This window comes from Salvelinus namaycush, chromosome 22, assembly GCF_016432855.1.
Source record: "Salvelinus namaycush isolate Seneca chromosome 22, SaNama_1.0, whole genome shotgun sequence".
NCBI lineage: Eukaryota > Metazoa > Chordata > Actinopteri > Salmoniformes > Salmonidae > Salvelinus > Salvelinus namaycush.
The window spans coordinates 11775713-12064070 of record NC_052328.1 but is presented as its reverse complement, the minus strand read 5'-3'; the positions used below and the strand labels follow the sequence as shown (position 1 = coordinate 12064070).

Sequence of the window (288358 nt, the reverse complement as noted above, 5' to 3'; positions counted from 1 at the left end):
GTTGTTTATTATTCAATTCCCGTGAAGTCCATGGCGTAGTAGCACGCTATTTAGCTTTTGAAGTTAGCCTAGATGTTGCGCTTCCAATTAACTTTTAGCCAGGTCATCAACCTTGCGAGTTTAATATTAATTATCTGCAAATGTACCTTAATTTGAATCTTTAAAAAAAAAAGTTAAACATTTTATATTTTATGAATGCCATTGTAATTACCGACTAATCATTTATCTATTATTGCAATCACTAGCTAGGTTTCCATCCAATTGGAATGCGAATATTGTAAAATCATAAATTAATATCTATTATAATAAACTGCATGTTTTCCCGACTCGTAGGACCACACAACACATGACATTCTCGCGTGACTCCAAGTTTACTTCGATATGATGTTTATTATATAAATATTTGGTCCTAATACCATTACCACCGGTATTTCTCGCGTAATTGATTTTACCGACAAAAAATATCTCACCTTGATTAGAGTATTTTGTTTTGTCGACATTTGGAAAGTTTACCGACAAATGTGCCGTTTCCATCAGGCCGGGCGTGATTTTTTTTTAACCAACATGTACTTTACTTGCATAAAATGGTTGGACAACTGGAAAACTGGTTAGGCCTACTGAGTGTGGATTGTATCGAGCTGTCATGTTCCTGACCTGTTTTCTGTTGTTTTTGTATGTGTTTAGTTGGTCAGGGCGTGAGTTGGGGTGGGTAGTCTATGCTATGTGTTTCTATGTTGGGTTAATGTGTTGCCTGATATGGTTCTCAATTAGAGGCAGGTGTTTGACGTTTCCTCTGATTGAGAACCATATTAAGGTAGGCTGTTCTCACTGTTTGTTTGTGGGTGATTGTTCCTGTGTCTGTGTATACCACACGGGACTGTTTCGTTTGTTCGTTCGTTTTAGGTAGTCTGTTCCTGTTTCATGCGTTCTTCGTCTATATGTAAGTTCTTATGTTCAGGTCAGTCTACGTCGTTTGTTATTTTGTAATCAATTCAAGTGTACTTCGTGTTTCGTCTTTCATTTAATAAATTCATTATGTCTGCATACCTCGCTGCGTATTGGTCCTCAGATCCTTCTCGCCTCTCCTCGTCTGAGGAGGAGGACGACTTAGACGAACGTTACACCAAGTCACTTGGCTCTGTCATAACCTCACATGGTCTCTCCTATCATTGCTATGCAGACGACACACAATTAATCTTCTCCTTTCCCCCTTCTGATGACCAGGTGGCGAATCGCATCTCTGCATGTCTGGCAGACATATCAGTGTGGATGACGGATCACCACCTCAAGCTGAACCTCGGCAAGACGGAGCTGCTCTTCCTCCCGGGGAAGGACCGCCCGTTCCATGATCTCGCCATCACGGTTGACAACTCCATTGTGTCCTCCTCCCAGAGCGCTAAGAACCTTGGCGTGATCCTGGACAACACCCTGTCGTTCTCAACTAACATCAAGGCGGTGGCCCGTTCCTGTAGGTTCATGCTCTACAACATCCGCAGAGTACGACCCTGCCTCACACAGGAAGCGGCGCAGGTCCTAATCCAGGCACTTGTCATCTCCCGTCTGTATTACTGCAACTCGCTGTTGGCTGGGCTCCCTGCCTGTGCCATTAAACCCCTACAACTCATCCAGAACGCCGCAGCCCGTCTGGTGTTCAACCTTCCCAAGTTCTCTCACGTCACCCCGCTCCTCCGCTCTCTCCACTGGCTTCCAGTTGAAGCTCGCATCCGCTACAAGACCATGGTGCTTGCCTACGGAGCTGTGAGGGGAACGGCACCTCAGTACCTTCAGGCTCTGATCAGGCCCTACACCCAAACAAGGGCACTGCGTTCATCCACCTCTGGCCTGCTCGCCTCCCTACCACTGAGGAAGTACAGTTCCCGCTCAGCCCAGTCAAAACTGTTCGCTGCTCTGGCACCCCAATGGTGGAACAAACTCCCTCACGACGCCAGGACAGCGGAGTCAATCACCACCTTCCGGAGACACCTGAAACCCCACCTCTTTAAGGAATACCTAGGATAGGATAAAGCAATCCTTCTGACCCCCCCCCCCCCCCCCCCCCCCCCCCCCCCCTTAAAAGATTTAGATGCACTATTGTAAAGTGGCTGTTCCACTGGATGTCATAAGGTGAATGCACCAATTTGTAAGTCGCTCTGGATAAGAGCGTCTGCTAAATGACTTAAATGTAATGTAAAATGTTACACGAGCTAGTTTCAGAGCATTTCGTATTATTCTATACTTAAATACGATACACTCCATTTAGTATGGTATGTTACGTTTCATATGGGATGTATTAATTTGTGGATCTCCCATTTTCTATTTTAGGCAGCAGCTTACCACCCTGTATCCCACGGCTGGCTTGCCTCTATAGCTAAGCAGGGTTGGTCCCTGGATGGGAGACCAGATGCTGCGGGAAGTGGTGTTGGAGGGTCAGCAGTATGTACTCTTTACTCTGGTCTAAAAATATAGATACAGTGCATTTGGAAAGTATTCAGATCCCTTGACTTTTTCCACATTTTGTTATGTTACAGCCTTATTCTAAAATGGATTAAATTAATTGTATTCCTCATTCAAATCTACACACAATACCCCATAATGACAAAGCAGAAACAGGTTTTTAGAAATGTTTGCAAATGTAAAAAAATAAACCTTATTTACATAAGTATTCAGACCCTTTGCTATGAGACTCGAAATTGAGCTCCGGTGCCTCCTGTTTCCATTGATCATCCTTGAGATGTTTCTACAACTTGATTGGAGGCCACCTGTGGTAAATTCAATTGATTGGACATGATTTGGAAAGGCACACACCTGTCTATATAAGATCCGACAGTTGACACTGCACGTTAGAGCAAAAACCAAGCCATGATGTCGATGGAATTGTCCATAGAGCTCCGAGACAGGATTGTGTCGAGGCACAGATCTGGGGAAGGGTACCAAAACATTTCTCTAGCATTGAAGGTCCCCATTAACACAGTGGCCTCCATCATTCTTAAATGGAAGAATCTGGAACCATCAAGACTCTTCCTAGAGCTGGCCGCCCAGCCAAACGGAGCAATTGGGGTATAAGGGCCTTGGTCAGGGAGGTGACCAAGAACCCGATGGTCACTCTGACACAGCTCCAGAGTTCGTCTGTGGAGATGGGAGAACCTTCCAGAAGGACAACCATCTCTGCAGCACTCTATCAATCAGGAATTTATGGTAGAGTAGCCAGACAGAAGCCACTCCTAAGTAAGGCACATCACAGCCCGCTTGGAGTTTGCAAAAAGGCACCTAAAGGACTCTCAGACCATGAGAAACAAGATTCTCTGGTCTGATGAAAGCAAGATTGAACTCTTTGGCCTGAATGCCAAGCATCACGTCTGGAGGAAACCTGGGACCATCCCTACGGTGAAGCATGGTGGTGGCAGCATCATGCTGTGGGGATGGCTTTCAGCGGCAGGGAATGAGATATTAGTCAGGATTGAGGGCAAGATGAATGGAGCAAAGTAGAGATCCTTGGTGAAAACCTGCTCCAGAGAGCTCAGGACCTCAGACTGGGACTAAAGTTCACCTTCCAACAGGACAACAACCCTAACCACACAGACAAGACAATGCATGAGTGGCTTCAGGACAAGACTCTGAATGTCCTTGAGTGGCTCAGCCAGAGCCTGGACTTAAACCCGATCGAACATCAATGGAGAGACCTGAAAATAGCTGTGCAGCGACGCTCCCCATCCAACCTGACAGAGATTGAGAGGATCTGCAGAGAAGAATGGGAGAAACTCCCCAAATACAGGTGTGCCAAGCTTGTAGCTTCATACCCAAGAAGATTGGAGGCTGTAATCGCTGCCAACAAAGTACTGAGTAAAGGATCTGAATACTTATGTAAAGGTGATATTTGCTTCATGATTGGGTATTGTGCGTAGATTGATGAGGGAAAAAAACTATTTAATAGATTTTAGAATAAGGCTGTAACTTAACAAAATGTGGAAAAAGTCAAAGGGTCTGAATACTTTCTGAATTTACTGTATATCCAATGCCCCAGGGCAGTCATTGGGGACATTGCCCGGTGTAGGGTGCCTTCTTTTGGATGGGACATTAAATGCGTGTCCTGACTCTCTGTGGTCACTAAAGATCCTATGGCACTTATCGTAAGAGTAGGGGTGTCAACCTCAGTGTCCTGGCTAAATTCCTAATCTGGTCCTCATACCATTATGGCCACCTAATCATCCCCAGCTTCCAATTGGCTCATTCATCCCCCCTCTCCCCTGTAACTATTCCCCAGGTTGTTGCTGTAAATGAGTGTGTTCTGATTCAACATATCTGGTAAAATAAGGGTAAAATAAATTCATAAAATAAACATTTCGTATGATATTACAATTCGTATAATACGGTACGAATTTCCAAACGTACAATGTTATGAATTTGCAAGATGTATAATACGTTACCAATTATCAAAACGTATATGTTATGAATTCTAGCTAGATGGCTAATGTTAGCTAGCTCGCTAACGTTAACTAGGCTAGGGGTTAAGGTTAGGAGTTAGGTTTAAAAGGGTTAGGGGAATGGTTAACTAAAAAGGTTAGGGGAAGGGTTAGCTAACATGCAAAGTAGCTAAAAAGTAGTAAGTAGTTGAAAAGTTGCTAATTAGCTAAAAAGCTAAAGTTGTCTGTGATGAGATTTGAACTCGCAACCTTTGGCTTGCATTATACGCTTACCCATCCACCCCAACCAACTATCCTACTTTCGTTTTTGCCTTAAGTAACCATCTGTCTTATGTAACCATACCAAATGTAACATACTAAATGGAGGGTCTCGGATTTACGCACAGAATAATACAAAATGCTCTGAGTGCAGGTTGAGTGGGTAACTAGAGTTCTGCTGCATAGTGGAAAGGTAATGATATTCTTGTAGCCATTGACATTTCTCTTACTAGGCCTATTTATCAGCCAAAGATAGCCCTATAGATAATGCAGTATCTTGTTCAAAGTCCATTTAAAAAAATCTGTGGAACAGGTGAAAAGGGTGCAATTTGGCTGTTGGTAGCCTGCTTATCTAGTGTAGGTTTTATCTTTTAATTTTCACATCTACACTGAACAAAAATATAAATGCAACATGCAACAATTTCAAAGATTTTACTGAGTTAAAGTTCATAAGGAAATCAGTCAATAAAAAAATTCATTAGGCCCTAATCTATGGATTTCACATGACTGGGAATACAGATATGCATCTGTTGGTCACAGATACCTTTTTTTTTTTTATGTAGAGGGTTGAATGGCAGGAACCCGGTTACCAAGATTTATCACCCAAAACCACTCCCTTTTCCCAGGATAAATAACTGCGAGAAACCGGTACATTATAATAAATTATTTATATGAACAGCATGATGTGAAATTGAACTTTTAAAATGATATGCGATGTCTAAATCTGGATTCTCTACGGCCATCTTTCTGGTCACTGCATGATGAAGCATCATGGGGACCGACAGCCCATCTCAGTATGTAGACCTATCATCTCATGGTAACTTTTTTTTGTTATTGTGATAGGTAGACCTACATTTGCTGCAACATAGCCTATGTTACAGTAATATAGAGATGGAATGCATGTCTAATATACACATCTAGATCAGGCTTTTGGGGATCACCTTATTTTTTAATTGTAAAGATGTTTTATTTTTTATTACAGCTGCAGAGTTTCAAAACACTATATCGTTGCTTTAAATCAGTGCACAAGTGACCACTCTCTGTCTTTCTCTCCATCAATTCCATTCAAATTGCATACAAAATAGAACATCCTGTTCAAGATTGATATATAGGCCTACAGTGCCTTTGAAAAGTATTCAGACCCATTGACTTTTCACATTTTGTAACATTAGTCTTATTCTAAAATGGATTAAAAAAGAATCCTCATCAATCTACACACAATACCCCATAATGACAAAGCAAAAACAGGTTTTTAGAAATGTTTGCAAATGTATACAGAATTTTAAAAACTATTACATTTACATAAGTATTCAGACCCTTTACTCAGTACTTTGTTGAAGCACTTTTGGCAGCGATTACAGCCTCAAGTCTTCTTGGGTATGACGCTACAAGCTTTGCACAACTCTTTTTGGGGAGTTTCTCCCATTCTTTTCTGCAGATCCTCTCAAGCTCTGTCACATTGGATGGGGAGTGATACTGCACAGTTATTTTCAGGTCTCTCCAAAAATTATCAATGGAAACAGAGCCTTGCCCCAAAGCCACTCCTGCAATGTCTTGTCTGTGTGCTTAGGGTCATTTTCCTGTTGGAATGTGAACTTTAGTCCCTGTCTGAGGTCCTGAGCTCTCTGGAGCAGATTTTCATCAAGGATCTCGCTGTACTTTGCTCCTTTCATCTTTCCCTCAATTCTGACTAGTCTCCATGTCCCTGCCTCTGAAAAACATCCCCACAGCATGATGCTGCCACCACCATGCTTCACCGTAGGGATGGTGCCAGATTTCCTGCAGACGTGACGCTTGGCATTCAGGCCAAAGAGTTCAATCTTGATTTCATCAGACCAGAGAATCTTGTTTCTCATGGTCTGAGAGTCCTTTGGGTGCCTTTTGGCAAACTCTAAGCGGGCTGTCATGTGCCTAAGGAGTGGCTTCCGTCTGGCCACTATCATAAAGGCCTGGTTGGTGGAGTACTCCAGAGATTGTCCTAGAAGGTTCTCCCATCTCCATAGAGGAACTATGGGGCTCTGTCAGCGTGACCATCGGGTTCTTGGTCACCTCCCTGACCAAGGCCTTTCTCCCCCGAGTCTTGGTGGTTCCAAACTTCTTCCGTTTAAGAATGATGGAGGCCGGCCTCCCGAGTGGCGCAGCGGTCTAAGGCAGTGCATCGCAGTGCTTGAGGCGTCACCACAGACATTGGTTGGATCCCAGGCTGTGTCACAACCAGCAGTGACCAGGAGTCACATAGAGTGGCGCAAAATTGGCCCAGCATCATCCGGGTTAGGGGAGGGTTTGGCCGGGGGGGGCGCTCTAGCGACGGCTTGTGGCGGTCTGGGTCCCTGCAGGCTGACTTCGTCATCAGTTTAACGGTGTTTCCTCCGGCACATTGGTGCGGCTGGCTTCCGGGTTAAGTGGGCGGTGTTAAGAAGAGCGGTTTGGCTGGTCATGTTTCGGAGGACGCATGACTCGACCTTCGCCTCTCCCGAGCCCGTTGGGGAGTTGCAGCAATGAAACAAGATTGTAATTGGATCGCATGAAATTGGGGAGAAAAAGGGGGTAAAAAAAAAGATAATGAAAAGAATGATGGAGGTCACTGTGTTATTGGGGACCTTCTATGCTAGAGAAATGTTTTGGTACCCTTTCCCAGATCTGTGCCTCGACACAATCCTGTCTCGGAGCTCTACAGACATTTCTTTCAATCTCATGGCTTTGTTTTTGCTCTGACATGCACTGTCAACTGTGGGATCTTATATAGACAGGTGTGTGCCTTTCCAAATCATGTCCAATCAATTGAATTTATCACAGGTGGACTCAAATCAAGTTGTAGAAACATCTCAAGGATGATCAATGGAAAAAGGATGCACCTGAGCTCAATTTTGAATCTCATAGCAAAGGGTCTGAATACTTATGTTTTCTACTTTGAATAAACTTGCTAACATTTTCTAAAAAGCTGTTTTCGCTTTGTCATTATGGGGTATTGTGGTTAGATTGATGAGGAAAAGTTTTATTTAATCAATTTTAGTATAAGGCTGTAACGTAACAAAATGTGGAAAAAGAGAAGGGTTCTGGAATAATTTCTGAATGCATTGTATAATTTAGCATTTACATTTACTTTTGATGCTTACGTATATTTAATATCAAACTTTTAGACTTACTCAAATAGTATTTAACTGGGTGACTTTCACTTTAAGTCATTTTCTATTAAGGTATCATTTATTTTTCACAAGTATGACAATTGGGTACTTTTCCACCATTGGTGTCTTGACTGTGATCGGGTAGGTGTGTCTTGATTTCATTTCGATGGTGCAGCCATGGCTGCACAAACCCGTAACAGGCCTAATTAAACTCAAAATATGCTATTATATTCTTTTGAAAATAAATTGTGTTAGTCTTATGTTGATTTTAATAATAATGGATAAAAAAATGTATGGTGTATATTCTCAATGGATTTATTAAAATAGACACCCACCACAACTACCACTCTTTCCCCGGCATGTGCACGGGAGGTATAAAAGGTGTATGTAGATGAGAATATGGTAAAAATGGGTCTGTTTGTAAGGGGGTAATATAGACATTGCCAAAAATGTACAGGCTAAATACCGTAAATCCTATGAAAGGGAAAGCAGTAATAGAGATACTGTTGACTTTACCGAATGCAATAGTGTTGTGATTCTTCTAGTGTACCATCCCTCATCATGTTTTGTTTTGTCCAGAAGGGGGCACTGTATAACTGCAAGTCTAGTTACATTTAAGATCTTACAGGCTTCTGTCACCTCTCTTTATATTTGCCAATTTGGAATCTACTCAATACCTTAAAGGCCATTATGCTGTAGTTATTGACACTGAAGACTGAACTGCCTTGTGTGTGTGTGTGTGTGTGTGTGTGTCTTCACAGTGACAAAGGGGATGGACGGCACAAGGACTAGTTTGCCTCTATTTTGTTCAGACAGTGCTGTTTGGCTTTGCCTCTCGGCCTGCTTCTCAAATACAAACCTGACCACAGGCCCAAACAACACTGACTCCACCAGGAAGACCCTGCTGCAGAACACAGTCTATAGTCTTTATAGACTACACCACCACTTCCTCAGCAAATAATGAGTAGCCATGGCATGCTGTGAACTTTTATCTGCTAACTTTTTTATATACACACCTAACATTACTCGGAAAATAAATAATCTTCTTTGACCCAGAACATATTTTAGGACAAAATGCAATGCACTGTTTAAACAGAGATTATCACAACGTTCAAAATATTGTCTTGTTTTATATCATGAAGTAAGAAGTTTTCCTACAAAATGTTTTCTAATCATAACGCTAGAGCATTTTCCAATTTTAAGTTCAGATCACCCATTTTAATCACCGTTTACATTACTCTCTTGTTTTATGAAAAAGGACTACAGATGTTTCTTAACTTGCCTTATATTACATTAGATGAATCAATTTGCCTTTAAGCATGGACAAGCTTGGGATTTATCCACAAATCGAGTCTATTAATATAGATATGGGATAAGATGAGAGTTGAAGAGTGAAGTTCTCATTTATAACACGTGACAAATAAAAGAGTGATTGATGAACAAACGTGGCTCTTTACAGCTACTTAGTTTTTTCCCACCTCTGTCTGTTATACTGTCTTCTCGTGTGCTTGGACAGCTCTGATGAGGACATAACATCATCATGGCCCATGATTGGTGACTCTGCATTGGCATTATGACTATGTTCAGAATTGTATGTATTGATCAGACATGTATTTGAGCATTTAAAAATAGGCCAGCATAGCCAAAATATTGAGAAATAACAGTGAAACATTTGACATAAAAAATATATATTAGAGCAGTAAGCCTAATATAGGCACCTGGCCCGGCCTAGTGTGCAGGACTCCATTGATTCGTACAATTTGTCAAACTAATTTCCCATCCAAATGAAAAAATATATATACAAAGTAACAACATGTGATATATCACGTGAATTACTTAAGCTTTAGGAAATGCAACCAACTACAGAGATTTATGGGGAGGGGAGTGGGAGAGGAACCCATGTACCCCACTTCAATCAAGCAGGCTTCAGTCACCCACTTTTGCTTCAGTCATCCCCATTGCCTGTAATGTTTTTGAAAAGGGAAATGTTTGTTAAATGGGTAGTGAATATAATTTCCTTTTATTTACTGTTCTGAGTTATGATGTTATCAATTCGTTGATGTAGTGATCTACTCATGTGATCTACTCATTCTACGCAAAGTTTTGGTGTTTTTGAAGTACTCAATTCGAAATATGCAATATTTGGTTGTGCACTTTTTTGTGAAAATTATCATTGTTTGTATTTGGAAGTTGTGTGCCTGAAATGCTCAATTGATTTGAAATGAACAACTACGACTTACAGTATGGTGTGTCTGTCTTCACAGCATATCCCCCTTTGGTCTGTCTTCACAGGCTTCACAGCATATACCCCAGGGAAAGCTGATTTTGTATCACAGCATTTCTGCTGCCGGTGGTTGCCTGGGAAACTGTGCAGACAATTTAGGAAATGTAACATCTACTCTATCGAAACAGCTTAATGATAGTGGGAAGACAAAATGAATCATCATGATTAGCCCCAATGACACAAGCTACATCAACTATAAGACAACAACCCACACAATGGCAGAATATGATTGTCAGGGGTAAATTACAAATACAATACACACCACAACTTCTTTTGCGGACGACATTACTTCGTGTCAGCTGTGTGCTGGCAGTTCGACCTAGGATGCTTATAGCCTATTTAGGCTTGATTCTAAAATGTGGTGGAAGGCTTCGTATGGAGGGTGTGACGCACATGCGGATCCTCCAGAAGCACGCAAAGGCAGAATTTTGCTCTGGACCGCATCGCTGTGCGCCTCCCAAATGTTGTAACAATGCAGAGGGCTCCGTATAGCTCCGCATTGACATGATTGGTTGACGATAGGTGGGGGTGGGAGGTCCTGTACAAACAAACTCACTCCCTTGACAACAGCTCTGCGCTTCTCCACGAAGCATAAAAACTATGAATGCCCTGACTTCTGCAGAGTCCGTATCAACGTAAATACTGCATGGCCAATGCAGACGTCAGCTTGACCATGCATTCCTTTAGGGATGGATGAACAAAAGACATCATGACTATCAGGTGTGTTACAGAAAATATAGCGTTCAGAAGTCAGACTCATCAAACTGATACTTATTATTTATGATCAGTGCTTGCAAGATCCACTTTTTTAGTTTAGTTTATTAATTCAACAAGTTTAAAAAAACAAGCACACATAAAACTTGAAAAATGTTATGCACATCAATAAAATCATCAAGGATAACACACAATAAAGTCTGGGACTTATTTCCATTGTGGTCCTCTTGAGACAAGATGGCTAGACAAGATCGAACACAGTATGGCAGTGAAATAATAAAACAAAAACAGAGAAGAAGAACATCTATCTCATCATTCCAGTTACATCATAGGGGTTATTCATATGGGCACAGAAGACATACATATTTTTACTTTATTTTTTAAAGCTGCCCAGAGAGGATGTTGTTTTTATAGGCAGAGGCAACTCATTCCATTCTGAGGCTCCAGTATACAAGAAAGTACCTTTCCCAGCATTACTCCTGAACCTGTATAAGCACATATCAGCAACACCTGATCTGGTGCTGTGATTGTGTGCATCCCTAACACAAGGAAAGTAATCACTTAGATATCTGGGTGCAGGACCATGAATACTCCTGTAAACCAAACCTAGTCTAATCTGGGACATCCTAGCCTCAACAGGCAGCCAGTTTAGTTCCTGGAAGCAGCTCCTGCCTATGTGAGTATGTGGACTCACCTTCAATACTACCCCGATCAGCTTATTCTGGGCTATCCAAACCAGGAAGTACTACCATAGTCAAAATGGCATTGAATGAGGGCAGTAGCTAGCACTTTCATGGAGTCCTTATCAAGCAGCTTGGACTTTCTAGACAAAAACGTAGTCCTGGCATTAACCTTCCCTAGCACCTTATTGGCCATGCTCACACCTCCCAAGCTTTCATCAAGGATACATCCCAAGTAGCTAACAGAGGTTTTAGTAGTTGGCACCTCACCCCCTAACTCCACTCTGATTTCAGACAACCTACACAATTTAGGTCTGGATCCAAAAATGATTGCCTCCGTTTTCTCTAAGTGCAGAGATGGCTTATTATCTCCAAGCCATTTGCTAATGTTAGTAAGCTCTGTGCTAAGTATGCTCTCCAACAGTTTTACTTTTGTGAGACATCAAAAGTGTAGAGTCATCCGCATAAAGAAAAAGACAGCAAGAACAAGCATCTTTCATATCATTAATATACAATAAAAACAGCAGAGGCCCAAGCACGCTCCCCTGCGGAACACCACAACTCATTGGTTTTGCCTGAGACAGAACCATTTACCTCTACTACTTGCACCCTTCCTGATAAATAGGACTTTACCCAGCCTAGAGGGATACTGCTTAACCCCAGTGCCTCCAGTTTGGAGATTAGGAGACAGTGGTGAACTGTATCAAAGGCCTTCTTTGGTCAAGCAGTACCATTCCACACCGATTTCCATCATCAATCTCTTTCCTGATGAAGTCAGTCAAGTAAAGTAGACATTAATCAGTGGAGTATGTTTTTCTAAAACCCGACAAAATCATACATTAGACCCTGTTTGTTAACATATTCATGCATTTGCTCATGTACAATTCTCTCTGGGATCTTTGATGTTACACAGATGATAGATACAGGCCTATAATTCCCAGGGTCAGACTTTATCCCCTTCTTATACAGAGGTATAACTTTAGCTTGTTTCATGTCCCTGGGAAAGGTGCCTTGTTCGAGAGAGAGATTAACGATATGCGTAATACGAGGGCTAATTTGCTCAGCAGAATCTATAAGAAACCTTGCAGGAATATTATCCAGGCCTGTGGCTTTGGAGCATTTAAGCTCTGCTAGCATACTGACTATTTTGGCTGTTGCTACCTTTGCAAAAGAAAACGAGTTTGGCTGAAGCCCTAACTCTACATAATACTTATTGACTTGGTTGCATCCATACAAACCAGAACTGGTGGCCAGCTTGCTAACCAGCTTGCTGGCAACAGAAGTAATTAAAATAATTGAATTCATTGGCAACCTCTGCTTTTTCATACCATCTCCCCCTTGATGTTCAATCCAATACTGTTAAGTTTGTTTTTGGTAGTACTACTACAGCCTAGTTCCTTAAATGATTTCCAAAGCTTTTTAGGGTCATTTTTGTTCTCAATTATTTTCTCAGCAAAGAAACCCCCCTTAGCTTCATCCATCTTGCTCTGTGCTTCATTTCTGTGATGTTTATATAGGACTAAATCATGCTGCTCTTGAGAGTTCTTACATTTTTTTAAAGGCCTTATTCCTTGCTTGGATAGATTTTAGAATCTCATGATTAAACCAAGGGCTAGATCTCTGCTTTATCCTGACCCGTCTAATGGGAGCCATCACATTCACCACATCAAGGAATCTACATTCAAAGACTTCTCAGGCACTGTCTACCGCTACACTATCTAATTGACCAGTCAATTTTACACACTTCTTCTCTAAACTTAACAGTATTTGTTGAGTCCTCTGATTCTAACGGTTTGTGACACTTAAATATATCTTTAAAAATCCTCCTTGTGCAACATTTAATAAAATGATCACTGATTCCATATACTATTACTCCACTCTGCGATATTTTAGATTTATCAGACACCAATATTAAGTCAATCGTACTTTGCACTGTTTCACATATCCTGGTGGGAAGTGTCAATGATGGTACTGCATCCGTCTTCAGGGTTAGCTTCCTGGCAAGACCCATCGGATGTTCTCCCCAATTGATAAAGGAATTTCGCTCGAAATGAGCACAGCACCCACATACATAATCCTAATTTTCGGTGTAGCCTGTCCACCCGAAGTGAAAAAACAGCCACTGGTGTCGGATGTGTTAATTCTTCTAAAATAGTGTACCCTGTAAATTAACACTACGGCATTTTCCCGGCATGCTGGTAAGTAAATTAGCTTGCTAGCTAAAAACAACACGAATGAAAAGGCGTTAGCTACCAGCATCTTTCTACTTGAGCTATCTTTTTTTTTAAACCCTTTTTCGTGGTATCCAATTGATAGTTACAGTCCTGTCTCATCGCTGCAACTCCTGTATGGACTCGGGAGAGGCGAAGGTCGAGATCCGTGCGTCCTCCAAAACACAACCGCGCTGCTTCTTCTTGACACGATGCCCACTTAACCCGGAAGCCATCCGGAGGAGGAAACACCTTACACCTGGCGAACGTGTCAGCGTGCCCTGCGCCCGGTCCGCCACAGGAGTCGCTAGTGCGCGATGGGACAAGGATATCCCTGCCGGCCAAGCCCTCCACTAACCCGGACAAAGCTGTGCCAATTGTGCCGGCGGCGACAGAGTTATGACTCGAACCCAGAATCTCTAGAGGCACAAATGATGCGCACATGTGATGACGGTTTTAATGCGTTCCATAGTTATATTAGTTACGATTATATGATGCTACCATTGGTTTATAACATTAATGCCTGCCTCCTGAATCCAGGCGTTTGACATGGGGGAGGGGACCAGTAACTTTATGATCAACTTTCTCCATTTACCAGCTGCAGTCATTTTCATCTAAGTTTCATCGAAATATCATCAAATTTGATGAAATACATGATTTTTACTGTAAGCAAAGGTCAATGCATTTAAATTGCATGCCCTATAACGGGTGTCAAACTCAATCAGCGCAAGGGCCAGACAGCTTATTATGTTTGTTTAAAATAAAAATATGCATACAACTGCAACTCAAACTGTCCATTGTTTTATTTAAAAAAAAATATGGCACCTTATAATGTCCACTTATATACAAAGAATGCTGTATATAGCATTTTTTACATATTAAAACAAAAGAGAGAAATTATATTTGTCCAGCCTTTGCTGCTGTGCTTGCAGATAAGCTGTGAAACAAATCAACAAGTATTTAATAACTCCAAATAACACAAATGTAGCTAGGCTGTTTTAACATTTAGCCTAAACTTAAAACATGTTTATTTTTTTGCATTACATGGGTAACCTGTGCGGTTGAATGCAGCTTCGCTGTATGGTGCACATAAAATATCTTGTAGGCCTAGGTGAGTAGCCAGCCTAGGCTACTGCTCAAATGTTGCTGTAATAGACCTACATGTTTCTCCTTTGCGTGGTGTTTTGTTTTTGCAGGTTTTGTTTTATGGTTATTCATTGTTAAGCTTTAAAAACCAAACCCACACTGCAACATTTTAGAAGCCCAGCTAGAACTGTGGCACGTGTCTGTACACATCATTATACCCATTATACCCATAAAACCTAGCGGTCAAACACAGAAATGGTTCCAGTTGTTTTTTCACCATTCATTTTTCACATCGTGAATTTTATAAACACTTCAAACTAAGTATTTGTTTGGTGTTGGCTTACCTTGGCCTGACGTTTTTGATAACCGTGTAATTCTCTCTGACAAGGTGAGTTTTATCAATATATTTACCAAAATGTACTCAATTTTTTTTGAAATGCTAATTAGCAACAGAGAAGACCTCAGCAAGACTACAAATTCCTGCAGGAAGCTCCTGGACATCATCTCTATCCGACACTTTCAGCTACTGTTCACCAGCGTGATCAGAGACCTGTGCCCAATCCATGATGAATCCATATGCTGTATTGAAATTAATTGAGTCGTGTTGAACTTCTTCCGTTCCATCTCTCTGTTTTAGCTAGACACTGACTACACTTTAGCTAGCTAGTTAGAGCAGTAGATCAAAAAATCATTAGTCTAGATAATTGTACTGTATTTCGACTTTTGTGTCTATTTCAGACCTTATGTCATTTTTCAAGGATGAGCATTAAAAGGGGGAGACGACCACAAGTCTGGCCATGTGGAAAAGTGCAGCTATAGTGAGTGCTAACTTACTGGTTTGGTCAGGGTCAGTATAAGGGTTCAAGTTTATACTGTGTCGGTGAGTGTAGCTATTAAGTTAAGTTTGAGCATCTTAGCAATACAATGTGTTCTATACAGCTGTCAACATTCTACAAGGAAAGAGACACTTAATCAATTATATAATCATTAACCAGATTACCTGGGATACCAGACTTAGATAATGATAACTCAGTTCTAGAATGTTGTCGAAGATGAGAATGAATCAAAAAATCTATTGATATTAAGAATTGACTTTGTTTAGACATCCAGCCTGTACTGTAGTTTCATGACCAGAGGCGGATCTTCAAAGGCACAGTATTTATTCGGAGTGGTACATGCATTCACACAGTTCTGATTTGTAGTATCCTTCTCACTATATGATTGATATGTCAAGTGATAAAATCCCAAGTTATCAATTAAAAGTTTATGGAAAAACTGCACTTGTCCTCATGTGAAAATTACAGTTTAATAAATATTTGTAAAATATTTTTTTAATCACAGGCCCCCGTCCCCACAGGAGGCCTTTTGGTAGGCCCACATTGTAAATAAGAATTTGTTCTTAACTGACTTGACTAGTTAAATAAAGGTTAAATAAATAAAATAAAAGGGACACCAGGACGCTTGCGCTCAGATCACACTGGCACAGGATGTCCATGCACAGGATGTTCATGTCCATCCACCTTGGACAATGTGACAAGTGGTCCCTCAACACCCAATCCTCATGTCTCATTATTTGTTCTTGTTTCCCAATCAACAGTCTGGATCTCCATCTTCTGCCATGGGGGATGAGATAGATACATTTTCTTGTAAATACAGGTCAATTTCTCTTTCCCATCGGAAAATGGTAGCTGCAGAGCCGAAAGTTGTCACTGGTTTTCCAGTCCACCCATCTGAAAGACAAAAAATAATATTTTATTAGCTAGTTAAAATGATTACTAAAATGGTCAAATGTATATTAAAATACCATAACCCATAGTTAAATAAAGGTGAAATATTAATAAATATAATCCTACTATGTGGATGGGACATTTCGGCTGGGATGGAGCAATTATCTGGAATGCTCAACTAGATTATTAGGACAGTCTAGGATACTATTTGCAAGAAGAGGTGAAGTATTGTGATTAGCTATACTACTGGACACAATGGAAAAAGTCTGAATACTTTCCGAATGCACTGTATAACTGACTTCACAGGTCATCTGATTAGTCATGTACAGATGCACTTGTGGAACAAAACCATTTGTTTTTTCTATGGGAAAACATTGAGCCCATAAATCCTGAGCTAGCTAGCCAGCTAGTTAATGTTAGCTCACTGTTTGTGTCGTCACTTTTCCATGTTTTTATTTTACCTTTATTTATACTGTTTTTTTCTCATTTAGATAATATCTCTTTTCCAAGAGAGACCTGGTCCAATAGCAGCAGGGGGGGACAACATTTCAGACAAAACTTACATACACTAACACAACATTAAACAAAAATATAGACACATACAGTACAACAATTACATAATACATTAAAAACACAAACATCTTGACTAAAAACAGCTGGCCTAAAAACGATTACACTCTTCTATGATATATACATCGATCAAGTGTTTAAACTCCACCAACGAAACTAGATCATCACATTTTAAAATGTTCAGGTGGGAATTCCAGGACCACGGGGCTGGAACCTGAGGGCTGCATGATACACTGAATCAAGTGCTCGAGGCCTGCATATATATAACATCACTGAAATCTAAAACCGCCAGTAATGTATGTAGTGACATGCTAGCTAATGTTAGCCCACCAGGGCATGGATATTTAGCTAACGCTTAGCTAGCTAGGTACGTTAGCTCATCGTTCGTGTAGTCAGACTTTTACCCAGACCCCACGGGATGTGACATGCTAGCTAGTGGATATTTAACATTAGCTAGTTAGCGCTAATCGCTAACAACAGGCACATTCGCACATTAGGCCTTTTGAAAGAGATTTGCGTCAGTTCAAATCTGGCATCAGGACAAAATGTGATTCATAGTCACCGAATATATTTTAAGTATTTTAATTAAACTCAAACGATAAATGGTAAATGCAATTTTCGTATATACGGGTTCACTGGATCTCCGCGCAGGGTAGATCAGAGAACTGTGGAATGTACTCAAAATAGTAGTTTTATACTATGTCAAGTTTATTCTCAACTTGTCCAGTTGGCCTATCATAGTAGAGGTTTAGCATGGTTCATACTCTTGCTCCTCCTTTGTGGGCCCCCAAACTTGTCCAAGCCCCTTGGCGTTTTCCTTCTCCACATCTGGTTGTTGGGTAGAGCAGCTCCATCTTGTGTCCCCCTCAATTCTACACTGAAACAGTTCCTAATATGGTATTGTCCAGTATTCTAAACTCCTGGTTGGTCAAGAGAGATGCACCCCTCCCCTCTCCAGACTGTCCACAGCTTTTATGGCCTGTGGTGGTCAGTCCTTACACATACACCCCCCTCTTTATTGTGTGTGTGTGTGCAACAAAACATCATTCACCTTCAACCAATATGCTAACAGCCTATAGTGCATAAACATAAATCCTAACACTTTCGGGAAAGTCAGACTACACCACGGTGAGATACTATGCAACATTAGCTAGCTAACGTTAGCTAATGTAGCCAACCAAAGTGCCTAACTAGCTAGCCCACCAGGCAATATTTAACTAGCTAAATCCCTGCCCTTGTGGGCTAACGTTAGTTAGCATGTCATCACGTGAGAAAGTATGACTACACTACAAACCGTGAGCTAACGTTAACTAGGTGGCTTGTTCACAAAGGGCTTGTCAAAATTAAAAGGTCACAGCAGTCATAATGATAGCCTATGCTGGTTCTTTTTACTGCTCTGTCAGGCTAATTTGTCACATTGTCTACTAGCCCAGTCTGAAAAGTACTAGTCTCGGGCTAGCTTAATTTCCATCCCTGCTGACATGTATAACTGACTTCACAAGTAATTTGATTAGTCATGTACAACAGATGCGTTGTGTGGGGAAAACATTGAGCGCATAAGTCCTTTGTGAGATGGCTAGCCAACTTTAGCTAATGTAGCTAACTAGCCAACCAAGTTGCCTAACTAGCTAACGTTAGCCCACCAGGCAGTATTTAGCTAGTTAACATTAGCTCACCGTTCGTGTAGTCAGAATTTGTGTGTGGTGACATACTATCTAACAACTATCTTTGCCATGGTGCCGGCCTAACGTTAGTTAGCAAGTCTGTCTACACAGACTAAATAAATGACATGACCTAAACGCTGCCCGTTTCTGCATAATTCAAGAAGGCAATGAGCACCGTCGGGTCTTTTTAAAAATGGCGGGTGGGGAAGCGAAACTAATGGGTGATAGTGAGGAGAGATGTTGTGTGCGACTTATCGCCTCTAAAATGTAAATAAAACACTATAAATGTGTCATTACATACCTATTTGAAGGTTTGTGTCGAATTTGAATCGGGCTTTTAGTGCAGTGCTAAAGTGATCTTAGAAGTAAACAGCAGCTTTGAGAATGATGATCGCATGCAATGATGACGCAAAAAATGACTAGGTATCCCCCTTACCCCCGTCACTGACCGATTTTCAATATGTTTCAAGATTGCATTAAAAATGGGGAAATGGTCTCCACTATGAAACAGGGCCTTATTTCATTGATTCCGAAGCCTGATAAAGACCCTTCTCTCATTGACAATTGGAGACCAATTACTTTATTAAATGTTGATTACAAATTGATTGCTCTGGTTTATGCCAAAAGATTAAAGAAAGGAATAGATACCATTATAAATGAGACTCAAACAGGATTTATGAAGGGCCGTCACATAAACTCTAACATTCGTTTAGTCTTGGACCTTATAGATTATTCAGATGCAATTGACTCAGATGCGGTTGTCCTGTTTCTGGACTTCTGTAAAGCCTTTGACACAATTGAACATGAATTTCTCTTTAGGTCTCTTAAACTTTTTGGATTTGGTGAACATTTTATTAAAGTAATTTGCATGTTTTACAAAGATATACATAGTTCTGTGCTACTAAACCTTAATACTTCCAAAATATTTAGTATCAACAGAAGTGTACGACAGGGATGCCCAATTTCGCCATTTTTATTCATTTTGGTTGTGGAACTTCTATCTCTAGATATTCTGAATGATGCAAATTTGTATGACTTAACCATTTTTAACAAAGAAATCAAAATTTCCCAACTGGCTGATGATACTACTCTTTTCTTAAGAGACAAAGACCAGGTCGCACATGCCCTTAATGCTATAACTGCATTTTCTATTGCATCAGGATTAATGCTGAATGTTTCTAAATGTGAAATCTTATGTTTATTTGACTCTGATGATAAAGAAATTGAAAATATTCCTGTAAAGGACTGTGTTAAATATTTAGGAATACATCTGTCAAAAAACCACTTAGTCAGACAACATTTGAATTTCTCTCCTAAAATTAAGAGAACTAAAAATATATTTAATAATTGGCTACAAAGAGATCTTTCTATACTTGGAAGAGTACTTCTGTCCAAGGCAGAGGGACTGTCTCGTTTTGTGTACCCCTCATTATCGTTATGTGTAAATCCAGCTACTTGTAAAGAGATCAATAAGACCTTTCTTGACTTCATCTGGAAAAATGAGTCTCACAAACTAAAAAAATATGTCCTTTCTAACAAAAGAGCTGAAGGCGGTCTAGAAGTGTTGGATTTTGTTGACATAATGTCACGTTCCTGACCTGTTTTCTGTTAGTTTTGTATGTGTTAGTTGGTCAGGACGTGAGTTTGGGTGGGTAGTCTATGTTATGTGTTTCTATGTTTGTTTAAGGGTGACCTGATATGGCTCTCAATTAGAGGCAGGTGGTTTTCATTTCCTCTGATTGAGAGTCATATTAAGGTAGGTGTTTTCACACTGTTTGTTTGTGGGTGGTTGTCTCCTGTGTCTGTGTCTATGTACGTTGCGCCACACGGGACTGTTTTCGGTTTGTTTGTTCGGTTTATGTAGTCTGTTCCTGTTTCATGCGTTCTTCGTGTCATGTAAGTTCTTATGTTCAGGTGCGTCTACGTCGTTTGTTGTTTTGTAGTTTGTTAAAGTGTTTTCGTGTTTTTTCGTCTTGAATTTAATAAATCATGTCATCTCAAGAAGCTGCATTTTGGTTCAATCCTTGCTCCTCCTCTTCGGATGAAGAGGTAGAGCGCACGGTGTCTCCTGTACGTGTTCATAGCCCGGTGCGGGTTATTCCACCTCCCCGCACTGGTAGGGCTAGATTGAGCGTTGAGCCGGATGTCATGAAGCCGGCCCTACATATCTGGCCACCAGTACGTCTCCTCGGGCCGGCTTACATGGCACCAGCCTTACGCATGGTGTCCCCGGTTCGCCTACATAGCCCGGTGCGGGTTATTCCACCTCCCCGCACTGGTCGGGCAACGGGGAGCATTCAACCAGGTAAGGTTGGGCAGGCTCAATGCTCAAGGGAGCCAGTACGCCTGCACGGTCCGGTATTTCCGGCGCCACCTCCCCGCCCCAGCCCAGTGCCTCCAGTTCCGGCACCACGCACTAAGCCACCTGTGCGTCTCCAGAGCCCTGTACGCACTGTTCCTTCTCCCCGTACTCGTCCTGATGTGCGTGCACTCAGCCCGGTGCCACCAGTGCCGGTACCACGCACCAGGCCTATAGTGCGCTTCGAGAGGTCAGTGTGCCCTGTCCCTGCTCCCCGCACTAGGCTTGAAGTGCGTGTCTCCAGTCCGGTGCCTCCAGTTCCGGCACCACGCACCAGGCCTACAGTGCGTCTCAGCCGGCCAGAGTCTGCCGTCTGCCCAACGGCGCCTGAACTGTCCGTCTGCCAAGCGCCGCATGAACTGCCCGTCTGCCATGAGCCTTCAAAGCCGCCCGTCTGCCATGAGCCTGCAAAGCCGCCCGTCTGCCATGAGCCTACAGAGCCTTCCGCCAGACAGGAGCCGCTAGAGCCTTCCGCCAGACAGGAGCCGCTAGAGCCTTCCGCCAGACAGGAGCCGCTAGAGCCTTCCGCCAGACAGGAGCAGCCAAAGCCTTCCGCCAGACAGGATCAGCCAGAGCCATCCGTCTCCGCAGCGCCATCTGAGCCATCCGTCTCCGCAGCGCCATCTGAGCCATCCGTCTCCCCAGCGCCATCTGAGCCATCCGTCTCCCCAGCGCCGTCTGAGCCATCCGTCTCCCCAGCGCCGTCTGAGCCATCCGTCTCCCCAGCGCCGTCTGAGCCATCCGTCTCCCCAGCGCCGTCTGAGCCATCCGTCTGTCCCGAGCCATTAGAGCCGCCCGTCTGTCCCGAGCCGTCAGAGCCGTTAGTCAGTCAGGAGCCACTAGAGCCATTCGTCAGTCAGGATCTGCCAGAGCCGCCAACCAGACAGGATCTGCCAGAGCCGCCAACCAGACAGGATCTGCCAGAGCCGCCAACCAGACAGGATCTGCCAGAGCCGCCAACCAGACAGGATCTGCCAGAGCCGCCAACCAGACAGGATCTGCCAGAGCCGCCAACCAGACAGGATCTGCCAGAGCCGTCAGCGAGCCATGAGCGTCCAGAGCCGTCAGCCAGCCATGAGCGTCCAGAGCCGTCAGCCAGCCATGAGCGTCCAGAGCCGTCAGCTAGCCATGAGCGTCCAGAGCCGTCAGCTAGCCATGAGCGTCCAGAGCCGTCAGCCAGTCATGAGCTGCCCCTCAGCCCAGAGCTGCCATTGATCCAGAACTGTCCCTCAGTCCAGAGCTGTCTCTCTGCCCGGAGCTGCCCTTCAGTCCGGAGTTGCCCCTCTATCCTGAGCTACCTCTCTATCCTGACCTACCTCTCGGTCTTGAGCTATCTCTCTATCCCGGTGCTGCCCCTTGTCCTGGTGCTGCCCCTTATCTTAAGGTTAACATTTAAATTAAGTGGGTGTAAGATGAGGGTGGTCATTCTAAGGGGGAGACGTAAGCTGGGATTGACTATGGTGGGGTGGGGACCTCGCCCAGAGCCTGAGCCACCACCGTGGTCAGATGCCCACCCAGACCCTCCCCTAGACTTTGTGCTGGTGCGCCCGGAGTTCGCACCTTGAGGGGGGGGTTATGTCACGTTCCTGACCTGTTTTCTGTTAGTTTTGTATGTGTTAGTTGGTCAGGACGTGAGTTTGGGTGGGTAGTCTATGTTATGTGTTTCTATGTTTGTTTAAGGGTGACCTGATATGGCTCTCAATTAGAGGCAGGTGGTTTTCATTTCCTCTGATTGAGAGTCATATTAAGGTAGGTGTTTTCACACTGTTTGTTTGTGGGTGGTTGTCTCCTGTGTCTGTGTCTATGTACGTTGCGCCACACGGGACTGTTTTCGGTTTGTTTGTTCGTTTGTTCGGTTTATGTAGTCTGTTCCTGTTTCATGCGTTCTTCGTGTCATGTAAGTTCTTATGTTCAGGTGCGTCTACGTCGTTTGTTGTTTTGTAGTTTGTTAAAGTGTTTTCGTGTTTTTTCGTCTTGAATTTAATAAATCATGTCATCTCAAGAAGCTGCATTTTGGTTCAATCCTTGCTCCTCCTCTTCGGATGAAGAGGAGGAGGAAAGCCGTTACACATAAATAACACTTTCAAGATAAACTGGTTGAAAAATGTTTGCTCGATACTGATTCAATATGGTATTTCATTCCAAATAATGTGTTTAATAAATTGGGAGGTCTTCAATTTTTACTGAAATGTAATTATATTCCTGAAAGATTACCTGCTAAATTGGCTAGGTTTCCCCAACAAGCTTTACTGGCCTTTTTCCCCTCATAAAGCTCTTTTGTGGAATAATTCAGACATAACTGTAAGGAATAAGTAATTGTTCTACCCCAGCTGGCATGAGAGGAATATTGACTTTGTTCTTGATATTTTCGACAACAAGGGTAATATTCTCACATATGAACAATTTATAACATTGAAAGAGTTTCCAATACCTCTCAGAGAGTTTATTTCTGTGATCAAAGCCGTTCCCAGTGGTCTAACTACACTTATGAAAAGTCATCTTAATTTTGGGAATGATCACAAAGTTTATCCAGGACTCAGATTGGAAGGCGTGGGCTTACTTGAGAAATCTTGAGAAATCTTGTTGTAATAAATACTGTATATAAGACAAATTCTTCATTCACAAAACCAACTTACACCGAGAGGAAAGTTTTTCTGGAACATGCTTATTCCTGACATTGTCTGGAAAAATGCATGGTTAAGGCCTTACAAATACTGTATACCAAACAAAGTTAAGGAAGTGCACTTCAAAATTTTACATAAGATATATCCATGTAATTCTATGATTTTCAAATTTGTGGCTATTGATGATATCTGCGTTCTGTGAAAAAGAATCTGTCTCACTTGTTCTTTGAATGTAAATTTGTGTCAGAATTTTGGGAAAACCTTGCAAAGTACTTATTTACCATTATGAACACTGCCTATAATTTTAACATAAAATATATAATATGTTACTATTGCAATGTTAACAAAACCACTGAAATTATTGTTAATTTTTTTATTCTTGTTGCCAAATACTTTATACACAAACAAAAATTCCAAAATTCTATACCAAAATTACATTTACATTTAAGTCATTTAGCAGACGCTCTTATCCAGAGCGACTTACAAATTGGTGCATTCACCTTATGATACCAATTTATCTGATTGAATTTAATTATCTTATTAAAACCCTAGTGAATAATAACAAGAATAACATCTTCATGAATCATTATAATAAGATATTTTCAGAGTGAATATAATTGCACTTAAATTGTTTATTTTTTGTATTTTATTTGTATTTATATTTTTTGTATGGTTGAGCATTGTTAATACCTATGTTTGGTTTGCGAGACATGTTTGATGTAGCAATGTAAGTTGATTTTTGTATTATGAATAAAATAAATGTATTTTAAAAAATTCTAAAATAAATTAAAATTCTAAAATATTTAAAAAACGTCACTGTCCATTTCTTGTTTTTAAAGGATGAGAGAAGTGCTACACCTGGTGGAGAGAGAATGTAAGACAGAAATAGTTGCTTTATGCGTGCTGTACATTACGACATGACACGTCACGATGTAACGGAGGGTCCGTTTTTTCAACTTTTCTCCAATACTATAGAGCCATTACCATGTCGACCAACGCTTGTATAGAAACGTAGCTCACACCCCCGATTTTGAAGTCAACACAGTCCCATTAGTTTTTTTTGTAGCCTCGTTTGAATGTTGCGGTTGCGCACATATGTACGGAATGGGGTGAGTTTACGTTACCTCACTAAAGACTTTTCAATAAAAAGGTCACAACAGTCATTATGCTAGTCTATGCTGCTTTTCTTTTTACTTGTAAGGAAGGAAACATGTTGTACACGTAACTACAGTCGGAGGTTATCTAGCTAATTTTCATAAGTAACGTTACCTAGCTACCCACAGATCTTTGACCTAACCATAATAGCTTGTTAGCAGCTAGCAAACAGGGCTTACCTTATCACACAGCACAAGCTGTGTAATAAAAAAAATGCCAAGGCAGCTAGCTAGGTAATTTGAAAAATGCTAAACACGAATACACTATATAAATTATTTACACGAGAAACTAAAAAGGCTACAATATCCACTTGCTACTTGCCAATAAGAGTTTGCATGGAGAAATGTACCTTGAGGGATGACATCAGAGTTTGCAACAGGATGTGTCGTAGCATTTCATTTCGGGGGGATATATACAGGCGAATATATTGATAAAAAAGTTACCTTGCCCAGAGATTTGCGCGGTTATCAAAATGTCACGCCAGGGTAAGCTTACACGAAACACACACCTTATCTGAAGTAGTTCTAAAATCCCTGACGGCTTGTTTTTCGCTGATAGGAGTGGAACCCGGTGTGTTCATCTTCTGCAATAGCCCATCTGTGACAAGGAGCGACGAGTTCTGCGTTCCGAGATGTTGTTCTGCACACCACTGTTGTAATGCACCGTTATTTACCTATTTGGGGACCCGCCTGTTAGCTAGCACAATTCTTGCCATTCTCCTTCGACCTCTCATCAACGAGCTGTTTTCGCCCACAGGACTGCCTCTGACTAGATGTTTTTTGTTTGTTGCACCTTTCTAGGTAAACCCTAGACACTGTCGTGTGTGAAAAACAGTTTCTTAGTACTGACCAGGCCAAAGTAGCACAGCGGGGTCAGAATGTCCTCTGCTAACGAATTTAGGAATTAGCCTGTCTTAATTGTCCCATCTCTCCTCTGGCCCTGTCTCCAATCATTAAATCAACGAGATGTCATCTTCTGAACTATGAGGTAACTTTAATTTCAAGATCTCTCTCTCTCATCCTCTCTCAACAGGGAGTGGGAGTAAGAGGATCAGGTCTGATTCTATACAAGGAACCTTTGGCCCACTTTCTTTAGTTCCCACAATCTAATTCATTGATGGGTAGATGGTAAGCAGATGCTCTAACACAGCTATGAATAACGTGTTGTGCAGTTGATCCTATTGGCTGACCTTCCCTGATCCTATCTCATCTGAACTGGATATAAAAATTACAAAGACAAATTGTTGAATACATCATTATCATCTTTTATTTCCAGAACATATTTGTGATGATTGACACTACCCCTGTTGTTATAAATATAGATATGTACAACAATTCAAAAACAATGTGTATTGAAAATACTATATACTTAATGTGTTCTCTCAATGGAACAGTAGTGGTTTGTAAGGAGAAACCACATCAAAACGCTAGCTCCTAACTAGGGGCTAACCATGAGTAGACTATGTCGGACAGTAGTTTATGCACTGGCCTGACTCACTGGAATGTTAATGTTAATCATTATCACACTCAACGGGCCTGTTTCTGAGGCACAGATTAAGCCTAGTTCTAGACTAAAAAGTATGCTCAATGGAGAATCTCCATTGAAATAGATTTAGTCCAGGACTAGCTGAGCTTAATCTGTGTCCGTGATACTGGCCTAAAAGTACCCCATGAGCTCCCTAATAACAGAAGTGTTCGGTGAAAGTATTGTTTTCTCATCGGAGCAGAATATGCAGTAAATGCCATGTATTCCCATATTTAATTTAATCTCCTCTCTGCAGCAAAGATTTCAATGCATGTATTATGTGTTAGTTTGGATACATATTCACAATGTTTCTGTTTCAGTGTGGGTGTGACGTATGTGCATACATACAGTACCAGTCAAAAGTTTGGACACACCTACTCATTCAAGGGATTTTCTTTATTTGACTATTTTCTACAATGTAGAATAATAGTGAAGACATCAAATTTATGAAATAACACATATGGAATCATGTAGTAACCAAAAAAGTGTTAAACAAATCAAAATATCTTTTAGATTTTAGATTCTTCAAAGTAAACACCCTTTGCCTTGATGACAGCTTTGCACACTCTTGGCATTCAGCACAACACTTTTTTGGTTACTACATGATTCCATATGTGTTATTTCATAGTTTTGATGTCTTCTATTATTCTACAATGTCGTAAATAGTAAAATAAATAAAAACCCTTGAATGAGTAGGTGTGTCCAAACCTTCGACTGGTACTGTACATCCGTGTACGTGCTTTGTCTGTGTGTGGGTGGTCAGATTGAGAGCCATGACAAGTGTTGATCACCGGTCCAGCCAGTGTAGTGTGGGGTAGCGCTCAGACAGTATCCTGCGGAGCTGAGTGCTCTGTGTCTTATCCCTGGTCTCCACTACACACTCCACCTGTGGGCACACAACACAGCACTGCTAGTGCTACATACACAGACTGTCAACTGTATCCAAACATTGGAGTGTTTAAACTAATTGTACATTGACTCACTCATACACGTTTAGAACGTACCATTGCTATGTGGTTGTAGCATCTGTCCTGCCAACAGCAGATTGACATAAAGTGTAGTCAATTTATTTCTAAGGGCAGAAATAATCTGATTGGCTTAGGGTCAATGGGCAGAGTTAACAGATGCACAATTTTTGAAAGCATTGCGTAGTGTCATACCCTGATCTGGTTCACCTGTCCTTGTGATTGTCCTCCCCCCCTCCAGGTGTCACTTATTATATCCCTGTGTTTCCTGATCTCTCGCGAGTTTGTCTTGTTTGCCAAGTCAACCAGCGTTTTCCCCCAGTCTCTGTTTGTTTCTCGTCCTCCTGGTTTCGACCTTTGCCTGTCCTGACTCCGAACCCACCTGCCTGACCAATCTCTCTGTTCCGACTACCAGCCTGCCTTTCCCCTTGTACTGTTTTTGTACTCATATCTGGTTTCTGACCCCTACCTGGCCCGACCTCGAGACTGCCTATCGTCTGGTACTGTTTGGACTCTGATTTATTCCTGGTTTATGAACTCTCGCCTGTCCCCCACCGACTTTGCCTACTCCCTTTGTTATAATAAATATCGAAGCTCTACCATCTGCCTCCTGTGTCTGCATTTGGGTCTCGCCTTGTGCCCTTATAGCGTAGGTTAGAACTCAGAATCTTGTAAATGAAACTTCATTTACATGTTGTAACATTTTGAAATCCTTATTGTGTTACAGTAGTCAGACAAATGTGACAATATCTCTAAAATGCAACTGGTCTCCTGACTTGAGGCAAATAGTAAAATGTAGCAAGCTAGCAGCAACATGCTAAACTAATCAGAGTACGCTTGCTAGCTAAGCATTTAGCAATCTCTTAGCTACTCATGTTGATTAAATAGATAGCGCTAGCTAATATATAGTAAGTCAGCTAACATTTGCTTTATTGAATAAGCTATATAAACTTTAAAAAACGGGGATGGACAGTTATGCTGCCCCGGGGGCAGCCGAGTAGAAATCTACGCTAAACAGAGCTAGTTGGCTAGCAGAAAGCTATCTCTTACTAATGGTGAGTCATAGAATAGAACTAGCTAGCTAGCTAGGTCTCAAATATACTAGTTAATCAGATCACACTTTATCAAAATATTTAATTGAATAAGCCATTTAAACTGAAAAATTTGAATGGACTGTTATGCTTCCCTGGGGGCAGAAACGTAAAATGCTAATAAGCTATCTCCTACTAATGTTGAATCATAAAATAGAAATAGCTAGCAAGTTACAGTTTATGCTGCCATTGGGGCAGAAATGTTAGTTTGGGTCAAACTACTTATGGCTTGAGGCCATAAGGACAGACTTCAAGCACAAAAGGTCATTTAAAAAAGTCTGAACTGCCCTCGGGGTAGCCATTTGAATGCACTGTTTAAATGCTTACCCAGGGGCAGTAATGTTAGTTTGGGTCAAGATCACTTGGTGCCCTAAGGGCAGACTTGAAGTGCTAAAGGTAATTTAAAAAGTATGTACTGCCCTCGTTGAAGCCATTGGAATGCACTGTTTAAATGCTTTTCCAGGGGCAGAAATGTTAGTTTGGGTCAAGATCACTTGGTGCCCTAAGGGCAGACTTGAAGTGCTAAAGGTAATTTAAAAAGTATTTACTGCCCTCGTTGAAGCCATTGGAATGCACTGTTTAAATGCTTTTCCAGGGGCAGAAATGTTAGTTTGGGCTAAGATCACTTTGGTGTCCTAAGGGCAGACTTCAAGCTCAAAAAGTAGTATTTACTGCCCTAGAGGCAGCCATGACTTATCTAAGTTTTATCCTATGGATATCTTCACCCAAACTAATATTACTGCCCCTGGAGCAGCATTTAAACAGGGTATTCCAATTTCTAATTTATTCGGCTTAATCTTACCAATTATTTTTGCTCCATATAATTTTCTAATTTACTGATTTAACATTTGCTTAGCCCGCTAGTTCAGTTTAGTGTAGCATTTTACATTTCTTCCTCCAGGGAAGCATAACTGTTCATTCCAATTTTTAAGTTGATATAATTAGCTTACTCAAGTAAATATTTTAAGTGGGTGTTGACTTACTGGTATATTTGAGACCAAGCTATCTAGCTTTATTCTATGACTCAACGTTAGTAAGAGATAGCTATCTGCTAGCCTACTAGCTCTGTTTAGCTTAGCATTTTACATTGCTGCCTCTTGGGCAGCTTAACTGTCCATCCACATTTTTGTTCATATAGCTTCTTCAATGTAAAGATGTCCGATGCAAAAATCGCTCCGCCATTTCCTGGATGCAAAAATGTAATTTTAGGTTATGTGGCAAAACAAGCAAGTATAGTGTAGAGAATCATTGCAAACCGCTGTGAAATATCTCTTCCATAACCAAAAATAGTATTTTCCGCTGTTTGAAGCTAGTGTACAAAACCAAAAGTAAAAGACGCAAAAACTAAACTTAAGAACTGGAAGCATAGAAATAGTGCACATAGAACAGAGCTACCGCTTCTTGGACTTGCTTTCAATGAGAATGACAGATCTATAACTCACATTTCTATATGAATTTGGTCACATTGCCAAAAAAGTTACATATTGCACCTTTAACATTTCAATGAAGCAAATGCTAGCTGACTTTCTTGTATATTTGACACCTAGCTAGCTCTATTTATTAATTCAACATGAATAGCTAAGAGATTTCTAAATGCTTAGCTAGCCAGCTTGCTCTGATTAGCTTAGCATGTTGTTGCTAGTTTACTACATTTTATTGTTTGCTTCAAGTCAGGAGACCAGTTGTACCGTAAAGATATTGTCACATTTGTCTGACTACTGTAGCACAATAATGATTTCAAAACATTACAACATGTAAATGAAAGTTTTATTTACAAGATTCTGAGTTCTAACCTGCGCCATGTTTTCAAATGTGCGTCTGTTAAACTCCACCCAGAGCCGTATCTTTAGAGTTAGGTCAACCTTTAGAATTTTGAAAATTGTTTTACTTCTAGACATTAGGTTACATAGCATTGTTTAAATATTCCCCATCAAATGTTAATAGAGCCCGCCAGCTTGTAGTTCTAAAAAACGGAAATGAGTTTACTTCTGGTTCTTTCCACCATTCCTATGGGGAAAATAAATGGGGAAAGAATAGGGTTTTGGGATAAATGCCAAAAAATAAGGTCTGAGATAACAGGCTTAGGAGATCTTATAAGTTCTATGAGATAATATCAGTTAGTTAACATGACCTTTATAAATTATGAAGGTTATGCTTTTTTTGATGACATTAATCAAATTTTATTTGTCACATGCGCCGAATTAAACAGGTGAAGACCTTACCGTGAAATGCTTATTTACAAGCCTTTAACCAACAATGCAGTTCAAGAAATAGATTTGTTCTGCCCTAAACCTATCAGATTCTTTCTGCCCTTAGAACAAAGTTGACTGGACTTTATGTCAACACGCTCCCAACACACTCAACGCACCTGAAGTCCCAATTGACTCCAGTCTGTCTCAATTCTATGACTATCCTTAATCTGCTACATTGTGGTAACATAATATTCTACCTTTACATACATTATTTTACAGCTACCAACTTTACAGTCAGTTGACATCACACATCTAGAACTTTAAATCATGCATGACATTAGTAGGCAACGGCTCAATCAGAAATTCTGAGTCATAAACCACTTCCAAATCAATCACATATTGACACATTGTTTAGCAGCACTGTACCCGGAATCCACCACTTATCTCACACCACCCTGCACTGCCAACACAGCAGCAATGAGCCAGGGTTTCAATGGCAACGGCAGTGTGAGAAGTGCTTCATATATACAGTCATTGGAGAAGCAGTTGAGTGGATTTCGGTGGGAAGAAGGCTAAGGCTGTCGTACCTGGGCCTTGAAGAGATCGCCTTTGTCACTGTGTCTCCGGTGGCAAATATCCAACAACCTGAGAGAGAAAAAGAGAGATAGTGAGATGGAGGATGAAAAGAACAAGAGAAAGAAACTGGATGAGAAGGAAGAGAGGAGCAGACTAAATTCACATTGTTCTTTGTGTTAGAGGATTTGTATGTCCAGACTGATCATCCTGCCAGTTAAAGCCTCCTCCTGTCCTGTAGCTTATTCTGATGTGATTGGATGTGGGGGAACAGGGTCACAGGGACAGATTGGTCACAGTGGCATTACTGTCACTAAGAGAGAGTTGTCTAAATATGCACACCGTAATCTAACTATACACACTCATCTCCATCCATATGTAGCACAGATATCAGGAATTTGTTGATTAATAAGCTCTGGCAGTACTGGGTTATTGTCCGACTGTATGACCACACACTGATATCTGTGTATGATGTGTGTGTGTTTCAGATAAATAGAGAGTAATCAACCTCTTATACACTAGGGTATTTATATTCAAATGTACAGTATAGGTCATAACTCTGTTCATCTGTTAGTGTTTAGCTCACTTGATGCCCTCTCTTGCCAGCATGTCCAGTAGCTTGGCCAAGTCCCCCGGAAAGTCCCCCAGCTGCACTGTGAACTTGCTGACGCGGTCATCCAGAACCAGGGCGCGGTCAACACACTGTCTGATCAGGTCCAACTCCATGTTAGCACTGCTAACCACCACAGCTACCCTGCAGCGGGCAGACAAGGAGATAGATGCAGAATCAGTTCATCGGAATATCAACAGGTTACATTTTGGACACTGTTGCGAATCCTAATTTCCATTCAAGTCCAATTTTCCTTTAGTCATGCATTTACAATATGTCAATGGGAGGCTAAGTCTTAGGATTCACTCGTATGTTTTGGTACAGTAAAAACACCCTGACAGTGTGTAAACCCACCTTTTGCCCTTTAGCTCTGGTAGTTGCCCAGCCAAGATGGCCGCTAGTCCCATGGCTCCCTCTGTGTCAACTGTGGAGCGTTCAAACTCCTGGAACCTCAGCATGGCTACCAGAGAGTCCTCCTCTCTGAGGAGAAGAGATAGAGGTCAGGGAGTCTCAGAGAGAGAGAACAACAACAGTGCTGAAGGACAATATCATCACAACACTACTGCACTCTGGGCTCTAATTTGAGACAACTTTGCTCCCATATGCTCCTAAATATTTTGCTGTACGAGCTGGAAGTGGGTCTGGAAACATATTCACCCAGATAATACATTGAATGGCACTTAATGGCACAATTATATTTGTGTCGTTAGGCGCAACAAGCTAAGTTAGGCCGTCATTGTAAATAAGAATTTGTTCTTAACTGACTTGCCTAGTTAAATAAAGGTTAAATATATATATATTTTTTAAAGTTGTTACATTTGTGTCTCTTGTCCGCTGCGCTCTGGCTGTTGTTACATTTGTATCATATTGCAGCGAGCAAAGTCAATAGATTGTATAATTTCACCTCATCTGTGAGAGTGAGAGGAAATTCAGCTACCCTTAAGTGCTTGTTTATTACTAGAAGTTTAACCAACTTCGGCCCTTAGATTTTATCTAGGTCGTACAGACAAAAATAAAGGAGACTTTTAAATATTTAAAAATGACCGGCTATTGGTTGGATTATTGCAACTAATCACACGTTTTGAGTTTTATTCCCATTGTGATTAGTCCCTGAACCCATAAGAGACCATGTAGAAATATACTTCCTTTTTTTCTATCTGTAAAAGGCAGAGACACATTTGAGCTTTTAACACTCTGTTTGCTCTTAGTTCTTGCACCTTGATTGGAGAGCGAGGTAGCGGCAGTGTTCACTTCCCTTTGCACCCCACCTGTGAGAACCATGGTTGCACCTTTGCAATGCATAGAACTGCTAGTCTGCAGCCCAAACCGTTCAAAATATATAACTCATATGACAGGAGCTACATTTTTTTCCTGTCTACTGCAGATTCTCAGGTCACATTTGATCATTTCATAAACCCTGTCAAGCGGGCCGCTAACTCATGTTACCTAGCTGGCTAACAACCTGGTAACTTGCCCAGTAAGATGGCCCTGAAAGAAAGGAAAAGGGATCTTGGATAGCTCCTCCAAGATAGGATTCATATGGGCCTAATCACTTTTCTGGTGCTCTTAAATACTTTGGTGCTTCTAACCTTTTTAAAGTTGGGAGCATTAGTGCTACCAATTTAGAGTCCTGGAAACACTCAGGGCCCTGGGGAACGTCTATGTCCATATATGTAGAAAACTATGACTATGGCAAATGTGTGGTGAGATATTACCTGCCCCTTCCATAGAGATGTAGTACCTGACAGTAATGACTTTGTCCACAAATTTCTTAGCCAGCTGGAAGGTGTGGGTCCCCAGTGAGTGCTCAAATAGATCTGGGGATAGAGAGCGGGATATAGGCGTTAGGTTCAGTGAGTAGTGCCATGACAATTGATATCTATTTAAGAAAAAGATAGACCATATCACAGGAAGTAGATTAAAGCTCAGATAGCCTACAGGGGTACAAGGGCACAGTACCTCCATAAAGCTTCTTGTTGGAGATGCTGTAAAGTTCACTAGTCACCGGGCTGCCTGTTTTGAGGGACTGTAGTAGCAGCGGGAATCCTTCTGGTTCAACTCCCTGTCAAAGAGAACATGGTACATGAATCCCAATATCATTTTGGGAGATTTTGGAGAGCATGGTTACAACTTACTCACTGTGACAATAGTACACTAAACAAATATTGAGAGTGAGGAAACACTTACTATGACAGTGATGCGTGAGTTGAGGTGTTTGATGGCTGCTGCTGTGCTGACCAGTAGACTACACTGCCCACCTGTGGGCACAATGACTGCATCTAGTTTGGGCACCTGTTCATAGATCTCCATGCCTACAGTGCCCAGCCCTGCTAAGTACACAGCACTATCATCCCTGAGAGAGACAGAGAAGGAAGAGAGAAAATAGAAAGCGAGAGAGATACAATATAACCATGTGTCCATGTACCAGGGTCACATTGTCCCCACTGTACAGTACATGTTTTGAGACAAAGGAGAGCTATGGGACTGGCACCCATCTATGTGGGGTAACCACCAAAGCAGTCCAAGGTGACTTACTCTTCCAGGCAGAGGTATCCGTTCTCCTTGGCCAGGTGGCGGGCGTGGTTCAGGGAGTCCCTGGCGGTACTACCGTAGGAGATGACCATGGCGCCGTAGTCTCGGTATATCCTGAGGTGGGGCTGGGCACAGCTGGCTGGCATGATGACAAATACTGGGATCCTCAACTCCACCGCATGGTGAGCCACGGCCATGGAGAAGCTACAGTCTTTAGCTACGATCACCCCCTTCTTCTGCTGCTCCTGTGGAGAGGGATAGGAGTTAGCTAACTGTTAAAGTGATTATTATTTATTTTGCTTGTTAGCTTCTTGTTAGCAGGGTTGCAAAATTCCTGGAACCTTCATTAAATTCCCTGGTTCTCCAGAAATCCTGGTTAGTAGGTTCCGGATTTCCTGCTTATTCCCTCCCGATTCCGGGACTCCTCCAACTGGGATTTTGGGAAAAACAGGTAATTTATTGAAAGTTCCAGGAACTTTGCAACCCTATGTGTAAGCTACTTGTTAGCTTGTTGGTTACTTGTTTTGATAAATGAGCTGTTCCCCAGCTGTGATGATTTGGGAAATGCATTGGGATTCATACCTGGTTGAGGGAGGTGAGAAGGTATAAAACACCTCTCTCCTTTACGGAGCCTGTGTAGTGGAGGTGCTCCTTCTTTAGGAAGATCTCCATGCCATACTGTTTGGACAGTCTGGAGTACTGGGAACACAAAGAAGCAGAATGCGAATAAGCTTCTGCATGAAGCAGGAGCCATCATCTAAAGTATTTACTTTTAGAAAACAAACTACTACCTAGAATAAAAAGGTTCTTTGACCGTCCCTCCACAAAATAACAATTTTTAAGAACCCTTTGGTAAAAAGGTTTTACCTGGATACAAAATGGTTCTCCTAGACTCCTACAGGCCGGGGACTTCCAAAGAACCCTTTATGGTTCTAGGTAGTACCTTTTTTCTAAGGGTGTACAGAAGGCTCTGAACTGGAGCTGGCATACCGTGCAAGGGGTCTTCTGCATCACTGACTGGATTTTGAAGGCTGCAGCACTGATGTCCTCGAAGCGGAGGTACTCAGGCTTGGGTGGTGGGACTGCTTTGCGCTCGCTGCCTCTCTTCTTGTTAGTCTTGGGTGGGTCCATTAGCTGGATCTCAGGGGCGCCCACCACCTTGGTCTCAAACGTTTTGACTTCCCCATTGAGGCACTCCTCCTCCTCAATACCAAAGTCCTTCAGGCGCTCCGGGTGGATGAGGGTGGGCCGCCAGCCCGCAACCCCGTTACAGACGGGGGCGTCCTTGTTGCAGGTACTCTTGGAGGAGGTGGAGCAGCCCTGTTTAGTTGGCCCAAGACGCTGCTCCTCGCTGGCGGAGAGAGGAAGAGAAACAGTGCTTGAAGAGTAGTGGTTGGATTTCTGTAGTGTTGGATAAAGCTCGTACCGTTATACACATGCATTTCAGGTCAACAGTCTCAGCAATGGGCTGCACTCTCTCATAAAAAAGGGTTCCAGGTTCTTCGGCTGTCCCCATAGGAGAAACGTTTTTGGTTCCAGGTAGGACCATTGTTTTGGTTCCATCTAGAACCCTCTGTGGAAAAGGTTCTACATGGAAGCCGAAAGGGTTCCACCTGGAACCAAAAGCGTTCTACCTGGAACCAAAATGGGTTCTTCAAAGGATTCTCCTATGAGGTCAGCCAAAGAACCCTTTTAGGTTCTAGATAGCACCTTTTTTCTAATAGTTTAGACTGACAAGAGTGAGCAGGAGGAGAGAATTTCTAAATTCCAAATTGACCCCTAACCCTTGTCATTTCTGTTTCTGAAAGAATTGAATAGGAAATAATATGGTAATCGGTTCACCTTGCCTTCTGAATGACTGGGTGGAGGTTTTATGGAGTAAGGTTTGTACGTGTGTGTGAACACGTGGGAATAAGCCACTGCTTTACATTGTCTGGGAGTGATGGCAGTGACCTTGTTCTTTGTACAATATAAGATAATCTACACAGATCTTTTCATGTCCAGGTACACCGGGGTGTCCCTTATGATTACTAGAGTTTTGGTCTATTAACCACACACATATTCAAGCACGCACGCACACCTGCTCACACACACACGCACACCTGCTCACACACACACACACACCTGCTCACACACACACCTGCTCTCTCTCTCACACACACACCTGCTCTCTCTCTCACACACACACCTGCTCTCTCTCTCACACACACACCTGCTCTCTCTCTCACACACACACCTGCTCTCTCTCTCACACACACACCTGCTCTCTCTCTCACACACACACACACACACACACACACACACACACGGCTCTAAGGTTAGGGAATGGTTGGAAGGAATTGATTCACCTTTCTTGTTCTCAGAGTTTCACTTCTGCTTGATATATTTCATCTCTGGTTAAAGAATGTCTGCACATTATTTATAATTGTTGAATAGTCTTTCAACTCAGTCTTTGGGACATACAATAATTACCTATAGGGTAACACTTGACATAACCTGTCATAATATGGTCATAGCACTGTCATGACCAATATTTTTACACCTGTTGTGACATATATTGTGTTATTCCCCTACTGTATTTATTTATTTATTTTGCTCCTTTGCACCCCATTATTTCTACTTTGCACACTCATCTACTGTCAAATCTACCATTCCAGTGTTTTAATTGCTATATTGTATTTACTTCGCCACCATAGCCTTTTTTTGCCTTTACCTCCCTTATCTCACCTCATTTGCTCACATTGTATATAGACTTATTTTTCTACTGTATTATTGACTGTATGTTTGTTTTACTCCATGTGTAACTCTGTGTTGTTGTATGTGTCGAACTGCTTTGCTTTATCTTGGCCAGGTCGCAGTTGTAAATGAGAACTTGTTCTCAACTTGCCTACCTGGTTAAATAAAGGTAAAATAAAAATAAAATTAAAGGCTGGTTATGACACCTACATAAGTGTCAAAACTCACATTTATTCCAATTCATTTTTTCCCTGCCAAGAAGTATATTTTCGTTTGAAAGTTTGCTTCTTAAATCCTTTGTTGTTGTAATCAATTCTTTACAGTCATGTTTTTTTTCATCCTATTTTAAATAACTTGTGGAAAACACACTTCATGACACTGTCATGAAGCATTATGACCATCATAATCATATAAGCCAGATAGGCCTATCACGTACAAAGATGGTGTCTTGTCGTGCTCCTGAAATCCTATCCTGCATTCATTCCAGTCATCATCAACAGAGCATTAGGGTAGGTGCATGTCTGACATTAACGTGTGCACAATTAAAATGTTAATTTAATATGGTCAATGAAATAAAAAATAAAGATATATATATATATATATATTTCACGTAACATACTGTTGACATGTACTTTAGGCTATGGTGTTTTGGAATGTTTTGTGTGTGTGGTAGGTTTTGTGGGTTTTTACACTCTTATGTAGGTGTCATAACAGCCATAAAATAACACAATAGATGTCACAACAGGTGTAAATATATGGGTCATGACAGTGTTATAACCATATTATGACAGGTTATGACAACTAATGTCAGCTGTTGTGACATGTCATGGTTATGACCGTGTTATAACGCTGGGTGTCATGTATGTTACCAAATATAGCATGTGATGAGTAATGTAGAATCAGACAGACGCTTATTGTTGATTTAATTGGATTATTATTAATACCAATACTGAATATAATAGTAATAAAATCATGTAATTACTTTTTCTTCATGTTAAAACATTGTCGAATTGTTCAGATAATTGCCAATTAGATCGATAATATATTTCAAACATCACATTTATTTATGAAGCCCTTTTTACATCAGCACATGTGACAAAGCGCATATACAGAAACCCAGCCTAAACCCCCAAAGAGAACCAATCTAACCATGTTTTTGTGTTTATGGTAGATAGTTACAGGATATTATCCACTATACACTGAGTATACAAAACATCAAGAACACCTGCTCTTTCCATGACACAGACTGACCAGGTGACTCCAGGTGAAAGCTATGATGCCTTATTGATGTCACTTGTTACATCCACTTCAGTCAGTGTAGATGAAGGGGAGGAGACAGGTTAAAGAAGGATTTTTAAGCCTTGAGACAACTGAGACATGGATTGCGTATGTGTGACATTCAGAGGGTGAATGGACGAGACAAAATATTTAAGTGCCTTTGAACGGGGTATGGTAGTAGGTGCCAGGCGCACCGGTTTGTGTGAAGAACTGCAACGCTGCGGGGTTTTTCACACTCCTAAGTTTCCTGTGTGTATCAAGAATGATCCACCACCCAAAGGACATCCAGCCAATTTGACACAACTCTGGGAATAATTTTTAACACCTAATGCATGCAGTCATAAAAAATTGACACTATAATTTACTTTATAATGTTGAGGAGAGACTGACATTAACCATTAAGTAATAGACTATTTTGTATCCCTCAACATTTTTCTCACAATATTCACTGCTGAAATGGATAGACTACATGGTATAATTCAAACCAGCTGGTAGAATTTAACTTCACTTTTAAGTTTCCATTGTGGCGCCAGCTACTGTGGACCAGGGGAGAGCAGGAGCAGGGGAGGCTCGATTGGGTGGAGGGGCTGGTTCAGGTGGAGGAGGATGGGGATCAGAGAGGGCTTTAGAGGCTTTAGATTTGGGGACAGGAGGTGCTGGATGATGAGGCAGTGGTTTACTGGTGGATGTAGAGGACTTGGTAGATTGTTTTGGCACAAGGAGAAGGAGGAGGAAGATGGTGGAGGGTTAAGGTTGTGACTGGCGGGCTTGGTTGACCTTGGGTAGAGAGAAGAGGCGGTGCAGGGGAAGAATGAAAGGGAATGAGGTGCTACAGGAGTCACAGCAGGAATCATTACAGGAGTCACTACAGCTGGAGGCTTTGGGGGCTCCTCGGGGTGTATGGGGGGGGTGCTGAGGTAGGGAATCCCTCTGTGTCTAGTAGGGTACACTGGGTGGGGGATGAATCTGTAGTGTCCCACCTCTGCCAGAAGGGGTCATTCTCACTGTCGTTGAATCCCACTCTGCTGGGCGATCCATCACCGGCGTAGTTGGCGTAGATGAACTGGGCGGCAAAGTTCATCCTGGACCAAAGACTTTTCAGCTATAGTCCAAGGATCCACTCTAGATAAGTTCTGAAAAGTCCTCTCCCTGCTCCTCCTGTGTGTGTGGCACGTCCAGGAGTGTGTTGGACAGTGTGCCAGCTCAGAGCGCTCCCATGGTGTTAACTGTGCTGCCCTAGATCCCTTCCTGAGGCTATTTAAGGCAGGATTAGCCTGGGGTACATGCCTGGTGGCACTCAGCCCTCAAATCCAACCTGCCTCCAGCCCTGGCACCTCCCTCCCCTTGGCTCTATTCTAGTCCAAGATCTGGATTAAACCTCCAGGTCTGTGACGTGTTGCTAATCAGATGCTCTAAGGGGATAGATTTAGACTTACAGTGTATCTAGGGAACAGTGATCTGGGGGCTTGGGCAGTCAGTCAATAAAGACACTAGGAGGATCAGAGATGAGACTGGCCAGTCAGGCCTGGATAGAGATGGGAAAGTGTGTGTGTGTGTGTGTGTGTGTGTGTGTGTGTGTGTGTGTGTGTGTGTGTGTGTGTGTGTGTGTGTGTGTGTGTGTGTGTGTGTGTGTGTGTGTGTGTGTGTGTGTGTGTGTGTGTTTCAGAGCGAGAGAGCACTGGCTTTCTAAACAGGCAGATCCTAGTTGGTCGGGATAAGAAGGTAGAAAGTTCCTCCACCACTGATTTCTAAACTAGTATGAAGATGTCCCCTACAACTTCCCCCACAGCCTATGGAGGATCAACACATCCTTTGACTTACTTCAGATAGTATAGCTGTATAGCTCACTCATTTGCATATTTCTGTACTATTGTCATAAAAACATGACTACACCACCTGGTGGAGGTTTGGAGCACCAGGACGCTTAACAGTAAAAGGGTTGAGTTCTTGTGACCAGTTTGGAACCACAGTAACCATGAAACACCATGAGTCAAGATTTCTTTAGTAGGTAGATTGGAATTGTATCAAAAATGATGTAGGCCACCCACTAAAGGGGTTAGGGTGGAATCGATTCCACAAAAGGAAAGAACATGTTTTAGGGGATGGGGGAACTCTGGTAGCCAGCCTGCTCCTCTCATCGCCGCTCCTCGTTTTACTCAAGTTCTGTCCGCTCATCTGAATGAGCCTCTTAAACAGTAACAGTCCAGTCTTCAAATCAATAGATACAGTAATGTTTAAATCTTCAACTTCAATTGTCAGTACTTTAAAAGCAGTGAGCCCTCAATAGCAGGTACAGTTGGAAGTGGGAAGTTTACATACACTTAGGTTGGAGTCATTAAAACTCATTTTTCAACCACTCCACAAATTTCTTCCTTGTCTCCATCCCGAACCATTCTGGCACACGTTGCTTCCATGGCCTTTTAATACGCACCTCAATCTGGTCAAATGCCAATGGAAATGTACATTGAATTATTGATACCTGCATTCTCATGAGGGGTTGAGAATTCCGGTAAGTGGTGTGCTCCCGTATTCTCTCCATCATAACACTCCAACGTTGACAGCGATGCTCCTATGAGTAAACTGTGAAACTCCTTACAAGGGTAAGTGAAATGCTTAAAAATACACGATACACAGGTGCAAAAAAGGTGTGAGCAAGACATCTCATGGTGGAATGTACAACAACAAGACCTTGTTATCACTTTATCTTCGTCATTTCATGACACTATTACACTCAGTGTGATTAAGTCAGCAACATACTATCTAGTAAATAGTGTAATATTTGATGTTCTCAATATGTGAATCTGGGAATCAGTGGGAAAGGAACACTGAGAGAAGAGATAAAACAGAGGCAAAGGTAATCCACTGATTTATGAGCACAGTAGATCTCTGTATATCTCACTGACAGTATACCCACTCCCATCTACACAAATAAACACACACATGTTTGTTTTACTATCGTTGTGGGGACCTAACAATTGATTCCCATTCAAAATCTTATTTTCCTTAAGCTAACTCTAACCTTAACCTCGAACCCTAACCTTAATAAACTTAACTCTTAACCTAACCATAACTTTGACCCCTTACCTTAATTGTAACCCTAAATATAACCCCTAAGCCTAAAATAGATAAATGTTCCCACTTGTCAGAATTGTCCTTATTTTAATCTCCTTGTGAGTACTTCTGGTCCCCACAAGGACAGAAAACCAAACACACACACACACACACACACACACACACCAGATTTAACCCCTAATCCCTTTGTTAGTGAAAAGGAGGCATGTCTCTGCCAAATAGTTAACCGGTATCCAGAGCTGGCCTAATCTTTTGGCAGGACAATGGGGTTTTGTAGGGTCTGCAGAGTGCTTTTAACTAGGAGACTGGGCATGAACTAAGACACTGAGCATGGGCAAGCTGTCCCTCTTCCCCCACTAAATTGTCCTTGATGATGGTCTGTGTACCACACAGCCAACCACTACCCTGGAGCTTTGGGGTTTAGGTGGCTGGGAGGCTCTGTTCCATTCAGCACAGCTCCCTGTCTATCTGATGATGGCGCTCTTGGCAGGCCAACCACTGTTGTTCCTGGAAAGGCTATTGGGGAACCTGGTTGTGCTTCAAACGCAACTCTCCTTCCGAGAGAAAGGGAGAGAGAAAGAGAGAGAGATATGATCCCTGCATCCACCCTCACCCTCTCTTTCTCTCTGTCGATTTTCCTTTAATTTTCCCCCACGTTGGCCAGCCCCCTAGCAATTCGAGTTCAGCCAATGAGCTTCAGTCCCTCGCCATATGAGTGACAGCTAGCAAGATGCAACCACAGGGGGGGGGAGAGAGAGAGAGAGAGAGGGAAGAGAGAGAGGGGGAAGAGAGAGAGAGAGAGATGCACATATTTGCACGTGACGCAGAACGCAATTGTCGGGGAGCCCTTTTCTCTCGTGAAAGCTACTTTCAAATCTACTGGCTAAAAAGTATACAAAAGTACCCGAGAATCCCTTTAAGTCTAAAATGAAAAGGTATTTTATTTTATGTTAAAGAACTTATATTTTCACCCTTTAAATCCTTTCGGAATATTGTTTCAATTATTTTACATTCACTTGACTAATACTGTATTTTCTCATTGTGATTTAGATAGCAACATACACTATCTAGTATTCTATATACAAGACTCTGTCAGCAGGAAGGGGGAGAACATTGAGAGAAGAGATAAAACAGAGGCAAAGGTCACCATTGATTTTGGTTTATGAGGACAGTAGATTCCCATCTTCTCGGTACACACGACCTCGCTCGCACATTATAAATACTTTATTTGAATCCACCAATCAAATGTACATTCAAAAGGATCCAAACATTTCAAAGGTCCCTGTATGCATGGACACTCAAGGATACTGGTATTTAAGAAGTTTGTCGGCAAAGGCCTGCTCCATGTAGCCGTCAAATGAGCAGCCCACATTCAAAATGAGAACCTCCCTCTAGCCAGAACATCTGGCGTATTTGGCACATAGGAAAACACATCATCAACATCAAACCAGCTTCCTGTTACACAATAATGTTTATGGATGCGTACTGTTAGTGAGACGACCTGTCTCACCTCGCTGGCTATCAGATCGACAAGGTGGTAATGTCTTGCAAATGAACAGCAACCATTCACAACATGGGCAACAGACTCTGTGACATTTGACTCTTGTAGAATACAAAATGGGTCATGGTTTGTAGGGTATCAGAGTGCTAGGTTATATTTTGTTGGTAGAACTTGCAGCCTCGCCTTAACAGTAAAGGTTAGAATGTCCTCGCTAATGGCCAGCACAGTCCAGAGCAGCAAGTTTCCCCTGCAGCCTCAGGCCAGTTCACTAGCTGCATCCGTCTGATACCGAGGAGTGTTGTCCTCGATGTAGCCTCCGCCACAACGGCATCAGAGGCTGACACACACACACACACACACACACACACACACACACACACACACACACACACACACACACACACACACACACACACACACACACACACACAATCCTCTTGTTAGTGATAGGGAGACATGTCTATGCCAAAGAGTTAACCGGTATCCAGAGCTGACCTATTCCTTTGGCAGGACAATGTGGTTTTGTAGGGTCTGCAGAGTGCTTTTAACTAGGAGACTCGGCATTAACTAAGTGACTGCTGGCTCTCTTCCCTCACCAAAGGTCCTTGCTGATGGGCTGTGTACCACTCGGCCACCCACTAGCCTGGAGCATTGGGGCTTAGATGGTGGGAGGCTCTGTTCCTCTCAGTATAGCTCCCTGTCTGAAATTATTTAGTTATTTACAAATGACTTTTATTTTTATTTTGGTCGAGAAGAGTATGTTAATGTTGTACTTAGTCTATTAAATTTGAACAGACCAGATAAACAGGTAAAACAGTTTCAGTCATGGTTAGAACAAATCCTCTTACTGTTTCTGGTTTAATTAATCATTTTTCAGCCTCTGAAATAAATGTTTTAGTCGTAAAGGTACACTGGGTAATAATGAGACACACAGCCAACACTGTATTTTACATTGCGGGCCTCTGCAAACTTAATTCTGTGTGCTTAACCCAGCTAGTTGTTGCAAAGTCATTGTTTTTCAAATTCAACTAACATTCATTCAACTAAACAATTTCCTAATTTGAAGTCTAGCCAACTTGGATCTAGCCAACTTGAAAACGTAGTCGGTAGTAGTCACAAACATAACATAGTCTCAAAATTTACTAAAAAGTGTAAGTAGAATAACTTAAAACATGAAGTCAGTATTTTCCAAAACAAGAATGTTGGCGATTTAAGGAATCGATTTTCATTTCAAGTAATGCCCACTAACACATGGGTGTTTGTTTGTCTCGGAATGCGCACTCACTGTGGTCAATTTCATTGCTGATTGATATCTCTATGGGCCCACGTCTAATTAACGTTGATGAGATAACACCTCAATCAATTTTATAAAGCCCTTTTTACATCAGAGAGAGAGAGAGAGAAATTGTTGGCCAGAGAGAGAGAGAGAGAGAGAGAGAGAGAGAGAGAGAGAGAGAGAAATCGTTGGCCAGAGAGAGAGAGAGAGAGAGAGAGACTGGATCAGCAGCACAATAACAGAGGGGACAGTCAGGAGTCATCAGGCCAAGTAGTCCTGAGGCATGGTCCTATTTTCAAGTTTTGAAAAACGGTTAATTAGTCTGAGCTTTATTATCGGTTCACAATGCACATTAGTGGCATCTGCTGGTTGTTTTTTAAACAGTTTTCATCACAACTGTGGCGCAGCGGTTAGTCGTTGGCTTTAGTAGCCCACAATCAGCTTTGTGATTTCCACGCCTCCTCCGGAGCTCCGGTATCAAACTACAGAATGAGTACAGAATGAGTAACGCTAACTTGGCTATATACACGGGTTACCAGTACCGAGTCGATGTGCAGGGGTACGAGGTAATTGAGGTAGATACTGTATGTACATATAACTAGGACTAAAGTGACTAGGCAACAAGATAGATAATAAATAGTAGCAGCAAAGTATGTGATGAGTCAAAATAGTTAGTGTTAAAAGGGTCAATGCAGATAGTCCGGGTAGCTATTTGGTTAATTATTTAGCTAACTATTTAGCAGTCTTATGACTTGGTGGTAGAAGCTGTTCAGGGTCTTTTTGGTTCCAGACTTGGTGCATAGGTACCACTTGCTGTGCGGTAGCAGAAGGAACAGTCTAGGACTTGGGTGGCTGGAGTCTTATACAATTTTTAGGGCCTTCCTCCGATGCTGCATGGTATAGAGGTCCTGGATGGCAGGAAGCACAAACCTTTACAGATGCACAATATAGAGCATCCTGTCGGGCTGTATCACCGCCTGGTACGGCAACTGCACTGCCCACAACCGCAGGGCTCTCCAGGGTGGTGTGGTCTGCACAACGCATCACCGGGGGCAAACTACCTGCCCTCCAAGACACCTACAGCACACAATGTTACAGGAAGGCCAACAAGATAATCTAGGACAACAACCACCCGAGCCACTGCCTGTTCACCGCGCTACCATCCAGAAGGCGAGGTCAGTACAGGTACATCAAAGCTGGGACAGAGAGACTGAAAAACAGCTTCTATCTCAAGGCCATCCCATTGTTAAACAGCCACCACTAGCACAGAAAGGCTGCTGCCTACAAACATACTTGAAATCATTGGCCACTTTAATAAATAGAACACTAGTCACTTTAATAATGGCACTTTAATAATGTTTACATATCTTGCATTACTGATCTCATATGTATATACTGTATTCTATACTATCTATTGCATCTTAGCCTATGCTGCTCTGACATTGCTCATCCATATATTTATATATTCTTATTCCATTCCTTTACTTAGATTTGTGTGTATTAGGTATTTGTTGTGGAATTGTTAGATATTACTTGTTAGATATTGCTGCACTGTTGGAACTAGAAGCACAAGTATTTCATTACACTTGCAATAACATCTATGTATGTGACCAATAAAATTTGACTTGATTTTGATTTAGTATGATATGTCATGTTTGGTATGGTTACATAAGACAGAAGGTTACTTAAGGCAAAAACGAATAACGCGAACGTCTAGCAACCCAAAGATCGCGTGTTCGAATCTCAACTCGAACTATTAGCAACTTTGCAACTACTTACTACTTTTTAGGTACTTTGCAACTACTTAGCATGTTAGCTAACCCTTACCCTAACCCTAATTTTAACCCTTTAACCGAAAACCTAACCCTAAACTTAACCCCTAACCCTAACCTTAACGTTAACCTCTAGCCTAGCTAATGTTAATCACCCAGCAAGCGTTAGCCACAACAAATAGCATACATTTTATAAAATAACATACACAATAAAATAGCATACATTTTGCAAATTCGTAATATATTGTACGAATTGTAATCTGTAATATATCATACTAAATGGATGATGGACATCCACAAATTAATACATACCCTATGTGACCGACTTCCTCGATTCGGTCTTATGTAGCAAATTTGGAAATTGTGTTTTTTACATTGGATAAAGTAGAGACTCAGAGCTAGAAAAAGGTATATCATAGACTGCAGTTGAGGAACAATGGGAAAGTAATTCTGCTTTGAAATAAATTTGTAACACCACTTTTGAGAAAATGGCACTTGAATGTTTTGGTACACCTACTGGAGAGCTTCGTCTACACCCATTCAGCATTGTTCTCACCCTCTTAAGCCTTAGCCCCACCCATCTCTTTAAGGATTCCCATGTGAGGCCATGTGGTAAACACACACTATATCAAATCAAATGTAAGTTTATTTGTCACATGCACAGAATACAGAAGGTGTACACAGTACAGGGAAGTGTTTACTTGCATAGTAGCAATATCAAAAACAGAAAGTGTCCAGATAAAAATATTTTATCAATATTTTATCATTATTAGATGCACTTGTCTAAATTGATGGGTCATGTGAAGGAAATGCTATAACCACCACCCAGCCACATCTATCTAGGTGGATGGGTCACTATTGTCTAGACACATGTTCATGAATTACAATAGATAGCCGTAATCCCTCCCAGACACACCTGGTTTATTTGATGGGTCATGTAATAATCCAGCCGAAGTAGAGTCTTTTGTTTAGACATGTAGCTAGCTAGGTAGCTAGCTAGCTAGCTAAACATTGAACCGACATAATCCCAACTCATAATACTACCAATACAAACATTGTCATAGCTGTTCTATGAATCTGCAGGTAGATAAAGCTACCAACCTAGGTTCAATCTTGTTTCCATTGATCATCCTTGAGATGTTTCTACAACTTGATTGGAGTCCACCTGTGGTCAATTCAATTGATTGTACATGATTTGGAAAGGCACACACCTGTCTATATAAGGTCCCACAGTTGACAGTCCATGTCAGAGAAAAAACACAAGCCATGAGATCGAAGGAATTGTCCATAGAGCGCCGAGACAGGATTGTGTTGAGGCACAGATCTGGGGAAGGGTACCAAAAAATTACAGCAGAAATTTGTAACCACCAAGACTCTTCCTAGAGCTGGCCGCCCGGCCAAACTGAGCAATCAGGGGAGAAGGGCCTTGGTCAGGGAGGTGACCAAGAACCCGATGTTCACTCTGACAGAGCTCCAGAGTTCCTCTGTCGAGATGGGAGACCCTTCCAGAATGACAACCATCTCTGTAGCACTCCACCAATCAGACCTTTATGGTAGAGTGGTCAGACGGAAACCACTCCTCAGTAAAAGGCACATGACAGCCCTTTTGAAGTTTGCCAAAATGCACCAAAAGGTCACTCAGACCATGACAAATAAGATTCTTTAGATTGATGAAACGAATATGGAACTCTTTAGCCTGAATGCCAAGCGACAAGTCTGAAGGAAACCTGGCACCATCCCTACGGTGAAGCACGGTGGTGGCAGCATCATGCTGGGGGGGATGTGTTTCAGCAGCAGGGACTGGGAGACTAGTAAGGATCGAGGGAAATATGAATGTAGCAAAGTACAGAGAGATCCTCGATGAAAACCTACTCCAGAGCACTCAGGACCTCAGATTGGCGCAAAGGTTCACCATCCAACAGAACAACAACCTAAGCAACATAGCCAAGACAACGCAGGAGTGGCTTTGGAACACGTCTCTAAATGTCCTTGAGTGGCCAAGCCAGAGCCCGGACTTGAACCTTATTGAACATCCCTGGAGAGACCTGAAAATAGATGTGCAGCAACGCTCCCCATCCAACCTGACAGAGCTTGAGAGGAGCTGCAGAGAATAATGGGAGAAACTCCCCAAATACAGGTGTGCCAAGCTTGTAGCGTCATACTCAAGAAGACTCGAGGCTGTAATTGCTGCCAAAGGTGCATCCACAAAGTACTGAGTAAAGCGTGTGAATAATTATGTAAATGTGATATTTCAGTTTTTTTTACTTAAAAACCTGTTTTTCTTTGTCATTATGGGGTATTGTGTGTAGATTGATGAGGATTAAAAATATATATTTTAGAATAAGGCTAGGCTGTAACATAACAAAATGTGGAAAAAGTCAATGAGTCTGAATACTTTCCGAATGCATTGTATAATGACAAAAGAGAAGCTGCATGTATGCAATTATAGACAAGTTGACTAATAGCCTACCAAAATGTTGGTAATTATAAGCAGAAACATATCTAAATCAGTCATATCAAAATCAGACATCACATATAGTCGGACGGTTGCGGATGGGGGGGGGGGATTCTATAAACTAACACATAGAATTGTTTAAAGATGGTCATATCATGGATTATATAGATATTCAATTTGCTTAATATATATATATATATATATATATATATATATATCATGGATTATTTAGATATTTGATTTACTTAATATATATATATATATAGCATTTGGCCTTTACTACTATAGTCCGTAGAAACACATTGAATACCACATTCATAATTGGTAAAACAGACAGTCAAAAAATGTATCATAAGTAATAAGGTTTTGAAGTGTCTGCCCTATATCTAGATATTAAAAAGCTCAGGAAATATTTGTTTTTTGGACACATATTTAACCCCTTTTTTTAGTTGCCACAAAACTACCTCCAAGGCTCTGGAGCAACGAACCGCCCTTGCTGTCTCTGCCTGGCCGGTTCCCCTCTCTCCACTGGGATTCTCTGCCTCTAACCCTATTACAGGGGCTGAGTCACTGGCTTACTGGTGCTCTTCCATGCCGTCCCTAGGAGGGGTGCGTCACTTGAGTGGGTTGAGTCACTGACGTGATCTTCCCCCCCTTGGGTTGTGCCGTGGCGGTGATCTTTGTTGGCTATACTCGGCGTTGTCTCAGGATGGTAAGTTGGTGGTTGAAGATATCCCTCTAGTGGTGTGGGGGCTGTGCTTTGGCAAAGTGGGTGTTATATCCTGCCTGTTTGGCCCTGTCCGGGGATATCATCGGATGGGGCCACAGTGTCTCCTGACTCCTCCTGTCTCAGCCTCCAGTATTTATGCTGCAGTAGTTTATGTGTCGGGGGGCTAGGGTCAGTCTGTTATATCTGGAGTACTTCTCCAGACCATGCTGGTCATTTATGAACATTTGAACATCTTGGCCATGTTCTGTTATAATCTCCACCCGGCACAGCCAGAAGAGGACTGGCCACCCCTCATAGCCTGGTTCCTCTCTAGGTTTCTTCCTAGGTTTTGGCCTTTCTAGGGAGTTTTTCCTAGCCACTGTGCTTCTACACCTGCATTGCTTGCTGTTTGGGGTTTTAGGCTGGGTTTCTGTACAGCACTTTACAGTCTAGCCAGACACCTAGATAATTTGTAGTTGTCCACATATTCTAAGTCAGAACTGTCCAGAGTAGTGATGCTAGTCGGGCGGGTGCGGGCAGTGATTGGTTGAAGAGCATGCATTTAGTTTTGCTAGTTTTACTGGATCTCCAATCCAAAATTAAATCTAGAATCGGGTTCCTATTTCGCAACAAAGCATCCTTCACTCATGCTGCCAAACATACCCTCGTAAAACTAACTATCCTAAACTAAATAGCCTCCAACACTCTACTCAGCAAACTGGATGCAGTCAATAACAGTGCCATCTGTTTTGTCACCAAAGCCCCATATACCACCCACCACCGTGACCTGTATGCTCTCAAATCAAATCAAATTTGTATTTTCGTCGGCTGGCCCTCGCTACATATTCGTTGCCAGACCCACTGGCTCCAGGTCATCTATAAGTCTTTGCTAGGTAAAGCTCCACCTTATCTCAGCTCACTGGTCACCATAACAACACCCACCCGTAGCATGCGCTCCAGCAGGTATATCTCACTGGTCATCTCCAAAGCCAACTGCTCCTTTGGCCGCCTTTCTTTCCAGTTCTCTGCTGCCAATGACTGGAATGAATTTAAAAATTGCTGAAGTTGGAGACATATCTCCCTCACTAATTTTAAGCATCAGCTATCTGAGCAGCTTACCGATCGCTGCAGCTGTACACAGCCCATCTGTAAATAGCCCATCCAACTACCTACCTCATCCCCATATATACACTGCTCAAAAAAATAAAGGGAACACTTAAACAACACAATGTAACTCCAAGTCAATCACACTTCTGTGAAATCAAACTGTCCACTTAGGAAGCAACACTGATTGACAATAAATTTCACATGCTGTTGTGCAAATGGAATAGACAAAAGGTGGAAATTATAGGCAATTAGTAAGACACCCCCAAAAAAGGAATGGTTCTGCAGGTGGTGACCACACACCACTTCTCAGTTCCTATGCTTCCTGGCTGATGTTTTGGTCACTTTTGAATGCTGGCGGTGCTTTCACTCTAGTGGTAGCATGAGACGGAGTCTACAACCCACACAAGTGGCTCAGGTAGTGCAGCTCATCCAGGATGGCACATCAATGCGAGCTGTGGCAAAAAGGTTTGCTGTGTCTGTCAGCGTAGTGTCCAGAGCATGGAGGCGCTACCAGGAGACAGGCCAGTACATCAGGAGACGTGGAGGAGGCCGTAGGAGGGCAACAACCCAGCAGCAGGACCGCTACCTCCGCCTTTGTGCAAGGAGGTGCACTGCCAGAGCCCTGCAAAATGACCTCCAGCAGGCCACAAATGTGCACTGAGAAGTGGAACTGAGAAGTGGTCTGTGGTCACCACCTGCAGAATCACTCCTTTTTTGGGGGTGTCTTGTTAATTGCCTATAATTTCCACCTTTTGTCTATTCCATTTGCACAACAGCATGTGAAATTTTTTGTCAATCAGTGTTGCTTCCTAAGTGGACAGTTTGATTTCACAGAAGTGTGATTGACTTGGAGTTACATTGTGTTGTTTAAGTGTTCCCTTTATTTTTTTGAGCAGTGTATATATATATATATATATATATTTTTTTTTTTTAATTGCTCTTTTGCACACCAGTATTTCTACTTGCACATCATCATCTGCATATCTATCACTCCAGTGTTAATTTGCTAAATTGTAATTACTTCGCTACTATGGCCTATTTATTGCCTTACCTCCTTACTCCATTTGCACACATTGTATATAGATTTTTCTATTGTGTTATTGACTGTACTTTTGTTTATCCCACGTGTATCTCTGTCTTGTTCATTGTCGCACTGCTTTGCTTTATCTTGGCCAGGTCGCAGTTGTAAATGAGAACTTGTTCTCCACTGGCCTACCTGGTTAAATAAAGGTGATATAAAAAAATACAATAAAAATAGACTCTTAAGGATTTTAAAGGATTTTTTTCCTTCTTCTTCACTCTGAATTCACCCAGTGTGTCATTACATATCATACCGTTCCACAATGATTACAACGCCACCTTCATGCCCTTCCTGCTAAATGTTATCCGTGTTGGAGTATGCTTCAGTGCAGGCTCCAGCTCTGCTAAGGAGTTCCACCCTAGAAACAACCCCCCACCCCTCCCCTCCCTCAGCCCCCTCCTCAGATAAAGGGCTTTTGTTCGGCATCTAATGTTTTCATTAGGAAACCGGGTGCAGCCGAGGGAAGAGGAGAGACAGAGAGAGAGAGACTTTCAATACGTTTTCGGGCACTGAATACACTGAGTATTTCTTTCTCTCTCTATTCCTCTTTCTTTTTTACTTCCTCTATATTTCTCTCATTGCAAGAGAACAGTTAAAGACTCTACTCTTCCCCTCCAGCTGGACTCCAGGTTTCCTCTCCTACGCCATGACCCGCCCCTACACCATCTCACTTGGACTCCTGCTCCTCCTCATTGGCTACGCAGCGCCAGGTAAGTGACATGATTGGGTATTGCTGGGGTTAGAGGTCATAGGGGAAAGGGCAGGGGGCACAGGAGATGTGTAAACAAACCATCAATAGGTGTGTTGTTTACTCTGTCAGATTCTCTTCTATCTGGAACCAAAAATGATTTCCCTATGGGGACAGCCGAAGAACACTTTTGGTACTCTGTTTAAGAGTGTAGCGATGCAGAGTACTCACCATGCAATGGAGTTGAATAGTTATTTGTGCTTAGTGAATATCTGAAAATCATTTTTTTTATCAATCAAATGTATTTATAAAGCCCTTTTTACATCAGCCGATGTAACCAAGTGCTTTAGAGAAACCCAGCCTAAAACCCCAAACAGCAAGCAATGCAGAAGCGTAATGTGATGTCAAAGCTTACATGAATTGGGGATCTTTCCACTGTAAAATGGACCTTCTCTTTAAGGAATGTCAATCTTGGTCATTCAGCATATAGGTTACAGGATGTGTGTGTGCGGAGGTGATGGTTGGATGAACATGTGTGCGTGTGTGTGTGAGAGAGAGAGAGAGAAAGGCGGTGTCTGAATAACCAGACTAGAGTAGTAAATAGTATAAGAAAAAATTATGTTTTACAGTGTGAAATTTAGAAAGTAGTTTTCTGAATGCATCATTAAATGCGCAAATGCGTTGACTCCAGCCATTCTTTAATTTTGGTGCAGCGCGTCAATTCATCTGATTATCAGCTGTTGTCGAACACGTGAGTTGGAAAATACAATTGAATTAAAATGCCGAAATGGGTATACAGTTTATGTAGTTCGCTAGTCTGGGTATTCAGACACGGCTAGAGAGAGAGAGACAAAGAGAGAGAGAGAAAGAGACAGAGAGAGAGAGAGACAGAGAGAGAGAGAGAGAGAGAGAGAGAGAGAGAGAGAGAGAGAGACAGAGAGAGAGAGAGAGAGAGAGAGAGAGAGAGAGACAGAGAGAGAGAGAAAGAGAGAGAGACAGAGACAGAGACAGAGAGACAGAGAGAGAGAGGGCGAGACAGAGAGAGAAGGGACTCATGGGGTTAGAACATCTGTTTCTTATTGTTAAAGCGGCATCGGCCATCTCCATGTAGTACTCCATCAGTACAGTGTTTGACTACAAACATCTTCAATCGTATCCATATGTCCCGTGTCTGTCTCCAAACCTATCACTCCAACCTTGTTCACTGCTCAAACTGACTTCCAGAGAAAATCACAAACACTTTGGTCACTCCTCCATATCCTACTCTATATAGGCTTGAGCGTGACTTCATACACCAGGAATGGCCAACTATGGCAACAACACAGAACCACACATTTCTCGCTCTCTCTGCCAACACACTATCGATCCAGGAAATACCCTAGAGATCTGACTAACGGCATGTTAGTCTTATTTCCATTGGCGGGCCTGTATTAGGCAAGAGCTGGTTTGTGGGACCACTGGTGTTTTTTACTAACTGATCTAATACTCTGGCTCAGGCTGTGTTCTTCATTATTCACTCCACCGCAAACACGCACGCCATCTCCCAAACCCTGTCTCCCAGGGCGGAGTGTGTTAGATCAGGCCCCTGTGGGCTGCTGTTTTTTCCTTTCCTATTGGCCGGTTTCCTCTGAGTGTGTGGGTCAGTATTTCTCAACCTCCTGGTGCAACTGTGATAGAATACACAAAGGAGTGTGCACTTCATCAGACATGTCATCACCTGCCTCATTTGCCTTTGTCCAACACACGCTCCCCCCAGACACGCTTTAGCTGCAGTCTTAGGGCCTTTTGGTGTCCCGACATGTTGATAGCCAAACCAGAGAAGCACAGGCTGTTTTAACTACCAGAGCAGGGAATTCTGAATTCAACGGCAAACCACTATGCTCAGATTACATACGCTGGATAGCTATAGAACTGAGACAGCATCCTGCCTGCATCGGTGTGCCTGTGTGTTTGTTTGTATCACGTGCTAAACTTCGATTCAAAGACGATGCCCTCCATGCATCTTTCACAGATTGTGATCAATTGACATGTCACACGTCTTCCTTAGGGAAAAAAAGCCTTGAAGTTTGCCGACTGGCTAATATGCCCAGATGGATTTCACATACTGGAAGTTAAGGGTCCGTCTGTAGTACTGAGGCAGAGACATGTGGTGCGTTTTTCTATTGAGAGAAATCCAAAGAGGAGCTCTATCTTACATTCATCCTTTGGGTTTCCTTGGCCTGGGTCCACTTGGCATGCTCTGTGGTGGTGTAATGGAGCTTATAAAATTGTACCGTGGGATAGCGCCATAAAAACAGCACAACTGGTAATTCATGGCTGCTGTTCACAGGGCACTGGAGGACAGTCATGATGTTGGAAAAGTAAAAGGTCCTTATGTTGTGTTACTTTTATGACAGGCAGGGAACAGACTACTATACATGTGAGAGAGGCCAAATTCAACCCTCAACAGACTGCTATATATATGTTGTATGTAACGGTCTTTGTTCTGTGTTTGTGTGCATATAATGCCACATAAAAAACTTTCCTAAGGTCCTAGGACAAAATATAGTAAGAAAAACATTTCCAGCTTGAATGATTTATGTTAAAACGTTCTGTGACGTCATGGAAACCAGGTGCAACAGGAAGTGTGGCTGAAGAGAATAGACAGGGCTCCATGCCATAGATTATACTGTACATGTTCTATGCTCCATGCGTCATTAAGAAGACACCTGTCTTCACAGACATACGGACCACACATCCCAGCCACTGCCATAGCCACCAGCGACCAGCGCTTCAGCTCACAGAGAAAAATAAGGGCTCTTAAAAAGGGGTAGGTGGTTAATTGGAACAATAAAACCTGCATAGCGAATGGAAAAAGGTGGTCGAACAATGTATGGAGGTTTCTCCACCACACCCAACCCATAAAGGTTCAAGGTTGATTCCAACTGAGAGCACCTCACAGTTCACTGCCAGACAAAGTGTTGAGTTGTGTATCAAAGCTAAGCCAAAGGTGTAGTCTACTTGCCCTAAGGGTATGCAAGTATGCAATGCTGCACTAACTCTGTCCCATACTGCACTGACTCTGGATCATCGGCATCTCTTCTGAATAAACTGGGTCACGTCCTGGTGAAAGTGAGGGTGTACTGATCCCAGTTCAGTTTGCTGGAGCGCCATGTCAGCAGAATGGCATGTGGCCAGGGGTTGTGGTGAACTGATTGGCTGGGCTGCAGGCTGCCTGCAGAGCGGAGATGTAGAGGTAATAGAAAACACGTTGAATGGGCTGTGAACCAGACAGACGGGAGACGGAGGGAGAACAAGGGAGAAGAGACAAGGAAGACTTGTTTTGGTGACCTTTACCGATTAGCTGGATTTAAAATGGAACAGAACTGAGTTTTTTCCATTTCTGCTGAGAAGAAATTAAGTAGTGGATAGAGATAGTATACAAAAAAATACACTGGGTTTTCTCAGGGAGGTTTTGAGAATTCTGCTCTGGTGTGTATTGAAGTCCATAAGTATGTCCTCTAATCTAACCCGTTTAAAGGATGTACAGTAAGACTAAGCTATTGAAATGATAAAAGAACATGTGTTGGTTAAGTCAGAAATAAAGTTCGAAAACATGATCTGTTCTTCAAGAGAACACATATTTGTCTTGTAATCAAAAATGACGTCTGCTGGCCTATGTTTTCCATCAGGACCCGAGTCTGAGCTCCAACCCAGAGATGTCCGGTCGAGTGCCTGTCAGGACCACAGTACTCTTCATGACAGACTGGATGTAGTGGAGAAGGTGGAGTAGTAATCACAATGCTTTTCACGGTCTTGTTTGGTCAAAACACATCTAATAAAGCCTTCATAAACACTTTATAAAGCATATGTTTCTGCGTCACAAACCACTCATAACCAAACATCATAGCATAATAAAAGGTGATATAACAGGTCCTTACATATGCTGCTTTTTTAAATGTGGCGTAACCTTTATGGCACTCTTTAGTATGACATTGTAGTATTCTTCTAAATGATTTATGTCATAGGACTTAAAGGGTTCAATCAGAAATTCGATCTTTGAAGGAATTTGGAAGATTTCCCAGTGGTTTGTAACATTAATACTGTATATCAACTTGTTTTTCGTTTGATCGACGGCCAAACTATCTGCACTATTTCCTTTTAAGGATCTGATTTTTTAGGTAAAGTGCCCATCCAAACGACTCAGCAGTGGAATTAGCTCAGTTACTAACATTTCTTCCTCTTTAAATTCACGCCACCCAGAGAGTATTGATTTTGAGTCAGTATTGAGTGCATCTGAGGAGAATCTATACCCGGCGGGTAGCCTAGCGTTTAGAGAGGCGAGCCAGCAACCGGAGGGTTGCCAGTTTGAATCCCGGGTCTGACAGGAAAAATATGTTAGGAAGTGAGCTGATAACTGGAGGGTTGCTGGTATCAAATCCTAGATGCTGTTGTGCCCTTGAGCAAGGCACTTAAACCCTCAAAACAGCAGTGGGTATAGGATAGTTTAAAACAATGGTAATAGCTTCAGCTTGTACATTGATATGCTATATGGAAACTTTGCCATATCTTACTTACTATCCAATTCTTTAAAGAGATTCTCCAGTACTTTTTAGTAATTAGTTCTGAAAGTAGGCTCACGACCCAAAAGTGATCCCCGAAAATTGCTTACTACGTCACATATGTGCAGATATGTGCACTATGTCATTTCTCTCTCAATCGTTCTGTGTGCATCTTGCTAGCTGTCACTCGAATTGCTTGGGGGCTGGCCCACGTGGGGGAAAATGTAAGGAAAATGGCACCACACAGCTCCAGAAAACAATTGTTTTCATACTAGGAATTTCGTGGGTAATTAAGGTAAAACAGTAAATCTGCTCATAGATTATGTATGTATGAACTACACATTGACACATCCAGCCCAAAGCGGGAATTTAACAAAATACTTACTAGGCGCTAAATTTCCCGGAGTATTTCTTTAAGATCGACACCCAGGTCTAGGTTAAAGGGATAGGGCCTAAGAATCAATGTGAGTTGGGCTGATAGATGGTCCCTGTCTGTCTCCTGCAGCATGTAGAGGACACAGTACAAAAGCTGGAGGCTGAGCTGGCCATGCTGCTGGACGCCATAGAAGCCCCTGAGTGGAGTCCCCTGCTGGAAACTGTTGGAAAACCTGTGGTGGACATCCTGGACGGCCAGGGACTGGGAGAGAATGGCGACTCCTGAAAGAGGAAGAGGAGAAGATCTCTGTTGAGCAGCTACTAATGCTACTTCACTCTAGCTTTAAGAAGTGATGAGCGTGTACCTGGCTAGGGAAAACAATGAAAGACTAATGTACAGTCTCTGCCGTTTTGCTGAAGTTGTATTTTGTAAGTGGACAAAAACGGTATAAAACAAGCCCTTTAAAGTGTAAACACAGGCTTAGTATATATTCTGTGGTACAGTCGATAGATCACAACACTAAAGCTTATTTTTCCCCGTAATACACTGCTCTATTCCTCGGGCACTCTCATCCTTTCTCTCGTCTTTGGCTAAACTTGAATCCCTACACCCAGGGGTAACTGTGTCCCCAGCCTCTCAGGATGTTTACATCAAAGTCGTAAACCATTGATTGTTTTATCTGGTAATGTCTTCTGTTTTGGGTGGGATTGACTCTTTTCTGTCCCATGCCGCTCTTCCGCCCCCTGGTGTCAGTCAAGAGCGACACATGCAGCACCGAGTCCTTGCCCTTTACCACAGATCAAGAATCAGGTGACCCTAACCCCCAATCCTATACCAAACCACTAGGGGGCTGTAAATAATACCTGACCCTGTATCCGTGGTTAAGGACCACTAATAATCTCAATGTGGATGAATGACAAAAACAAAATCATTACAGAGACTACTAGAAGGAATGTATTTATTTATCAAAGCAGTTAAAGCAGTATGTTTCAATACACAGAGCAGTTTGAATAGGTACAGTACAAGGCTTCCACTGAGACCCAGGCTAGTTGCAAGTGTATTTATTTAGTCCCCATAAAAATCTTACAGAACATGTTCAAAATCGGATCACAAAAAGGAGAGTGGTCATAGATCATCAAACCAGTTTTTTTTGTTCTTAAAAATAATGTACACTATTTTACTAAATGTTTCTACAAAGATCAGACACTAATGTTAGATGTGAGAGCGTTGATCCTTATCCAGTTCACGGTAAAGGTGCTGTGGTAGCTGGTCACTCGCTCTGTAACAATACTGTTTGAAACACCCAGGTAAATATACTTACAACAATGTTATCCAATAAACTAGAATGTAAACACATTGGTAAGAACATATTTTAGATTTTTGCGAGTTAGGCAAGCAACATCCGATCAGGAATGGAGATGAATTTTAGATACCAAGGGAATGATATTAGGCTACAATATTGTTGAAAAAAGCTGCCCAGGGTCCTATTAAATTCAATGACTATTCATTACAAATACTAGACATAATTACATGGCCATTTCCAGCAGTGGAGCCTGAGCATCCAATCAAGTTTTTTAATCTAATCGTCATTAGAGAGGACAATGTAAAGACATGTCGAAGAGCTGTATATATACTGTATATAATAAACCTGTGTTTTGAATTGAACAGGGCAGTCCATAAGCGTAGAAGAAGGATATCAAGGATCTATAAGGATTCTGTATGGAGGAATGGTCTAAAATCCCTCCCAAGTTTCTCCAATCCATAAAACATTTTTTTTTAAATGTCTCAGTACCATTATCCTCATGAGGTATTGAAAGGTATTGAAAAAGGGTGTCAATAATTTTGACCCCTACCTTTGAAAAAAGTCATAATATGATACTATATGCCATTTAGCAGACGCTTTTATCCAAATATGAAAGCATTACTTGTTAAACAAAATCTCTTTCTCTGAGCAATTGTATTAGTATAAAATAATATAATTTCCCAAACATTTTTAGCATACAATATAGCTCAGTATTTGAATTATTTATATGGTCATTTTTGCTAATCTTTTTCAAGGGTGTGAATCATTTCAGACCCCACTGCATGTGTGTGTATATATATATATTCGGATTCATTCGGAAAGTATTCAGACCCATTGACTTTTAAAGTTTTTGTTACGTTACAGCCTTATTCTAAAATGGATTCAATTGTTTTTTCTTATCAATCTACTCACAATACCCCATAACGACAAAGCAAAAACAGGTTTTTAGACTTTTTTCAAAAATGTAAACTGAAAAATCACATTTACATAAGTATTCAGACCCTTTACTCAGTACTTTGTTGAAGCACCTTTGGCAGAGAGTTTTCTTGTGTATGGCGCTACAAGCTTAGAACACCTGTATTTAGGGAGTTTCTCATTCTTCTCTGCAGATCCTCTCATGCTCTGTCAGGTTGGATGGGGAGCGTCGCTGCACAGCTATTTTCAGGTCTCTCCAGAGATGTTCGATCGGGTTCTTCAGGTCTCTCCAGAGATATTTGATTGGGTTCAAGTCCGGTTTCTGGCTGGGCCACTTAAGGACATTCAGAGAAGCCACTCCTGCGTTGTCTTGGCTGTGTGCTTAGGGTCGTTGTCCTGTTGGAAGGTGAACCTTCGCCCCCAGTCTGAGGTCCTGAGCACTCTGGAGCAGGTTTTCATCAAGGATCTATTTTTCCCTCAAACCTGACTAGTCTCCCAGTCCCTGCCGCTGAAAAACATCATGATTGGGCCACCACCATGCTTCACCGTAGGGATGGTGCCAATTTCCTCCAGATGTGAAGCTGGCATTCAGGCCAAAGAGTTCAATCCTGGTTTCATCAGACCAGAGAATCTTGTTTCTCATGGTCTGACAGTCCTTTAGGTGCCTTTTAGCAAACTCCAAGCGGGCTCTCATGTGCCTTTTACTGAGGAGTGGCTTCCATCTGGCCACTCTACCATACAGGCCTGATTGGTGGAGTGCTGCAGAGATGGCTGTCCTTCTGGAAGGGTCTCCCATCTCCACAGAGGAACTCTGGAGCTCTGTCAGAGTGACCATAGGGATCTTGGTCACCTTCCTGACCAAGGCCCTTCTCCCCCGATTGTGCAGTTTTACCGGGCAGACAGCGCTAGGAAGTGTTTTGGTGGTTCCAAACTTCTTCCATTTAAGAATGATGGAGGCCACTGTGTTCTTGGGGACCTTCAATGCTGCAGAAATGTTTTGGTACCCTTCCCCAGATCTGTGCCTCGACACAATCCTGTCTCGGAGCTCTATGGACAATTCCTTCTGACCTCATGGCTTGGTTTTTGCTCTGACATGCACTGTCAACTGTGAGACCTTATATAGACAGGTGTGTGGTTTTCCAAATCATGTCCAATCAATTGAATTTACCACAGGTGGACTCCAATCACATTGTAGAAACATCTCAAGGATGATCTATGGAAACAGGATGCACCTGAGCTCAATTTCAAGTCTCATAGCAAACGGTCTGAATACTTATGTAAATAAAAGTTATTTCTGTTTTTTATTTTTAATACATTTGCAAAAATGTCTAAACACCTGTTTTCGCTTTGTCATTTTGTGGTGTTGTGTGTAGATTGATGAGGAAAAACAACTATTTAATACATTTTAGAATAAGGCTGTAACTTAACAAAATGTGAAACAAATCAATGGGTCTGAATACTTTCCAAATACACTGTGTGTGTGTGTATGTGTATGTATATATATATATATATATATATATATATATATATATATATATATATATACACTACTGGTCAAAAGTTTTAGAATACCTACTCATTCAAGGGTTTTTCTTTATTTTTACTATTTTCTGCATTGCAGAATAATAGTGAAGACATCAAAACTGAGAAATAACACATATGTAATAATGTAGTAACCAAAAAAGTGTTAAACAAATCTAAATATATTTTATATTTGAGATCATTCAAAAATCCACCCTTTGCCTTGATGACAGCTTTGCACACTCTTGGCATTCTCTAAACCAGCTTCATGAGGTAGTCACCTGGAATGCATTTTAATTAAGAGGCGTGCCTTCTTCAAAGTTAATTTGTGGAATTTCTTTCCTTCTTAATGAATTTGAGCCAATCAGTTGTGTTGTGACAACGTATGGGGGTAATATAGAAGATATCACTATTTGGTAAAAGACCAAGTCCATATTATGGCAAGAACAGCTCAAATAAGCAAAGAGAAATGCCAGTCTATCATTACGTTAAGACATGAAGGTCAGTCAATCCGGAAAAATTCAAGAACTTTGAACGTTTCTTCAAGTGCAGTCGCAAAAACCATCAAGTTCTATGATGAAACTGGCTCTCATGAGGACCGCCACAGGAATGTAAGAGCCAGAGTTACCTCTGCTGCAGAGGATAAGTTCATTGGAGTTACCAGCCTCAGAAGTTGCAGCCCAAATAAATGCTTCACAGAGTTCAAGTAACAGAAAAATCTCAGCATCAACTGTTCAGAGGAGACTGTGAATCAGGCCTTCACTGTCAAATTGCTGCAAAGAAACCACTACTAAAGGACACCAATAAGAAAAAGAGACTTGCTTGGGCTAAGAAACATGAGCAATGGACATTAGACTGATGGACATTTTTCCTTTGGTCTGGAGTCCAAAATGGAGATATTTTGTTCCAACCGCTGTGTCTTTGTGAGACGTGGTGTGAGTGAATGGATGATCTCTGCATATATGGTTCCCACAGTGAAGCTTGGAGGAGGAGTTGTGATGGTGTGCACATGCTTTGCTGGTGACACTGTCTGTGATTTATTTAGATTTCAAGGCACACTTACCCAGCATGCCTACCACAGCATTCTGCAGCGATACGCCATCCCATCTGGGTTGGGCTTAGTCCCACTATCATTTGTTTTCAACAGGACAATGACCCAACACACCTCCAGGCTGTGTAAGGGCTATTTGACCAAGAAGGAGAGTGATGGAGTGCTGCATCAGATGACCTGGCCTCTACAATCACCCGACCTCAACCAAATTGATATGGTTTGGGATGAGTCGGACCGCAGAGTGAAGGAAAAGCAGCCAACAAGTGCTCAGCGTATGTGGGAACTCTTCAAGCGGGCTGGAGGTGTGTCATGGGTAATTGTCCTGTTGAAAAACAAATGATAGTCCCACTAAGTGCAAACCAGATGGGATGGCGTATCGCTGCAGAATGCTGTGGTAGCCATGCTGGTTAAGTGTGCTTTGAATTCTAAAGAAATCACTGACAGTGTCACCAGCCAAGCACCCCCACACCACCACCTCCATGCTTCACGGTGGGAACCACACATGCAGAGATCATCTGTTCACCTACCCTGTGTCTCACAAAGACACGACGGTTGGAACACAAAATCTAAAATTTTAACTCATCAGACCAAAGGACAGATTTCCACCGGTCTAAAGTCCATTGCTCATGTTTCTTGGCCCAAGCAAGTCTGTTCTTATTATTGGTGTCCTTTAGTAGTGGTTTCTTTGCAGCAATTCGACCATGAAGGCCTGATTCACACAGTCTCCCCTGAACAGTTGATGTTGAGATGTGTCTGTTACTTGAACTCAGTGAAGCACTTATTTAGGCTGTAATCTGAGGTGCAGTTAACTCTAATGAACCTATCCTCTTCAGCAGAGGTAACTCTGGGTCTTCCTTTCCTCTGCGGTCCTCATGAAAGCCATTTTCATCATAGCGCTTGATGTTTTTTCTGACTACACTTGATGAAACTTAAACATTTCTTAACATTTTCCGGATTGACTGACCTTCTCTTTGCTTATTTGAGCTGTTCTTGCCATAATATGGACTTGGTCTTTCACCAAATAGGGCTATCTTCTGCATACCACCCCTACCTTATCACAACACCACTGATTGTCTGAAACGCATTAAGGAAAGAAATTCTATAAATTAACAAGGCACACCTGTTAATTGAAATGCATTCCAGGTGACTACCTCAAGAAGCTGGTTGAAAGAATAACAAGAATGTGCAAAGCTGTCATCAAAGCAAAGGGTGGCTACTTTGAAGAATCTAAAAGATAAAACATATTTTGATTTGTTTAACACTTTTTTTGGTTACTACATGATTCCATATGTGTCATTTCATAGTTTTGATGTCTTCACTATTATTCTACCATAAAGAAAATAGTAAAAATAAAGAAAAACCCTGGAATGAGTAGGTATGTCCAAACTTTTGACTGGTACTGTATATGTATGTATGTTATTTAGCAGCCATTTTCACATAGCTAAGACCAACTAAGGGCATACTTAAACACTGCCCCAAACCTTTGGGCTTATACATTTTCCATATACATAACTAAGCACATAAAACTCAAACTTACCCACATTGGAGCATAATTACTGACTTATTAAAACATCCATTTAAGGAAGGAAAAGCCTGTGCACTTGAACATATTCTTAAGACAAACTACGGGATGTCAAAAGTTACTGCATACAATCTAAAATATTATATCATCCATATAACACTGGGAATAAATGATTTGTACAGTTGTAGGAGGTCGTAAATCTTGTTTTTAGCAAACCTAGACATCACATAGACAGGCAAACAGGGCAGGGCTACACTGATTGGACGAGGCGAAAGTCAAGGTATGCTACTGCCATAGACTTAGTTAGACGACTCATCTTGGTATCTATCCCATTATAGCGTCTGAGAGCATGGGCAGCGCCATTGAGGTGGCCAAATTTCTTCTTCTTTTGTGTTTGAAAAATGCATACAGCTTATATTGGTGATTTACCACCACCTGCAGTGCAGGAGTCCTGAACCACATCTTGTGCGTCATTTATTGTGGCCACTAATGGCATCGATACAGCTTAATTAAAGCAATTTACCAACCAGGTAATCCAATTTGAAGTAGAAGCAAATGCTCTGATTATTAACTTATTGCTCCCAAGCCATAGGAATCCCCACCCAGTTGACTACTTTAAAATTGAGGAAGTCCTCAATAGCAATGTCCATGAAAAAACAGATTACCAAGTAAAGATCTCTATCCATCTCTATGGCCGAAGCTTGCATGTGCACATACTGTAAGCCATGCAAACCCTAGCACTTGGCTCTCCTACAAAATCAGATTAAAACCTTGAATAGAGGTACATGCAGGGTTTGAGACACTATCGTTGTAGTTAATGCACTTATTTTTATAGGAACTGCATTTTTCCCCACCTCACCTCTTTTTAAGAGGCATCTTGATTTTTTATTATATAATTAAATACTATTTAATCCCTCCCAAAAAACATTCCTTTATCTATAATCACAATAAATGGTTGTATACAAATGATAGTATTTTCACTTGCTGAAGGAACAGTGGTTCTATGCACAACAGAGAGGAAACATACATTCACACACTCAAAGTTCCTTAGAAATGACTATGCAAATGGTAGAAAAGCTTTGGCATATGTGCCTACAAGTTGTGCCTGCACACTTGGAAATAAGATCAGTACAACAATGTATGAAGGTTTGGCTTCATTACAACTCTTAACTTAGTAACATTTACGTTCATTTAGTAAGAAGTCCCACATAAAACTGTGGAGAGTTAGGCTAGTCTATTTACACGTGTTACTTAGGGTTTTAAGGCGGACTATGCTACATGTTCCCAGATGCCCATGCTGAGAGTAAATGGCACCACCTTAAATGTACCACTGCCAAGTTTCAACTACACAACTCAAAATACTGCCCAATGATACATTTCTATATGAAGTGATCGAGACAATCATATTTAAGAGACAATTGTCAAATTCCACTAGGTTATAGTTATTGTCGTCCATTAAAAGGATAATGATCAATTACGAGATTCTTTTGTGGCTATTCGGAAGAAGTTGATCATTTCTGATCCTTAGAAATAGAATGACTAGAACGACTGATCCGCTGTTAGTGACAATGTTAATGTTTAACAGATAAGAACTAAAGCAATACGAGCATGTAGCCCACAACGGAACAGTGTGAGAAGAACAGCATCTTGGCAACCAACAGTCACAGAGATCGATGGTGAGGGAAAACCTTCCATTTACACCGCAGTTGTACTTAGGCCCTTTGGAAATCTAACACCGTAGGGGAGTATGTTTTGGTGGAGGAGCGTAATCGCTGTAGGAAAATCAAACTGGCATGCTGATGCATAATGTAGATATAATTACGTGTGATGAAAGGCTATTGATTAACAATCAACACCATTTAAAGTGGTTTTACAGTATTGAACTAGTGATTTATTTACACTTGCAAAACCTCCTTATCCTTAATGACCCATACAGTATTATATGCTAATAAGTCTCACTCTGCAACTGGAAACAGTATTAACCTCTTAATGTCTCTATCCACTGCACTACCTTAGAAATAGAATCACATAGAACATAGTAATATAATAGTAATCCTATTTCTATGTGCACTACACTGTATATTGGCATTGTGATACAATTATATATTATCATTGAAATGAAAGGCATTTGGAGAAGGTAACCCAACAACAGTACTATTGTAGTTCCGAATCGGGTGCAACAGAGAGCATGAGAGGGATTGAACGAGCTACACAGGCAAAGAAAACAAAGAGTGCCTAACTCTATTTGAATAATTCAGCATGTGAGTTTGCAGTGGGAGCTACATCTACTCGAAGGGCTGAAAGAGCAGGGAGGCTCTTCTCAAAAAATATCTTACACTCTTAAACCTGGCTCCTATTGCTCTGTATGTCATCAGGCTCATATACTGTGTCTGTGGCTACTGCTGCTTGTTATCCCCCCTCGTAATGATACCTTACCTTCATGCTATACTGTACGTTGCATAGAAGAGAGTTAGCGCTTACTCTAGGGGCGCGGAGGGCAGGACCGCTCTGGAACCTGCAGTCCCATTCATGCCTTAACGATGGATGCTACAGAAGAAGAAATAGGGGAGCCATTTTGTGTCCTGCTGTGTATTGTTGTTCTGCTGTGCGTCCCTGTTCCCACAGTCATCATGGCTACATAGGAGAGGTTAAAGTATCTGTAGGCATGGTTACACACACACACACACACACACACACACACACACACACACACACACACACACACACACACACACACACACACACACACACACACACACACACACACACACACACACACACACACACACACACACACACACACAGCAGCAGCAGCAGCCTGTGAGACCACCAGGTGGCGGTGCTAGGAGCTTCCAGGAGAGGAGCAGACCGAGCCGCACATGCTCAGTTTGGAGGAGGACTCAGGTTCGGGTTCGGGATCCTCGTCCTCTGTGCCTCCCTCAGCCTCTCCGGATCCGTCTCCGTCTCCATCACCATCATCACCCCCCTCGGCAGCTCCTTCACACTCCCCTCCCTCTGCACCCTCCTCCTGACTCTTTTTCAACCTGAGAGACCGATGCAGACACACACACAAACAAACACACAGACAGACAGGACAGAGAGAAAAGCCCATTTGTGATTAAAATACATAGTGGGAGTCTAAAGACTATGATATACTCTGTTCAGAAATGATGCCCAAGAAGTAAAAATAGAACTCAAGCTCCATTAATTACAGCAATAAAGAAACTCCATTTGCCATGCAGGAAGAACTCCAAATTATGCTGCAATCTCAGACACTGGTAAATAATGAATGAGGTATTCATTTAGATCAGGGCTGAACCAATATTCTCTCCCTCATGATCACAGAGCAGTCCCATGTAGGGCTGTGGCGGTTACGAAATTTCATCAGCCGGTGATTGTCAAGCAAATAACTGTCGGTCTCAAGGTAATTGACCGTTAATTAACATAAACACATTTAGCATCTCCTGGCTTCCACACATAGCCTACAAGACATTTTAAAAAGTCAAATAAATCCCTGTAATACACAGTACCAGTCAAAAGATTGGACACACCTACTCATTCCAGGGTTTTCATTTATTTTTACCATTTTCTACATTATAGAATAATAGTGAAGACAAAACGATGAAATAACACATATGGAATCATGTAGTAACCAAAAAAGTGTTAAACAAATCAAAATATATTTTGATGACCACTGCAGAATACTTAGTGGTTTTTGAGGTCGGTTTGGTTTTGGTTTAATTATTTTAAAAAGTTTTATTTTTACATTTTATTTTTATAATGACAAAATGATTTTAGCTTTTATTTATTGATTTATTTTTTGCTTTTGAATGGAAATTAGTTAACATTCAATAGCCAAAACATTGAAAATATTCCATTGTCTCTGTCAAATCCACATTAAGTAGACATAAATAGGAAATTACTATGAAATAATAATATATTTCAGTTATTTATACTGTACTGCTTGGCATTCCTTAAAGTGATCATCTCAGCTCAGCTCAGGAAGTAGCAGCTAGCCAGCCAGACCATCTAATGTTATCTCTGTGCTCCTCATACTGTACTGTCTATAGTCATCCTATTTAGCTTGGCTAGTCCGACTGAGTATGCTGCAGAGCTATCTGGCTAAATCATTTTACTGGTTCTTCAAAATAGACAAGGCATATTTTCACGAATTGTCTCTATCCCTCTCATCATTGTGTTGTGTACTGTACGTTCCTCTCTAATGCGGATCTAACCTGAAGTAGCAGGCATAAAAGTGTATCTGTCTGAGACAGAAAGAACAGGTGCAATGGATTATGTTCATTGTAGTCAATTACCACGTTTCTGCGCTGAACTAGGTTGAGTATTTGCTTAATGAAGACCAAATCGCTCTTCAGCCCAGCGTCCCACATAGTTCTTGACTTGATTCCTCTCATTAATTATTTGATTTCTCTCTAGAGAAAAAAAAGAAAACTTAATGGAATTGATGTAATTGAACCAACGTCGGTGAATTAGTTGTTTAATAAGAAAGTTTACATTTAAAAAATGGGTTAATCGCTCAGTACTAATAGAGGAATGTCAGTGTCACTGGAAGCTACATGGTCAGGAAGGATGCAGAATATAAACAGTTATTCACCAGAAAACTTAAAAATGGCAGAAACTGAAAACTAATATGAGGCTAATTCATTCTACCACGTTTGAACCCTTGATATAATGACCACATATTGCATCACTGTTCTATAAGGAATAGATACCATTGCAAATAATGGTCATAGCTTATAGAATCTTATCATAGAGCCAACAATGGTTTTAATGTTAATAAGCTTTTCATTAGACCCCGGGGTTCTCTTTCAGTTGTTAGTTTAAATATCTCACAAGTGGGATTCACCAGAATCTCTAAGGAGCTTGAAGAACCAAATGTACACGTCTGTCAGAGATAGACAAGTCGAGTGGCGAATGAGGGAGCCGCTCCCCTCATACTAAAGAGCCACTCGCCCGCTCCAATCATTCTCACCTCTCTTATTCTCAGAAGAGTTATATCTAGCTCTCCTCAGCACGACTTGATCTGTTTTCCTATTTAACTATTCACATGTGTGCCGTCAAGGTTATGATGCCGAGCGCAGGGTTTTCAGCTCTCGTATTTTGTGTTGGGTGAATTTACTGAAAGGATTTTTACTTAGGGTAAGAATTAGCTTCACTGCTTTCCTTCCCTCATCTCCTGTTGTAGCTAACATCACAAGGCTAGCTGCTGAGACTTAGCTAGCTCAGCTGCAAGGCTTAGCTAACCAGGCTTGCTCGCCGTAAGGCTACCTATCCTACCGACTAGTTTTTCTACCTGGAAGCTCGCTCTCTCCACTCCGGTGCCACGTTGACTAAACCAACCGTCCTAGCTTTTCTGCTTATCGGTCAAGAGACATGCTTTTGTTCTTCGCAAGACCAACAAGGCGCTAGCTTCCTTTAGCTAACTTTGTGCTTACTAGTTAGGCTACTAGCCCAAATGGCGTACACTAGCTACATTAACATTGGTAAAAGATTAGCTTCTCCGGCTATCACTGTGTTAACTAGCTGGGCTACATGCCCAAGTGGCGAACACTAGTTACGTTTCACTTTGTTCTTGGATTAGCTGTTTTTGTAGCCATGGAGCCTGCTAGCTCAGCCTAAGGGGTACCGAGCAAGGCCCCGGACCCTGCTTCAGGAGCAACCATATGCAGGGAAACTATACCCGTCTGCCTGGGTCTCGAACACACGGAACAGCGTTCTATGACCACTGGTCATATGTCCATTGTGTTTTTTTTTGCTGCTAACACCCTCCGACGGAGAGTGCGCAGAGGAGCCCGATGTGGTTAGTCTCCCACACTGAACTTGAGTGGGGAGACTGCCTCGCAGACCCAGCCCTCATGGGAGGATGTCATGGATGGCTATCCCAAAGACATTTTCCACGGTTTGGCCCCGGAGAAGGGGGAATTTGACCTCGTCATTGACGAAGACAATGGCGAGGGTATGACTGACCTCCTCCAGGCAGCGGAGGAGGAAAAGGATGAGGAGGTGTAAGCCGTTACCTCTAGGCCTGCACATTCTGTACGGGAATTTAATGTTAAATCTCTACTACTGGCTTAACAGGCTGCATAATCTCCGAGCTATTGCGAGCCTAAACCAGACCTTTGGGATTAGATCTGTGTCATCAGAGACCTCAAGCTCCGAGCCTCCAGGAGCGCCATTCAAGGCTGGAGAGGTAGGGGAGAGAGAAATGTAGAATTTTTTAAATTGAAATTCTCAATTATCGTGGATACCCGGGCCAGGTCGATTAGAAAGGTAACGGGAGTTGCTAAGGCTCGTCGTACAGCAGGAGAATGAGCTCCGCTATCCAGAGCTTGCCTTGCCATCGAGGTGCTACCGAGATATGGGATAAGCATTCTTCCCTCACTCTGGCCAGAGTGGGGACTATGAGGCTGAGGGGAGGAAAATCTTAAAGCCAAACCCTCTGCCAAGTGGTGGTTCTCCTGCTAGCGTGAAGAACAACGGGCAGTGCACATTTTCTTGCAATGCGAAGAGATCTACGGATGCTTGACCATAACACAGATGTTGGGCAAACACCCAGCTCTAGAAGTCTATCATCCTCAGTAGGCCGAGAGGTCCTCCTGAGATTGTGGATGCCATCAACCCCAGCACTCGGAGGCATGTCTTGAACATGACCAAGCCTCCCGAATGACACGATGAGAGTGTTGCCTGATATGAGAGAGAATCCAGCATTACGCCTAGGTATTCTATTCTCTGTGTTGGCACCAAACATCACATTTTCTGACTAATCTTGAACTCTAGTTTAGAGAGTTGGTTACAAGGGAAGTTGTGTCTCATACCGCTTGTTCCCGGGATGGGGAGCAAAGCAGGTAATCATAGGTGGAGACTCTTCGCCCCTTGTTTCTCAGGGGTGTGAGGGCTGCCTCTACAAACTTACTGAACATTCGGGGAGCTAGCGCTAGCCAGAATGGGACAGCAAGGTATTTGTAGAATGTGGAAATAAGCATCCTGCAGGTCAACTGAGGTGAACCAATTGCCTTGACGAATAGAGCGAGACAGCATATAATTGTAAGCATACGGAACATGAAATTCGTCAGAGGACCAATAGGTCCAGAATGGGACAAACCCCTTTTTTGGGAACCAGGAAGTACTGGGAGTATAAGCTGAGGTGGCTCTCTGGCGCTGGTATCATCTTGATACCCCCTTTGCTTAATAGAGAGGAGATGTCCTGCTCTAGTATGCGTGCCGAGTTGCCAGTCACTGCTGATTCTTGCCCGCCCGTCCACCATCACTACTCTGGACGGTACTGACTTAGAATATGTGGACAACTACAAATACCTAGGTGTCTGGTTAGACTGTAAACTCTCCTTCCAGACTCACATTAAGCATCTCCAATCCAAAATTAAATCTAGAATCGGCTTCCTATTTTGCAACAAAGCATTCTTCACTCATGCTGCCAAACATACCCTCGTAAAACTGACCATCCTACCGATCCTCGACGATGTCATTTACAAAATAGCCTTCAACACTCTACTCAACAAATTGGATGCAGTTTATCACAGTACCATCCATTTTGTCACCAAAGCCCCATATACTACCCACCACTGCGACCTGTACACTCTCGTTGGCCGGCCCTCGCTTCATACTCGTCGCCAAACCCACTGGCTCCAGGTCATCTGCAAGTCTCTGCTAGGTAAAGCCCCGCCTTATCTCAGCTCACTGGTCACCATAGCAGCACCCACCCGTAGCACGCGCTCCAGCAGGTATATCTCACTGGTCACCCCCAAAGCCAATTCTTCCTTTGGCCGCCTTTCCTTCCAGTTCTCTGCTGCCAATGACTGGAATGAACTGCAAAAATCACTGAAGCTGGAGACTCATATCTCCCTCACTAACTTTAAGCACCAGCTATCAGAGCAGCTCACAGATCACTGCACCTGTACATAGCCCATCTGTAAATAGCCCATGTAACTACCTCATCCCCATACCGTTATTTATTTATTTATTTTGCTCCTTTGCACCCCAGTATCTCTACTTGCACATTCATCTTCTGCACATCTATCACTCCAGTGTTTAATGGCTATATTGTAATTATTTCGCCACTATGGCCTTTTTTTTTGCCTTACCTCCCTTATCCTACCTCATTTGCACACAGTGTATATAGACTTTTTCTATTGTATTATTGACTGTATGTTTGTTTATTCCATGTGTAACTCTGTGTTGTTGTTTGTGTCGCACTGCTTTGCTTTATCTTGGCCAGGTCGCAGTTGTAAATGAGAACTTGTTCTCAACTAGCCTACCTGGTTAAATAAAGGTGAAATAAATCAAATAAAAAGTTACGCAGGGATCTGCTGAACCAGATGAACAGAGAGATTTTCCACCCTCACCCGGATGCAATAGCCTAGCCTGTGAGAGGTTAAATCTGGATGCGACAGGCCTGCTTCTAGGAGTCATTAAGACTATCCAAAGTGCTAGGGGCCCTTCTAGACACTCACTGTATGGAAATAAGTGGTGGGTTTTTGAGAAATGGTTTGACCAAAAATAGATAATTCCTTACCAATGCTCTGTGTCCAAGGTTTTATGCTTTCTGCTGGACCTTTTAGACAGAGGGAAGGCTTTATCCACTGTTAAGGTTTATCTAGCCGCTATCTCGGCCTGTCATATAACCTTCAACAAGAACATGGTGGGAAAACACCCCATGGTATGTTGTTTTATGAAGGGGGTGCCTTGCATACGACCAGTTACCAAGCTTTTACTCCTGTCATGGGATTTCTCTTGTGCTTGAGGCTTTCATAGCCTTTTGTGCCGCAGGAAAGCGTAGTGTTGAAATTTAGTTGAAGTCGGAAGTTTACATACACCTGAGCCAAATACATTTAAACTCAGTTTTTCACAATTCCTGACATTTAATCCTAGTAAAAATTCCCTGTCTTAGGTCAGTTAGGATCACCACTTTATTTTAAGAATGTGAAATGTCAGAATAATAGTAGAGAGAATTATTTATTTCAGCTTTTATTTCTTTCATCACATTTCCAGCGGGTCAGAAGATTACACACACTCAATTAGTATTTGGTAGCATTGCCTTTAAATTGTTTAACTTGGGTCAAACGTTTCGGGTAGCCACAAGCTTCCCACAATAAGTTGGGTGAATTTTCACAATAAGTTGGGCCCATTCCTCCTGGCAGAGCTGGTGTAACTGAGTCAGGTTTGTAGGCCTCCTTAATCACACACGCTTTTTCAGTTCTCCCCACAAATTTTCATTTTCTATGGGATTGAGGTCAGGGCTTTGTGATGGCCACTCCAATACCTTGACTTTGTTGTCCTTAAGCCATTTTGACACAACTTTGGAAGTATGCTTGGGGTCATTGTGCATTTGGAAGACCCATTTGCGACCAAGCTTTAACTTCCTGACTGATGTCTTGAGAAGTTGCTTCAATATATCCACATAATTTTCCTCCCTCAGGATGCCATCTATTTTGTGAAGTGCACCAGTCCCTCCTGCAGCAAAGCACCCCCACAACATAATGCTGCCACCCCCGTGCTTCACGGTTGGGATGGTGTTCTTCGGACTTGTAAGCCTCCACCTTTTCCCTCCAAACATAACAATGGTCATTATGGACAAACAGTTCTATTTTTGTTTCATCAGACCAGAGGACATTTCTCCAAAAAGTATGATTTCCGTCCCCATGTGCAGTTGCAAACTGTAGTCTGGCTTTTTTAAGGCGGTTTTGAAGCAGTGGCTTCTTCCTTGCTGAGCAGCCTTTCAGGTTATGTCGATATAGGACTCGTTTTACTGTGGATATAGATACTTTTGTACCCGTTTCTTCCAGCATCTTCACAAGGTCCTTTGCTGTTGTTCTGGGATTGATTTGCACTTTTTGCACCAAAGTACGTTCATCTGTAGGAGACAGAACGCGTCTCCTTCCTGAGCAGTATGACAGCTACGTGGTCCCATGGTGTTTATCCTTGCGTACTATTGTTTGTACAAATGAACGTGGTACCTTCAGGAGTTTGGACATTACTCCCAAGGATGAACCAGACTTGTGGAGGTCTGCAATTTTTTGGCTGATTTCTTTTGATTTTCCCATGATGTCAAGCAAAGACGCACTGAGTTTGAAGGTAGGCCTTGAAATACATCCACAGGTACACCTCCAATTGACTCAAATTATGTCAATTAGCCTATCAGAAGCTTCTAACGCCATGACATAATTTTCTGGAATTTTCCAAGCTGTTTAAAGGCACAGTCAACTTAGTGTATGTAAACTTCTGACCCACTGGAATTGTGATACAGTGAATTATAAGTGAAATAATCTGTCTGTAAACAATTGTTGGAAAAATGACTTGTGTCAAGCACAAAGTAGATGTCCTAACTGACTTGCCAAAACTATAGTTTGTTAACAAGAAATTTGTGGAGTGGTTGAAAAACGAGTTTTAATGACTCCAACCTAAGTGTATGTAAACTTCCGACTTCAATTGTATATCTCTTCTTTACGACCCCTTTACTGGTCTCCCTTACATCCGCAAAGCGAGTGGGTGAGCTATACGCACTGTCAGTTCACCATTCGTGTCTGCAGTTTCCCTAGGGCTTTTCCAAGGTTACCTTGATGCCCAACCCCGCTAACGGTTAGTGGCAATTACAATTGTCCCCCCTTGGAGCTTGTGGCTTTCCACCCGCCGCCTTTCCCATCAGAAATACAGTGTAGACATTGTTAATGTTGTAAAGGACTTATGTAGCTGGAAACAGCAGATTTTTTATGGAATATCTACATAGGCGTACAGAGGCCCATTATCAGCAACCATCACTCCTGTGTTCCAATAGCACGTTGTGTTTCACTAATCCAAGTCTATAATTTTAAAAGGCTAATTGATCATGAGAAAACCCTTTTGCAATTATGTTAGCACAGCTGAAAACAGTTGTGCTGATTAAAGAAGCAATAAAACTGGCCTTCTTTAGACTAGTTGAGTATCTGGAGCATCAGCATTTGTGGGTTCGATTACAGGCTCAAAATGGCCAGAAACAAATAACTTTGAAACTCGTCAGTCTATTCTTGTTCTGAAAAATAAACGCTATTCCATGCGAGAAATTGCCAAGAAACTGAACATCTCGTACAACGCTGTGTACTACTCCCATTCACAGAACAGTGCAAACTGGCGCTAACCAGAATAGAGAAAGGAGTGGGAAGCCTCATATACAGCGCCTTCAGAAAGTATTCTTACCCCTTGATTAATTCCACATTTTGTTGTGTTACAGCCTGAGTTAAAACATTTATTGAATAGATTTTCTTTCTCCTCCATCTACACACAATACCCTAGATTTTATTACCTAATTTACATAAGTATTCACACCCCTGAGTCAATACTTTGTAGGAGTCTTTTTGGGTAAGTCTTTAAGAGCTTTGCACACCTGGATTGTACAATATTTCCCCATTATTCTTTATAAAATTCTTCAAGCTGTGTCAAGTTGATTGTTGATCATTGCTATTCAATGTCGTTTTGGTAAGCAACTCCTGTGTAGATTGTGTTTTAAGTTATTGTCCTACTGAAAGGTGGATTTGTCTTTCAGTGTCTGTTGGAAACCAGACTAAACCAGGTTTTCCTCTAGGATTTTGCCTGTGCTTATAGCTGTATTCCTTCTTTTTTTTTATCCTAAAAAAACTCCCTAGTACTTGCTGATGACAACACGATCCAGTCACCACCATACTCGAAAATTTGAAGCGTGGTACTCAGTAACGTGTTGTGTAGGATTTGCCCCAAACATAATGCTTTGTTTTCAGGAAAAAAAGTGAATTTTTTTGAAGTATTACTTAAGTACCTCGTTGCAAACAGGCTTCCTTCTTTTCACTCCGTCATTTAAGTTAGTATTGTGGAGTAACTACAATGTTGTTGATCCATCCTCAGTTCTCATATCACAACAATTAAACACTGTAACTGTTTTAAAATCACCATTGACCTTATAGTGAAATCCCTGAGCAGTTTCCCTCCTCTTCGGCAACTGTGTTAGGAAGGACACCTGTATCTTTGTAGTGACTGGGTGTAAGCTGAATTAATACTTCACCATGCTCAAAGGGATATTCAGCGTCTGTATATTATTTTACACATCTACAAATCGATGTCCTTCTTTGAGGCATTGAAATAGCTCCCTGGTCTTTGTGGTCTTTGTATTGAAATTCAATACTCAATTGAGGGACCTTACAGATAATTGTACGTTAACCACTATTATTGAACACAGAATGAGTCCATGAAACTTATTATGTGATTTGTTAAGGTCAGGAGTAAAAATGTGCTTAAGGCTTGCCACAAAAAAAAACATTTCAGCTTCACATTTGTTATTCATTTGAAAAATGTTCTACAAACAACATTCCACTTTGACATTATGGGGTATTGTGTGTAGATCAGTGACACAAAATCTACATTTTTATCAATTTTATATTCAGGCTGTAACACAACAAAATGTGGAAAAAGTAAAGCAGTGTGAATAATTTCTGGCACTACAGAGCTAAGAATGATGTGACATGAATATGTTTTTTAATTGGTCTCCCAGGTTCAGTAATTGGTTCTGCGTTTATATAATCTTAGTATATTATTGTAGAGCTAACAATGCTTGGGTCAGGTGAAACAAACATTTATAAATATCTATTCACGTGTGTGTCAGGTGTCATATAGTCCTTATGTAGGTGGTATCTCAGCCTTATGCATACCACTTTTTTTTATTTTTTAAAAAGCATTCCACAATAGTTTAACATTACTATGTTTTGATTTGTCTCCGGGCGAAGGGTTGGGTTTGTGAAGGGTTGGGTTTGTGAAGGGTTGGGTTTGTGAAGGGTTGGGTTTGTGAAGGGTTGGGTTTGTGAAGGGTTGGGTTGGGTTTGTGGTCTTACTTCTCGCGGTTGAAGATCATGAACTCTGACTGCACGACTTCAAGGCACTCCTGTAGGTAGTCGTTCTCCTGAGGGCGGTGAAGGAAAGAGAATAGCCATTATCATCATCATCATCACCCACACAGGTCGACAATGATGAAGTGCGAGATCAGTCTCACCTCAATCAATCACCAGTGAGACCTGAAAGATTACAAAACACCCCCTTCTTCCCTCTTTTAAATCACGCCCAGTGATTTGTTTGTGTGCTTTCCCTCAAATTGGTTGTTTGGCAGAGGACAAAAATAGAAGCTCATATTTCCGAAAGCACTTGGAGGCATGACATCACCACTGATGGCTTCATAATTTAATCATCTAGGTAATAACTGAGCCCCCTCACACACTAGAAGACTGCTCAGGCCCGGAGTAAGATGGGGGCTATTGTTAGAAGATACAAGCTTTACTGCTTTTACAGCGCCCAGAGATCACTCTTGATAACACCGAAGGTCGACTTTAATAATGTGGTGCTGGTAATGAGGGGCTTGGCCAATGAAAACCTGGCACAGCTCATACATATGGATTGTCTAAAATCCATGGTAAATAATGGGCGCAATCACAGATAACAAGGTGGATTTCTTATAATACTGTCATCATGTAAGAAAATAACCGGCCTTTAAGACACAGAGATTCATGATATTCATGAAATGAAGGGAGAAAAATAACAACTGGGGAAGAGGAGGCTACAGACTGCCCTCCCTGCCCTCTGTGTAAACCAAGATCTGCCACACTGTCCTAGCGCTATTTAACAGGGTCATTTTTTGGGGCAACATAGAACATTTCTAATTGGACAAATTCAGGTAGTCCCTCCATGTTTTCTTCCATTTGGTTGACTTGTGTCTGTATTCTGTTTGTACATTGTCTATTGCTGGCAGGACCTATTCCCTAAATCAAATTCTGGGTATGTGTAAATGTACTTGGCGAATAAAGTGATTGGGATTAACATGACCCAGGTACAGTCAGTAGTGACTGGTTGATGTGACACTCACAGACTGGGAATCCTTGCTGGCTTCCCGGGACCTGTTTTTGGCCAGCCTCTTCTTCTTCTTGTGGAGGGGACGAGATTCTAAGATCATCTCCTCCAGCTCAAAGGTGGGGTCGCAATGCAGACGGCCCTTCTGTGGAACCGAGACACACAGTACACTAATGAATAACTATATACCTAAATCCAGACACACACGCACACACACACATATGCAAACACCACACACACAAAAACATATTACAGACTCCACAGCATGAATAAAATGGACTAGCATAGTTTATTGGCTACAATAGACTTATTATAGTTATTTTTATTTATTTATTTATTTAAGTACAGTGAAATGCTTAACTTGCAAGCCCTAGAAAACAGTGCAGTATTCAATATAAAAAAGAAATATAAATAAGAGAGGAAGCTATTTATGGGTTTTGCACCGCTGTCCCTCGGTCATGTCGTTGCCTTTGTTATCAACGTTCTACAGACACCACAGCAGTATTGATGCTCAAAAGTCGAACCAGGGCTAATGACTGTTTAGTCTAAATTACACTATAGGGGCTTGGGAATACGATGCCATTGCTAAAGTAGACACATATTTAGTAGGAAACAACTGTGCCACCATCATCATGTTGTCAATTTACTTTAGACGGATGGCAATGTTGTCATTAGCGAGCAAAGTTAATAAAAAATTGCTAGCAATGCTAATGTTAGCTAGCTAAAATCTGGAGGTGTACCCTCAATCTTAGCTAGCTAGCTAACGTTATAATGCAACTAAAGTCCATCTGCCGTCATTTAAATGATGACAAAAGGTTTTCCTACTAATTATTTGCCTTCTTTTGAAATGTAATGTGTTTTCAAGCCACAGTAATGCACTTTAGACCAAATCTTCATCAGCGCCCAATGAGGATGCATTGAGTAGAATGCTCAGTTGAACATCAGTCCTAAAACGAACGTTCAAAACAATATTGTGACGCAAATTGCAACCCATGAATATACAAGGTCAGTGCCAGTACCACATGTATAATGTGCAGGGATACTGGAGTATTAGAGGTAGATATGTACATATAGACAGGGATTAAGAGAAAGTGACTTGTAAGCAGGATAAATAATAATACAAATAATAACAGCGAAGCAAATACTGGACATTTCACAGAATGTAACAAGTGTGAGAGACTGGGTTATGTATAAGACTACATGTGTACGTTTATGTGTCTGAATAAATGAACAAGATGAGATAATGTAGTTAATCTTATATACTGTATGTGTGAAGTGTGAATCAGTGTTTACGGTCCATAAAAAGGTGAAAACGCAGCCCACTGCATTCTATGCTCCCATGTGATAGATTTATGGTCCATACTTACGTTAGGAACAAAGCCAGCCTCTATCTTCTTCTCGTACACAGCGTCCCAGTTGATGTCAGAGAGGTAGGGAGCCGTCTGCATGTGAGACAGGCTGGAGAAACGATGCTCTGGGTTCACCGTCAGCAGCTGGGAGACACACACACACACACACACACACACACACACACAGATTATACTGTACATCATTTAGTTCCATTAAAGACTCAAACACTATCACCTCTACAGTATCCACTACATTGCTTTCTAATTTCTCCACAGGGATTAAAGTCGTATTGAATTGAAAAACCTTATGGCTTGTGACTAAACAGGTTGAATGTTAAAATCAGATCCAATAATCTAGGTAGTATCGACATTAGGGGGCACTCTTAAATCAGCCACAGTCTTACAGTACAGGGATCAGGTGCCTTATCAATCCAAAATAAAGACGCCACCCCGATTAGCATACATTTAATTAGATAAGGATTGAGATCATTGTCAGGGGAGAAACTTGTATCAATTGTATTGTATCTACAATGAAGGGGAATCTAGGGTATTTACGTAACCCCGGTTCTATGATAATATGAGATAGACGTCTCACATATGGGGATTCGCTCTAGCAGATTCACTAAATGAAGAACCAATCACAGCATCTATTGGAGACAGACAGGTAAAGTTGGAGAAGAGGTGAGCCCCTCCCCGCCTTATAAGGCACAACTCGCCCCACCTCTGGTCATTCTCAAGCATGCCTCTCTTCCAAATGAAAGGAGGACCAAGGCACTCGTCATATAATTCCTTTATTTGTATGGCATGTTCAATGGAAACATTGGATTGCCGTGGACAAGAGAGGGGCCCACTCGAAGAGTTGGTCACTCTTTCGACATGCTCTCGTTCTATCAAAGCACTGGACATAAATGGTGGAGTCACTCTTCTTCCGTAGAAGTGAAGGGCGGCGGCTGGAAAGCCATAAGCTCTAAGAAGAGACAATTGTAATTGCCGCTGACCTTAGGCATAAAGGCGGGGATGGGTAACAGTGTTACCTTGGATAACACCAGGGCAAACTGTAGGCACGAATGGTGGACTGACAAACCATGCAGGTCACTCACTTGCTATGCTGATGTAAGGTCAATCACTAAAGCTGTTTTGAAGGAGAGATATTTCACCTCCACACTATCCAGAGGCTTAAAAGGCTGCTGCAAATTGCCTCAAGCACAATAGACAGGTCCCAAGATGGGGCTAAAGGCTTGGAAACTGGGCATAAGCGACGCACTCCCTTCAAAAAAATGACATAACCGAGGGTGTATCCCTACTATGTTATTGTCCAAGCCTATATGACAGGCTGAGATAGCAGTTAAATAGACCTTAACAGTGGAAAATGTCTTCCCTCTGCCTAAAATGTCCTGCAAGAAGCATAAAACCTTGGATACTGAGCATCGGTAAGGAATTATCTGAAGGCTATTGTTCACACCACTTCTCAAAAACGCACAACTTGTTTCCATAAAGTGAGCGTGTAGAAGAGGCCCTTGAACTCTGGATAGTCTCAATGATTCCGATTGGCAAGCCTGCCACATCCTCTCACGGGCCAGGCCCAGAGGGCCATGGTTTCTGGGTGAGGGTGGAAAACATCTCTGTTTGCTTTGGGTCAACAGATTCTAACGGTAGCTGCCTGGGCTTATTGTAAAGCAGGAGAGTAGAGCTTCCATGGCCATTGAGTGGCTACCGAGATGAGGGATAAGCCTTGTTCCCTCACTCTGTCCAGAGTGGGGAGTATCAAGCATAGAGGAGGAAAAGTGTAAAGCATCACCCTTGGCCAAGGAGGTGCCAGTGGGTCCAACCCCAGTGGTGCATCTCCTGCTAGGAACAACGGACAGTGTGTGTGTCTTCGTGCGATGCGAAGAGATCGACAGTGACTAGACCGTATATCTCCCAGATCTGGTTCACCACCTGGGGATGGAGTCTCCAATCCCCGTAAAGTGGATTCCCTCTGGACAATAAGTCTGCTCCTACATTCAGTACACCCAGGAAGTGAGTTGCGCATAATGAGAGGAGGTGAGCTCTGCTCCACAGTATAATCTAGGTACTGTAGCTATTCTGTGTAAATGCAGAGAGCGAGCCACCCTGGCGGTTGATGTATATCACCACAGTCGAATTGTCTGTCCTGACCATGATTTGATCATTTTGAAGGAAGGGTAGAAAGTGTATCAATGAATAAAACACTATCAGCAGTTCCAGATAATTTATATGAGCGTGGTGGAGCTGCGGGGACCACAATCCGTTTACTGCTTTTTCTTTTCATCACTTACCCTGTAAATGATGTGCCTGTTGTCACTACCTTCCTTGATGACCGAGGGGCTCTTCCAGTGATGGAGAGCAAAGAGACAGTCCATGGTCACCGCTATCTTTCGATTGAGGTGCAGTTGTGGACACAGGGGATTGGCAGATATCCAACAGTGAAAGTCTCCTACTCTCAGTAGTCCTAGCGGTACAACTGAGATGGTGGACGCAATCAATCCCAGCACTCAGAGGCAGGTTTTGAGCGTGACCGAGTGCCCCCGGTGAACAGGGAGCGGCACTATCGGAACGACGTGATGTGGTTGTCCAATAGTGTAGCCCGGTGAGAGAGAGAATCCTTGCCTGACAACTCAAACTGAATTAATCTGCTGCTCTATCGTTCGCTACATACTTCAGTCTGAGACTGAAGTTGTTTGTGGTGACGTCAAAATGAGGGGTGTTGTACAAAACAAAGTCATCAGCGATTTAGTCATCTCTAACCAATCAGAGTAATAAAGCCAATGACGAATTTTCAGTCATCTTCTTTACGCACTGTGTTCTGTCCATGATAATAGGCTAACGTTTGGCCGGTGAGATGGGTTAAAAGGGAAGTCATGTCGCAACCCGCTTGCTCCTGTGTTGGGGCTGCTTCCACACACTTGCTGAACGTTTGTGGAGCTAGTGCTAGCCCGAAGGGGACAGCGAGGTATTCGCAGGCTGTGTCTTGAAAGGCATCCCTGAGAAACTTCCCGTGTGCTGGCAGAATACTTATGTGAAAATAAGCATTGAGGCACATCGCCTCGACGAATAGAGCGAGACAGCACTTTGAGCGTAGGAATATGAAACGTGTACTTTCTCAGATAGCTGTTGAAGACCCATAGGTCCAGAATGGGGTGACTGATCATTTGTCTTTTTGCCTCAGGTGCTTGTGAATGCGCTGAGGGAGAGCTGTGGCACGGGGGGCACTTGGGGACAGGCCAGAACATGTAGTGACCTGTTTGCTGCCCCTCTCTACTGCTGGGAATGCACCGCTAGGTCAGGTGACCCTTCTTCCCAGGGGAATCAGGTGGATGGGACCTGATGCGGTAGCAGCGAAGGACCACTTCCCCCACTGTCGGCCTCTGTAAGGAGAACCACATTGTGGGTTCGCAGCCTGCTGCGTCGGCTGGGGGTTTTGCATTGCGAGAAAACCCTGGTGCCAGTGTGTTGCCCTCTCTACAGCCTTGAATGGCTCCTCTAATGAATGTGCAGCAGGCATGTAAACCTTCTGGAAGATGGAGGCGGAAATGTGCTCTGTCTTCCCAGGAAGAGAAGTGTCGGTCTGTGACGCAGCACTGGGCTTGAGGTCGTTGGCCAGTGGCGGCTCAACTACCGGGGGCTTGCTTGTGATGCTAGCTACCACCGGAGACTGAGGAGTAGAAAACTATTTATACTCTAAGCAAAACTTTCCTCTCGGTCAGCACTCAACACTATCGACAGGAGCTGAGGTCCTACGTTCTGCAGCTTTAACCTCACGGTTTCGCCTGAGAACAGTTCAGTAGGAGACAGTGATCTAGTCGCACCGAGGAGAGCTTCTCCAACAGACGCTGTGATTGGTTCTTCAGTTAGTGAATCTTCTAGAGTGAATCCCCATTTGTGAGACATCGAAACAATTATTTGAAATAGAACAGCTGTTAAGTTTCGCCGTGGGATAGCTTAACATAAACCTAGGATAAATTATTTTGGGATGTAGTTCTGTTGCCATGTCAACCATCTCTCTCCAAACTCTCCCACTGAAAATTCAGACGAGTCATTTCTCCCAGCGGGCTGGTTAGGTCCGTCTAGGTGGAGTTCAGACATGGTAATCGATCCGCAGCCAAGCGGAAGATACAGATGCCATCGCCCTGGAGCCTCGTTGGCTCTGACTGGAGCAGACACGCACAGATTAGAGAGTAGTCCCTCACTACGCTGACTCCCTGCCACTCCATTTGTCTCTCCTCCTTGTTCTTATATCTCTAAATCTCTCCCTCTGTTCCCCTCTGGCCTCAGGCAACTCTCCCTCCATCCACTTTCACCTCAACTACTTTTGTGAGCCCCCCCAATAAATCAAAAATCGAAATCCCTTCCGCTCATCTTTCTCCTTCTCCCTTCCACTTCCCCTCCCCACTTACCTTCCTCATGAGATGGACCAGATCCTTGGGCCAGGTGGAGTTGTACTGCACACTGACTGTACTGAAGAGCTGCATTAAAGACTCCACTGAGTTACTGGCATGGATCTCATAGGGCCTCTGACAGAGGGAGAGAGCGAGAGAGAGGGTGAGAGGGAGAGGGAAGAAGGAGAGAGGGAGGAGAACAGAAGAGAGAGAGAAAGGATGAAAGAGAGAGTAAGAGAGAGATAGGGGGGCGAGAGAGAGCGAAAGAGAAAGAAAGAGAGAGAGGGAAGAAAGCATAGACAGACAGTGAGAAATGGAAAGAAGTGAGTAACAACCACATACAGTAAGCTTCAATTTTCGTTACTCAAGAACAGCTCCACTTCCCATAATGCCTTTCCTTACCCATCCACGCAGCACCTCAAAAACCGTCACGCCTAGTGACCACCAATCCACCTCAAAGGCATAACCCACCCCCCCGCTCACAAAGGACTGGAAGATCTCTGGGGCTGGAGGAGATACAACACAGACAGAGTCAGTCAGCTAGGCTACACAAGACCATCGAACACTAATGGATATTTACACAGTATGTTAGTGATACGGTTCCAGATCTGTCTCGTCATAGTCGTGACTATGAGTTGGCAAGACAGTACAAACAGATCTGGGTCCAGGCTAGTGATAAAGGTTTCCAAGGGCTGAAGGAATAACAGGTATAAAAAAAAGTCTTACCCATGTAGGGCTTGGTTCCAGCTAAGGCCGTGGCCCTCTCTCCATCCTTGATTATTGTAGCAACGTTGAAGTCTGTCAGGTGGGCGTGGCCTGTGAAGACAGCGCTCCTTAGAACCAAACTCAAATATACTAACACCACACCCAAAACATGTTTCTTTTTTTAACAAAACTATCCAAAAGAAACTTAAAGCTACGGTATCTATTTTTGTCTGAACTTGAGTAGGCTTTCTATCTTTATTGCCTGATGTAACCTAAATCAAATTTGTTGTCTCTGACTAACTTTGACTAACTAACTGATAAACAAAAACAAAACACAAATAGCTTAGTAAAACATGATTCAGTGTGTCAACGAGACATTTGTTTTGCCGGAGTCTGGTCTAGTGGTAGCGCTGCCGACCACATATACCCGCTGGCGACAGGGTTATGAATCCTGCCTCGGCCCCTACTCCCAGTCTCCCTCTGTATCTGTCTCCGTCTCTACCTTCTGCCTGTCACTGTCCTTAAAACAATAAAATACATTACAAATATATATTTTAAAAAGACTTGAAGCAGAGTCTGGCTGAGCATTTTACTGTAAGAGCTGATGTCTATAGACCACAGTAGTGAAGTGGACTAGTGTGTCCTTGTGCTTCTTTCTGCATTTCTTCAAAGCATGGTGGGGTGTGAGACACACATTCGGGCTATTCTGCATGAGTGCTGACCCACTGAGTTACTGTAGGTAACATCCTGCAGAGTCACGACTGTGTGTCCTACCTGTCACCTTGGACCAGTTTCATTCTCAGAAGCTCCCTTTACTGTACATGGGGACATTTTTCTCTTTCTCACTCTCTCTCCTTCTCTACCACACATACTGTACACACGCACATGAACAACAATGTCACTCAAATGGCCTCCACGTGCCTTCGTAAAGCATGTGACAAAAAGGTAAAACACACACGCGTCGTAAACATCTAATGAGTACAAGGTAAAGTCATCTCTAAAGAAGAGGCATTCTCACCTTGCTCATCTAACAAGATGTTGTCTGGTTTGATATCCCTGTGAGATAGAAACAGAGAGAAACACAGAAATCATTGTCTGAGAATATGGACCTGCATATGGAACTACATGTAAATCTGTACATGTAGTCAATATAAAGCGTGTGCCACAGACTGTGTGTTTCTGAGTTGTGCTTGCACGTGTGTGGAACATGATGGGTAGCTGTATGTGTTACATGTGTGTGCAAGTGTATCTGTACATTGAGGCTCGTAAGTATTGCCTGGGTCGTTCAACAAAAAGAGGGCCTTTTGGGGCGTGTAATGCTGTTAAGAAAAACATTTTATTTCACCATGTTCCACTTAATATACACTGCTCAAAAAAATAAAGGGAACACTTAAACAACACAATGTAACTCCAAGTCAATCACACTTCTGTGAAATCAAACTGTCCACTTAGGAAGCAACACTGATTGACAATACATTTCACATGCTGTTGTGCAAATGGAATAGACAAAAGGTGGAAATTATAGGCAATTAGTAAGACACCCCCAATAAAGGAATGGTTCTGCAGGTGCTGACCACAGACCACTTCTCAGTTCCTATGCTTCCTGGCTGATGTTTTGGTCACTTTTGAATGCTGGCGGTGCTTTCACTCTAGTGGTAGCATGAGACGGAGTCTACAACCCACACAAGTGGCTCAGGTAGTACAGTTCATCCAGGATGGCACATCAATGCGAGCTGTGGCAAAAAGGTTTGCTGTGTCTGTCAGCGTAGTGTCCAGAGCATGGAGGCGCTACCAGGAGACAGGCCAGTACATCAGGAGACGTGGAGGAGGCCGTAGGAGGGCAACAACCCAGCAGCAGGACCGTTACCTCCGCCTTTGTGCAAGGATGTGCACTGCCAGAGCCCTGCAAAATGACCTCCAGCAGGCCACAAATGTGCATGTGTCAGCATATGGTCTCACAAGGGGTCTGAGGATCTCATCTCGGTACCTAATGGCAGTCAGGCTACCTCTGGCGAGCACATGGAGAGCTGTGCGGCCCCACAAAGAAATGCCACTCCACACCATGACTGACCCACCGCCAAACCGGTCATGCTGGAGGATGTTGCAGGCAGCAGAACGTTCTCCGGCGTCTCCAGACTCTGTCACGTCTGTCACATGTGCTCATGTGCTCAGTGTGAACCTGCTTTCATCTGTGAAGAGCACAGGGCGTCAGTGGCGAATTTGCCAATCTTGGTGTTCTCTGGCAAATGCCAAACGTCCTGCACGGTGTTGGGCTGTAAGCACAACCCCCACCTGTGGACGTCGGGCCCTCATACCACCCTCATGGAGTCTGTTTCTGACCGTTTGAGCAGACACATGCACATTTGTGGCCTGCTGGAGGTCATTTTGCAGTGCTCTGGCAGTGCACCTCCTTGCACAAAGGCGGAGGTAACGGTCCTGCTGCTGGGTTGTTGCCCTCCTACGGCCTCCTCCACGTCTCCTGATGTACTGGCCTGTCTCCTGGTAGCGCCTCCATGCTCTGGACACTACGCTGACAGACACAGCAAACCTTTTTGCCACAGCTCGCATTGATGTGCCATCCTGGATGAACTGTACTACCTGAGCCACTTGTGTGGGTTGTAGACTCCGTCTCATGCTACCACTAGAGTGAAAGCACCGCCAGCATTCAAAAGTGACCAAAACATCAGCCAGGAAGCATAGGAACTGAGAAGTGGTCTGTGGTCACCACCTGCTGCACCATTCCTTTATTGGGGGTGTCTTGCTAATTGCCTATAATTTCCACCTTTTGTCTATTCCATTTGCACAACAGCATGTGAAATTTATTGTCAATCAGTGTTGCTTCCTAAGTGGACAGTTTGATTTCACAGAAGTGTGATTGACTTGGAGTTACATTGTGTTGTTTAAGTGTTCCCTTTATTTTTTTGAGCAGTGTATAAAAAACATTCTCGCCATAAAAGAGGTCAAGTTAAGAAAAATGTTAAGAAATTGCCAATTAAAGTTACAAGGTTTACCATTGATGATTTCATTTTTAAATCAGCCATAGCTCCCCGTGTGACAGGGGGAATGGAAGCATGTATTGTGCAGCAGGGAGGGGCAATTGAATGCAAGCGTAACACGTTTTTTTTTACTTAACACTTTTCTAGACCATCTACTATGGGTAACAGGGTTGACATGTTATGTTCGACTCTCTCAGTTTTCTACCACAAAACACCAGAAAATGCTCACCTGCTTTCACACTATGATTTGAATGTTCACTGTTTCTTTTGAAAAAATTATTTAAAAAAGGAATAGTTTCACCATATTCAAATTATAGTTCAGTCCATGTAACAGGGTTGACCTTAAAATGAGGGACAAACAACTAATCACATGAAATAAATAACTATCTTCAGCAATGACTTTGTCAAAGCAACAAAATAACTAGAGATTTACAATGATGGTGAAAACGTTGGGACAATTTGGGGTTAAATGGGTTAAAATGTTCCTAGAAAAAGTGACGTGGGACATTTCCTTATTCATAAAAAAAATCAGATACATTACATTTTCAATGTTGTTTATATTAAAGCTAGTTCACTGCATTTAATATAACAGGCTTTTAAAATTAAATATATGTGACTGTGTGCCGATGTGTGTACGTATGCCCATGTACTGATCCCTACACTACTATATTCGACATGGATGAATGGGAACATTGGGAACATGGCCATTTCCAATCCCAATGCCAGGGAGGCACTCCCAGGTTTTCTCCACACATGCTTTTTATGTGGGGCACCAATGCAATGGAGACCAATATAAACAACAACACCTTGGTGTTAACCCACATGCACAGCCCCCTCCAAGCCCACAGCCAATTAACAGAGCCAACCCCGCTTATTTAATTATGCAGCCTGTCACCAAAGTGTGAATAATACATTTAGTCCACATAGAGAGTCTCATACGCTACACTAATATGATATCAGGCTACAGTAAGTCTTTTTTAACTGGTGTTTTCCTTAAGAGGTTTAATGGAAATGTGATCACAAACCCAAGCCATTTAGTCCACAGAGTCGTTGTCTCAAACACTACACTAACATAAAAAGTAATATGTGCACTAAGGCTATGCTATACCAAGAAGTAAGTCTCTATGTTAACTGGTGTATTTCTCAAGAGATTTCAATGGAAATGTACGGGAGGAACTCAAATGTGAAAGTCTCTACACCGCCACAGTGGTTATTCGATGCAAAAATCAGCTCATACACTTCACTAAAGTAACATTCCTGTTAGCACTGACCCATTGGGAACACACTGGTACAATCAATGTTGCTTCCAAGTCATTTCAATGAAAAAAACGAAATTACGTTGAACCAACGTGGAATAAACGTTGACTTGACGTCTTTGCCCATTGGGGAGGCTATACTATACCATAAAAGTACATCTCTATGTTAACTGGTGTATTTCTCAAGAGGTTTATGGGAAATGTATTCAATTCACGGGCTTTATGGCAATGGGAGAAATTCCAATATGAAACCCTCTGCCATCCCGCCATACTGCCACCATGGTTATTTGATGTAAAACCATGCAGAGCATTGCTCATTGAACACACTTCTTCTTTGACGTGACTAGCAATTCAGTCAAACGGGTTTCCTAAGTATGGAATGTCAACTCCAGCCGCAGACGACTAACACGTTTGAGGTCTAATTCCACCTCTAAGGCCTTCACTATAGAAGAGGGAAGAGAAATCAATGTTCACCTTTTTAGTTTTTCTCCGGTGCAGAAGAAGTAAAGAGGGGGGCCATTCTTGCATTCTTTGGGGACTTTTTTGCTTAGACTAATTCCACCTTCCTCAGGCATCATGGCAGCAGCAGACTGTTGCTAGGAGACACTTCTTCCCCCATTTAGTGCAACAAAATAATAGTATTCTCCTGTCACAAACCCACAGCATGGAACCAAATTGCAGAGCAGGAGATACAGATAACCAGGGATTGGATTAGGCCTCCTACAGCAGACACGATTGTGTCAGAGTCAGAAGTGATGCCAGGAGGAGAAAAAAAACAGAGACTTGGGCAAACTCCCTGAACCTTCTACCAACTAACTTAATTAGTATTTAAATAATGGCAAAGCACATTTATCAAGTTGACAGGGTGAATTACTGTTTTAACTTGAGTTAAGGACAAGTGTGTGTTCATTCCAGTTGGAAGTACAACGCCTTCAGAAAGTTGCCTCCAAGAAAGCCTCCACCCTTTTACTTTTTACACATTTTGTTGTGTCACAAAGTGGGATTAAATAGGTTTAGTTGTTTTTTTGTCAACGATCTACACAAAATACTCTGTAATGTCAAAGTGGAAGAAAAATTTGAAAATTTGTTTTAAAAAATATGAAAAATAAAGCACTACTATATCTTCATTAGATAAGTATTCAACCCCCTAAGATATTACATGTTAGAATCACCTCTGGCAGTGATTACATCTGTGAGTCTTTCTGGGTAAGTCTCTAAGAGCTTTGCACACCTGGAATGTACAATATTTGCATTTTTCAAGTCTTGCCATAGATTTTCAAGGCAAATTTAAGTCAAAACTGGAACTGGGCCACTTTCAATGTCGTCATGATGTACAGTGGGGAGAATAAGTATTTGATACACTGCCGATTTTGCAGGTTTTCCTACTTACAAAGCATGTAGAGGTCTGTAATTTGTATCATAGGTACACTTCTACTGTGAGAGACGGAATCTAAAACAAAAATCCAGAAAATCACATTGTATGATTTTTAAGTAATTAATTTGCATTTTATTGCATGACATAAGTATTTGATCACCTACCAACCAGTAAGAATTCCGGCTCTCACAGACCTGTTAGTTTTTCTTTAAGAAGCCCTCTTGTTCGCCACTCATTACCTGTATTAACTGCACCTGTTTGAACTCGTTACCTGTATAAAAGACACCTGTCCACACTCAATCAAACAGACTCCAACCTCTCAACAATGGCCAAGACCAGAGAGCTGTGTAAGGACATCAGGGATAAAATTGCAGACCTGCACAAGGCTGGGATGGGCTACGGGACAATAGGCAAGCAGCTTGGTGAGAAGGAAACAACTGTTGGCGCAATTATTAGAAAATAGTGGAAGTTCAAGATGACGGTCAATCACCCTCGGTCTGGGGCTCCATGCAAGATCTCACCTCGTGGGGCATCAATGATCATGAGGAAGGTGAGGGATCAGCCCAGAACTACACTGCAGGACCTGGTCAATGACCTGAAGAGAGCTGGGACCACAGTCTCAAAGAAAACCATTAGTAACACACTACGCCGTCATGGATTAAAATCCTGCAGCGCGCGCAAAGTCCCCCTGCTCAAGCCAGCGCATGTCCAGGCCCGTCTGAAGTTTGCCAATGACCATCTGGATGATCCAGAGGAGGAATGGGAGAAGGTCATGTGGTCTGATGAGACAAAAATAGAGCTTTTTGGTCTAAACTCCACCCGCCGTGTTTGGAGGAAGAAGAAGGATGAGTACAACCCCAAGAACACCATCCCAACCGTGAAGCATGGAGGTGGAAACATCATTCTTTGGGGATGCTTTTCTGCAAAGGGGACAGGATGACTGCACCGTATTGAGGGGAGGATGGATGGGGCCAAGTATCGCGAGATCTTGGCCAACAACCTCCTTCCCTCAGTAAGAGCATTGAAGATGGGTCGTGGCTGTCTTCCAGCATGACAACGATCACAAACAGGATGCATGTTTTGGAATATTTTTATTCTGTACAGGCTTCCTTCTTTTCACTCTGTCAATAAGGTTAGTATTGTGGAGTAACTACAATTTTGTTGATCCATCCTCAGTTTTCTACTATCACAGCCATTAAACTCTAACTATTTTAAAGTCACCATTGGCCTCATGGGGAAATCCCTGAGTGGTTTCCTTACTCTCTGGCAACTGAATTAGGAAGGACGCCTGTATCTTTGTAGTAACTGGGTGTATTGAAACACCATTCAAAGTCTTATTAATAACTTCACCATCCTCAAAGTGATAGTCAATGTCTGCTTTTTTTTTTTACCCATCTCCCAATAGGTTTGCGAGGCATTGGAAAACCTCCCTGGATCTGTTTTTGAAATTCACTGCTCGACTGGGGGGGGGGGGGGGGGGGGGGGGGTACAGTGATGAGGTAGTCGTTCAAAAATCATGTTAAACAATATTATTAGTGAGTCCATGCAACTTATTGGGTTACTTCATAAGCACAGGTTTACTTTGCCATAACAAAGGGGTTGAAGATTATTCACTTATTCACTCAAGACATTTCAGCTTTTCATGTTTAATTCATCTGTAAACATTTAGAAAAACATATTCCACTTTAACATTATGGGGTATTGTGTGTAGGCCAGTGACAAAAAATCTAAATGTGATCCATTTTAAATTCAGGCTGTAACACAACAAAATGTGGAAAAAGTCAAGGGGTGTGAATACTTTCTGAAGGCTCTGTACATGACTGTACATGATTGCTCAACGGCACGAATGCACAAACACACTCACCAGTACGCACGCACCCAGATATTTATTTGCACTTTAGAGGAGCAATTTGCTAAAACGAGCTTTGGAGTAAAGGTTAAAACATTGAAGCCAAATGGTTAAAACATTTTGAGTGGAGTTTGTGGTCTACAGGGACCTAAACACTTTCATTTACAGCACCAACACTTTGCACTGTGCTCAGCACTTTCAACAAAAGCTCATAACTGCAAGTCATACCATGCTGAAGAAGATTGATTGTAACAATTACAGCAATATAGAAAAGCCTTAATTAAAAGGGAATGCCCAGGTCCTTATAGAAAGAATACTGCACAGCAAACAACAGATTGTTGAACAAACATATAGGCTACTAAATCCATTTTAGTTTCACAATCCGATGGATAAAAACTCAGATTCTTAACAAGCACACCAACAACTACACCACTGCCCAGTGATATACTAGTGAATTCAAAGCTGTGGCTTTTCTTCCAACGAGCACCACATATTGGAGCCTACATCATTAGACCCAGAGCGCGGGTTTTCCAGTACTGCAGTGCTGTGAGTATCTCCTGTAGCTGTCAGGCCACACATTAGGTGTCAGAGCTGGGAGAGTGAAAAGGACGATGCAGGACTGCCCGTTCTGCCGGGGACACTCAAGACAGATGAGAAAAGGATGATGATGAATCATTACACCCCTTAACACAGGCGATTCATCTCCTTTCGGACATGGAGGTGAGGGGATGTCAGTCTCTGAAACAGGGAGTAGAAGAGGGAGGGCCAGGAGTCCCAGACGTGGCACCCAGGATAGGAGTAATCAGGGAGGTACGTACAACTAAAAGCAGACAAACAGCGATCCCCTGCTGGGTGTCGGTGAATGGTGGCTGTTTGCAATGTTTCAGAAAATTATCAGCAAATGACAGCTCATATTCTGGTCAGAGCGATCGGAATGTCACTCTCTGCTTTTAACTCTAGAAGCACAGAGGCAGTCATTTTGACTGCATATTAATTTAAAATGTAAATATCTGCAATTGTTTAAGTCATGCCCCCCCCTCTATCCTTGACTTTCGCTAAATAAGTCTATTTAACATACATATGTTGTAAGAATTTTTATATCAGACATATAATGTGTTAAAGCTGTTTTAAGAGGACATGTCATTTTTCCCCCAATGCCAAAAATTGACTTTTTCTAATCCTCCTACAGAGTCACATTCAGGTAAGACGAGCAGACAGAGCCGATTCTGAAGTTTCCAACTATCACTTTTTCCAAGAATAATCGCTGTTCCTTTGCGGTCCATACATGAGCACGCGCCAGCAATTTTCAAGTGTCATTGTCACGTGCACAAGTACAGTTAAATGCCTTTCCTGCAAACTCTTTCCCAACAATGCAGTAATCAATATCAGTAGTACTATAAATGAAGTAAAGAAATTGTAAATTGCAGAAATATGGCTTTTAAAACCGTAACATTCAGAATAAAAATGTTTAAAGGGATGGTTGTCAAAAGAAAGTTGTTTTTGTTTATTACTTTTTTTTATTGGGCACAGAGGGTAGTGCTTTTTTTATTCTCGCTCTCTGTTTACATTCACCCTTTTTGCAGGTTTTACTATATCATTTATTATATCCTAGACAGATTTCCTCATCTGCTTGCGTGCACCCCCCCCCCCCCCCTATAGGTAAGTAAGTAAGCGGTCAGTTCCAGGGTCAGTGGCAATACGATATTTACAAAGTGCAGGGATACTGGATATGTAAAAGGGGGAAGTTGACTAGACATCAGGAGCATATATGATGATCGTATGTGAGTGTGTGTGTGTAGTCACTTTTTTAAATTTGATTTAATCCTTTAACTAGGCAAGTCAGTAAGGAACAAATAATGACGGCCTACCCCGGCCAAACGCGGACGACGCTGGGCCAATTGCGCGCTGCCCTATGGGACTCCCAAAGAAGGCCAGATGTGATACAGCCTAGATTCGAACCAGAGACTGTAGTGACGCATCTTGCACTGAGATGCAGTGCCTGAGACCGCTGCGCCACTCGGGAGCCCGGGGAGTAGGAATGTGTGTGCATGTTATGTATGTGTGACTGTGAGTGTATGTGTGCTGGAGTGTCAGTGTGAGTGTGTGCAAGTCCTGTGAGAGTGCATGTGAGTGCATACTCTCCTGTGAGAGTAAGTGTGAAAATAAAGTAAAACAGTCAAAGCAGATAGTCCATGTAGCCATTCTGTTAGCTATTTAGCAGTCTTATGGCTTGGGGATAGAAGCTGTTCAGGCGCCTGTTGGTGTCAGACTTGTTGCTCCCGTACCGCTTGTCATGCGGAAGCAGAGAGTACAGTCTATGGGCTTGGGTGGATGGAGTCTTTAACAATTTTCCAGGCCTTCCTTTCACACCGCCTGATATAGAGGTCCTGGATCGCAGGTGCCATGCAATCGAGGGCGGTGCAGTTGCCATACCAAGCAGTGATGCAGGCAGTCAAGATGCTCTCAATGGTGCAGTCACCTCCCCGTCTCCTGTAGTCATCATCGCCAGTTATCAGGCCTACCACCGTCGCGTCGTCAGCAAACTTGATGATGGTGTTGGAGTTGTGCGTGGCTACGCAGTCGTGGGTAAACACAGAGTACAAGAGTGGACTAAGCACACACCCTTGTGGGTCCCCCGTGTTGAGGGTCAGTGTGGCGGAGGTGATGCTGCCTACCCTCAATACCTGGGGTCAGCCCATCAGGAAGTCCAGGATGGTGACAAGCTTGGAGGGGACTATGGTGTTGAACGCTGAACTGTAGTCAATGAACAGCATTCTCAAATAGGTATTCCTCTAATCAAGGTGGGTGAGGGCAGTGTGGAGTGCAATCGAGATTGCATAATCTATGGCTCTGTTGGGGAGGTATGCAAATTGGAGTGTGTCTAGGATGTCTGGGATGATGGAGTTGATGTGTACCACAACCAGCCTTTCAAAGCACTTCATTATTACTGATGTGAGTGGTACAGGGCGGTAGTCATTCTAGCAGGTAGCCTTAGAGTTCTTGGGAACAGGAATGGTGGTGGTCAGCTTGAGACGTGGGGATTACAGATTGGGACGAGAGGTTGAAAATGACCATGAATATTCTTGCCAGCTGTTCCGCACATACATTGAGAATGCGCCCTGGAATAGTCCGGCCCCGTGGCCTTGTGAGCGTCGGCGGGGGCCCTCATGCACGGCTCGGTGTTGTTTTTTGCCGAAGTGAGTTTGTCTAGTAGAAAGGCATTGTTGGGCATATCACGGCTGGGTTTTCCTTTGCAATCCATTGTGCCACATGCGGTGGGTGTCAGAGCCTGTATAATAGGATTCCACAATTATTCCTACTGTCCTTTTGCTAGTTTGAAGCCTTTGCAGAGGTCGTAACAGGAGTTGATTGTGTCCTCAGCCGTAGGCTCGGGGGTTGGCAGTGATAGCCCTCTGTACGGTAAGCCTGGTCTTTATCTTAGTGCCAACTTCTGTGTTAATCCTGGGCTTTTGATTGGGGAAGCAGCGAAACTTCACTATGGGGACAACGTCAGAGGTGCATTTCCTAATGAAGCCGGTGACGGAGGTGGTTAGCTCGTTGATGTTATCAGGGGAGTTCCAGCACATATTCCAGTCAGCTCTAACAGTCCTGTAGTATAGCCTCTGATTCGGCGGACCATTTCTCTATGGAGCGAGTAACGGGTACTTCCTGTTTGAGATTCTGCTTGAAGACAGGAAGCAGGAGTATAGAATAATGATTGGCCAAAAGGGCGATGAGGGAGGGCCTTTAATGCTGCTTGCGGGTAGAGTAACAGTGGTCTAGGACTTCACAGTGGTCTAGGACTATCACCCCTAGTGGCGAAGGAGACGTGTTGATGGAAGTTGTGCATCACGTAAAAAGAAGCAGCCTCCGTCCGGGTGCATGGTTTCCTGCTTGTTTATAGCCTCAACTACATATCACCTTCAGTAACATAAATGCTATTGTGTTCTTGGAAATGCATTGTTTCTCCTATTCTAATGTGATCAAGACCTTCATAAACACAACCAAAGGATTATTTTCCCGATAGCATATATGACATGTATTTATTAGACTGTTAGCATGTTGCAGTCTAAATGGCTGCTCATTGGCATAGTAAGGGTGATAGCGAGGACCGGCAGTTCTAGTGTTAACAGTTTGCCATCGCAGTGTGTTGGAGCTCTAAAGGAGGGCCAGGAGACGCAGACACAGTTTTGGTTAGCGATGGCTAAAATGAGCTGAAGTTAGTAGTGGCTGTTTATAGAAATCCGAACAGTGGCTTACTGTCCTGGCCCATAGATTACTGTCAGGGTAAGAACCATATAACTGAAATCCTTTTAGCCTGAAATTTGGATTTAACACTATTACGAAAGCAAGGACACACTGTGTGATGTGTGCCCTGTGATATTTTCATCGATTTGATTTTTAAAAACTATGAATTCTGTGTATTATACGCTACATTGGACAAGGTAATGTTAGAGCGAAGACATGGATACATTATTTTTATTATAATTTTTTTGTGCAACGTTCTGCCCTGACAAGACAAAATCATTGTCTTCATGAAGAGGCTTCTAAACAGCTTCTACCCCCAAGCCATAAGACTCCTGAACATCTAATCAAATGGCTACCCAGACTATTTGCACCCCCCCCCCCTTTTACACAGCTGATACTCTCACCGCTTTATTTTAAGAATGTGAAATGTCAGAATAATAGTAGAGAGGATGATTTATTTCAGCTTTTATTTATTTCATCACATTCCCAGTGGGTCAGAAGTTTACATACACTCAATTAGTATTTGGTAGCATTGCCTTTGAATTGTTTAACCTGGGTCAACCGTTTTGGGTAGCCTTCCACAAGCTTCCACAATAAGTTGGGTGAATTTTGGCCCATTCCTCCTGACAGAGATGGTGTAACTGAGTCAGGTTTGTAGGCCTCCTTAAATCACACACGCTTTTTCAGTTCTGCCCACAAATTCCCTATAGGATTGAGGTCAGGGCTTTGTGATGGCCACTCCAATACCTTGACTTTGTTGTCCTTAAGCCATTTTTACACAACTTTGGAAGTATGGTTGGGGTCATTGTCCATTTGGAAGACCCATTTGCAACCAAGCTTTAACTTCCTGACTGATGTCTTGAGATGTTGCTTCAATATATCCACATCATTTTCCTCCCTCAGGATGCTATCTATTTTGTGAAGTGCACCAGTCCCTCCTGCAGCAAAGCACCCCCACAACATGATGCTGCCACCCCCGTGCTTCACGGTTGGGATGGTGTTCTTTGGCTTGCAAGCCTCCCCCTTTTCCTCCAAACATAACGATGGTCATTATGGCCAAACAGTTCTATTTTTGTTTCATCAGACGAGAGGACATTTCTCCAAAAAGTACGATCTTCGTCCCCATGTGCAGTTGCAAACCGTAGTCTGGCTTTTTTATGGCGGTAATGGAGCAGTGGCTTCTTCCTTGCTGAGCAGCCTTTCAGGTTATGTCAATATAGGACTCGTTTTACTGTGGATATTGATACTTTTGTATCTGTTTCCTCTAGCATCTTCACAAGGTCCTTTGCTGTTGTTCTGGGATTGATTTGCACTTTTCGCACCAAAAGTACGTTCCTCTCTAGGAGATAGAACGCGTCTCCTTCCTGAGCGGTATGATGGCTGCGTGGTCCCATGGTGTTTATACTTGCGTACTATTATTTGTACAGATGAACGTGGTACCTTCAGGCGTTTGGAAATTGCTCCCAAGGATGAACCAGACTTGGAGGTCTACAATTTTTTCTGAGGTCTTGGCTGATTTATTTTGATATTCCCATGATGTCAAGCAAAGAGGCACTGAGTTAGAAGGTAGGCCTTGAAATACATCCACAGGTACACCTCCAATTGACTCAAATGATGTCAATTAGCCTATCAGAAGCTTCTAAAGCCATGACATCATTTTCTGGAATTTTCCAAGCTGTTGAATGGCACAGTCAACTTAGTGTATGTAAACTTCTGACCCACTGGAATTGTGATACAGTGAATTATAAGTGAAATAATCTGTATGTAAACAATTGTTGGAAAAATTACTTGTGTCATTCACAAAGTAGATGTCCTGACCAACTTGCCAAAACTATAGTTTGTTAACAAGAAATTTGTGGAGTGGTTGAAAAACGAGTTTTAATGACACCATCCTAAGTGTATGTAAACTTCCGACTTCAACACTTCAAGGAAAGTGTTGTCGTGAACTAGTGGATGGTGTGTCTGTATTGAGTGTAAAATAATGTAAAATAATTTATTATAATAATTTGTACACTGCAAATTGAACACAACTAAACCCAAAAGGAGAATTTATTTGACAATAACAATCATTTCATACCTTGATTACACGGAGAAACGATCATGTATGTCTCTTTTTGTATTTGTGGGAATACTTGAGAACAGATTTCTTAAATTAAACACATTTTGAGCTGAATTCCTGGGGATGTTAGTCTTTTTTTGACCAAAAACTAAACCCGCCCCTCCCACAATATATAAACTATATAAGCAAAAAAAGAAACGTCCTCTCACCGCCAACTGCGTTTATTTTCAGCAAACTTAACATGTATAAATATTTTTATGAACATAACAACAACTGAGACATAAACTGAACAAGTTCCAAAGACATGTGACTAACAGAGATGGAATAATGTCCCTGAACAATGGGGGTCAGAATCAAAAGTAACAGTCAGTATCTGGTGTGGCCAGATCTCCTCCTCATGGACTGCACCAGATTTGCCAGTTCTGTGCTGTGAGATGTTACCCCACTCTTCCACCAAGGCACCTGCAAGTTCCCGGAAATTTCTGGGGAATGGCCCTAGCCCTCACCCTCCGATCCAACAGGTCCCAGACGTGCTCAATGGGATTGAGATCCGGGCTCTTCGCTGACCATGGCAGAACACTGACATTCCTGTCTTGCAGGAAATCACGCACACAACGAGCAGTATGGCTGGTGACATTGTCATGCTGGTGGGTCATGTTAGAATGAGCCTGCAGGAAGGGTACCACATGAGGGAGGAGGATGTCTTTCCTGTAACGCACAGCGTTGAGATTGCCTGCAATGACAACAAGCTCAGTCCGATGATGCTGTGACACACCGCCCCAGACCATGACGGACCCTCCACCTCCAAATCGATCCCGCTCCAGAGTACAGGCCTCGGTGTAACACTCATTCCTTCGACGATAAATGCAAATCTGACCATCACCCCTGGTGAGACAAAACCACAACTCGTCAGTGAAGAGCACTTTTTGCCAGTCCTGTCTGGTCCAGCGACGGTGGGTTTGTGCCCATAGGCGATGTTGTTGCCGGTGATGTCTGGTGAGGACCTGCCTTACAACAGGCCTACAAGCCCTCAGTCCAGCGTCTCTCAGCCTATTGCGGACAGTCTGAGCACTGATGGAGGGATTGTGCTTTCCTGGTCTGCCACTGCGAGGACTATCAGCTGTCCATCCTGTCTCCTTGTAGCGCTGTCTTAGGCGTCTCACAGTACGGACATTGCAATTTATTGCCCTGGCCACGTCTGCAGTCCTCATGCCTCCTTGCAACATGCCTAAGGCACATTCACGCAGATGAGCAAGGTGTTTTTCAGAGTCAGTAGAAAGGCCTCTTTAGTGTCCTAAGTTTTCATAACTGTGATCTTAATTGCATAGCGTCTGTAAGCTGTTGGTGTCTTAACGACCGTTCCACAGGTGCATGTTCATACATTTTTTATGGTTCATTGTACAAGCATGGGAAACAGTGTTTAAACCCTTTACAATAAAGATCTGTGAAGTTACTTGGATTTTTACGAATTATCTTTGAAAGACAGGGTCCTGAAAAAGGGACATTTCTTTTTTTGCTGACTTTAAATATATCTATATTTTTTACTAAAAACTTTGGGGGGACAAAATAAACACTTTTGCCACCCCCTGTTGTATCTCATACCAGTGCAGTGGATGCTGTGTCTATGGATAATGTCCATACCTGTGGATAATGTGCTGGCTCTGCAGGTAGTCCAGTGCCAGGGTCATCTCACACAGGTAGAGTTTGACAGCGTCCTCGTTGAAATGGACGTTCTGTTGGAGGTGGTAGCGCAGGTCTCCTCCCAGCAGCAGATCCACCACCATGAACATGTCCTCCTCGTCCTGGAACGAGTACCTGGGACACAAGGCAGGGGTCAAAGGTCAGAGGGCTCAGTCAACATCCTGCTAGGGCCAGGACACCGACTAACAGTCAGACACAGACTCATACACACAGACACTCAGGATTGAGAAACACACACACAAGACACAGAAACACACACCGACACACAGGAGCAAAACCCAGAAACACACAGGCGCAAGACAACATGCTGACCACATGGATCCTGCATAACTACCCAGATAATTAATACATAAAACACAGTAGCAATACAACACAGTAGCATATATCTTACTCAAGAAACTCACTATGTATGTGTGGAACTAAGTGTGTGTGCACGACTGTGCATAGATCAGGGCTCTCAACCCGTTCCTGGAGAGCTACCGTCCTGTAGATTTTCACTTATCTACCCTAATCTAGTGCACATTATTTTAATAATTAGCTGGTTGAAAAGCTGAGTCAGATTAGTTACAACTGGGGTTGCACAGAAACCTACATTAGGGTAGCTCTGCAGGAACAGGGTTGGAGAACGCCGGCATAGATGAATAGCCTATAACGTGTTAATGTATCCAGGAGTGGGTGTGAAGGAGTATTCACTTGTAAGCTCAAAACAAGCACAGTGGGAGCCATTACTTTGAAATTGATCATGATCTCAATGAGCTGCCATTTGTTGGAGTGAATGCAGGAGAGTGACTGCCAAATTAAGGCAAGAACAGAACAGATTGATGACTCTTAACTGAAAACGGCTGGTGGATGGCTTAAGATCCTTGTCAATCAGGATTACCAATCAAGCACATCACATTGAAACATGTCCACAAAATGATCTGGATGGGGTTTGTGACAATCTACGACACCATCTCTCCACAGGCATGTACTAAACATCAAGCTCTACTGGCACACTACAGCAAGCCTTGTACAATAGAAATCCAATCCAAACAGTACATAAACAACACAAAACGTCAGAAACCCACAATCACCTTTCTGTAATCATGAAAAGGGAGCAATAGAGAGAGCAAGAGAAAGAAAGTGAGTGAGAGAGCGCGAGAGAGGCTTTCCGGAGGTTCTCAATCCGTAAAGGTAGAAAACAACTCACCCCCTTGTGATTTCCTGTATCAAACCCAGGTTCCAATCCTGGTCGCTATTGCAACATTATTTATTTTTCATCTTGGCAGATTTCCTATTTCTCCGGGCTTAGCCCCACACACTCAGGGGGCATTTTGATTGGCCCCTGAGTATTGATTGGCCCCCTATATCTGAAAAATGGAGCGCCGTGCTCAGAGCGAGCAAAAATCATTCCATCTCACCGGGACATCAGTTCTGAGTAGGTGATCGGATGATCTTCGCATTTGTGGTTCCCACAGTGAAGCATGGAGGAGGAGGTGTGATGGTGTGGGGTGCTTTGCTGGTGACACTGATTTATTTAGAATTCAAGGCACACTTAACCAGCATGGCTACCACATCATTCTGCAGCGATACGCCATCCCATCTGGTTTGCGCTTAGTGGGACTATCATTTGTTTTTCAACAGGACAATGACCCAACACACCTCCAGGCGGTGTAAGGACTATTTGACCAAGGAGGAGAGTGATGGAGTGCTGTATCAGATTACCTGGCCTCCACAATCACCTGACCTCAACCCAATTGAGATGGTATGGGATGAGTTGGACATGCAGCCAAGAAGTGCTCATTATACTGTATGTGGGAACTCCTTCAAGACTGTTGGAAAAGCATTCCAGGTGAAACTGGTTGAGAGAATGCCAAGAGTGTGCAAAGCTGTCATCAATCAATCAATCAAGTTTATTTTATATAGCCCTTCGTACATCAGCTAATATCTCGAAGTGCTGTACAGAAACCCAGCCTAAAACCCCAAACAGCAAGCAATGCAGGTGTAGAAGCACGGCAAAGGGTGGCTACTTTGAAGAATCTAAAATCTATAATATATTTAGATTTGTTTAACCCTTTTTGGTTACCTCATGATTTCATAGTTTTGATTTCTTCACTATTATTCTACAATGTAGAAAATAGTAAAATAAAGGAAAAACCTTGAATGAGTAGGTGTGTCCAAACTTTTGACTGGTAATGTAAATACAAAATATGTGGACACCACTTCAAATTAGTGGATTCGGCAATTTCAGCCACACCCGTTGTTGACAGGTGTATAAAATCAAACATTGGTAGTAGAATGGCCTTACTGAAGAGCTCAATGACTTTCAACGTGGCATCGTCATAACATGCCACCTTTCCAACAAGTCAGTTCGTAAAATGTCTGCCTTGCTAGAGCTGCCCCGGTCAACTGTATGTGCTGTTATTGTGAAGTGTAGGAGCAACGTCTAGGAGCAACAGAGGCTGAACCGCAAATGGTAGGCTACCCATCTCACCGAATGGTACCGCCGAGTGCTGAAGCACGTAAAAATCATCTGTCCTCAGCTGCAACACTCACTACCGAATTCCAAACTGCCTCTGGAAGCAAGATCAGCACAATACATATTCGTCGGGAGCTTCATGAAATGGGTTTCCATGGGCGAGCAGTCGCACACAAGCCTATGATCACCATGCACAATGCGAAGCATCGGCTGGAGTGGTGTAAACCTCACCAACATTAGACTCTGAAGCAGTGGAAACACATTCTCTGGAGTGATGAATTACACTTTACCATCTGGCAGTCCGACGGACCAATCTGGGAGAGCGCTACCTGCCCCAATGTATAGTGCCAACTGTAAACTTTGGTGGAAGATGAATAATGGTCTGGGGCTGTTTTTCATGGTTTGGGCTAGGCCCCTTAGTTCCAGTGAAGGGACACCTTAACGTTACAGCATACAATGGCATTCTAGATTATTCTGTGCTTCCAATTTTGTGGCAACAGTTTGGGGAACAATTTGGGGAAGGCCCTTTTCTGTTTCAGCATGACAATACCCCCGTGCACAAAATGAGGTCCATACAGAAATGGTTTGTCGAGATCAGTGTGGAAGAACTTGACTGGCCTGCACAGAGCCCTGACCTCAACCCATCAAACACCTTTGGGATGAATTGGAACGCCGACTGCAGTCCAGGCCTAATCGCCCAACACCAGTGCCCGACCTCACTAATGCTCATGGCTGAATGGAAGCAAGTCCCTACAGCAATGTTCCAACATCAATTGGAAAGCTTTCCTAGAAGAGTGGAGGCTGTTACAGTAGCAAAGGGTGGACCAACTCTATATTAAATGGCCATGATTTTGAAATGAGATGTGACGAGCAGGTGTCCACATACACTACATGACCAAAAGTATCTGCCTGACATCAAAAGGAAAACACAGATCAATCGATAAAATGGTCAGATTTTTTTCAAAGATTACTACCTTAATGAATATTCTCCATAATATTTCTGTCTGAAGCATTGGTTCAGAAGAAGTTCTTATGGACAACTGGCAGGGATTGGCAGAGATCCATGCTAAACAAAATATTTGACTTGCTGTGAACCGCATTGTATAAGGTTATAGTAAGTCAGTGATATCATCTATAGCCTAGATGTAAAGTACAGCCTCTTGAAGCCAAAAACAGCATGACATTGGAGGATTTCCACCAGACCTTCCATCTCCTTCAGACCAATAGCAATCCCATGCGGTATCCATCCGTCGACAGCCTGGTGACGTGTCCAATAGAAAATCATCAGACCAAGCCAACAAACCTAACCTGTGCAAGATGACGGGTCCCCCACTCCAAACACATACAGCTTCAACAGATGGCCAGGCTGAGATTGGTTGAAATGGTGTTTGCTGTCCACAGGTCCCGATTATTGTCACCCTATTATCACCTCCTTGTCATCCCCTGATCCCGAGCAGCATCCAGCTGATGGTGAAGGCCCTCTGTGGCAGCCAGTGTGATGCCAGTGGTATTAGAGCCCGTTTTCTGAGTCTCCTTGGCTGAGATTAGAGCAGTTTCCACATTTCCTTCACTCAGTGACAGGTAAACTGTCAGACATGGAGCTGACATCTGAGCCATATGAAAGCATGGAGAGTGATAGCGTTGTCACCTTCAGATGTAACACCAAGGACAGAGAGAACAAGAGAGAAAGAGAGTGAGAGAAATGAAGAGTGATCATTGCAGATGAATGTTTTTCCAAATACAGCATGTGTCTCACTAGATAAGTTTGGGGAATTCAAAATCAGAGCCCACACACAATGTCTGTAAAGATTGTTCAAAGAGAGGCCAAGAACGCAGGTAAGACAAATGGATGAGACTAACACAAGTTCGTGAAAGATGAATAGTCTAATGTGTGAGACCAGACACAATGGAGTTCTTTAAATGTCTCCTTTTATCTCTTCTCCCAAGCAAAAATATAATACAGAAGTTTAAGTTTAGACCAGAAACTATAAAGAGAAAGTTATAAGAGGAAGCGGTTTGAGAATGGACTTGGGTCAAATATGAATGGGTCAAATATGCCCAAAACAGATGATTGGGGACCTGGCTAAGGCCTGAGCCCTGGGAGCGTTGTGACAGAGCCAAGGATATGGGCCATGTGGAACAGCCAGGCCAGCCTGACTGGGACAGCAGAGCACAATCAGGCCACGATGAAAGATGAGCTGAGGGAAGCAGAGGGAGAGGGCGAAAGAGAGAGAGTGAGAGAGAGAGGGATGCAGGGGAGAGAGGGTGAAAGAGAGATGGGGGTGATATGGGGAAGAGACCGAAGTAGAGCGAAAGAGGAAGAGAGAATGGATGAGAGAGAGACACTGGGCTCTGAATGTGGTCCGCTTTGTGACTGTGGCCTAGATAGTCTTGTGATAGAGAGAGAGAGACAGCTTGGCTGAGGCTGGTCAAGGGGCTGGATCACAAGACACACCTGACTCCTCTGAGGATCCCTCTAACAATGCAGTGAATGAGAGAGCGCTGCCTCTCGCCCTGCGGTCCCCCGCCTAGTCCCCCCGTTACCCCCCTCTGGTCCCATCAGCACACCCCTCTCCACCCCCACTGGCCTTATTTCACAAGGTGCACCTCTGACGGACGTCCTACAGGAACTTAAAATGGTAAGGTGGCTCTGGAAAGTTACAGTCGCAGAGAGAACAGAACGCCACTAATGGTGAGGTGGCTTTGGAAAGTTACAGAGTCCTTTGACTGTGACGTTAACTCCTGTGACGTTCTATGTCTACTGCAGAATAAATGCGTGTGTAACAGCAGAAGACGAAAGCGAAAAGGACTAAGCACCTCTGAGGAAATATCCTTCAGTTAGTTTTATGGATGTCAACAGAACCTAAGCTGCCACTAGTGGCGGCTCACCAGCTAGGGCATTAGGGGCGGCATCCCACTTGTGATTGGTCCAACCCCAAAAATGTTTACCCGACAAATATATATTATATAATTCATGGATTATGTTTTAAATGCTTATAAAAGTGTGGTAAATGTGTACATTTTCCTGCTTCAAATATATATTGTTCAAAACAAGCTATTTAGTTACTTACTACTCTGCCCCTCTGTGACTGCCAGCAGTGGCAGCTCCACCTCCATTGGGTGCACAGGCCGTGCGAACATTGCTTGAATTGTTTTGCCAGCAATTTGCTATGAGGGGGAACTGCCCCAATGACAGGATTTCATAGCATAAATTATAACAGCACAAAGTAAATGGACCGTCCTGGGGTGCTCAAATGTGCGTTCAGTCAGAACTTCTGGGTCTGCTCTAGTCTGCTCCTCCCAATGAGTCTCTTGAACCAGACGTCTGTGAAGGACTAGATGTGCTCTATCAGGTACAGAAGGTGCTAAAGCCAAAAGCTAATTGTAATTAACTTGTAAATAAATAATCGTAACAGTCATAGGAGCCTGGGACCTGATAAACCGGACAAGAGTCAAAGGACAGAGGGATACACTAGCTAGACCCTTCTCTTCACTGATCTGGTAGGACAAAAAAGCATGGCCAATTGTATTGTTTCCCCCCGATGTTGTTTATCATGTTCTACTGTTCTTATCAGGTTCTTCAGGGTGACATGTGGACTAAAACAGCATAAAACCTGGTGTATCAGAAAGCATTATCAAATTAGCCAGCTAGAGTAATTTCGAGAAACATTGAGAAATAGTTTGGTAAATTTTTTGTAAAATTCACCAGTTATTTGCCATTGATAAGCAGCTGGCCATTGCTAGCTGGTAGCTTGCTAACTAGTTAGCGCCCACGCCAATTTCAAGTCGTTATAAACTCATATCTGACTAACTCGGAAATATGAAGTTATTTCAGAATTAACTGAACTGGCTAGCACATCATGCTTTGTGACATTATGTTAGCTAGCTATCCCCAGTTAGATAATGTGTTTGCACTTACTGCATCTGCATGCTTGTTGGGTTATCAACCATATTGGTTAAATCAGATGTGGTCAGAGAGAGAGAGAAGAAGCATTTATAAAAGGACGCTTCCCCTGTAGATCATGTACCTCTTGTAGCACCATAAGGAAGTGTTCTAACTTTGTATGCCCTCAGACTTCTAGGACCTATGAGATAAAGTCAAGTATTTATATGTTACAGTGTTCTTGTAATAAGACTTCTATTGGAAAAACATCCCACGCCTTGAAAGTACGCCTTGGAGAACATAAATCCACTATTAGACCTCAAGATATCACCTTGCCAGTTGCGAGACACTATATAGAACAAAATCATTGTATTAATGAATTGCGTTGCGTAAGAATCGAAAAAGTTCATCCACCATGTAGATGAGGTGATTACGACAACAACTTACTCCAAAGAGAAGCCATGTGGCTATATAAATTAAACTCCATCTCCACACGGTTTAAATTAAGAATTCGATTTCACCTCCTTCCTATAAGCCAAATGTACTGTTATACAAGAACACTGTCCATATATCAGATTTAGCACATCGTTTAACAGTTGGCCCCACATATTTATGAACGTCTGTGCCTGCTGTCCTTTGTGGTGGGCTATCTCATGAATTGATATGATGTATTCAGGTGAGCGGACACCTGGGGCAGTTGATTCGTGAGTTGCCCTTCGTGCCCACTCCCATACCCTATAATTCTGTATTTCTTTGTGCCTAATTTGTATACATGTAGACCAGAAAAGCCACATCCAGATGAGTGGCAACCCTGATTAGAAGCACCTGCTGCTAATCGGTTGTTCTCTACAAATGCTGTTTTGAATAAAAACATTTTTTTTTACCTACACACTGAGGAAGGCTGTGAAGCCAAAACGTCTGGGTACGCTATCCCTGATGCAGTGAAAATAAAAAATAAAAATGTAATAATGAAGTAAGCTTTTTGAGTGTGAACCCACAACACCTTATTGTTTATCTGAATTCATCTTCTCTGGGAGCGAGATGGTTCTCTTTTGATGCTTGTTGGGTTATCCCCTGGTGCACTCGTTCGTTCGTGAGCTGGCTGCTCGTTCTAAATAGTATAAATCTGTTCAAAACAGTAGCAGCATGTGCAACAGTGGTCATTCGTTTTTGACAAGCAAAAGTGAAACAGGTGCATTTCTGCTGTTTGCACAGATCACTTTATATACGGTGCATTCGGAAAGTATTCAGATCCCTTGACTTGCCACGATACAGCCTTATTCAAAAATGTATTAAATCGTTTTTTTTCTCAATCTACACACAATACCCCCACAATGACAAAGCAAAAACAGGATTTTAGAAATTTTTGCAAATGTATAAAAAAACTGAAAAAAATCCCATTTACATAAGTATTCAGACCCTTTACTCAGTACTTTGTTGAATCACCTTTGCAAGCGATTACAGCCTCGAGTCTTCTTGGGTATACGGCTACAAGCTTGGAACACCTGTATTTGTGGAGTTTCTCCCATTCTTCTCTGCAGATCCTCTCAAGCTCTGTCAGGTTGGATGGGAGTGTCACTGCACAGCTATTTTCAGGTCTCCCAGAGATGATCGATCGGGTTCAAGTCTGGGCCACTCAAGGGCATTATGAGGCTTGTCCCAAAACCACTCCTGCATTGTCTTGGCTGTGTCCTTAGGGTCGTTGTCCTGTTGGAAGGAAAACCTTTGCCACATTCTGAGGTCCTGAGCGCTCTAGGAAGAGTCTTGGTGGTTCCAAACCTCTTCCATTTAAGAATGATGGAGGCCACTGTGTTCTTGGAGCTCTACTTTGCTCCATTAATCTTACCCTCAATCCTGACTAGTCTCCCAGTCCCTGCTGCTGAAAAACATCCCCACAGCATGATGCTGCCACCACCATGCTTCACCTTAGGGATGGTTTCAGGTTTCCTCAAGACGTGACGCTTGTAATTCAGGCCAAAGAGTTCAATCTTGGTTTCATCAGACCAGAGAATCTTGTTTCTCATGGTCTGAGAATTCTTTAGGTGCCTTTTGGCAAACTACAAGCGGGCTGTGATGCCTTTTACTGAGGAGTGGCTTCCGTCTGGCCCACTCTACAATTAAGGCCTGATTGGTGGAGTGCTGCAGAGATGGTTATCCTTCTGGTAGGGTCTCCCATCTCCACAGAGGAACTCTGTCAGAGTGACCATTGAATTCTTGGTCACCTCCCTGACCAAGGCCGTTCTTCCCCGATTCCTCAGTTTGGTCGGGCGGTCAGCTCTAGGAAGAGTTTTGGTTGTTCCAAACTTCTTCCACTTAAGAATGATGGAGGCCACTGTGTTCTTGGGGACCTTCAATGCTGCTGTCATTTTTTGTTACCCTTCCCCAGATCTGTGCCTGGATACAATCCTGTCTCGGAGCTCTACGGACAATTCACCCCATGGTTTGGTTTTTGCTCTGACATGCACTGTCATCTATGGGACCTTATAAAGACAGGTGTGTGACTTTCCAAATCATGTCCAATCAATTTAATTTACCACAGGTGGACTCCAAATCAAGTTATAAAAACATTTCAAGGATGATCAATGGAAACAGGATGCAACTGAGCTCAATTTCGAGTCTCACAGCAAAGCGTCTGAATACTTATGTATATAAGGTATTTCTGGTGTTTTATTTTTAATAAATTTGCAAACATTTCTAAAAACCTGTTTTCTCTTTTTCATTATGGGGTATTGTGTGTAGATTAATGAGGAAAAAATTATAATTCAAGCAATTTTAGCACAAGGCTGTAACGTAACAAAATGTGAAAAAAGTCAAGGGGTCTGAATATCGTCCGAATGCACTGTATCTTCTCAAAGAAACTACTGGTACTTTTAAAACTTATTATATTTCTGTCATGCTGCTTTGTTGACAACTCCAACCATCTTGCGTCCCAGGTATTCAGCCAATCAGCAGCTGCCGCTGGCTGCCACCCAGAGCTTGTTATGACTATTGTGTTTGGGTAAAGCCTAATTCGTCTCAACGTCTCCCAGAGCTTTGTTCTGTTCAGCCGGGAATCAATATTCTAAATGGACATCGAGGAGGACAGGGTGCGCATCTATTCTCACCACAGTGACTGCTCTCTTGCTCTCTCTCTCTGAGTTGATGGATCGACAGCGGAAGATGACTGCGACTCAGCGCATCCCACTGATGACTCACCCTCTGTGAGACCTTACAACCCTCTTAAAAAGGGTCTCCAAAGCCGTAGCTCACAGGTGACAAATCCCAGTGCTCAGCGCTGACATTCACTCCCTCTTGCTTCCCTTCTTCTTCACTTTCCCACATGGCTGCTGGGCGTCTCACTTGGTTCAGCTTTCAGAGCCTCTATCCACATCTCCGGGGAATCTGGCCAATGGTGTTTGAGAGTCATTTGTTGCAATGTAATGCTTAAGGCAAAACCTTGCTCTGGTAATGAATAACACTGGAAAGTGCAAGGGATCAATTTCACAGCGTACATTTACGGCATGTAATATTGTCCGTCTGGGTAGGGGAATAAAACCTCCAATTTAGAAATACAAATTGATCGGGGGGGAAAAAAAGCATCTACACCTACCTATGCTGTGATGGCTTATGGGATTTGGGTGGATTTTTGGCGCGCTGCAGATAGATAATACTTTCAAGGTGGCTAATCCATTTAAATATATCCCACTCCTACACATCATACGGTATCTATCATCAGCAAGTGAATGGTCACGGCAATTACTGCACGCAGCAAACTTGACAGTCCTCCAGGCTTAAGCAGTCTTGTTCTGGTGATGTGGATTCTGTGCCTAGCGTTACAGATCCCCTCTGAATTTCTCTGAAGCAATGGATGGAGCTTCAAAGAAACCCAGCAGCATTCAGGACATAATGAAGGCAAACATAGGATTCAAAACAGTGTGTGAGATAGAGAGAAGAAAGCAAACCAATAGACGTTGAAACTCTGTTTGGACAAAGTAATCAATGGTCAAATCCCTTCTTAACACGGCCTTTTACCCCCCTGCCTCTCAGCTTTCCTCTCTCTCCCTTGCCTTCGCTGTGATTTCAGGAATCATTACTTTCCATGATGGCTGTTTCTCTCACACTCCCGCTCTCCCCCTCTCTGGCATTGTACCAATAAAACAACTCCTACTAATCTTAATCAAAACTGGCGTTCTCATGAGTTGCATCCTCTGATATTTACTTAGGGGAATATAGGCACTGCAGTTCCTAGAATTTATGGTTGGCCCATCTTCAGTCCATCAATAATGGAACATGTCATTGCCCAAACTATACTTGACATGCCCATAGATACTGCAAATGTTCTCCAAGTCAGTAGAGATTTATGATGTGCAGAAGCATACCCACACACCGTACCAATTCAACTCCTGGTCATTACACTGTGCAAATTGTAGTAGAGTAGACCATCACTAAATATAGCTCAACATCGTTCTTATGAAAGCAAGTCAAAGTTTATGAAAGAGAGTTTCCTGTTTAAACAGGAAGTTATGTTATTATACAACAAACATTTTAGTAATAGTCACTGTGAATGGGGAAAGCATTTATGTAGACCTACAGTACCAGTCAAAACTTCAGGCACACCTACTCATTCAAGGGTTTTTCTTTATTTTTACTATTTTCTACATTGTAGAATAATAGTGAAGACATCAAAACGATGAAATAAAACATATGGAATCATGTAGTAACCAAAGAAGTGTTAAACAAATCAAAATGTATTTTTGATTTTAGATTCTTCAAAGTAGTAAATTATATATTTTGATTTGTTTAACACTTTCTTGTTTACTACATGATTCCATATGTGTTTTTCATAGTTTTGATGTCTTCACTATTATTCTACAATGTAGAAAATAAATGAAGAAAAGCCCTGGAATGAGTAGGTGTGTCCAAACTTTTGACTGGTGCTGTATATATAAAAACAACCATTCCCAAAGCAAAATAAACAATGAATCACTTTGTCTCTGTGCTGAGCTCTCTTTCTCTGGCTTCAGGAGAAAAGTCTGAACTCTCTCAAGAGATTTTTCACAGAGCAAGCAAGATGTCACCTTCAGACATGCCTAGTAAATGCCAATTTATGCTTGATCTGGACATGTGGTCCGGAGGCTCCGTACATAGGGTGTGACACAATTGCAAAGCCTTCGGAGGCATGCGGAGGCCGTATCAAGCTCCGTACCGCATCGCCGTGCGCCTCCTAAATGGTGTAACAATGCAGAGGGCTCCGTATAGCGCCGCATTGACATGATTGGTTGACAGTAGTTGGGGGCGGTACATCCCGTATAAACACAAACTCACTTCCTTGACAACAAAACATAATCTTTATGATACCTCGTGTAGGGATTTCAAAGACATGAAAATGAGTTTGACCTCCCGGAAAGAGATCGGGGAGGTCATGGGGATAGATGCCGGTAAAGAGGTCAATGGAATGCAGACCGTGGGGGATAGATGGATCCCGGATTGGCGCAATTTTCAACAAATCTGATCAAACAAAGTGGATATTTGTCAAATCCTTCATGATTGCTGTATTTATTGTAGCAGGCCCACAATGTGGTTACTAAAATCAGATTTGGATATATTTGGCAGTTTTCGCTGCATAACATTTAAAAGTAGTCCCTTTTTAAGGTTTAGAAGAAATGACGGCTAAATGCTAACTCCCATTCGTATAAGCTGGTAGCATAGCTCGCATACAGAAATCGGTGGTGGTAGTCTAAGTTGTTTTTAACTGTAATGCAGTTGATTGGTGAACATGACAGGAACATGTATTGGGGTTGACATCCATACAGCATTATACTCTGACTTTTACCTCAACATAGTGTGAAATACACATATATACAATCGCCTAAATGTAGGGGAGATTCGGGATGGAGATGCAGAATGGGAAAACGGTGCTGTCTTTACTTCATGCTATCTTGGCAGAGCTCCTATGTCAAGCACCGGGAAACGGACTCCAACGTCTCAGAAGAGGTAAGGTCTTGTCTTTTTGTTTATCCAGTTGCTTGTAATTAGCCGGATGGCTATAGAGATTAGCTCTGAATCACTATGAGTGACGCAGTGCAGACCAATTCATAGGATGCACATGACAGCTCCCTGAAGCACAAGTATGAATGCTCTCACTTTTGCCATGGCCGCATCGCAGTAAATGCTGTACGGCCACTGCAGACGTCGAATTGACCATGCAGAGCCTTTAAGAGTCCAACACGGCCACAGGGGGGCCAAAGCAACCGAAAAAAGGAGTCTGGCCAGTGAGAGCCTGCCTCTGCAGGAAAGATCCACAATGAGGCTAGCGTGATTGATACACTCGGTAAAGTTACTTCAAAACTCCTTGCCGTTTGTTTTCTGGTGGCTTGGCATGGGACCAGGCTTGCCAATATTATGGTACAAACAGTACCGACAGCTGCTCAGGTTTGGAGTCCTTGGGTTTTGAAAACAAACTTATCTATCAGTGACGGCGCTAGACAGGAACATCTGTGGCCCACATGAGGTTGGTGGCACCTGAATTGGGGAAAATGGGCTTGTGGTAATGACTGGAGCGGAATAGGTGGAATGGTAACAACTACATCAAACACATGGTTCCCAGGTGTTTGATGCTATTCTATTTTCTCAGTTCCGGCCATTATTATGAGCCGTTCTCCCCTCAGCAGGCAGGCAGGCCATCGCCATGTGGGTTTTGGCAGATTTCTCCCTTTTGTTGCTCAAATCTGGTCAGTTTGATGGTGACGGCAGCGCCTCTCTATCCCCTCCCCAAGATATTCACCAGCAAAGGGATACAGAATAACGCAAACGTTCTATGAACCGTCCAAAGCGTATACTGGATGAGAGTGATGTAACCAATTCCACGGCACACAGGAGTGTCTTGGGTATTGTTCAGGAGGCTGTACGAGACTATGAGTGATTGTTGTTTTGTTCCAGTGTCATTTGAGACGGGCTGACCACTTTCACAACTTTTCCCTCTGAAGTTGAATCGCAGGGAGATGAGATGCGATCTAAGGAGCCCGATAATTCCCGCCTATCCATAACGCTGCTGTCTTTGTCGCTAATGGGGCTTTGATGTGCCATAGATGTATAAATACAGTGCCAAGCAGAGCAAAGCAGGGAAACTACAACAAGGATGGGGACCACTTGAGGGAATTATAATATAAAAAAGACACTGGCCCTACTACCACCTCATTAAAAAAAAACTCTGCTTATTTTAGTTGGGAGGACGCTTCTCCTTGAGACCATTTTTTCATTTTTCCCCCCCAGTGTTATTAAAACGTTGCCAACTTTGGAGAGAGAAAAAACATGCATACAGTAATAATTGACAGTGGGTTTGGGTGCACTTTCGTCTTGGTGTATGTATCCGCTCAAATTCTTTATGTACTAAAGGATGTGTATGAAATGATTGACGTTCCCTTTATCAATTACTCAGAGGAGATAACCACAGAGAGCAATATCATTCTACCAATTACACAGGAGTAAAGTGCTTTGGTGTAATTTGCTGTGAACATTGTGCCACCTGCCCAATTATATTTAGAATATGTTCTGCAGAGACACTGGAGATGGTTAAATAATGAAACTGGTTCCCTACTTCACCCAGATATCATACTCCTGGGAGGGAAATATGGGGTCATCTGACGTGCAATGGGCTCGCATTCACACATGCCCGAACACACACACACACACACACACACACACACACACACACACACACACACACACACACACACACACACACACACACACACACACACACACACACACACACACACACACACACACACCAGCAGTGGCATGCAGAATGTACAAACAGTATATAAAATGAAAAAAACACAGGATAATCACCAGAGGTTTACTAAAAAAACATGTTCAATTTCCTGTAGGATCTCTAGCTCTCTAAAGACGTTTCGGACCTCGTCTCTCTCTATGCACTGCTGTTTGTTCATGTACTTCATGGCGTACATCTTCTCTGTGTCCCTCTTCTGCACGATGCACACCTGCAGGGGAAATAAGGACAGAAGAACAGAGAGTAGGTTACCCACTTAGGACTGGAACCAGACTCGCATAAAGCAAGTAAAGACAGACGCACACGCTTGCACAGGCACCTTAGTATACAATAATATACAGTATACCAGAGCATGTGACAGGATTGGCTTTTCATAATGGCTGATATTACTGCCCTCCATTAGAATATTTACAATGGGGCTTGGAAAACATGCGGAAAATTACATTTGCAAAAACACACAAACAGTCTCCGACCTCATCATGTGCTCATTAAAAGTTGATGTTTCGTAGAGTGGTGAAATGTCAAGAGCAGGACAGGGGGTATGGGAGGGCAGCCTCATTACTGTAACATCCAGTCATTAGGAAGCTATGACCTCAGCTACTGTTACGCAAACAGTCGCTGCAGAAAATAAACAATGGTTTGGAAAGAAAACTCGATTCTATAAAGAAGTACTAATCTCCAATGAAAAACGCCAAATTCTGACATTATAGAAAAATCAACTGTACCTAGTAAAATATTGAAGTGATCAAATATTATATTAACACACAGTTGATACCTATCACACACAAGTGGAGTAATACAACAATTCATGTAAGTTTAGAACAATTTCACAACTTTTATTTTGATATACTTTCTTTTTATTGAAGAACACAAAAACACAAAACAGGAAGGCAGGTCGAGCACACATCATACGTACATCAGATTAGTTACAAGTAACATCATCTTTGAATTAGACAACTTCCAAGTATGGATCCCAAAATAATATTTTAGGCTTGGTAAGGCCACACCCCCACTGTTTTGGTAGTTGTAATGTTGTATATTTAATTCTTGGTCTCTTACTGTTCCAGATAAACCTTGATATCTGTTTATCCCATTCCCTAAACTGTTTAGGTAGGATTTCTATAAGCAGTGATTGGAACAAATACAGTAACCTCGGCATGATGTTCATTTTGATTGTTTCAATTCTACTACTAAGATCCAAAGGAAGTGAATTCCACCTGTCCAGATCATCATATATTTTCTTGTCGATGGGAACATGATTTCTTTCATAAGGTTTCGGTGTATCTTTTGGTAGATTTACTCCAATATACTTAATGGATGAAGAGGTCCACTGGAAGTTATATTTACTATTCAGCTCTTGCTGTGGGTATAATTATATACAAGGGCTTGGGTCTTGTGTACCCTGAACATACCCGGAAAATGTTCCAAATGTTTGTAAAACATTCATCAATCTACTGTAGGGACACTTGAGCCTGGGTCTTTAAGAACTATCAGAATGTCATCAGCATACATGTATACCTTATGTTTCACCGCCTCGTATTGTTATTCCCCTGAGGATGGGTATTTTCTTACTGCCTGTGCTAATGACTCGATGTACAAGGAGAAGAGCGTGGGTGAAAGATCACAGCCTTATCTTGCCCTGAGTTTTAGACTTATTGTTTGTGACAAATGTCCATTCATCTTTATTCTGGCAGTCGGATATGAATGTAGTGTTTTGATGCACTGTATCATATTGTTGAAATCAAATCTATCCATAACATGGAATAGATAATCCCATCCCACTGAATCAAATGCTTTTTCTGCATCTAGACTGGTTAATATAGCACTTGTCTTATCCTGACCGATGTGGTCCATGACGTGGTGTTCTCCTTATGTTGTCCTGTCTGTCTGTTTTACATGAAACCAGTTTGATCCCCACCAATCAATTCTGGGTTTATGTCCATCATTATTTTCGCTATTATTGATGCATACAGTTTATAATCCACATTAAGAATTGCAATAGGTCTTTTGGAATTGCATTCCTTCTTATCTTTACCCTCCTTTGGAATTACAGATACTATGGCTTCTCTCCACGATGGTGGTAGAGCCCCCCTCCCACAGAGTCTAGTTAAAACAGGCCTGAAGTAGAGGTGTTAGTTGTTCTCTTGAAGGCTTTGAACCATTCTGAAAGGAAGCCATCAGTGACTGCAGACTTGTTTACTTTTAGATTAGATATTGCATTATTACATTTAATCAATTAATCAGTTATTTCTGAAGTCTATCGTTTTGCTGTGTCCCAATTGAGGGGAGACCAAGTCAAAAAAAAAAAGATTGATTGTATGTGCATCTGCCTTCTCTGGTTGCTTGTACAGATTTGTATAGTATGATTCAAATATATTCTGTATTTCATCCCATTTGCATGTAATCATTGTTGTTTTAGGGTCTTTTATTTCGAAATATGTATTCTGTGCTTTTTGTTTTCTGAGTCTCCATTCTAGTAAATTTGTTGCCTTGAGCCGGCTTCCTAATATTGTTGTTTCAGGGACCTGAGCTTTTTCTCTACTTCTTCACTATAAATCTGATCAATTTCCTGTTTTACCTTTTGAATCTCACGCATGCAATATACACTACATGTACAAAAGTATGTGGACACCTGCTCGTCAAACATCTCATTACAAAATCATGGGCATTAATATGGAGTTGGTCCCTCTTTTGCAGCTATAACATCCTACACTCTTCTGGGAAGGCTTTCCACTAGATGTTGGAAAATTTCTGCGGAGACTTCCATTCAGCCACAATCGCTTTAGTGAGTTAGGGCACTGATGTTGGGCGATAAGGCCTGACTCGCAGTCAGCGTCGGTATGGACCTCACTTTGTGCATGGGGGCATTGTTATGCTGAAACAGGAAAGGGCCTCCCCCAAACTGTTGCCACAAAGTTGGACGCACAGAACCGTCTAGAATGTCATTGTATGCTGTAGAGTTAAGATTTCCCTTCACTGGATCTAAGGGGCCTGGCCCAAACCATAAAAAACAGACCACTATTCCTCCTCCACCAAACTTTACAGTTGGCACTATGCATCGGGACAGGTAGTGTTCTCCTGGCATCCGCCAAACCTAGATTTGTCCGTCAGACTGCCAGAAGGTGAAGCATGATTCACTCCAGATAACATGTTTTCACTGCTCCAGAGTCCAATGGTGTCGATCTTTACACCACTCCAGCCAACGCTTGGTATTGTGCATTATGATATTAGGCCTGTGTATGGCTGCTCGGCCATAGAAACCCATTTTATGAAGCTCCCGACAAACAGTTATTGTGCTGACATTGCTTCCAGAGGCAGTTTGGAACTCGGTAGTGAGTGTTGCTGCTGAGGACAGATGATTTTTACGCGCTACGCGCTTCAGATTTCAGTGGTCCCGTTCTGTGAGCTTGTGTGGCCTACCACTTCGCGACTGAGCTGTTGTTGCTCCTAGACATTTCTACGTCACAATAACAGCACTTACAGTTGACTGGGGCAGCTCTAGCAGAGCAGAAATGAACTGACTTGCTGTTCATGTTACTGAGTTCTTCAGTAAGGCCATTCTACTGCCAATGCTTGGCTATGGAGATTGCATGGCTGTTTGCTAGCTTTTATACAACTGTCAGCAACGGGTGTGGCTAAAATTGCAGAATCCTCTAATTTGAAGGGGTGTCCACATACTTTTGTATATCTAGTGTAAGAGGGTCTTTGAGATGACTATGAGATCGTTCTAAGCTTCCTAATGATTTCTGTAATTTCATCAGTTGCTGTGCGTTACTATTTTTATTGAGAGATGTGGCTATGATCTTCCCTCTAATAACCGCCTTAGCTCTATCTCACAACATAGCAGGGGATACTTCCCCGTGATCATTATTCTCCAGATATAGGATCAAATCAATCTTTATTGAGTACGTTTAAATGCACAGTAATAATTTGATATTAAACTGATTATGGCTGTAGGCAGATTACGCAATAGTCACGTAAACACCTTACTCTGCTTATCTTAAATCGGCATAAGGTCAAAATCGAAGTAAGCATACGCCGATTAAAACATCTGGTTTTCTGGGCAATCTTTCGAATCATTAGGACAGGTAAACACCTTAAAATCGGCGTATCAGCGGTGTATTTGATCTGCCCATGTGCTAGCACCAGCCGAGAGTCTCCCTCTTTAGCATGAGTGAAGTGGGTTCAAAACTGAATGTATGCGCTTTAGAAATAGTTTTAATCTTTACATGTCCGAATTCAGAATCAAATATGATTACCAAAAATAACATGGTCGCTGTGGTAGAACGTTTATTTTTTGGGGGGAGATTTTCTGCATTTATCAGACCGCCATCAGCTAGCCTGATTTCAGATGTGTCCATGTAAACAGGATTATTAGGGAAATTGTTATTCTTGCAGAACATGTAAATGTTTTAATCAAGCTATTATATTAATCTGATTATCCACAATAATTATATTACTGTGTGCATGTAACCGTACCCATTGATTCGTTGAATGCTGGCTAATTCAGCATGCTTGTATTAAATCAAATTGTATTTGTCACATGCGCCGAATACAACGGGTGTAGACTTTACAGTGAAATGCTTACTTACGAGTGTCACGATCGTCTTCTTGAGATAGAGTGGACCAAGGCGCAGCGTGTGCAAATTACATCTCTTTTATTGAGAGAAGGAAAAAACACGCAACGAAACACTATACACAAACTAACAAAATAACAAACTGACGACCGTGAAGCTAAATGACGTAAGTGCACAGAACAAGCAACAAACGTTAAACATAGACAATTACCCACAACAGCTAAAGCCTATGGCTGCCTTAAATATGGCTCCCAATCAGAGACAACAATAACCAGCTGTCTCTAATTGAGAACCAATTCAGGCAACCATAGACTTTCCTAGACACCTACACTGAACACTAAACCATCTACTCTACTTAACCCCCTAAACCATACAACACCCTAGACAATACAAAAAACACACAAAGACAACCCACCCCAACTCACGCCCTGACCAACTAAATAAATAAAAGAAAAAGGAACAATAGGTCAGGAACGTGACAACGAGCCCTTCCCTACGATGCTCAGCGTTCAACACCGTAATGCCCTCAAAACTCATCACTAAGCTAAGGACCCTGGGACTAAACACCTCCCTCTGCAATTGGATCCTGGACTTCCTGACGGGCCATCCCCAGGTGGTAAGGGTAGGTAACAAAATATGCGCCACGCTGATCCTTAACACGGGGGCCCCTTAGGGGTGCGTGCTCAGTCCCATCCTGTACTCCCTGTTCACTCATGACTGCACGGCCAGGCACGACTCCAACACCATCATTAAGTTTGCTGATGACAGTGGTACTGTAGGCCTGATCACCGACAACGACGAGACAGCCTATAGGGAGGAGGTCAGAGACCTGACTGTGTGGTGCAAGGACAACAACCTCTCCCTCAACGTGATCAAGACAAAGAACATGATTGTGGACTACAGGAAAAGGAGGACCGAGCATGCCCCCATTCTCATTGTTGGGGCAGTAGTGGAGCAGGTTGAGAGCTTCAAGTTCCTTGGCGTTCACATCAACAACAAACTAACATGGTCCAAGCACACCAAGACAGTCGTGATGAGGGCAGGACAAAACCTATTCCTCCTCAGGAGACTGAAAAGATTTGGCATGGGTCCCCAGATCCTCAAAATGTTCTACAGCTGCACAATCGAGAGCATCCTGGCCGGTTGCGTCACTGCCTGGTATGGCAACATTTCTGCCTCCGACCGCAAGGCACAAAAGAGGGTAGTGCGTACGGCACAATACGTCACCGGGGCCAAGCTTCCTGTCATCCAGGACCTCTATACAAGGCGGTGTCAGAGGAAGGCCAGGAAAAATTGTCAAAGACTCCAGCCACCCTAGTCATAGATTGTTCTCTCTGCTACCGCATGGCAAGTAGTATCGGAGTGCCAAGTCTAGGTCCAAGAGGCTTCTAAACAGCTTCTACCCCCAAGCCATGAGACTCCTGAACATCGAATCAAATCACATTTATTTATATAGCCCTTCTTACATCAGCTGATATCTCAAAGTGCTGTACAGAAACCCAGCCTAAAACCCCAAACAGCAAGCAATGCAGGTGTAGAAGCACGGATAAAATAAAATGGTTGCCCAGACTATTTGCATTGCCCCCCTCTTTTACGCTGCTGCTGTTCTCTGTTATTATCTATGCATAGTCACTTTAATAACCTACATGTACATATCACCTCAATTACCTCAACTAAACGATGCACCCGCACATTGACTCTGTACTGGTATCCCCTGTATATAGCCTCCACATTGACTCTGTACTGGTATCCCCTGTATATAGCCTCCCTATTGTTATTTTACTACTGCTCTTTAGTTATTTGTTACTTTGATTTCTTTTTTTCCCCCTTTAAAACTGTATTGTTGGTTAAGGGCTTGTAAGTAAGCATTTCACTGTAAGGTTGTATTCCTGTTGTATTCGGCATATGTGACAAATAACATTTTATTTAATTTGATGCAGAGTTCAAAAATAATAATACAAATAATAAAACATTTGTTTGCTATCAAGGTGCAGAGTTAGGTAAACTCTGATAAGTCCCTCTGGCCGATCCTACAATCCTTAAGCCTGTGCCTATCTGCACTGTACTTGAAAAAATAGTCTAACCTGGAGAATTCAGTGTGGCGGGCTGAGTAAAAAGTATACTCCCTTTCTGACATATGGAAGTCGCCCACACATCAATCAGTCCTAAATCTTGTAATATCCTATTGATCTTTTTAGCAACCTGACTCCTTTTCCTATTGTGATTTGTGCTGTCCAATTTTGAGTTTAAAATCATGTTAAAATCCCCTCCCCAGACAAGAGTCTCAGAGGTTTCTGTGGCAATTAAATCAAAAACCTTCTTAAAGAAGACCCGGGGGCGCATATACATTAAATAATGTCAATTCTTTATGATCCAGTTTACATTTAACAAAGATAAATCTACCCTACTTGTCTTTTATTTTTGATATAAGGCTCAAATTTAACTGCATTTGGGATCAAAATTGCAACACCCCTTATACCTGTTTTATAAGAAGAGAAAAAGGTATTCCCATTTTCTTGAGTTTCTCGTGTTCAGCAGTGGATAATTGAGTTTCCTGCCAGAATAGTATGTCAACTCTCTCCCGTTTCATCTTTGCTATTACCTTACTTCTCTTGATGGCACTCCTCAATACGTTACTTATTACTTTCAATTCCTGATGATGCATCAATATTAGGGCTGACCCCATTTAGTCGACTGGTCGATTGCTTGGTGGATAGGCTGTTGGTCAACCGAGATTATTTTAGTTGAGCAGGCTAAAATATATATATATATTCTTTATGGCACGAGACACCTGTCTGACTCCGCGGGGATGGCACAATAGTATCACCAGTAATACATTTACCGTTAATTCCTGGTTAACTTGAATAAAGAAGACCTTATGTTTTAAAAGAACAGTTGTTCTCTTTAGTATTTCTTAGACAAGAAGATACAACATGGTACCAGGAGTGAGAGAACTCGCTTTTGACTCATCCATCATTGAGTTTTGGTCGAAAATGCTGAATGGTGCCATGAGGCTTCACGTCAACTAGCTAACGTTAGCTAACTAGCCACTGGGCTAAGGAGACGGAGGTAAAAATAAACACGCCGAAGATAACAGAGCGTAGTGTGCATGTAGCTAGTCATTTTACAGTGCTAGCTGACTAACGACAAGGAGCAACTAAAGCCTCCAACAGAACTGAAACTTAACAGCAACGTTGAAGAGCAATGGAAGCGGTTCAAGCAGCGTTTCACCCTCTATCTGACGGCGACAGGAGCGGCTTAAAAGATGACGCACAGAAGGTCACACTGTTTCTCACAGCAGCTGGCTCGGACGACATTGAAGTCTACAACAGCTTTCAGCTAACGGATGAAGAGCAACCAGATTATGAACTGGTATTCGCTACATTTCAGAATGTTCCCAGAAGAAACAAGACATTTAAGAGGTATGTTTTCAACAGTAGATGTCAGAATGAAACAGAGACTGTTGAGGAATTTATTATGGACTTGAAACTGAAATCTCAGTTGTTCAGCTGCCTACCAGAGGGGAGATGGTCGGGGACATGGCAGGGGCTAAATAGTGTACATTGATGATGTGTAAATATGGGGTCAGACTCTTGAAGAGCACAACACAAGGTTGAAAGCAGCACTTGATCTAGCCAGAGCTAACGGGCTAAAGCTAAACGCAGACAAAAGTGAATCCAGAAAGACAGAAATTACCCTCTTGGGTGAAAAACGAACATGTGAAGGTGTTCAGATAGACCAGAGCAAAGTGACAGCCATCAAGAACATGCCACCGCCTACCGATCAAGAGGGTGCAAAAAGGTTCTTAGGTATGGTTAACTATGTGGGCAAATTTGTACCTAATCTGGCAACTCACATGAGTCTACTGTGTAAAATTACAGAGTGGTGTTGGAACAGTAATCACCATAAAAGTTTGAGGAGCTCAAGGCATGAATCATGCATGCTCCAGTACTGAGGTTCTATGATGAAAAGCACAAAACCAAAATCTCAGCAGATGCCTCTAAAGCAGGTTTACAGTGCCTTGCAAAAGTATTCACCCCCCTTGGCATTTTTCCTATTTTGTTGCATTACCTGTAATTTAAATTGATCTTTATTTGGATTTCATGTAATGGACATACACAAAATAGTTCAAATTGGTGAAGTGAAATGAAAAAAATAACTTGTTTCACAAAATTCAAAAAAATGTAAACGGAAAAGTGATGTGTGCATACTGTATGTATTCACCCCCTTAGCTATGAAGCCCCTACATAAGATCTGGTGCAACCAATTACCTTCAGAAATCACATAATTAATTAATTAAATAAAGTCCACCTGTGTGTAATCTAAGTGTCACGTGATCTGTCACATGATCTCAGTATATATACACACACCTGTTCTGAAAGGCAGGTGAGTCTGAGTCTGCAACACCACCAAGCAAGCGGGCCCCATGAAGACCAAGGAACTCTCCAAACAGGTCAGGGACAAAGTTGTGGAGAATTACAGATCAGGGCTGGGTTATAAAAAAATATCCGACATTTTGAACATCTCACAGAGCACCATTAAATCCATTATTAAAAATGGAAAGAATATTGCACCACAACAAACCTGCCAAGAGAGGGCTGCCCACCAAAACTCATGGACCAGGCAAGGAGGGAATTAATCAGAGTGGCAATAAAGAGACCAAAGATAACGCTGAAAGAGCTGCAAAGCTCCACAGCGGAGATTGGAGTATCTGTCCATAGCACCACTTTAAGCCGTACACTCCACAGAGCTGGGCTTTACGGAAGAGTAGCCAGAAAAAAGCCATTGCTTAAAGAAAAAAATAAGCAAACAAAAGGCATGTGGGAGACTCCCCAAACATATGGAAGAAGGCACTCTGGTCAGATAAGACTAAAATTTAGCTTTATGGCCATCAAGGAAAATGCTATGTCTGGCACAAACCCAACACCTCACATCATCCCAAGAACATCATCCCAACAGTGAAGCATGATGGTGGCAGCATCATGCTGTGGGGATGTTTTTCATCGGCAGGGACTGGGAAACTGGTCAGAATTGAAGGAATGAAGGATGGCGCTAAATACAGGGAAATTCTTGAGGGAAACGTGTTTCAGTTTTCCAGAGATTTGAGATTGGGACAGAGGTTCACCTTCCAGCAGGACAATGACCCTAAGCATACTGCTAAAGCAACACTTGAGTGGTTTAAGGGGAAACATTTAAAAGTCTTGGAATGGTCTCGTCAAAGCCCAGACCTCAATCCAATTGAGAGTCTGTGGTATGACTTAAAGATTGCTGTACATCAGCAGGAACCCATCCAACTTGATGGAGCTGGAGCAGTTTTGCCTTGAAGAATGGGCAAAAATGCCAGTGGCTAGATGTGCCAAGCTTAAGCTTATAGAGACATACCCCAAGAGACTTGCAGCTGTAATTGCTGGGGGTGAATAGTCATGCACGCTCAAGTTGTTTTTTTGTCCTATTTCTTGTATGTTTCACAATAAAAAATATTTTGCATCTTCAAAGTGGTAGGCATGTTGTGTAAATCAGATGATACAAACCGCCCAAAAATCTATTTTAATTACAGGGTGTAAGGCAACAAAATAGGAAAAAATGCCAAGGGGGCTTTCGCAACAGGCACTGCAGTGTTGTTACAGCAATAGGTGGCGCCCAGTCGCATATGCCTCTAGGGCTCTGACAACTTCTGAGTATAACTATGCTCACATTGAGAAAGAGGCATTGACACTGTCATATGCATGTGAGAAATTCCATGTGTTTACACATGGTAAAACACAGTGTGGGCCGAAACAGATCATAAACCTTTGGTTGTTATTGCAAAGAAGGGTCTAACATACACACCACCAATGGTAGAGACGGTTTCTGGCCCAATTGTATTCCTACATTTTTTATTTAACTAGGTAAGTCAGTTAAGAACAAATTCTTATTTACAATGGACGGCCTACCCCGGCCAAACCCTCCCCTAACCCGGACTACGCTGGGCCAATTGTGCGCTGCCCTATGGGACTCCCGATCACGCCGTTTGTGATACAGCCCGGGATCGAACCCGGGTCTGTAGTGACGCCTCAAGCACTGCGATGCAGTGCCTTAGACCTCTGTGCCACTCAGGATCCCAATATGAATGCTGATATAGAGCAGTCAGAGCCTGTGAAACATGCCAGAAATACAGGTCAAAACAGAGCAAAGAGCCAATGTGGGTTGAGGAAACAATAGGTATTGAGACCATGGGGCAAAGTAGGAATAGATATAATTTCTCTTGAGGACAAGAACTATGTTCTACTGATGCACTATTACTCGCTTAACCCAGAGATGGCATTGCTGAAGGACACTGCTGCTAGTCAGGTGATAACTCACATTAAGTCATTCTTTGCTCGTCATGGGGTCTCAGAGGTAGTACGTATGGACAACGCCTCACAGTTCAGCTTTCAGAGATTTTGCTAAACTGTACAGGTTCAAGCATGTCACATCCAGCCCACTGTACCCACAGTCTAATGGGTTAGTCGAGAATGGTGTCAAAACAGTGAAACTACTGCTGAAGAAAGCTCTCGACTCAAAGACAGATCCGTATCTAGCTTTGTTAAACTACAGGGCTACTCCACTAAAACATGGTCTGTCTCCTGCAGAGCTGCTGTTCAACAGGAAACTCAAAACTAGGTTGCCAGCGCTCCTAGAAACAGAAGGACGACAAGGACATTCTTAACAAACGGAGAGAAAAGAGTGAACATAAAAGGTACTATGTCAAAGGCGATCGGTGCCCTCAGTCCAAACGATAGGGTGAAAATCCATGATGGTAAAACATGGAGAGTTGAGGCCAGTGTGGTCAAAACAGTGGCAACCAGATCATATGATGAAATGACACCTGAGGGAGTTACATACTGGATAAAATAGGAGACAAGAAGATACAACACACTACAAATGGAAAAGTTTGCCGACCCCTGGTGTAGCCTATTAGGAGCATAACAGCAGAAGCGTAACAGCAGAATCTGCGAAGGCCAGCAGCAGCAGGAGGATGAGGGTCGAGAACAGTTTTTTTTTCTTCTTCTCGTTAAGCTATCTTGATCTCTGGCTCCCTTGAGTCATTTGTGTCTTAATTATTTAATCACAGTGTGTTTGAAGCATCAGACAAGCTCAGTAGCCTTCATATAGTTGACTTCATTAAAACACTTGGGCGTGTGTCTGTATAGGGGAAAATATGTTTAAACATTTTGACCAATCGATTAGTCGAAAGAACAGACAACTCTAGGTCGACCAAGATTTGTTTTAGTTGGGGACAGCCCTAATTTTAATTAATTTGTTTATTTAACCTTTATTTAACTAGGCAAGTCAGTTAAGAACTAATTCTTATTTACAATGACGGCCTACCAAAAGGCAAAAGGCCTCCTGCGGGGACGGGGGCTGGGATTAAAAATAAAACAATAAAATAAAAATATAGGACCAAACACACATCACGACAAGAGAGACAACACAACATAAAGAGAAACATAAGACAACAACAGCAAGGCAGCAACACATGACAACACAGCATGGTAGCAACACATGGTAGCAGCACAAAACATGGTACAAACATTATTGGGCACAGACAACAGCACAAAGGGCAAGAAGGTAGAGACAACAATACATCACGCAAAGCAGCCACAAGTAACTCTGCAAGATCATGGTCGAACCAGGGGCTGAACCTGTTTTTATTCTCATTTTCTTATGGGGGCGTGTTTGTTAACAATACCACTGAAAATATCAAAAAAGAAGGATCAAGCTGATTCTATACCATTTTACAGAGGCCAGTTCATGAAGGAAGGCTTGCTCATTAAGGTTTTTTAGCAAGCGTCTATGACAAATCAGGACAGCTCGTTTCACTGAGCAGCCATTACGAACACAGGCTGTAAAAGAGTGATCACTAAGGTCATTACAGAAAACACCAGACTGATACCTATCAGGATTATTTGTGGGGATAACATCAAGAAGAGTAGCCTTTTCTGGGTGTTTGGAGTCAAACCTTGTGGGATTGGTAATAATCTGAGATTTAGGGAGTCCCATTGCTTTAGGACTTGGTCAGGTGGTTTAAGTATGTCCTAATTTAGGTCACCTAGAAGAACAAATTCAGACTTAGTGTAAGGAGCCAGGAGAGAGCTTAGGGCAGGTAGGGTACAGGCCGGTGCTGATGGAGGACGATAGCACCCAGCAACAGTCAACAAAGAGCTATTTGAAAGTGTAATACTTAAAACCAGCAAATCAAATTGTTTGGGGACAGACTTGGTAGAGACAACTGAGCACTGAAGGTGATCCTTGGTAAAGATTGCCACTCCCCCAACTTTGGAAGATCTGTCTTGCTGAAAAAGGTTATAACCAGAAAGTTTAACATCAGTATACAAAACACTCTTCCTTATCCACGTCTTAGTAATGACCAACACATCTGGATTGGAGCTGTGAACCCACACTTTCAATTGATCCATTTTAGGTAATAAGCTTCTACTGTAAACGTGCAGAAAACCCAGGCTTTTACGAGAGCAGAAATCAGTGAAGCAGATATTAGAGCACATGTCAGAATTGGGGCTAGCAACTGTAGATGGGCCAGGGTGTACATGCACATTTCCAGATATCATCAACACTAATACAATCAAGGCACGGCAGAGGACAGGGAGAACTCTGCAGTGCTGATTTATGACATCTGAATGTGCATCAGATGGCAAAAATATCATTTTACAGTAATTTCATCAGGTAACATGAATACAAAGCCGGCGTAAAGGTGGTTAGAATGGGATGGAAGGCCAAAAGTTAGTGTAACCAATAGAGAGTATGAGTCCCGAGTGTGGGAACAAACAGTCTGTTCCACGGTTGGGTAAAGAAAGTTCAGTCAACTAAGCATGCAGGAGTCATGAGGCAAATAGCAAAATGCACAAGAAAAAAATAGGGGTTCAGAGGACTGTCTCCTGCCTCTGGAGTTTGAGGGGATGAGCCTGACCCCCCGAGGGGCCCCTCTGTCAAGTATCAAAATGCGTGACTCAGTTGCAACCAAAACTTATTGGTCGCCTAGACACATTGGTTGAGTCAAAGAGAAAGGTGCATTGGTATTGTGTGCTAAGGGGGTGAGTATATAGCCTATAATAACCTACTATGTGTTAATATAAGCCATCAACCATATGCAATCCATTCATTGAATCCTCTTCATGTTATAGCCTTCCATGACGTTGTCAGTGTCATTCATCATTAGCTAATAGATCTGTTATAAACGTGATCATACCAGACCATACCATAAAGTCACCGGTCTTCTGGCGGTATACTCCACTGGGATGCCCTTCGACTTCAGGTCGTCAGACGCCTCGTCCACATGCTCGTATGAAGCCGGGCTGTTATCCAGACTAGCATCCTTGGTGTTTGGAAGCGAATCCCTTTCTCGTTTAGTGCCTTCTTGATAGCTGTGTATTCCTTCCTTCTTTTCAGTATCTTTCCCACGTAGTCATGATCAAATAACACCCGTTGACCTTGGAAGTTAACAGGCTTTTTCAAGGCTGCACGGAGGACTCTCTTTGACTGAGAATCGTAGGAAACATGCAACTATGGATCTTGGTGGGGCGACGCTGAGGGGGTTTGAGGCCAGAGCTCTGTGTTCTCTTGATTCCCAAGTCAGTGTCATCTTCTAGTATGTCCTTGATTATAAACTGGATGGTTCAAGCCCTGAATGCTGATTGGCTGACAGCTGTGGTATATCAGACTGTATACCACGGGTATGACAAAACATTTATTTTTACTGCTCTAATTACGTTAACCAGTTTATAATAGCAATAAGGCACCTCAGGGGTTTGTTGTATATGGCCAACATACCACGGCTATGTGCTGTGTCCAGGCACTCCGCAATGCTTCGTGCTTAAGAACAGCCCTTAGCCGTGGTATATTGGCTATACCATATACCATATACCACACACCCGTGCCTTATTGCTTAAATAGACCCTCCACAAAATTGGGCATTGAGTCTTTTTCTGTGCCCTCGGCCACAGAATAAAGTCTAATGTTATTATGACTTGAAAAAAACGAGTTCTACCACTTTGCTTGAGTGTGTCCTTGACCGCAGTGTTCCACGTATCGGTTTCCCCAATGCGCTGTTCAGCATCCCCCAATTTTTGTAGATGGGGTGAAGTTCTTATTTTTTTTCTTTGAATTTCCGGTTAATGACCCTCTTGAACTCATTCAGTTATTTTCGTACATCCTCTCGAAAGCCAGCGAGCGCCTCATGCAATTCCTTCTTTATCACATCACGGAATGAGGGTTCTTTTGCTGCTAGCTTTTTTTGTGTTAGCATTAGCCATCTCTGCTTCGTAGACAATTTTAGCTTCTCCTACTAGCGGACTATCGTTGTAGCTCCACTACCTTTTCCTGCTTTCCCCTTTTACATTTTATAATAAGTTACTAAAATACTCTGACTAAATACTTGAATTCATGAGGAAAATACCCAACCAATGTGTAGTATGAAAAATCAGGCAGCCATTTCCTAAATTACATCACCGGAAGTCTCTCACATAACTTTTCTTATGTGAAAAAGTCACCTCAAACCCATTTAACAGTTTGACTGACAAAATACCAGGTAGGGATGGACATTTGACATTTTTGGACTGTTCCAGTACTCGCATGATAATTTTTTTGAGTACACAATAGGGGGGAAATAACTATTTTTAGAACACAAGGCAAGGCCCGCACTGGTAAAAAATTGGTACGCAATTATCTATCTATGCGCAACAATGCCTAATTAGTCATAACTATTACAGATAACAAATCCTAATTGCCTCATATATTCAGTCAATTAAAAACAATTTACATTTAATATTAATTTATTGAAACCGTAATATAAACTGATTATATTATATCGTGGAACACAATCTTCAAAAAGGCAGTAACCTCAGCAGTGACGCTCGCTTGTAGAAGTCTATGGCTGTGCAAATGCATAGCCTTGTTTTGTTCATTTAGCAATACACTCTTATTACAGTCAACACACTATTTTATAGTAAAGAACATGATGTAATAACAGAATAAAAATAAAACAATATTTTTCTCAATTAAAAAAGTTGCCAGTGCGAAGTGATGTGCATTTCGCGCTTCTGGAACAGTTTCAATGAGTGATCATTGAAATACATTTTTTTAAATTCAGGGTTACAAACCAAAATCGGTCTTTTCGACATAGGCCTACAGGCGCTCGATGTAGTTTATTCTGCCTGTTCTTTGGAATTTTCAGTTCCACATTGTACACTGCATTGTGATGAATTACAGCCACGACATCTGTTCGGCGAGTAGGTTCTGATGAAAATACACTCTTTGTCTATGTTACGGGGTATATAGCCTAGGCTAACCATTTCTAAATGGCACTAGCAGTTCGCAAAGTAGCCATTGCGAAAATAGACTGGACGAAATTATTCTAAAACTGCAGCATGTTGTTGGAACACACATTTCCCTACTTGAATCCAGTCCATTTTGAATTTGTGATAAAACTCATCATGGAATGTAGCTTGTAGCTTTCCCATCAGTTAAAATGTCATTTTCTTCCATGACAAGTAACAAAGCACATTCCACCAAAGAGTTTTACAGTATTTGAAACAAATTTGGGTCTCTGGTTTAAGATCGAGTTTTGACGTCTGTTTGAGTACTGGATTACTCATGCTCATCCCTAGTACCAGGATGATACAGCCCACCCCAGCTGTCACGTCTCAGGTATTATCAAGTTACTGCGGTGCCAGAGTGATGTGTTTGAGCTGCTCCAGCACCATACAGCAGAAGGGTCTAACTGAATTGAATTGTCCACAAAGGCCCATGTCTCCTCATTACAGCTGGGCAGATGGCTGGTTTACAGCATTAGAGGAAGAAATGTCAGGAGGAAATCTATTACCCTCCAAAACACAATCTAATTGCCCGCCTCCCTTCTAGCAGGAGCACAAATAAGAGCTGCTCTCCATCTTGCTCTCCTTCCCTCTCTTCTTTCCTACACAGGTTTTTCTCCCTCTGTCTTTGTCATAGGCTCATTACAGTCTAGTATAAACTAATACCATTTCCCTCCTTATGGATCTATGTGAGTAAGGAGAGAGGGTGTGGGGAGAGACACATCAGGTAGATGACAGAGGACAGGTTTGTGGTGGAAGAGGAGAGGCTCGCGGAATAAAAGCAGGCTCTGGTTTCGCCATCATGGAAGCCGATTGGTAAATGGACAATTCAGGGGATGAAAGAAGTCTTTAAAAACCTATTTTGCCCTACTCATGGTGACACTGCGGTTCATGGCCCCTTTCTATTTCCTCCTTTCTCCCTTGTTGCCCTGCACACAGACCCACTTTCTCCAGTCAGTCATCTGCCCTTTGCGAGGGGATGGATGATAAAGGGAAATAAATGAAACACTGCAATTGCTAACCAAACGTCTAAAGCTTTTACCTCTCGTCCTTCTCATGCTGTTAGCTTCCCTTATGATTCCCCTTGTTGCTGTAAAGCATGGAGAGCTGGCAAAGGCCTGTGATTTCCTGTGATCCCCAGAGCAAAGCAGTCTTTCACACTCCTAGCAGTTAAACTAAACCGAGGAGCCGACGACATATCAGACCTGTATCAAATCATCAGTCAAATACCCCCTCTGGCCCCTCATTTGAGTTCAGATATGTTTGTATGACCGAGCATCAGCCAGAATTACGGTTTGTTAAGAGTTTATTCATTTATTTCTATGTCTTGTGAATACACGCCCACTAAGAACATTGAGGATTGAGCAACACTATTTTTATTATAGATGTTTATGTAGTGTATCAAGAGCATACATAATGTGTTGGAGTCAATATGAGACAAAAATATGTGTAAAGACACATCTCAATATCACACGTTGTGGATAATACTTAAGATTGTATTTATTTTTGTTTTACCTTTATTTAACTAGGCAAGTCAATTAAGAACAAATAATTTTTTTTCAATGACGTCCTAGGAACACTGCCTTGTTCAGGGGCAGAACGACAGATTTGATCTCGCAACCTTTTGGTTACTAGCCCAACGCTCTAACCACTAGGCTACCTGAATACATGAACATATGTGACATGGAATGTCAATGGAATTGTGCACCCAGCCCAAAATAATTAAGGTATTTTCTTATTTGAAAAAGAATAACCGCAACATCTGTTTGTTTGTTTTACAAGAAACTCACCTATCAACAATAGAAAGTGAAAGGTTTGGGCGAGCTTGGGATGGGTTGGCATTCTCCACCACTCAGTGGGGTAAAGTATTTAAGTAAAAATACTTTGAAGTACTATTTAAGTCATATTTTGGGCTAGCTGTACTTTACTATTTATATTTTTGACAACTTTTACTTCACTACATTCCTAAAGAAAATAAGTACTTTTTTACATCACATTTTCCCTGACACCCAAAAGTACTCATTACAATTAGAATGCTCAGGCAGAACAGCAATATGTTCTAATTCACACACCTATCAATATAACGCATTGTCATCCCTACTCCCTCTGATCTGGCAGACTCAATAAACACAAATTCTGTGTTTTGTAAATGATGTCTGAGTGTGCCCGTCTGTCCTGTAAGTAAAGAAATGCTTCTTGTCAATAGGGGGAGCTGTTAGCACTATTTTTTCTTGATGTTCCCAAATTAAACTGCCTCGTACTCAATTCTTGCTCGTACAATATGCATATTATTATTACTATTGGATAGAAAACACTCTCTAGTTTCTAAAACCGTTTGAATTATGTCTGTGCGTGAAACAGAACTGGACTTAGAGCAATTTCCCTATGTGGAGTTGAGAATGCAGATTTTTCCAACCTGTTCTCAGACCTGTGTATAACTCTGCCTGTCTTCTATTGGTTGAGATGCACTGCATACGCCTTCCCCTGGGTGTCAGCGAATAGAGGGCCTTGAAATGGAGTCTCTAGGCAGATCCGAAAGTCTATAAATTGATTGGAATCGATGTGTCCCCCCTTTTGATTCTTCGCGCTGACGCAGTGAGGACCTTGGCATGTCGTTTTAGAAGCTCCCGTTTTAGCTCCTAGATATATCCGGCTCTGTTTTTATTCGATATAGGCTTTAAAGACATCATAATCTTGTTATTTTAAACCGATTTATATCAGTTTATGTCAGTATATTGCGATTTTCGGGTATTTCATTTTCTGGCGTTGTAGGAAGTTGGGTATCTCTCTCTCGCATGCCATTGTTTACTGCTAATTGCAACGTGGAAGATGACTTTCTCCAACCCAGCAACGATTCTTTTGGACAAAGGACACCTATCCCAAGATTCTGATGGGAGGTCATCAAAAAGTAAGAACTATTTATGCTGATAATTCATTGTTCTGTTGAAAAAAGTCAAATGCATAAGACGCCATTACTTGCAGTGTAGCCTTGCTTTATCGCACCCTGTATTGCGCAGTAACCTTAATTTTAAAAATGTAATTCAGCGATTGCATTAAGAACTAATTTGTCTTTCAATTGCTGTCCAACCTGTATTTTTTTAGTCAAGTTTATGAATAGTTTTCGATAAGAATAGGTGCCTTTCCAAGATGGCGCCGGACAGATTGCTTGAGTATTTGGACACTATTCTCATTGTATAAGCACGATTTGTGCCGCTAAATATGCACATTTTCGAACAAACTCTATATGCATTGTGTAATATGATGTTACAGGACTGTCATCTGAAGAATTCTGAGAAGGTTAGTGAAAAAATTAATATATTTTGGTGGTTTATACGTTATCGCTCTTTTTGCCTTGAATCAATGCTGGGGTGATGTTTGCACATGTGGTAAGCTAATATAACGCTATATTGTGTTTTCGCTGTAAAACACTTAGAAAATCTGAAATATTGGCTGGATTCACACGATCTGTGTCTTTCATCTGCTGTACGCTGTGTATTTTTAAGAAATGTTTTATGATGAGTAATTAGCTAATACACGATGGTCTCTGTAGTTATTCTAGTCGCTTTGGTGAGAGTTGTGATGGTGGCTGCAATGGTAAACTCTGATTTATACCTGAAATATGCACATTTTTCTAACAAAACATATGCTATACAATAAATATGTTATCAGACTGTCATCTGATGAAGTTGTTTCTTGGTTAGTGGCTATTTATATCTTTATTTGGTCGAATTTGTGATAGCTACTGATGGAGTAAAAAAAATGGTGGAGTAAAGAAGTGGTGTCTTTTGCTAACGTGGTTAGCTAATAGATTTACATATTGTGTCTTCCCTGTAAAACATTTTAAAAATCAGAAATGATGGCTTGATTCACAAGATGTGTATCTTTCATCTGGTGTCTTGGACTTGTGATTTAATGATATTTAGATGCTACTATTTACTTGTGACGCTATGCTAGCCTATGCTAGTCAGCTTTTTTACTGATGGGGGTGCTCCCGGATCCGGGTTTGGGAGGAATTAGAGGTTAATATAAGGAATTTGATATACAATTGCCTTTGCACTTTCACTCAAGTAGGACAATTGAGTACTTTTCCACCTCTGCACTTAAGTAAATTTCAAACCAGATACTTTTAGACTTTTACTCAAGTAATAATTTACTGGATGAGTTTTTCACTTTTACTTGAGTAATTTTCTATTAAGGATGACAATTGAGTACTTTTTCCACCACTGCCTCCACTTACTCCACAAGATCCAGAGGAGTATAAATTATCAATGAGTTAAAAAAAAAAAATCTCATTTAAGTCCACAGAAATTACTACATACCCAAATGGACATTTTATAATGGTAAAAGGAAACCTGCCACAAGAAAAAGTTAATTTACTGAATTGATATTGCCCAAATGAAGATGACCCAAAGTTCATTAACGACCTTATTCTAAAATGATCTCAATGTAACTGGAATGTTATTTGGGGGTTAATTTTAACTGTGAGCGGGATGCAACTTTAGACAAGTCATCAATACTCCTATTACTCTCATGCCCATAACTCATATTCAAGAATGTACTTTTTATTGTAAACGTTTCTTTCTTTGACTGTGTTCCTTCGTGTAAATACCTTCCTAGAATAATTACGGCCCATAGCCCATTGTCCTTCACGCTTAAGATTAAAACTCCTATGCCAATAACAAAGACATGGCGTTTCAACACAATGTTACTTGGAGATAAGGAGTTTACCTCATATCTCAACACACAGACAGACATGTTTTGGGAAATAAATGTAGATAATTAAGTACTCCCAACTGTTGCCTTGGAAGCTCTTAAAGCATTTAAACTCAGCAAAAAAAGAAACGTCCTCTCACTGTCAACTGCGTTTATTTTCAGCAAAATATATATATATTCATACAAATATATAAATATTTGTATGAACGTAAGACTCAACAACTGAGACATAAACTCAACAAGTTCCACAGACATGTGACTAACAGAGATGGAATAATGTGTCCCTGAACAAGGGGGGTCAAAATCAAAAGTAACTCACTATCTGGTGTGGCCAGATCTCCTCCTCATAGACTGCACCAGATTTGGCAGTTCTTGCTGTGAGATGTTACCCCACTCTTCCACCAAGGCACCTGCAAGTTCCCAGACATTTCTGGGGGGAATGGCCCTAGCCCTCACCCTCCGATCCAACAGGTCCCAGACATGCTCAATGGGATTGAGGTCCAGGCTCTTCGCTAGCCATGGCAGAATACTGACATTCCTATTCATTGCCCTGGCCACATCTGCAGTCCTCATGCTTCCTTGCAGCATACCTAAGGCACGTTCACACAGATGAGCAGGGACCCTAGGCACCTTTCTTTTGGTGTTTGTCAGAGTCAGTAGAAAGGCCTCTTTAGTGTCCTAAGTTTTCATAACTGTGACCTTAATTGCCTACCGTCTGTAAGCTGTTAGTGTCTTAACGACCATTCCACAGGTGCATGTTCATTAATTGTTTATGGTTCATTGAACAAGCATGGGAAATAGTGTTTAAACCCTTTACAATGAAGATCTGTGTAGCTATTTAGATTTTTATGAATTATCTTTGAAAAAGGGACATTTCTTTTTTTGCTGAGTTTATATGAGAGGTTGTATCATGTCTTAGTCTTTACGTTAGAAAAACAAGACCAATGAAGAATTAGAAATAATAGAACAGAAAGAAAACACAGCTTAGATATAAATGTTGACACCCTTCAAACAGTTGAACACTTCTTAACTTAAATATAATATAATAAACACCCGGATGTTAGCATAGCAATGGATTTTTCCAGAATTAACTGTCTTTAAAACATTTTATGAAAAACTGTATCAATCCGAAAACAAGTTCAAAGAAAGATAAACAATTTCCTTAATAAGGCCGATTTACCAAGTATAGGTGAACCAGAGAAAATTAATATGGATAGAACATTTTTCCTAGGTGAGCTGGTGGAGGCCATTAATAGTCTACAAAATGAAAAATATCCTGGTAATGATGGTTTCCCAGTGGAATTTTACAGACATTTTCGTCCCAAATTACTAAAGCCTAAGTATGGTCACAGCAGTTGTAGAGAAAAATGAACTTCCCCAATCACTATGTTTGGCTACAATCACCAAGCTTAAAAAGAAAGATAAGGATTCATTGTCATGCGGATCCAACAACCCCAAAATCACTTTTGAATGTGGATCATAAAATTATTGGTAAGATATTGGCTTTTCGCATATAAATAGAAATACTAAAGTTGATTCGCTTAGATCAAACAGGGTTCATACGGTATAGGATGGCTTCAGACAATCTCTGCCGATTTTGAAATATTATCCATCATGCCAGGAACGTGAACGTTCCAAAAGTGGCAGTATCATTGGATGCCGAAAAAGCGTTAGATAGGTTATAATTGGTGGCTGTCTTAAAAAAGTTTGGTTTTTGTCTGGTGTATATTTCCTGAATTGAGCTATTGTATAAATAGCTATTGTATAAAACAAATTGTGGGTAGTTTGCCCCACCAAGATTTACATGCTAAAATCGCCACTGGTCCTATGACAACAACACGTCTGCCACGCTGATGCTCAACACGGGGGCCCCTCAGGGGTGTGTGCTTAGCCCCCTCCTGTACTCCCTGTTCACTCACGACTGTGTGTCCAAACACGACTCCAACACCATCATGAAGTTGCTGAAGACACAACAGTGGTAGGCCTGATCACCGACAACAATGAGACAGCCTATAGGGAGGAGGTCAGAGACCTGGCAGAGTGGTGCCAGGACAACAAGTTGGCTAGTTAGCACAAAATGACAAGTTCGTATTTCTTGATCCACCAAAAAAAAAAAAAAAAATTTGATTCTCTAAACAAAATCATCAGACAAAGTTTATTTCCCATTCATCTGCTTGCTCTGGTGATGTTACATTTGGCTAGCATCGCAAATAACCACAGGTCTAGCGTAATGTGAAGGTAGAAAACGCTCACCTTACCTTCATTTCTGTGAAGACAGCCAACACTATGACTAAACTATAACTGTAACTAGCATACGAGTCCAATGTTTGACGGCCACATTGTTTACATCAAAGTTAGCGAGCAGTAGTAATTACCCTGCTATCAACCCCTCTCTCCCCCCTCACTAATCTGTCTCCCCTAGCTCTTTGTCTGCGTCCTACAAAACGCAAATGTATTTTACTCAGGTTTATCGCCCACTTAGTTTCAATTAAGAAACATACTGTAGTTTTAATGAAGCGCTAGCTTGTGCTAGGCATGTATTATCGACCTCTAGCTAAGCTAGACTATAATACAAATGTTAGCGACGACACGTTGTGGTGATCATTTTGAACTGCATACAATTACACCAGGATGATACATAACATGAAGCAAACAAATTGCAACTTTATTTCAAGCAACATGTATTTTTGAAATTAAATCAAATGAACTTTAAAAATATTCCTTTCTGCACACCCTCTTGATCGTGAAACTTGCTGATAATGTTTCTCTTCTGAGCATGTCATCCGTAAGGCCTACCTTCATTTCAAGGTTAGGTCTTGCACTAATCGATCAATTTAATGAAGGCGTGTGCAGTAGCTGTAGAAGTTAAATGTGGTATCCTTCAACATGGTAATCCTCATTAATTGTCTAATGATAAAGAAAACCCACACACTGATCTTAACAGTATAAGCCTTCTCTTTGATTTCAAGTTAATCATTTGCTAATAACACACAAGTTCTCAGATGTGAGTGCTTTTCCTATTTCTTATAGTATCATTTCAAAATGGAGAAAACATCTCAGCAAAACGTTAAAAAAAAAATGTGTGAGGATTTGCGAATCCTGTTTCAGTATAGAAATGACAACCACATGTACAAGTGCATTGGACATGCCCACGAGGCCAATACTAATCCCATCATGTCTGCATTAGGCAGGCATGCCATAAATAATCTCTCATCCACTGTAACCAAAAGGGTAGAGCATGGATAGTGGAGGCAAGAGAAAAATACCCTGGAGAGTGACCATAGTGAAGGGTCACTTTTACATGGGCTGCAAATTAGCTATGTAATGTATGAGTTCCATCCCTGTATGGCTGACCTGGCCAAGAACCCTAATCAAATTACACTTGTAGCTAGCATGCCAACCACTGAAGGAGAACAGTGAGTGTAACAGAATGAAGTAAATTGGCGCACAATTGCAGGAGGGGATCCTCCCGTAGCCGAGATGCTTACAGTATTAAAATATAGATACATTCATGATTGACAGGTAGAGACACTACTTCCAAGTCTCAGGGGGGAATGACATCACAATGGCTACTAGAACTCACCTGCAGCTCACGTCTGCTACAGTCACACCCCTTTCACCTCCTCCTATGTCACCGACAGTATAACTCAGTTCACAGTCTGCTCTGCTGGCTGCTGAGGTTGATGAGGACAAGGAGGTCAGTGAGTGTAACAGAGGGGTGAGTGTTTGGCACATGTGAGCTAGTTGACAGGTGAGTGCTAGGCTCTCTCTCAACTCATTCTTCCTCGATTCCTCATCTCCTTCTAAAAACCCAGTGGAGAAGAAAGTCAGAGGGGAGGGACCTTGTACCTTCTTCTCCAATACAGTTGCAATACAATACAGGTGAGGAGATAGGATGCGAGTAATCAACGAAAGACAAATTGAGACAAAGCCCTAGTAGCCATCGTGTGGTGATGTCACCCACCCTGAGACCTAAAGTACTGTTATCCTAGCTCAACTAAGATCAAGATTTTGGTATGATGATGGATGCTGCCTTGTGGATATGTGGTGCTGTTGAGGACAGGGCTGTTGCGGTGACCATAATACCGCCACACCAGCAGTCATGAGTCATGACCGCAGTAAAATTGCACATGACCGTTGAGTCGCGGAATCTCTTATATACTCTTGGACATGCTAGGGTAGTATCCAACTCGCTAATGGCTCTGTTGTCCTTATAACCCCTCTGACATCAATGCAATCGAAAATCAAAAAACACAAAACAGTATCGTGCTTTTAACTCACCTCACTGTGATCAATTTAAAGAAAGAAGATCAACAACAGGCTGAAACTGAGTGGAAAACAAGGTCATTGTCAAAGCCAAACAACGAAATGGACAGCGCTTTCTAAGGTGATGATTAATTCAAAACACCCATAAACATAGAGCTTATACATACGCATAGGCCTACATATGAGCCCAAGCCTGAAATATTTTTTTATAAAAATAAAGATTTTGCCATTCCTCATACAATACATATCCTATCGCATATTAAGCACTGCTGAAAAACATTTAAAAAACTGATTTAAGATGTCTTTAATTAAACTAGCCTATATTCCAAAATTATACAAATTCTAGTAATCGGCTTTGAGGGTGGACTGTGTTGTTATGCATACTGGATGGACGGGTTACCTTATGCTACGCTCCAAACTTTCTATTCGTGCATCTGGGAGAGAATGTATAGGCCTAGGCGATGCAGTTGGATCATTGATTGTGCAGGGCGGCATACAGAGTTAGCCTACAATAGTGAATTTGTATTTGCCTAGTAATAGGGAATTTTTATAATTAATAAGATGACACATTAGGCTACCCTTAGCTACAGAATTTCTAACCACTGTGGGTTTCCATCTCCTCCCCTTTCTCCATCATCACTTTCTCAGGCATGCAGAAAGTTGAATTAAGTAGGTTTTGTTGTGAAAATATGTTACTTTCAATGTTCCCAAACAGATTTCACATGGTTTCCCAAAATAAGCACTTGTTAGCTGCCAGAACAGACAGGCGGGAAGCTGCTTCCATTCCCTATTTGAGTGTATAACCGGATGATGTCATTTTTCCCTCTGCCCCTGTTCCTGCCCATTTGATAACGGGCCATTCTAAATCAAAACGAATTCAACATATTAGCCGCGTCCACAGAGCATGCGCAGACCAGCTGGCTGGAGTGTTTACGGACATATTCAATCTCTCCCTATCCCAGTCTTCTGTCTCTATTTGCTTCAAGATGTCCACCATTGTTCCTGTAACCAATAAAGAAAAGGTAACAGAACTAAATGGCTATCGCCCTGTAGCACTCACTCCTGTCATCATGAAGTGCTTTGAGAGGCTAGTTAAGGATCATATCACATCCACCTTACCTGACATCCTAGACCCACTTCAATTTGCATACCGCCCTAATAGATTCACAGACGATGCAATCGCCATCGCACTGCACACTGCCCTAACCCATCTGGACAAGAGGAATACCTTTGTAAGAATGGTGTTCATTGACTACAGCTCAAGCTTCAACACGATAGTACCCTCCAAGCTCATCATTAAGCTCGGGTCCGTGGGTCTGAATCTCGCCCTGTGGAACTGGGTCCTGGAATTCCTGACGGGCCGCCCCCAGGCGGTGAAGGTAGGAAACAACACAGGGGCCACACAAGGGTGTGTGCTCAATCCCCTCCTGTACTCCCTGTTCACCCATGACTGCGTGGCCATGCACGCCTCCAACTCAATCATCAAGTTTGCAGACGACACAACAGTAGTAGGCCGGATTACCAACAATGATGAGAGAGCCTACAGGGAGGAGGTGAGGGCCCTGGTGGAATGGTGCCAGGAAAATATAACCTCTACCTCAACATCAACAAAACAAAGGAGCTGATCGTGGACTTCAGGAGACAGCAGAGGGAGCACGCCCCCATCCAAATCAACGGGATCGCAGTGGAGAAGGTGAAAAGCTTCAAGTTCCTCGGCGTACACATCACTGACAATCTGAAATGGTCGACCCACACAGTGTGGTGAAGAAGGCGCAATGGCGTCTCTTCAACCTCAGGAGGCTGAAGAAATTCGGCTTGGCCCCTAACACGCTGACCACACCACTCGCGTCACGTGCAGGAGCATTGCAAAATAAATGTACACATACATGTTATTCAAATCATTGCACCCACACTGCTCGCACGCGTCAACGAGTGTCTGCATAGCCAGCCGCTAAAATAGAACTTCATTCTATTTGTGACGCTTGACACGCTGCAAGTTCCGCATCTCCAATCTCCTTATTGGCTTCTAGGAGCATATACCCACGTGGGTGATTGAAAGATGAACTGAAGTCCACACTCCAGTTCAGTTGGTGGTGGTAATGCACCTTAAAGTTGGTTGCCAACCGCTATATCAAGTCTGGAAGTCCTGCCTCCCATCAATTCATTAGTTCTCACAACGAACATACTTCCCGTACTTCCTGGAAACAAAAGCCAATGTGGATGCTTTATTGTCCATCCAGGATGGATATTTTTCTTTGGCATCACCTTCCATTCAAATAATCACATACATTCTCACATCATATTTAAACCAGTCAGTCCATCATGTTGCATCCACTAACAACAGAGGACATCAATACATCCACTAACAACATAGAGGACATCAATACATCCACTAACAACAGAGGACATTAATACATCCACTAACAACAGAGGACATTAATACATCCACTAACAACAGAGGACATTAATACATCCACTAACAACAGAGGACATTAATACATCCACTAACAACAGAGGACATTAATACATCCACTAACAACAGAGGACATTAATACATCCACTAACAACAGAGGACATTAATACATCCACTAACAACAGAGGACATTAATACATCCACTAACAACAGAGGACATTAATACATCCACTAACAACAGAGGACATTAATACATCCACTAACAACAGAGGACATTAATACATCCACTAACAACAGAGGACATTAATACATCCACTAACAACAGAGGACATTAATACATTCACTCACAAACGACCGCTGACCCAACTGCACTGGATAGATAAGTACATATACCAATACGATTTCCATTGCATTTAGTAATCCAACAGCACAGGGAACTAATTAATGTTTGAACACGTTCTTCTTGGCCATGAGCATTCTGAAGCGCCTGCCAGAGGGAAGCCTCTTGAACTAAGGGTGTAGAGGGTGGGAGGGGGTCGCCAACGACAGCCATTACCTTCGTTTTGGTTTCCTTGTGGAACAGACTGCTCAACTGTGCCTTTGGTCAACCAATTACTTTCCTGGCTGTGTTTACTATTCTGGTCTGTTTTCTTTTGCTCCTCATGCTCAGATTACCATACCAGACTGTCATATTGAACGTGAGGATGCTCTTCACCAAGCTGCTGTACACCCTCTCCAGAACATCCTAGCTGACCCCAAACCCCTTTAATTTCCTGATTTAAGAACAGGCTCTGGCTTGCTTTAAAAAAATACAGTCTGCATTCTCTGCAAAACTCAGCTTGTTATAAATTTCCATCTAAAATACTCAACCACCTCCACTGGTTGGTCGTTCAGAGATGGTGGTTGGGACATTGGTAAGTTGTTGCCATTGATGATCAACTCCTTTGTCTTTCCCACATTGAGGTGGAGGCCACTTGACCGGCACCATTCTTGAAGGTTGATGGCCAGTTTAAAATAGCTGTCCCCATCTGACGTAGCATCTTTAAAAAATAGTCCCACCAGAGCCATGTCATCCGCATACTTAAAAACATTGTTTCCTTGGATCTTCATCTCGTTAGTGTAGATAGAGAACAACAGCAGTGAAGCCTGTGTTCAGGGTCAGCTCATCAAAGAGGGCCCCATTCTGTGGGAGGTCAGTTTTAAAATCCTTGATCCAACCGGCGAGGCCTCCGTTGACATTCAGGTCCAGTAGTCGTTTCAGCAGTGTGTGTATTTGCATTGTATTGAAAGCTGAAATCATTAAATAAAACGTTTGCATATGCTTTTACATGTTAAAGGTGACTAGCCACCATGCTCAGCAAGGTCAGGGTCGCATCCTCAGTCTTCCTCTGTGCCTTATAGGCAACCTGTAACGGATCCAGTTGATCTGCTATGGAAAGGGTAAGATGCTTACTAACAACCCTTTCCATGCATTTGGCCAAAAGGAGGGCCACAGGTCAAAAGTCATTTGGTGATTTGGCCCCTGACTTCTTAGGCACCGGGACGACACCTTCCAATATTGTTGCACTGTACAGGTGCTCAGCAGGAGTTGAAACAGTCGTGTGAGAACTCCCTTGAGCTGGTCAGCGCAGACCTTCAGTACTTTACCCCGTTGTCCGTCTGGGACCGGTGCTTTGTGTGGCTTAATATTTAACAAGCATGAGGCCACCTCATTCTCTGTTATCTAGACAGGAGAACATTTAGGGATACTCTCACATATTTGTTTACATTCGTCTTTAAAATCCATAGTATCAAATCTTCCATAAAAACAGTTTAGGTCGTTTATAAAGGATGAACAGTCTGCCATATTACTGTTCTCTTTTCCTTTCTCTTCCCATCATTGCATTAAGCCCTTCCCATGCTTGTCTTTGATTGCCTGTACAGAACCTCTGCTCCACTTTATCCTTTGTTGGGTTCTGAGAATATGAAATATACTTATTCATGTCACCGAGGGAGAGAGGGTAATGTATAACGTTTACATTATATCAGGGATTCTATTGAAATATTGAGTGCTTAGGGTTAGAGGGTCTATACCAGAAGTTAATGGTTATCTGTAGGAGGAGGGTATATAGTGTGTACAATTAAGCTTGTAAGGTGCTGAGTGCAGGGAAAGCGATCACATGTGGCAGGCATTGATAAGGGGAGAGAGCCATGGATTAGTGATGAAGGGGGTTGAGGTCAGGTCACATTAAGGGAGAAAGAAAGGTTTATGGCCCGTATCACTTAGTGTCCTGCTGAGTAAAGATACAATGGTTTTACAGATGTGTAGGAGGAGACTCAGCCTAGGAGGAAGGGTTAAATATCAGTGCTTGTGTGAAAATATCTTTGTCTAAATGCAGCTGTATTGACCCTCTGTGAAGAATAAACTTGGTTGAGCTTTCATAGTGTCCGTAGAGGTTTTTTTAAATCTGAGAATTAGAACCGAACACCTTGAAGTCCTTTTTTTTCTTTCATATTTCTAACCTGAATTCATTTTCTTTCTCCTTTACAGCATCAGTATCTCCTTTCGGGAATGTAATCTTCCTTTCATTGAGGCATATTTTCAAGTCCTTAGACACGCAGGGCTTGTTGGGAAATACTCGGACAGTTTTTGTGTTAATGACAGTATCCTCGCACGTCTTCAAAATACTACAAGGATCCAACTAAAAAATATGCGGTCTGGAGAGAGATTGCAAAGACCATGCGCATTTCAGGGGAAGTATAACAACCCAATGTTCATCCACGGTATAAAACAAACCAGCTAGCTGAATGTGAATGGCATGTGTGCTGTATGCTTCTTTTTTTATACAGAAATCCTCCAAAGCCAACAGTCATGTGAGAAAATTAGGTTCATGTTTTTTTGTTCATTGTTGAAATAATGGTGGAATATTACAATAGTTGCAAAGTGTAGAATGAATACACAAGACAAATGAAGATGTTGTCAAAGTTGAACTTACTGTCCCACGTTGATACATCAGGTAGAAGTATTTTTTAACCACACACACAGCATCGAAGTAGGCCTAGATACAACCATTCTTTCCTGGAAGTAAATTCTGCCTGCCACAGAGGTGAAATACTTAGTAAACTTTTCCCAGACAGAAACTGCCTCCTGGCTCTGTTGGCCTTGATGGCTATGCCTCTCATGCCTTACCTCATCCCTGCCCCCCTCTGCTGTAGTCACATCTCCATATCACAAGGCTTTGTGAGGAAGTTATGGGGGATGCACATTGCAACCACTAGGGTATCAACCTTGCTTGGCAGTAGGTCGATTTTCTTGTACAGGATGCTCCATCTGGCCGCAAGGATCCCGAATGCCTTCTCCACTGTCATTTAAGCTCGACAGAGACGATAGTTAAAGATGTATTTCTCGTAGCTGATGTTGTGCCCGGCATATGGCCTAATCAGGGAGGGCTTTAGTGGGAAGGCAGCGTCCCCCAGCATTGTGTATGGTATCTTTCCCAAATCTTCACCCCCAAGCAGAAAGGCATCTTGGGGCACCTGCAGGGGTTTTGACGCCATTGCCCTTCCAAATGGTGAGTTGGCATAGACTCCATCGTCGCTGTTTCTCCCAAAATCCCCCACCTGAATAGCTGTGAAGCAGTATTTGTCATCCACAAGCGTGAGTAGCACCACAGAGAAGGTTCGTTTATAATTAAAATAAAAAACGTCTCCCTGAGTTTGGTGGTTTGGTGATCATAATACTGTATGTTTTCCATCAACCGATCCCAACAATTGGGGAAGTCCCATTTTTCATTAAACTCTTGAGAAGTTTGTCTCTATGTTTCCTCAGTGGGTCGTGGCAGATGGGTCGCCAGCATATTTCTCTCTATGGCCTCACAGGTCTTCATAATGCACTGCAACACTGTCTCGAATCCAAGACAATAGGTGAAGGCCTATTGTCTTGGATGCGATGTTCCTAGAATGACAAAATATTTGCTTTGTTTTTGGTAAACAATCATTTCTATTTTACTCTTCACAGAAGTTGAATTGTGCAAAACCAAATGGAAGTCTCTCCGTGACACTTTTGTAAGGCACCTACGGAATGCCCAGCCCAGTGTTACTGGGGGAACCAATCAGAAAGAATGGAAATACATAAAAATATTATCATTCTTGATACATTACATCCAGCCAATGAGGTAAGTTGTAATATACATTTGAATTGATTGCACTGAATTCTGAATCTCAAGGTCTTGCAGTCACCCAAGTCATAGACTGTTCTCTCTGCTACCGCACAGCAAGTGGTAACAGAGCGCCAAGTCTAGGACCAAAAGGTTCCTTAACAACTTTTACCTCCAAGCCATAAGACTGCTGAACAATTAATCAAATGCCACCCAGACTATTTACATTGACTATGCATAGTCCCTTTACAAATTACCTCAACTAACCTGTACCCCCGCACATATATTCAATACCGCTACCCCCTGTATATAGCCTTGATATTGTTATGGAAATTTCTTGTGTTACTTTAATAAAAAAGTTAATTTTGTAAATATTTTCTTAACTTATTTCTTGAACTGCACTGTTGGTTAAGGGCTTGTAAGTAAGCATTTCACGGTAAGGTCTACACCTGTTGTATTTGGCTTATGTGACAAATAACATTTTATTTTATTTATTACATTTCTGAATTAGTTGCTATCGGCCTATAGATTATGAATCCGTCTCTTATTACAGAGGAATGATGAAAACCAGTGTTAGACTGTATGGCCTAGATTAGAGAAATATGATTCATTGAGCCTGAGCTGAGGTTTTTAAAGTTTACTTAAACACATTTGACTTTTCATTTATATGTTGACCTATTTTCAGCTCAAGAGGCAACCTCAGCCTTGAAAATGCTGATTCGCCTCAGCCACAACCTGTGGAGCCCGATGACACTGAGGACGGCATGGTGTCCCTGAGCCATGCCCCTGTGCTTCAGATGCCTGTACAACAGTCAAGACCAACCACTAAAAGACACGGCTCAAGACTGGCAGCCAAGAATTAGAAAACAGAAGGTCAACCATCAAAATGTGGATGAAGAGCTACTTGCATTTGTCAGGAAGTCAATCACTTCTGCTGCAACCTTGGAGGATGAGTCATTTGTGCACAGCCTTGTGCCAGAGCTTTAGAAAATAGGAAGAACCAAGGGATATCTGAAAGTGCAACTACTATCATTGATTGTAAACTGGGATGACCAGCAAGCAACACCTCTGCCACCACCTCCACAATGGCTCTTTGATGCTCCACATGGAAGAGCTGGACTGCGGCCTATGATGTACAGCCAGCCCAGGCATCAATACTCCTACTCACCAGGATCTAGGTCTCCAACACATAACTGGGATGACCAGCAGGCAATACCACTGCCACCACCACCGCCCGCAAGTACTCCGCACGGAAGAGGTGGACTGCAGCCAATCATGTACGATGAGCCAAGGGATCAATACTCACCAGAACCGAGGTCTCCAACATATAACTGGGATGACAGTACATTCAGTACATTCTCTCAAGAGACCTGGTACAGAGACTCCCAGTCACATCGAAAAACCCCTCCTAAAAAGGCAGATCCCAACCCTGCTGCATACTTAGGCCTATGTTCTTTTTTTTGCATTATTTGCACTTCTTTGTTGTTCCAGTTATATTTGCATTGCACCTTGTATTTAACTTTTTATTTTATTTTATAGTTTTTTAAGAAATTCAGTGGATATTGTAATTGGAACACTGTCTTCCTTACTTTGAGTATAATGAAAATACACTTTAGCACCTGGTGATCTTGCTGCTCCCTTAATGTAATGGAACACAGGCCTACATCTGTGGAGCATCATGATCACCAGTGTGCTGGAGTTTCTTTACACTATAGTATACTGCTTTTCTCCATGCTGTGACGACCCTCCCACTCTGTCTACCGTTTTCTCTCTCTCTGCTCTTGTTTCCTTATTAGGATGCCGGTGGGCGGAGTTGGGAGGGTCGTCAGCTACATGGGAAACACCTGGGCCCACTCTCCCAGGATAAATACACCACTTCCCCATTCATGGAGGGAACTCTCTCCATGCAGACACCTTGATAGATTCGGTTATGTTTCATGGTGCTTTTTGGTTGTTTGTTTTAGCATCTTTCAACACCCTGCATTATCACATTCATGCATGCAAAACATTCACTTACACTACTGATTACTGATTACACACACCATTGTATATTATACCTAGTTTCGTTATTTAATAAATATATTTTGTTACTCCTTATCTCCACGTGGTCTCCCTTTTGTTACGGGCTCTGAGCCGGTTCGTGACAAGTGGGGGCTCGTCCGGGATTAATTGAACGTATTTGTTTGGGAGAACGTGGAGGTACGTGTTTGGTTTAAATATTTTGTTTGAGTTGATAGGCCCAGTATTGGTTGCCTTAGTTGTTTGGTTGGTGTGCTGCGTTGGAGAGAGTACATTGGTTAGTTTCCAGGCCCTGCCCAGCCTGGAAACTCTTGTTCTACTTTCTGTTGGGACATCGGTCTGAGGTGAGTAATCGGCTGTGTACCTCAGTGGGAGATTTGGATAGGGTAGTACTATTTACTACCCGGAGCTATAGCCTTTTACCCCTGATAGGTTTAGCGACGTGTTTCATTTTTGGAATATGTTGGGCATGGTTAATGTTTGTTATTTTTGTGTGGTGTCTGTGGACTGAGCAGTTGTCTCGGGGGCACATCCGTGGCTTGGTGGAATCTGCCAGCGTGCTGGGGGGTTTATTTCCTTGCCAGCGGGCTACAGTGCGTAAATACCCACCGCAAATCCGCATGAAGACTAGGGTTGAGTTAATGTAGGTTTGGGGAAGCTCCGTATCTCATCTCTCTTCTGTGGTGCTCAGGGTGATTGTCATTTCTTGAGTTGTGGTCTGGTGTGCTCAGCAGAGGGGAAGAGTGAGATTTTTTTTTGTAACTATGGCGTCTTTTGTAGATGAGTTCATTCGCTTTCCATCAGAGGAATTGTTAGAATTAGGTACTAAAGAACAGCTGTTGAAAATCGCCGAATACTACAAGGTTGAAATTAGTGATAAACGTCTAAAGAATTCTATTAGGTTGATATTGAAGGCCAATTTGATGGAGAGTGGTATTCTTGAAGTTACCACTGGGCCAGCCTCTGCTGAGGAGTCATCTCCCCGTAACGTTACAATGGCCATTCCATCGGTTAGTCCTAGTAGTCTTCTTTTTGAACAGCAGAAAGAACTGCTTCTGTTACAGCAGCAGCATGATCGTGTAAAGTATGAAAAGGAATTAGCATTTAAACAAGATATTGAGTATGCTAAAATCAAGTTGCAACAAGAACGGATAGAGTTGGTTAGGGAAGGAAAGATTTCCGGGGAGAGTTTGTTCTGGGAAGGTGACCCAGACTTACCCAGGGGTCGTTCCTCTTTTGGTCGTGCCCCGGACACATTTGATATTGTTGGGAACTTACGGTTATTATCTCAGTTTAATGAAAAGGACCCTGAGACATTCTTTTCGTTGTTTGAGCGTGTTGCTGATGCTAGGAGTTGGCCTGATTCTGACCGCACCTTAATGTTGCAGTGTGTGCTGACTGGTAAAGCGCAGGAGGCATATTCAGCTCTTACTGTACACGACAGTGCCTGTTATGATAAGGTTAAAACGGCTGTGTTGCAGATTTATGAATTGGTCCCTGAGGCTTACCGCCAACGATTTAGAACTTTAAAAAGGGATGATAAACAGACTCATGTTGAGTTTGCGCGACAATTATCTGTACAGTTTAATCGCTGGTGTTCTGCCTCTGCAGTTGTGACTTTCCAAGGGCTGTGTGATCTGATTATGTTAGAGCAATTTAAGGACACAATCCCTGATCGTATTGCCACGTATATTAACGAACGAAAAGTAAAGAATGTCGCTGAAGCTGCGGTTTTGGCGGATGAGTATGTGTTGACTCACAAAAGAGTCTTTGCAGAGCCCCGTATTCGGAATGAGTGGGGGCGTTCGGATAGATTTGGGCTTCGCTCACCGAGATATTTTGGTTCACGGGCAGAGTTCAATTCAACTCGGGTTGAGCCTGACTCCCGTGGTAAAGCTGACTTTGGGCAAGAGTGTCACTACTGTCAAGGTTCAGGTCATTGGAAAAATGAATGTCCACTTCTCAGATCAAAGGGTGCTTACGCTAAACCTAAGCCTACCGCGTTAGCTGCGCCTGGTCTACATCAGTTCATTCATGACTCATTGCCTCAGGTCCAGGAGCATGTGAAAGTACATATTGATCCAGACTATTTACCTTTCATTACGGAAGGTTTTGTGTCTATGTTAGGAAGTAAGGAATTAGTGCCAGTGACGATCTTGAGAGACACAGGTGCCTCCGAATCGTTTGTGTTGGAGTCTGTGTTACCCTTTTCAGCTGAGACTGATTCGGGGAATAGTGTTCTAATTAGGGGAATAGGTTTGAACACTCTTTCAGTTCCATTGCATAAACTGATGTTAGATTGTGGACTGGTGAAAGGTGAGGTTGTTGTGGGGGTGCGTCCTTCGTTGCCTATTGAGGGTATCGACGTTATTCTTGGGAATAACTTGGCGGGTGTGGCCTGTCGCGTTTCCATCTCTAGTGGTTTCCACAAAGCCGTCAGTTGTTGAGATTCCTGATGAGAGTGTACAGAGCTTCCCAGAGGTCTTCAGTGCGTGTGCAGTGACGCGTTCTATGAGCCGTGGCGAACTGGTCACTGTGCCGACTAATGAGAAGTATGCTACTGCTTTCCCTGTTATTCCGTTATCTGTTAACCGCTCAGATCTAATCAATGCGCAACGGACTGACTCCACATTAGAAGAGTTGCGTGACCAAATTGTGCCTGTGGAACAGTTGGGAGATGTCGCCCATGGTTATTTTCTCCAGGATGATGTCCTGATGAGAAAGTGGGTGTCTCATGGTAGTTGTTTTCTAGGGGAGGCGATTAGTCAGGTTGTGGTACCAGTAAAACTTCGTGAGTTGGTGTTGACAACTTCTCACAATGATGTTGCTGGACATATGGGTGTAGGGAAAACATACCATCGCATATTAAGACATTTCTTTTGGCCTAGATTAAAGAGGGATGTTTCTGATTTCATCAAAACTTGCCACACCTGTCAATTAACTGGGAAACCTAATCAAGCTATTAAGCCGGTACCACTGTTTCCTATTCCTGTACTCAGCCAACCTTTTGAGTATCTGATTATTGACTGTGTGGGTCCTTTGCCTCGTTCTAAAAAGGGTAGTAGTTACCTGTTCACTGTGATGTGTCAGACCACAAGGTTTCCAGCAGCCTATCCTCTCCGGTCTATCACGACTAAGTCTGTGTTAAAAGTTTTGACTCAGTTTCTGTCACTGTTTGGAATACCTAAGGTCATTCAGAGTGATCAAGGGTCTAATTTCACCTCTAATCTGTTTGGTCAGGTTCTCCAACAGCTCCATATTAAGCACAATCTGGCTAGCGCCTATCACGCGCAAAGTCAAGGAGCACTAGAACGTTTCCATCAAACACTTAAGTCTTTGTTGAGAAGTTATTGTACTGAGATGGATAAGGATTGGGAGGAGGGGTTGCCTTGGTTATTGTTAGCCGCTAGGGAGGTTTCACAGGAGAGCACCGGTTTTAGTCCAAATGACCTTGTGTTTGGACATAGGGTGCGTGGACTTCTATCTGTTCTTCAGGATGACTGGAAGTCTCCCGAGCCTCCTCAGTCTTTGTTATCGTATGTGTGTGATTTCCGGCGCCGCTTGTATGCCGCTGGCGAACTGGCTAAAGAGAAGCTATCATCTTCACAGGAGAGGATGAAAGGCATATTTGATCGCCGAACTGAGCCACGTCACTTTAGTCCAGGTGACCAGGTTCTTGCTCTGCTGCCAATTGTTGGTTCTCCTTTTGAAGCCAAGTTTCAAGGTCCATATACAGTGGTGCGCAAGTACACTGAGCAAAATTATCTAGTTGCCACTCCAGAACGGAGGAAAGCACACCAGCTGTGCCATGTAAATTTGTTAAAACCCTATTATGCACGTTCCTCAGAGACTGAACAGTGGGAATCTATAGAGGACGGTAAACCTGTTCTTTTGGCTGAAACCGTTATTCCCTTGGATTCTTCTCAGGATAGGTCTACGAATGAGGAGGAAGATGTTCCTGGTCCCGACGATTGCATACTGCAGGGTAGATTGAAAAATTCAGAGACACTGGATATGTTGGGCAGCATTCTCACTCATCTACTCGTTGATAGGCGGGAAGAGATGGTTGGTCTGATTCGGAGATTTCCAGGTTTGTTTTCTGATACACCTACACGTACAAACTTGATAGAACATGATATTGACGTTGGAGATGCTGACCCCATTCGTCAGCGGTTCTATAGAGTTTCTTTAGAGAAACTGCATTGTCTGGATGCTAAGGTCAGATACATGCTGGAGAGTAAGATAGCAGAGCCTTCTTTCTCCAGTTGGGCTTCTCCCTGTATCTTGGTCAGAAAACCAGATGGAACAAACAGATTTTGTACAGACTAAGGTCAACAGTGTCACTAAGCCAGATTCATTTCCTCTTCCTCGGATGGAGGACTGCGTTGATCAAGTCGGGGCAGCTAGATTTGTGAGTAAATTTGACCTGTTAAAGGGCTATTGGCAGGTGCCACTGACGAGTAGGGCACGTGAAATCTCTGCCTTTATTACACCCTCTGGTCTGTACTCGTATTTGGTTATGAGTTTCGGACTGCGTAATGCACCTGCCACTTTTCAGCGACTTATGAACAGGGTTATCGCCGGTTTGACAGGGTGTGCTGTTTATCTGGACGATGTAGTGATATATGCAGATACATGGGAGGAACATCTGTTCCGTATTCAAGCCTTATTCGAACGCCTGGCTGAGGGTCACCTCACGATCAATCTGGCTAAATGTGAGTTTGCTCAGGCGACTGTTACATACCTTGGAAAGGTGGTTGGGCAGGGGGAAGTGCGTCCTGTTCGAGCTAAAGTGGTAGCTATTGATGCGTTTCCTCCACCAACTACTAAAAAGGAACTGATGCGTTTCTTGGGCATGATTGGTTATTACCGTGGTTTTTGTAATAACTTCTCTACTGTGGTCGCTCCATTGACAGATATGCTGAAAGCAAAGGCTGTTTACATTTGGTCTTCTCGTTGTCAACACGCTTTTGAAGATGCAAAGAGGTTGCTTACCTCAACTCCGGTGCTGGCTGCTCCTCGCGTGGAATTGTCATTTACCTTGCAGGTGGATGCTAGTCATGTGGGGGCAGGGGCAGTTTTGCCGCAGGCAGATGTGTCTGGGGTTGAGACCTGTCAGTTTCTTTTCGAAAAAGTTTAACCATTATCAGTTAAACTACTCGGTCATTGAAAAAGAAGCGTTAGCACTCATCTGGGCGCTGCAACACTTTGAGGTCTATGTCGGGTCGGGGGTAGTACCTATTACGGTCTACACTGACCATAACCCTCTCACCTTTTTGAGGTCCATGATGTGTCCTAATCAGAGGATAATGAGATGGTGTTTATTTTTACAATCATTCCATCTCGATGTGCAGCACATTCGTGGAACGGATAACGTGATTGCTGATGCGCTCTCTCGTGCGCCCTGTTCCTGAATGTTTGTATGGTCAGGTTCTGTCTTTCCTGTCTATTCCGTCCTGGTCTGGAGAGGAGGTTGGCTGGGGCAAATTTGGAAGTGGGAACACGTAACCCCTCATCAATTTGGGACGCAAGTGCTGTGTCAGTTTGGGACGCAGAGGCCGGTATGTTGTTCCGGGGTCCTTGTTGGTCCCCGGTTTTATGGGGGGGAATGTGACGACCCTCCCACTCTGTCTACCGTTTTCTCTCTCTCTGCTCTTGTTTCCTTATTAGGATGCCGGTGGGCGGAGTTGGGAGGGTCGTCAGCTACATGGGAAACACCTGGGCCCACTCTCCCAGGATAAATACACCACTTCCCCATTCATGGAGGGAACTCTCTCCATGCAGACACCTTGATAGATTCGGTTATGTTTCATGGTGCTTTTTGGTTGTTTGTTTTAGCATCTTTCAACACCCTGCATTATCACATTCATGCATGCAAAACATTCACTTACACTACTGATTACTGATTACACACACCATTGTATATTATACCTAGTTTTGTTATTTAATAAATATATTTTGTTACTCCTTATCTCCACGTGGTCTCCCTTTTGTTACGGGCTCTGAGCCGGTTCGTGACAATGCGTCTGCTTACACAATACAACCTTCTCCAATAACTAACCTTAGAGTGACAGCTAGTCTTTGCTTAGGCCCTATTGGGGTCCTGTAGTTGGTCGTCTGCTTGGTGTGGTCTGGGCCAACAACTCATCCGGAAGTATCGGTGATGTCGGGCAGGGTCCAAGAACAGCTCCTGGACAAGGTGGTAGTATTGCCCATGCTCCATTCTCAGCACATTTATGGGATGCACCCATAACCACCTCCTCCTTCCCTGTCTGAGTCTCAATAATACAAGTGCGACCAACTTCTGTTTTAGCAGGTGGCGTCTGTTAATCCATGCTGCTTAGAAAAGCATACAAATTATTGTTTATTTTTTTTACTTCTTTGGGTGAGTATAATATTAGTTTATATCTCATACCAGAGTGGTTTGGTCTAAGGTGAAAGAGATGGGATAATTATAGTACTCAGCCTGTCTTCATGTATACTATAGGAGCATGGGAGTCAGTGACAGGAAAGTGCCTAGATGTGTAAAACTATAATTTCCATTTATTAAAATATACTCCTGTCCTGGCAATAATATCACTATTGTACAATATGCAATCATGTACTTACCCATGTTATCACTCCTCAATCGCAGTGAAATCAGAAGAATCAGAATACATTTCAACAGGGTCACTGAAAAATGCAGGCAAGAAAAGGCTCTATCAACATCGTCCCGCCCCCAAAGTAATATCATTGGTTCAGAGTTCGTTTTGATATTTCAACCTGCGTGTCCTGATCGTAGGCCGTCATTGTAAATAAGAATTTGTTCTTAACTGACTTGCCTAGTTAAATAAAGGTTAAAAATCAACATGCGCACGATCGCCAGCATGTAAGACCCTCAAACTTTTAGAGCTGCACCATTGAGAGCATCCTGTCGGGCTGTATCACCGCCTGGTACGGCAACTGCACCGCCCACAACCGCAGGGCTCTCCAGAGGGTGGTGCGGTCTGCCCAATGCATCACCGGGGGCAAACTACCTGCCCTCCAGGACACCTACAGCACCCGATGTCACAGGATGGCCAAAAAGATCATCAAAGACAACAACCACCCGAGCCATGGCCTGTTCACCCCCCTTATCATCCAGAAGGTGAGGTCAGTACAGGTGCATCAAAGCTGGGACCGGGAGACTGAAAAACAGCTTCCATCTCAAGGCCATTAGACTGTTAAATAGCCATCACTACCACCTGGCCACTCAACCCTGTACCTTATAGGCTGCTGCCCTATGTACAAAGACATGGAATCACTGGTCACTTCTATAATGTTTACATACTGTTCTACTCATTTCATCTGTATATACTGTATTCCAGTCAATGCCACTCCGACATTGCTCATCCTAATATTTATAGATCTCTTAATTACATTTTTTAAACTTTTAGATTGTGTGTATCGTTCAACACTACTGCACTGTTGGAGCTAGGAACACAAGCATTTCGCTACACCCGCAATAACATCTGCTAAATAAATGTATGCACCCAAAAAAAGTGATTTGAAGACAATATTAAATTGAGAATAGTCTGATGGGTGATAATATTATCACTTGATGAGAGAACAGTGTGTGCAGGCTGAGGTGAGGAATAGAGCGCAAGCTCAAATGAAACTTTTACGCTCAACTTTGTCTTTATCTGCGCACTCGCTCTGGAATGGGAAAAACATAATTTATATTTTATTCAGCTAAATTCAATTATATTCTTCTTACTATAAAATAATATAAATAATTACACTTGTCTGTTAATGAACAAGACTACAGCCTATGGCATGCCACATAGCCAGAAAACATATAGTAATAGGCCAACTCGTATTCTGTTAATCTGAAATACATTTTCTTCATATCATGTTTCTTTAGACCTACTTAAAATAATGCAAGACAATAGCCGGCTGACAAAGGTCAGCCATACAGGAATTGTTACACCCACATCAATGATCAAGGACATCAGCTGCAGCTGCAAATCTGTGCAATATCATCAGACAAAATGAGTGACAACCAAATAGACTAACGGAATGTTCAATGACCAAAAAATACACTATACGTAATTTAAACAATCAACACTTTATCTCATATCATACAAAGAGCGCCTATGTAAACGGTTAGTGGGTTTAGACTTTCATCTTACCAGGAGCGCAACTACATTCTGAAATGGCATTGTTGTCCCTCCCAGTTTTATCATTGGAATGTGATACAAAACGAGGCAGCGGTGTGATTTCGGTCCATGTGGACGCCTCCGAGCAGTCGGGTAGGCTGTTTGGAGTGTTTATCCGACTGGATAAAAAATATACACTGCTCCAAAAAATAAAGGGAACACTTAAACAACACAATGTAACTCCAAGTCAATCACACTTCTGTGAAATCAAACTGTCCACTTCGGAAGCAACACTGATTGACAATAAATTTCACATGCTGTTGTGCAAATGGAATAGACAAAAGGTGGAAATTATAGGCAATTAGCAAGACACCCCCAATAAAGGAGTGGTTCTGCAGGTGGTGACCACAGACCACTTCTCAGTTCCTATGCTTCCTGGCTGATGTTTTGGTCACTTTTGAATGCTGGCGGTGCTTTCACTCTAGTGGTAGCATGAGACAGAGTCTACAACCCACACAAGTGGCTCAGGTAGTGCAGCTCATCCAGGATGGCACATCAATGCGAGCTGTGGTAAGAAGGTTTGTGTGTCTGTCAGCGTAGTGTCCAGAGCATGGAGGCGCTACCAGGAGACAGGCCAGTACATCAGGAGACAAGGAGGAGGCCGTAGGAGGGCAACAACCCAGCAGCAGGACCGCTACCTCCGCCTTTGTGCAAGGAGGAGCAGGAGGAGCACTGCTAGAGCCCTGCAAAATGACCTCCAGCAGGCCACAAATGTGCATGTGTCTGCTCATACGGTCAGAAGCAGACTCCATGAGGGTGGTATGAGGGCCCGACGTCCACAGGTGGGGGTTGTGCTTACATCCCAACACCGTGCAGGACGTTTGGCATTTGCCAGAGAACACCAAGATTGGCAAGTTCGCCATTGGCGCCCTGTGCTCTTCACAGATGAAAGCAGGTTCACACTGAGCACATGTGACAGACGTGACAGAGTCTGGAAACGCCGTGGAGAACGTTCTGCTGCCTGCAACATCCTCTAGCATGACCGGTTTGGCGGTGGGTCAGTCATGGTGTGGGGTGGCATTTCTTTGGGGGGCCGCACAGCCCTCCATGTGCTCGCCAGAGGTAGCCTGACTGCCATTAGGTACCGAGATGAGATCCTCAGACCCCTTGTGAGACCATATGCTGGTGCGGTTGGCCCTGGGTTCCTCCTAATGCAAGACAATGCTAGACCTCATGTGGCTGGAGTGTGTCAGCAGTTCCTGCAAGAGGAAGGCATTGATGCTATGGACTGGCCCGCCCGTTCCCCAGACCTGAATCCAATTGAGCACATCTGGGACATCATGTCTCGCTCCATCCACCAACGCCACGTTGCACCACAGACTGTCCAGGAGTTGGCGGATGCTTTAGTCCAGGTCTGGGAGGAGATCCCTCGGGAGACCATCCGCCACCTCATCAGGAGCATGCACAGGCGTTGTAGGGAGGTCATACAGGCACGTGGAGGCCACACACACTACTGAGCCTCATTTTGACTTGTTTTAAGGACATTACATCAAAGTTGGATCAGCCTGTAGTGTGGTTTTCCACTTTAATTTTGAGTGTGACTCCAAATCCAGACCTCCATGGGTTGATAAATTTGATTTCCATTGATAATTTTTGTGTGATTTTGTTGTCAGCACATTCAAATATGTAAAGAAAAAAGTATTTAACAAGAATATTTCATTCATTCAGATCTAGGATGTGTTATTTTAGTGTTCCCTTTATTTTTTTGAGCAGTGTATATACAGTACCAGTCAAAAGTTTGGACACACCTACTCGTTCAAGAGTTTTTCTTCATTTTTACTATTTTCTACATTGTACAATAATAGTGAAGACACCAAAACTATGAAATAACACATGGAATCATGTAGTAAACAAAAAAAGTGTTAAACAAATCAAAACATATTTTATATTTGAGATTCTTCAAAGTAGCCACCCTTTGCCTTGATGACAGCTTTACACACGGTTGGCATTCTCTCAACCAGCTTCACCTGGAATGCTTTTCCAACAGTCTTGAAAGAGTTCCCACATATGCTGAGCACTTGCTAGCTGCTTTTCCTTCACTCTGCGGTCCAACTCATCCCAAACCATCTCAATTGGGTTGAGGTCGGGTGATGGTGGAGGCCAGGTCATCTGATGCAGCACTCCATCAATCTCCTTCTTGGTAAAATAGCCCTTACACAGCCTGGAGGTGTGTTGGGTCATTGTCCTGTTGAAAAACAAATGATAGTGGGACTAAGTGCAAACCAGATGGGATGGCGTATCGCTGCAGAATGCTGTGGTAGCCATGCTGGTTAAGTGTGCCTTGAATTCTAAATAAATCACAGTGTAACCAGCAAAGCACCCCAAACCATCACAACTGCTCCTCCATGCTTCACGGTGAGAACCACACATGCGGAGACAATCCGCTCACCTACTCGGCATCTCACAAAGACAAGGCAGTTGGAAACAAAAATCTCAAATGTGGAGTCATCAGACAGATTTCCACCGGTCTAATGTCCATCGCTCGTGTTTCTTCGCCCAAGCAAGTCTTCTTATTATTGGTGTCCTTTAGTAGTGGTTTCTGTGCAGCAATTCAACAATGAAGGCCTGATTCACACAGTCTCCTCTGAACAGTTGATGTTGAGATGTGTCTGTTACTTGAACTCAGTGAAGTATTTATTTGGGCTGCAATTTCTGAGGCTTGTAACTCTAATGAACGTATCCTCTGCAGCAGAGGTAATTCTGGGTCTTCCTTTCCTGTGGCGAGAGCCAGTTTCATCATAGCGCTTCATGGTTTTTGCGACTGCACTTGAAGAAACTTTCAAAGTTCTTCACATGTTCCGTATTGACTGACCTTCAGATCTTAAAGTAACGATGGACTGTTGTTTCTCTTTGCTTATTTGAGCTGTTCTTGCCATAATATGGACTTATATGGACCAAATAGGGATATCTTCTGTATACCAACCCTACCTTGTCACAACACACCTGATTGGCTCAAAAGTATTAAAAAGGAAAGAAATTCCACAAATTAACAAGGCGCACCTGTTAATTGAAATGCATTCCTCATGAAGCTGGTTGAGAGAATGACAAGAGTGTGCAAAGCAAAGGGTGAAGAATCTCAAATATATTTTGATTTGTTTCACACTTTGTTGGTTACTACATGATTCCATATGTGTTATTTCATAGTTTTGATGTATATTTTTTATTTTTTTATTTTTTAGGGGTGGATCAGCTTAATATTGCGGAAAGAATGTTGCTTCCAATGTAATTGTCTGCATCATTTCCAATCCCCCATATTTTTTTGGGTAAATATATATATCCATACACGCATGCATACATATATACATATATACATACACATACCTATATAGACATACATACTTTTTTAAAGAATATACCTTTATTATTATTCCCCGCAACCCTACCACCGCTCCCCCAATTGGAGTAAACTAATAAACACTTCTGCTTTTACCTTCAATTTATACATCTTATACCTATTTTACAGACACAGACTACTTTATAATAGTTCTCTCTTGTTTGTTCTTAGTCCTTCCTCTATTTCTGTTGTCCATCCAATTTTATTTCCACTTGTAACTGTGCTATTTCACAAAAGCTCCGCACCTATACACATTTCACAGATCCCGTATGCCCTACATTGTTTATCTTGTTATTAGTCCCACCCTTCAGTTCCACTCAACCCTTCCCATCTATCTTCCAACATCATCCATTTCGGATTTTTATTTGCCATATATTTTTCAACTGTGCTGTGATGCTTCACAAAAGATTTGAACCTTCCTATTCTCATAGCTTCTACAGATTGTAAATTAAAAATAAACATTTTTGCTAAAATAATTATTATATTATTGATTGATTGACTATGGCTTTTCAAATCCCCCAGTATTGCTATCTGTAGCGTTAGTTCTAGGCAAATGTTGCAATTCTTCAGCCATTCCTGGACCTGTGACCAAAAACGAGCTACATATGGACAATACCAAAATAAATGATCTAATGACTCTGCCTCCTCACAACAGAATCTGCAGAGCTGGGAAGATTGTATACCCCATATATATAACATTCTATTAGTTGCAAGAATTTTGTACAGTAATTTAAATTGAAAAATTCGAAGTTTTGAATCCGGCGTTGTTTTGCGTATCAATTCATAAACCATGTGCCATGGAATGGGTACATCGAAAATCTCTTCCCAACTATTTTGCAATTTATATGGCACAGCTGTCAGTTTTTTGGTCCTTAAATGAAATTGGTATATGTTTTTATTTATCACACTTTTCTTTAACCATTTATGTTCTTTAATATAGGGCCGACATACAAGTTCCTTACTTTTTTCCCCTTCTACTTGCCTCTTCCATTTTTGTGGTAATGCTGCAATTAATTGGTTGTAATTTGGGTAGAGCAGACATTTCCATATGTCTGTGTTAGCTGCATGTGTGACATAACTCCACCAGTCCTATTTATGATATCATTCACAAAAATTATACCTTTTTTAAACATTTCTTCGATAAATACAGTTTTTTTATCAATAACTATATTTGAATTTAACCACAATATTTGTTGTACTATTTGTTCCGTCCTTTCAGGTGGATTAAACTGAAATTGCAACCAACTTTCTAAGGCTTGTTTAAAAAATAAGGATATTTTGGAGATTATTTCCTTTTCAAACAACCGAAAGTGAGCAGGTGTAATCTGAATAAAGGGAAAAAGGCCCTTCTTGAACATAGGATGAGACATTCGTACCAATTTACTAGAGAACCAGTTTGGATTTAAGTATAACTTTTGTATGACTGATGCCTTTAGTGAGAGGTCTAATGCTTTAATATTTAATAATTTCTGCCCTCCGAATTCATATTCGTTATATAAATAGGCCCTTTTAATTTTATCTGGCTTGCCGTTCCAAATAAAATGGAATATTTTTTGTTCATATAATTTAAAAAGCAGGTCACTAGGTGTAGGCAAAACCATAAGCAAATAGGTAAACTGTGATATGACTAAAGAGTTAATCAGGGTGATTTTTCCACAAATAGACAAGTATTTTCCTTTCCATGGTAGCAAGATCTTATCTATTTTTGCTAACTTTCTATAAAAATGTATTGGAGTGAGATCATTTCTTTCTTTTGGGATTTTTATACCGAGTATGTCCACATCTCCGTCAGACCATTTAATTGGTAAACTACATGGCAATATAAAATGTGTATTTTTTAGTGATCCAATACGTAATATGGTACATTTATCATAATTTGGTTTTAATCCAGAGAGGATAGCAAAGGTATCTAGATCCTCTATGAGGCCGTGGAGAGACTCTAGTTGTGGTTTTAAAAGAAAACATGAATCATCAGCGTACAATGACACCTTAGTTTTTAAGCCACGGATTTCTAATCCATTAATATTAATGTTTGATCTAATTTTAACAGCTAACATTTCGATGGCAATAATAAATAGATATGCCGATAGTGGACAACCTTGTTTTACTCCTCTAGATAGTTTAAAACTTTCTGAGATGTAGCCATTATTTACTATTTTACACCTAGGGTTACTATACATAATTTTAACCCATTTTATAAGAGATTCCCCAAAATTGAAATATTCTAGGCATTTATATATAAACTCCAGTCGTACTTTATCAAAAGCCTTTTCAAAATCAGCTATGAAAACCAGACCTGGTGTCCCCGATATTTCATAGTGTTCTATTGTTTCCAGTACTTGCCTTATATTATCTCCAATGTATCGTCCATGTAAAAAACCTGTCTGATTAGGATGAATAATATCTGACAAAACTTTTTTTATTCTATGCGCCAAGCATTTTGCTAGGATTTTTGCATCACAACACTGAAGTGTAAGAGGTCTCCAATTTTTTAATTGGACTGGATCTTTATATATACCACTTGGGTCCTGTTTCAGTAATAACGATATCAGACCTTCTTGTTGCGTGTCTGATAATCTACCATTTATATAGGAGTGGTTAAAACAAGCTAATAATGGTCCTTTGAGTATATCAAAAAAAGTTTTGTATACTTCCACTGGTATGCCATCCAGCCCTGGAGTTTTCCCATCCTTAAAGGCCCCAATTGCATCAAGCATTTCCTCCTCTGTAATTTGGCCTTCACATGAGTCTTTCTGTACAGATGTTAATTTTACATTATTAATAGGAAAAAAATCCATACAATTAGTTTCAGTTAGTGGAGATGGAGGAGCCTGAAACGAAAACATATTCTTAAAGTACTTTACTTCCTCTTTCAAAATATCATTTGGTGAATCATGCGTGACTCCATCATTTGTAACAAGTTTTAATACATTTTTTTTGGTAGCATTTCTATATTGAAGATTGAAAAAGAATTTGGTGCATTTTTCCCCATATTCCATCCAGTTCGCTTTATTTTTATAATATATTACACTGGATCTTTCTTGAATAAGTTCCTCCATTTCTTTTTGTTTTTCCTCTAACTTATTCTGTGCCTCTATGGTACCGTTTTTATTGCTATCTAACTGTACTGTTAGTCCTTCAATTTCCTTTGTTAATATGGACTCTTTTGATCTAAATTCCCTTTGTTTTATAGATGAGTACTGAATTGCATGGCCTCTAAAGGCACACTTAAAAGTGTCCCATACAATAAGGGGATCTGCTGTACCTATGTTATGTCTGAAAAAGTCAGTTATAAAATCTTCTGTCCTAGTTCTAAACAATTTATCATCTAGTAGACTTTGATTAAATTTCCAATATCCTCGCCCACGTGGAAATTCTGTAAGAGAAATATATATGCCAATTATGTGATGATCCGACCGCATTCTGTCCCCTATCAACACTTTTTTAACTTTTGGTGCCAGAGAGAATGGTATAAGAAAGTAGTCAAGACGACTAGCTTGATTCAGCCTCCGCCATGTATATCTCACTAAATCAGGGTATTTAAGTCTCCATATATCCACTAATTCCAATATATCCATGACATTCATGATTTCCTTAAGTGCCTGAGGGTGATAGTTTGTAGTGTGATTTCCTTTCCGGTCTATAGAGGTATTTAAGACCGTATTAAAATCTCCCACTATAATAATAGAGTCTAGTGTTGCTTGTAGAGTTGATAAATTCTTATATATATTTTCAAAGAAGCTTGGATCATCATTATTCGGACCGTATAGGTTAACAAGCCATATTTGTTTATTGTCCAATAACATATTTAAAATAATCCATCTACCTTGAGGATCTGTTTGGACAATTTGCACATTTGGATCAAAATTATTGTTAATTAAAACCATCACCCCTTTTGAATTTCTTTGCCCATGGGAGAAATATATTTTGCCCCCCCAGTTCTTTTTCCACAAAACTTCATCTAAAACTGTTGAATGGGTTTCCTGTAAACAATAGATATTATAATCCTTCTCTTTTAGCCAGGTAAATACTGATCGTCTTTTCTTATTATCTGCTAAGCCATTACAATTGTAACTGGCTATACTTATTTCACCACTTACCATAATGAGACACACCTTTCATTCTTTTAATCAGAATATATTTTTGTAAACGTACTATTAAAAAGTAACATAATGATTGAGTGTCTATATAGTTGTACCATGATATTTGCATTTCTACTAAGTAAACCTCCAATTGGTCCCTACTATTCCACCCGCTAAAAGGCCTCATCTCGAGATGGCTTGTCATCCCAATGCCCGGCAGACCACCCTCGACCCCCTGTATCCCATAGCCCTGAACCGACTGGGATCCATTCTTTGAAAAGAGCATACAGTGCCATTTACCGAATTGAAGAAGATCAATTGCCATATGCATTTCCATTGCCCTCACCTCGATTTGTATTATATATATCTGTGGATCATCCTCTATTGTCCCTAACATCTTTTACTTCTTCCTTCGCAACAGTTGTGGGATACACACATACACCCACACACACTCAGCCCTTACCCCCACACAACCATAAGCTCACTTTCTCAACAATTGCACCATCCCAGAGCCCAACTCAAGATGGGTCATGATTTACAAATGCACTTGCAGTTGCAGCTGCATGAGAAGGCCTGCAAGACCGCACAAAAAATTAGCAAAAATTGAGAGATTTATTTACCATTGTCATATCCTAGATAATGGAGGTCAAATGTACACCTTATTCCTGAAACACCCACAATACGGCCACCCGTCATGACCATGTCCCCACGCATCTCCATGCAGTCCGACTTTGATTTTGTGCCGCCAGGGCCACAATAATATACCCCCTCTCTGAATGTCCGAGTGTGACCCCCTCCCCATGGGTTACTGCAGCTAGTGTTGCCAGCACTGCCACTGCCTGGGTGGGGGCACCCCACCGGAATCCCCACCGGCTAGGTACAAGGTCGTCAAGGTTCTCATTAGCAGCTTTGAGAATTTCCTTGTATATTATGCTCTCCCTTTATGGGGCTTTGGCTTTGCAGGACCAACCCTGCCAAGCAGGCTCAGAATCTTGAGGGGGCAGTGCTGCTCTTGGTCTCTGACCTCATTTTAGCTGCATACAGACCGCTTACAGCGGGCACATAAAACAGTTAGGGACTTCTCCTTAGTATCTGGGTCATTCAGGTGGGTGTCTAGGGTATAGTGCCATGGACCGTACCATTAAAATAGGATAATAAATAATTAGATATAATTTATAAAAAAATAAATAAAAAATGTAGTTCTCCATGATAGGACAATAAATAAATAAGACGTATAATTCATTATAAAAGTATATCCATCATCTGAACAACATTGAAAGCCCTCTCATACCCGGCTCACAGCAATACTTTGGCTCTGGGATATGCAACCATTTCATTACTCACTCACTCAACTTTCCAAACATAACAAATAAAATAAAAAATAAACACAAACCATACCATCCACACATACTGTGCCTTCTGTTTACTTAGTTTTTATCTTCACTATGTTGAATTAGTGCTTGTGTGTTCAATTAGTTATATGTGAAGATTTATAGAAAAGCTATATTTTTTATTGTATTGTTACAATCAGTAACCGGGCTTGAATTGTGTTTATTTCCCTCATCTATGAGAACTTTGTAATTTTTAAAATAACCATGGAGTAGTCTTTGTGTCTCTGAACAACTGGTTATCAATATATAGTTTATCAACGACGAGAGCTACTCGTTTCGCTTTTAATCTATTTTCTTTGAAAATTGGATACAGAACTTTGCGCCGTTCTGCAATTTCCTTCGGAAACTGATCATTCATGCCAATTTTGGTCCCAGCAAGTCTTTTACCCAGGCTTTTAACCATTATTTTATCTTTAAATGAAGCAAATTTGGCAACGATTGGGCGTTCGTACCTCTGCCCTCTCTGTCCGAAGCGGTGAACGCGTTCAAGTTGGATTTTGTCGATAACTTCGCGTGGAATCTGAAGCGCTGTAAGGAGGAAGTAGTTTTGATGTCTTCACTATTATTCTACAACGTAGAAAATAGTAAAAATAAAGAAAAACCCTTGAATGAGTAGGTGTGTCCAATCTTTTGACTGGTACTGTATATATAAAGTAATTATGTCCCCCCACTTCTAAAACCACATTTGTGCTCCTGCATCTTACTCCAAAACAAAAGATGATTGAATAGTTAAATGAATAGTGTCTAATACAAATAATAAGCAGAATGTCAGGGCTGGGCTGGAACAGAAACCTGCACACCCATTAGCTAGATCTCTAGGAGCAAGGTTCGCCATGCATGTTCTAGTTCCATCCATTGTTACTTTTAAACATAGACTTGGTTGTAGGACTACAAAAAATAATAGTAAACCAGTAGCATATACAGTACCTTCGGAAAGTATTCAGACCCCTTGACTTTTTCCACATTTTGTTACGTTACAGCCATATTCTAAAACTGATTTTCCCCTTCAACAATCTACACAGAATACACCATAATCATTTTTACTAATTTATTTAAAAAAATAAAAAATGAAATATCACATTTACATAAGTATTCAGACCCTTTACTCAGTACTTTTTTAAAGCACTTTTGGGAGCAATTACCGCATCGATTCTTCTTGGGTATGACACTTCAAGCAGGGCACACCTGTATTTGGGGAGTTTCTCCCATTCTTCTCTGCACATCCTCTCAAGCTTTGCCAGGTTGGATTGGGAGCGTTGCTGCACAGCAATGTTCAGGTCTCTTGAGACGTTTGATCGGGTTCCAGTCCAGGTTCTGGCTGGGCCACTCAGAGGACATTCAGAGAATTGTCCCGAAGCCGTGCTTACGGTCGTTGTCCTGTTGGAAGGTGAACCTTCGCCCCAATCTGAGGTCCTGAGCACTCTAGAGCAAGTTAAGGATCTCTCTGTACTTTGCTCCATTCATCTTTTCCTCGATCCTGACTAGTCTCCCAGTCCGTGCCTCTGAAAAACATCCCAACAACATCCCAATGATGCTGCTAACAAAAAGTTGTTAAAAAAGGTCTATATACTATACTTTCTACGATTCAAATCATTGGAGATGGGCAAGGACAGATAGATTAGCATGGTGGTGGTCTTAAATTAGGACTGTAGCACTGACAGTCAGGGCAATGGCTTCTTGGTATGAGCCTTTCTCACGGTAATAGACACCAATGTGAGCAAAAGGGCCATCTCTAAAATGCTAATGGTTGGTGCAGTCCAAAGAATTATGGTCCCGCTAGCTATATTTCCTTGTTGAATATTAATTATGAACACCTGCTATTTAGGCTAATTTCAGAGTAAAAAAATCTGCACAGTAAAAGGTCAACGCTTTTGGAAACTGGGAGTATTTACTTTGGGCCCAACCCGGAGGATGAACTGGCATAATCGCAGGAACAGACTGTGTTGCCTGCTTCCAGATTCCACAGTTTCGGTGTTAGGAGAGGCACCGTGGCCAGCATTGCCTGGAAGTGAGGCACCTGATGTAGTGACAACGTTGGCTGAACGGTTGTCATCTCTGACCACCAGCTGCACAGCACACCTTCTAATCTTGCCCCTAAAGAGGCCTTTAAAGGGATGGCCTGCCCATCAATTGGTAAGGTTTGATATTGATTTCCTCACTGCAAAGTCTTGGGGAAAGAGCAGCTGATTGATGTGGAAAGAGTCAAAGGAAAGGAGGATGCTAGTAAGCATGGAGGCTAAAGATTTAAAAAACACCTGCCCTAAAAGATATCCATACCTCAAAGAAACACTGAATCACTGGGAAGGTTGTAACTTTTTTCTCTTCACACAGTGTTCAGTGACCAGAAAGCAGATAATATACTGAACAAAAATAAAAACAAGAAGTAGTGTTGGTCCCATTTTTCATGGGCTGCATTAAAAATATATATATCAGAAATGTAGCATATGCACAAATTGTTTTACTTCCCTGTTAGTGAGCATTTCTCCTTTGCCAAGATAATCCAACCACCTGACAGGTGTGACATATCAAGAAGCTGTTTCAATAGCATGATCATTACACAGGTGCACCTTATGCTGGTGACAAAAGGCCACTCTAAAATGTACAATTTTGTCACACAACACATTGCCACAGATGTCTCAAGTTTTGAGGGAGGGTGCAATTGGCATGCTGGCTGCAGGAATGTCCACCAGAACTTTTGCCAGAGACTTGAATGTTAATTTCCCAAACATAAGTCATGTTCTTGGGGACCTTCAATGCTGCAGAAATGCTTAGGTAGCCTTCCCCAGATCTGTGCCGCGACACAATCCTCGTCTTGGAGCTCCACGGATAATTTCTTCGACCTCATGACCTACATGTTTTTAAAAATCTTTGCAAATGTATTGAAAATGAAACACATACATATCTAATTTACATAAGTTTCACACCACTAAGTCAATACATGTTAGAATCATCTTTGGCATTGATTACAGCTGTAAGTCTTTCTGGGTCAAATGGGTCTTGCCATAGATTTTCAAGCAGATTTAAGTCAAAACTGTAACTCGGTCACTCAGGAACAATCACTGTCTTCTTGGTAAGCAACTACAGTGTAGATTTGGCCTTGTGTTTTAGGTTATTGTCCTACTGAAAGGTGAATGAATCTCCCAGTGTCTAGTGGAAAGCAAACTGAACCAGCTTTTCCGATTTTAGCTGTGCTTAGCTCCATTTAGTTAATTTTTTTATCCTGAAAAACTCCCCAATCCATAACGATTACAACCATACTCATAATATGATGCAGCCACCACTATGCTTGAAAATATGGAGAGTGGTACTCAATGTGTTGTATTGGATTCTCCCCAAACAACACATTTTGTATTTCAGGACAAAAAGTTAAATTGCTTTGCCACATTTTTAGCAGTTTCACTTTAGTGACTTGTTGCAAACAGGATGCATGTTTTGGAATATGTTTATTCTGTACAGGGTTCCTTCTTTTCACTCTGTCAATGAGGTTAGTATTGTAGAGTAACTGCAATGTTGTTGATCCATCCTCACTTTTCTATCACAGCCATTAAACTCTGTAACTGTTTTAAAGTCATCATTGGCCTCATGGTGAAATCCCAGAGCGGTTTCCTTCCTCTCCGGCAACTGAGTTAGCAATAGAGTATCTTTGTAGTGATTGGGTGTATTGATACACCATCCAACCTGTAATTAATAACTGCACCATGCTCAAACAGATATTCAATGTCTGCTTTTTACTTTTTTACCCATCTACCAATAGGTGTCCTTTTTGCGAGGCATTGGTCTTTGTGGTTGAATTTCACTGCTTGACTGAGGAACCTTACAGATAATTGTACAGTTGAAGTCAGAGGTTAACATACACCTTAGCCAAATACATTTACACTCAGTTTTTCACAATTCCTGACATTTAATCCTAGTAAAATTCCCTGTCTTAGGTCAGTTAGGATCACCACTTTATTTTAAGAATGTGAAATGTCAGAATAATAGTAGAGAGAGTGATTTATTTCACCTTTTATTTCTTTCATCACATTCCCAGTGGGTCAGCAGTTTACATACACTCAATTAGTATTTGGAAGCATTGCCTTTAAATTGTTTAACTTGGGTCAAATGTTTTGGGTAGCCTTCCACAAGCTTCCCACAATAAGTTGGGTGAATTATGGCCCATTCCTCCTGACAGAGCTGGTGTAACTGAGTCAGGTTTGTAGGCCTCCTTGCTCGCACATGCTTTTTCAGTTCTGCCCACACATTTTCTATAGGATTGAGGTCAGGGCTTTGTGATGGCCACGCCAATACCTTAACTTTGTTGTCTTTAAGCCATTTTGCCACAACGTTGGAAGTATGCTTGGGGTCTGTGTTTATTTGGAAGACCCATTCGCGACCAAGCTTTAACTTCCTGACTGATGTCTTGAGATGTTGCTTCAATATATCCACATAGTTTTCCTCCCTCATGATGTCATCTATTTTGTGAAGTGCACCATTCCCTCCTGCAGCAAAGCACCCCCACAACATGAAATGATAATGGACCTACATTCATACAGTTTCTTGACTGTGTCCAGCTCATTAATAATCACTGAAATGAAAGCTAGACTGTCAGCGAGCATCAAAAATTCCCAAAAGTATGGATAGAAGACAATTTTGGGCTAATTTTGACAGTGAGGAAATATAGAAAATGTTCAATGTGGCTCTCCGGACCACATTGAAGACGGAATGTGCCCCCCGGGGCAAAATGAGTTTGGCACCCTTGCCTTAGAGCTTTGAGTGGCCTATGCTTAATGAGGAGATTCTCACCAGCAAATACAAAATAACGATTGTCGGCTTGTCAGGATTGTGATTGGGAGCATCCATTTATGTAATCTCAAAGCATTCGCTAGTTGTTGCTAGCGTAATCGTCTCCTCCATTATCTACCCCAATCCCACACTCTCTCCCTGTCAGGGTATTTGGAATCTCTCTGCAATTCTAATGGAGTATAAATTCTTAATTGGACCTGAAAAGGTGACGGATACAGCATATGACTGACAATTCAAAGGGAATCTGCTACAGACGGGAGCTGGTGCCAAGCGTATGCCGCAAAATTAATAATAAGGGGTTTATCCGACAACGAAGTAGAGCCTGTCACTGAAAAAGGCAGGCAAAGATTTGATACAGCCTATTGGCATGAATAACTACATATTACAAACCCAAAATGATTAATCATTCCCAAACCAGGCATTTACAGAAAATAACTGTTTTTCAGAATATTAGGCCTATACTGTACTGTGTATCAAAAGAATACATCAGAAACACGTTCTGAGTTTTCAAAATATCAAAAACCCACATTAGTCATAGGTGTCAGTTTACCCCTCTCTGCATTACTAACTTACTGTAGACAGATTTATTCTTTGATTTTGACATTAAGAACTATTGGAGCCCACGACCCCAAAAAAGAAAGGATTCCTGTCTGTTACAGAAGCACACTGCGCCTCATTTTTTACAATCAACAACATTTTCAGATGACCAGCTCTTGAAATACCTGTTTTATGGACCAATGAATAGTTTATATCCCATAACAGAGCTTTGTACTGACACATTTATGAGGTCGCTCAAAGAAGAAGAGAGGAAAAGACAATAGACAGCTCCAAATGGATAAGCCTCCAAACTGGTCAACATGGGAAACGAGGCAGAAACCACTTCGGGACCTTATCTAACAAACACCTTACCACCACACACATAATCTGATATGAAATCATAACAATCCCTTAAATGACATTAATGTACCTGGCTCTTGGATGCCATGCAATACGTTACCTGAAAAGCAGACATCTTCTGCTGCTAAAGGGCTTAGGCTAACGGTCTTTGAGGCAGGTGAATTGCACAGCTGAGGTAGTAATATTTGTTGTTCTAAAATGCTATTTTATATAATTTGACTTGACTGATATGGGTCTCACCGTGTACCCGGCTACCAATCACATTCCTCAGCCTCCTGAATTCATTTCTCCCAGCCCCCTCTGGCTCATTACCATGTTAGCAGCTACCAGCACATGCACTTATTAAATGCTTATTAGCTGAAGTATTACTTTAAAAACAATGCTCTTTCATGTCGTGCTTGGCTTCAAAGTGTGGTAATGAAAAGTGGATCTCCAAGGTTGGCTCGGGATGTTTACCTTTTAAAGAACCCTTATCCCCTTGGTTCTGCTATAGTTAGAAGCCCTATCAATTGTTGTCACAGCCCAGAACTCCAGGGAGCCCTCGGCGCGGAGAAGGAAAAAGGGTTGGCTATTCAATTTAGTGTAGTCAGGAAGCATAGGATTTATTTTTCTAGGTCAGCTAAGTGCCAAGTGACTTTTTTTTAAGGACACATGGGGAAACATGAACAATGTGAACAGCATCAGGCACCTGTCTTAAGAGATTAAAAATAAGAATTTCCTCATAGCAACCACACTGACTATTAAACTATGTGTTCCTTTTTCTGGGGAAAGTGTTCATACCTATCAACATCTCAGACTGGGGTTTCGGGCTACGTGTTGCGTGAGAGGGAGAGGTTTGGTTTTGTCAGTATAATAGTCTAGTGCTTGACATACTGTATGCAAACAGACTACAAATGATTGAAACAGTGAGTGATGCAAGCATGGAATAATATGCGTCAAGACCCACACACACAAAATCAGACACAAAGTGGGCTATAGCTGTCTGTTTTGTCGAGAGGCAGCGATGAGCAAGGCAAATATGTTTACAGGCTCTGATGGACTTGTCAGCCACAGAGAGAAGAAGAAATATTCCCCTTTATTTAATTCATTCCCCTCGCCGCCGTCTTCCCTTACATCATTAGTGACAGGCAGGAGGAAATTCAAGTGTTTACCAAGCTTACACGACGCGCTATTAAGGCTGCCATTGTCATTAATAACAACAGAGAGAGAGACTGGCCTCCATTTGACTGTTTGAGCTTGGCCTCAAAGTGAGATAGTAGAGCTTTACAGGAACTGTCGCCCTCCTAGTGCTGGGGATGGATGAACGAGCTTTGTCATCTAACTAGTTTCTTCACACTGTCCTGTGGTTGTATGGAGGTCCCCACAACATCCTGCCTGCATAAATGACACATTTCGTCTCACACAACTGATGCACGCTTTAGCTGGGATATTTGGAGTTAGTTGAAAAAAGATCATGTGACTTATTTCTATTTAGTCATTCAAACAGTTCCTTACAATACTGGAGTAGGATATTTCTAACAGTGATAGGAAAAGCACAGGTGAGAACAGAGAAATGGGCAGTAGTCGACTAAAGAGCTGCAAGCTAGGATGGATACAACAGGAGGTTGGTGGCACCTTAATTGGGGAGAATGGGCTCGTGGTAATGACTGGAGGGGTATCAGTGGAATGGTATCAAATACATCATACACATGGTTTCCAGGTGTTTGATGCCATTCCATCTACTCCTTTCCGGACATTATTATGTTGGATACTGACCTGCACTGAGATGGTCTTTGACTGTGAGGAAACAAAGGACGATAAAACAAACGCTGGAAGCAGGATGGTGAATATAGAAAACTGCACTCAAAGCGAAATGCTGAAACCTGTGTGCTTTGATTGCCTATGTGCAGCTGTACTTTTGTACTCGAGGTGAGCCAGAAATGTAGCAGAGGAGGAGTATTTTGGGGCTAATAGGTTGCCTAAGGCCAAACTGTTACCGTGCCCATCTTTCCACGGCTCCACACTGCAATCCCAGGCAATCTGCAGCCTGAGCACCTGCGGTACAGATGTAGAGTAATATCTTAATTTGAGCTAGTTTGCTACAGCAGGAAAATAATCTTGCACAAACAGGAAATGTAAATTATGTGGATAATAATTCATTGACGTTTTTGATACATTTTTCATAAGGGAAAATCAAGTCTGAAATTTCAGAGTGGAAATTAAAAACTTCAGAAGCATTTATAAACCCCCAAATACACCACGAGCTTTAAATGTTCTGCATTGCAGGAAAGTTCTCCTGCAAACAGGGTAATCAAATTAAGATCCTACATCTGTATGAGGCAAGCCTTCATAAATCAACCAGTGGAAGCCTTTCCAGTCAGTCTCTATAAGCAGGATCAGTTCCTTTTAGCATGTATCAGAGACTGCATCTGAAATGGGTCACATTAACCTATATAGTGCAGTAGTTTTGATCAAAAATAGTCTACTCAAAAGTAGTGTACAGGGAATACGGTGGCATTTTGGATCAGCCATATCATGCTGTTCTGCCTAACTATAGATCCGCTCACAAAGATCTGTCAGTGATCACCAGAGGTGGGATCAAGTCGCTATTATTCGAGTCACAAGCAAGTCTCAAGTACCAAGGTCTGAGTCTCAAGTCAAGTCCCAAGTAGAATGGGTCGATTCTCGAGTCAAGCCCAAGTCATGCAATCTAAGAGCAAGTAAAATAAAATAAAACTTGTTCAATTTAGTGTTGCGACCCGAAACGTCTGTACTTCTTAGGTACTAGAACACATTGGGTATTAGAATTTTTGTTACTTTCGGTACTTCTGTCAAATGTGTCTCATGTCGTCTACTGATTGAGAGTCTGTCTATCGGCGGCGCAGCCGATGTCACCTTATAGCGAGAGGACACCGTGCCTGCACCATGCCTGCTCCACTTACTCATAGCTCTAGCCTGTCCTGAGGAATTACTGCACTCACTGGGAGTCTGGGCTGCATCATATTAACTCCCCACTCATGCTGCACAGAACACACTTGAATAATGCAACGTGTAGAAACAAAACATTGTCCATTACAGGCTATAACACTTTACAATGCAAGATTGAATATATCGGTAGCTAGCTTCCATCTTTGTAGGCTAACTTTCCTTGCTAGCTAACAGCTGATGCTTACATCAACTCACTACACTAGTACTTTGTTTGTTATAATATGCAAACCATAACGCAAAATATGCTGATTTCAAAGCTGACTGTCACCAAAAACCATAGCTACAGTCATTGCCAAAAACGTTATTCCTTCACTTCGTCTCCCTCATGTCGCTCACCTGTTACATTAGGTGACGTACCTCCAGTCTCTCTCACTGTGTGTGAATGATGTTATTAGGTATTTTATAAAAGAAGAGATTTCTTCTATGCAAATGTTGTTGATCAATACAATAAAATAAGTCCCAAATGGAAGGGAAACAGTTTTTCATCTGTAGCCCCTGACATCAGCCAAAACAAGCTTAATAACTCAATGCATACACACACTCCTATTGAATATGCATTGACCTGTATTGTGGATAGGCCTTGGCTACATCTTGATTTACCCAGTTTATCATCAGAGATTTACCATTAAAATACATGATTACCATTGTGATGTTGTGTAGTTAGATTGGTAAAAACAAAGTCAAATTTATTGTATGATAGTATAATTTATTAATGAATGCATACATGGCAGTAACTGAAAAATATAATGATATTGAAATCAAACAATCTGGCTGGATCAAGTGCCGTTCTGTGACTTTGGCTAAAATGCCTTCTTTGTTTGCCTTGCTATCGTTTTGGTATAGTTTTGTTATGGAGTATCGTGATGGTATCAAGTATCATGATACTAAACCTGGTCTCGGTATCAAAGTAAAAAATATGGTATCGTGACAACACTAGTTCAACTACAAATCTTTGTCTATTTATTGATGCTACTTGACAACCCTTTTCATTATTTTGTCTCCAACACATTGTGATTATGTAATAATATATTTTAACAACAAATTCTAAATGAAAGCTTCATAAGTAAATTATACATTTCAAGCAATTTTGACATACCAAAAGACCAGTAGGGCTATGCTAGTAATTGTTGCTTGATGCCCCATTGTTGGCGAGCTTGCAAAGTAAACAGTTAATATTCTTGATCACCAAACAATTTTTGGAGCTGCATATTTATGGCAATCCTCTCTCCCTACAATTTGACATTTGCACTGCACCCGATCCTATAGCTGTACAGAAAATCAACAATCTGTTCGCTAGCTCACCCGACCTGTGTTGATTGACAGTTTGCTGGTTCAATCAGAGGGCTGAGTGTGCGTTTCCATAGCCAATCTATTGCATGTTTTTTTTTTTTGCATGTGCGATGCTGTGGCATCTGTCTCTGGCTGAATGTAGAGTAAACCACGGAGACTCTGTGCCACAAAATGAGTGACAAAATGTAACAAAGTCATCAGTCTCAAGTCAAAGTCGAGTCCCGAGTCTTGAGGCTCCAACTCCACGTCAAGTCTCAAGTTATTTGATATTATACAGGGGGAGAGGCAATTCATCCATGGCCTGTATGTGGGCTATTCCCCCTTGCCCAAGGAGAAGGATGTCATGTTTTTAGAAAGCCGGTGGAGAGGTGGTCTCCCACTGAGAGCCTCTTTTAAAACTCCCGCAGGCAAGCTCCCGCTCCCAGCACCGCCCGACTCACCCCCCCCCCCCCCCCCCCCCCAAATAGGAAAAGAAGGCTCCCCATGCATGCCTGGCTAACACAAATACACAAAAACACCAGGGACATCTTTGTATGAACACAGAGGCAAAGACCTATGTACGCTGCTGAACGCAAACACCTCGTGAAGCACAAACACACATAGAAACAAACGGTCAGCACAGACTCCTGTGTGACAGTCCCCTATTGGTAGGAAGACCACGCTGCTCTTTAACAGCATGCATACCAAGTGCAGCTACATCACACAGCTACATATAGACAAGATGGCCTCCTTAAAACTTTATCTGTAAGTCTGAGTCAGTGAGCCACTGCTGTCTGTCTGTCAGTAGACATCATGATAAACCTGCAGGTGTGTTGCTTTCTATCATCTCCACCCTCCCTCTGGCACAACCAACACATACCTATACTTAGACCTTGAGCTACAAGGAAGTGTTTACAATTGAGCCTGCATTCCAAGCAATGAGAATACAGAGAATACAGCACGCACACACACACACACAGATATAGATACACAGACACACACGCTCAAAATATGGCATAAGCAGAGACATGAGGTGTCAGGTGAAAGAGGATCAATGACAAATGACAGGCAAACACAACAGGTACAGGAATGATGGTTTATGGGTAAACTACTAAATAGCAAAGTTTACTACAGAGCAGACCTGGGTTCAAATACAGGCAGGTCCATAATTATTGACACCATTGATAAAGATGAGCAAATAAAAGACTTTATAAAATATATAATACAAATACTGAGCTATATTGTATGCTAAAAAGAATTGGGAAATAATATTCTTTTATACTAATACAATTGCTCAGGAAACAATAGTTTGTTTAACAAGTAACAACGGAAATCTAAAAGATACGGGTCAAAATGATTGGCACCCCTGTTTTTAGAACTCCTAGTACCCTCCCCTTGCGAGGAAAACGACACTAAGCCTTTTTCTCAAATGTTTTATGAGATTGGAGAACAAGTTGGAAGGGATCTTAGACCATTCCTCCATACAGAATCTTTCCTGATCCTTGATATCATTGTCTGCTCTAATGGACTGCCCTCTTCAATTCAAACCACAGGTTTTCAATGGGGTTCAAGTCCGGAGACTGATGGCCATTGCAAAATGTTGATTTTGTGGTCAATAAAGCATTTATTTTTTTATTAGTGACTGGGAATATTGTCACAAGTGTCAGCCTCCTGGCAGTAGGCAACCAGGTTTTTGAAGGCTAGGCCAATTTACCAGACACGGGATAGCGTTTACAAGCAAGGTTACCTGAAGGCCAATTTCTTGGCCACATCTACAGTGCCTTCGGAAAATACTCAGACCCTTTACTCAGTACTTTCTTGAAGCACCTTTGGAAGCGATTACTGCCTCGAGTCTTATTGGGTATGACGCTAAAAGCTTGGCACACCTGTATTTGCATTCTTCTCTGCAGATCCTCTCAAGCTCTGCCAGGTTGAATGTGGAGCGTTGCTGCACAGCTATTTTCAGGTCTCTCCAGAGATGTTTGATCGGGTTCAAGTCCGGACTCTGGCTGAGACACTCAGAGACATTCAGAGACTTGTTCTGAAGCCACTCCTGCGTTGTCTTGGCTGTGTGCTTAAGTTCGTTGTCCTGTTGGAAGGTGAACCTTCACCCCAGTCTGAGGTCCTGAGCATGTTTTCGTCAAGGATCTCTGTACTTTGCTCCATTCAGCTTTGCCTCGATCCTGACTACTCTCCCAGTCTCTGCCGCTGAACAACATCCCCACAGCATGATGCTGCCACCACCATGCTTCACCGTATGAATGGTGCCAAGTTTCCTCCAGACGTGATGCTTGACATTCAGGCCAAAGAGTTCAATCTTGGTGTCATCAGTCCAGAGAATCTTGTTTATCATGGTTTGAGAGTCTTAAGGTGCCTTTTGGCAAACTCCAAGTGGGCTATCATGTGCCTTTTACTGAGAAGTGGCTTCCGTCTGGTCACTCTACCATAAAATGTCTGATTGGTAGAGTGCTACAGAGATGGTTGTCCTTCTGGAAGGCTCTCCCATCTCCACAGAGGAACTCTGGAGCTCTGTCAGAGTGACCATAGGGATCTTAGCCACCTCGCTGACCAAGACCCTTGTTCCCCGATTGCTCAGTTTGGCCGGGCGGCCAGCTCTAGGAAGAATCTTGGTGGTTCCAAGCATCTTCCATTTACGAATGATGGAGGCCACTGTGTTCTTGTGGACCTTCAATGCTGCAGACAGTTTTCGGTACCCTTCCCCAGATCTGTGCCTCGACACAATCCTGTCTCGAAGCTCTACGGACCATTCCTTTAACCTCATGGCTTGATTTTTGATCTGACATGCACTGTCAACTGTGGGACCTTGTATAGACAGGTGTGTGCTTTTCCAAATCATGTCCAATCAATTGAATTGACCAATCAAGTTGTAGAAACATCTCAAAGATGATCAATGGAAACAGGATGCACCTGTGCTCAATTTCGAGTCTCATAGTAAAGGGTCTGAATACTTATGTAAGGTATTTCTGTTTTTTATTTGTCATGAATTTGCAAAAATTACTTATGTAAAGATGGTATCACTTTTTTATTTTTAATACATTTGGAAAAAAATCTAAAAACCTGTTTTCGCTTTGTCATTATGGAGTATTGTGTGTAGACTGCTAAGGATTTTTTAAGCCCTTTTAGAATAAGGCTGTAACGTAACAAAATGTGGGAAAAATCAAGGGGTCTGAATACTTCCCGAAGGCACTGTATGTGTTAAATGCTTGTAAAAGTGTGTGTGTTGTACATGCATGCATGTGTGCCTGCATGTGCGTGAGAGAACTATCAGGGCTGCCCTCCCTTTCCCTCTGGGTTTTCACATCCAGTGAACGTCTGTGTCTCTTTCTGTAATACCTTTTTGGACACTAGTCTAAGGCCAGATGCGTCTAATGGCTCAGCCTTTAAAGCCCTGGCTGGATGCTGTGGATTTCATGCCTTACTGCAGATACTCCCTCTAACATGATAAGGGAAGTGACAGCAGCTTGAGGGAAAGAAGCAATAAGTAAAATTAACATAAATTCAGATGGTAATGTATTCTGCAGCTGGGGCTGACTTGCTGTGTAAAAGAGACACTTATTTTGCCAAAGATTCCATTTTGAAAAGAGCAAAGAGGAAAGATTGCAAAAAGGTTTGCATAGACTGCAAGAATAATGAACATATATTAGTCAGGATATTTCAGAGGATTTAAAGAGTTGTGGTATTAAGTTTCAATACGCACGTGCACACACACACAATTTTGCATTACACAAGATAAGCATTAAGCAAAATGACAATCTGAGCTATTTTGCCTTATCTGTAATTAGATTTAAGACAGAGGGTCAAATCTACTTACATCTCAGCTGACACAAGATTAAATGTAAAGAAACAAAATGCAGCTACAGTTAAATTAATTAACCGCTACGTTTAAGATTAATCAGAATTCAAATGTAATTACTTCAGGCCCAATTCACCAGACCTTCTCTGCTTCCTTGTTGAGAATAATGAGTGTGAGGGGTAATTAGTGCCACAGAATTACCCAGAGTCATTTGAATTTGTATTGGGATATTGAATTTGAATGTATTTTTTTTCTTTGTAATGCACCAATTTAAATCATTGAATTCGCATTTAATGAATACTGCATTCAGTTTTAAAATGATATTTCAATTGTATTGAATCTTCACATTAAATATTTACATATTCAGTTTCAATATGGTAGATGTTGCATTCATTGTCCGTGTATCAAGTTCAAACTATAATTTCACGTTTATCAAAGTTTCAGATATTCAACATCTCAGATGCATTCAGATTCAATTTTAAAGGGGTGTATAACTTTCTTTATTGCGACAAATGATGGAAACTGTGATTTTGAAATAAATTATGATTGTCAAATCATTTTGAAGGCACCGTGTAACTATAAAGTTCCACTCACAATTCATTCTAAATGCCTCTGTCTTGCAAAATCCATTTTTTCCAACTGTAAAATGTTTCTTTGCAGGACAAGGATTGTCCTGACTTTCAAGAATGCCTGAATTGCTTCGACTTGCTTTTCTGGTTGGCTGGAAAGTTTCACTATCCAAGTTGCACGGGCCATGGAGATACGTTGGCACATGAGAATAATTAGAATATGGCGAATATTAGTCAATTATTGCATTCTATCCATCCTGGCTTTCGCGTGCTACCCGAGACGTGAAACAGATAGGCGTTATAGCCTGTTTGCCCTCCCACCTATTTATTAATGCACAATTTGCCTAAATGGGTAACGGAAACACTTCAACCACTACAAATGTATTCTACACTAGTTAAATCATTACGTCCAGCTAGCAGGCAACTGTCGCATCTATTAATTATGCAAAACTTTGTAAATATTGACAAATGAATAAATAAAATCCCTGGGCAAGTTCATGGAAACATAGCCCATGTGGCATGCTGAATCCATTTTCTTCCTATGAATTTGACTCTAGCGTTTGAATCGTTTTGGCTATAACCTTTTATGACCCCATTCCTGAAAGCTAAGGTGCTCTGGAACATGGTTGTGCCTTCTGTTCCCCTCTATAATTATCACAGGCTACGCAGGACACGTTAGAAGGGAGTGTCACAGAAACCGTAATTTGGCCTAGTTGAATAGCCCTAAGGCTAGCCTTTCCACTCCCTATTTAATCTTGCTCTTGTGACTGACTGGGTTCGAACCAGGTCTCCTGCATGTCACAAGATTGTGTTAGCCCACTTAGCTTATGCCTGTGGGGAGGAGTTCAGGAAGTTTATGTAAAGGACAACACTTTGTTCCCCCAGGGGAACAGAAGGCACGTCCATGTTTCAGATCGTCTTAGCTTTCAGGAATGGGGTCATAATAGTTTATAGCCGAAACGGTTCAAATGCTAGAGCCAAATTCAACAGAAGAAAATAAATTCAACATGCCACACTGGTTTCAGAAACTGCCAGAAGCTACTGTTTACCACAGAGAGCGTTTGATTGTATCTGTCCTCCTTCACCTTTCCTGGCTGGCAAAGTACCAGGATGGTGTCTGGTTTTGAATCTGAATTTAGAGAACTGCATTTAAAAACTGAATCTGAATGCATCTGAGAAGTCAGGTATATGAAACTTTGATACACTTGAAATGATAGTTTGTCAACTTGATACACAGACCATTATGACCCCATCTACCATATTGAAACTGAATATATAAATATTTAATTTGAATATTCAATTACATTGAAATAGAATTTTAAAACTGAATGCAATATTCATTCATTTCAGTTTCAAATCATGAAATACAAGTTCAATTCATGAATCAAATTATTACATTTGTGCATTACAAATGAAAAAAGATTGAATTCAAATTCAATATCCCAATACAAATTCAAAATGATGGAATTCAAATACAATTTCTGTTGACACAGTCGCACACACAGTCGCACACACAGAGCAGATAGAGAGCAGAGGGAGTCAGAGCGCCGACTGCATTACCTTTCCGAAGCTTCCCTTCCCAATGGCCCGGAGAATCTGGAAGTGGTCGAAGGTTACTGGGAAAACAAAGAAAACAAATCTGTCAGTGACACAGATCGGACGGGCAAACAGATGGTGATAAGTTGCTATGTTGGTGTCATACAGTAGTAGCATCAAACATTTTGACAGCAGTTTAAGGGACAACTTGGGACAGCAGTAACAGGGAAAAGGTTATTACAGGTTATTATTACAGAAACGTATACAGACAATAAGCTCCATTTCTAAAGACTGGCTTGAGCCTTTTAGGATCTCATAGTATGCTATTATACAGTAGATACAGTAGAATATAATCCATTACTGTGAAATAATGAGCTTTTTGTAACACTGGTAATTTAAATTGTGAATGTGGATAATTTGCAAAGCTCACAAACGATTAGAGGGTATCATCCCGATTGCAGATCATCAGTAATAAAACGATCATACCGCTGCGGCGTTGACGATTGAAAAGAAACAGTGTAGCTGAAAACCACTCATTTGCAATTGGTGTATCTGATTGGAATGTCATGAGCAGCAGGTTGGCGTTTTCCGGCATGAATCTTGTTCTGGTAGCAGCTATGCAGAGTGGTCACTATCTAGCACACCACAAAGTAATCAAATCTGAATTTAAACCTAACCCTAATGCCTAAACTTAACCTTAAATTAAGACCAAAAAAACATTTTTGTTTTCATGAATTATTTCAATATTGCCAATTTTTTATTTGCAGCTGGCCTCTCTAAGGGAAAATCTCTCAGTTCTGCCTCCAGGATAAGACTCTTGACATTAATAGTCAACCCGCATGTTATGATGGGTAAGGACCATGGGGGGCAGGAGAAGGGAGCCTTTGCTGCCCTGTCGGAGTGCGTGTCGTGTGGGTGTCATGAGGGCTTCCGCTGGCCTCACCCTGTGTGTATGTGTGCCAGGCTGGAGCTTCCCTGGGCAGACGGCTTCTTATTAACTTACTCCACGCTATGCCATCCACCAGACCAGACCTTGGCACACAGGCCGTGACTGAGAGGCCACTGCAGAGGCGCCACACAAAAGGCATCAGGTCTGGTTTGCATGTTTTGCTCTGGAAGACGAGCTAATCCTCCCTGGATTCTTCCGGTTCAACATTTTGTACATAGCTAATCTTTTAATATGGCAGGGCTTTGATGGAACCACAGCAGATGAACGCGGGGACAGTGGAGAAGATGGGGGAAACACTGTGACTGTACTTGTAATGTAACTAGATGATTTAAATGGATAGGTGCACAGAAACGTCAACAGACAGGACCAAATCCATGTTGTTGTTATACAGGGATCAACCTACATTGCAGCATTTATGCAGCATAAACATCTTTCTATCTCAGGTCAAATAATGTTGCAGAATAGTTTGGGGCTCTGCGAAGTGGGTTCGGGAGCAATATTTGTGTAAACAAATACGCAACATAAACAGGAAACACTATGACAGATTTGATTCAATCCAGTTTCCAGTCTCAGATAGCCTACAGGGAAAAACATCCTGTCCACACCAGTGAGTTGGATTGCTATAGCAGAATATTCTCTAGGCTACAATAAGTCTCTGTGTGTATTGAGATTGCCTGTCATACACTGAGTCTGACAAAATGCTGGGTATGATGGAGGTCCGAAAGGGGAAAATATACAGCATATTGCATTATGCCACCTCAACCTTCCCATCCATCTCATCAATCTGGATCTTCCTTAGAAAGAGTGAATCATTGTAAGATGGGAAACATACAAAACGGCCCCTGCCTCTGCCTAAGCATCAGCCCATAGTAGGCCTGTGAATCAGGCCATTCTTTTGAATTAGTGTCAAGTAGAAAAGGCCTGGGGCCTCATTTATAAACGTTGCGTACATACAAAAAATGCCCTAAAACATGCGTGTACCAGTTCACGCAAAACTTGGCATTTAGAAACTCAACTTGACGTGAGAATGTACTTGGCTTCCCGTAAACCTTAGGCCATGCGTATGCAGTTTCTAGTAGTTGAAGTCTTGCATTGCAAGCAGGAAAGTAACCAAAGCTTTTTCTGCAAATGGGGGATTAACAGGTGAATATAATGAACAAAAATAAAACGCAACATGCAACAATTTCAAAGATTTTACTGAGTTACAGTTCATATGAAGAAATCAGTCAATTGAAATACATTAATTAGGCCCTAATCTATGAATTTCACATGACTGGGAATTGTATTTTTTTATTTAACTACGCAAGTCAGTTAAGGAAAAAATATTATTTACAACGACAGCCTACCCCGGCCAAACCCTCCCCTAACCCGGACGACGCTGGGCCAATTGTGCGCCGTACTATGGACTCCCGACCACAGCCGGTTGTGATACAGCCCAGAATCGAACCAGGGTCTGTAGTAATGCCTCTAGCACTGAGATGCATCACAATGGGTCTCAGGATCTCGTCACGGTATTTCTGTGCATTCAAATTGCCATCGATAAAATGCAATTGTGTTCGTAGCTTATTAGCGAGAAGAGTGAATTTTTTCAATCTTTGCATCTCTTAATAGGCATAGAAAATGTAACTATTTATCCCAACAACAAGCCTTGGGTTTCCAAATCATTGAAGGGCGTATTGTGTAAAAAGAATACTGCTTTCTTTGAGGGCAATGTCACTGCTAAAATGCAATCTAGAATTGAGGTGAGATCAGAAATCAAGAAGGCCAAACTGAAATATAACGAGAATATTGAGGTGAACTCAGTAGCAACAATCTTAGGGCTGCCTGGAATGGAATGAGAACTATGGTTGGGCTACAAGACAAGGGAAACAAGATGATACAGGTTGATCGTTTTAACTCAAACAAAGGACTGGCTGATGAGCTAAATGGTTTTTATCTCAGATTTGACAATCAGAACTTTAGTGGAGAAATTACTGGAGATGCGTATTAGGACAATTGCTCCTCCCAAGATGGAATTTAGCATCCAGAGTGTCACCAGCCTATTCAGACAGACCAAATTTTAAAAATCCCAGGACCAGACAACATTAGTGGACAGGTACAGAACAACTCAGTGTGCAGAACAACTCAGTGACATTTTATAGCACATTTTCATGCTGTCACTCCAGCTGCAGAAGGTGCCTAAACTCTGAAAGCCTGTTACTGTTGTTCTTATGGCAAAATGTAAATCCCCCAAGGTGCTAAATGACTTTAGGCCAGTGGCACTGACATCCTTGGTGATGAAATCATTTGAGAAGCTAATCAAGACGGATGTACTGTGTCAGATTGAGAATTCCCTGGACCCCCTGCAGTTTGCTTACAGGGCCAAGCGGGAGGTGGAGGACGCCACTCTAACCCTACTCAACTTCCTCTACAAGCACCAGGAAGGCCCAAAAACCCATGCGAGGCTTCTGTTCATCGACTTATTGTCGGCCTTCAATACTATTCCAGCCTCACATGCTAGCAGAGAAGCTCCTCTCCCACTTAAAGCTGGACGTGAGCATTGTGGGCTGGATAGTGGACTTCCTTACCGACCGGTCCCAACAAGTGCGAGTAAAATGGCGTCATGTCAAAGCAGCTCTGCTCCCCCACCGGATCCCCACGAGGTTGTGTGCTCTCTACTCCTGTACATACTATACACTAATGACTGTCGCAGCGAATATAAAAAGAAAAGGCACATCATCAAGTTTGCTGATGACTCTGTCATCGTCAGTCTACCACAGGATGGAGAGTCTGAGCATGGGCCTGTGGTAGATGACTTTGTGTCATGGTGTGAGAACGGCTTCCTCCAACTGAATGTCTCCCAAACTAAAGATATGGCCATTGACTTTAGATTGCAGCCACTGAACCCCACACCCACTGTGGTTATGGGAAATGACTGGTCAGTACTTACAAGTACATGGGAAATGACTGGTCAGTACTTACAAGTACATGGGAAATGACTGGTCAGTACTTACAAGTACATGGGAAATGACTGGTCAGTACTTACAAGTACATGGGAAATGACTGGTCAGTACTTACAAGTACATGGGAAATGACTGGTCAGTACTTACAAGTACATGGGAAATGACTGGTCAGTACTTACAAGTACATGGGAAATGACTGGTCAGTACTTACAAGTACATGGGAAATGACTGGTCAGTACTTACAAGTACATGGGAAATGACTGGTCAGTACTTACAAGTACATGGGAAATGACTGGTCAGTACTTACAAGTACATGGGAAATGTGCTGGACAACAAGCTGACGTTTGAGGAGAACACAGATGCCATCTGTAAAATGGTACAGCAGCAGCTATCTTTTTTTAATTTTTTTTTAAAGCTGAACACTTTGTTATATTGAATCCCTATTGATGTTCTCGATGGTGGCCTGGTCTGGCAATCTTAATGTTTGCAACAAAAATAGGTTGGACAGGGTGGTTAAGGTGGTCAGCAAGGTCATCGGGGTGCAACAGGCACAGGTCTTAGTGACATTCAGAACACAAGAGCTAACAGTATCCTAGACTGTCTTGACCACTCCCTCTTTGACGATTTTGCGCTTCTCCCCTCAGGTTTGTCATTTTAAACTTCCCAAACTCAACAGCAACAGATACAAGACCTCTTTTATCCTACAGGCCATAAACTTTCTAAAGCTGCACATGAAAGGAAATGTATATTTATTGCTGCACTTTTGCACAATGATACTCCTTTTTACTGCTTTTAATGTTGTTGTTTTTTTAATAGTTGAACCCTGACTGCACAACAAATTTTACTTGGCTCATCGCGCTCTAGCGACTCCTTGTGGCGGGCCGGACGCCCGCAGGCTGACTCTATCGTCAGTTGAACAATGTTTCCTCCAACACATTGGTGCAGCTGGCTTCCGGGTTAAGTGAGCGGGTGATAAGAAGCGCGGCTTGGCGGGGCATGTTTCGGAGGACGCATGACTCGACCTTCGCCTGTCCCGAGCCCGTTGGGGAGTTGCAGCGATGTGACAAGATCACAAAAGGGGGGTAAAATTATGCTTTGGAGACAAAACTTTGAATAAAATCAAATTATATTCCATGTATGCATGGTGTTGAAATTACCAATGTAACAATGGACTAACCGGTGCCCCCGCACATTGACTCTGCACCGGTACCCCCTGTATATAGCCTCACTATTGTTATTTTACTGCTGCTCTTTAATTATTTGTTACTTTATTTCTTTTTTTGTTGGTATTTTTTTTAAACTGCATTGTTGGTTAGGGCTTGTAAGTAAGCATTTCAATGTAAGGTCTACTCCTGTTGTATTCGGCACGTGACAAATACAATTATTTGATCTGTATATGTTAATGGCCTTTTACATTGTAGAACCAGTTTAATGGTTGTAACTGCCAATTGGGTAAATGTATGGTCCTCGGGGAGTCCAAGTGGTCAAGTGGTCCAAGCGCTTATTAAATGTGGGCCTACCGGTTTGAGCTCCTGTTAGACAGATTTGATTTGGCTTTCTCAAGGGGAGTCTGTACAGTCGTGCCCTCTGACGATGTCCATTCAAATAGGACAGGTTAGGGCTGATCAAGGCTTTTTCTTTTGGGATATTGCCCGTGCATATTTGGATAAATCTACTTGTATATTTCGTATGATGGCGCTTTCACCATTGGATCACCAAGACCTGTAAATAAATCTACACTCTGAGCAAGTCAACCTGCCTTACCTTCTGCTGATTTCATGCCCCTATGGCCCTATTTTACAATTACATAGGCTGTCTGGTAGCCTCAATAAGTAAACAAAGATTTGTAGTTGAACAGGTTGTAGCATGTATAGATTTATCTTTTATTTGACTTGAAAACTTGCGATTTGACCATTTGGCTCTTAGAATGCACGACTTGGACTCGAGTCTTGACCCGTTCTACTTGAGACTCGGACCTTGTGACTTGCTTGTGACTCAAATAATAGTGACTTGGTCCCACCTGTGGTATCTGGTGTGACCACCATTTGCCTCATGCAGCACGACACATCTCCGTCGCATCGAGTTGATCAGGCTGTTGATTATGGCCTGCGGAATGTTGTCCCACTCCTCTTCAATGACTGTGCGAAGTTGCTGGATATAGGGTGGGAACTGGAACAAGCTGTTGTACACGTCGTACTCGTCGATCCAGAGCATCCCAAACATGCTCAAGGGGTAACATGTCTGGTGAGTATGTAGGCCATGGAAGAACTGGGCCATTTTAAGCTTCCAGGAATTGTGTACAGATCCTTGCGACATGGGGCCGTACATTATCATGCTGAAACATGAGGTGATGGAGGCGGATGAATGCCACGACAATGGGCCTCAGGATCTCGTCACGGTATCTCTGTGCATTCAAATTGCCATCGACAAAATGCAATTGTGTTCGTTGTCCGTAGTTTATGCCTGCCCATACCATAACCCCACCGCCACTATGGGGCACTCTATTCACAATGATGACATCAGCAAACTGCTCTCCCACACACGCCATCTACCCGGTACAGTTGAAACCGGGATTCATCCATGAAGAGCACACTTCCCCAGCGTGCCAGTGGCCATTGAAGGTGAGCATTTGCCAACTAAAGTCGGTTACGACACCAATCTGCAGTCAGGTCAAGACCCTGGTGAGGACAACGAGCACACAGATATGCTTCTCTGAGATGGTTTCTGACAGTTTGTGCAGAAATTCTTTGGTTGTGCAAACCCACAGTTTCATCAGCTGTCTGGATGTCTCAGACAATCCCACAGGTGAAGAAGCCAGATGTGGAGGTCCTGGGCTGGTGTCGTTACATGTGGTCTGCGGTTGTGAGGCCGGTTGGACGTACTGCCAAATTCTCTGAAACGATGTTGTAGGCAGATAAATTAACATTACATTCTCTAGCAACAGCTCTGGTGGACATTCCTGCATGCCAATTGGATGCTCCCTCAAAACTTGAGACATCTGTGGGATTGTGTTGTGTGACAAGACTGCACATTTTAGAGTGGCCTTTTATTGTCCCCAGCACAAGGTGCACCTGTGTAATGATCATGCCATTTAATCAGCTTCTTGATATGCCACAACTGTCAGGTGGATGGATTATCTTGACAAAGGATAAATGTTCACGTAAACGTTCATGTAAACAAATTTGTGAACAAAATTTAAGAGAAATAAACTAGTATGAAATATTTCTGGGATCTTTTATTTCAGCTCATGAAACACTTTATATGATGCGTTTACATTTTTGTTCAGTGTAACAATTAAATAGACATACTAGGACAATGTTTAAAAATTCGCAGGCAGTGCAGCATATTTAGGTTCGGGGAAAAAGTTTATGCAAAACTTTGAATTCAAACGATCTGTTTACAGGTTCACAACAATTTGCAATAGTTTTTCTTCCAGAAACTGTCAGAGACTGCAAATGTCACTGTAAAAGTTAAAAACATTCTGCCAACAAGTCCAGAGACATTTGATCAAGTTCGACATTGCTATTTCCTTAAAAAAAAAGGCCTTGACCTAAATCCAATACTTCCAAAGTATACAGCAAATAAGGGCATTATTGTCACCTTAAAAAGGTAAATAATGGGTATTTTTCAGGCAGAGTGTTAATGCTCGTTCACACCTGCAGTTTCAGGATGGGTCTGATATTATAACTGGAAACATGCTTATGTATGGCGTGCACAAGTTTATAAAACTAAATATTTATGTACACGCCCAGTCTTTTCAGAAATGACGCAAGCCAATATTTTGGGTGAAATGTACGCAACGGTTATTTTTTATTTAACTTTATTTATCCAGATTAGTCTCATTGAGAAAAACATCTATTTTTCAAGAGAGACCTGGTCCAACCAAGACAGCAGCAGGGGGGGAACAATGTTTGAGACAAATATCAGGCATACTGTAACTGTCACGTCTAATCCCGCTCCGCTGGTCTACTAACCACCAGTCCTGGCAACCCATCATTATGCACATCTGGCAACCATCATTACGCAAACCTTGCCCCATCATGAGGCACACACCTGTACTTCATCCCTCCCTGATTACTTAACCTTTATCTAGCAATCACCAAAGGGAAGCAACAGGGATTTATTTTTTATTTATCTTCTCTTTCTGGTGACGTCGGGTCCAAGTGCCGCTTCCGAAGCAACCGGGGATGCCTCAGCCGGATCGGCAGGCTCCCCGCGCCTCAGCAGGATCGGCAGGCTCCCGTGCCTCAGCCGGCAGGCTCCCCACGCCTCTGCCGGCTCAAGCGCCTCGGCCGAAGCAACCGGGGATGTCTCAGCAGGCTCCCCGCGCCTCAGCCGGCTCGTCAGGCTCCCGCACCTCAGCCGGCTCCCGCGCATCGGCTGGCTCGTCGGGCTCCCGCGCATCGGCCGAAGCAACCGGTGACGCCTCGGCCGAAGCAACCGGGGACGCCTCGGCCGAGGCAACCGGGGACGCCTCGGCTAGCTCCTCTCGGCTCCCTTCAGCTCAGCCGGCTCCCTTCATCTCCCTTCGGCTCTACAGGTTCCTGCGCCTCAGCAGAGGCGACCGGCCCACTCCTGGTCCTCGGGACCGTCCCTCTGGTCGGCATTGTCCGGGGGCTGGAGCTGCGCGACAGGGAGGGAGTACAGTCATGTTTACTCCCACTCCCCCTCTACGGCGCTCGACGTCGCCAGTTGTCTTATTATTACGCACACCTGCCACCATCGTTACATGCACCTGCGCATAATGAGATTCACCTGGACTCCATCACTTCCTGATTACCTCCCCTATATATATGTCACTCCCTTTGGTTCTTTCCCCAGGCATTATTGATTCTGTTCCTGTGTTTTATGTCTGTACGCTGCTCGTTTTTCTTGTTTTGTTCCATGTTAGTTTATTTATTAAATTATTCACTCCCTGTACTTGCTTCCCAATTATTAGCGTACGGGTTAAAGTTCCTATTAAACTCAACGACTGCACCTTCTTCCTGACTCCCTGCATCTCCGTTACAGTAACAACTTACAGACATAGACACACCATAAAAATAAATCACAGACACATACATTTCAATTACAGAAACATACATGTGTCATATGATATATTTTTTATCTATGTATCACCACATCATGACCTAATGACAATCACATTCCTCAGTAACATGTGAGTCAACCAAACTTTTCAACTCCAAAGAAACAAGATCCTGGAGTTTCAAGCTGGTCTGGAGAGAATTCCAAGACCACCGAGCTGAGTTACTAAAACACTTTTTGCCATGACCCATTCTGATTTTAGGAACTGTTAAAAGTAAGCAGAAGTGAAACCGTAACGGGTATTTATTTTCTGACCTTCAAAGAAGAACATGGTTTTCCCAAAATGACCTTAAAGATCATAGTATACCAATGTTTAAGTCAACAAAGACCAGCCAACAGCACTAGAGATCACAGTGGTGTGTCAGATGCTTTTGGTTGGTAATAAACATAAACAAGTGCCTTCAGGGTAGTGCTTGAGGTCTGCATATAACAGGAATGTTATACACCATACAAACTCTTTTCTGGACTCCAAAGAAAAACAAGCCTTATGCCGGTAATAAAACCTATTCTCAACATGATCTTCTTTACCAGGTTCTCAAAATGATTAGAGAAGCTCAGCTTCTCATAGACCCAAACTCGAAGATATTTGTTAGTCTTGAATTGCTCTATTGAATTTCCTTCCAAGGTAGTAATAATATAAATGAGGTCCCTGGCCTTGTTTCATGCCGTGGGCAATTAGAAAGGACACGCTACTTCCTGTAGCCATCCATTTATTGTCAGAAGCCCTAGTCTCTCCACATGCCTTGCTAGCTCACAGTCATGCTGAGAGCTTGATTATGGGGAAGGCAGTGTCGTGCTTTCATGTTGCAGACCTCCCGGACATGGATTAAGCCTGCTTCATAACGCAAATACTGTTTAGCTGACGGTAACTCGTGACTAACACATCTGTCCCGCTGGGATTCGGTAAGTGTAGTTCAGTCCAGTTAAACACATTTCACGTTATTTTTACCCAAAGCATGTTACTGCAGTGTGGGACGCAGATCCTGCCTCGTCTGTAGTCGTTTTTTCCACTGTCAACTCTTCCTAACCTTGGCAATATACCACCACTTCAACAATGTGTTTGCTTCCAATTGCCTTCTTTTCACAATGAGTGTCGATCTTGCACATTTGACACATAATAACACTCAAGAACTGATTCCTATGAATCTAAAGTGAGAGATAGTGGTTTCCTATTTTAGGGTTAATTCACACTAAACGAAGGGACACTTAAATTACGTTATTGCAATCAATCTTCTGAATCAGCTCTTCTGTTAACTTTTTGGGAAATTACCTACAGTCCGAGGAGAAATGTCGATATTCAAACAACAAAGGAGAAAAAGCTTCCTGTAATTTGGGTTATTTCTGGGTTAAGTGGTGTTCAACGGAAGCTGGTAGCATCTGAAATCACGACATTGACTCTCCTCCCCTTTCCTGCCTCAGGTTTCTGTGAGTGCTGCATTAGGGCTGTGGGTTTTCAAATCAAATTTATTTATATAGCCCTTCTTTTATCAGCTGATATCTCAAAGTGCTGTACAGAAACCCAGCCTAAAACCCCAAACAGCAAGCAATGCAGGTGTAGAAGCACGGTGGCTAGGAAGAAACCTAGAGAGGAACCAGGCTATGAGGTGGGCCAGTCCTCTTCTGCCTGTGCCGGGTGGAGATTATAACAGAACATGGCCAAGATCTTCAAATGTTCATAAATGACCGGCATGGTCAAATAATAATAATCACAGTAGTTATCGAGGGTGTAGCAAGTCAACACCTCAGGATTAAATGTCAGTTGGCTTTTCATAGCATCTCTACCACTCCTGCTGTCTCCAGAGAGTTGAAAACAGCAGGTCTGGGACAGGTAGCACGTCCGGTGAACAGGTCAGGGTTCCATAGCCGCAGGCAGAACAGTTGAAACTGGAGCAGCAGCACGGCCAGGTGGACTGGGGAAAGCAAGGATTCATCAAGCCAGGTAGTCCTGAGGCATGGTCCTTTGGCCTTCATGCAGAGACAGAGTGGAATGCATGGTGCAGGGGAATTTGAGCTTCTAAAGTTGGAGATCTGGAAGCATGGTGACTAGGATTGCACATTTTGGGGAATATTCAGAGGTGGAAACTTTCCGTGAGAATTAACGGAAATATATGTGAATTAACGTGAATATATGCAAATTAAAAGTAATACCATTTTTGTTTTTTTTGCATTGGATATATTTACTATATCATAAGGAGACAGAAACAAACCTTTAACCTTATCATAAGAAGACATAATTGAAAATTCTTAAATTCTTCCAATAGAATTTTTTAAACATTTTTAGTTACGAATTAAACTTTAATTAAATGAGTTGACTCTTCACATGGGATGATTTCACTGAACAACAAAATAAAGGGAATATTGAATGATCCGAATGATCCATCGCATCTCCCAAAAAGACAACCAAAGTTTTAGTTCCTCTCAGGCTTCCATGTATCCTCCCTGGACCTCCTCAATGTCCACCTCTTGAACATCAGACTCTGAGACAAGTCTTCACCGTCACATTCCAACCTTGTTGAGGGTGTCTCGTTGTCAGGCTCAAAAAGCCTCAAATTTGCACGGATGGCCACCAATTTTTCAACCCTTGTATTGGTCAGCCTGTTGCATGTTTTGGTGTGTGTGTGTCCCCAAACAAGGACTAGTTGCGCTCTGAGGCGGCTGATGATGGTGGGATTTGGAGGATGGTGGAGGCAACCGGAAAAGAGCCTCAGATCCACAAAGTCCCTTCCACCAGGTGGCTGATGAAATATGTTGGCACGACTGCCATATTGCTTCTCCATCCCAAAACACTTGATTGGAAGTGTACTTTGCCAGACTTCCAAGAAACTTGCCCTCATCCAGGCTAAGGTGGTGAGACACGGTAGTGATGACACCACAAACCTTGTTGATCTCTGCACCAGACAGGATGCTCTTGCCAGCATACTTGGGGTCTAACATGTACGCTGCGGCGTGTATGGGCTTCAGACAGAAGTCTTCACGCTTTTTGATGTATTTCAGAACTGCAGTTTCCTCTGCTTGGAGCAACAGTGAAGTGGGCAGGGCAGTACGGATCTCTTCTCTTGCATCTGCAAGCAGAGTCTGAACATCAGACAGGATGCCATAGTCTTCCTTAATCCGTGCAATGGCTACTGCTATAGGTTTCTCTCCCAAAATACATCATACAGGAGGATCCTCTTGATGGGGCTGTCCATATCGGCAGACTGTGATATGGCCATTTCTTGGAGAGATTCCTTTCCCTCCAGGAGACTGTGAAACATGATGACAACACCACCCCAATGGGTGTTGCTGGGCAGCTTCAATGAGGTGCTCTTATTCTTCTCACTTTTCTTGGTGAGGTAGATTGCTATTATAACTTGATGACCCTTCACATACCTAACCATTTCCTTTTCTCTCTGTAGAGTGTATCCATTGTTGTCAGTGCCATGATGACCTTGAGGAGCATATTCAATGCATGAGCAGCACAACCAAAGGGTGTGATTTGAGGGTAGGACTCCTTCACTTTAGACCAAGCAACCTTCATGTTCACAGCATTGTCTGTCACCAGCGCAAATACATTTCAAGTCGGAAGTTTACTTACACCTTAGCCAAATACATTTCAACTCAGTTTTTCACATTTCAGGACATTTAATCCTAGTAAAAATTCACTGTCTTAGGTCAGTTAGGATCACCATTTTATTTTAATTATGTGAAATGTCAGAATAATAATAGAGAGAATTATTTATTTCAGCTTTTATTTCTTTCATCACATTCCCAATGGGTCAGAAGTTTGCATACAGTCAATTAGTATTTGGTAGCTTTGCCTTTAAATTGTTTAACTTGGGTCAAATGTTTTGGGTAGCCTTCCACAAAAAGTTGGGTGAATTTTGGCCCATTCCTCCTGACAGAGCTGGTCAGGTTTGTAGGCCTCCTTGCTTGTAAACACTTTTCAGTTCTACCCACAAATTTCCTAATGGGATTGAGGTCAGGGCTTTGTGGATGGCCACTCCAATACCTTGACTTTGTTGTCCTTAAGCCATTTTGCCACAAATTTGGAAGTATGCTTGGAGTCATTGTCCATTTGGAAGACCCATTTGTGACTAAGCTTTAAGTTCCTGACTGATGTCTTGAGATGTTGCTTCAATATATCCATATAATTTTCCTTCCTCATGATGCCAGATATTTTGTGACGTGCACCAGTCCCTCCTGCAGCAAAGCACCCCCACAACATGCTACCACCCCCGTGCTTCAGGGTTGGGATGATGTTCTTCAGCTTGCAAGCCTCCCCCTTTTTCCTCCAAAACATAACGATGGTCATTATGGCCAAACAGTTCTATTTTTGTTTCATCAGACCAGAGGACATTTCTCCAAAAAGTACGATCTTTGTCCCCATGTGCAGTTGCAAACTGTAGTCTGGCTTTTTTATGGCGGTTTTGGACCATTGGCTTCTTCCTTGCTGAGCGGCCTTCCAGGCTATGTAGATTTTGGACTCGTTTTACTGTGGAAATATACTTTTGTCCCCGTTTCCGCCAGCATCTTCACAAGGTCCTTTGCTGTTGTTCTGGGATTGATTTGCACTTTTTGTATCAAAGTACATTCATCTCTAGGAGACAGAACGCGTCTCCTTCCTGAGCGGTATGATGACTGCGTGGTCCCATGGTGTTCATACTTGCGTGTTATTGTTTGTACAGATGAACGTGGTACCGTCAGGTGTTTGGAAATTGCTTCCAAGGATGAACCAGACTTGTCGGGTCCACAATTTCTTTCTGAGGTCTTGGCTAATTTCTTTTGATTTTTCCATGATGTCAAGCAAAGAGGCACTGAGTTTGAAGGTAGGCCTTGAAATACATCCACAGGTACACCTCCAACTGACTCAAATGATGTTAATTAGCCTATCAGAAGCTTCTAAAGCCATGACGTCATTTTCTGGAATTTTCCAAGCTGTTTAAAGGCACAGTCAACTTACTGTATGTACACTTCTGACCACTGGAATTGTGATACAGTGAATTATAAGTGAAATAATCTGTCTGTAAACAATTGTTGGAAAAATTACTTGTGTCATGCACAAAGTAGATGTCCTAAACGACTTGCCAAAACTATAGTTTGTTAACAAGAAATGTGTGGAGTGGTTGAAAAACAAGTTTTAATGACTCCAACCTAGGTGTATGTAAACTCCCAACTTCAACAGTACCTTCTTTGGTCCAAGGTCACTGATGACTTCCTTCAGCTCATCTGCAATGTAGAGACCGGTGTGTCTGTTGTCCCTTGTGTCTGTGCTCTTGTAGAATACTGGTTGAGGGGTGGAGATGATGTAGTTAATTATTCCTTGCCCACGAACATTCGACAACCCATCAGAGATGATTGCAATACAGTCTGCTTTCTCTATGATTTGCTGGACCTTCACTTAAACTCTGTTGAACTGCATCCAGCAAATGAGTAGATAAAGCATGTCTGGTTGGAGGGGTGTATGCTGGGTGAAGAACATTCATAAATCTCTTCCAATACACATTACCTGTGAGCATCAGGTGAACCAGTTGCCTACACAGCTCGAGCAAGACATTGATCAGCATTTCTCTGACTATGTTCCTCCATTGAGTCAAAACAACTTCTGATTTCAGGTGGACCATGAGCTGTTGCTATCGATAAGGTGTCTGATTCATCATTTGACCTCGAATAGAAGTAGAGGGACTTTTGTCATAGGCTGCTTGTTGTGAGCACTGAGGGAACTTTATGCACTTGGCCAGATGATTCTGCATCTTTGTTGCATTCTTCACATGATTTGGCACAGTATTTGCAAATGTACACAGCTTGTCCTTCTACATTAGCTGCATTGAAATGTCTCCACATCAGATAGTGCCCGTGGCATTTCCCTGTAAAGATTTGAAAAGAAATGAGTAAAAATTACCCAAATACAATTCCATGTACAGATAAATAGTTAAGCAGTTAGATTAAACAACTCCTTTGTAAGATAAATGCTTTAAAATGAAACCTGTACGGAAACAGGTGAATTGACACTCCGGTTAGCAGGCTCAAGCAAATCTAAAACCCACATGGTAGCAAAAACTAACTAGCAGAAATTGTTAGAAATTGTTTAAACACACTCTGCTCTAGGCTACTATTTACTAGTTAACAAAAATCATTATCAGTATGTCATATAAAATATATTCACCCCACCCAGTATTGTAATCAAAACTTACCAGAAAGCATGTAGTCCTTGGCTCAGACAATGTAGTAGTGTGGGCTAAATAGCATCTCATTAGTGTGCAAGATCTTGATAATCAGCTGTACTTGTGATGGAAGATTGCAATTCCATTGAATTGGGGATAGTTTAACCAAAATATTCCACAAGACCTAGAATTGCCATGTGTATCCCACAAAAAAACGTTCACTGTTATAAGCAAACTTTTTTGATGAATTTAAGCAAAATTCCCCAAATTCCCGGCCTTAACTTCCCATGGAAAAATTCAGAGAAAATTTACCGGAAAGTTTCTGACCCTTTGTAACCCTATAGGTGACATCCACAATAAGAGGATGATTGCTGACCCACCGGGAGGAAGTGCTGAGCAGGCTTCCCTGTGTGATGGGCTTCTCTCTGGGTGATTGGTTGGCTCCTGGGAGGTGTGCTGATGTTGGACCAGAGCCCACAGAGTAGGTGCCAGAAAGTGTGTGTGCATGCGTGAAGTGCGTGTGTGAGACCTCTCTATTACACTTGGGTTAGCCTCCATGACATACTGCAGCCCGATTGTAAGATTTGACATGACACACTACGACTGCAAAGGCGGCATTTAACTTCAGACACCAGATAAGCCAGATTGTGAATATCATGATAAATCTTTTCATCAGCCTTTCTGATACTGCATTCCACTCACTGTGCATGGCACTACATCAGTTTGACAAATAGCTAGATTTGATGGGTGCTATGCAGAGGCAGCTTAGTGTAAAAAAGATAATGCTTTGAGAGACAGCTCAACTGCAGGCCTCACGGGGGATGTAAATGGTGGGTTGAGGGAAGGGGGCGGATCTCACCCTCCCTCTGGCTTGTTCTGACAAAGGACAGTAGCTGTTCTGGGACTGGGAGCACAACACACTGAGCAACTCTGGCTCCAATGATAAAACAGGAAGTGCCTAGGGGGACAGAGAGCGAGAGCACCATACTGTAGCTCGCAGGTCTACGATCCTATAACCCTATCAAAAACCCCATTTCAACCATCTGGAGCTGCAGAAATTACGCTGATATTGAGCAATGACCACAACACGGTAACTTACCTTGCCTAGGAAGGCTCATTACAATCTTCCGTAAGTAGGTTAACAATATTGGAGTAGTGGTTAGCAAGTTTACCTAAGGGTTGGGAGACATGGTAACCATGCTGAGTTGAGTGAGAGACGTCCAAGACTCTGCAAGGTGGGTCATGATCCAACAGGATCATTACCGAGACTCATTCTACCCAAGACAATGCTGACAGCTACAGTTTGGGTTCTGGAAACACATCCCTTCCAACCTTTCATATAAAAAAGGATTTTTACTTTTTCCACACAGCAAATGGAGAAATGGAATGAGGAAACAGCAATGAAAACAATACAGTGGGAACCGTACTTAGATATTCTGTGCTTTAATAAAACAACAAATGGTCAATATATGAAAAACTAGAGACCGAAACACGGTGGGGTGTGAGACAGACTTTGTAAGGCTTTAAAAAAAAGTGTAATATATGTATCACAAATGTATGAAAATTTATGATAAATTTATGAAAGTGTCATGTTTGAAAATGACAAATTTTCTTCCAGGCGCTGAGCTTCTTTAGTCATATTTTGGCAGTAATTGTGAATCTAGAGATGATGTAATTTTCATGAGCCGTTCTTTATTAATCACCATCACAGTCAACACTCCCGGCACGAAGAGTGTTGGGTGAGGGGGGGGGGGGGGGGGGGGGGGTTCATCGGGAACGCAGATGCTGTTGAATTGTGAGATCAGTTCTGTACATTAATGTGGACCTGCAGTTCGGATAGTGCAGAGATTTTTAGCTAAAACAGATGTTCAAAGCCAGGATGTTCAGGGTTAATGCAGGTTTTTAACCTTTTAATGTAACCTTTAATTAACAAGGCATAATGCAGGGTCATGTTGGTGTTTGTGAGAATTGGAGGGGGTAGGTAAAAAATATTGTCAGAAGCCTTAAATAGACATAAGGACATATCTATAAATGCTTAATGTTAATACCTATAAATATTTTTGATTGAATTATCACTTCACAATTCAGTATCAAGTTCAAATAAACCTAATATCATTGGAAGAAGAAGACGTCACCTGTCGCCACGACAGTTCCTTCGGAAAGGGCTTAAGGGCCCTCAATTGGCTTGAAGGGAAAACCACAAAGAGACTTGGTGACGAGCCAGCCATTGAATCGTTTTCTTTGTAAATCATAGGCCACCAAAGACATGCCATGCTACGGTATGTGGCATGACTGGTCTCTTAGATCTTACTTTTGTGGAACCCTGGGTAATTTAAGTGGGTGAGCATCTCATCATAATCAATAAACTAGGTGGTCTGATACTGTCCTCCCTTTATCCGAAATGGAGGTACTATAGACCATATATGGGACGTTTTCAAGGACTAGAGAGAAACAGGAGTGCTTGCCTAGGGATAGGGCAACTTGATACCCTCGATGTCTGTGGAGCTACAACTGAACCCACAGAGCGAGAAATGCTATAGCCTAAGCCTACTGTATCGAGCTATACTTTAGGTCCAGTATCTAAGGAAATAATTTGAGAGCAGAGTAATGCCACTAAAATGTATATTGTATCTTGTGACAAGCAAATGAGTACAGACGCTACTACTGTTACAGTAATTTATGTCTTATGTAAAGACTTGCCATTTTTTCAACCATGCATAAAAAAAGGTCAAATCCATATTCCACCGTTTCCTTTTTTACAAGTTAGCAATTCAGTCCTCCACTATTCCTTTAATTTTATTACGTTCACCTTTGATGTTGCTGTGGATACGGTCTGGAAAAATGAATAAATGTTAATTTGAGTAAGCGTCTTTGAGCCTTCCAGGGGGTGACCCTTGGCAGTTGGAAGGTGAATTGAAACTATTAAGAGGCCCAACATTCTCTGCTGGTAAGAGGTCCAATATTCTCTGTTGATAAGAGGCCCAACATTAAATGCTTGCAAATGAAAGAAAAACACTTGAGTATGGATGAAAGGAGAAATTAAAGGCCTAATAGCCTTTGAAAATTAAACTGAATATCCAACTCCAGGCTCTGACATTCACAGAATATACACTGAACAAAAATATAAACGCAACATGTAAAGTGTTGGTCCCATGTTTCATGAGCTGAAATAAAAGATCCCAGAAATGTTCCATGAGGACAAAAAGCTTATTTCTCTCAAAATGTTGTGCACAAATTTGTTTACATACCTGTGGGAGCATTTATCCTTTGCCAAGATAATCCATCCACCTGACAGGTATGGCTGATTAAACAGCATGATCATTACACAGGTGCAACTTGAGCTGGGGACAATAAAAGGCCACTCTAAAATGTTCAGTTGTCACACAACACAATCCCACAGATGTCTCAAGTTGAGGGAGCAACCAATTGTCATGCTGACTGCAGGAATGTCCACCAGAGCTGTTGCCAGACATTTGAATGTTAATTTCTCTACCATAAGCCGCCTACAACATCGTTTTAGAGTATTTGACAGTACGTTCAGCCGGCCTGACAACCGCAGAACAAATGTAGGGCGTAGTGTGGGTGAGCAGTTTGCTGCTGTCAACGTTGTGTGGGATTATGGTATGGGCAGGCATAAGCTACGGACAACGAACATAATTGCATTTTATCAATGGCAATTTGAATGCACAGAGATACTGTGACGAGATCCTGAGGCCCTTTGTCATGCCATTCATCCACCGCCATCACCTCATGTTTCAGCATGATAATGCATAGCCCCATGTCGCAAGGATCTGTACAGAATTCCTGGAAGCTGAAAATGTCCCAGTTCTTCCATGGCCTGCATACTCACCTGACACGTCACCCATTGAGCATGTTTGGGATGCTCTGGACCGACATGTATGACAGCGTGTTCCAGTTCCCGCCAAAATCCAGCAACTTCACACAGCCATTGAAGAGGAGTGGGACAACGTTCCACAGGCCACAATCAATAGCATGATCAACTCTATGCGAAGGAGATGTGTCACGCTGCATGAGGCAAATGGTTGTCACATTAGATACTGACTGGTTTCTAATCCACTCCCCTACCTTTTTTTTAAGGCATCTGTGACCAACAGATGCATATCTGTATTACCAGTCAAGTAAAATCCATAGATTAGAGCCTAATGAATTTATTTCAATTGACTGCTTTCCTTATACAGTGGCTTGCAAAAGTATTCACCCCCTTGGCATTTTTCCTATTTTGTTGTTTACAACCTGGAATTAAAATTGATTTTGTATAATTTGATTTACACAACATGCAAAATATATTTTGTGAAAAACAAGAAATAAGACAAATAAAACTGAAAACTTGACCGTGCATAACTATTCACCCCCGCAAAGTCAATACTTTGTAGAGACACCTTTTGCAGCAATTACAGCTGCAAGTCTCATGGTGTATGTCTCTATAAGCTTGGCACATCTAGCCACTGGGATCTTTGCCCATTCTTCAAGGCAAAACTGTTCCAGCTCCTTCAAGTTGGATGGGTTCCGCTGGTGTAGAGCAATCTTGAAGTCATACCACAGATTCTCAATTGGATTAAGGTCTGGGCTTTAACTAGGCCATTCCAAGACATTTAAATGTTTCCCCTTAAACCACTCGAGTGTTGCTTTAGCAGTATGCTTAGGGTTATTGTCCTGCTCAAATGTATGGAAGACTGAAACAGGTTTCCCTCAAGAATGTCCCTGTATTTAGCGCCATCCATCATTCCTTCAATTCTGACCAGTTTCCCAGTCCCTGCCAATGAAAAACATCCTCTCAGAATTATGCTGCCACCACCATGCTTCACTGTTGGGGATGTTGTTCTCGGGGTGATGAGAGGTGTTGGGTTTGAGCCAGACATAGCGTTTTCCTTGATGGCCAAAAAGCTCAATTTCTGTCTCATCTGACCAGAGTACCTTCTTCCATATGTTTGGGGAGTCTCCCACATGCTTTAAGGCAAACACCAAACGTGTTTGCTTATTGTTTTCTTTATGCAATGGCTTTTTTCTGGCCACTCTTCCGTAAAGCCCAGCTCTGTGGAGTGTACGGCTTAAAGTGGTGCTATGGACAGATACTCCAATCTCCGCTGTGGAGCTTTGCAGCTCCTTCGGGGTTATCCTTGGTCTCTTTGTTGCCTCTAATGATTAATGCCCTCCTTGCCTGGTCTGTGATTTACCTCTTGACAGGTATGTTGTGGTGCCATATTCTTTCCATTTTTTAATAATGGATTTAAATGGTGATCCATGGGATGTTCAAAGTTTTGGATATTTTTTTATAACCCAACCCTGATTTGTACTTCTCCACAACTTTGACCCTGACCTATTTGGAGAGCTCCTTGGTCTTCATGGTTGCCACTTGCTTGGTTGTGCCCCTTGTTTAGTGGTGTTGCAGACTCTGGGGCCTTTCAGAACAGGTGCATATATATATATATATACACTGCTCAAAAAAATAAAGGGAACACTTAAACAACACAATGTAACTCCAAGTCAATCACACTTCTGTGAAATCAAACTGTCCACTTAGGAAGCAACACTGATTGACAATAAATTTCACATGCTGTTGTGCAAATGGAATAGACAAAAGGTGGAAATTATAGGCAATTAGCAAGACACCCCCCAAAAAGGAGTGATTCTGCAGGTGGTGACCACAGACCACTTCTCAGTTCCTATGCTTCCTGGCTGATGTTTTGGTCACTTTTGAATGCTGGCGGTGCTCTCACTCTAGTGGTAGCATGAGACGGAGTCTACAACCCACACAAGTGGTTCAGGTAGTGCAGTTCATCCAGGATGGCACATCAATGCGAGCTGTGGCAAAAAGGTTTGCTGTGTCTGTCAGCGTAGTGTCCAGAGCATGGAGGCGCTACCAGGAGACAGGCCAGTACACCAGGAGACATGGAGGAGGCCGTAGGAGGGCAACAACCCAGCAGCAGGACCGCTACCTCCGCCTTTGTGCAAGGAGGTGCACTGCCAGAGCCCTGCAAAATGACCTCCAGCAGGCCACAAATGTGCATGTGTCTGCTCAAACGGTCAGAAACAGACTCCATGAGGGTGGTATGAGGGCCCGACGTCCACAGGTGGGGGTTGTGCTTACAGCCCAACACCGTGCAGGACGTTTGGCATTTGCCAGAGAACACCAAGATTGGCAAATTCGCCACTGGCGCCCTGTGCTCTTCACAGATGAAAGCAGGTTCACACTGAGCACATGTGACAGACGTGACAGAGTCTGGAGACGCCGTGGAGAACATTCTGCTGCCTGCAACATCCTCCAGCATGACCGGTTTGGCGATGGGTCAGTCATGGTGTGGGGTGGCATTTCTTTGTGGGGCCGCACAGCCCTCCATGTGCTCGCCAGAGGTAGCCTGACTGCCATTAGGTACCGAGATGAGATCCTCAGACCCCTTGTGAGACCATATGCTGACACATGCACATTTGTGGCCTGCTGGAGGTCATTTTGCAGGGCTCTGGCAGTGCACCTCCTTGCACAAAGGCGGAGGTAGCGGTCCTGCTGCTGGGTTGTTGCCCTCCTACGGCCTCCTCCACGTCTCCTGATGTACTGGCCTGTCTCCTGGTAGCACCTCCATGCTCTGGACACTACGCTGACAGACACAGCAAACCTTTTTGCCACAGCTCGCATTGATGTGCCATCCTGGATGAACTGCACTACCTGAGCCACTTGTGTGGGTTGTAGACTCCGTCTCATGCTACCACTAGAGTGAGAGCACCGCCAGCATTCAAAAGTGACCAAAACATCAGCCAGGAAGCATAGGAACTGAGAAGTGGTCTGTGGTCACCACCTGCAGAATCACTCCTTTTTGGGGGGTGTCTTGCTAATTGCCTATAATTTCCACCTTTTGTCTATTCCATTTGCACAACAGCATGTGAAATTTATTGTCAATCAGTGTTGCTTCCTAAGTGGACAGTTTGATTTCACAGAAGTGTGATTGACTTGGAGTTACATTGTGTTGTTTAAGTGTTCCCTTTATTTTTTTGAGCAGTGTATATATATATATACACACCGAGATCATGTGACAGATCATGTGACACTTAAAGTCCACCTGTGTGCAATCTAACTAATTATGGTGACTTCTGAAGGTAATTGGTTGCACCAGATCTTATTTAGGGGCTTCATAGTAAAAGGGGGTGAATACATACAGTGGGGAGAACAAGTATTTGATACACTGCCAATTTTGCAGGTTTTCCTACTTACAAAGCATGTAGAGTTATGTAATTTTTATCATAGGTACACTTCAACTGTGAGAGACGGAATCTAAAACAAAAATCCAGAAAATCACATTGTATGATTTTTAAGTAATTAATTTGCATTTTATTGCATGACATAAGTATTTGATACATCAGAAAAGCAGAACTTAATATTTGGTACAGAAACCTTTGTTTGCAATTACAGAGATCATACATTTCCTGTAGTTCTTGACCAGGTTTGCACACACTGCAGCAGGGATTTTGGCCCACTCCTCCATACAGACCTTCTCCAGATCCTTCAGGTTTCGGGGCTGTCGCTGGGCAATACGGACTTTCAGCTCCCTCCAAAGATTTTCTATTGGGTTCAGGTCTGGAGACTGGCTAGGCCACTCCAGGACCTTGAGATGCTTCTTACGGAGCCACTCCTTAGTTGCCCTGGCTGTGTGTTTCGAGTCGTTGTCATGCTGGAAGACCCAGCCACGACCCATCTTCAATGCTCTTACTGAGGGAAGGAGGTTGTTGGCCAAGATCTCGCGATACATGGCCCCATCCATCCTCCCCTCAATACGGTGCAGTCGTCCTGTCCCCTTTGCAGAAAAGCATCCCCAAAGAATGTTTCCACCTCCATGCTTCACGGTTGGGATGGTGTTCTTGGGGTTGTACTCATCCTTCTTCTTCCTCCAAACACAGCGAGTGGAGTTTAGACCAAAAAGCTCTATTTTTGTCTCATCAGACCACATGACCTTCTCCCATTCCTCCTCTGGATCATCCAGATGGTCATTGGCAAACTTCAGACGGGCCTGGACATGCGCTGGCTTGAGCAGAGGGACCTTGCGTGCGCTGCAGGATTTTAATCCATGACGGCGTAGTGTGTTACTAATGGTTTTCTTTGAGACTGTGGTCCCAGCTCTCTTCAGGTCATTGATCAGGTCCTGCCGTGTAGTTCTGGGCTGATCCCAGATCCCTTTTTAATTACTTAAAAATCATACAATGTGATTTTCTGGATTTTTGTTTTAGATTCCGTCTCTCACAGTTGAAGTGTACCTATGATAAAAAATTAGACCTCTACATGCTTTGTAAGTAAGAAAACCTGCAAAATCAGCAGTGTATCAAATACTTGTTCTCCCCACTGTATGCACGCACCACTTTTCCGTTTTAAAATATTTTTTTTAATTAAACAAGTACTTTTTTTCATTTCACTTCACCAATTTGTACTATTTTGTGTATGTCCATTACATGAAATCCAAAGAAAAATCCGTTTAAATTACAGGTTGTAATGCAACAAAATAGGAAAAACGCCAACAGGGATGAATGCTTTTGCAAGGCACTGTATGAACTCTTAACTCAGTAAAAACTTAGAAATTGTTGCATGTTGCGTGTATATCATTGTTCAGTATATTCTCTAAAGTGAAAGAGTAAATCGGATCTCGCAGTGAGTGAAAACTCACCTGTGTTCTACTGAACTGAGCTGGCACAGATTGATTGGAGCTGGATCACAATATCTCCCATCAATCACCCTGTTTTTCTCTGAGAATATGCATGAACACATGAGATCCCACCACACCGCAGTGATCATAGTATCATATCGCTGTCAAGGCTGACCTATAAAAACCCTGGTCAAGAGACCATGACTATTTCGCACAGGATTACTGAATATTTCATTGTTGGATAACACACACGCTGCACAGGCTTTAGTACTAGAACTACTCCTAACACATGGACAGAGTCTTTGATGACGATCACCCGAACAAGGCCATCTAAAGCAGGATGCGGGAGACAAGTATGTTCAGCCTGGATCAGTGACAGCTTTGCTGGTGGTGTTCTTCATTTTTCATGAGAGCTCAATGTTGGAGTGCAACTTGTAAAACCGAACTCATCTTGAGGCAGGCCTTGGCTCGGCTTTGATCTTTTTTTATCCACCTCTTATTGGGAGCAAGAGGAGAGAAGACTCACATGTTCTTTTGAACTCTTGTCTATGGCAGCATGAGGACCAGCAATTCTCAATTTCTGTACCCGACACGTGCATTGGTCTACCCTCTCTACATGGTGAATTGGCTATAGCATCTTGTGTTCAAGAATGATAGTGAGTCATTGCCTATTCTCCTGGAATTGCATTACCATATTTTATATTTCACCTTTATTTAACCAGGTAGGCAAGTTGAGAACAAGTTCTCATTTACAATTGTGACCTGGCCAAGAAAGCAAAGCAGTTCGACACATACAACAACACAGAGTTACACATGGAGTAAAACAAACACAGTCAATAACACAGTAGAAAAATAAGTCTATATACAATGTGAGCAAATGAGGTGAGATAAGGGAGGTAAAGGCAAAAAAAGGCCATGGTGGCGAAGTAAATACAATATAGCAAGTAAAACACTGGAATGGTAGATTTGCAGTGGAAGAATGTGCAAAGTAGAAATATAAATAATGGGGTGCAAAGGAGCAAAATAAATAAATAAATACAGTAGGGGAAGAGGTAGTTGTTTGGGCTAAATTATAGATGGGCTATGTACAGGTGCAGTAATCTGTGAGCTGCTCTGACAGCTGCTGCTTAAAGCTAGTGAGGGAGATAAGTGTTTCCAGTTTTAGAGATTTTCGTTCCAGTCATTGGCAGCAGAAAACTGGAAGGAGAGGCGGCCAAAGGAGGAATTGGTTTTTGGGGGTGACCAGAGAGATATACCCGTTGGAGCGCGTGCTACAGGTGGGTGCTGCTATGGTGACCAGCGGGGAGCTGAAATAAGGGGGGACTTTACCTAGCAGGGTCTTGTAGATGACCTGGAGCCAGTGGGTTTGGCGACGAGTATGAAGCGAGGGCCAGCCAACGAGAGCGTACAGGTTGCAGTGGTGGAGAGTATATGGGGCTTTGGTGACAGAACGGATGGCACTGTGATAGACTGCATCCAATTTATTGAGTAGGGTATTGGAGGCTATTAATAAATGACATCGCCGAAGTCGAGGATCGGTAGGATGGTCAGTTTTACGAGGGTATGTTTGGCAGCATGAGTGAAGGATGCTTTGTTTGCGAAATAGGAAGCTGATTCTAGATTTAATTTTGGATTGGAGATGTTTGATGTGAGTCTGTAAGGAGAGTTTACAGTCTAACCAGACACCTAGGTATTTGTAGTTGTCCACATATTCTAAGTCAGAAACGTCCAGAGTAGTGATGCTGGATGGGCAGGCAGGTAGCGATCGGTTGAAGAGCATGCATTTAGTTTTACTTGCGTTTAAGAGCAGTTGGAGGCCACGGAAGGAGAGTTGTATGGCATTGAAGCTCGTCTGGAGGGTTGTTAACACAGTGTCCAAAGAAGGGCCAGAAGTATACAGAATGGTGTCGTCTGCGTAGAGGGGGATCAGAGACTCACCAGCAGCAAGAACGACATCATTGATGTATACAGAGAAGAGAGTCGGCCCAAGAATTGAACCCTGTGGCACCCCCATAGAGACTCCCAGAAGCCCGGACAACAGGCCCTCCGATTTGACACACTGAACTCTATCAGAGAAGTAGTTGGTGAACCAGGCGAGGCAATCATTTGAGAAACCAAGGCTATCGAGTCTGCCGATGAGGATGTGGTGATTGACAGAGTCGAAAGCCTTGGCCAGGTCAATGAATACGGCTGCACAGTATTGTTTCTTATCGATGGTGGTTAAGATATCGTTTAGGACCTTGAGCGTGGCTGAGGTGCACCCATGACCAGCTCTGAAACCAGATAGCATAGCGGAGAAGGTGAGGTTGGATTCGAAATGGTCGGTAATCTGTTTGTTGACTTGGCTTTCGAAGACCTTAGAAAAGCAGGGTAGGATAGATATAGGTCTGTAGCAGTTTGGGTCAAGAGTGTCCCCCCCTTTGAAGAGGGGGATGACCACAGCTGCTTTCCAATCTTTGGGAATCTCAGACGACACGAAAGAGAGGTTGAACAGGCTAGTAATAGGGGTTGCAACAATTTCGGCAGATAATTTTTGAAAGAAAGGGTCCAGGTTGTCTAGCCCGGCTGATTTGTATGGGTTCAGATTTTGCAGCTCTTTCAGAACATCAGCTGACTGGATTTGGGAGAAGGAGAAATGGGGAAGGCTTGGGCGAGTTGCTGTGGGGGGTGCAGTGCTGTTGACCGGGGTTGCGGTAGCCAGGTGGAAAGCATGGCCAGCCGTAGAAAAATGCTTATTGAAACACTCAATTATAGTGGATTTATCAGTGGTGACAGTTTCCTATCCTCAGTGCAGTGGGCAGCTGGGAGGAGGTGTTCTTATTCTCCATGGGCTTTACAGTGTCCCAGAACATTTTTGAGTTTGTGTTGCAAGAAGCAAATTTCTGCTTGAAAAAGCTAGCCTTGGCTTTTCTAACTGCCTGTGTATATTGGTTTCTAACTTCCCTGAAAAGTTGCATATCACGGGGGCTGTTCGATGCTAATGCAGAACACCACAGGATGTTTTTGTGTTGGTTAAGGGCAGTCAGGTCTGGAGAGAACCAAGGGCTATATCTGTTCCTGGTTCTAAATTTCTTGAATGGGGCATGCTTATTTAAGATGGTGAGTTAAAAAAAATAACCAGGCATCCTCTACTGACGGGATGAGGTCAATATCCTTCCAGGATACCCGGGCCAGGTCGATTAGAAAGGCCTGCTCGCTGAAGTGTTTCAGGGAGCGTTTGACAGGGATGAGTGGAGGTAGTTTGACCGCTGACCCATTACGGATGCAGACAATGCGGCAGTGATCGCTGAGATCTTGGTTGAAAACAGCAGAGGTGTATTTAGAGGGCAAGTTGGTTAGGATGATATCTATGAGGTTGACCGTGATTACGGCTTTGGGGTGGTACCTGGTAGGTTCATTGATCATTTGTGTGAGATAGAGGGCATCAAGCTTAGATTGTAGGATGGCTGGGGTGTTACGCATGTCCCGGTTTAGGTCACCTAGCAGCACGAGCTCTGAAGATAGGTGGTGGGCAATCAGTTCACATATGGTGTCCAGAGCACAGTGGGGGCAGAGGGTGGTCTATAGCAGGCGGCAACGGTGAGAGACTTGTTTTTAGAGAGATGGATTTTTAAAAGTAGAAGTTCAAATTGTTTGGGTACAGACCTGGATAGTAGGAGAGAACTCTGCAGGCTCTCTCTGCAGTAGATTGCAACACCATCCCCTTTGGCCGTTCTATCTTGTCTGAAAATGTTGTAGTTAGGAATGGAGATTTCAGAATTGTTGGTGGTCTTCCTAAGCCAAGATTCAGACATGGCTAGGACATCCGGGTTGGCAGAGTGTGCTAAAGCAGTGAATAAAATAAACTTAGGGAGGAAGCTTCTAATGTTAACATGCATGAAACCAAGGCTATTACGGTTACAAAGTCATCAAAATAGAGCGCCTGGGGAATAGGAGTGGAGCTAGGCACTGCAAGGCCTGGATTCACCTCTACATCACCAGAGGAACAGAGGAGGAGTAGGATAAGGGTACGGCTAAAAGCTATGAGAATTGGTCGTCTAGGACGTCCGGAACAGAGAGTAAAAGGAGCAGGTTTCTGGGGGCGATAAAATAGCTTCAATGTTTCATGTACAGACAAAGGTATGGTAGGATGTGAATACAGCGGAGGTAAACCTAGGCATTGAGTGATGATGAGAGAGATATTGTCTCTAGAAACATCATTTAAACCAGGTGATGTCATCGTATGTGTGGGTGGTGGAACTGAAAGGTTGGATAAGGTATAATGAGCAGGGCTAGAGGCTCTACAGTGAAATAAGCCAATAAACACTAACCAGAACAGCAATGGACAAGGCATATTGACATTAAGGAGAGGCATGCTTAGCCGAGTGATCATATGGGTCCAGTGAGTAGTGAGGTTGGTTGGGGTCACGGCGATTCAGACAGCTAGCCGGGCCATGGGTAGCAAGCTGGCAGAGGATGGAGGTCTGTTTTTAGCCACCTCGTACGTTTCCATCGGTAGATTAGTGGGGTTCCGTGTGGTAGAGGGGACCAATCCAATTGGCAAAATAGATAGTTATAGTGACCCAAGAAAATTGTCCGACAGACCTATTCAGATAGCAGCCGATAAGACAGCTAACGATTAGCAGGCCGCAGATGGGCGTTCAGGTTACGTTGCGACAGAGGGGCCAGTTGGATAACTCCCTCGGGCAGATAACGTCGGTAGTCCAGTCGTGAAGGCCTGGTGGGGCTCCGTATCGGCAGTAAAACGGGTCCGGATAGGTGATTGTAGCCCAGGAGTGGCTGATGGAACTCTTCAGCTGGCTAGCTCCGGAATAATTGATGTTTGCTCTGGGACCTACGTGAGCCAATAGTCACTCGGATAGCAGCTACCTAGCTGCAAGATCCAGGTGTAAATGTCCAGAGCTTGCGGTAGAAATCCGGGGATATGGAGAGAAAATAGGTCCGATATGCTCTGGTCTGAGTCGCGTTGTACAAAACTGGCGATAGCTTTTCGAGCTAAAGGATAGCTGATGACCGCCAACCGTGGTTAGCTGAATACTAACGTTAGCCAGTGAACTATATATATAGGTTGAGGAACAATCATAAGACATGGTAGAACTACATAATTGATGAGCTTTAAATGGATTTGCCAATTTGCAAAGTGACAAACAAAAGACTGCAAAACAACAAGTGACAGCAAACACTTAAAGTCAGTCAACATGCATTAAAAACAGGGAACAATGCAACACGAAAGACTACATCTGTTGACTTCAATTCCTGTCATCATTAAGCAGTCATCATCATTTTACCCTTTTCCACTGCAACCCTAATACAGTGTAATTGCTGGCTCTCCAAACAGACACTCTCATGCATACTTATGAGCACAAGCAGTAGCAGGTCCAATGTCTCTGCAGGCTGGAGAATCTCAACTAGGCATTTCCAATGATCTATGGACAATAATGATGTTGAGATTAACATCATTGCAACTTGCTGGGCATAAAGTCAGGCGGTCTTTGGTCCACTTTGGTTGACTTGCATGTGAATACGCTTCGAGTCTCTGGCTTCTGTATTAATTGTCCATTGGACTCATAAAAACTCTCATCCTCAAATGCAGTACAATACCCCACATCCCATGTCGGACTGCTTTTATGATAACACTAAATAAATAGACTTACAGGGAAATGAAAGCAGCCACTGAAGCTTGGATCAGACTTTTGTGCTATTCTGTGTGTGTGCATTGTATGTTCCTTCTTCCACGCATGTTGCCCACTTACTAAACTGATTAACTAATGCAATGCACATCTCTTCCAAAACATACAGTGAGAGGCATTTGAAATCCATCCTTTCCCCCCCCAAACCTGTCTAAACTTGCTGATCGCTTTAGAATGAACTCGAACTGTGTGAATCTCAGTCGGATCAATAGAGGGCACAGATCACAGGCCTGCGCATCAACACTCTCCGCATTATTGAGTGGCTCAGCAGCAGCAAATGGAAGTAATTGATTTTCCCCCAGTGCGGTCCTGCCTGTTAATTTAAGGATCCACGTCCTCAATGATTGTGTTCCACAGACTCAGACAGAGGTGGAAATAGGCTCAGTAACCAGGTTTCACAAGTCTACCACTACAGTCCTCTCCAAATTGTCAAAATCTTACCCACAATCTCTTTTCAATTTCACCTCTTTATTGCTTTCAATAACACTCTCTTCAGCTTGCCTACTAGGTCTTTGTTCTTCTAGATATTGCCTGTGAACATACCAAATATTTGGTCTACTCTCTTTATACTTTCTCTCTACTCCATCTTACCATTCTTTGTAGGCCTATTAAATATAATAAGAGACGCCTTATCCCTGATCGAGGTTTTCACATGATGAGCCAACCTCATTCTGCCTGTCTCTCTTAGGTACCCTGTCATTACAGTCTCTTGCTTACAATAAGCAGTGGCAGGCTCCCTCCCCACACCGCTGTTAGACTGATGTGCCTCGTTGGATGTTTGTACACACAATGCATACGCACAAACATACACATACTCTGAAAGCACTGCTGCTCTACACATCTCACAAAGTGGCTTGTTTACAGCAAATTCTCCACACTCAGCGTGAAAGAGATCCAATTGGCTATGTGTGTGTGTGTGTGTGTGTGTGTGTGTGTGTGTGTGTGTGTGTGTGTGTGTGTGTGTGACTCATTTGTAAAGTTGATGGAGGTACATTAAAGCCACACAGATTCACAGCAAATCCACACAAACAGGGATTCATGCGGGTGAATGTGAAATGTGACTTTGCACACAGCATTCACAACAGGATTCTAAGGGGGAAGGCTGTCAAAATAGAGAGGGAGAAAGAGAGAGTAGAGACCTTCCTCTACCCTTCAGGTGATCGCTCTGTGCCGACGCATAGGGGCTCTCATGCAATACGCACAGTTGTGCGGCTTGTTCCACAAAGCAACACGACCAAAATCCCAAGAAAACATCGGAGGTTACCATAGTAACGATGACACATCGTCATAGAACACCATCATCTTCTGTTTGCTGGCTGCATTCTCTCTGCTGAACTGACATAAGTAATTCACTGTGATTCCATTATTTTACTATTATTCTCCTATTGGTCAGATGAGTCATCATAAAGACACTCCAGGATCGTATTAATTAAGCACCAAACAGAAGAAAATGGACTGAAACAAAGAGGGACTACCGGAACTTGTCCAATATGAAATAGGGATGCACGATATATCGGTAAGCATATCGGAATTGGCCGATATTAGCTAAAAATGAACACCAAGATAATGGAATTCATTGTCCTTGACAATCAACCGTTCTCTGTCGTGGATGATGTTGGCTTTCGCCGACTGGTCGAGCACCGGAACACACTACCAAGTAGGTAGTATTGTTGAAAATGCACAACCATGAGCTACTTGCTATGGGAGTCACTGCTATTAGCTTTACGACTGACATTCAGATCAGCGATGTCAGCCTCATGAGCATGCGGAGTCTGACAGCACAGTGGGTCGACAAGGATTTCGAATTGAGGAAAGCCATATTGCATGATCAAGAATGTGCTGGTTCTCATACTTGGAAACATGAACACACTCCTACCTCCATTCGAACAATTGATTCGAGAAATAAGCTTATCAACTGTGTCTGCAGCAGACATGATACCCTCTGTCATGGCATTGAACTGCCGACACAGGCCGTGGGGTTAAAACTTGCAAAAGTACTCTACTAAAGGCTGTGAACAAGCGATTCAGTGGCATTCCCTCTGAGCCTCTTTACGGTGTCGCCACCATGCTCGATGCTAGGTACAAGGACCACTATTTCGATGCAGACAAGAAACAGGGTTTTCGTGAAATGTTACAGACACAGCTGGACAAGATGGAAACAGACACAGCGACAGTGCGCACCGAGGAAGAGGACCCACAACAGAAGAAGCCACGGACAGACAGAGCTGAAACTTCACTGCTTGACATGTATGATGAAATCCTGGTTGAGAATGAAACGACTGAACAAATGCACAACGAAAACAGCACAGCAAGTAAGCTAAATGAATAGGTTTCGATTATGTTTTACTGGTAATGGGGATATACGTAAATGCAAACAAAATAACTTTTTGGTCAGTGTGTGTGTTTCACCTATTTAACTGTACTAGAATGCTTAAAAGGCCGCTCAAATTTTTTTCCCTCGGTTATCGGGTTTTTTGGCAAGGAAAATATCAGAATCGGCCAAAAATTTCATATCGGTGCATCCCTAGTATGAAATGCTAATTTTTGTTTTCCGTTGCTAACTGTTTTGCTATGGCTATTTCATATAGAGGGTTACCTACTGATCATAGCATTTGTGTTCGAGACTGTCTGATCTGAAAACCCGCACCTGTGGTCTTGGACTGATTCACGTAAATATAATTTGAATTCGAAAATGTATCTTATTGTAATCCTGGTTTCTAAAACCAACGTGGACATTTTTTTACATTTCTGTGACTTGGTTAAAAAAGTCTGTGCCAGACTCTGATGTGTCTCTAAATGGATATAATTTTATAGATCTGACAGAGGTGTGGGTATTGTCATATTCCTAAAAACAACCTTGAATGTCGCTGTGTGTATTACCACCTCTGTCCTCAAGCAATTTGAATGTCTTGTCCTACATGTGGGCCTGGGTAGTAATGCCCAACTAACGTCAGTGGAAGTTTATCACCCTCCGTCGGCCCTCCCGATTGCTCTTAGCAAGTTGCGGGATTTGCTGTCTAACTATGCTAAATCTGAATGATTAATATTGGGTGATATTAACCTGGATTGGTTGATGCTAGTTTTGACTTGAAATATATTTGTATTGAGCTAAATTGAACTCAACCTGCCCCACCGTAAAACACCCTGATAAATCTACTCTTTTGGATATCATTCTTACAAACATGTACACTCACATGTATACAGCCAATGGAATCTTCGCTAACGAGCTCAGTGAAAATTGTCCGATTGCCTGCATTAGAGATAGTAAGCGACCTAAACCGCGCCACGCATTATTACAAAAATGTATTTTAGAACTTTGAATCAGTAACATTTCCTGGAGTTTTGTGATTGGGAGGTTGTGTCCTCGATCTCTGATTCGGATCCTTAAATGTTTTACCTCTGTTTAACTCTGTTGTAGATAAGCAAACCCCATATAACAGATTATTAAGGGTAAAGGACAGATTTAACTCATGGTTCACGCATGAATTGTCTAAAAGATTTCATGAAAGAAACTTAGCATAGGCTAAGGCTAGACTGACTGATTCTACCTTTGACTGGCAGTCCTTCAGACATTTGAGAAATAGATGTTGTACTCTGATTAGAAAAGCAAAGTCAACATACTTCTTGAATTGTATATGTGAGAGTGGTGGAAATCCAGCTACATTCTGGAAAGTGGTCAAATCTATTGAATAAAACTCCACCCCACATTGCCCCACCAGGTTATGACAGCCTCTGGTCCCATAACAGACTAAAAATACATTTGTGGGTACTTTAAATAACCATTTTGCCTCAGCTGGCCACCTTTTTGGAAGAATAGTTTATGAAATAGTTTATAAGTTCCACTAGAGGGGGTCGGTCCCCTATTCACCTAGCAGAGAATGATGCACTTCCAGGCATGGACTTTTTATCAATTATTTTTTTTTAACATTTTGTCTCAATGATGTACTAAGTGCCTTGTAATTTTTTTATTTATTACAAAAATCCACAGGATTTACTGCAGCTTTCTTCCCCCCTCATTATAGAAGTTTTGATCCAAATGTATTCAACGATTGCTTCTGGTGCTATCCCTAAGATCTGGAAGGCGGCGCATGTCCTCCTCTTCACAAAGGTGGGGGATCCTTCTGACCTAGATAAGTATCGCCCTTATTTCAAAAATATTAGTCACTGGCAAACTCAACTAATAACTAACTTCAAATTCTATGCTTAACGTGCACCAGTCTGATTTTAGAGCAGGACATAGCACCGTCTCAGCAGCTATGCTTGTCTTAAATGATGTGTTAACTTGCTTAGATCATAGGAATCACTCTGCTGCCATATTTATAGACCTACCCAAGGCCTTTGATACTGTGGACCATCCCCTACTCATCCAGAGGTTGTCTGAAATGGGCCTCGACCAGGCATCTTACAAGTGGTTTGGGAACGATCTGTCAAACAGGACAATGTGTGCTTTCTGATGGTGTCAAGTTACCTAGGTGGGTCTGCATGGGTCGATTTTGGGACCTGTCCTCTTTACCATTTCTATACATATTATTGGTCTAGCTGCAAAAACCTGTAACATTCACCTGTATGCAGCTGACACTTATGTATGCCATTGCCCCTACTGCTGACCAGGCTGTTAGAGCTGCAATCAGATTTTGTTGCCTTGCAGAAAGCCTTGTTGATTGAAAATTGGTACTTAATGCGTTGTTTTCTAATTATCGTAGAAATATTTCAGATGGTTTACACATTTTTGATTGGATAGTTCTCTCATCGAGCAGGTTTCTGCCTATAAATATCTGGGCTTTTGGATTGACAAAAATGTGACATTTAAGAAACATACGGATGAGCTAGTTAAGAAGTTGAGATTTAAAGTAGGCTTCTTTTATAGAAATAGATCATGCCTCTCCCTAAACCGCAGGTGCAGGCAACTCTTGATTATGGTGACACCATTTATCAGAATCCAGCAGCCACTATTCTAAAACCCTTGAATGCAGTGTACCATAGCGCGCGTCGCTTTATCACAGGTGACAGGTTTAATACTCATCACTGCGTCCTTTATCATAAGGTCAGCTGGACCGCTCTAAATTCACGTAGAGCACTTCATTTCTCCCAAAGTTCTGCTGCACAAGCTTCCAAAATATCTCACTTCTCTGTTAAAGAATACAAAATACTAGGCACCAAACCCGCTCACAGGGTTTGTTAACTCTTGACGTCCCTCGTGTATCTACCAACATAAGTAAATAAAACTAAATGCTTAACACCCCCCCATGATTGGAAAAATGTACAATCCTCATTACATCTTGAATCTGTGGCACCAATAGGGCAAGTTAAAATGCTGATGAGGAATGAATTCACTGAAGTTTGCAAGTGTCATGGTTGATTGTAATACACTACATTTCAACAACACAAATAAAGTATCTTTTAGTTTTTTTGTGTGAATTGTTTGTTCTCAGGGCACCACTGAGAATGAGACCCTGATCTCAACTGGGCTCCGCTGAAGAAATAAAAGTTACATAAAAAAAAATAAACACCAACAAAAATGTGCTACATTGTGCCCTTATGAATACAACTCAGGAAAGGGCTCCACCCAGACCAATATTAAAGCCATTTGTCCTGAGTGCATCCTGAAAAACACTCTCTTAAGGTCATACTGCATCTCCACACTCAAGAGTCGGCAGAGCTGCAGCACTCAGAAAGCAGATCAGCATTAACGGTCTCCATTCAGACCACAGAAAGCATAGTCCGGTCAGAGGCTAAGAGGAGTATGATTATCACCATCATCTTATTCATCATCATCATCATAGCACTGCATGGCGACATTGAGAGAGCTCGGAGTCTGTCTGTCTGTTGTTTTGTTTGTAATATGATCAAGCTATTGAATTGATCATAAACATGATTGTTATCATCAATCTGTCCTCTAACGTCTTCCTTCGCTCCCACTGAATCAACAAACCATTTGGCGGGAAGAAGGTAAAGTATTGGCCCATGCTGCAGGGTTAAAATGCCATGTTATCCTCTTCACACAACACTAGGGCTGTCACCGACTAAAAATCGATATATACGCCCACCTTATGTTTGAATAGAATGAACTATATCTAAGCTACTGAGCTTGTCTGATGCTTTGAGCACTGCGACAAAAAATGAAGACACAAATTACTAAAAAAGGAGCCAGAGATCAAAATAGCCTAACCAGCAGAAAAATAAACTGTTCCCGACCAGCCTCCCGTTGCAGCTGGTCTTGACAGATTCTGCCATTACGCTCCTAAAGTTGCCGGTAACATGCTACACCAGCGGTCGGCAACCTTTTCAATTTGGAGTGCCAAGTTATCGTACCATTTATACTGATTACCAACAACGACGAGACGGCCTACAGGGAGGAGGTGAGGGCCCTCGGAGTGTGGTGTCAGGAGAATAACCTCACACTCAACGTCAACAAAACAAAGGAGTTGATCGTGGACTTCAAGAAACAGCAGAGGGTGCACCCCCCTATCCACATCGACGGGACAGTAGTGGAGAGGGTAGTAAGTTAAGCTCCTCGGCGTACACATCACGGACAAACTGAATTGGTCCACCCACACAGACAGCGTGGTGAAGGCGCAGCAGCGCCTCTTCAACCTCAGGAGACTGAAGAAATTCGGCTTGTCACCAAAAGCACTCACAAACTTTTACAGATGAGCATCCTGTCGGGCTGTATCACCGCCTGGTACGGCAACTGCTCCGCCCACAACCGTAAGGCTCTCCAGAGGGTAGTGAGGTCTGCACAACGCATCACCGGGGGCAAACTACCTGCCCTCCAGGACACCTACACCACCCGATGTCACAGGAAGGCCATAAAGATCATCAAGGACAACAACCACCCGAGCCACTGCCTGTTTACCCCGCTTTCATCCAGAAGGCGAGGTCAGTACTGGTGCATCAAAGCAGGGACCGAGAGACTGAAAAACAACTTCTATCTCAAGGCCATCAGACTGTTAAACAGCCATCACTAACATTGAGTGGCTGCTGCCAACATACTGACTCAACTCCAGCCACTTTAATAATGGAAAAATGTATGGGGAAAAAATGTCCACTAGCCACTTTAAACAATGCCACTTAATATAATGTTTACATACCCTACATTACTCATCTCATATGTATATACACTGTACTCTATACCATCTACCATCTACTGCACCTTGCCTCATATTTTTATGTACATATTCCTCATCCCTTTACACTTGTGTGTATAAGGTAGTTGTTGTGAAATTGTTAGGTTAGATTACTCGTTGGTTATTACTGCATTGTCGGAACTAGAAGCACAAGCATTTCGCTACACTCGCATTAACATCTGCTAACCATGAGTATGTGACAAATAAAATTTGATTTGATCTGCATGCCAGTTATGGTTTTCATGTGCACATTTGAGGAACAGCTAAATATCTCAAAATCAATGCCATGTGGTTAATCAAAATTATATCTAAATGAAAATGATACAAATCTAAAAAGTAACTTCTAATGCCAATATGTAAAAATGTACTACATAAACCAACACATAAAAACATTGCAGCCTACAGGTAGAAAATATCCTGATAAAAAATATCCTATATATCACATTGGCTATGCATGGCCTATCTGCAAGGAACTTGAAACATTGTATCAACTATTAACTTGGTCAAGCCCGAACGTGTTAGCAAACTTGCAACATTGTATAACATATTCTGGGCCCTAATAGTTTCCTGTGCCAGTGAGCTCCTGACAAACACACACAGTTGTAGACTATTTGCACAAAGGATAAGAAGTAATCAGGTAGGCCTATTTCATGACATTTCTTTTCACATTTCATGCTGAGTGGTTATGGAAAGGGAGAGAGCTGGACTTTTTTCCAAAATAGGCTACATTGAGGAACTATTGTCATTCTCAATGGATGTAAAAACAGATGTTTCCAGCGCTGCAGGAGCTGAGTTTACTTTGCTTTGTTCCGGAACAATGAGGACCGCGCTGACTTTCAATGTAACAACTGCTTGCTTGCAGAGGATTACAGGGGTGAAGTGGCTCCTCTTAGCAAGCAGGTAGCAAACCTACACAAGCTACTGGGGAACGCCCGCGCCCACCTACTTTTTATTTTTCTTCCACCCCAGTAGCCGGATGCCGCTCTGGTGGAAGGGTCGCCGCCGTGTCGGCTCTCCACAACGTCACTCGCCGTGGAAGTCGAAGAAAGTGTCCTCTGGCAACGGGGGTCTCCTTGAAGATGTTAAGCCCGGACCTGACAGACCAGAAATGGCTTTGCCGGCCTGGATCCAGAGGTTCCGGCGCCTTCTTCATTAGGGGCTTCCCATTCGAGATCGGATCCGGAGGTACCTGCGTCTTCGTCCTCTGTTGTCTCCCTCTCTGGTGGCTTCTACCTCAGGTTCAGATTCTCAGAGCTCCCACCCTCATCAGACTGTGAAACTGCCTGCGAGACCGGCCCATTCAACATCACCAGCTGTCATCATCGGCAGCTCTATGGTGAGAAACAACATGTTCCCGTTGCAAAAACCCTGTGCTACCCAGGAGCACGAGTGCAGGACATCACAAGGCTGTTTCCAACCATTCTACAACAGATGCTGGGAGCGGACTCTGTCGTAGTCCATGTTGGGTCAAACGACATCCGGAGGGCTAGCTCAGAACATCTGAAAATAACTGATTTTAGCATTAAAAAAGACGACAAAAAACTGCCAATAATTTCAGGTGCAGTACCATCGCTGGGCCGCAGGTGTGAAAGATTCAGCAGGTTACTGCATTACACATCTGGCTAAAAGATTACTGTAGCTCTGCTGGAATCACTTTTATTGATAACTTTGACACCTTCTGGAAACAGAAGATACTCTACAGGAATGACGGAGTCCATCCAAATCATCTTGGCTCCTGGACTATGTCCACGCATTTCAAGGCTGCATTGAAACAATGACTTGAAACAAGACCATTTACATTTACATTTACATTTTAGTCATTTAGCAGACGCTCTTATCCAGAGCGACTTACAGTAGAGTGCATACATTTTTTTTTATTACATTTTACATACTGAGACAAGGATATCCCTACCGGCCAAACCCTCCCTAACCCGGACGACGCTATGCCAATTGTGCGTCGCCCCACGGACCTCCCGGTTGCGGCCGGCTGCGACAGAACCTGGGCGCGAACCCAGCCCAGCCTGGGCGCGAACCCAGAGACTCTGGTGGCGCAGCTAGCACTGCGATGCAGTGCCCTAGACCACTGCGCCACCCGGGAGGCAGAGGGCTGAAAGAGCAGGGAGGCTCTTCTCAAAATTAAGAAATCATGTGACTAAACTAAATAAAAAGAAACTACACTATGAAACAAAAATTAATAATATAATGAATGATAGTAAAAAGCTTTGGAGCACCTAAAATTACACTTTGGGAAAAAGCCAAACTCGGCTCCATCATTCATTGAATCAGATGGCTCATTCATCACAAAACCCACTGATATTGCCAACTACTTGAATGACTTTTTCATTGTGAAGATAAGCAAACTTAGGTATGACATGCCAGCGAACAAACAATGACACTACACATCCAAGTATATCTGACCAAATTATGAAAGACAAGAATTGCACTTTTGAATTCCGTAAAGTAAAGTGTGGAAAAGGTGAAAAGAAATGTTGTCTATCAACAATGACAAGCCACCGGGGTCTGACAATCTGGATGGAAAATGAAGGAGGATAATAGCGGACGATATTGCCACTCCTATTTGCCACATCTTCAATTTAAGCCTACTAGAAAGTGTGTGCCCTCAGGCCTGGAGGGAAGCTAAAGTCATTCTGCCACCCAAGAATAGTAAAGCCCCCTTCACAGGCTCATTTAGCCGACCAATCAGCCTGTTACCAACCCTTAGTAAACTTCTGAAAAAAATTGTGTTTGACCAGATACAATGCTATTTCACAGTAAACAAATTGACAACAGACTTTCAGCACGCTTATAGAGAAGGACAATCAACAAGCACAGCACTTACACAGATGACTGATGATTGGCTGAGAGAAAGTGATGACAAACTGATTATGGGGGCTGTCTTGTTAGACTTCAGTGCAGCTTTTGACATTATCGATCATAGTCTGCTGCTGGAAAAACGTATGTGTTATGGCTTTACATCCCCTGCTATAATGTGGATAAAGAGTTACTTGTCTAACAGAACACAGAGGGTGTTCTTTAATGGAAGCCTCTCCAACATAATCCAGGTAGAATCAGGAATTCCCCAGGGTAGCTGTTTAGGCTTGGAGTAAAGCCAGTGTGTCTATGTATGCGGATGACTCCACACTATACACGTCAGCTACTACAGCAACTGAAATGACTGCAACACTTAACAAAGAGCTGCAGTTAGTTTCAGAATGGGTAGCAAGGAATACGTTAGTCAGAAATATTTCCAAAACTAAAAGCATTGAAATTTGGGACAAATCATTCACTAAACCTCAACTACATCTCGTAATGAATAATGTGGAAATTGAGCAAGTTGAGGTGACTCATGGTCAAAACATATTGATACAACAGCAGCTAAGATGGGGAGAAGTCTGTCCATAATAAAGCGCTGCCTTCTTAACAACACTATCAACAAGGCAGGTCCTACAGGCCCTAGTTTTGTCGCACCTAGACTACTGTTCTGTAGTGTGGTCAGGTGCTACAAAGAGGGACTTCGCAGTTGGCTCAGAACAGGGTAGCAAGGCAGGCCCTTAAAAGTACACAGAGAAATAACATTAATGACATGCATGTCAATCTCTCATGGCTCAAAGTGGAAGAGAAATTGACTTCATCACTACTTGTTTTTGTAAGAGGTGTTGACAAGCTGAATGTACCGAGCTGTCTGTTTAAAATACTTGCACACAGTTCAGACACCCATGCATAACCCACAAGACATGCCAGAGGTTTCGTCACAGTCCCCAAGTCCAGAAGAGACTATGGGAGGCGCACAGTACTACATAGAGCCATGACTCCATTGAACTCTATTCCACATCAGGTAACTGATGCAAGCAGTAGAATCAGATAAAAATGAAAATATATATTTTTTTTTAAAGGTAAAAATACACCTGATGAAACAGCGGGGACTGAAGAGAGACACACAAATGTACAGACACATGCATACATTGTGATATTGTTGTGTGGTAATATTAAACATTTTGTATTGTAGATATGGAGTGGTGTAATAATGTTATATGATGTACTGTTTAATCTTTTGTTTTATATGTAAGTGCTTTAATATGTAATGTAATTAGCTGCTGTGCTTTAATTAGCTGCTGCCTCGGATCCCTAATTAACACAAAAATACAAACCATACAATCGACCAGTCGACTACATGGGGTCAGTCCTACAGAGCACACAGGAAAACACTTGAGATCTATTTAGAGACCACAGGGAGAGAGGGATGGAGGGGAGGAAATGGAATAGAGGAACAAGACGAGGGCGAGATAGGTATAGTATATTCAAAGAGTATGTGTAGCAGCCTTCAGTCTTCAGATTGGAGGAGGTTGCAGGGGGCTACGGGTTGGATGTGAGGAGAGGGCATTACACCATAGTTGCATTTTGTTACTCTTTCCGAAGTGAAAAGTAGGCAGAGGGCTGAATAATGCATCTTTACACAAGCTGTCCACACACACAAAATTGAGTAAATTAAAAGTATGGTGTAAAGAAACGGGAAGAATGAAAACCCTAAAAACGATACTACTTTCTGGCATATTTGGATTCCTAACGAGAAGTGATGATGGCAGATACAAACTTCAGATGTGGGGGTTCAGAGAGGAAATGGAGGCTGGCCTAGTTCTCTGTCCAGTTCTTGGTTGGGGCTGCAGCAGGACACGTTGAGTTCTGGCCCAGATACATCTAACTTCTGTGAGCCTTACTAGATATCTAGGACACAGTGCTCCATCCACTATACTGTTCATGCAGTCACACACACAAACATATAATGCACATACATGCATACTGATGCCACACACACACGCTGCAGCTACTGTCTATTATCTATCCTGTTGCCACTTTACCCCTACCTATATGTACATACTGTAGCTACCTCAATTACCTCGTACCCCTGCACATCAACTCGGTACTGGTACTCCCAGGACATAGCCTATGTTATTTTTACTCATTATTCACAGTGTATGTATTCCTTGTGTCACTATTTCTATTTTATATTGTTATCTTTAACTCTGCATTGTTCGAAAAGGACCCATAAGTAAGCATTTCACTGTTAGCCTACACCTATAGTTTATGAACCATGTGACAACTAAAATTTGATTTGATTTGAAATGCATGCATGCAGACACACACACATTTAAAATTTTGTTCTCTAAAAATGCTGAAATAAACACACTGTTCACAGTAAATTGTGAATGATGTGCATCCGCCATCCACACAAACAGTCATAGTGGAATTGCCATGATATCTGTATTCTTCTTCAAAAGCTGCCATTCAGTTGGGCACGACAGATCCCTTGCGGCACCTGCAAGAAGCCTGTGTTTTGAAGCACCAGCGTGGGAGTTCTTTGCAGGTAGGTTTGCATATACGCTCTCTGCGGGACCAATGGGCAACTGAGTGGGAGGGGCCTCTGGCAGCTTTGATGGTGTCACATTTCAGGGCCGATTCATGGGTTCAGTGAGCAGTATTTCATCAATGAACCAAGCGTGTTGCCACTGTGAGAGTGACACCACTCCCTCTGGCATCACGAGTGAGACCCACAGCTCTACAGAGGCGTGGTGTGGTGAAGGGAGCTCATATCAAGGGGAATGTCCTAAGCCCAACAGGCTGCATGTCCATGTCCTAACTCTAACACATTGGTTGGTTGTATTCATATTATCACATCTCAAAAAGCCTGGAACCATATTAAAGGGATAGTGCGAGATTTTGCCAATTCAACTCTTTTTCTACTTACCCAGAGTCAGATGAACTCATGGATACCAGCATGCTAGCTGTTCCGGTAGACTTCCAATCACTGTGCTAACGCTAGTTACCAATGGCACTTCAACTTCCTTCAGCGAAACATAGAAATGGTATCCATTAGTTCATCTGATGCTGGTTAAGTAGAAAAGGGCTTAATTGACAAAACCTTGCCCTATCCCTTTAACGATATGCCAATCAAAATGACATTAATTCAATAGAGCAATCAATATGCACAGTGAGGTAGACAGGCAACTAGCCTGAGAATAAAGCACCACAGTAACCTCCCCTGGCCTCATTCTCTTACTGTTATGGTTGTGCTGCTGGACACAAAACACAATCCCTGCCTGTCCCTGACCTCCAAAGAGTCACATGAATAAATTAACACTCGTAACCTCTCCAAGGCATCTCTTATTCCTGTTATATAACAGTAGTCAAGTCCAGTCACATGGTGTAGAACTTCCCTAGCACAATCTGAGGCTTGTTTAAGATGATCTGTAAGTGGAGCCTAATTGGTTTCAAGGGGCATCTCTGTGGAATGTCTAAAGCAGAGTGCCCTCCCCCCCAAAAAAATGCAGGAATCTGGGCTGCTTTCAGGGGATTGAGAAGAAGCTCCAGTACTCTGCTTTGAACAAGCAACGCATGCACACACACACACACACACACACACACACACACACACACACACACACACACACACACACACACACACACACACACACACACACACACACACACACACACACACACACACACACACACACACACACACACACACACACACACTAATGAAAACAGCTGGTCTGAAAAGCAGAGCCTGGATTTACACATACTGTAAATTAAGCAAAATGACATATGATTTTGTCAAACATCTTTGTTGATTTCGTGGTTAAAAATTGACATCTTTATCCTTTCTCTTCTATTTAATACTGTATCTTTCTCGCTTGCTTTCTCATGGACAGTGAATATGCACTTTGAATTTCAGACAGGCTACTAGGCTTGGGCGGTATACCGTGTATACCAGGGTATTTTGAAATACCCACGGTAACATTTTCAATACCGTCATTTGAATATTTGTTATATACCTGCAGTCAACTCGTGCACTTGGTTAATAGATAAATTCTTCATTTCACCTTTTGCATAACTTTTCCATTATGGAGATATTCCCCAAAGCAGCTGATTGTAAACAAACATACCATGTGACTGGCTCAAAGAGCATATGTCGGAAACGGAAGCTTTGCGAAGTGACGATCCACTGTTGTGCAGCGCAGCGACATGTTGACATTCACTAATAATGTTTGCCAGCTAAATATCATAACTAGAAAAGTTGAACCACCTAAAATGTGCCAACTAAATGTTCTCCAGCTCAGGGCTCCAGCTATGCATTTGGTTTGCTAACTAAGTAGCTATCTTGCAAGCTCCTCAGTTACAACAGAGACAAATCAAATCCCCTCCTGGATTAAGAGCCATGCTGTATAATATTTGTTTTGTGCGTGCAGCAAACTGTGAGTGGCATTTTTAGATATGTGTGTCACTTTATGAGATGGGTTGTCTGTCCTTGCAATTAGGTTATGTTCGCTTGCACTTCGCTTGTAATCATTAAGCTAGCATCCACTATAGGAATTTGCTAGTACTTTGTTAGCATTCATTATTTAATTTGAAAGAAATACAACCCGTGTGTGCACTACCGGTAATACTGTATGCCCTGGTATAGTACAGCAAAGGTATGAAAATCAGAATACCGTCCAACCCTATAGGCTACCATAGGGAATAGTCAAGAACTGTGTTCCTTTCTCTCACACTCAGATATAAAGTGGGGTCCGAAATTGACACCCTTGATAGGTGACAACCTTGATGTACTCATTGTGTGCTAGGAATATGGGACCAAATACTAAACTTGACTACTTTATTTATAAAGTATCTTTAGGGGTGTCAATAATTTTGACCCCTCATTTAAAAAAAAAGAAAGTATTACTTGTTATACAAAATCTATAAGCAATTGTATTAATATAAAATATTATAATTCCACAATTTTTGGGAGCATAGAATATAGCTCTGTATTGGAATTATCTATTTTATGCAGTAATTATTGCTAATCTTTATCAAGTTTATCAATCATTTCTGACCCTAATGTATATTGTAGACTGTAAACTAAGGGGGTTATAAGCTATGTTAAATAATATGTTTTGGAGGTACGTCCAACCGGCCTCACAACCACAGACCACGTGCAACCATGCCAACCCAGGACCTCCTCATCCGGCTTCTTCACCTGCGGGATTGTCGGAGACCAACCACCCGGACAGATAATGAAACTGAGGAGTATTTCTGTCTCGTAATAAAGCCCTTTTGTGGGGAAAAACTCATTCTGATTGGCTGGGCTTTACTCCCCAGTAGGTGGGCCTGGCTCTCAAGGGGTGGGCCTATGTCCTCCCAGGCCCAGACATGGCTGCGCCCCAGCATGTGAAATCCATAGATTAGGGCCTAATGAATTTATTTCAATTGACTGATTTTCTTATATGAACTGTAACTCCGTAAAATGTTGAAATTGTTGCATTTAAGTATATATATATATATATATATATATATATATATATATATATATATATATATATATATATATATATATATATATATATATATATATACACACACACACACATACATACATACACACACAACATTTTATATAATATTGTCTTTGTATCTAAATGAAAATGATTCAAATCTAAAAGATAAAATTCAATCCTTAGAACATGGGAAAATGGCCACACTTGTCACGTTCCTGACCTGTTGTCTGTTATTTTTGTATGTGTTTAGTTGGTCAGGGCGTGAGTTGGGGTGGGCATTCTATGTTTTGTGTTTCTATGTTTAGGTCGTTGGTAATTAGCCTTATATGGTTCTCAATCAGAGACAGGTGTTTGACGTTTCTCTGATTGGGAACCATATAAAGGTAGGGTGTTCACACTGTTTGTTTGTGGGTGGTTGTCTTCCGTGTCTGTATGTATGTTCGTACCACTCGGGACTGTAGCGTGTTGTTTGTAGTCTGTACCTGTTCGTGCGTTCTTCGTGTTATTATGTAAGTTCTCTAGTTCAGGTCTGTCTACGTTCGTTTTGTTATTTTGGTATCGTTCCAAGTGTTTTTTCGTGTTCGTCTTTATCGTTTAATAAATCATTATGTTTTCAAAAACCCGCTGCATTTTGGTCTGATCCCTACTCCTCCTCTTCAGACGAAGAGGAGGAGAGAAACCGTTACAACACTTGACCGTTGCACTTCTAGCTATTCACTGTGGGAATGATTGGCCTGCTACGCTATGAAACCACATACTATTGCAAAGACTTTGATATTACCGGCCACAATTGATATGGTGAAAACAATGTGTGGGGAGGCAGAGGCACAAACTCACATCAATACCTTTGTCATATAACACTGTTAAAACGCCATAAATGCTATTGTTAGCAATCAAGAGGAAACTGACTGAACGACTCAAACTCTCCAGCTTATGCTCTCCAAATGGACGTTAGCTATGAGGGCCGAGATGCCCATGCATTGACTTTTGTTCGCTATACATGTTGGGGGATGGTATTTACGAAGACATATTGTTCTGTCTCACGATTTCCGAGCATGAAACAGCACAGGGATGTTCAGTGTGCTGCTATTATGGCGAAAAACAGATTCCATGGGATCGAATGGTGGGCTCTACTCTACTAAATGTTCGCAATGCACTAGTTAGCATTTAGCAATCTGGATACCGCCCAACCCGAACTTGTGGTTTTACTTAATTCTCCGTACTGGCCAATGATTATAACAGTGACTCTGATACAGCCAATAATCATACGCTGTGCCCCTGGCCTGAAAGTATGGAAGTTCAACATGTAGCTAGATGTAGTAGGCTAATGTTAACTAGCTGGCCTGGCGCATCTTTACCCATGAAAGGAAGTTAGGCTAGCAAGCAAGCATTTTAACAAGGTAGCCTAGGACAACAAAAACTAAAAGCCGGGACTGTATGACAGATTCATAGATCCTTTAGCCAACATAAAAGAAGAGAATGGCATTGGCGTTTCTCTACAAGTAGGGGTGAGATAAAAAAATAAAAAAATCTACTTGCACGCACGCACTGGATTTTTAGCTTACGTTGATTGGGTTAAATAGTTTTTGGTATCTTTAAGTTGTCACTGTATTAGATTAAACATAGGTAATTGTATGATGCTGAAGTGTTGAAGTTAAAATGACCCTGGAATAATGGAGGCAGCTCCTGTTTTCTTTGTGACTTGCGGTAACTCTCTGTGGTTCTAAATCAATAGTTGTTTAGTAGCCCGAAAATGTCGGAAACATTACCGTGCTTGACTATACTGTAGGTCATGTAACTGTTTGTTACACGCAATATGTTTTGTGGACTTCACCGGACAGATGTTGCTCTCTATTTTTTTTATGAAACAAATGTGTGGTTGAAATTATTCTGCCACCGTGTCTTCTTATTGTCTCGGCATTAGGCCCACAGTGGCTTGCGAAAGTATTCACCCCCTTGGCATTTTTCCTATTTTTGTTGCCTTACAACTTGGATTTAAAATTGATTTTTGGGGGGTTTGTATCATTTGATTTACACAACATGCCTACCACTTAGAAGATGCAAAATATGTTTTCTTGTGAAACAAACAAGAAATAAGACAAAAAAAAAACGGAAAACTTGAGCGTGCATAACTATTCACCCCCCCAAAGTCAATACTTTAAAGAGCCACCTTTTTCAGCAATTACAGCTGCAAGTCTCTTGGGGTATGTCTCTATAAGCTAGGCAAATCTAGCCACTGGGATCTTTGCCCATTCTTCAAGGCAAAACTGCTCCAGCTCCTTCAAGTTGGATAGGTTCGCTGGTGTAGAGCAATCTTGAAGTCATACCACAGATTCTCAATTGGATTGAGTTCTGGACTTTGACTAGGCCATTCCAAGACATTTAAATGTTTCCCCTTACACCACTCGAGTGTTGCTTTAGCAGTATGCTTAGGGTCATTGCCCTGCTGGAAGGTGAACCCCTGTCCCAGTCTGAAATCTCTGGAAGACTGAAACAGGTTTCCCCTCAATAATTTCCCTGTATTTAGCACCATCCATCATTCCTTCAATTCTGACAAGTTTCTCAGTCCCTGCCAATGAAAACATCCCCACAACATGATGCTGCCACCACCATGCTTCACTGTGGGGATGGTGTTCTCGGGGTGATGAGAGGTGTTGGGTTTGTGCCAGACATAGCATTTCCATTGATGGCCAAAAAGCTCAATTTCTGTCTCATCTGACCAGAGTACCTTCTTCAATATTTTTGGGGAGTCTCCCACATGCCTTTTGGCGAACACCAAACGTGTTTGCTTATTTCTTTCTTTAAGCAATGGCTTTTTTCTGTCCACTCTTCCGTAAAGCCCAGCTCTGTGGAGTGTACGGCTTAAAGTGGTCCTATGGACAGATACTACAATCTCCGCTGTGGAGCTTTGCAGATCCTTCAGGGTTATCCTTGGTCACTTTGTCTTTCTGATTAATGCCCTCCTTGCCTGGTCCGTGAGTTTGTGGGCTGCCCTCTCGTGGCAGGTTTGTTGTATTGCCATATTCTTTACATTTTCTAATAATGGATTTAATTGTGCTCCGTGGGATGTTGAAAGTTTTGTATATTTTTTATAACCCAACCCTGATCTGTACTTCTCCACAACTTTGACACTGACCTGTTTGGCGAGCTCCTTGGTCTTCATGGTGCCCCTTGCTTAGTGGTGTTGCAGACTCTGGGGCCGTTCAGAACAGGTGTATGTATATATATATATATATATATATATATAGAGAGAGAGAGATCATGTGACAGATCATATGACTCTTAAATAAAGTCCACTTGTGTCCAATCTAACTAATTATGTGACTTCTGAAGGTAATTGGTTGCACCAGATCTTATTTAGGGGCTTCACAGCAAAGGGGGTGAATACATATGCACGCACCACTTTCCGTTTTTTTTTATTTAATTTTATGAAACAAGTAAATTATTTCATTTCACTTCACCAATTATTATTATTTTATTAAAAATGTTACCTCCTTTTTCTCCCCAATTTCGTGGTATCCAATTGTTAGTAGTTACTGTCTTGTCGCTACAACTCCCGTACGGGCTCGGGACAGACGATGGTCGAGAGCCATGCGTCCTCCGAAACACAACCCAACCGCACTGCTTCTTAACACAGCGCGCATCCAACCCGGAAGCCAGCCGCACCAATGTGTCAGAGGAAACACCGTACACCTAGCGACCTGGTCAGCGTGCACTGCGCCCGGCCCGCCACAGGAGTCGCTAGTGCACGATGAGGCAAGGATATCCCTACTGGCCAAACCCTCCCTAACCCGGACGATGCTAGCCCAATTGTGGACCTCCCGGTCACGGCCGGCTGCGACAGAGCCTGGGCTCGAACCCAGAGTCTCTGGTGGCACAGCTAGCACTGCGATGCAGTGCCTTAGACCACTGCGCCACCCGGGAGGCAACTTCACCAAATTTGGACTATTTTGTGTATGTCCATTACACAAAATCCAAATAGAAATCCATTTAAATTACAGTTTGTAATGCACCAAAATAAAAAAAACACCAAGGGGAATGAATACTTTTGCAAGGCACTCTAAGTCATAGTGTCAAGGCATTTCAACTAACAGGTTATAGAGAAAACAATGCAATTATCAGAACACATACATTGTAATATGGCTTACTTTTCTGTCTTGGCTTCCCCGGTCATTTTACCCAAGCACGGCTACGGATTTGTGACCCAATCCGTTTGACTGTGATCCTGGCTCAGTTGACATACGGGTAAGTGAAATCGAACAGCTGATCGAGCTGTCATGTGACCAGAGGCTGCAGACAACGCATTCACGGGTCACAACGGAGGAGTCTTGGTTCCTGACGCAAAGGGAATAGCCTACAGTCTGCATTAAAACCAAATATCGATACAGGTTGGATGTGACAGCAGAGATGAGGTGCGTACTGTCGACCACTCCCCCTGACTTTGAGAAAATCCGACACGACATGCGTCAAGCACACTTATCTCATTAGTGCTGCTGAGATAAGAGACATTATGACAGACTAATTTGCAATTGACCGTCATAGCTGTTTCTGTATGTTAGGTTGGATAAGGGAATAAAGACAGACACCAATGTCAAGTTCAACAGCCTTGTTAAGCATTGTACAAATCCCTACACGTGGAGTCTGGGGAACAGTCCAGCTAGTCGATTACCTATCAACTAGACTCCGTAACATCATCCTTTTCAATAGAAAGTGCAAACATAACGGCATAACATTGAGTTCTTAACAGTCAAGTCATAACAATTGAAAAGCATGACATTTTCTTTTTACTTTAGTTGTCATCTTCCTTTTTTTTTTTTTTTTTTTTTTTTAATTAACAGACAACAAGTTAAGTCTCTTGCTTACAGAGTAAGCCTGTCCGGTGGCTTGCACAGCCGACCCACCCGTGAGTAAGTATTGGCTCTGACAGGTGTAGGATTAGGGCCAAGAGCTGGAGAGTTTGGTGGGGTAGAAGCCTGACCTTCAGTTGGCTCATGTCTCAATTCTGCACCCCTTACCCTTAGGCCTGGACTGTGATCCAGCTCATCTAGGTGAGTGTATGGCATGTTCTGGTTTGTCTGCTCTGCTACGCGCAGATCCACCCGATTGCGACGATAGAGGGAGCCACCAACATCCACCAGGTAAGAACGTGGTGCAACTCTCTGTAGGCATGTGCCCAGCCTCCAAAGTCCTGTGTGGTCTCCCAGCAGCGGTTTCATCCTTATAGTTTCACCCACCTCCAGCTCTGGTAGGTCTCGAGCAGTCCGGTCGTAGAAGCACTTAGCGAGCTGCTTTCTGTGACGCAGTTTGTCCGTGACGCCAACCATGACGCAGGGCTCAAGTAGCTTGTTAGCTACGGGGATAGTAGTCTTCAGACGTCTGGACAGAAGGCGTTGTGCTGGGCTGCTGTCCATGTTTTCGGTGGGTGTGTTCCTCCACTGTAAGATCGCTTTCCATGGGTCGTTGCTGTCGCGCAAGGCCCTGCTTAACAGGTTTTTTGCAATCTTGACAGCTGATTCTGCCTTGCCATTTGCTTTTGGGTGTCTTGGAGAGGAGGTCACGTGGTCAAACTCCCATTCTGAGGCGAAACGCTTGAACTGTGCAGTGAATTGTGGGCCATTGTCCGTGATTACCTTGTCAGGCTGACCTTGCCTTACAAACTGCGCCTTGCAGCGCTTTATGACCGTCTCTGCAGACAAGTCAGGGAGCAGTTCAATTTCCCAAAAGTCAGAGTAATGATCAACGATGAGAAGATAGTCCTTTTGTCTGTGGCTGAATAAGTCCATGCTGATGATTTGCCAGGCCCTTGTGGGCAGTTCGTGTGACATCATGGTTTCCTTTTGCTGTTCATGAGCGTACTCGTTGCATGTGGTACAGTTGCTGACAAAGTCTTTAATTTCTGCTTGCATGTTTGGCCAGTATAATGTTTCACGAGCCTGGCGGTAGCATGCGTCACCTCCAACGTGACTGGAATGTATGCGGGTAAGCATCTCTGGACGTAGTGATTTGGGAATAATGACCTTCTGACCTCTGAACAAGACGCCATTTTGCACACTGATCTCATCTCGAAAGGTCCAGTATTTTCTCACTGTGAAAGGTGTCTCCTCTTTCAGATATGGCCAACCTGCGAGAGCCATGGACTTCAGTGACTGTAGGTGTTCGTCCTTGTCAGTATGTTGCCTGATCTGGGCTAGGCGGTGATCTGTGACGTTTAAGTAGTCTGCCTGATTGATCTGTTGAACATCTTGTTGTTCCTGCTGTAGCGAACAGATGGCCTGCCGCTGATAGGCAGTGCCTCGACCTGTACATTGTGCTGTTGCCCTGCTCAGTGTGTCGCTGATGTACATCTCTGGTCCTGGCTTGTAAATGACCTTCAGGCTGTAGTTTTGCAGAGTCAGGAGCATGCTTTGAAGCCTCTTGGGCGCATTGAGGAGAGGTTTACTGAGTATGGAAATGAGTGGTTTGTGGTCAGTTTCAGCGGTGACCAGCTCTCGACCATATAAGTAGTGATGGAATCGCTGGCAGGAGAAGACGATGCTGAGGCACTCTTTCTCAATTTGTGCATAGTTTTGTTCGGTGGGGGTGAGCGCTCTCGAGGCAAACGCAACGGGCTGGCCTTCCTGCATAAGGCAGCATCCAAGTCCCCTTTGGCTAGAGTCGCTCTGGATTGTGACAGGCTTCGTGACGTCGTAGTAGCGCAACACTGGCATGGATGAAGCCAGAGATTTCATCTCCTGCACTGCGGCCTCGTGCTTGGGTAGCCAGTGCCACGGTGTGTCTTTGTCCAGCAACCGGCGCAGAGGCTCACAGACTGCTGATAGGTGTGGCATGAACTTTGCAAGATAGTTTGCAAAGCCGATGAGACGCTGTACTCCTTTTGCATCAGACGGGTTTGGCATGTCGAGGATCGCTTGGACCTTGTCTGGGTCCGGCTTCAGGCCTTTTGCCGAGAGAATGTGGCCATGGAAGTGGACGTCTTTCACCTTGAACTGCAGCTTCTTCAGGCCAAGACGAAGCTTATCTGATCGGCAGCGCTCCATCAGTGCCAGGAGCTTCACATCGTGGTCGCGTTCTGCTTCTTCGTCTGTTCCACCACAGCCTACGATCAGGATATCATCGGCGATGGGTTCAATGCCCTTGAGCCCAGCCAGTAACTCGTGCTGCTTGCACCAAACGGGAGCTTGAGCCAGCGTTACCTTCTGGACCCCCTGGGGTCGGAAGTCATGAAGCTGCTTTCTTCGTCCAGCTTGCATTGAAGGAATGCATCTCGGGCATCCACCAAGGTGAAAATCCTGGCCTTGGGAAGCTTATAGAGGACATCCTCTAGTGTCGGCATGATGTAGTGGGATCGTTTCAGTGCTTGGTTCAGATGCTTTGGGTCGATGCAGACCCTCAGCTTCTCTGGTTTTTTCACTATGACCATATTGCTAATCCAGTCAGTTGGTTCAGTCACAGATGTCATGTGGCCATCGGCCTCATACTTGTCCAGCTGGGCCTTCACAGCCACTTTCATTGCAATGGGCACATTGCGAGGAGCACACTGGACTGGAGTGATGCTCTCATCCACTTCAAAGTGTACCTCCCCAGGCACTGATTCAACGGGCATGTTGAATACATCGTCATATCTGCTGAGTAGTTGTTCTTTGGACAGGGGTCCATGCTGGACATGATCCACAATGTGCAGGTCATTTGGTACAGTGAACTGCATCAGTCCCAGGCGTTCGCATGTAGAGCCTGAGAGGAGAGGATTTTGACTGGTTTTCACAATCTCAAACTCCAGCTTGTGTTTGCGTCCCCGAATAACACATTCGGTCTCAAAGGTGCCCATAGAGCTCATTAGTTCTCCTGAGTACAGCTTTAGTCTAGTATCGCTGGGCAATAGATGTGTGTCAGGTGCCAGATTGATTTTGTCTTTGTAGCTCATTACGTTGCATGTAGCACCCGAATCCAGTTGACATTGTTGTTGCTTGTTGTGTAATCGTAGTGTCACAAACCATTTCTTCCCTCTTGAGTGTACAGCCCCAATGGATTCATGCATGTAAATGTCCCTTTCACTGTTCAGCTCTGAACATTGAGTAACATCATCAACACAGTGAATCTTGCCCTCACTCACCCTTCTTTTGCTTTTGAGACACACTTTTGCAAAGTGATTATTAGTTCCACAAGCTCTGCATGGTTTTCCGTAGGCAGGGCAGTGCTCTTTGCCACGTGTGTGTGTATTCCCACAGTATTTACATGCTACGGGGCTCTCTGTGTTCACCGTTCGTGGTGAATTACTCTGCCTCGATTGGTTTTGTCTGAATGTCTGCCTAGCAACAGCGTGAACAGTATCAACGTCGGAGCGTGGGGTTTCCGTTTCCATTGCTCTCATTCTCATGTCAGTGACTTCAGCAGTGCGGCACATTTCGATGGCAGTTACTAATGTTAAGCCTCTCTCTCTCAGTAGACGCCGGCGCGTATTCTCATTTGCAATTCCCAGTACTATTTTGTCACGAATCAATTCATCTTTCAATCCCCCGTATTCACAAGTGGCGGATTTCTCTCTCAAACGGGTTACAAAGTTGTGTACTGACTCACCCTCTTCCTGTTTGCCGCTTCCGAAAACGAACCGCTCGTAAATGACGTTTCTGGCGGGTTTGAAGTAATTCTCCAATGCATCCAATATAGCCTTTGCATCACACTGTTGTCGTGCCGTGAGGGTGAGATTGTGCCGGTAGATATGCCTGCATTCGCTGCCCATTAAACTCCTCAGAGTTGCCGCTTGTACCTCGTTGGGTTTCTCATGTAGACCGGTCGCCAGCGCATAGTCCTCGAATTCATCCCTGAAGTTGTCCCAATTAGTATTCCAGTCCCCTGTGAGAACCATGTGATTTGGTGGCGGAATGTTCGCTGCCATAGCAATGGAATAGGAGATGTCTTTCCCTTCAGTCATGGAGGTAGGTAGTGATGCTAGCTAGCCAGCTAACAACGAGTTGATCAGTGTTGTGAGTAGGAAACGGCGTGTGTTTGCATATGGAACGTAACTGCGCCTATACTGTACTTAGCTACAAAATTAACAAACGTGTGTTTTCCGAGCCACTTCTGATACCATGTTTCTGTATGTTAGGTTGGATAAGGGAATAAAGACAGACACCAATGTCAAGTTCAACAGCCTTGTTAAGCATTGTACAAATCCCTACACGTGGAGTCTGGGGAACAGTCCAGCTAGTCGATTACCTATCAACTAGACTCTGTAACAATAGCTCCGCATGAAACGGATGTGATGGTGAGTTGAGAAAACAATCAGAAACTGTTAGAATGTTTTTCAATTGACTGCCATAGCTCCAAATAAAAAAAGTTAACATTGGCTGTTAATTACCCCCCCCAAAAAATCACAGTTGGGGTTGCGAGAATTTTCAGAAATAGCCTAATCAAGGGGTTCCCAAACTATGTGAGAGGTTATCAACCTAAAGTCAGTGTCAAGATTTCAGTTTTTCGATTTAACCCATCTGAAGAGTTCCCTACAGTTCCTTGATGTGCCATTTTGAAGTCCCCGTCTTGTGACTGTCGAATTTGTATAGCGCCTCACAATCAAACATAACCGGTGTTGTGCCGAAAAGCTCCCCCCCTGCCAGAATTCTTCCGCCCGCTTCGCGTGAACGCACACAATTCTTCATTGCTGAGACTTGCTTGCTAGTTGATGTTTCTGATCACGTTCGGCTGCGTTTCATTAAATGTTTTATGTCGGTTTGATCGCGGGGGAATAATGTCTGCAGTTTTCGGTTTGGCTATTTGTTTCAAGTATATTAGTCCATAAATAAATCTTTGCCAAAATTCGTCATCTCTCCCATGTCATATTCGACTAGTAATGCTTGCCTACATTTTACTCCCTCTATGTTTAATATAGCACACATACATGAATTATTCATTTCAGTTGCCTATCCTGACATGAAGTTTGTTCTATAGAAAGTATTTGACTCTTGCCACAAAATTAAGGAAATTAGAAGGGGGGGGGGGGATTTCAGCAAGGCCCTCAATCAAATCAAAAAATGTATTAGTCACATACACATGGTTAGCAGATGTTAATGCTAGTGTAGCGAAACGCTCGTGCTTATAGTTCCGACCATGCAGTAATATCTAACAAGTAATCTAACAATTTCACAACAACTACTTTACACACACAAGTGTAAAGGAATGAATAAGAATATGTACATATAAATATATGGATGAGCGATGGCCGAACGGCATAGGCAAGATGCAGTAGATGGTATAGAGTACAGTATATACATATGAGATGAGTAATGTAGGGTATGTAAACATTATATAAAGTGGCATTGTTTAAAGTGACACATTTATTACATCCAATTTTATATTATTAAAGTGGCTAGAGATTTCAGTCAGTATGTTGGCAGCAGCCACTCAATGTTAGTGATGGCTGTTTAACAGTCTGATGGCCTTGAGATAGAAGCTGTTTTTCAGTCTCTCTGTCCCAGCTTTTATGCACCTGCACTGACCTCTCCTTCTGGATGATATCTGGGTGAACAGGCAGTGGCTCAGGTGGTTGTTGTCCTTGATGATCTTTATGGCCTTCCTGTGACATCGGGTGGTATAGGTGTCCTGGAGGGCAGGTAGTTTGCCCCCAGTGATGCGTTGTGCAGACCTCACTACCCTCTGGAGAGCCTTGCGATTGTGGGCGGAGCAGTTGCCATACCAGCCGGTGATACAGGCCGACAGGATGCTCTTGATTGTGCATCTGTAAAAGTTTGAGAGTGTTTTTGGTGACAAGCCAAATTTTTTCAGCCTCCTGAGGTTGAAGAGGAGCTGTTGCGCCTTCTTCACCACGCTGTCTGTGTGGGTGGACCATTTCAGTTTTTCCGTGATGTGTACGCTGAGGAACTTAAAACTTTCCACCTTCTCCACTACTGTCCCGTCGATGTGGATAGGGGCGTGCACCCTGTGCCGTTTCCTGAAGTCCACGATCATCTCCTTGTTTTGTTGACGTTGAGTGTGAGGTTATTTTCCTGACACCACACTCCGAGGCCCCCACCTCCTCCCTGTAGGCCGTCTCGCCGTTGTTGGTAATCAAGCCTACCACTGTAGTGTCATCGGCAAACTTGATGATTGAGTTGGAGGTGTGCATGGCCACGCAGTCATGGGTGAACAGGGAGTACAGGAGAGGGCTGAGAACGCAACCTTGTGGGGCCCCAGTGTTGAAGATCAGCGGTGTGGAGATGTTGTTTCCTACCCTCACCACTTGGGGGGGCCGTCAAAAAGTCCAGGACCCAGTTGCATAGAGCGGGGTCGAGACCGAGGGTCTCGAGCTTAATGACGAGTTTGGAGGGTACTATGGTGTTAAATGCTGAGCTGTAGTCGATGAACAGCATTCTTACATAGGTATTCCTCTTGTCCAGATGGGTTAGGGTAGTGTGCAGTGTGATTGCGTCATCTGTGGACCTATTGGGGCGGTAAGCAAATTGGAGTGGGTCTAGGGTATCAGGTAGGGTGGAGGTGATATGATCCTTGACTAGTCTCAAAGCACTTCATGATGACGGAAGTGAGTGCTACGGGGCTATAGTCGTTTAGCTCAGTTACCTTAGCTTTCTCGGGAACTTGAACAATGGTGGCTTTCTTGAAGCATGTGGGAACAGCAGACTGGGATAGGGATTGATTGAATATGTCCTTAAACACACCAGCCAGCTGGTCTGCGCATGCTCTGAGGATGCAGCTAGGGATGCAGTCTGGGCCGGCAGCCTTGCGAGGGTTAACACGTTTAAATGTTTTACTCACGTTGGCCGCAGGTTTTGGTAGCAGGCCGTGTCGGTGGCACTGTATTGTCCTCAAAGCGAGCAAAGAAGTTGTTTAGTTTGTCTGGGAGCAAGACATCGGGGTCCGGGACAGGGCTGGTTTTCTTTTTGTAGTCCGTGATTGACTGTAGACCCTGCCACATACCTCTCGTGTCTGAGCCGTTGAATTGCAACTCTACTTCGTCTCAATACTGACACTTAGCTTGTTTGATTGCCTTGCGGAGGGAATAGCGACACTGTTTGTATTTGGTCATGTTTACGGTCGCCTTGCCCTGATTAAAACCTGTTGAGGACCGAGGGCGCTGTTTTCACTTTGGGGGAAAATCGTGCCCAATTTAAACGGCCTCGTACTCAATTCTTGCTCATACAATATGCATATTATTATATCTGTGAGTAAAACAGAACTCCTTTTGCAGCAAACTTCCTGACAGGAAGTGGAAAATCTGAAATCGATGCACTGTTCTAGGGCCTGCCTATTAAAGTCCTTGATATTTATTAGTTTAGATGCACTTCATACGTCTTCCACTAGATGTCGACAAGTAGTGAGAGAAGAAATTGAGTGTGTAACTTGATCTGGGCTCGAATAATAGCTCTTGGCATGACGTGTCACCAGTTTCCTGTTTTCTGGAGAGCGCGAGAAGGGACCTGGATTTGCCTTCTGATAAGCTGTCGTTATGGACGACTAATATCTCCGGCTTTGATTTTATTTGATACATGTGACAATATCATCGTAAAGTATGTTTTTTCAATATAGTTTAATCAGATTATTGAATTTTTTTTGCCGTGTTCCGTTCTCTGAGTTTGTTTACGATGGAGAGATTCGCGCCACTTGGCAAGTGTGCTTGCTAAATCGAGAGGGAAAAAGGCCGTTCTAAATCCAAACAACGATTGTTCCCGACAAAGGACCCCTTGTACAACATTCTGATGAAAGATCAGCAAAAGTAGGACCCATTTTATGATGCTATTTCATTTATCTGTCGAACATGTTGTGCTAGTCGTTTGCGCCCAGCTTTTGGGTACTCTCTCGCTATACCTAAGCTGGATGTCGTAATGAAGTTATTTTTAGAATTCTAACACGGCGATTGCATTAAGAACTAGTGTATCTATCATTTCCTATACAACATGTATTTTTTAGTTATGTTTATGAATAGTTATTTGGTCAGAATATGTGTGTCAGAAAAAGTGTCAGAAAAATATCCGGACGTTGTGGGAAAAAGATGCTACGTTAGCACAATGTATAACCACTGATTTCAGCTCTAAATATGCACATTTTCGAACAAAACATAAGTGTATGTATAACCTGATGTTATAGGACTGTCATCTGATGAAGCTTATCAAGGTTAGTCAAAAATTATATATATTTTGCTGGTTTGTTACGATCGCTAACTTTTGCTACTGGGGAATGGCTTGTGTTTCTGGCTATTGTGGTAAGCTAATATAACGCTATATTGTGTTTTCGCTGTAAAACACTTAAGAAATCGGAAATATTTGCTGGATTCACAAGATGCTTGTCTTTCATTTGCTGTACACTATGTATTTTTCAGAAATGTTTTATGATGAGTATTTAGGTATTTGACGTTGGTGTCTGTAATTATTCTGGCTGCTTTCGGTGCAATTTCTGATTGTAGCTGCAATGTAAACTATGATTTATACCTGAAATATGCACATTTTTAATAATAATAACATGTTATAAGACTGTCATCTGATGAAGTTGTTTGTTGGTTAGTTTGGTTGGTTCTTGGTTAGTTAGGTTGGCTTTGTGCATGCTACCTGTGCTGTGAAAAATGTCTGTCCTTTTTTGTATTTGGTGGTGAGCTAACATAAATATACGTGCTGTTTTCGCTGTAAAACATTTTAAAAATCGGACATGTTGGCTGGATTCACAAGATGTGTACCTTTCATTTGCTGTATTGGACTTGTTAATGTGTGAAAGTTAAATATTTCTAAAAAATATATTTTGAAGTTCGCGCTCTGCCTTTTCAGTGGAATGTGGGAGGAGTTCCGCTGGCGGAACGCCAGAGCCAGACAGGTTAAAAGCAGTGGTTCGTGCTTTCAGGTTTGTCGCCGTGGGTACAACATCACCGATGCACTTGCTAATAAACTCGCTCACCGAACCATCCCATCGTCTTATTGCTTTTCCTAAAAAAATGTTTTACACTTTTTCTGGTTTTAGTTTTTAAAGAATGTAGGTACAGTAGTAATAATAAAATAATAATAATAATAAAATAAAAAAAATTGTACTCTGGGCGAAAAAGAAAGAAAGTTAACATGAGTGCATATCCATAATCACAGTAAATTGTAATAATAATTGAAAAATATAGCCTATAGATATGAATTGCACAACAATGATACATTTATGGAATGTTAATGCATCGTTTTCTCTTTATTCAACCCTTCCTCCTGCCACCCACCCACACAATATGTCATGACCCTAAAATCAGCACATCCCGCAGATATAACCACAGGGACTGCAGGTTATGAGTCAACCGTGCATCACTAACGCGCACCACAAACACACACACACACACCACACCGAGTGACCTTTCTCCTTTCTGTTTTTATCTCAGCACCCAGCTGAGCTGATCTCTTTGAAGACACCTTTAGTCTGAAACTATAGTTTTGTTATGAACACTGTCTCCTGTTTATCACCAGAAGCGAGTACAAGGTTAGGGAATTGTAAATATTGAATACCTTTAGAAAGTGGCATCTTCTGTAAGTACAGAGATATACCATTTTAACAAGGCTACTGTACACTCTTAGAAAAAAGGGTTCTTCAGTTGTCCCCATAGAATAACACATTTTTTCCCCCTGGTAAAACCCCTTTTTGGTTCCAAGTATAACCGTTTTGGGTTCCGTGTAGAACCCTTAAAAAGGGTTCTACATGGAACGCAAAACGGGTCTACTTGGAACCAAAAGGGTTTTGCCTGGAACCAAAAGGGTTTATTCAAAGGGTTCTTCTGAGGACAGCTGAAGAACCCTTTTAGGTTGTAGATAGCATATTTTTTGTTAAGAGTGTAGCCTACTACTACACAACAGGGGATAGTTCTAATCAGTCACCCAAAGTCCAAGTGTTGTTTGTGATGTGATTGCTACCCTATTACAGAACAGTATGTCCAACTTGTGAAGTTGGTGAGGTATTCCTTTCCCGCCACGAATCAGATACTACAGTATGAACACCATATATCAGCCAGGGAAAATGAGTCAGTACTAGCAAGAGGCTAACAGCTACAGGCACAGGGCTACCGCTCTGTTTAATAGATCGGGAGAGAGAAAGAGAGAGAGAGAAAGAGAAATTGAGAGACTAATGCTGTAAGATGAAAGAGAACTGGGACTCCGTATTCCATGCAATCTGCCATCTCTCCATCTTTCTCCATGTCTGCCCCGCTGTTTTGTTCTTCAAAGCCTCATACCCGAGTCACAAACTTGCACACACTACATAGAGCACATTACGCACACAGTGCATTACTGCAGTGGTAAGGTGAGGTTTTGTCAAAGCAAAGTGCTTCTTTCTCTTGGGACTTACCTTTGCTCATGCTTCAACACTTTCATCCAGCTAGTGTTTGCGTGACCTTTGTAAAGTAAGGCTTGAGTGTTGCAGTGGGATCCAGCCACATGATGGTCTGTTTATACGACACTAGTTTATACGACACTAACTCTAAGAAGTTCCGAGAAATAACGCAATGCACAACAGCCATGCAAGGAGTGCCCCATTTAATCCTAAAGGCTCTCTTATTTCCTTGCTATAAATCAAAAAATCTACTAAAATAACCCTCCGGCAGCTTCTCTTGGACATCAATCTGAATAGTTGATTATGGTCAAGACCTTTGTAGGCAAGGAACGGTCTAATATTACTGCCTGATGTAGGCCATATGCAGTTTCCCAATAAGCCAAGAGATACTGTTTCTTAGAGACCCAGGTAGAAACATACACAACACTTAGTGGATGCTCTTGACGTGAAACCAACTCAGCAACTTCCATACAATCGACTGAATGGCATGTCATCAGTACCGTTTTAATGTGTAGAGATCAGATACGTCGATGGACAACTCATTAACTCCTACAGCCCCACCGTGACGCTGGCACGTTTTGGACTTCTAACCCCTTTTTAACATTGTGTGTTTGAGCTACAGACTGCTGGGTTGTTGCATTGGATTAGTCTATTTCTTCTGCACCATTAGTCTGTGTGATTGACGCGGGCAGAGCTAGAGCGACACAAGTGTCGTTAGAAGGTAAGAGGTTCTTCTACATAGAAGATCATAGGAAATCCCAGGACATAAGTGTCTATAATGCTGTAATAAGCTCACAAAGTTGCTGTCACAAATTCCACACAGTTGTCGCTGACTTGTTGGATATTCATGTCCCACTGAGCTAACAATTTCTGTACTTACAGCATTCTTATTATCAGGTTTTTGCTTGGCGGACATTTTTCAATAAAACTCATGAATGCAGCTGTATACGTCAAATCATTTTGTGTTGGACTTGTAACCCTGGATGTCCTGAAAATAAAATGGAAAAACACTTCAAAGTGAGGCTAAACTGGGACTGACAAAGTCTCTCTCGCTCTCTCTGCAAACATAGTCTTGAATTAATGCCCTCAAATGTTCACGATGTGAAAGGAATTCTATCAACCGCCCCCTTGCACCACGGCATAACATTTACTTAATGTATGTGCATCTACGCATAATGATAATGGGGAAGGTGATGAACATACACAGCATGCTCATTCTGGGTGAGGTGGCGTGGAGGCGGGGTTGTAACTGAAGTAATTAGGTATTCATGTAACTTGTGATTCAGAAAAATACAGTACGTTATAGAATGCGAAGCAATCACCCCGGCCCATAGAAATGATATAAGACTTGAAAATTGAGAATATATGTTGTTTCCTCCCCATTTTTTCCATGCCAGCCTTGAGCCTCAAGGCTCCTCCATTAATCAAAAGTAAAGGGAAAAAACAAAAAAATTATACCCGCCTCCCTCTTTCCTCTGGAAACAGAGCCTCCTCTATAACTTAGAATATGACAAACTGTACATAGCTCCATATTAAAAAGAACACTGACAAAAACAACAAAGATTGCACGGTTCACTGCTTCCCATTACACTTTCCATTACTTTTACATAATTTTCACTGACGTCTGTTGATTCATTAAAAAGTACCATTTTAACATTATGGACAAATTGTAGCTTCTAAATGGGTAACCCTTGTAGCTAAAGGGCATTTCCATGTAAAGGACACATGAGCAGCAACGTGTTCATCGGAGCATGTCAAATTGGGTGTCAAATGAAAGCTAAGAGTCCATATCTTGGAGAAGAAAAGGCATAGGCATAAGTAATGGCTTTGATTTCTGGTCAAACATGCAAATGGATCTTAGAAAACATCTAGCAGAAAAAGTCTTAAAAAGGTATTAGAAATACTTCAAAACACAATAATGTTGAAGACCCCTGCAAAATAATATCAACACGTATATTCCGTTTGAGAAATTACTTGAATTAAATTAAGTTTAAGAAATATTTCCTTGTGCCGTATAATTCTGCTACCAAAACCCATATATCCCTCATAAGGTGGGAGGATAATAAAAGTTCACAGAAGTAAAAAGTAAAGGTTAACCAACCAATTAGTTAATGTTTTTACTGATATACATTTTTGTTTATAACTTAAGTGATCAAACTCCTAATTCTGTTACCAAATCGGTAACAGAATTACCGAAAAATCTGTAATGGGATTACTGCAATTGAATTGGCTACAATGGGAAATTATAGTAGTCACAAACCACAGTTCGGTCACCTGCTACTGTCCTCCCTTCCACTGGCATACTGTTATGGTCAGCTCATAACTGTTTTCTTTCTGTCATCTGGTGGTCAAAATGAGTGCGAAAACAGTCTGGACAACCTCTCTCTCTCTCTCCAGTTAATGTTACCTCTCCTCTCTTTCCATTTACTGTAACCAGCCTCCACACCCACTGAGCACCGACCTGCACCAAACGTCCATGGACATTGAAAAGCAGTTGAAATTTGGTCAGTCCGCCATGTCCTTGTTTTCAACGTCCACAGACATCGTTTTTTGATTTCAACATCTATATACAAACGTTGATTTTTACTCCGGGTGGGACCAGCCCTGATTTGGCCCAAACATAGTGTAGACGTCTATGATTGGTGACCAGATCACATCTGAATTAATCATAGACATCTATGTTGTTTTTTTTACAAGTTTGGACAGCACAGTGAAAAAAAGTAGAGTTCAGTACTCTAGTTTGATGTGCTGTACAGACAGACAGACACTCTTATCCAAAACAACTTACAGGAGCAATTAGGGTTAAGTGCTTTGCTTTAAGGCACATCAACATATTACCTTTCAGTTACTGTCCCAACGCTCTTAACTGCTAGACTACCGGCTACCTGTCACCTCTACTGTGATGTCCAAACTTGTGAAACATAGACATCTATGATTTGTTCAGATTTTTGTGAAATGTTCTGTGTAAATTGTTCAAAGTAGTCCTTGTGCATATGGTTTTATAGTTTGTTTAACTTTGAAATCAATGGTTTCTGTTTGGCATACATTTTAAAGTGAAAAATCTGGGTCTCAGCGTGATTCTGTTACCGTAGAATTGCCCCCCCCCAAATCTCCATCACCTCCTTATCATATGACCTCAACTCTGTAGTGAACGGACCTCATTTAGTAGGCGCTTCTGTCATTTAAAAAAACTCGTTGGCAACATTAGTATTTTAGCTCATTAAGAGGTATTGATGATTCAAAGCAAGGTATATTTGGTCAAGCTCCAATGGGCTTACTCTCCTTTACACTGACAGCCATAAATTAGCCTTACTTTCATGCGTGCCACTGTTCTTGTCTTAATTCTTCAATTATTGTTATTATTCAGTCCTGTGTAGCTCAGTTGGTATAGTGTGCCAATGCCAGGGTTGTGGGTTCAATTCCCATGAGGGATCAGTATATATAAAAAAAAGTATGAAAACTGCACTCACTGTAAGTCACTCTGGATAAGAGTGTCTGCTAAATGACTAAAAATAACAACTTCACATGCTCATATTTCTTTGCATTCAGCCAACACGATCTTATTTTTTTACAGAGAATGATAGGGAAAATGTTCCTTCTGGAAAGGCTGAAGAATAACAAGAAAATAATTAATAACGAGACTTCTGCATTGTATGTAATCCCCATAAGGAATGATAATGGCTTTACAACACTGTAACCACTTGATTGATCTACAGAATAAACGGTGTCATCTTTCTGGAACAGTTGTTTTCTTGTCATAAAGAACAACAACAACAACAAACATTACATTGGTATAGTTTGGCAAAAACAGGTGTGAAATATGGTGTTAGTTGCTAGACTATGTTTGGCCTACATTTTACATTTTGTTTCACTGTCCAATCTAAAGTTGAACACCACACCCGACCTCTTCTTTCATATCTAGGCTGTAAGCAAGACCTTGCTTGAGGAGGCTATCATTTTAGAAATATTTCCTCCAAAATTCGAGGTGGAACGAGTTTAGCCTATAATGCTCATCGTCACCTATTGTACACGCAGTAGGCAACATAGTGATGAAATTGCTTGATCCAATGAATGTAGCCTTCAGAGGCTACACTGTAACTTTGACTCACGTGCAATTTGAGTGGCGCTACAATGTTGCACTATAGTTCACCATGAACTCAACCGAATAGCAAGCAATGCTTTGTGTTTTCTTACCATCTTCCTTTTCATCGTAGACCGGTCTCTTAGAAGAACTATTCGCGCCCATCCTCTTCTTCCACTTGCCCCAGTGAAACATTGATGCGCGAGCTCAGATAGCATTCCTCGCCCGTTAAAAAACTACAGCTGTGTGTTGGACACGTTGAACAAATGCATCGCTCAGTCCTCTGTTATTGTTTGTCAAAAAAAATATGTTTTACCGCATTTACGCACTGCGACTTTGCCTCACTAAAACAATAAAGACGAGAGATTAGATCGGATAGTGAGCCTCAATACTGTTTTTAAAATAAAAACAATCGGCTTTCCTATTTGTCTCTTCCGTCCTCAACTGACTTATGTTCGCGGAGCCGTGTGTGACAGTTCTCTAGTCGACGTTGAGTCTCACTGTCATGCATGTCAAGAACCCAGCCTCTCTGCAGCTCTCGTTCTAGCGGCTAGACCTTAAGAACATTTTCAATATTATAGGAAGTGCTGCTGTATATTCTCTAACTGGATACGGTCATTGCGAAAATGCGAATCTAATTAGGAAAAGGGTGGCGCCAGATCATTGAAAATGGGGTTAACACTTTACTTCCCTGACCTTAGAATAGGCTACATCATTAACAGATGTGAGATTACACTTCATGCTTCATCATGGCATACAGTGGGAATGGGATATGTCTAGATTTCTGTAAAAAAAATAGTAATCAGAAAATGATTTTGCTTTGCAAAAAAGTAGGCTACATACAGGCATTGCATGCAGATAACATATTCACAAGATATCATATCAGGTCAGACATCACAAGATACAACATAACTACGCAGTAAATGGTTGAGTTATGGTTAATTTAGGAAACTGATGCTAGTTAGGCATGGAGTGGATGATACTTAATGTGACATTATAATAATACTATAAATAATTTGATTTTCGTTCCTTTCCTCATTTAAAAAAAGTGTTTTTGGTTTTTACTTTTGGTTTGTCTGTCAACCTAAAAGTCAACATAAACGGTCCCTCTCTAGGCCAATGATGCTGAAGAGACTTGTTAATTGCGTCACATGCCAATTGTACGACAGTTTGATTATTGATACGCCCTGTAGTTGATGTTGTCCTGCCACCACGGTTACCATGGTAATAGCTGATCACACGACTAGCTGGCTAACTACTAGCTATCTAGGTAAATAAACTACCTAGCTAATGCCTCTACAAAAGTTGAATGTATTTACTTCAGCTTGTTGATAATCCTGTAATTCATACGTTCTTATACATTTTAGTGATTGCTTGGTTTAGGATGATGAATGACGCGTTGTACAATATATTCACCAAATGTTTTGGGTTTGCATATCTAAAGCGTTAGCGAGCTAACGGTTATGGTAACGCTAAATGCATAAGCCAACTAACGTTAGCCTACGTTTAAAATGTTGCATGTCAGAAATATTCCATGTGGACAAAGTAGCTAACATAGCTATAGCTAACAGTTGTTCACATTTCTGTATCATGAGTTCAATTTTAGTTGTATCCAACAATGGGGTGTCTCACGGATGTGATCTGTGCTGGTTAACGTTACATCAATATCTGGTCGAGAGGATTTACACATTTAATGATTAATTTCTCCCAAAGGGCCAGGACATTAATTTGACTGTCACTGTATTTAACTGGAAGATGAGTTTCATGTCTGACATATTTTCTTGTTTCTCCCTCAAGCCATAATGGGCGTTGACAATCTGGTTTCAAGATGGTACTTTGATGACGGGCTGAAGGATACAACTGCTTACTAACCGACCAAATGAGATAACAGCACAGCAGCAATATCTTCCTTAGGAAAGGAAATGACTGACCTTCATTTAAGCCTTGATTGTGGTGATAATGCTGTTAAAACACATACCCCACACATTCTACCAGAGTGTGTTGAACCTATACAGATCACTGAGTATGTCACATCTGACACCCTATATTCCAGCAGAAGAAATTTAAAATATGTTGTGGATTGCATTTTGAAGAACACTACTTTAAAGGTAGGCCAAGCAGATTATTCTGATGCTATTATTTTCAAGAATATGCTTTGTTATTCAGAACTAACTGTATCCTCTCTAACTGTATCTTCCTGTTGTTTTAAGAATTTGTATCTTGAAGGTAATGAAATATCCAGGCTTCCGGATACGCTGTTCACCAGTTTGTCAAACTTGGTGTGGTTAGATCTCAGAAATAACCAAATCACATCCCTTCCTGCGAAAATTGGTCTACACAGGTATTTTAGGCCAGTTTGTATGGGCTTTTCAACCAAAATATTTGTAGATGTGCTGTGGATTTTAATGGATTCGTGTATTAATTGGTTGATGCAGATGTCTGAAAACGTTGCTGCTAGAAGGGAATCCTATCACAGAGCTTCCACTGGAATTGGGTGAGTTGAACTCTGTCACCTTGTTTCTGTTATCCTTTACACAAGAACATCATTGCATTTTATCAACAGTATTCAGTGACTTTGACAGTATTTTGGGATAGGCTGCATGTCCCTCAGGATGCTTGGACCTAATTTCCTTTACTGGAAGAGTGGGTGGGACATGTTGTTTTTTCCCCAGCTTATTCTTCAGTGACCCAACTCCAGTTGTGAACTGCATTACTTTTTCTGACATATGTGTTTGTACTTCTTAGGTAACGTGATTACTCTCAAGGCCCTGAGTTTGAGGCATTGCCCCATCACGTTTCCACCTCAAGAGGTTGTGGGGCAGGGCCTCCAATGCATCCTACAGTACCTACGGAGTGCCATGGCCGAACGACCGGTTAGTGTGCGGAACTCTCTTCCAGGTGAATGATAACGATAACTGTAATGTCACCTGATGAAGTTGAACAATGTGACGGCAAGGTGTTTGTGTGGTGTCCGCACTTCTGAACACGCCCACCGCCATCTGTTCGATTGTATAAGAAAGAAAGGCTGGCCACCAAAATAGCTCCTTGCCCTTGTTCCACTTCAGTGGTGTGACTTCTGTTCCCTTGGAGACGGTGCATGCAGCAGGCAGACTTTTTGTGCAGCTCTACCCAGTAATATTTTTAGCCTGATTTAAAATGATCGATAACCAGTGGGCTACTAACAGAGGCGCTTTGTCATCAACCACTGTCTAGTAGTGCCTATGGGTAATCAGCATGACTAGCCAAGGCACCCCTCAGCAGAAAGCCTACACCTAGAACAAAGGTGCCCTGTTATATCTTTATATATTTATGTTATTAAAAAAGAGGGTCAAGGCTCACTGTCTCTCTGAAAAGGTAATTTCATCTTGACGGATATTATGTTGTCACTGCCAGGGCAATATGCCGGCATTCAGATCATGTCACACCAGATTTCATCATGTTATTTCATGAATGAGGGGACATGCTTACTTTGGGCTCATTACAGCTTCAAGTTTACATCTAGTATTCACTAAAATGTTTATTTCAGCATGGATGCAAAAGATCCAAAAGAGGACAATTGTTTATATAGGAAGTGACAGAAATGTATTATTTTGCTACCAAATGTTTGATGTTTGGGTTGATGTTTGGGTTGCAGACATGCCCCCAGTGGAGAAGCTACAGTTGACAGAGCTTGTGAAGTCCAGTTTGGACCTTTGTGAAGAGGTGGTGGATGAAGATGAGCTGCAGAGGTTCAGAGAGCTGAGGCAGAAGATGAGCCAAATGGACAGAGATGAGTTTGGCTATGCCCTCCCTATTTCACGCCTCCCTAGAGCAGCAGAGGGTGATAGAGGCCACAAGACATACCCGCTGCCCGTCATTAAAAGGTCAAGTCAAAAAGGTTCAACCTCTGGTAAAGTTTTGGGAGAAATGACAGGCGTCTGGTAACTGCAGATCTAGGGGAAACTCAGTAGTCAATGGTGTCCTCTCCTTATTTGAACTGCCAAACTCTTCAACCAGACGTGCCACTATACTCAGGACAGTGGACAGTATGGTTTACGAGATATGGTGGATGCTTTCTCTGAGGAATTAAATGCCGTGAAGGAAAGGTGAAAAGAGAGGGAGCCACTATAGACGAATAGGCTATTGAGATGGAAAATACTGCATGGACAGTTTAAGAATATTTTTATGACAGTCTCTGAGGAGGAGGCCTAGCGATTAAAGTCTCCCAGGCTCTGTAGGGACACGGTCCTTCTGAGAGCAATAAAAAAATAAAACATTTTATTTCGATTTCTTTGTCAGAAAGAAAGAGATTACCAGGGGAAATATATTTCCCGAGCTCCCTCCCTTTGACATGCAGTACTGGAAGAAGTCAGAGGAGAGAAGACTGGCTGCAATGAAAGAGCTTAAAGAAAAACAAGCCATTCTTGAACAAAGGAGGAAGTAAGTAAGTTAATACTGTTGGATATTTATAGAACCCAACAGAATTATCTCACATCAGTAAGCTATACCTCTGAGTCCCTCCTGCGTTTGTGGCCTTTTGAATCACATGAATTACATACAGTATTTAGTTGCCAACTATGTTATACCAGGGGTGAGAGAGAACTGTCTCTCTACTTGCAGTTTCAGAAAGCAGGGGTGTATTGTGTCAAATTGGCATTTGAGGAAGTCCCAGAAAGGGAGGGATCAATATTACGTGTCTGCAAAGGCCAATGCTAATAAGGGGTAGGTAAAGAAATCCAGCAAGGTCTAAAATGAGCTTATCCTACCCCAATCCTAACCTAAACAAAATAAAACCAAACTTAGATCAGTGGTTATAGGATAATGAATTCCTCACAGTGCTTTATATGGCCCTGCCTTTCTTTTCCCGTTAGAGACCAAGAGCTCCTCAAGGAATGGCGTACTCATGCTAGGGTCATGCAGGAGAGGAAAATCTTAGAGCACAAGCAGGAAAGGCGTGAGAGACATAGAAGAGAAGAGGTATGTCTGTTCTGTATGTCTGCTTTCACTCCCATTCTATTTTTGGAATACACTATTTGTTCACTCACAGAACTGAAAGCATTTTTCTGATTCAAATGTTCTACCTTTCCAATGACCAGAGGAGGGCAGCATAACACCAGCCTGAGGAAAGGCTTTCACAGTCATTGGAAAGGGAGAACATTTGAATTATAAAAATGCTTTCAGTTCTGTTCTTGTTATAAGGAAACTGTCTGAGAGAAGTTAGAGTAGAGTAGAAAGAGAGAGACTGAATGGAGTCCTTGTTTTCATTCTGGGTGAGCAGACGTTGAAAAAGATAGCGGCAGGCGGTGCAGACACTCAGTTGAGGCTGTCCAGGTCAGGGGCAGCGACAGGCCTAGCTAACGATGGATCACTGTGCCTCCAGTGTGCCGAGTCAGTCATCCTGCAGTCAGATGTCCCCAGCGAGGCTGCACCACAGCTGGTAAACATAACCCTTCCACAGAACGCTAGTGCACACACACAGTCAGATACAAAGCAGCAGACTAGACTGCGTGGCCGCACACAACTCCAACATCATCATTAAGTTTGCAGACGACACGACGGTGGTAGGCCTGATCACCGACAACGATGAGACGACCTATTGGGAGGAGGTCAGAGACCTGGCAGTGTGGTGCCAGGACAACAACCTCTCCCTCAACGTCAGCGAGACAAAAGAACTGATCATGGACTACAGGAAACAGAGAGCTGAGCACGCCCCCATCCACATCGACGGGGCTGTAGTGGAGCAGGTCTAGAGCTTCAAGTTCCTTGGTGACCATATCACTAAGGAATTATCAGGCCATCATTGTAAAATAAGAATTTGTTCTTAACTGACTTGCCTAGTTAAATAAAGGTTAAATAAAAATAAATCATGGTCCACACATACCAACATAGTCGTGAAGAGGACACGACAACGCCTCTTCCACCTCATGAGGGTGAAAAGATTTGGCATGGACCCTCAGATCCTCAAAAAAAAGAGCAACCCATAGCTGTATATCTAATTTCTGACCTCTTCAGCAATGTGCCAAGATAGTAGTAGTCAATCTGTGTCACTGATAGACCTATCATCCATTCTTAACTTACTGTAAGTTCACAGTTTCGGCTATATGAAGAAAAGACCAGCTTTCTATAGAAATGAATGTATTTTTTTGTTACAGGTACCGATAAACGCTCCATATGCCACAGAGTCTCTGTGTAGTGTTGTTGAAAGTGGTGAGGTCAAGACCCACAACCCCCCACCAAAGAGGATCCAGAGACAGAGATCGTTCCTGTCCCAGAAGGAACACGAGGAAGCCAGGTATGATGTAGCTAATCTACTGACAGTAGCCACCAAAGGAAGCAATGGCAGATCAATCAAAGATGTTCAGAGACATTTAGTGGAAAGAGGGTTTTTGTAGACATCTCTTTTGTTCAAAGCAAATATTTTGTCCCCTCTGTCAAATACTTTGGTTCAGCTGATTGTTTTAATTAATGACTTTTTTCTGTTGTCCAGTACTGTACCTCGACTAACCGGTGCCCCTGCACATTGACTCTACCGGTACCCCCTGTATATAGCCTCGCTATTGTTATTTTAATGCTGATCTTTAATTATTTGTTAGTTTTATTTTAGATTTTTTACTTAACTATTTTTTTTTCTTAATTGCATTGTTGGTTAAGGGGTTGTAAGTAAGCATTACACTGTATGTTCTACACCTATTGTATGTGACAATTACAATTTGATTTGATTTTGACAACGATAGACCAGTACCTGTCTTTTTAATAAATACTGTACATGTAAACTATTGATTCAAAAGAGTACACCCCAGTATAAGGTTTAGTTTATTGTCAAGGTGTACAACATTGGCAGCTAGGAGCTGTATTGCAGCGTACAGTCCATCGAAATAAATAAACAAATAATTAAATCAATCAATCGAGTGAAATCGTGTGATAAATGTATATGTGGAGGGAGGGAGCATTGGTCAGTCACAGCCAGGTGAAAGCATCAGGAGTCTTGATTAGGGACAGGGTCAGACAGGTCCGGACTCCGAGCAACTGGTCTCTGTAGTCTGTAGCTAGCCAGCTACTACTCCACCACCAACAACATGCAGCACCCACAGCGGTGTGTAACTAAGTGAATCTTTAGTTTGTGGAATGGTGGTTCATTTTACCCTTGACCTGTGTGACCCCAGGGCAGCCCGCGACCGGGAGTTAGAGCAGCGGATCAGGAGCCATGTTCAGATGATCCAGGAGAGGCGCAGGAGGCCCAGTGGCACTGCCCAAGAGGAGACAGAAGCTGCAAGGCAGGACATGGAGGAAGTATGTTACTATTCTACTGTATATCAAGTAACCAGTAAAGTCATTTTCAGTGCTCAATGACAGCAGCCCCAGGAATTAAATGAATGTCTGGGTGTTTCTTTCTTGGTGGTTTTCTTCCATTGTTTTTGTTTCAGGCCAAGAGATTGCAGTCGGAACTTGCTGAGAGGAAACAGGAGAGCGACATCGAGTATCGATTCATCGCATTTACTGGGGAGAACTCACCAAGATGCTATGACAAGTGAAAGTATTTTTGTGTGTGTAGACCTACTGCCATTTAGAATTGTTGCCGTATTAAATTAATTGACATTGTATGCAAAGAAGTAGTACAGGACAGGATAGTATGGAATTATAGCACTCTACAGTTTACTCAATCACAATGGCATCCGATACCCATTCATCAATAAACATTTCAGCCTGTTACACGCACATCATTAGTTAAGTGTAAAGTGCTTGTGTTCCAAGATAAACAAACCCTCATTAATCAAGTCAATCAGTGCTAAATAGCAGCCTAATAGGTCACTGTATTTCAGGTCTTTGCAACTGTACAGCAGCTATACATGGATTGATCATGTATACTTATTTGACTGTATGTGTGCCTATAGCCTAAATTCAGTGCTTGACTTTGACTTCAATAGGTTCCGGTACTCCTTTGGGGTGCTGGTACTGTTTATATTTAGGTGCAGAAGCTCTATAAGAGTATTCTATAAGAGGAACAGGAGCTCAAGCAGTAGAGCTCCTGCCCAAGTCAAGCACTGCCTAAATTACTTATTGATACAGTTGGCTTGGATACAGACAGTAAATATGGGGGTGATTCATGTAAACCAGGGCAGTTTGAAGGTAAGAATATATGTAATTTGGAATGGCACGATGAAAATGGCTTGAAGATACTGTTAAAATGGAATTTGGGATGTATCGGGGGCGGCTGGTAGCTTAGTGGTTAGAGCGTTGGGCCATTAGCCGACAGGTTGCTAGATCGAGTCCCTGGGCTGACAAGGTAAAAATCTTTCGTTCTGCCCCTGAACAAGGCAGTTAACCCACTGTTCCTAGGATGTCAGTGTAAATAAAAATGTGTTCTTAACTGACTTGCCTAGTTAAATTAAATACATTTATTTTTATTAGCTAGATAATAACTAATAATGATGAAATAGCTATTGTTCTGAAATTGTGGCTACATGAGCCAACAATAAACGGAAAGCCAAACGGTATAATTTCAAGCAAGACAGAGGGGGCAACCTCAACATATTTTTATCCTCTGTCTTTGTGTGATGTCACTAGTGGCAGAACTGTTGTAATTGACTTGGTGGGGGGTGATGGCGTCATTTCGTGCCCTGGTGTACCCTCCCGTGCTCGAAAGTAGAAGGGAGAAGCATCTTTAGTAGAGGCGATCGTGGCTCCTTCGGCCGGGATCGAGTACCGCCAAGCCGGACACCTCACGCCGGAAAATATGGAGGCTGTGGCCGAGGAGCTGCGGGCCGGCTCTCGGATTCCTGTCACTGTTGATCAAATAGTTAACGATACACTAGTAGTGACGCTTACCTATCAAGAAAGGTGCTACATGGGGATATTACTCGATTGCAACAAAAAGTGAGTCTTATTTATTCGAATAATTGTATACTTGTATCACAAAGTAATTAGCTAGTTAGCCTGCTGATGTTTGCTGGCTAATTTAGCATGCTAACTACCTAGCTACATGGGCCATCATACAATAGACTCCAAGGGGTTGTAGCTAGCTTGCTAGTTAACGTTAGCCAGCTAACTCTGATTTGCTCACTTTTACAGCGAACATATTAATAACATAAACACGTGTATCATTACTAGGAAGTTTGGATAAAGCCAACCACCCCGTGAAAGTAACGTGATGGGTATTTCAACAAAAGTTATGCCTACGTGGGTAACGTTACCTCATTGTTAGCTTAACTATCAAGCGAGTTCAATGTTGGCTAGATTTAGACTGCCAACAATGTAACCCAGCTATGGCTGGTCTTACTGAAACACCCTTTCTCATATTAGACTTTTGTACATACATTATTATAGCTACCTATCTAGTAATGATTACATTAAGGTTACATGTTTTAATACTAGATATGCAAAGTGATCACATCATTATAATTTTACCTACTCCTGTTCTTGTGCTTTCAGTAATGTAGGCCTATGTTAAACTCAGTCATCCAATGTTAACCTTAGCTAATGATACAATCAGTGTAGGCCTATTTATAAATGATTGACCTGAAACTCTAAGAGATTATACAGCTGTGTTTTGCTGTTAAAGATGGCACTACTAATTGTCGAGTTTCCAAGGAAATTAGACACCAGAAAAACTAGGCTATAGGCCCACTTTGTACTTGACAAAGAGTGAACTACACAATGTTGGCAAGAAATCCCATTTATGCCTATGTATAGGGTGTTAACAATAGAGGTAAGGTATAAAATGTTATTTGATTGATTGGTATTCATATGGGGCATGTTATCTGGCTCGCAGTGTGTGTCACATGTACTGGCCTTGTGTTGCACTAGTACATGCTAGTACAGTGCAGTGGGTGCACCTTTTTTAAATGCCACAGGGTTTATTTATTTATAGACTCAGCATCAGAATCTTACCAGCTTTTCATGTCGGTAGGCCTTCACTGAGACATATAGGCCTACACGTTCACGTGATAGATCACTCCAAATGCCTTGAGATTGACCTTCCCCAGTGGAAAAGATCTAAGCTTAAACAAAGAACAGTGGTTTGGCATACAGGCCTATTTTGCTTTGTGACTGTCAAAATGTGAGTTCTTACTTTAGGTTTATAGAAATGCATTTCCCTTAATTGTGTTTCTCCAGTTTCCATGTTATGTATCCTTTGTGCAGGATCTCTTTATTTGGTTGTAGTGTATGTACAGCATTATATGTTAAATTGAAACGGGGTTTGTCATGGCCTGTTAACCACTGTCCAGCCTGTGTCAATCATTGTGATGGCTGAGATTTTGTTGCTCAAGAAGGGCCTTTAAAGGTCTCCTCTAAAGCACAGGAAACAGGCCTCGCCGGGCCTCTTTATTTAAATGTGACAATAGCCGCTCATGGGGAAACGCCTTTCGGGCTGCCTAAATGTGCTTTAATTAATAATCTCATAACACACAAGCACCCAGAAGACACTGATGCGAAAACAAGTGAATCTCCTGGCTCTCTCTGGGTCCCGAGTGATTCACGGGGTTGTTTTTGTTCAGTCAGATGGAGTGGAGGGGGCTCCTGGGTATCCTGTAGTCTCTTTGTCTGCTGTCTCTGACAGCAGAGTGGAGCACAGCCATGTTGCTGCTGCTGCCTTGGCTGCTCTCAACTCCCTTTTCAAATGGCTCCTTAGAGAAGCCCGGCTTGGACACGTCACGCCTGCAGTCCACTGGCATGAAAAGGAACATGTGAATTTACAGAGAGAACACACACTCCAGCTTTTTCAGTTTGAAGCGCAAGGCTGTAGGGGTGGGCTATAGGCTAACTAGACAACGACCTGCTTGCTTGCTGTCTCCCAACCCCCACTCCAGTAGAAAACCCAACACAGGTGATAAATGTGCTGTCTTTTACACAAACTAAAGTGTTGCAACCATAAGAGGTTTGGTTGCAACAAGATCAGAGGAGTGCATTTGTTGTGCTTAGATTTAGTCAAGCTAATGTTCTTGACCTGAACAGGAACTTAAACTAAAGAGTTTAAATTCTTGCTTTATCCACAATGATAAAGTTAAGTGCAAACAATTTGACTTCATCATGATTGGATCTAATAACCCAGAAGCTACAAAGCATACTAAAGTAATTTTTTTCTCTCACTTTTTCTTATAGGACTGGGCTTTTCTGCCTACCGGATATCACAACAAAGCCAGTGGAATGCCCTGCATTGAAACCTGGTTGTGAAATCCCTGAAGTCCTGAGAGAGGAGCCTGTTACTAAACCTCCCAGCCAGGCTTCACATCATAGACCAAAGGATGAAAACACGCTCCCTGACAGTGACCCACTAGGTGCCCGTCTCCCTGCCCCACTGCCCACACCAGTGCCTGCCGGGCAGGGTCCATACCCTCCATATTTTGAAGGAGCTCCCTTCCCTCAGCCCATTTGGGTGCGCCACAGCTATGGTCAATGGGTACCTCAGCCACCTCCGCGAACCATTAAAAGGAAGAAGAGGCGGACCCGAGAGCCCGGGCAGATGACCATGAGCACCATCAGACTCCGCCCCCGGCAGGTGTTGTGCGAGAAGTGTAAGAACACACTGAACAGTGACGAGGACAGTAAGGACGGGATGCCCACAACCAAGGCTTCCAGGAAAGAGAACGCTCCACAGAGCGATGAAGACTCCAAAGACGGGTCTGTGAAGTTGGCCAGGAAAGAGGATGCAGATGCCACCAAGGATAACAGCAAGAGGCGGGAGAATGGCCCAACCGGCTATGACAGCAAGCGGCTCCGGAAGGACAAGAGGGATGAGGAACCAAAGTTCCCTGCAGTGGACATCATTCCCCACAGCCCGGTCATCAAGATCTCCTACAGCACTCCGCAAGGCAAGGGCGAGGTCATGAAGATCCCAGCTCGGGTCCACGGCTCTGTCAAGCCCTTCTGCCCTAAGCAGCTGATGCAAAACAGCCTAAAAGGCCAGCAGGGCAAGGTGCCAGAGCCCACCACCCTAACCCAGACCCAGGAGCAGCGCCACATCCTGGACGCCACTAGGACGGGCCTGACCGTGTCCATTCCCAAACTCAAGCTCCCCAGGCCCCCAACGGCTGGCCTGGACTTCCCCTCCCCCAAGATCCGAGTGAGGACCCTGGGGGACGGAGAGGACAGCCTGACGGTCTACGATGCGGAGCTGGTAGAGAGGCAGAGCAGAAAGAGCCTCAGGGTCCCGGTCCCTCGTCCCCTGCCCCACTCGGAGGACTCTGGGGAGAAGACCCCCATGGAGCTGTGGTCGGGGAGCTCTGGAGAGGAGGCAGACCGAGGCCAAAGTGACCTTGCGCTGCTCATCAACCTTCGCAAGAGGAAAGCGGACTCCTCCAGCCTGTCCGTGTGCAGCACAGACAGTCTAGACGAATCCAAATCCTTCAGCTCAGATGGCACGTCCCCAGAGCTGTGCGACCTAGCGCCCGGCGAGCACATCTCCTCCATGTCCTCCTCGATCTCACAAGACGACAGCAAGACTGTGCCGCCACTCACCGTGCGCCTGCACACACGTAGCATGACCAAGTGCGTGACGGAGGAGGGCCACGCGGTGGCCGTGGGAGACGTCGTCTGGGGGAAGATCCATGGGTTCCCCTGGTGGCCGGCGAGGGTGCTCAGCATCAGCGGCAGCCGCAAAGAGGAGTCTAACTGCGAGGCCCAGTGGCCAGAGGCCAAGGTGGCCTGGTTCGGCTCGCCCACTACCTCCCAGCTGTCCGTTGCCAAACTCTCCCCCTTCCGGGAGTTCTTCAGGTCGCGATTCAACCGCAAGAAGAAAGGGATGTACCGGCGAGCTATCGTGGAAGCTGCCAAGGCCGTGGGCCACATGAGCCCCGAGATAACCTCTCTACTCACCTCTCACTGCGAAACGTAGGTGAGTCCACAACACTCAGACCATTTGTGAGTTTGTTCACTAAATACACTATTCCGGTACCTTTGATTAAGGATACTTGTTGGGCAATGTTCATGCAAAATACCCACCCTTTCTTTGAATGTCTAAACTACATTTTTGCTTATCTCATACATACAGGCATGGAAATGTTGTATAGTAAAATATTCTTAATTTAATTTTTTGGGGTTGTATTTGCTTAAAGAATGTTTGGCATTTTTACAACTAACCAAGCAGGGCCCGGTTTCCCGATAGGGATGGAACTGAAGCTTACAAGTGTTTTTTAACGATGCATCGTTCTTAAAACGGCCGACGATGTCACATGCATTTCCCGAAACGCCTCGTAGAGAGAACGCTCACCAAGTGCGTCCGTCGTTGGAGCATCTGTCAATACCGATAGGATCAAAAAGAAATGCAGCGTTGCTTTCGGATCATAAACATTAGAATTCTTCCACAATACTGACGACGGATCAACTCTAATAGAGACATTATCACCTGGCCTATATGGCTGCTAATATTGAGTCGGCTTGTTCTAATGCTTAGACTACCCTATAATAATGCACTAATTCACACATTTGGCACATCATTGCAAACGTGTTATTACACATCATGAAGTAGTATATTGAGGCAACAATTAGACAGTAGCTTAGCCTACAATTAGCACAAAAAAAACTCATTTATTGAACATGAAATTGATTTCAATATGATTTAAATATACAACCCTATGTAGCATATACAGTATTTATCTTTTAATGGATTCATCTGTGTTCATTTGAAGCATCTTTTTGTCCTTGTTTGTAATAATTGCGAAGACATTTCCAACTTTAATGTTATTCAACTTTGTTCTGATGTTATCTGCGGTCACAAAGAGACAGTGAAACATATTTCTGTTTTTTTTAGTTTTTTTTATACATTTGCGAAAATATCTAAACATGTTTTCACTTTGTCATTTATGGGTTATTGTGTGTAGATGGGTGGGGGGAAAAATAGATTTAATCCATTTTTAATTCAGTCAAGGGTTATGAATACTGTCTGAAGGCACTGTAGAATCATGAGAATCGCAATACATATCGTATCAACACTTAAGTATTGTGATAATATTGTATCTTGAGGTCCCTGGCAATTCCCAGCCCTATAAATAATGAGCGCTTTTCAAGTGCAACTTTAGTTATAATGGTTTTGGGGAAACTGCTCAGAGATTTAATGATGCTCCTACGAAGGTTCTAACGATTAACTAAGCCTGTAAAAAATGTATGCACGTGTGATTGTAAGTCGTTTTGGGAAAAGCTTCTGCTAAATGGCATATATTACTTTAAACAGCCACTACGAACATAAGCGTATTTTAGCCATGGCTAGCTATAAATCAATGTGAGTTAAACCAAATCACCTTTTCAGTAGCGTCACACCAAATCATTGAGTTCATTTGGTCATAACATTTTTGAAAAGTGCACGTTTGCACCCATTATTGCGGTAGATTTTTTTAGCTAGCAGTGGCTAAAGTTAGCCGAAGTGTAATGGCTGTGTAAAGATATCTGAACCATACATTTGTTTATCCTGGCTCAAAGAATGCTTTCAGGGTAGGGAACCATCGAACTTTAGTTAGTTGTAAAGTAGAAGACCTGTTCATTTTTAAGTTTCATGATTTTGGTTGACTGAACTCAGGGACTTGTGATTTGGTCTCAGCCTGCCTATCCCCAAGTTGTCATAGAACATTGTTAGGCCTGATCAGTCAAAAGCACAAGCCCTTGTTCCCCTGGTATCTGTTTGTTGATTGTGTAGAATCAGACCCCATGTAGCCAAGCACTAGGCCCTTCATACACACACACCTAGGTTAAATATTGTCTCAGGGTGATATGATACAGCCAGACAGCTCCCAGGACCACTGTTTGCTCTGGCGACGCCTCAGTAGCTCTGTGAAGGTACCTGTACTGATCTCTGTTCATAATGCTCACCAGAAGCTTTTGAGAATGCCACTCTTTCGATCACTCATGATGGAAATAGTTTTTGCCATGTCAGCTGTCCAGAGATTTTCCAAGCGTGACTTCTGAAAGTTAAGACCGTGTCTTGGATTCACGTAGAAATGTTCTGTCTTGAATGGTGAAGTAAGAATCCATCTATTCTACATGCACAACTCTCCCAGTGCAAAGTCTAGGCCTGCAGTTAGAATGTCCCTCCATGGGAAACTTGTACTGCCATTATTTGCTCAAACTCATTGCTCTGTTTGTTCTTTCTTTCTTTCTCCCTCTCTCGCCCCTCTCTATCTTTCTCGCTCGCTTGCTCTCTCTCTCTTTCTCTCTCTCTCTCTCTCTCTCTCTCTCTTGCTCTTGCTCTGTGTAGAGGCTGAAGACTGAAGAATGGTCTTCTGTCAGAGGTTGCGGAACTCTGACTCTTGAGTCGTCTATCCCCAGGAGAGAGAGGGAGCGTATGCAGTTTTCACGGTCACTATTTATACAGCATCCCCCCCCCCCCCCCCCACATGGCTGGAGGAAAATGGCCGCTCAGGTGGAGTGTTGTTGACTGGATAAGGGAGCAAGAAAGGGCAATTTTGAGGCATCTCATGGACTACACGGAACAATTCCTCAATTTTGTATTTTTTTTATTTTTTAGATGTAACCATATTTCAATAGAACTGAATAGCAACACACTACAAATCAGAATGTATTTATTATCTGTAACCATTTATTATCCATAACGATTTAAGTTGACCGTTCTACAATCCCATAAGATCTCCATACTGCTGCTTTTGTGAGCGGTCCTCTCGACCGATTGGTCGTGAAGCGGTTCAACGACAACCAGTCAGAGGACCTTGTCAGGTCCGTTCAGTCCCAGTGCCATCCTCATTGGAAGCCCAGCAACTCTTTTCGAATAGACCAGGAAGCATATTCGCAACATTTCTGGTGAAAAGTCTTACTCTAAGTTCTTTACTTTCCAAATATGAAAATGTGAAACTGTTCCATCCAGAGATAGTACTGTAGTTTATTCTATCATACAGTGTTTCATCCTTGTAGCCTTCTTCAGCATTGCTAGTTGGATATGTCGATGTAACGTTATTTATACGTTTTTTTTTTTCTTCTCAAACGTTTCTCTCTTCCGTTTCATTTTGGTTTGAATACTTCAGAAGTGTGGTATCTATGGGTTATTTGTGAGAGATCCCAGAGTTAATTTTGACGCACTTTTAATTATTTGTGTCATGTAAAGAAAAGCACTTTATCTGTACCTTTTGTGGCCTGCTGTGAGCTCATTGTCCGGACACTAACTGGAGTGACAGGCAGCGGGAGTTCAAATGTCCCACGTTGACTATCCATGGCCTTGGAGATGTACTTTTTTTTTTTTTTTTTTCATTTTGGGATGCCAGAGATTGATCCTTTCAGGGGTGGTTGTGTACACTGTATTCTTACATTTTTGTGTCCGGTGTGTCTTTGTACATTCTCTCAACCAACCCCAGTTCTATCCCCATCAAATGTTTCCACTGGAGAGAGTGGACAAAAGTGTCAAACACTATGCATCAATTAAAGCTTTATAGTCACTCAGAAATGCTGTAAGAATACTGTGAGTTCAACTCTTTGAGTGTGCGCGTGACGGTGTGGGGAGATAGGTGGCTGCTCACTACTGGCTACATGTCTGGAGATGGAGAGACTGCAGGATCGACCTTTATTGATCTTAGTTGAAAGCAGCACTTTTGGAATGTAGGGGGAAGGAAGTGGAGTCAGGACATATACTACATGGCCAAAAGTAATGGGGACATTCTTGGAATTGGTGTATTTGGCTATTTCAGCCACACAGCAACGGGTATATAAAATCGAGCACACCGCCATGCAATCTCCATAGACACACATTGGCAGTAGAAGGGCCTTACTGAAGAGCTCAGTGACTTTCAACGTGGCACCGTCATAGGATGCCACCTTTCCAACAAGTCAGTTTGTCAAATTTCTGCCCTGCTAGAGCTGCCCCGGTCAACTGTAAGTGGTGTTATTGTGAAGTGGAAACATCTAGAAGCAACAATGGGTTTCCATGGCCTAAGAGCCACGCACCAGCCTAAGATCACAATGCGGAATGCCAAGCGTCGGCTGGAGTGGTGTAAAGCTTGATGACATTGGACTCTGGAGCAGTGGAAATGCATTCTCTGAAGTGACGAATCACGCTTCACCATCTGACAGTCCGATGGACGAGTCTGGGTTTGGCAGATGCCAGGAGAACGCTACCTGCCCCAATGCATAGTGCCAACAAGTTTGGTAGAGGAGGAATGAAGGTCTCGGGCTGTTTTTCATGGTTAGGCCCCTTAGTTCCAGTGAAGGGAAATCTTAACGCTACAGCATTCCAGACGATTCTGTGCTTCCAACTTTGTGGCAACAGTTTGGGGAAGGCCCTTTCCTGTTTCAGCAGGGCAATGCCCCTGTGCACGAAGTGAGGTAAATACAGAAATGGTTTGTCAAGATCGGTGTGGAAGAACTTGCCTGGCCTACACAGAGCCCAGACCTCAACCCCATCGAACACCTTTGGGATGAATTGGAACGCCAACTGCGAGCCAGGCCTAATCGCCCAACATCAGTGCCCAACCTCACTAAAGCTCTTGTGGCTGAATGGAAGCATGTTCCAATATCTAGCGGAAAGCCTTCCCAGAAGAGTGGAGGCTATTATAGCAGTAAAGGGAGGACCAACTACATATGAATGCCCATGTTTTTGGAATTAGATGTTCGACGAGCAGGTGTCCAAATACTTCTGGCCAGTGTCGGTAGTTCAGTAGGCCCCAAACGGAAGAAAAAGCAAGGACTACCTGTACTTGTCCAATAAGAAATTGTTCATTTTAGTTTTCTGTTGCAAACTATTTTCCGTTGCCAGCCCCAATGAACACGACCAAGAGCTCCTGATGCGTTTTTTTTCCATTTTGAATCACTTTGGTTTTTGTTGACTCTTTAGGAGTGGGGAAGGAGAGAGTGCCTAGCTCCTTTCACCTGTTTTATGATTAAGATGGAAGCGGATGTCAGGAAATTTCGTGTTTGATGAGCAACATGGCTGTCTGCTGTTGGTCAATGTTATTGGCCATTTTCAGTTTTTTGTATGTACTGTACATAAAATAAAATATACAGGCAATACTTGGCATCTGCTGGTTTGTGTATTTCAATGTACTACTATCAGTTATGACTACCTTTTTTATGTCGTTTAATTCTCATGTGTCAGCAGCACTACTGTGCTATAAGTCCAGCCTAGCCAGGCTTAACTTTATGCAACCATTCTCCACCTTTACTCACTTGAGGCTGTAGCCATGTCTGAAATCTCTTGCCTATTACTTACTAAACTACGTACTGTGTACAAATTGTACTACATACTATTTAGAATGTACTGTTTAGTAAAACGAATGCGGTAAGCAACAAATATCATCAAACTAGGCACACCCATCCTGAGAATGTGTCATCTAACGCCATTCGTTTATTTGGGTACTGCGTGTCCTCTTATCTCATTATCAGTGTCCAACACAAGTCAGTCTAGAAAGGCAATTCTCTTCCTCAAAAGTGTGCAGCGAATTCTACTAGATGAAATGAGACTAGCATCCTGGCATTTAAAGCATACTCATTTTTTATTTATTTTTATGTCACATACTATAAGACTTTTTTCGCATACCTAAAATGGCTACTTCACTGAACAAAAATATAAACGCAACATGCTATAACTTGTAAGATTTTCCTGAGTTACAGTTTATGTAAGGAAATCATTCAATAGAAATTAATTAGTTAGGCCCTAATCTATGGATTTCACATGCCTGGGAATACAGATATGCATTTGTTGGTCACTGATACCTTAAAAAAAGGTAGGGGAGTGGATCAGAAAACCAGTCAGTGGGTGACATGTCTGGTGAGTATGCAGGCCATGGAAGAACTGGGACATTTTCAGCTTCCAGGAATTGTGTACAGATCCTTGCGACATGGGGCAGAACATTATCATGCTGAAACATGAGGTGATGGCTGTGGGTGAATGGCACGGCAATGGGCCTCAGGATCTCGTAAAGGTATCTCTGCATTCAAATTGCCATTGATAAAATGCAATTGTGTTTGTTGTCCGTAGCTTATGCCTGTCCGTACCATAACCCATCGCCACCGTGGGAGCACTTTGTTCACACATTAACTCTGTTCACACATTGATGCCCATACAGCGCCAGACAGTCTGCCATCTGCCCGGTACAGCCGGTTGGACATAGTGCCAAATTCTCTAAAACTAAGTTGGAGACGGCTTATGGTAGAGAAATTAACATTCAAATCTCTGCCAACAGCTCTGGTGGACATCCTTGCAGTCAGCATGCCAATTGCACGCTCCCTCAACTTTAGACATCTGTGCCATTGTGTTTTGTGACAACTGAACATTTTAGAGTGGCCTTTTATTGTCCCCAGCTCAAGTTGCACCTGTGTAATGATCATGCTGTTTAATCAGCTTCTTGATATGCCACACCTGTCAGGTGGATGGATTCTCTTGGCAAAGGAGAAATGCTCACTTAACAAGGATGTAAACAAATTTGTGCACAGCATTTGAGAGAAATAAGCTTTTTGTGCGTATGAAACATTTCTAGGATATTTTATTTCAGCTCATGAAACAGTGGACCAACGCTACATGTTGCATTCATATTTTTGTTCAGTATATTTAGAACGCAAGTATGGCTATTCAGACAGGCACAGTATCTGGTGCATAATGTAAATCAACTACTCGCCCCATTGGTGATATGATAGTCATCCTCCCTTTATTATCACAGTGATTTACTACCAACGTTGAACTATTTTCATGATTTTAAGTGAAGAACGAACTGCTAATCGACTTGAAATCTAAACTCTCATCTATCCATCCTGTCGTCCATACCTCTCCGCCTCGTCGTCCCCAATTTTAACCCTTGCTTGCATTATACTGAGTTGATACTAACGGGCTGCTTTGTTGCTCTACTCTTTCCAGCATCCTGGATGCCTCTCATTCATTTGAAGTCATGTCAGTGTTGATTTATATGACCCCCTGACTGCTGTGTCAGATATAGGACTGTATCTATGTCATTATTGCATAACCAGGGGGACAGCAGCACGCCGGCCAATCCAGGATTAGGTGTTGTTCCCCCCCCCCCCCCCCCCATCTCCCAATCAGATCATCTTACCAGGAACCTCAGAAGCTCAGCCTCGTGCTTCCACCCCAGACTCCTCTCATACCACTGACCTGCTCTTCTCCCTGCTGCCAGAGATTTCATAGCTCTCATTCCAAGCTGTTTCCTTTGGCCCTCAACTTGTCCAAATATGATGAATAAAGACCGGATACTGCAGATAGCTCGAGGCGCGCCCCGTTTAAAATGTCAGTCAGCTATGTTTTCCGCAACAGGCATACAGTAAATTGTGCTTTTGATAATTGCGTGTAATTTTTTTTCCCACCATGGTTATTGTAGTTGTTTTGTAGGTTTTACGTGTTTTCATGGCTCGACAAGTACCGTCTTTGCCTGCGAGCATAGTGCTGACCATCATGCTCAGAGCTGCACTTTGCTCAGTAATTGTTGCCAAGCGTCCATTCCACCCCCAGAACCTCATTCTACGCCGGGGAAGTAAGGGGAAGGAATGCAGGCTTGCAGCGTTTTTCGAAACCCTGTGGTGAATACGGTTGTCTTGGTTGGTTCCAAGAATTCCTATCTTTATTCTAGTTTGTGCTCAGAGGGGCACACCACACACACATACACACCTCTAACAAAGAGACTATTAGGAGACCTTCAGAATGATGGTAGTGACCAATGGGGAAAGGAGAAAGATCTGTTATACAGATTGTGACATCCAGTGTAGCCTGCATTAAGTGATACAATCGCACTAGCAGCCTACATTCTAGCTTCAATTCACCGTAGTGCAGTGGTTATTTTGTAATGAGCACAGCATTCAGTTCAGAACCATTTCTGTTCCCATAACCATATTTCAGTCGAGAAGAATATGATACTGAATGCCTATCTCAGCCAGAGGGTCTCTCCTGCCCTCTGTCTCTCTGCAGGTGCCCTGCCTGGTGGGACACCGCAGTGGGCTGCATCTCTGCTGAGTAGGCCCCAGCCATCTGTCTGCTCATGTAGAAAGGAGAGGGGAAATGGGCTAATTGCATCTGGGTTTAAATCTACAGCTCCTTTTTGTCCTGCATGTCCCAACCAGTCCCATGGAGCAGGGAAATGAGCGACATCAAGGTGAACCGCTCCACTGTTTATATAAAAACACATATGCTCACACAACAAACACACTCTGCCTCTTTTTAATCCCCAAACTTCCTGACATTGAGGTAAGGGTCGTTCACAAATGCTCTCCACAACCACACGTGCATAGAGCCCACACTGATGCATGCTCACATCCCAAGTATCTCACGTGTACTACCACTGAATAGGAGCATGTACGAAAGCAAGCACACATACCAAATATACTGAACAAAAAATATAAACACAACATGCAACAATTTCAAAAATGTTACTGAGGTACAGTTCATATAAGGAAATCGGTCAATTGAAATAAATTTATTACGGCCCAATCTGTGGATTTCACATGACTAGGCAGGTGTGCAGCCATGGGTGGGCCTGGGAGGGCATAAGCCCACCCACTGGGAAGCCAGGCACAGCCAGTCAGAATTAGTTTTTCCCACTAAAGGGCTTTATTACAGACAAAAATGCTCACTAACAGGGATGTTAACAAATTTGTGCAATTTCTTTGGGAGAAATAAGGTTTTTGTGTGTATGGAACATTTCTGAGATCTTATATTTCAGCTCATGAAACATGGTGCCAACACTTTACATGCTGCGTTTATATTTTTGTTCAGTGTATGTATTCTATATATTTCACCAAAGTTACACCTCAAGCAGCATGTGTGGGGCAGTGGAGGCTCCTGAGAGGAGGAAGGGGAGGACCATCCTACTCAGTGAATTCCAGAAATGTTTTAAATAATGAGATAACTATATTAAATATGTTCACGTCACCAAATACCTGATTTAAAACTAACTGTTTTGCAATATACCTCTACAATAGTCTCAACAGCGCACTCTGAGATAGCGCCATGATGTAGCGGGAGGACCGCTATTCCCCATCCTCCTCTGGCTACATTTACTTCAATACTAAACCTAGGAGCCTTGTAGGCCTTACCCCCTTCCATAGACCTAGAAGGTAATTATGACCACTTCCGGAGGACGTCCTCCAACCAATCAAAGCTTTTGTATTATGAACTGACATGTTGTCCATCCAATCATAGGATTAGGATCAGAGAACAAACCTAGGGTGGTATGCTGTTGTTTTGCCGGTATTAATTTAGCAAAGGCGATAACACCTCACTCTGGACAGACACAAGCAAAAACTCTTTAAATAAATGTTGCTGTATAGGCACACCCACAAAGATTAGAGATCTGACATGATGTATGGGATGATTTTTCACTAGGCTACTAATAATACCAACTGCGTACTGCCTATGCGCCCTGTCCATCTGGTCGGTGTAAACAAATTGTTAACGTTATGTATTTATAGTCTATTTGTTTGTCAGGAGAAAATGTTTACACCGACTTTTTTTTTTTTTTTTTTATATTTTATTTTTGCATTTTCCAATTAACAACATTCAAGACAAACGTGAAAAGATATTAGACAACAATAGGACAAAGTGACAATAACAGATGAGCATAACAAAGAAAGAAAAAATAAAACAAATTATATATACAGACATACAATAAAAAAAAATTATAATGAGACATTGGATCATATGGTCACCTGCCGTAGGCTACATATTATACGTTACGTGTGAAACATTATATAAGGATAATATAGAGATTCATTCAATGTGATGTGGGGGGAGATTAGTCAATATAGTCAATAAAAGGTTGCCAAATTCTGTAAAATGTATTTAACTTATTCCTCAAGCGGTAAGTAATTTTCTCCAGTGGGATACAACTATTAACTTCTGATAGCCACATTGCAACTGGCAGGGGGGAATCCATTTTCCATTTCAAGGCGATACATTTCTTGGCAATCGCTAGCAATATTTCTGTTAGCTTTATAGTATGGCTTTGCCTAAGATTGGTGTTAGTAAAGTTGCCCAGTAGACAGACCTCCGGGTCTAGAGGGAATGCAACCCCATGAATTGAGGATATGGTATCGCATACCCCCTGCCAGAAACCGTGTAGTTTTGAACACTGCCAAGTGGAATGGAGGAATGTTCCTTCATCTGAGCCACATCTAAAACATAGGGAGGAGATATCAGGGTTGAACTTGTGCAGTCTAGATGGGGTGATATAGAGCTGATGGAGGAAATTAAACTGGATCAGTCTGTATCTGGAGTTCAATGTGGATGTAACACCATCCCTGCATAGGTCACTCCATAGACCCTCATCAAGATCAATACCCAGATCTTTTCCCCATCTAAGTCGGGGTTTATCTAGCCCAGGCAGTGTTAGTCCTGACATAAGAGCATCGTAAACACGGGAAATGGTCTTGAACAGTGGTTGGTCTGCGTGGCAGAGTTGTTCAATAGGTGACATCTTAGGTAGGTTCCATTGTCCCTTGAGAGACACCCTAATAAAGTTTCGTAGTTGTAGGTAGCTAAAGAAGTCCCTGTTAGGCAAGTGGTATTTCTGTTTCAGCTGATCAAAAGACATAAGAACTCCCTCCTCGTAACAATGTTCCAGAAGAGTGATCCCCTTATCAGACCATGGTCTAAAGTTACTATTCTGGAAAAACATAGGAATCAATCTATTGTTCCATAAAGGGGTTTTAGGGGAAAGGAATCCCCCTCGTCCGAACAGCTCATGCAGTTTGCACCATGCCAGGACAGAATGTATGATTAAAGGGTTGTCTGTGATGGTTTTTATAGATTTTCTGTCCCATTTGTAAAACAATTCTGCCCCAGTGTCATCATTTACCTCAAGCTTTTCAATGTTCAACCATGAGGGAGAGGGACCCTTGTCAAACCTCTGAGCCAGAAACCTAGACTGTGCTGCCCAGTAGTACATTCTAAAATTGGGGAGGTTTAAGCCCCCTTGACTGTAATCCAGGGTCAGTTTATCCAGGCCAACCCTAGGGGTTTTGCCGTGCCAGATAAACCGTCTGGTCATCTTGTCGAGAGAGGAAAAGAATGCTGCGGGAACAGGGATAGGGAGAGATTGAAACAGATATAGAAATCTGGGCAGGACATTAATTTTAATTACATTGATTCTACCCAGTAGAGTGAGAGGTAAGTCCATCCATTTACAAAGGTCACCCTCCACCTTTTGCAACAAATTGGCCAGATTGAGTTTATAGAGGTTGTTCAGGTTACCATCCACCATTATGCCCAAATATGTGAAGCCCATAGGCGACCATCTAAAAGGAAACTTGTGCTTGATGGTATGATGGTCAAAGACAGACAACGGTAAGATTTCGCTTTTATCTAAATTGACCTTATATCCAGAGAAAGAACTATAACACTGTAGTAGGATCTGCAAGTGAGAGAGGGAGTGTTCTGGGTTTGTTAGAAATAAGATAAGGTCGTCCGCAAAGAGTGATAATTTATGGGTATGGGGGCCCACCTCAAAGCCATGTATGTCAGGGCACGTTCTAATAGCCTCAGCCAACGGTTCGATGGCGAGGGCAAAGAGGTGGGGGCTAATTGGGCAACCTTGTCTGTTCCCCCTATGGAGAGGGAAAGAGGAGGAAGTAATCCCGTTGGTAGCAATCCTAGCTTTAGGAGATTTGTAGAGTGATTTTATCAAATTTACAAACCCGGTACCTAAACCAAACTTTTCCAAGACGCGAAAGAGGTATGGCCATTCAACCCTATCAAAGGCCTTTTCAGCGTCGAGGGAGACTGCGACACTAGGTATTTTGTTTTTGTTAGCAAGGTGAATTATATCAAAGAACCTTCTGAGATTATTGGAGGACAATCTATTAATTATGAAGCCAGTCTGATCTGGGTTGACCAACAGGGGAAGACATGACTCCAGTCTCTTAGATAGCATCTTGGTGACCAGTTTACAGTCTGTGTTAAGGAGAGAGATTGGTCTATATGAGGCGCACTTTAGTGGATTTTTCCCTTTCTTGTGGATTACAGTAATCACTGCTTGAGAGAAAGACTCTGGAAAGCAGTTGTCTTCCCTGGCTTTTTTAAGTACCTCCATAAGGTAGGGGACCAACAGCTCCCTAAATTCTTTATAGAACTCTGGAGGGAAGCCATCCTCCCCAGGAGATTTATTAGAAGGTAAGGATTTAATGGCCTCCAACAATTCAGGAACTGAGAAGTGTTCACTCAGGCGCTCGCTGTCTTCCCCTGACAGGCATGGGAGGTTGAGAGAGGAGAGAAAGGAGTCGATCTCTGATAGATCATCGCTTGATTGGGAAGTGTAGAGGTCTTCATAGTATTTCTTAAAAGTATTATTAATTTCAGTAGGGTCGAAAGATATCTCATTAGTAAGAGTTTCTATAGCATTAATTGTCCTCTTACTTTCCTCTGCTTTCAGTTGCCATGCCAATACTTTGTGTGCTTTCTCTCCAAGCTCGTAATAACGCTGTTTTGATTTAGTGATGGCCCTCTCAGCTTGATATGTGTTCAGAATATTATATTTCAGTTTTTTATTTACCAAAAGCCTGTATAGATCTTTAGTTGGGCCTCTTTGGTAGGTTTTCTCTAGCTCTGAGATTTCAGATTCAAGGGCACTCAGTTCCGCACCGTGTTTTCTCTTCAGCCCTTTAGTATAGGAAATGATCTGTCCCCTCAGATAGGCCTTCAATGTGTCCCAAAGAATGAAACTGTCAGGGGCGGAGGGTTTGTTTGTCAAAGTGAAAATATTGATCTGCTCTTTGATGAATGCACAAAATTCAGGTTGCTTTAGGAGTGTAGAATTTAGTCTCCATCTATATGCTCCATTTACCTTGGTAGGAATGGAGATTGATAATACCAGGGGAGAATGGTCACTAAGCAATCTGGGGAGATACTCGACATCTAACACTCTATGAAACAGTTGTGTCGGCAGTAAAAAGTTATCTATGCGTGTGTGTGTCTTGTGTGGGTGTGAATAAAAAGAGTAGTCCCTATCCTGTGGGTGCAACTGTCTCCAGATGTCTAGTAAATTGAGATCTTTCATGAATGACATGGTGAGCTTGCTGGCTTTGGTAAGAAGTGAGGGTTTATCAGAGGACCTATCAAGAACTGTATCTAAACAAAAATTAAAATCTCCTCCAACCAGTAACCATCCTGGTGGTGCTTGAGCGACCTGAAGGAAGACATTCTGAATAAACATATGGTCATCGAAGTTAGGAGCATAGATATTCAATAGGGTCCAAGACTCTGAAAACATATGCCCCTGCACCAAAACAAACCTGCCAGAGGGATCAGAGATGGTGTTGCTGACGCAGAAGGGGATGTGTCTACTTATCAAAATTCCAGTTCCTCTTGCTTTGGAGTTAAAAGAGGACGCAAAAACTTGTCCTACCCATTCCCTCTTCAATTTCTTGTGTTCACTGGCTGTAAGATGTGTTTCTTGTAAAAACACAATGTCAGCCTTTAATTTCTTAAGGTATGTATAGACTCTCTTCCTTTTAATCGGGCTGTTAAGACCTTTTACGTTGAATGTGACATATTTTAGTGGATTAAGCATAGTAGGGTTTCAAATATGTAACTGAATGGAAATCTATCATATGTAGATAGTTAGGAAATGTTTCAACTTTGGTTTGAACACAGAAGTGACCTATGTGTCTCTTTAGGAAGGAAACAATAAACATAGAAAAAAGGGGAAAAAATAAAGAATCCCACCCACCCCGATTGTTAGACTAAAACCACAATCCCAACAATCAAACATGAATACACTTGTAGAGATACGTTGCTGCTCGCTTTCCATCTTGCTCTTACTAGCTAAACCTTGGCGTAAACTAAAACCTGCGAGCTCTCTAAATTGAAAACAAACGTTGTGAATAGATATTTATGGCTGAATATTTACTGCCCACGGTAAGGGCTGCTTGAGTCTCTTTTCGAAAGATTAACATAAATGAGGGGGAAAGCAGTGGGCCTAAACCCACTTATTTGCTTCGCCCAGTGATATGTACTAAACCAAAATATACTCTCCTGTAAATGTAATAGAACTCACCCCGGGAAGATACGGTTAGTTGAAAATGTAGAAATCAATTATAGCGACCGGAGGATATCAGCGGTTCAGTCCGGATAAGAGAAAACACACAAACTGCATCTTATCCCCCAAAGAGACCGTCCTGGCTCAGACGTTGCTCAGTTCTTTGAGAAAAGTGTACACTTCTCCCGGCGTGTTGAAGAGATGGCTTCGGCCTTTGTACTGAACTTTCATCCGCGCAGGGTGGATGAGGTAGCCGATGATGTTCTTCTCCTTCAGTGCTTTGGCGGCAGGTCTGAACTGCTTGCGACGTCTTGCGAGATCCGCGCTCATATCCGGGAAAAGGCTGACCCTCTTGCCATCAATGGTTATGTCCCCTTTGGCTCTTGCGAGTTGCAGTACCTTCTCTCTGTCTTGGAAACGGAGGAACCTGATCAGGACGGCCCGTGGGGGCTCATCTGGCCGGGGTTTCGGCGCTGATGTTCTGTGGGCGCGTTCGATTTCCAGTGACTTGGTGAAGTTGATTGTGCCTAGGACATCCGGGATCCATTGAGTGAAGAAACGGACCGGGTCACGGCCCTCGCTGTCCTCTTTCAATCCCACCACACGGATATTACTACGTCTGCTCTGGTTCTCCATCTGATCTACCTTGTTTTTGAGGTAGGCATTGTCCTTTTGCAGTTGTATCAAGACCTGGTCATGTCGAGCGATGGTGTCTTCAACTGTGCTAATGCGCAACTCTGCCTCAGTCGTTCTCAAAAGGAGATCATTCATGGAGGATTTCAGGTCGTCAATGGAAGAATGGAGTTCAGCCGTTCTCTTATCGATTTTCATAGAAAGACCTTTGTTACCATCCTGAATTTCCCGGAGGAGAGTAGCCAGCATGTCGGCAGGCTCGCAAGAGGCCGAGAGCAACAGTCTGGAACTGTCGTTTGAGTTATGAGGGCTAATGCTAATCTTGCTAGCGTTATCGTTATCTTGGGAATCAACGACGTTTTGGTCGTCCTTCTTGCCTCTCTTTCGGCGGTCCATGGCTCTTTGGGAAGGTAAGTACTTGACAATTTATCAGCCGATGTTAGAATATTGTTTCAACGTTGTTATTTAGGTAATAATAGAATAACTTTGAAGAGCTCGGTTTGTCAACGTCTGCTCAGCTCCGCGGCATCACGTGCTCTCTACACCGACCTTTTTAATCCAAAATGATTAACTGGAATTAATCAGTCAACATAATAGTGATGACACAGACTGTGAGTACATTTTTTATTAGGTCTACAGCCTAACATGCATAAAGCAAGCTCAGCCCTGTGAGTTGTATTGTCCATCAGTTGTTGTCTCTGTGTTTGGGTAGAGGGACCCCGCCTGTTAGACTAGTCTAAATATAATTTGCTGTAGTTTGACAGGGTTTTCATCCCCCCCATGGCCAGGAGTTGTTTCCAGGAGTTTTTTTCAAAACCATGTGACCTGATTAGAAAACAGGTACCATCATAGCCTGTATAAAACCTTTTTACAACTGATTAATAACTGATATAGCCTATAGGGTTCAGAGGTTTTCTGGTTAGGTTACCAGAAAAGGAAAACTCCAGGCCCCAGGGGGGAAAAAATTGTCCTGCCACTCTGGGACCTACAGTATGGTGCCACCACTCTGGGACCTACAGTATGGTGCCACCACTCTGGGACCTACAGTATGGTGCCACCAGTCTGCTCGCAGTTGTCAGTTAATGTCAGGTAGTATGTGGATGATCAGGGCGTTATCCAGGAACATTTCTTTGGCTATTTTTGATGTGTCAAATGGGAGAGATGCGCAGTCTGTGTTTGACTTTGAATTCTGAGATGTCTGAGTTTAACTTCATGGATAAACTTCTTGACCAAACCTATGGTGGTGCTGCTGTAATGGAAGTATGTGCTATTTGTATGTTTCCTCTCCAAGCACTGTGAGTAGACCTGTCCATTTTCTATGTCGAGTCAATCACATACACAAAGACAATCACATTATTACACATCAATGATTTTACTCCTTGCTTGTACTAACTCATTCTTATCTCTTTTGTTTAACTGTGTAGTGTGTTATTGTTTTTTGTCTTCCCAGTCAAATCCTGTCCTGCCCTCAGAGGATGAGTTGAGCTCTTCTCCAACACCATCCATACATGATGAGCCTGTCCTGCACTGAAGCCTATGAACACCTCAACCCCTGTCCTGCACTGAAGTCAAGCCTCTCAAAACCTCAACTCATGCCTCAAACCCTCATTGAATCACTGCTGTGATCCCTCCCAGCACTGTGTAAGTAGCCCTCTCATTCACATTCCCCATAATATTGTACTATACATGTCTCTATGAAATGATTTAGGTTCAAATAATTAGTCTTTCACAATGTTTTAAACACACTTTGTCGTCTCCGTGCGTTCCTCGCCTACACCGTGGGTCTCCCATCCTCCTCAATTTTGCAAGTCACCAGCCTCCACTGGTGTGGGGGTAATATGATGCTTTCGTGGATCACTGATACAGAAGTCTGTGGTGAAAAGGGAGGCACATGGCAGTAGAATTCTGTGTGCAATTACTGCTAATGATATGGCCCCATGCAAGCTGTGGCCAGAATTCATTTAGGATGAGGCCTGGGATGGGTGAGTTCTGGAAAATAACAAAAAGCACCTAGGGCTGCTGGGAACCAAACATGCCATGAATACATTCATATCTCATATTTGAAACTGATAATAGTGATTACTGGCTTATTTGGGGTCCAGTGTCAAATTCAGGAGCGTGCCTCGGTACGGAGCGTTCAGATAGAAAGGGTAGGCTTTTGTGTAGAATAGTCATGATTCGCTTTCATGAAGAATAGGGTGACAAGTCAGCGATATTCACATTTCGAATAAGCCCCTAACTTCTAACCTTTCTAAATATCACTATCGTATTGCCCCATAGGCCTGTGTTCCCATAAGGACATTTTACTCCAGTCCATACTGGGGTTATAGTACAAGATAATCAAGATACCTGTGGGAGTTAAAGGACTGGGTACCTTTTCTCTTTGGCAGCACCTGTAATAATAGGAATCTGATCTGGGCCTGGTGGCTGTACATTTGAAATATCCCACCTGCTCCTAGTATAGAGTTGCTAGGCAAATGGTAAATGGCCCTGATTTACAAACCAGAGGAGGCTGGTGGGAGGAGCATTAAGGGGGCGGGCTCATTGAAATGGCTGAAATGTAATTAATGGAACGGTATCAAACATATGGATACCACATGACTCCGTTCCATTAATTTAATTCCAGCCATTACAATGAGCCCGTCCTCCTATAGCTCCTCCCACCAGCCTCCTCTGATACAGCCAGAGATCCTGGCACATTTCCAGACCCTGATAGACAGAGTTCTGTCTTCTGTCCTTGATACATTGGTTTAATTGTACTGTCCTCGTGTTTTTTATTGGTTGGTTGATCTTAGTTCAGGCTCAGTAAGCATTTGGAGTTTTTTGCTGAGAAAATTCCTCATGTTGAAATTCTGTGAAACCCTGCTGATCAGTTCTGCTTCTACTGTTGTACTGTAGCTAACTACCACATTGACTACATTTTACTTAGCTCGTTAAGGCCAACTGATCAAGCGTCATTGGAGGGAACTGCTTCAAATTAGAACGTCATTACTAAGATTTGTTTTAAAACCAGCTGTCTATTTGCAAACTCACTAGGGCTTGCCTAACTTGCTGCATTCCCCAAATTGATTCATGTTACCACAGGAAGACAAACTGTGTCCCTTTGAGAGTTTTAGGCGTGGCCCATCTCTTTGGCCCCAAATGCAAACATGGCCCTCAGGGTGCAGTGACCTCAGTCAACCTCAGTCAGCATGCACGGTGGGTTTGAAGGCAGGAAGTCTGGGCCGGCCCTAGGCATAAGCGACATAAGCGGTCGCTTAAGCCCCCGATCGTTAGGGTTAACTGAAGTTTCGGGGTCTCAATTTACTGTTAGAATAGTAGAATACACCAGGTGCAATTTCAAAATGTTGTTGTGCATCAGCAGTTTCCGTCTTCAGCAGTCACTCAGTTGGCCCATGTCAGCTAACATGTTTTAGATTTATAAATTAGCCAAGCCAGCTATCTAAACTTAGGGAGCCCCCATTGATTTTGTTAGTCACTCTTACACAGATATCCTATCAACATGGCATAAGTCATGGCAAAATGTGTACAATTTCAGGAAATTAGCTTTAAAAGGCCAAAACATGAGCTACACCGCATGGCGAAATTAGTTATTAAATGACTAAAACAATTCTCAGCCACATGGCAAAATGTGTAGAATTGTAGGAAATTAACTTTAAAATGTAATTTTTTTGCTCTCCACCATCAAAGTGGAGGGCCCCCCAACCAAATCTTGCTGAGGGACCTGAAAAGGCTAGGACCGGCCCTGCAGGAACTGGCCTCAGAGAAAGCTTCTTCATGGACTTGTGACCCCAGCAGAGTGTTTTTATGCATCACACCCATGTCAGCTGCAAAGCCTTAGCTCCTCCCCACCACCCCTCCCCACCGTACACACTCACACAACAGCTTAAACATTAACATAAGCAGACACATTGAGTAAGAATCCACCCTTCTCAGACAAGGCCATCTTTAATCCAGGCACGTTGGGTCACTCAAGTTCACTGTTTATTCAGGGGCGACTTCTTCCATGCAACCGTGTCCAGGATGTTGACACGGTTCTGCTGCAGCCCACAGCCCATGGGCTCCTCTGTCTGTCTCAATGCATCATGGCACCGATCAGGCTTCCCTTGGCATCTGTCATGGGTATTTTTCAGAAGGATCTCCTGCATCATGTTCTACAACCAAATAATACATAAAGGCCATGCAATATATATATATATATAGTACCGGTCAAAAGTTTGGACACACATATTCATTCCAGGGTTTTTCTGTATTTTTACTATTTTCTACATTGTAGAATAATAGTGAAGACATCAAAACTATGAAATAACACATATGGAATCATGTAGTAACCAAAAAAGTGTTAAATACTACTCCCTTCACAGAACAGCGCAAACTGGCTCTAACCAGAATAGAAAAAGGAGTGGGAGGCCCCGGTGCACAACTGAGCAAGAGGACAAGTACATTAGAATGTGTAGTTTAATGAAACAGACGCCTCACAAGTCCTCAAATGTCAGCTTCATTAAATAGTACCCACAAAACACCAATGTATTAAAACCCTTGAATGAGTAGTTTGACTGGTACTGTACTTTATCACAAAGTAGTTAGGATGTATTGAGCTACTTTTTCCAATGCAATGTAACTTTAGTTAAGTAAATTGTTTTTCTTAAGGGTATCTTAAATTCTTCCATTGTGAAGTAATTAGTAGCTTGGTAAACTATATTTTCAAAGTAGCTTCCCTAAAACTGTAAAAAAACAAGTAATATTATTGTTAGAAAACACAAAACAGATTCTGGGAGTCAGTGACATAAATGGAGATGCAAGGCTATAACTAGAATGACTATCACAGATTATTCCCTAGCCTCTCAATCTCATCCAGAAAGAAGGTCATATCTTGGTAGGAGAGCTGCGGAGAGATGACTATCATGCGGAAGAAGTTGACTCGTCCACCCTGAGGCTGGTAGCCCACCATCATAGTACCCTGCTTAACCATACGCTCCTTTATCACTGGAGCCACCTGGTGATGAAGATACAAGATCACAGCATTATGTCAGCCAGGCCAACAAACTAACTGGTTTAAATGTAGAATATGTCATAGAAATTGAGTTGAAAAAATATAGAACTGGCATCATAGTAAACAACTTGACACACACCAACCTTTGACAATCTATCCTGGTAGTCTGGACTGTTCTCCTTTCCCCTCAGACTGGGTGGTATGAACCAGAAACACACGTTCACAAACTCAGGCTGTTTAACAGGACAAAACCAGAAGACAGGTGAGATGAAAATGGGAGAAGAAAATGTTACTATACATTTGATCAAACACTGACTTACCTTCCCTATAAGTTGAAAGCCCTCTCTTTTCGTCATCTTCTCCACCAGATATCTACGTGTGGGACAGTCAACACACAGATCATTGTTCCATAACATTTGAAACGTCTTTAATTGACATAGATTAGATTAACATCTTAAAATGAGAGCTCTGAGCTGTTTTAAGTGAGGAGCTTGACTAGTCAGAATTACAGCTGTAGGTTCTGTAAATGTCCCAGCTAGCACATAACGTTCTGAGAACCATATGTTTCTTAGAGCTTGGTGAGTGTGGTTATCCTATGTCCCTCAAGCTCAACTTTGGACCTAGAAGCCAGTTCCACTGCAGTGTCTCATTGTTCCACTCTAATCAGGGACTGATTTATACCTGGGACACCAGGTTTGTGCATTTAGTGCAACAGAAACCCAGCAGGCTCCGGACCTTGTAAGGTAAGAGTTGAATAACCCTGTCCTATGATTATTTTGCATACAACCTTCCCATAATGTTCTGGGAATGGTGCAGGATAGTTGCTTGGCTTTAGGACATTCTCAGCACATTTACGATACTTAATAAAAAATAGTTCCATGGCTAGAGAACAGAATATAAAATGTGTTTGCACGATTAATACCTAAGCCAATGAATTTCCATGTGTCCTAAATTCAACACAGTTAATCTAAGACGGCCGTGTTAAGTCTTATTGAAACATGTTCTCAGAATGTTATTTAATTACTTTCAAATAATTTTAGTTCTAAGAACATTAAAAAAAACTCCAAGGAAAACTTTCAGGGAAACATAGTAAAACATTCTCAGAACCTCCCTGCAACCAAAACATTTACATTACCAGAACAGGCGGCATTTTCACTTCCTTTCTCAGAACATTTAAAAAAGTTACCTTTTACCAATCAGGAAACATGGCTTTGTTCCCAGAACCAATGGGAAAGCAAAAATATACGTTCCCACAACTTCCAAGGAACCAAATGTGCTAGCTGGGGTTTATGTTTGTACCTTGTATGGGCGAAAGCCCTGTCCACACGCTCTTCCAAGCCTTGTGACCCCACAGCTTTCCACATCAACCACAGCTTCAGGCAGTCAACCTTACGGCCGCACTGTATCGACTTGTCACCTGTGTCCAGACTCATGTCATAGAACTTGTCCTGCTGGAAGAGGTATGTTGCATCTGCACTGTGGCAACGTTTTAACAGGTCCTGTGGAAAAGGGGAAGAGATCAAGAATAGCTGAGAATTTGCTCAATAATAATGATAAGGAAGACAACAAAATGGATCTTTAAAATGTGTACAGTGCCTTGGGAAAGTATTCAGACCCTTTGACTTTTTCTACTTTTTTACGTTACAGCCTTATTCTAAATAAGGTATGTTTTTTTATTTTCATAAAATAAATTTCCACAAGATATAGTCCTGACTCAAATTTAGGGTTTACTACCCAAGCCGGCTGGTCATTCGTTCTATCGGTTTGGTTGCCGGAGACGCTACCCAGTTGTTCAATCTTTCGAGCCCTGAATGCTGATTGGCTGACAGCTGTGGTATATCAGACCGTATACCATGGGTATTTTTACTACTCTAATTATGTTGGTAACCAGTTTATAATAGCAATATTATCACATCAGTCACCGGCTTCATTAATAATTGCATCGACGACATCGTCCCACAGTGACTGTATGTACATATCCCAACCAGAAACCATGGATAACAGTCAACATCCTCACAGAGCTAAAGGCTCCAGCTGCCGCTTTCAACACTAATCCGGACTCTTATAAGAAATCCCTCTACAACCTCCGACTAGCCATCAAACAGGCAAAGCATCAATACAGGACTATGATCGAATCCTACCACCCCAGCTCTGATGCTCATTGGGTGTGGCAGGGGCTTGCAAACTATCACGTATTACGAAGGGAAACCCAGCTGCAAGATGTACAGTGACGCGAGCCTACCAGACGAGCTACAGTGCATTCGGAAAGTAGTCAGACCCCTTCCTCCACATTTTGTTACATTACGGCCTTATTCTAAAATGTATTAAATCAATGTTTTTCCTCAATCTACAAACAATAACAAATAATGACAAAGCAAAAACTGGTTTTTAGAAATGTTTTCAAAAAACAGAAATACCTTATTTACATAAGTATTCAGACCCTTTGCTATGAGACTCGAAATTGAGCTCAGGTGCATCCTTTTTTCATTGATCATCCTTGATGTTTCTACAACTTGATTGGAATCCACCTGTGATAAATTCAATTGGAAAAACCAAACCATGAGGTTGAGGGAATTGTCCGTAGAGCTCCGAGACAGGATTGTGTCGAGGAACAGATCTGGGGAAGGGTACCAAAAAAAGTCTGCAGTATTGAAGGGCCAAGAACACAGTGGCCTCCATGATTCTTAAATGGCAGAAGTTTGGAACCACCAAGATACTTCCTAGAGCTGGCCACTCAGCCAAACTGAGCAATCGGGGGAGAAGGGCCTTGGTCAGGGAGGTGACCAAGAACCTGATGGTCACGCTGACAGAGCTCTAGAGTTCCTCTGTGGAGATGGGAGAACCTTCCAGAAGGACAACCATCTCTGCAGAACTCCATCAATCAGGCCTTTATGGTAGAGTGGCCAGACAGAAGCCACTCTTCAGTAAAAGGCAAGATTCTCTGGTCTGATGAAATCAAGATTGAACTCTTTGGCCTGAATGCCAAGTGTCATGTCTGGCGGAAACCTGGTACTACCTGGTGCTACGGTGAAGCATGGTGGTGGTAGCATCATGCTGTGGTTTGTTTTTCAGCGGCAGGGACTGGGAGACTAGTCGGGATTGAGGGGGAAGATGAACGGAGCAAAGTACAGAGAGATCCTTGATGAAAACATGCTCCAGATCGCTCCGGACCTCAGACTGGGACTAAGGTTCACCTTCCAACAGGACAACAACCCTAAGCACACACGCAAGACAATGCAGGAGTGGCTTCGGGACAAGTCTCTGAATGTCCTTGAGTGTCCCAGCCAGAGCCCGGACTTGAACATCTCTGGAAAGACCTGAAAATAGGTGTGAAGTGATGCTCCCCATCCAACCTGACAGCGTTTGAGAGGATCTGCATAGAAAAATGATTGAAACTCCCCAAATACAGGTGTGCCACGCTTGTAGTGTCATACCCAAGAAGACTCGAGGCTGTAATCGCAGCCAAAGGTGCTTCAACAAAGTACTGAGTACCGTTAACGCCTTATATACTCGCTTCGAGGCAATTAACACTGAACCATGCATGAGCACCAGCTGTTCCGGACGACTGTGTGATCACGCTCTCCGTAGCCGATGTTAGTAAGACCTTTAAATAGATTCATGTTCACAAGGCCACAGGGTCAGACGGATTACCAGGATGCGCACTCAGAGCATGCGCTGACCAGCTGGCAAGCGTCTTCCCTGACTGACCCAAGAGTATTGGGACAAATTCACATATGTGGTATTAAAGTCGTCAAAAGTCTAGTATTTGGTCCCATATTCCTAGTACGCAATGATGACATCAAGCTTGTGACAAACTTGTTGGATGCATTTGTTGTTTGTGTTTCAGATCATTTTGTGCCCAATAGAAATGAATGGTAAATAATGTATTGTGTCATTTTGGAGTCACTTTTATTGTAAATAAGAATAGAATGTTTCTAAAAACTTCTCCATTAATGTGAATGCTACCATGATAATGGATAGTGCTGAATGAATCTTGAATAAGGATGAGTGAGAAAGTTACATAAGCACAAATATCATATCTCCCCAAAAATGCAAACCTCCCCTTTTTAATGTAATGTTGAGAGGTTAGCATGTCTTGGGGGTATGATATTTGTGCGTCTAACTTATAAACTAACGTAACATTCAACCTTAAAATAGTAACACATCCATGGTCACATTAATGTTACTGTAACTATACATTCCTTCTAATGTAATCATATAAAGCGTGCATGTTCAAGATAGCAGGTCGTCTCAGGTCTGTGGAGATCTTCGCAATTGCTCTAATGCAGAATCTCGAATGGCATTGATCACTTGCACCATGTACTGTACTTTTAAAGATGTGCTATGCAGAAAAATTGCTCCACCATTTCCTGGTTGCTAAAACTAATAGTTTGCCTAATTTAAGTTTATGACAAAATAAGCTAGTATAGTGTAGAGAATCATTGTACCACCCAAACCACTGAAATGTTTTTCCGTAAGCAAAAATATTGTTGTTTCTGCTGATTGAAGCTGGTGTACAAAACCGAAAGTAAAATTGTATGGTAAGCATAGAAATTCCACACACAGAACATATCTACCTCTTCTTATACTTGCTTTCAAGTAGAATGATAGATCTATAACTTGCATTTCTATGTGAATTTGTCAAGTCGCCAAAAAAGTTACATATTGCCACGACTGTAATCTCAACTGCAGTCCAGGACATTTGGTTATTTTATTAGATGATGCACATTGATAACACTAATCTGTTGTATAAATAAATGAATACATATGACATTGTATTCTCATTTGAACTTGCTTTGCTTTTAAATGGTTGAAAGTGCAGTGACAGACATTTGGGTGCCAACTAAACCAGAAATCAGACATTGTTTTTCCATTGTAATTTAGTTGGGCTTTAAGATGGTTGAAAGCATCATAGGGATAACACATTCGAAAGTCAACTAACTTCGGCTGTCTTTTTGAGTGGGTGAATATAGGTTGTAACCTCATTGAACAACGTCTAAACCAAATATTACCCAATTAAAATGAAGTGCCCAGTGGGTACCTTCAACTTCCTTCAAACTGCACGCAGAGACATAAAAATGGTATTGAGGAGATTCTAACTGAATAAGTAGGACAAATGGCTTATTGACAAAATGTCTAACTATCCCTTTAAACAATGCAGGAACATAACGTTTTTGATTATAAAGGACTTGCATTATGTTTTATCATTGACAAATAGTTCAATTTAAACATGTATGAGGTGTAATTATTTGTGATTTTACAGTGTTTTCCATAATTGCAAAGGCGAGAGATGCAAATGCCACAGCAATTCAACAACAACTCTTTGGGTAAGGAATCTGATGAAGCAACCTGGACTCAGGGGTAGACATAACATAATAAATGTAAATCTGGGACAGTCCAAATAGTATGATATGTTACGTTTCGTATGGTATGTATTAATTTGTGGATGTCCGTCATCCATTCCGTATGATATGTTCCGAATTACAATTTGTTAGAAATGTTAAATTGCAATTTGTACAATATGTTACGAATTCTAATATGTTCTGGCTAATGTTAGCTAGGTGGATAATGCTATATTAGCTATGTGGCTAACGTTAGCTAGGCTAGGGGTTAAAGTTATGGTTAGGCGTTAGCTAACCTTAACACTTTAACCTAACGTGAAGTAATTTTAAAAGTAGTAAGTAGTTGGAAAGTTGCTATTTAGCTAAAATGCTAAAGTTGTCAGTGATGAGATTCAAACACGTAACCTTTGGATTGCTAGACACTCATGTTACCCATCCACCTACCCATCCACTCAAAATGTGTTTTTGCCTTAAGTAACCTTCTGTCTTATGTAACCATACCAAACATAACCTACTAATTTGAGTTTCTCAGATTTACATTACTATGCTATGTCTAGTCTATGAGACCAGGCTGGGTGAAGGGATGTTGTGTTGTCTTACCGTGGTGTCCTTGAGCAGAATGGCTGAACACTGCAAGCCAGTCAGCATCATCTTGTGTGGATTCCAAGTTACTGAATCGGCTCTGATCACAAACACATTCACATAATTACACTCGGGAGTCAAAGTCATATGTTGAGCCAATACGGAAGACTAGCCCAGTCATGCGAGACATCAAGACACCTAACCTATACTTTCGTACACTTTATCTCACACAGGCTGAATTACTTTTAGTTTTTTTGCAGCACATTTATATAGTGTAAAATTGCATTCAAGCAACTGTATTTCTGAGCATGCACCTGACTCCCACCTCTCAACTCCTCTCATGAGATGTTTGTGTTCCTTTGAGAAGAGAACACTCCCTCCCCAGGCTGCCTGTGCCAAACCACAAGACAACACCAATCAGTATTCTTCAGCTCAAAATCACATGGGAAAGACGGTCACTGTTGCAAAGGATTTAATTAGACGGTGGCCATCTTGGACATTATTTTAGGTTATGAAGTTTGATCTACATAACAGGTGTTGTCGGGAATCATCTTGACAGAAGACTACTTTTGTGGTCTGAAAACATTGGACAAAGATTGATTTTGAATGAAAGATCACTTTAAGAAGGACTCACATCAACATGCATCCATAACCCCTGTCTATCACAGATGTCAGCGATGGGCTCCAGGGGGTCAAAAGCACCTTGTACAGTCGTTCCTGACGTGGCGTGGACAAGGAATGGTACTGCCCCCTGGTAGGTGAGGAGGGGTAATGAATGATATCCTTACATCTCTACTTGGTGCTTTGCAGTGTGAACGTGCTTTGCCAATAGACTACTAGGAATTGCAGATAAAATACTTTGAATGCTGACGGAGTACTAGGAATTGAGCAGATCCTTGTGTAAGATATCACTGATTGTCTATCAGCAATTCCCATTAGTCTAGTGGCAATTCCAACTGTTATCTGTATAATTACTGTATCACAGCAGATATAATAAAATTGACACAGTAAATTTACAAGGTAACCACAGTAAACTTGCTTGAGATTTCGCCAGCTCAATTTTCTCACTAAGGTCATCTGTAATCATGCAACCCCTGTAGGATAACAGAGAGCATGAGTTAAAATCTGTAGATCATGCATGCCTAGGAATCATAGATGTTCATGAGATGACTTACAAGAGTCAAAGGAAGGTTCTTATCACTTTACCTATCATCCACGTTGACCTTAAACACGTTCTCTGTCCCAATACCCTGAAAGGCAGCTGCTTTCATCACAGAGTAATGGCTCTGGAGGAAAGTTTGCGTAGAACGAATTAATATGTGAATGAGAAGTTAAATAGTGCATTACTTCTACCATACTGTTTTCCCCCACCTCTTGAGATGTAAAGACAGCCAGTCGAGGGAGGGCCCACAGCCCCTTAAGTTTAACTTCTGGGAAGGCCCGATAGCGTGCTAGGTTCATGGCATACATGTTAGACATGGTACCGCCTGGGCAGAAGATGCCATCTCCCTGTGCCCACCCAACTAGAGAACGTAGCTTGGAGAGTACCTCGTCTTCCATCAGGACGAACACTGGCGCTACTTCATAGGTATATCTGTAAAATAAATTATACAACTGTCCATCACAAGCCCCTTCATAACATACTTTATGGAATGTATATATGCATATATATCAGTGGAGGCTGGTGGGAGGAGATATAGGATGATGGGCTCATTGTAATGGCTGGAATGGCACAATATCAAACACAAAGATATGGAAACCACATTTTTTACTCCGTTCCATTCCAGCCGTTACAATGAGCGCATCCACCTATAACTCCTCCCTCCAGCCTCCACTGATATATACTGCTCCCTCCTACTGGCTAGTGTTAAGAGCCTCCGTAAGGAATCGTCCTGTCAAGGCATGGTAGTCCACCCCGGCAAAGAGCTGATTGAAGAACCGCGGATGATCTGGAGAGAGAGATGCACTTTGCTTTAGTGTATGCATTCTGGACAGTCCCAAGCGACTGTAACCAGAACCACACTCATCTCACTCTAAGGTTTCCCTGTGGGGTCGGGTAGCTCTGGTCTTAGTGAGGCCAGCAGCAAACCACCCTAGCACCCAGGACCAGAGCTAGGCCCGGGGTGGACTTACTGGTCTTCACGCTGTACTTGGCCACGTCCCGTACTCTCTGCAGCAGCTGGTGCTGTTGCTCCCCATTCTCTCTCAGCTCCAGATCTAGCAGAGTAGCCAACTCCTCTGGCTCGCGCCACTCACACACCTATAACCAGGGGTATAACAAGCACAAGAAACCCCTGAAAATACAGTACTGAGTGTGTACCTCTATGGTTAGATTGTGGTGCACAGTCAGGTGTGAAGATGATATCAGTTAACATAATGGTACTAGCCCAGTGGTTCCTAAAAATGTTTGCTCCATGACCCACCAGGACAGCTATCTGTCACTCAAGACTTACCAAAAGGCTTGCGCAGCAAAATATCTAACAATATGACACAGTGCAGAGAACAGTCATGTTAGGCTAGAGACAGTCAACAGTTTGATTTAGGGATGTGAGACCTTCTCGTTGACGTCTATGCCCTTACATAGCACCTCCTCAAGGATGACTTTAAAAGCCTCGGTCAGGAAGAGCTGACCCTCTCTGTGGTCCAGAAGAGGTTCATTCAGGTGCTGCTGACCATAGGGTTGAGAAGGTCCTGTAGTTGTCACGTAGTCTAATGAGGTAAAAGCAGAGAGGGTTGAATAGAGTTGTGGTAATCTGATCCTAAAGTCAATAATTACAATCACCAACAAGTTCTTTGTATGGTTTAGATTTTTATACAATACCAATTCATGGCATTGTAGATATCTATTCACCGGTTGAGAACCCTGGAAAGAACACGCTCCTCCCATCCGATAACACAAAAGCATTTAAAATCACCTTGCTCTGAAACACTCTGACTACTCCACCAGTCAATGAAGGAAGACCATCCCAGGTTCCAGAATCTAGGTAGTTGACTCATGACTTAAAACCACACTGCAAATAAGATCAAACAATTGAGCAAATGCATCCCTTAACAATTTCACATTTCTAAAGGGGTAATTTACACTACGTACATTTACAAGAGAGTTTAATACCTGCGTGTACACATATTACTGTAGTATACATTTTTAATATCTCCTATGTCACCTTCGTAGGTAGTGTGCTAGACTCCTCCTAGACTTGCCCCCATCCCAAGCAGTAGAGTTTAGAATTGTCTACAGCCAAATGCTCGTACAATAAAAAAATCTTAATAGCAGAGAAATCTTTTTAAAACAGCTGAACTGTGTAGACGTTTTCCATATATTTGAATCTTGTTTTATTGAGTTTACCTGAAATTGCAGTAATAGCCTGTTTTAATGTTTTAATTGTCGCGGTAAAAGAATGGTCATTTCAAATGGAAAGGCAGCAGCAGGCGGGTTCATCTCCTCAGTGAATGAAACAATTTCAGTCCCAATTCACTTTCATCTCATGTAATGATTTACATGATGTTAATCCAATTAAGCCAGTTTTGTTCTAAGCTCACTTTTATATGCTAAAGTTGTAATGTATAAGCTGTTTAGCTATGGTTCAGCTGGTAGCCAAAATTAGCATTCAGCTAATGATCGACATTGATTAAGTGGCTACTACGTGATACATATATAGCTCGCATGCAACCCGTCATGTCGCTGAGTCTACCTTTAACAAAGTCTATCAAAATGTATATCTGACTCCATGAAGATATATCAATGTGCAAGAAAGTATTGTTGAGTTACAGGAACAGACTATCAAGAAAGGTCTGAGAATTGCAGTCTGGGTACCAGTCTGTTTAGCTATCATTCCATTTGATAGACAATTCTATCAAAGGCAAACATTTTAATAAATTGTAAAATGTATAAATTCACATACAAGGCAATCTGTGCAAATCTCAGAAACTAAAATCACGATGAACACACAAGTAACATAGCTAGCATCACTCTTACAATATGAAGTCCACAGTACTGTGGTGTAACTGTAAAAAAGCGAGCAAGAAATGACATCACCAAATCATGAACTAATCGCTCTCACCTGTGCCTGCTTGTGAACTGTGGCCAGAACCCTGGAGAAACTTTTATAAGGCAGAGCCGAGAGCACAAGCAGGTGATTGGGGGGGGGGGGGAGCATTGGGTAATGTTGCCCTTGCTTGTATCTTTATTGCACTCACTCAAATGGTGGGAGAGTGTCGTTTGCCGCTGTGAAGACAGGGAGGGAATTGGGAACGAGATAAGATAAGGATATTATAGTTGGGTTTTTCCATTCATCTTTATTACTATTAGTTTATTAAATTGTTTAAACTTTAGTTTCAGTTAGTTTCCAGACCTATTTAGTTATTTTGTATTTAGTTTAGTGTTATTTAAAAAATATTTCGTTTTTCTATTATTTAGTTATGTAGTTTTTGTGTTAGAGACAGAAAGTAGGAAAACATACAGATTGTAGCTTTAGAGGAAGCCTACAATCTAAATGTTTTATTAGGCTACCCATTGATTCTCGAAGAATAGGCTACCCATTTTATTAGGCTACCCATTGATTATTGATGAATAGCATCAAAACTTATAAATGCCTCATAAGCTTTACCACAATTTTCTTTCTCGATCACAACCCCAACCAATTTGAACTGAACATAATTTGTTGGTTTTTATTTTAGTTTGTTTTGCAGCAAAATATAGTTTCAGTATTTCTACTTTCTCAAACAGATCTGTTAATGATTTTATTTCAGTTCACTAAATAATTTGTTCATGGCTAGATTTAGTCTGTGTTTTAGTTTACTATAGTAACCTTGGTTTCTAGGAGTGCTTGCCCTCTCCCCTGTGTTTCTGTGAGTAGAGCATGCTGCAAATTGTAGCGTGTTTTTCTATTCTAAGTAATTAGCCAAATCCCAGCTTAGCTGTTGCTCTTGTCCAGTCTATTAGCCTAATTAAGCCTTGTTCACAATGGCAGTGACTCAAATCAAATTTTTTGGAATATCTGTCGTTTTTCCTGAAGTCTGAACTGCCAAAAAGCACATGGAATCAGATACTTCAAGCCACACCTTCATAGGTGGTTTGAAATCAGATAGAAATCTGATTTCTGGCAATGCGATTTGTGTCTGAATGGTCAAATATGATTTATTTGCCATCAAGTGGTTTTTAGACTTATTTCGCATATCTTGCTGCTTGCTAGCTATTCTGTTGACGGTTGACAAGAACATGTGGTGGTAACGTTAGCTCACTATCTTGTTAATTGTTTACAAACAAATGAGTCAATGTGCTAGAAAGCTAAACAGCTAGCTAGCTTCTTGACAGCTGTGGCTAGCCAAAAACGACTCATTTTGAAAGTTGGATCATCTTATCCGTTGAAGCTTTAATTGTTCTGACACTGATTTTGAACATTCAAAGCAACTGGGAAACGTCCATGGCAACTTGCAACATAACTTTTTAGTGATAGGAAGCACGAGCACCACCAATCAGTCTACACCACTGCGCGCACACCTGTCGTTAATATGACAACTAGCGTAGCCATGTCAGCAAATGACTGGTCTGAACACACACATCCGATTTGGTCACTTTTAACTTGCCATTTGGACAGTCTATATTCCATTATGGATTTGAAAAACAAAACTGATTTGAGCATTAAGGCCTGCAGTGTGAACAAGGCTTAAGTGCACTGTAGGTGCTTGCTTACTATTGGCTTTGCATCTGCTATGCAGTCGGTTCAGAAAGGTGCACACCCACTGGTGTGCGGCGTCAGTTCAACGTTTAGTTTTCATTTACATTTGTTTGAGTCGTCAACTATTGTGAATTCAACATTAAATGTAAAAAAAAATTCGCCATGTTCAATTTGGGTTAAAAGTTAGGTAAAAAATTATTAAATGGCCTTACGTTGATAACTTTGGAAATCCAATGAGTTTATAGTTTTCCACATTAATTTAAAGTCATCACATAGATTTTTTTTGTCGTTGAAATAACGTGGAAACAACATTGATTCAACCTGTTTTTTCCCGGTGTGCATGCTCAGACCCCCACGGGAGTGTCTCATTGTCTGGGCAAGTGTTTTTAAATGCAACATTTAAACTTTTAGTGTAATGTCTGTGTCTTATTGTTTTGGCCTACTCTTGTTTAATGTGTCTAGCTGTTATGTTTAGCTTTTTAAAATACAATGTGAGTCAAGAGGGGATG

At 42.4% G+C, this 288358-nt stretch overlaps 5 protein-coding genes and 1 long non-coding RNA gene across 8 annotated transcripts; 3 read left to right on the top strand and 3 right to left on the bottom strand.

The window, feature by feature from the left end:
• The first annotated feature begins 51804 nt into the window (after nt 1-51804).
• Nucleotides 51805-58598, top strand: LOC120017905 (placenta-specific protein 9-like). The gene is made up of 4 exons (XM_038960862.1): nt 51805-51873; nt 51970-52061; nt 55711-55802; nt 57086-58598. Exons 2-4 carry the CDS (start codon nt 51998-52000, stop codon nt 57239-57241), a joined length of 312 nt encoding a protein of 103 aa, XP_038816790.1. The 5' UTR covers nt 51805-51873; nt 51970-51997; the 3' UTR covers nt 57242-58598.
• Nucleotides 58599-66110: 7512 nt separating this feature from the next.
• Nucleotides 66111-244215, bottom strand: LOC120017396 (serine/threonine-protein kinase 32C-like). Its single transcript, XM_038960145.1, has 12 exons — nt 243856-244215; nt 179505-179560; nt 113250-113401; nt 99019-99192; nt 84613-84650; nt 83616-83705; nt 83292-83395; nt 82908-83024; nt 78511-78636; nt 77160-77288; nt 76138-76205; nt 66111-66312 (listed from the first exon to the last, which is right to left on the bottom strand). The coding sequence occupies exons 1-12, from the start codon at nt 243935-243937 to the stop codon at nt 66111-66113; spliced, it is 1338 nt and encodes a 445-aa protein (XP_038816073.1). The 5' UTR covers nt 243938-244215.
• Nucleotides 244216-244938: 723 nt separating this feature from the next.
• LOC120017395 (leucine-rich repeat-containing protein 27-like) lies at nt 244939-248165 on the top strand. Its single transcript, XM_038960144.1, has 6 exons — nt 244939-244966; nt 245969-246083; nt 246178-246236; nt 246488-246640; nt 247377-247605; nt 248021-248165. The coding sequence occupies exons 1-6, from the start codon at nt 244939-244941 to the stop codon at nt 248163-248165; spliced, it is 729 nt and encodes a 242-aa protein (XP_038816072.1).
• Nucleotides 248166-250521: 2356 nt separating this feature from the next.
• LOC120017549 lies at nt 250522-258845 on the bottom strand. Its single transcript, XR_005472121.1, has 2 exons — nt 258521-258845; nt 250522-250988 (listed from the first exon to the last, which is right to left on the bottom strand). It is a non-coding gene; the product is annotated as an uncharacterized LOC120017549 (long non-coding RNA).
• Nucleotides 252314-272809, top strand: LOC120017548 (PWWP domain-containing protein 2B-like). Of its 3 annotated transcripts, none has more exons than XM_038960389.1 (3): nt 252314-252595; nt 254822-256553; nt 272705-272809. In XM_038960389.1, exons 1-2 carry the CDS (start codon nt 252456-252458, stop codon nt 256551-256553), a joined length of 1872 nt encoding a protein of 623 aa, XP_038816317.1. In that variant the 5' UTR covers nt 252314-252455; the 3' UTR covers nt 272705-272809. The 3 variants fall into 3 exon arrangements, with proteins under 3 accessions (XP_038816317.1, XP_038816315.1, XP_038816316.1); XM_038960387.1 differs by lacking the exon at nt 272705-272809 and adding an exon at nt 258906-260428 and having other exon boundaries at nt 254822-256549; XM_038960388.1 differs by lacking the exon at nt 272705-272809 and adding an exon at nt 258906-260428.
• A 2943-nt stretch (nt 272810-275752) lies between these two features.
• Nucleotides 275753-285168, bottom strand: LOC120017904 (cysteine sulfinic acid decarboxylase-like). The gene is made up of 14 exons (XM_038960861.1): nt 285087-285168; nt 284726-284862; nt 284305-284431; nt 284030-284120; nt 283543-283765; nt 283378-283457; nt 283211-283265; nt 282806-282922; nt 282497-282561; nt 282190-282271; nt 277547-277746; nt 276568-276619; nt 276391-276480; nt 275753-276250 (listed from the first exon to the last, which is right to left on the bottom strand). Exons 1-14 carry the CDS (start codon nt 285166-285168, stop codon nt 276077-276079), a joined length of 1575 nt encoding a protein of 524 aa, XP_038816789.1. The 3' UTR covers nt 275753-276076.
• Nucleotides 285169-288358: the final 3190 nt, after the last annotated feature.

Coding starts and splice junctions, on each gene's coding strand:
- LOC120017905 (XM_038960862.1), top strand. CDS start 51,998: ATGACCCGCCCCTACACCATCTCACTTGGACTCCTGCTCCTCCTCATT. Junction 52,062..55,710: donor CATTGGCTACGCAGCGCCAG/GTAAGTGACATG, acceptor GTTTTCCATCAG/GACCCGAGTCTGAGCTCCAA. Junction 55,803..57,085: donor GACTGGATGTAGTGGAGAAG/GTGGAGTAGTAA, acceptor TGTCTCCTGCAG/CATGTAGAGGACACAGTACA.
- LOC120017396 (XM_038960145.1), bottom strand. CDS start 243,937: ATGTTTCACTGGGGCAAGTGGAAGAAGAGGATGGGCGCGAATAGTTCT. Junction 83,025..83,291: donor TTGAGGTGCTGCGTGGATGG/GTAAGGAAAGGC, acceptor TCCCTCTGTCAG/AGGCCCTATGAGATCCATGC. Junction 76,206..77,159: donor CCAGCAAGGATTCCCAGTCT/GTGAGTGTCACA, acceptor CACCGCCCTCAG/GAGAACGACTACCTACAGGA.
- LOC120017395 (XM_038960144.1), top strand. CDS start 244,939: ATGTTGTCCTGCCACCACGGTTACCATG. Junction 246,084..246,177: donor GCGAAAATTGGTCTACACAG/GTATTTTAGGCC, acceptor TGGTTGATGCAG/ATGTCTGAAAACGTTGCTGC. Junction 246,641..247,376: donor TGTGCGGAACTCTCTTCCAG/GTGAATGATAAC, acceptor TTTGGGTTGCAG/ACATGCCCCCAGTGGAGAAG.
- LOC120017548 (XM_038960387.1), top strand. CDS start 252,456: ATGGAGGCTGTGGCCGAGGAGCTGCGGGCCGGCTCTCGGATTCCTGTC. Junction 252,596..254,821: donor TTACTCGATTGCAACAAAAA/GTGAGTCTTATT, acceptor TTTTTCTTATAG/GACTGGGCTTTTCTGCCTAC.
- LOC120017904 (XM_038960861.1), bottom strand. CDS start 285,168: ATGAGTCAACTACCTAGATTCTGGAACCTGGGATGGTCTTCCTTCATT. Junction 284,863..285,086: donor TCAGAGTGTTTCAGAGCAAG/GTGATTTTAAAT, acceptor TGACAACTACAG/GACCTTCTCAACCCTATGGT. Junction 283,766..284,029: donor GAGGCTCTTAACACTAGCCA/GTAGGAGGGAGC, acceptor TTTATTTTACAG/ATATACCTATGAAGTAGCGC.